Source organism: Colossoma macropomum, unplaced genomic scaffold, assembly GCF_904425465.1.
Source record: "Colossoma macropomum unplaced genomic scaffold, Colossoma_macropomum, whole genome shotgun sequence".
Lineage (NCBI taxonomy): Eukaryota > Metazoa > Chordata > Actinopteri > Characiformes > Serrasalmidae > Colossoma > Colossoma macropomum.
Window position 1 is genome coordinate 44849243 of NW_023494787.1, and position 278240 is coordinate 45127482.

Consider the following 278240-nt stretch of genomic DNA (forward strand, 5'->3'; position numbering starts at 1 on the left):
ATTTATCAAACAAAGAAGCTGCTTAGGTTCTCAGAACAATGGACAGAGGCCAGAGATCAGACCTCAACATCAATGAATGTGTTCTGGTAATAAGAAGCAGAAAGTGCAACTTCTAAGACTGAAAATCGAATGTGAAAAATATCCCTGTAGATTTCTTTAAAAAATGAAAGTGATTCACCTGAAAAGCTATAATAGCTGTAATACAGGCAAAGTAGGGACACTAAGTAGTGCAACATGTGATTATATGTAGTTGTTGAGAATTTCCTGATGTTGAAAAATGAATAACTTTTACTTATTTGCTGTTTCGACTGGAAATGATTTGCATGTCTGTGGAGGTAGACTATTTGGAGTGTTGCTGGGGGTTTTGCACATGTCAGTGTGACTACTAGGTAGAGAGTGGCTCTGTGGTCAGAAACTGACCATAGAAAATGACACAAATGACACAAAAATGTACATCACAGATGGGCCACAGTGGGTCTTTTCCTTGTGGAAATGAGCCAAATGTCCCCATACTGGCCAACATTTTCAGGTTTTCAGTCATCTGAAGGAGAATACAGTCCCTGCAAGGTGGTAAATACAGGGCCATGCTGACACAAGAATCAGCTCAGTGTGTGGAACACTCTTTCCACTCAACACTGAAACAGCGAAATACATGAAAAGCACGAGCGCAATAAAAGGAAATCTGTCACCGGCAACTGTAACATGAACTTAGATTTCGTGCCCGAGGCGGAAGCGTAGCTTTAAATCAGGAAATCATTTCATCTGTAGCGAGGGGGCCGGGGAGAATGCTGAGGCTGAGGCTGAGGCTGCTGCTGCTGCTGAGACGGGAAGTTTTTTTTTTTTTTTCGAATCGCTTCTGCTATCCGGAGGGCAGAGCCCACGTCTCTCTGAGGAATCTCATGGATTAACTGCTACTCTGCTCCGCAAACAAACCCACTAAAGAGCGGTAATCTTAGCCTCCGCGTCTAGCCCTGCTCTCTGATTACTCAATTAAGCTCATTGTTTACCTAATTGTTTAACTAATTATCTCCCAGTGTCAGACGACAGTGCTGATAGATCCAGAGAGAGAGAGCGGGAAAGAGAGGCAGATATGAAGGGAAGGATGCATGGGGTTCAGAAGTTGCCGGTCCGGTAGGAGGCTACTGAGATTTACATCTCGTCCAGAGCTATTTCCTGCTGGAACGAATCGACAGAGGAGGGAGACACAGGGAGGAGAAAGAGAGTGAGAGAGGGAGGAACAAGCTGTGACCCAAATAGTAAACTCAATAATCTTCTGAAACAGACTCAGCAAGGGGAGGAAAAACTTCACTAAAAATACGACAGGGATTGTTGCACAAACTGCAGAGCCAAGACAAAAAAAACAAGCAGAAAACATCATAAAGGACTTCCAATGTGAAGACTATGTGAACTACATGTAGTCTCCAATGATTGATATAGTTTCTGCTTCTGTAGATGTAAATAAGTTGAAGGAAGAGCAATAACAAGATAGATTAGCAATATTCTAGAGCAGGGGTGTCAAACTAGGTTCCTTTCAGGCCACAGCTCTGCAGAGGTTAGCATTTTCCCTCTTCCAGTGCTCCAAGTTCAATTCATCAAGGCCTACAGAGCTCTGGCCTGGAAGGAACTCAGTTTGACAACCTGGTTCCAGGTATACACAGTACTGTAAAATCCAATCAAAAGCCTTAACAACTACATCATTTAACTCTTTTCTTTCACTACAGCGTCCGTTCATTTTGGGAGATTTGCTTTCAGTTTTCTTTGCAGGGATATTTTTTCAATTCTTGCAAAGTTCAGCCTTGGGCTGTGTTCAGAAAGTGAAACAAATTCCACAAAAATTCACAAGGAATCCACCTCTAACAACTGTTGCAAAATAGATAAGGATCTTTTTGGGCAGTATTGTGGCTCGGAAGTTCAACACATTACTGAAAGGATAGACTAAAGAAACTAGCACTTAATGTGCTTCTTTTAGAGGAGAAAGATGAGGAGAAAATGTCCACCAGATTTAAACCTTCATAATGAGTCCATGTTAACATTAGCAACATTAGTGGCAAAAAAAAAAGGAAAAAAGACATTGCATGGTGGAACAAGCAGAGCATGTGGAATTTGTGTCCTGCTGTAAAACATAAAGGAGTTTTGGGCATTTGTTGGTTGCATTTTCTGCTTCTCGTGATCAAAGTAATCCCAAACACATCCAGTGAAGGTGAGGTCTGGACTGGGGGCTTTGCCAGTCCATTGTTCTGGGAACATCAGCAGCTTCTTTGTTTGATAAGTATATCTTGATCTCAGCAGTGTGCTTAGAATCTTTATCTTGCTGTAAAATGAATTTCTTCCCAAACACTTTCCCCGAGGGTATTGCATGATATATTAAAAACTGTTTGTACTGACAAGCATTCATGATGCCTGCAATCAAATACAAATCATCAACTGTAGATACTCTCATACATACTCAAACTTGCACTGATGTTCCACCAAACTTCACTGGTCTTTCATGGTCTTTCATTGATTTGGCAACGTCTATTATTTCCAAAGATCTCACATTTAGTCTTAGTCCATAACACCTTACACTCTCAGAAAAAAAGGTATGAAACTGTCACTGGGGCAGTATCTCTCTTGTCACTGAGATGGTACCCTCAAGAGAACATCTCAGTACCTTTAGTCAGGGAACATAATTGTACCATAATCCACTGAAATTATATTTTCTAAGTTGTATTGACTCCACACACCTCGTCTCCAGGCTTTTTATTTTCCTGTTCTGTTTTAAAACATCAGGTTATGAAAAGATACAAATCCATACTTTTCAACTAGGAAAAACTTATATAAGGTTCACAACTGGACCTTAAAACCACTGCTGTACCTTCGAAGGAACATTTTCATTGTTTGTACCTTGATGAATGAAAAATGTACCTGCACAGAACCTTTATTTCTAACAGTGTACTCCATATTTTAAATGTTCAGTTTTGGTGCTGTTTTTGGTCCATTTCCTTTTCTCAGTCAGGGGTTCTAGATAGCTGCACGTTCTTTCAGAATCATAGCGTCGAGTTTTGCTCTCTAAAGAGAAACACCTGTGGATTTTTTCAGATCTAAGCCAAGAGTGGAGCTTGATTTTCTTCTCGATTTCAAAGATGAAAACTAGAACTGTTTATCTGATATGGTCAGTTTTGGTGTCTACCAGGTCTTCCTTGGTTGTTAGGAGCCTCATTTTCTCTGTATCTTTTAAATATTTTTAAAAGTCCAGTTTTGGAAATGCCTTTGATTTTCTCCTCCTTTCTGCAAGTGGATTATCTCCTATCTAATCCCCTCAGAAATATCTTCTAAAAATAACATTACTTCCGAATAACTCACACTTAATGTCTGCTTTGACTGGATATTAAATAAGGGCCGAACTGAATGTTTGCTACAGAAGAACGCCAAAACAAGGGCAGGAAAACTTTTTGCGTTCTTAGGCGCCCGTCAACTTCAGAGTGTGGAGATGGCAACTAAATAAATTAACAAGGAGAGGGTAATTAAGTAAAGTCAGGCACACACGCACACACACATACATGTGCACGAAAAGCAGCTGTTGGGCCCAGGGAGGTCCTGGTGGGGAGAGTGCGGTTGTGCACAGGTACCCCAGGCAGGCACACACAGCCTCGCTAATTGCAGTAATGACTGCCGCACAGACGCTAATTAAAGCCCAGCGCTGGATGGTGGTCTGCAGCACCGGCAAGCACTGACAAGGTCTGACAGCGCATGCTGGCACACACAAACAAAGACATAATCTCAACTCCAGGAAAGAAAAAAATAAAAGCACAGAGGAGAGAGTAAATATTTCTGTGCCCAATCCCCGTGTTGACCATATGGCACGGCGGTAATTATTCCGCTTTCTCTCGTCTCTCTTCAAAGTGAGCGAGCGTATTAGAGTGACCATGAAAAGCCAAGTGTGCTCATCAGGGTGCGTATAATTGAGGAGCTTATGCAATGGATTTAATTACATCCAGTACACTATCCAGTATATTTCATCCCCCCATTGCAACATGTGGGGCCTTGCCTTTGATTCTGCTTTGGCTGTAATGATGCAGGTTTATATAAGCAGGTTTATATAAGTGTGCATGCACTGAACGTGCGTTGATAAAAGAAAGTTCTAGAAGAAAACTCTGCAAAAATGAAATGAAAACTGAGGATATGTCTCAGTACCTAGGGTGCCATCTTGCTCCCTTCCACCTATATAGGTTCATCTACATTTCAACCAAAAACGCACTTATGGAGCAGCTTACTGAGAAATCCTAGTTACAGAATGATGATGTCATTCCAGCTCCCTGCAGCAAACTATTACAAAAAATAATAATAAAGTTCTGCAAATGGTAATACACAGTTTATATTTGAGGAAATAATGCAGTAGTTGTGGTATTTACAAGCTTCTGCACTCTTTCAGTTGTCTGAAGTTTTTAGCTTAAACTTATATTAACTCATTAGGCCTTCGCTGGAGTGTTGGTGCACTGTTCTACTATGCAGCATTACTTGCACAAACTTGATCTGCATGCAAAACTGTAACCATTATGCAAGGAAGAGTGGCTGAAAAATTCAAATTTAAAACAGCCTCATAGTTGTAAAAATGACCAACAGCACTAAAACAGTAAATAACATCACATTTCTACACTTTCCAGACCAAAAAAACAAACAAAAAAATAAACTTTGCAGCTTGTCGCATGACCTCTGTCACCCGTCTTGAAATAAACTTTAGAAGAAACCTTGTTGCGTTATATTGCAGGATTGCTGTATTGTGTTGCATTGCTCTGTTGGATCATGTGATTAAAATGACCATGTGATTAAAATAGAATTTAGCCGCATTATTATTTTTAGATATTAAATTTTAGATGTTAAAGGAAACTGAATAATGAAGAAACTCAAGGACAAGTTTCTTTCTTTCCTGATACTTTTTTATATTCTTTGTCCACTACACTGTCCACTACAGCCCTCTCTCTATTTCGCCCCTTTATTTTATTTTTTTCCCTCATTGAGGCGTAGAAGCCATGACATGGCAGAGCAATCAGACAACAGTCATCTACTTCAATAAACTCAAAAGTTTACGAGTTGGCAAATTCTACAGATTGTCTGGTTAAAAAAAATAAATCATTCTAATTTTACATTAATGACAACTTTTGGATTCTTAACTTTTAATCTATACCATGGTTGTTTGTAAGTAAAGCCACTTTATAGTAAGAATCCTATAACAATTTTATGAAAGGTTTAAAATTAGTTTATTAGTGGTGTTTAATTAGATCATTAACACCTTAAATCTATTATTAAGCAGTTATAACACTGGTGACAGTGACCTGTTATATCTGATGGACATGAATATCTCATAAAGCTGACAAGTTTAATGCTGACTGATGAAAAAGACAAAGTAATTCAGTTTATACAGTTTAACAGTATAAGTGAATGTGGGCTGACTATTTGGTAAGCCCTGTTGCCCTTTTAATATATGTGTTATAGCTGCTTATTAATGATTTTAAGGTGTTTATGACCTAGTTAATAATTATTATACTAATTTTAAATCATTTATCCTTTATAAGTCTTTTATAAATTCTTTACAAGTGTTTTAAAATGATACTGATATGATTATACTGACACTGAAATGACGATATATGATTATCATTTGAATTTGACAGTTATCATTGTGAGTACAATGTTGTTTTGAGTAAATAAAAAACAATCCTTTACATTTTTGCTGCCTCGTTTTTAACATTTATTGTCATTGAAACAAACAGAAGAAAGTCAGAACTGAACTTGTCCAGAATGTAATTTGAATGTGCATGTAATTGCATAACTATGTAATGATGTAACTATGTAATTACTTATTAATTAAAAATAATGACAATCAAATAGTAGAGCAAAACGACAGTAATGACTCTTGATAAGGGTTAAAGAGGACTTCAGAGGCTGCTCACTGGTCTAAGGACATACTTGTCCCAGAAGAGGGACAATTGACTTGTTTCAGAGGACACTCTTAGGTCACATCACCTCTCCACAAGGTTACATCAAATCGACTCTTTAGCAGGAATACAAGGAAAATCAGCTCGACCTGCTCTTTTGATGCTTCGCACACACTTCCAGCTTCATGCCTGTGGTCCCATCATCACCTTTCCCAAAGGGCTTAGTTTCAGATGTGCCCTACCAAAATAACAATTTAAGGACCATGGCGATTAAGTGGTTCAATAGCGTTTAATTACATATAGGAATGGGGCTATTTCTAGTTAATTAAAGCTCCATTAAGGGGCAGCGAATCCCAATTAATATCAAATACATATTTAACAGATAAGGACTTCAGTAAATCACCCTCACTTTGCAGGTCTTTTTTTAAGTCCAATATTTGTGTAGCAGTGCATATTAACCATAATAACAGGTTTAATTAACTTGGTTGACCTAGCTCTGATGCATATAGGGCAAATGTCAGCCATTTGCCACCCACAAGCACAGAATTGCTCTCCTCCACAGCTTTTACACGTACTGAAAAGTAAACAGACTTTCTAGAAAATTAGACAGGTAAATAAAAAATGAAAGCACTGAATGTACTGGATTCAAATGTGTACATCATTTCCACATGAATAATATCGAAACAACACAGTTACTGCCAAAAAAGAAAGAAATGAAAGATTGTGTCGTTTAGTTCATGCATGCTGGAAATTATATATACATTGATATATCTGCTTTTAATTAGTCTCTAAGCCAAAATCCATGACTTTTCTTTTGTAGGTTGAACATATGTGACAGTTGTCAGGAATGTTATTAAGGCCCCCAAGGTGGAGCTTCTATGACATTCTGGATTTTTCCCAAGTTCCACCTTTGCTCATACTTCGGTGGCTTTTGACAACTTCATGTTTTGGGGCATTTAAAACAAAAATTCTAATCTAAAGTTTTGGTTTTGGAAGTAATTTCATACACAGCCATCATCGGCTGTTTATTTTTGCCTTGGAAACTAATTTCAAGCATTTCAGGATCAAAATGTCTACAATTTTGAAAAAAAAAAAATCTTAGGCCCTGTATCTATTTGTATCCAGGCATTTTGGAAAATGTAATTTTTTTTTGTTTACATTTTGTCCTTTACAGAAAATAGTGATGGTGATCCAGGGTGGACATGTCTGACAACTCCATTTTCAGTGTTTTCCATGTGGATGGACAAAACACAGCATTTTGAGAAGACTGGCTTCATGCTGTTAATATAGTTGTTTTCATTTATGTATGAACTCTGAAATATGACACGACTGGGTTGTGTCTGTGTGTTTGACAATTTGTGAGCTGGTGATGTTTATACTTGAATTTGGCTTTACTTTTTCATTAAACTGTAGTGCAGAGGCATCATGTATTGCACTCCATTTAGTGCGATGTCACCTTGACTGCAAATAATAAAAATACCTGTGATCCTAAATATATGGGACTTGAGGATGATACATAGGTCATTAACCAAAGTCAGATTTTGAAAAAGTCTTAAGTCCATAATTAAAATGAAAATCCCAAATCCTATGCTCTTCTTGTATTTTATTTTTTCCTATGAGATCCACTTAAAATGTACCAAAAGGGGTCATAATTCATTTTAATGTGACCGTTTTTGAACCTCACTTTATCCCTTAGGTTTTGTTACTGTGCCTTTCAGACTAATGCGTGTAAATAAGCTTTGTTCTGAATGGCTGCCTTGTATCATGCCTCATTTAAAAAGTAGTCCAGGCTGAAACACTCCTTATAGCTTCAGCATCAGTGGGTGGGGCTAAACAGAAACAGGTAAATGAGCTGATTCTTGTGATGTTACAGAAACTGTGAATACAAAACAGGCTGTTTTTGCAGCTTAGTTTTCATAAATGGACTGAATAGACTGAGGAGTGAATGACGAGTTGTGAAATGTGTGTTTACATCACATAAAAAGTGAGAAATTTTCCATGATATGGGTTTTTAAGTTATTATTTTCTGACAAAAATCAGAATTTAACATCAAAATCTGTGCTAAATATTGGATTACAGAGGTCTTATTGCCTGTAAGTCAAAGCCAACAGTGTTTTTAACACACCATCACTTTGTAAAAACAAAGCTTCAGCTTTGCACTCTACATTGTGCGCAAAGCACATGCTCACTATATTCTTCTTGAGGCATTTGACACAATTTTATACGGTATTATCATCTTCTACTGGGCTGGCGAGCTCATGTGAGCACTTTTGAGTTGTTTTTGCATTGTTGTGTAGATGGAGAGATTTTCAGCTCTGGTCTGGATGAAGAGTTTTTTGGAAACGCAGGGAAAAAAGTCTTTAAAAATATCTGGATACACATGGACTAGACTTTAATCTCAAGCAGACATTCAGATGTGTCCAAAGTTATGAGTGGTGTTGAATACAGTACTGAGTTCCTTTGTTTTTTTGTGTAGTCCTGCTTTTGTTTTGCAGCATCACTAAGCTGCATTTCTGTTCCTGTGTGTCCTTACTTGCCAGTTATGCTGTTTCTGTGGTTCTGTTTTCTTGTTTCTGAGTTTATGAGTATGGATTGGCCTGTGATTGTTCTGTCTGCCAGCATTATGAACCTGTCTGCCTCTGCTGACGATGCCTCCTAGAAAAGCCCTAATAAAGCCTACTTGCCCTTGCAGCCTCAGTTATAGCAATGGGAAGCACTTTCTGTGTAGTTTATGTCAAAAGTGGACAGGTATCTTAAGTTTTTGGGGCAGTGGCATGGCAGATGGATGGACGGATGCATGGACAGATAAATAGATCTGTCTAGGCAACAAATGGTTATTTGTAGGTAACATTTCAGTATAAGGGAACGTTATAATTCCCTCATAATTGCAGTGCTATTATTAGGCCTTAACAAGGCAGTAGTTGGTAATTAACTAGCTTGTCATTAATACTTTATTAAGCAGTAACTAGGGTGAATTAAGCATTTTTATAGCACAGTTGTTTGTATATTATATATTTTGCATATCATTTTAGGTGCTCATTATTATGCCTTTATTAAGCCTCATCAAGCCAATGGCTGATAACAATTTTTTTAGACCAACAACTGGCTGTGCATTATTTTATTATTAAGCAGTGACTACATTGAATTAAGCATTTTCCAGAGCAGATGTGAAGCTCTTATTAAGCCCTATTAGTTGTTGGCTGCTCATTATTACATTAGTAAACAGTAATCAGAGTGAAGTAAGTATTTTCCAGTGTTTCTCTGTCTTGAGTGCTGATTGTTTGAGTCATTCCTTCATGCATCCCTGAATCTCCATAAATACAGATAAATTTGGGCCAATATGTTAACATTTATAATCTTCAGTGACACTCCAGAGAACATCAATCCATGCAGTGGCAAGTATCTACTAGAGTTTCACCAACTTTTGCAAAGCCTTTTATGTCAAGGAGTCACTAATATTAACTACTGCCTATTGTCATGCAAACTGGTAGATTTTGTCAATTAATGTGGCCAAGAACCACCTACATTAAAAGAAAATGGCTATTTAACTTGCATGTGTAAAATAACCAGCCACATACCATTGTGTTTGATGTGTAGGGGTGGGCAATTTGTAAAAGGGAGCTAAAACAAAGTTTTATGCATCAGAAACTAAGCTAGGAATATTTCATTTACAAGCTACTGAATTTTTCAAAGAAAACTCCTGAACTACGTTAAAAGCAAAACAATTACATGTTGTTTATAATATTCAAAAATCATGGTAATAGGTGGACAATTTACCAAAGATTTAGCTGTAATGAAGTTGAGTAGGTAGTGGTCTTCATCCTCATTATAGCAATGTCCATGGTCTTTTTGCTTGCTAGCTGGCCATCTCAGTCTGTAACCAGGTCCCACCTAAAATGAAATTCCAGCTACACCACTGGGTGTAAATATCTCGATTGAGGCTTAACATAAAATAGACATCAGACGCTCAGTGTACATGTAGGCAAAGCTTCTGAGGCTGTCACTAGGGAACAACTACTAAATGCTGATTCTTGTCTAACTTTTTTATTGTATATTTTTTATGCCATTTGAAATGACCAGCTGTACAATGAGTGAACATTTCATGACTAATGGATCCATAGTCATGGTCCAAAAATGACTTGGAATCAAATCCTTTGTCTATTTACTATATGGCCAAACGTATGTGGACTCCTGACCAACACACCTATATGAGCTTGTTGGACATCCTATTCCAAAACCATGGGCACAAATATGGATTTGCAGCTATAACAGCTTACCCTGAGAAGGTTTTACACATGTGTCTGTCTGAATTTGTGTCCAGTCAAAAGCATTTGAGGTCAGGCACTGATGTTGGCAGAAAAGGCCTGGCTCCCAATCAGTGTTCCAGCTCATCCTAGAAGTGTTCAATGGGGTTGAGGTCAGGGCTGGGCAGTTGATTGCAAGCTTTAGTTTCATGTTAAGAGCAGGAAAATCACCAAACTGGGCTGCACACCACTCAAGGACTGCGGTTCACCACCCCTGTTCTAGATGTTATTTCAAAAGGCAAAAATGCAGGACATGCATCACTTACACATAATGATACACACAATATATGAACTCACATTATATTCAATGTATGTTACATGGAGGGTTGAGTATTTAGGTTACGCCTGGAATAAAAAAGAGCAACAAAGAGGCTGTGAATTAATGAAAGTGAGCAAATGGAGCGAAAGGACCTATTCGATATGAGGAGATAAGAAGAAGGCTTCCTCACAGCTGGTGGGGCCTTGTACTAATTGTGCCTCTCTGCCTCTACTTTCCTCCATTCATTCCTCTGTCCTTATATTGTAGGAGCAACTGTAGCCTTTTTAACTCTCCTCTGACATGTGAGACAGGGCTGCCGTTAATTAAGTTAATCATGCTCTCCAGCCCCGGCTTCTTTTTCCTCCCCTTTGCTTTCTCACGCACGACAGCCTCCTCGTCCAACAGCTGAGCACACTCACCAAAACAAAGGGAAGTGGAACACATCGCCAGAGAGAGGGAGAGAGAGAGAGAGAGAGAGAGAGAGAGAGGGAGAGAAAGAGGGAGAGAGTAAGCTACAGGCAGATTTGATCTGAGGAAAACTTTCCTCCTCTCCGCCCTGCCAGTGTCTTCTGTGCACACTTTCAGGCAGCAGTGTTGAGAAGGGGCCTACTGAGATTACCAGTGTTTTTTATTTATTTCCGGAGGTAGCGCGGCGGCTTCGTGTGAAAGCACAGCGGGGGGTTCCAGCTTCAATCAGCCCAAACCGGCGCTCGGAGACAAGGGGACCCTTTGCTTTTTTTGCTTTTTACTTGGCCGTGCTCTTGAAAAATAGCAAGAACGAGAAAAAAAACACTTTATGAACGACTAAACGGATTAAGCGTCACGCTTTATTTTAGTAACAGTAACATCATCTCCGGAAAAGGGGCTTGAGAGTGAACCGCGCAAGAGGGCAGTTGCAGTCGCAGTTGCCGAAAAAAATATGTAGCCAGATCATGAGGATGCTGTCATTTGCACATGATTCGGATTTTCTGAGAGTAGCTTTGATCTCGACAGTTATATCCATATCTCATTGGTTTTGGTTAGCGAAGCGCAGAGCGAAGGAGATGAGAATGGAAAAGAATGGAAACTAACTGTGTTTATGTTGCACATTTCTTTTAAACCAAAATAGAGCAGAGTCGCTATCAAGGGGCGACCCTTGGGGCCTTTTAAGCCTTCAGAGATTATTAGGTCATTTTAATTTAATAGCAACGTCATGCATGTTGTATGCAGGTGTTGTAATATTACTGTTATTTCCTTTTAAAGTTTTGGCTGGAAAAATTGGGTTAAGATCATGAAGTGGCGAACCAGTTGCTTAGGACTTAAGAAGCCCAACAGAACGTCTTGCTTAGTTGAACTACCAACATAATGACGATGGGATTAACCAATTATGTTTTTTATTTGAATAGGTGGGACCAATTTTATCAATTAAAACATAATTTTGGGCCTTTAGAAGTTCCAGATATGTCACTGGCTGTAAATACAGGGTGAATCACTTGTAAATCATTACAATGCAGAACAATGCAGTAAACTGTAAATGGTCAAATTCATAGTCAAATTCATCCCATACTTGATTAAGCATGTCGGGTGTCACTGTACTCTTGGCTGTTTCAGTGCATTTTCGGAGATCATCCAGTGTTGTGGAACCAACGATGAACACTCTGAGCTGTTGGAGGTTCACTGCCGACGAAAATCACGCTGCACAGTTATGACGGATTCACTCTTATTGAAGTGGAGAACGCAAACCGCTTTTTGCTCAGTGGTCACCATCTTCTCGCAGACTGAAGGGAGCCATCTTCCGGTGACAGTCAGAAACTCTATGACTCTCTTTCAATTGGTATGTGATTGGTTCCTAGGCGCTGTAAAAATACGGCACTTTGAAATCGGATGAATCTTTTTGAATGACCCTGTACAGTGAGGTTTCAGTTAGTTAGAAATGGAAAACAGTGGCAGCTCTGTAACACGGATCTGAAAGAAAGTAATGGAATCTTAGTTTAACCATTCCACTGGCCAGGGCCCATTTATTACACACTTCTATAACCTTGAGCATTGAAGCCCCTGTAGTTACTATATAATAAATCTTAGTATGCAAGAAGCCTGAGATTTTAAGGGGTTAATAATGCCACATTTCTGTTCAACTAAATGCAGTGTACCCACTAGTCAGGAGCACTCAGGGCCTTCTAGATCTTCAACGATTTACAGGAATTTAAAAGCTTCAAATACAAATATGGAATGTCTTAATGATTGTGTTCAGTTTGGAATGGCCAAATGTTAGCTTAGCACTAATATACTATCAGAAACCACATAGGGGCTAGCATAAATTAGCATTATCATCAATTTCTTTGGTAACACTTTATTTGGATGGCCTGTCTATCGTCCTATCTATTAAATCACCCGGACTAAAACTAACCCCAATCCTAGCTCTAACGCTACCCTTAACCCTAACCTCAACTGAAATCTTAAACATAACTCTCACCCTGCTCCTAAACCTAAACCCTGACCCTAACACTGCTGAGAATCAAGAGTTTCAATAGATAGTTTGTTAACAAGTTAAGCATCTGTAGATGCCCTTTAGGGGGCTGTAAGGAGGTACTATTTTGATGTTTATGGCCCAAAGTGAAGGCCTAGCTCCATCCACCAATGCATTAATTAATGCATTTATTGCTAAGTTGGACTTATATTCAATCCTAATTGTAGAGCACTTTGTTTGGAGATGCTACGTAGTGTTGAGTTTCCAGATTTAATTGCTGCATTATGAAGCTGCATTATATTGTCATAGCAAGAACTAAATCAATCTGTCCTAACAGTGTAGCTTTTCACATGCATGTAAAAGAACTCTAAATTTCTCAATTTTGGCTTTATGACAAAAAACTGAATTATGCACTATGTTCTGTAGAACTTGTCCAACCTTGCAATATTAGCCATGCAGGAACACCTTCCTGGGTGGAGCATGGACAGACCAATTGTTGATGGAACAAAAACTGAAATTATGTATGTAGAACTGAAATTTCTAAAATGTCAACATTTTCAGTTTGTACATCAAACATCCTGCTTTGTTCATTTTTTTAAATGCGGAGAGGAGATTTAGAAGAGACAGAAAAAGAGAGAGAAAGGAGGTCACTGGAGGGGAGAGTATGGCAGTACAGGGGGAGGCGGGGGTGGGGGATTAGAAATGCTAGGCTGACCACGCATGGCAGAAGTGTACAGATGTCCAGGGTCCCATGCCTCTAAGGGAACTCATGCAGCCATTGCACAGGAATCCCCCTGCTCACATACACGCACATACTGACTGGCCAGCATCACCATGGCGATGATGTACCAGATCACCCTGTTTGGTTACCTCTCTGATACAGTAAGGATTTAGATGCAGTGTCCTGTTCCTAATCACACGGTGTTTAAATACATAACTCAGTATGACATATTTAAAACTATATTTGCTCCTAATTACAACTTCTAAACAGGTCCTGGCAAATATGAGTCATTTACACACCAAAAAGCATATTAATTAGAAGTAAATAGAATAAACAAACTGCACCACTCTCAGCAATTAGCATGAACAGTTAGCAGATGCAGTCACTGTCTGTTGATTTTTTTTTTATTAATTGCACCACATTTGAATTTAACCAGTAAAATTTCTTTTAAAGTTCAAGACTCAGCAATCGAGCCCCTCCCACGATAAACTTTATATATACAATTTCACCTTGTTTTACATTTTAGTGACCCCTTTGTTTTAAATACAGTGTATCAAACAATGCCATAGTATGATGATTTATGATCACATATACTGTTTTCCATTGCAAGGGTTCAACTGACAAATACATTATATTATATAAATGTATGCATATAAATATACATCATGCTGTACAAAAGTCAGAGACCACCGTTCACTTGCGTAACTTCCAATCAAAATGGCCAAAATTACACAGAAGCCTCAACAGATAAATACAGTATAATTTTTCAGTAGGGTGATTCAGATTTTACCTTAATTACAGCCTCCATTCTTTTCAGAACTCGCTTCGGTTTTCAAAAGAAATCTGCAGGGATATTTTTCCACACCTCCAAAGTTCAGTCTTAGAAGTTGGTTGCATTTTCAGCTTCTCAACTAGCTCGGTCTTTGACTGTTGCCTGAATCACTCATTCAGTTACATCACTGACCATCTTGTACTACAGGACTCATGAACATTTTGAGTTGAAAAAATCAAATATATTTGGCCATTGATCAATTTGGAGCTGGATCAGAAGGCTGAAGATTAACTCTTTGCACACTGTCTAACCTGGAAAATCACTTCAGATTGTGAAAACTTGCTGGGAGGGGCAAATCAGTGTTAAAATCAGGTTAAAAACCATGTAGTGTAGGCCCAGCTTAACGGCTTCTTGGCAGCTACACATCTTTTCACACTCATAGCATTGACTTGTCTTCTTATGATGAAAGGATGAACATGAACACCAGTTGATTTTTTTCAGGTCTGATTCTCTCCCTCAAAGATGAAAGCTTTAAGTGCTGTTTATCTACTGGAGACAATGTTGGTGGCTACCAGGTCTTGCATGGTTGTTAGGAGTCCCATTTTCTCTGTAGCTTTAAATAATGTTTAAACCTGTTTCTGTTTTTTTATACGAATTTCCCTTTCAATTAACTTTTCCTTATGCAAATGATGCACATAAATTGGTATAAATTGGTATCTTAACTACCCACTTGTTTTTGCACTCATTGTCCATTTTTATAGCTCCTCTTACCATATAAGTGGTACAGACTGTAGTCCATCTGTTTCTCTGCACACTTTTCACCCTGTTCTTCAATGGTCAGGACTCCCACAGGACCACCACAGAACAGGTACCGTTTGGGTAGTGGATCATTCACAGCACTGCAGTAACACTGACGTGGTGGTGGTGTGTTAGTGTATGTTGTGCTGGTACGAGTGGATCAGACACAGCAGTGCTGCTGGAGTTTTTAAACACTGTGTCCACTCTCTGTCCACTCTATTAGACACTTTTACCTTGTTAGTCCACCTTGTAGATGTAAAGTCAGAGACAATAGCTCATCTATTGCTGCCCAGTTTGTGTTGGTCATCCTCCAGTCCTTCATCAGTGCGTGTAACAGACACTAATGTGCCAGCGCAACACAGACTAACATGCCATGTCCAAATATCCTCTGCTCTGAGGTGGTCCTGTGGTCCTGTTTGTGTGTGTGTGTGTGTGTGTGTGTGTGTGTGTGTGTGTGTGTGTGTACACATATACCCAATTATAAAAAAGTTTTTGTTCACAGTTATTAAAATGGTCTAAAAAGTGTTTTTCTTTGCTCTTCTTCATTTTTTCCTTTTTTCTTCATTTTTTCCAGTAACTGATTGTGTCATTGTGTCATTGACATATAACAGAGCACAGAGGACTGGACTATGACACAGTGATACAGAAATACAGAGAGAGAGAGAGAGATAGAGAGAGAGAGAGTAAGTTTGGCAGGCAGGAGATGGGGAGGGGAGGAAGGTTCCAGAGGCAGAGCATTAATCTTGCTGTGTTTGCATCCCCGTCCTAGTCCCAGAGTCACTGCAGTATCCACACCGTCTCCCGCCCCAGCCAACAGATTCATCATCCCCCATGACTGATTAGGACAATACTTGTTATGCCATGAAACTTAGCATCGCAAATGTAGCTGTCATAAATTTTCCTGTAAGGAAACAGCGTGCTCTGTACAGCGGGAGAAGCGGGGAATGGCATCGGATTGATCAGAACTTTGAATATATACATAATCAAAACTGTGTGGAGCCAAAGAGTGTACCTACCCCTTTAAACCACACTTCTATATCACACTCAGATTACTGTGCTGCGCCACGTTTGGGGACACTTTGGCTTCATTCGATGATTTTACAAGGAACAAATGAGAAGAAATAAACAGTGAATAAACAGTCTTCTGTCGAAAATGTGACAATTATTGCAAACGGACTAGAAAACTTGCTTGGCTCTTAAAACATTTCCTGAAAAGCTAAACTTTTTCCTAACATATGTAAAAATGCAACTCCTCTTCTTTTCAAAATTAGTCTAGTAAAAGTTGAAGTACAGTTTACACTTTTTTTCCTCTAGTTAAAGTACAAAAGTGTAAAAGTTAAAATAGACCACAAACAGATCATTCTAATGCATTTGTTTAAAATGGGCTGCACTCCATTGAATATTAATAACAAATGATGAAGAAGTCTATGGAATTTGCAGCTTAATCAACTACTTTACATTTACATTTACATTTACAGCATTTAGCAGACACTCTTATCCAGAACGACTCACAAAAAGTGCTTTGTCTATCCAGAGAAAGTATCTTTGCTGGTTACCAATAGGTTAGAGAGAAAGCCAGTCCTGAGCTCAGATACTGCTAGAATCAGAAAGTCATTATTGACACCTAGAGAAAAAGGAACAGAGTTAAACACAGAGCAGTGAAATACAATGCAATACACAAGTGCAGTACAATACATTACATTACAATCAATACTTAATTCAGTGCTCATTTAAGTGCTGTATAAAGAGATGTGTCTTCAGTCTGCGTTTGAAGACAACTACTTGAAGGCATCTAATGTGGAAATCACTTGTTGATTACCAAACATATTTTGATTATGAAGCATCAAGTCTGTTTTGAAATACAATTAGCAGAAATTAAAAGTAAACAGGCCAAAGGAAAAGAAAAACTACGGTGTACATTGTCTTAAAAACGTATTTATGTAGAGTAAATAAAGTACTATACGTCATTATTCTCGACCTCTGTAACTTACATATCAGTTTTACAGTAGTTTAAATAATGTATAGGTTCTGAATAATAATAATAATAATAATAATATATTGAAGGAGGCCCAGCTCTCCTCTTTTTGTTCAGCTTAATGTACTTCTTTGTGCTCTCTGACAGATTGTGAAGTCTACAACACCATCAAAGAAAAGCTGATTTTCTTCAACAATGCAGTGAAGCACAGTGTATAGAGACCACATATGTTCAAGATTAAAGCTTGTTTACACTGAGAACCAGATACAGTTACTATATCATGAGCATGTGTTGCTAAACGTGTCATTACACAGCAATGTATAATGGAGAAACTTTGTGATTTGCTTTGTATGGAGCTCTTGTTTAAGTGTTTGTCACCACTAAGATAACGTAAAATTCCACCAAAGGGATTTTTAATATTGTGGTAGCGTAGCATCAGGCTAACAAGGGTAAATACTTACTTGTAATAGTGGCATTCTAGATTAAATATGAGTTTTTAATATACGATTTATATTGGATGCTACAGTTTGGGTGTTGACTTATTCATCGAACATCTTCATGTTTAATGATTTCTCAGATGCTAGATATGATGGCAAGTAACATACAAAATATAGCCAAACATACATGGACATCTGATCATCACACCTAAGCTTGTTGGACATCCTATTTCAAAGCCATGGGTATTAAAATGCAGTTGCCCCTTCTTTGCGGCTATAACGGTCTCCGCTCTTCTGGGAAGGCGTTCTACAACATTTTGGAGTGTGTCTCTGGAAATTTGTGCCCATTCAGTCAAAAGAGCTTTTGTGAGGTCAGGCACTTACGTTGGACCACAAGGCCTGGCTTGCAATCGATGTTCCAATTCATCCCAAAGATTTTCAGCGGCCTTGAGGCTAGAGCTTTGTGTAGACCACTGGAGTTCCTCCACAACAAACTTGTCAAGTCGTGTCTGTATGGTCCTCACAGGGTAACAGTCATGCTGAAACAGTTAAGGGCCTTCTGCTGCCACAAAGTTAGAAGCATGTAATTGTCTAAAATGTCCTTGTATGCTATAGCATTACCATCACCCTTCACTGGAACTAAGGCGGCCAAACCCTGAAAAAAGTTCCAGTTGATTATCCCTCCTCCACCAAACTTTACTGTTGGCTCTATGCATTACGGTAGGTATTGTTCTCCTGGCATCTGCCAAACCCAGATTCGCCCATCAGACTGCCAGATAGTGAAGTGTTATTCATCACTCCAGAGAACATTTCCACTGCTCCAGAGTCCAGTGACAGCATGCATTACACCACTCCAGCCGACACTTGGCATTGTACATACTGATCTTAGGTTTGTGTGCAGCTGCTCAGCCATGGAAACCCATTTCATGAAGCTCCCAACACACAGTTCCTGTGCTGATGTTGCTTCCAGAGGCAGTTTGGAACTGTAATGAGCGATATAACTGAGGATACATGAATTTTACACTACCTCTTTATGGTTGAGCTGGTGTTGATCATAAATACTTTCACAATAGTAGCACTTACAGTGACCAGTGCAGATCTAGCAGGGCATAAATTGCACTAACTGATATGTGGCAAAGGTGGCATCCTACGTGCTGCATTTAAAGTCAGTAAGACCCATTTGTGGAGACTGCATGGCTATGTGCTTGATTTTATACACCTGTTCATAATGGGTGTGGCTAAAATGCCTGAACTCTATAATAAGAAGGTTGAGCACATAATTTTGGCCATACAATGTATATGTGAACTGGTGCAAACAAATATTTTCATTTACTCTTTTCTCCTTTAAGATTAATAACTGAATTAAGAGAAGCTAATGGTGGGGTGTCTCAGTGTTGACTTTAGGACCACCGTACATTGAAATGGCTTTTTTGCCTTATTCTGATGTTTTTCCAAGCAGTCATGGACTATTGCAATCCTAGTGCAGCACAGCAGCATTGAATCCGAGGTTCTTGGTGCAACATCGGCGCCACCTTCATAGACATGAATCTGAAAAGGAGACGAATCAGGATGGGGGATGTTGGTGTGACAGACATTGAGCTGCCCTCCCCCCAGCTACTTAGTAGGCTTCTGAGTAGAAGTTGCCCTTTTTATGCTGACGTGAAATCAGTGACTGGGATGAAATTGAAGGATGAGCCAAAACAAGAGCGATGAAGAACTTGGATTGATCAGCACCATGGACAGTGGACTGCTCAGACGGATACTTTACTGGACTGTCAAGGGTTCATTTTAACCAGGCATATCCCTCACCCTTGCACACCCTCCTCACTCACCCCTGTCAAACACACACACACACACACATACACACACACACACACACACACACTCCTCCTCATTTTCCTTTCCCTTTTAACACACATAACTGATAATCCTTGCTGGATTAGAGCATTTTTTTATACCGCAGAGCTGTCAATGTCTGCAACCCAGGAGATTAATTTGACTGTACCCCTCGTCATTTAGCTGTCTTCAGACCCATGCAAAATGACTCAGAGAAGGCTCAGATCTGACCGAAACCTTGCTATCCCAAATCACTTCTGATTTTCGAATCGTCATGTTTAGTCGCTCAAACACCCAGATAAAAGTGTCAGTATTAAATATCTATATATGTACACCAAACCACCATGATAACAGAGCAGGAAAAGCAATATGAATAAGGGTAAGGGCACAGAAGACAAAGGACTGGTTGTACACTCTATAAAAAAGGTGTGACAAAGGGTTCTTTGAACGATGCCACAGTCGCTGGCTGGAGGTTAGGGAACCAGCCTTGATCCCCTTAGCCAACAGGACAGGACTGAAGTGCCCTTGAGCAAGGCACCTAACCCCCAACTCTTCCCTGGGTGCTGTGGATAGGGCTGCCCACTGCTCTAGGCAAGTGTGCTCACTGCCCAATAGTGTGTGTGTGTGTGTGTTCAGGGCGGCACGGTGGCGCAGTGGGTAGCACTTTCGCCTCACAGCAAGAATGGCCTGGGTTCGATTCCTGGCCGGGCGATCAGGGTCATTTCTGTGTGGAGTTTGCATGTTCTCCCCGTGTCTGTGTGGGTTTCCTCTGGGTACTCCGGTTTCCTCCCACAGTCCAAAGACATGCAGTCAGGCTGATTGCCCCTAGGTGTGAATGTGTGTGTGACTGTATATGTATGTATGTCTGTCTGCCCTGCAATGGACTGGTGACCTGTCCAGGGTGTATCCTGCCTTCTGCCCAATGACAGCTGGGATAGGCTCCAGCACCCCACCGCGACCCAGAAGGATAAGCGGTTTAGATGATGTATGTATGTGTGTGTTCACTAGTGTGCATGAATGTGGGTGTTTCACTACACAGATGGGTTAAAGGTGGAGGTCTAATTCCTCTGTGTGCAAGCACAGTTGGCCAATGGTTCTAAATTCTAATTCTAATTTTAATTCCCTAAGGAACCATAGGTCTCATTTATAAAACATCCTCATGTGCAGATCTGATCTTAAAATGATTGTATATAAACTTTCCGTATTAATGTAGTTTCTACATTGACATAAAACTATACTGAGAACAAATTTAGAATAAAATTCAACCACACTGTATAAATGAGGCCTCATGTTTGAAAAAAGCAAGTCTGAAAAACCTTAAAAGATTTAAAGATTCTTCTCATAACATAAAGGTTCTGTACCAATTTAAGGCTTCTTCTTAGAACCTTACACTATGTGGAGGTTTTTTAAACTTTAGAAAGGTTCTTCATGCTGAAAGCTTTTTAAAGACCAAACATGGTTCTTCTATGGCCCTGCACAAAGTCTTTTTGGGTCCTTTATTGTTACCAGTGCACAGTGAACCAGACACTTTGACTCTGTCCTAATAGGTTCTTGGCTTGTACAGTTCTTGGAACAACATAAATTGATATAGAACCTTTACATTGTGTGGAAGTGGTTACCTTGAGTGATTGTGGTTGGTGTAGTGTAGTGGGTAACACTTCTGCCTTCTATACTGTAGACTGGGGTTCAATCCCCTGCAAGCACCCTACACTATACCCATAAGAGTCCTTGGGCAAGACTCCTAATGCTACCTTTGCCTACGATGATCAAACTGTAAGTCGCTCTGTATAAGAGCGTCTGCCAAATGCCGTAAATGTAAGTTCTTTAAACTTTCAAAAGGTTTTTCATACTCACACATCTCATTTACAAGGTTAATTATTGGGACCATCCATTGAAAGCGTTTGGAAAATAATTGTTCTTCTTGTTTGGAATTGTATGGCTTCTTTATTTTTAAAAGGGTACAGCCAGACACCTTCGCTGTGTCATATGGAAGGTTCCCAAATAGTTCTTGGCTTGGACATTCTATTAATTGGTATGGAACCTTTTACATTATGTGGAGAGTCTTTAAGCATTCTTTGAAAGTTTCTTCACACCCACAAGCAATTTTCAAAACAGGGTTCATTTTAGAACCATTTCTTGAAAGACTTTTTTAGAGAACCAAATATGGTTCTTCTAAGAGTATACAACAAGTCAGACACCTTCACTGTGTCGTATGGAAGGTTCATTGACGGTTCTTGGCTTAGATGTCGCATTAAGTGGTATGGAACTTTTTATATTATGTTGAGGTTCTTTAAACTTTTAAAAGGTTCTTCACACGCATTTCATTTAAAATAATGGTTAATTCTAGAGCCATCCGTTGAAAGATTTTAGGGAAATAAGCATGGGCCTTCTATGACACTGTACAAAGAACCTTTGGCACCATTGTGTATACAGTAAGCCAGACACTTTCACTGTTTCACATGGAAGGTTCCCAAATAGTTCTTGACTTGGACGTTCCATTAATTGGTATGAAACCTTTTACGTTATGTGGAGAGTCTTAAAGCATTCGTTGAAGGGTTCTTCGCCCTCACACGTCATTTACCAATTTACAAATGGTTCATTATAGAACCCATTATTGAAAGATTTTTGAGAGAACCAAATAACATTCCCTTAACAGGTATGGCACCTTTAATATTATGTGAAAGATTCTTACAAAAATGCTTTTCTAAAGAACCATCCATTAAAAGCTTTTTAGGGAACCAAAATTGGTTTGACAACAGCATCGCTCTTAAGAACCCCTTGGCTTGGACATTCCATTAATTGGTATGGAACCTTTTATATTATGTGGAGAGTCTTTAAGCGTTCTTTGAAAGGTTCTTCACACTCACACGTCATTTACAAAAATGGTTCATTATAGAACCCATTATTGAAAGATTTTTTTGGAGAACTAAATATGGTTCTTCTATGAGTTTACCAGCAAGTTAGATATTTTCACTGTTTCACAGGGAAGGTTCCCAAACAGTTCTTGGCTTGGACATTCCCCTAACAGTTATGGAACCTTTAATAGTATGTGAAAAGTTCTTACAAAACTACTTTTCTAAAGAACCATCCATTAAAAGCTTTTTAGGGAACCAAAATTGGTTCAACTATGGCATCGCTCTAAAGAACCTCTTTTAGGACCTTTATATATATACGTATTATAGATATACATACATATATTATAGATATACATATTATAGATATACATACATATATATTTAGAGTGTAGACAGAAAGTAAAGGGGGCATTGTTGATATTTTGGGAGTGGTTTGGTTTAGACCCCTTTGAAAGACAGATAGACAGACAGACAGACAGACAGAAAGGCTGGGAGAGAGAGAGAGAGAGAGAGAGAGAGAGAGAGAGAGAGAGAGACAGAGAGAGAGAGACAGAGAGAGAGAGGATAGCCTTTAATTGGTAGTTGAAGTGGAGAGGCGGAGGGTGTCTCCGAGGCTAATGATGGTGTGGTCTCAGCCGGGCTCTCCCTTTGTGTAGGGACCCCCCCTCTCTCTAGGGAACAGTGCTATCTGTTTCTTAATTTAACGCTTCATTTGTGATTGCTGTCAGACCAGGCCTGTGTGCATGTGTGTATGTGAGCGAGATAGAGTGGGACACTTGTGTGTTTGTGAAAGGAGTGAGCATGCATTCATGATAAGACTGAGTGTGTGTGTGCATGTGTGTGTGTGAGCTTGCAGGTGTGTGTCTGCATTTTGCGGTAGTCTTGTAAATGTGTTATTATTACACACGTAATACATATGGGGCTTATTACTACATAGTGGTGCGATAAATGGTACAATACCACTGTGTCTTTTTCAATACCGATATCAATACAAATCAATATTAATTAATTAATTTTCACTTAAGATAAGCATCTGTCATCTTACATGTGATGCTCAAACTACATAAACACTACTCATGAACTACATGGCTAATGAAACCACATTACACAGTGTGAGTCAGTGCTATGTCAGGGCAGAATCAGATTCATTCTGATCCAGCATTGATAATGATACCCACTGGTGCTGATATGCCATTTCTAATACCTACATATGTATAATGCATATAGGACATATTAGTTTCACATTATTTTTACCTCAACAAATAAATATAATATCTTTTTTTCTGTATTATTATTTCCATTCTTTTCAGGAGACATGCTCTTGGTTTCGTAAAAAAAAAATCTGCAGCCACACCTCTAAAATTCAGTCTTAGAAGTTGGTTGCATTTTCTGCTTCACAATCTAAGTAATCCTTAACACATTCAGTGATGTTGAGGTCTGGACTCTGGGGTGGTCAGTCTGTTGTTCTAAGAACACCAACAGCTTCTTTGTTTGACTTTCACCTTTGCTGTTTATCTCCTCAGTAATGGCTTCTTTGCAGCTACACATCCTTTCAGACCCATGGCGCTGAGTTGTCGTCTCACAGTGGAAGGATGGGCAGAAACACCTGTGGATTTTTTCAGATCTGAAGCAGCTTGATTTTCTCCTCTCTCTCACAGATGAAAGCTTTAAGTGTTGTTTATCTGATGGGGACAGATTTGGTGGTCTACCAGGTTTTGCACAGTTAGGAGTCCCATTTCTCTGGAGCTCTCACTCCAGGTTTGGAAACTCCTGTTTTTTTTTTCACTTATTTTCTAATGACTTTCCTCTGCTTCGTGTAAGTGGGTTATCTTATATCTAATCTTCTCAGAAATTTCTCCTGGAAAATGAACAACTTGTATTTCATGGCCATGTGGCTGGAAATGGAATAAATGAAGGCTGGTTTCTGCCTTTTGTGCTACTGTATACACAGTTGTGTGCAAAAGTTTGGGCACCCCTGGTCAAATTATATTTTGTTGATTTTGTAAGTGAAAATAAGTTAATACACCCTTTACAGAGAACACACATCTGAGCAGTTACTGTTTATTTGCTGAATTTAACATATTGACACATGATGTTTTTCCAAAAAGTTAAACTAGGCAAATAAATAGAAATTGTGTGCTAAAATTGGCAGAAAAAGGTCATATTTAAGTGTGTTCTCTGTAAAAGATGTGTTAACTTATTGTAACATGTAACATTTTAACTGGGGTTTTTCAAATATTTCCACATGACTGTTTATATTATTAATACACAACGTAGTTTAATATATATATATATATATATATATATATATATATATATATATATATATATATATATACACACACACACACACATATGGAGCATAAGTATCAATCCATGTCCTGACAAGGTATGAAAACAAATATGTGTATGTGTGTGTGTGAATATGTGTGTGTGTGTGTGTGTGTGTGTGTGTGTGTGTGTGTGTGTGTGTGTATGTGTGTGTTCATCAGAGGGAGGAGGGAGGGTCTGAGGGTGCTGGGATGGTGTTAATATCTTCAGTCTCTCTGTTGTCTACCCAGACACAAAGGCTCATCCCCATGTGGGACGTGTCCCCTCCACTGCAGGGTCCTAAAGGTCTCTTAATGGGCGCATCATTAACTGCGGGAGAAAGATGAACACACGGTATCAGCCTACCAGGGGTCCGACACAAGAGGAGGACACACAATAAATCTTCCATTCACACAATGCAGAATCAAATGAGCACCGCATAATAGCAAACTCCCACTCAGAATGTTAGATTACACACAGTTTTTCAGAAATGATCATTAACCTTAGCCAGTCAGAGTTAACAAAGTCACTCACTCGTACAGTGCTGTACATTTACAGTAGCATGTTGTCATTAAAAATACAGTAATTTTCTGTATTTTTACAGAACAGCTGTAAAAGCAATGCAACTTAGTACACAGGAATGTACTGTAAATATGCATATAAACTAAAAAAGACTTTTAATTTTACCAGATCTTTAAACATATTAATTGAAGAAAAAAATATCAGGGAATACACTCACCATGGTTTGCGCTTATATGCAATATGCACAGAATACATTAAGTATGCATTTTTAAAGTATGAGGACATATTTTATCTTTTGTAATTTGCATAAACATATCCAAAAACCAACCAAACAAAAATCCAGCATAAAACTTTGAGTCTTTGAAAAATCCAAATCTGATTAATCAGAATAGAAATGCGTAAAAATGTATTGTTTTTATCAAAATATTCCCACTTTTTTAACTCCTAGGCGCTGTCGTATCCCATAATGCACTGCAGTACCTCAGTGTAATTGCTGTGTTCTTACAGAAAAAATCTTACAATGAGTTGATTTCACACTAAAATGCTAAAAACTGTATTTTACTGTGAAAATGTTGTGAAATCCAGGCAATAATAACTGTGTTGCTAATAACGTAAATACCATTGCTCTGAAAAACTTTCTCCTCGTCACTTGTTGAACAGGTATTTTATGAAATATTACACGTACCACTGAATAACAAGCATATTTGTACATAGATTGGCATATCTGCTGTGAAAAAAGCCCACATTACACTAAAAGCCTTCCCCAGCTAAAACCCAGTATGGGCTCCCATCTGCACAGTTAAAGCAGCTATCTACCCACAAGGCTCTGGGAAAGACTGTAAGTCTGCAATAATGTATATTTAGCATAACAATAGCGAACCCACCACTCTGTAGATGGCTGGTCCATTCTGTCCAGGAAAGAATAGCTACAGGAACCAATCAGCTCACTCAGACGTTCAGTGCAGTCGGACGGCTCTTTAGGCTTTTTTTCCACTGCCCTCAGCAGAAGCCTTGTTCAGATCAATGCTATAGGAGCTCATTTTCTCTTCTCCGTTGCGTCACTGGCTTCCAGCAAAGCACTCTCTACCCCTCTCTCTCTCTCTCTCTCTGTGCTGAAGGTGCTTCAGAAGAAAGCAGCTGCCTATGTTTAGCATGTAATGGATCTTTTTTTGCTCATAATAAAGCAACGTGATGAATGGCTGTTTGTCTGCTTCTGTTGCTCTGTCTCTACCCTCAAGGGCCAGCGCTGTTAACGTTATTGACCAGGAAGATAGTGGACCGTCAATGAGGAGAGCTTATTAGCTGGCTTTAATGCACTCTCGTCCACTCTCAGTTTGTCACAGCAGGTCATATGTTATAATAAAGTTGTCAGTTAATAACTATGACTAACGGTTTTCACCACAGAAACTCTATATAAGCACAAGGCAAAGCTGTGCTATTAGTTAAACCCCTTATCCTGGATTTTATTTTTATCTCTAATGCTTCCTCATGATTTTCATGCAGGTTTTTGGGACCAAAACTCATCATCTATTTTTTTTTGCATTGTCACTGTGCCTTTAAGATTGATATAAGTAAACAAGCTCTGTTCTGATTGGCTGCCAGATTCACAAGCAGTCCAGCTTGAAACACTCCTTATAGCTTCAGTGTGAATGGGTGGAGCTAAACTGCTGTAGGCATGTATACATAGACGTGTCTGTTTATAGAATATTACAAAGACAATTCATTTAAAATGGGCAATTTTCACAACTTAGTTTGGGCCTTTTTCAGGCATCAGTGTTCTTTCACTACAATACCCAGCATGCATTGCACAAATATGTCTTGCAACAATTGGGAATCCCCCACCTCCAACCCACGATGATAAAGAAATCCTGACTGCTAGCATAGCAGCTAATAAATAAATATTCCATAAATTATATTGATATTATATTGATATTAAAATTAAACATCCCACCCTCAAGCATCCACCCCAAAGGACTTAGTTTTTTTATAAAGTTCCTCAAACCTTCAAGATACATCATCAGAAGGGTGTTCTAGTCTTTAACCCCTTAACAATTCAGGTTTATTTTATACAAAGGCTTATTATTTAGTAACTACAGGGACCAGTTGAAACCAATGGGGCTATTCTTAGGTTATAGAGGTGTGTAATAAAAGTTGGCTTGTTAAGGGGTTGAACTTTTAAAATCTCACTTCAATTTGGCACCACCCTAGGAGGTGAACAGGCATGCAGTAGATATAGTGATGCTTAAGTTTTTCTTTGGCCAGAGTGGCCTTTTAAACGTAATTATATAATAAAAATATGATTAATTACATAGTTACATAAGTATTACAGTTATATTTTAATTACATTCTGCAACAACAGGTTTAAGTCTGCACTTTAGACTGTTTCAGACTTAAGAAGTGACAAAAATCATCATGTAAATATATAGAAGAAAAAGACTATGCATGCTTATTAAGAACACAAGCAGCTTTAATATGTTTCAGTTTTTATACAAAGTCATATAGAGCATTAATAGTTCTCTTACTAAAGTGCACAATATGTGTCTCTTCTCAAAGAGCTGAATATCCTTTTTTGAAGTTAAACCCTTGAGGACAACTGGTGGGCCATGTGTTGGCCTTTGCATTAAAAGAGCCAACGCCTCCCTCTTGTGGACAAATCACAAACGCACACTTCATCCTCCAGTTACATGATCATTTATCCCTTTTTGCTGCCACATAAAGTTGATATCACCAGAATGATCACAGAAGTCATGAGGGTCCAACCCTCAGGCCTAGCGCAATAACACTGTGTCACTGGGTTTAAAAGCAATTAAAGTGAAGTGATAACTGCCCTGAGCTTTTTAGTGGATCAGAGCAGAGCCAACGACACACAGGGGCAGCACAAAGGTGCAAAAGCTTCACGCAAGGAAGTGAAAGCAGGTGGGCTCCATTAAGGCTACAGTCTGGGCTGAGTCTGGTGCTGGGCAGAGTTCAGTTAACCCTCATCTATACTTCTTAGCCCTCTCAGTCCATGTGGATTAATAATCTACATCTAGATAGAGTTTGATTTTGAAAAAGTAGTGAAGGCGGAGCACTGAATACACTGTCCTAAATGTCTCTAGGAATATATTCTATTAAAATACACATAAAAATCTAATACAATTGGAACACATCTTAATAAGACATACTATAAAACCTCTGCTGTTGTCAGTTTTATTAACTCATACTGTTCGTCGCTATTGCTGGTTAATGGCATTCATTAAAAATTTGCTTGAATTAAGTTGTCAACTGCTGCTCACAAAATCCTCCAAGCTTGAGTCCAGCACAACACAGATGCCACACTTATCACTCTTGAACATGTCCACTACTGAGGAGACTGTTTAGCTAAGTTATCCCTCAAAAGAGCTCAGTAACGTTGAGATAAATAACTGGCTCATCACACTGATGATTTATCAGTGTACTCAGGCTTTAGGAGGAACTGTTTTTAGGGTTCGTCTTTACAGTGTGTTAATTATGAAGATAAATACTGTCAAAATGTAACATAGCTTGAATATAGATATTTCATTTCTCTACTCTGAATACATATTCTGCTACATCCCAACCCTGCATCTAGCATATTTTAGCAAAGTCAATACTTCAATGATAAACATCCTTTAAAGTAAGACTGGAAACTATAATGTATATGGTAACTTCAAACCTACAGCTAAAATTAGTGACTTACCCTAATAAGCCAAAACATTAATATGCTATTGGTCCTCTGTATGCCACCAAAACAGCCCCGACCCGCCAAGGCATGGACTCTCTGAAGGTGCCCTGTGGAAGTTAGAATCAGATCCTTTAAGTCCTATAAGACCCTACAGATGGATTGAGATCTGGGGAATTTAGAGACCAGGGCAACAGCTTGAATTCTTCATCACATTCCACAAACCATTTCTGAACAATGTGTGCACTGTGTCAGAGCGCATTATCCTGCTGAAAGAGGCCTCTGCCATCATTGTCATGATGGGGTGTACCTGGTCAGTTTCTGACCACAAAGCCACACTTGGCTGGATATCTAGACAGTAACAGTCCTATGGTCAGAAACTGACCAGAGATGGGTCAATGAGTGGAAGTACAAGGTAGTGTTTCTAATAAAGTGGCCAGTGAGTAGAACTACAAGGTAGGTGTTTCTAACAAATTGGCCAGTGAGTGGGAGTACAAGGTAGGTGTTTCTAATAAAGTGGCCAGTGAGTAGAAGTACAAGGTAGGTGTTTCTAATAAAGTGGCCAGTGAGTAGAAGTACAAGGTAGGTGTTTCTAATAAAGTGGTCAATGAGTGGAAGTATAAGGTAGGTGTTTCTAATAAAGTGGCCAGTGAGTAGAACTACAATGTAGGTGTTTCTAATAAAGTGGCCAATGAGTGGAAGTACAAGGTAAGTGTTTATAATAAAGTGGCCAGTGAGTAGAAGTACATGGTGGGTGTTTCTAATAAAGTGGCAAATGAGTGGAACTACAATGTAGGTGTTTCTAACAAATTGGCCAGTGAGTAGAAGTACAAGGTAGATGTTTCTAATAAAGTGGTCAGTGAGTGGGAGTACAAGATAGGTGTTTCTAATAAAGTGGACGGTGAGTGTAAGTACACAGTATGTGTTTCTAATAAAGTGGCCAGTGAGTGGATGTACAAAGTAGGTGTTTCTAATACAGCATCCAGAGAGTAGAAGTGTAAGTGTTTCTAATAAAGTGGACAATGAGTGGAGGTACAAGGTAGGGGTTTCTAACACAGTGACCAGTGAATGTAATTGACGAATAGAGATGGTAAGTTTCCGCGCTTTAAGAAAAACGTGTTCTGATGACGCAGCACACTTTCACACTTTCAAGCTGAGGAACTGTGGAGCTTGAGTAGCTGTTGCTTTTGCTCAGGCCTTTTCTACTCTGAGCTTCAAACACCAGAGAAATAGGTCACACATTCACCTGTGTCCTGTAGCAGCCTATAGTGTAAAGGCGTTCACTTTCTAGAAAACGCTGACCGGTAAACTTGTAGCAAAACTCTGCTGCTATAGCTTTGTAACAGCTGATTCAGCCGCTGGAGGTTGGTGCAGTGTTGGGAGAGATTGCCCTTTATGCTGATATGAGGCCAGTTTTGCTGTTCTTTTTATAATCACATAATGCTTGTGCTTAGGACTTGGTACAGTTAGCTGACCTCAGATCAGCAACTAAGGGCTTTCATCCAATCAGAGATGCTCTCATGTATTTGCAGGGAGTATTTCAGGAGCACAGTCTGGAAGAAAGGTCAGAGGTCACGCTGTTTTGATGCTGTACGTCCACACGGCATGACAGACAAGGATAAAAATGGAGAAAAAAGATATTGTTATAGCTCATTTTGTCTTAAATATGATAAAAAATACAACAATCATAAGCATAAGTAAGGGATGCCTAGTAGGTTGTGCTTTGTGTGGTGAGGATACAAAATATCTATCAATCAACTAACAAACTGAAATGGCTATCAAGGGTCTTTTAGGCTTATTTTGGCCTATTGAGGGTCTTCCATCACCTCAGTAGACAGTGTCTTCCTATAAAGGCCTATTCACATCACCATGAGTGGCCACACTTGTTTATTACCCACTTCTACACAGCTTATTCCAAATGGTACTCAGTGCTTTAATTTAATGTAAAAAAATGTTTAAGCACGTGCTTGGAAAGCTGGCTGCACGAGCTTCTAGGAGTTAGCAAGAGAGATGTTAGCTAAGACAGGCCCCCCATCCGGGCAAAGCTTAGGGAACAAACTGCTGCTTTGATGAGACGTAGTGAAGCCGGGGACCAATCAGGATCGAGTGGAGAGGGCACGAGGAGTCTCTACCTGAGCAGGTATATTCTCTATTGGGAAGCACCTTTAAGAACCAGTGAACGTGCACGGAGAAGGTGGCACTTCCACCAGAAACTGCTCCCACCACTCAAAGCCTCCAGCCAGTCTTTTGGTTTGTTTGTTGTGTTTACTTGAACAGCCCGATGGAGAACCGGAGCAGAGTTCTTCTCGTCTTTCTGATCTGCCTCGCGTGCTGCTCTGAGTCGCACGGCGCCAGACTGGACGCATACGGGAAGGTGGTCAGCCTGCTGTCCCCGGGCGAAGACGACCTGAGTGAAAGCGCCGTCCGCTCCTTTTTCAAGCTGCTGGAGAAACGTGTGCAATGGGCCGATGTGTCGTGTGAAAAGGTACGGCTTTTTTATTCAACGCCACTTCTGCAGGCTGCTCTCGGTTGGGGTCGAGGTCCAGCGCCACCCCTGCCACGGGTCCGTGTGCTACACCGGCCGAGAGCAGAGCGCCTGAAAGACGAGACGGTTTCTTATACTTAACATATAAACAGTAAACACACACGTAACGGTGTTAAAGCTGTAGTTGTTTGTGTGGAATTCTGGACTCTTTTGACCGAAATGAATCGCTGGTTAAAATCGGGCTCGTGCAACAAGAGTTTAAAAAGTTTTCTTACGTAACTGATTGAATTCTTAAAACACGAAGCAAAAATAAAAACAATCTAAGCTAAAAGTTATTAGGTCGTTCAAATATCATGATTTAATTTGATTTTTTATCTTTTATTTTTCTAGCTTTATCTTTTATTTTTTTATTATTTTTTATATTATTTTCATTTATATAAAAATAATATAAAAATATTATTGGGAAACCTGTTCACTTCACATTATAATCGTAAAAAAAAAAAAAAACAGGAAAAAAAAAGGATAAAAACAAAAGCTGGGAACAACAAGAGTTTGATTTTGTGATCAAAAAATCGTTCAAGTATTTATTTATTTAAATGTATTATTTTTATGTTTTCAATTTTTTTCGTTTTCCGGTTTTTAAATTGTTTTTCTCTGTTTGAAACGTTTTTATGTAAGTTAAACGTTTTCAAGATGTCTTTTTAAATTTCCTTAATTTCCTCTATTTCCTTAATGCATTAAAAACCCTGAAGAGTAAAGCTAACCCTTTGCTCTTTTCTCCTTCTTTTACTTCGTGGCTGCTCTGCTTGTTTTCTCCACTGGACTTTGTCTCAGGTATAAGAGCTGAACAAAAACATGATATAAAAGGTCTTTTGGTGGAATCATTCTGAAAATGAAAGGGGCTTCTGGAAGAAATAAAGGCCTCTTTGAGGAACTGCTCAGCAGGGCCTTTTTTACCAACAATGACTCATTTGAAGTACTTAATTGTTTGAAATGAGAAGGGGTCAGAGACGGGCACGAGCTTTATTACAGGGAAACAGAACAGAGACATGTTCCTAAACTACCAAAAGACAGATATGCACTGAATTTAATTTCAAAAGTACAAATTCATTGTTCTACCTCATTCACTGTACTACGCATTAAAATAAAAAGAGAGAACATGACTTATATTTTTAATAGAGGTGACCTGTTTGGAGAAATGCTACAATGAATAGTTTCCTAAAGAACCACTTCTGATTGAATATTATGAGAACCTCAGCATTTACCTTAAGAGTCTAAAGGTGCTGTGCATTCTTTGTTCTAGTGCCAAAAAGAGAGAGACTTCGAACCATTCTCTAAAATTTTTCTCTAATATTCTAAGAATATATACATTTTCTTCATCATAGAGAAGAGCTAGTTATGGATTCATATCGCTGCCATTGGAACAAAACCTCATATCTACAAAATGGTAACTTTACAGGAGAAGGAAAAAACATACTTTACTTTTAATGTAAGTCAATGGAACCAGACATTTTTCCAAGTAGTTTTGGGCTGTTTCTTTCAGTCCGCTCATCATGAAATTTGCATACAATCTAAAGGGCAACAGAAATTTTCAAATTATGTCAAAAACAGAAAAACGACAAAAATGGAGATACAAGGTTTTGTTCTGACATCAGTGATATGGTTCTTTCAGTGATCATGGTCCTCACAATGCTATGCAAAAGGCAGAGCCCACCCTTCATTCATTTCATGTCTAGTCAAAAGCCATTAAATATTTCATTTTTCAGGAGATGTTTCTGAGGAGATATGGAAAATACATAGATATAGACAATGGGATTCCTAGAAACTGTGCAAGACCTGGTAGACCAAAACTGTATTCAAGCTCCACTCTGGCTTCAGATCTGAAAAAATCCACAGGTGATTCTGTCCATCCTTCCACTGTGAGGAAACAACTCAGTGCTATAGGTCTGAAAGCATGTGTAGCTGTTCAAGAAGCTCTTACTGAGAAAAGGAAACAGATAAATCAAATAAAGAAGCTTCTGTGTTCTCAGAACAATGAACTGACCACCCCAGAGTCCAGACCTCAGCATCATTTAATGTGTTTGAGATCACCTGGATCGTGATAAGCAGAAAATGCAACCAACTTCTGAGACTGATCTGTGGAAAAACATCCCTGCAGATTTCTTTGAAAAACTGAAAGCGAGTCTCCTGAAAAGAATGGAAGTTGTAATAAAGGCAGAGTGGACACACTAAAAACTGAAAATGGAGAAATTCTATTTAGTTGTGGATGAAATTATGTTTAGTTGTTAAGTATATCACTGTTGTCAGAAGAAAACCTCATATCTCCAAAATGGTAACTTTACAGGAGATGGAAAAAACATACTTTACTTTTAATGTAAGTCAATGAAACCAGACTTTTTTCCACGTCATTTTGGGCCGTTTCTTTTGGTTAATTCTTAACGAAATTTACACACAATGTAAAGTGCAACAGACATTTTTAAATCATGTCAAAAACTGAAAAACAACAAAAATGCTGAAATAAATGAGGTAAATAAATTTGGTCTCTGTCTTGCACAGTTTATCTAACCATTGCCTTTACTAAGGAACTCTCGAAGAACCCTTTTTAACCCCTTAACAATCCAGGTTTATCTCATACTAAGACTTATTATTCAGTAACTACAGGGACTTCAATGCAATCTAATAAAACTTTGCTTGTTAAGGGGTTAAATAGTGTACCAAATATTTTCCTTGAACAACTTTTCAAAGCCAAGAACCATTTAGGAACCTTAATGTTTAACACAACACGAAAGCTTCATGTCCACTAAAGAACTCCCAGACGGTTTCTCTATAGTGACGGACTGCATGCTGGTCATTTGTTTTCCTGACTCTCTGTACGATAACATAATGTAAAGCTCAGGGCAAATAAGATAAGACCACTGGCTCCATGACTCTCACCTCATCTATGGTGAAACTATTGGTCTTTCTGTTTAAATCTGCTCATAGAAAACTTGACCTCCTTTGGTCATTCAGCCTCTCCAACATCTTGTCATAAAAACTGTACAGTATTATGACAGATTGTCCTAAAAGCTGAAGCCACTAAATGTAACATTCTCTCCTGTGGTTGTGTCTGTAGTCCCTGCTGGAAGAGAACGTAGGCCAGTTGGTCAGTAACTACACCAGCTCCAGCGGTCTGCAGGCGGAAGGCTTTTTCAAGGTGGCTGCCGGGTGCTGTCTGTTCCTCAGCTCACCTATAAACACCTGCACGGCCATCCTGGAGGGTCGCTGGGCGCAGGAGACGGACCACTTCATCCAATCAATCCTAGCCCACAATGACCACGGTGACAGCCATGAGGAAGGGGTCAGCCTGGGAAGAGAAGGTTTGGAGAAACTGCTTCATGATATGGAAGAGTATTACCTCCCTGACCAGCATGATGAGGTAAGTACAAGTATTTTTATTCGTTTATTACATGTTTATTCATCATTTAATCAGCAGAACCTCACTGAGATTAAACATTTCCATATATGCAGAAAAACCCTAGACTCTTAGAATTTGGTGCCAAAAGGTGCCAGAAAGGGTTCTTTGGAGCCATGCAACAGAACAATGACTTTTGGTTCCTCAAAGAACCTTTCAATTGATTCTCCTCTAAAGAACTTCTTTTGTAAATAAGTGTGAAGAACCTTTTTAAAATTCAAACAGCCTTGCCATATTGCAAATGTTCTATACCAATATCAAGGTTTCTTCTAGAACCTTATGTCCAAACCAAGAATTATTTAAGAACCATGTACGAAAAAAAGATGAGTGTGAAGAACCTAGAAATGCAGCCTTTTTCTGAGTGAATTTGAGGATGCAACAGATGTGTCCGTCCAGGCCTTCGGTTACCCATAGTTCTCTGTGCACAAATGACACAAAGGGAAAAAACAGCACCACGAAAACAGAGCCGTTGGAGCAGAATCCTTAAATTCGTCTTCATTATTTTATAAAGTGTAAAATGACTGATTCAAGCATTTGTCCATATATCAGGTTTTAATCAGAAATTTTCAGAACCTTTTTGCAGTTTTTTATAATGTGAAAATTCCTGTTGTCCTTTACACTGTGCGTAAATTTCATGATGAACGGACCAAAATAAACAGGCCAAAATTACTTGGAAAAATATCTGGTTCCATTGACTTACAGTAAAAGTATAGTAGGTTTTTTTCTTCTTCTGTAAAGTTACCATCTTGGAGATACAAGGTTTTGTTCTGACAACAGCGATATTTAGTTTATCGTACTACATAAGACAGTCCTACCGAGGACCCGCCCTGCCGAGGCTGCAGCCTAGGCTTTGGGACGCAGCTAGTGACTCGGCAAAACAACCTTAATGGTTGGCTAGCGTATAGTTTGGATGGCAAGTGTGCTAATTTAGCTAATTTAGCTAATACAGCTAATTTAGCTAGTTTAGCGGAAGCGTTTAACTAATCGTGCTGAAGTCATAGTAAGTTAACATATCACATTCCTTTAAAACTACTAAAACATCAGTGGGATGTTAGTTATGCTAGTTAGCTAGCACATTCGCTATAAAACTAATGAATGGTCAAAAGTGGTTTGTGATGCAAAGAACACTTTCTGGCACCTTTATTTATTTATTTATTATTATTATTTATTTATTATTTGTACTTTAAACAGTGTATATATACAAACATATAAACCTGCCTCCACTTCTCAAAGGAAACCAAAGATACCTGAAATAACTACTTAAAATCCCAGGCTTATTACAGACTAAGGCTTATTATTCAGTAACTACAGGGACTTCGATGCAAACGGGTGGTGCTATTCTTATGTTATAGAAGTGTGTCCTGATAGAAGTCCTGGCCATTTAAGGGAATAAATCAGTCTCAAGAGTTGAATCAACACATCTAAAAACTTTTGTTTTGTGAGAAGTGAAATCAAATCATAGTTGTATAAAACTGTAAAAAGCAATTAAGATTCAGCTTCAGTATGACAGTAAACCAGAGACGTGTCCACATCAGAATCTAAAACTCAAAAACTGACAGTACAACCCGTCAGATAACTTGCAGAATGTGGAATGACAAATGATTGACACCCAGCGCTGACGGCGGTGTTTTTTGTATCACTTCTGCAGCCCTGTCTCTCACTGACTGACATCCTACAAGAGAGCAATGTGACTGACAAAGACCATCAAGAAGCTGACCAACACACCGACCTGGACGCGGTGTTGGGCATTATAATCTATCACGTCTTGCGGGGAGACTGCCTGACGGCTCAAAGCCTTCCAGACAAGGAGTTCTTCTTGGATTACATATTCAGCCACTTCAGCTCAGGCAACTTCACAGTTACAGGTAGGACAGTGACGCAGTAAATTGCATGATGCTGAATGAGAGCAATGCACCCTGTCATTGACAGGAATGATGCAGCTAATTACACCTGCTCACTGCTGCGCTGGCATCACTGTGGTGGCTTCATCATCTTTGGGAATCAGTGGGCCTCTGTTTAGTATGAGTGCAGTAACAGTATATAATGAAATCATAGTAATTCTGCTTCTATTACTTTAATTAATATGTAATTTAACAAAATATTCAACTTCTTCCTCTTTTGCATGCATTATGAGAGCAATGTTTTAAATTAGGTTTGATTGACTTTTCTTGCCTAAACTAGACCTGGCTATTAAAATCAAAAGCATTATTTTAAATAATGAGGGAGTTCTTTTGGGGCATGTTGTCTTGAGGTAACATTGTATATCAAAGGAAAGAAATAATACAGTGTATCACATAAAAAACAGGATATTTTTATCTACATTTTTAGAACAAAATGGAGAAACTACACAATTTGTTGACTTAAAAATGTAATAAAAAAAATCCTTCTCTTTTTTTCAAAGAACGTTGATTACCATTTTTTTTGCACACTAATCATTTAAAAGCACAAATAATGGTTTAAACCATGGTAAGCTATTCAAAAAATCAATTACTGTTCAACTAATCAGAATTTTCTAAATTAAGCTGCTGATGACACTAGTAAAACATATAGAGTGTATGCTCAATGCTTAGTGATGGAATTGACAGAAACAGGCCTCTGGCCACCAATATTGCAAATGTTATAAACAAAAACAACCTTGTATAAAATCTTGGAAATGAAAAACTAGACAGTAACTGAGGTGTTCTTCTCTATATATTTGCACTGTCACACAATGTTGCTTCTAGGCAACATACATATTTAACCCTTCCCTTCATCATTAAACCTTTTTTCATCATTAATTAAGTATCATGTAATGGTAAAGTGAGGAAAGTGGATTGGTTTCCCTGAGGCAACATTGTTAAATAGAGGGTTAACTGTTTTACAATTCATCTTCCAACCTGAGCAAGCAATCGGCTGGCTAGGTAACACATCTTAGCCAAAAAAAATAAATAAATAAAAAAAAATAAATAAAAACAACTAGCTATATATATTCCATTGTTGCACAGTGTTGCCTAAAGGCAACATACATATTTAACCTTTCCCTTCATTATCAAACCTTTCATCATCATTAAATATGTATTGTGTTATTCATAAGTGAGTAAAATTACTATGTTTCCCTGAGGCAACATCATGTAATAGATACTATTTTCACAGTCCATCTTCCAACCTGAGCAAACAGTCAGCTAGCTAGCTAACTAACCATAGCAAATGCTATTATGTTCTTTGTTAATAATTGATTCAAATGTTGTCATTTTATATTGATAAGAATCATGACTCTTCAATAAACCAAAAGCTTTTGCTTATACAAATGCCTGTTAGCTAGCTAGCTAAGGCTAGTCAATAACCCTACTGAAACCTTGAACATTTCTAGCTCTCATTTAATATAATCATTAATATGTTCCATAATTTCTCTTTTATGTTAATGTGTATATCTGCACAGTTTGAATTGACAGTGTTTTATTGGCTCATATCTGTTGAATTTATCTTGATACAGACCTCGATAATTTGATGAATGCTCTGAACCTGGGTCACATGACAGGGAACAGTGATCATGACCATGACCATGACCATGACCATAGTCAGGAGGTCCACGATGGTGGAGAGGGCCTCAGGCACAGTCACGAGGAGTCTCAACTCTCCAACAGCAGCTGGGACGGGGTAATTACTGAGCTACCAGGGCAATTACATCCAGGCCGTTTGGCTCCATCAATGTTGCCTCTTAGCCTACTCTACGCCATCAGCCATCATGGCCAGCTGAAGCCACACTCAAAATAGTGCACTGGATTTACCTGATACACTTTACTTAAATGAAATGTATAAAAGTCCGCAAAAAGGGATCATTCGAGAGATAGAGATCTTCAAAATCCCGACCTTGAATCCTGTTTCCAGTCCTGGGTTTTGTAATCACTGTAGTTAATTGAACTGTAAATGTAACTGATTAGCCATTTAGTGTTATACCTACCAGTCATTACAAAATCCAGGACTGGAGACTGGATTGAAGGTCGAGATTTAAACACCTCTGCCATAAAAGAGCTTTGTTTCTCTAAAGCTCTAAAACTTTTCAATTGATAGTTTATTTTTGTAAATGAGACGTGGAAGGGTAAATAACCGAGAGCCTCCACACAAAGGTTCTATACCAGTTTTCCTAGATCCATGCATCCAAGCCAAGAACCAATTAGAAACCGTTATTTTTAAGAGTTACTGTCTTTATTCAAAATAAAAGTGCAAGAAAGGGGTTCTTTGAGCAATACCATAGAAGAACCACTTCTGGTTCTCTAAAAAAACCTTATTGTGGATGGTTCTTTACAGTTTAAAGTTTAAAGAACCTCCTCGTAATTAATTTGGTATAGAACCTTCCCATTATATAAAGGTTCTGTGAACCATTTACGCTCATTAATTTGTGTTCAAACACGGTTCTTTTGGGAACCAAAAGTGGTTCTTCGGTAGCATTAACCAAAGAACACTTCGTCGCACTTTTTGTTTTTAAGAGTGTACTTTCAGCAATAACTGCTGATGTAATTTGTTTTATTGGTAACACTTTTGTCATAAAGGTTGCATTTGCCAACTTTGATGTCAAGTTCACATAACATCTATAAAATATGATTTTTTTTCTGATATTAGTTTGTTATCACCTTCTCTGGGGTGAAGTGACATGGACTTAGGTCAGTGAAGATCACAGTGACATAATGCTGATAACAGGACATAGCTTGTCAAGTCAGGCTGGTTGAACAAAAGTGAGCACTATCTGTGGCCCTTGGATGAAGTGAGGTTTTTTTTTTAACATTTGTTAGATTTGTAAGAAACATCATCAGCATTATCCACACTAAGCTACAAAGTCAGTTGTTATAACATGCTATGTCATTTCACCCAAAAAAAATAACAACCCAGTGTCAGAAAAAAATGGGTTACTGACATAGATATGATGACAAAAGTAGAAAGATGTTACCTGTTGGAAAGTGAATGCAAGTTTATATCAGTTGGAACGAAACTTTGTATCTCCAAATGGTAACTTTATAGGACAAGGAAAACATTCTTTATTTTTAATGGAAGTCAATGGAGAAATCATTTTTTCCAAGTCATTTTGAACCTTTTCCGTTGGTCCATTCATCATGAACTGATGCAACATAAAGGGCAACTGGTCTTTTCAAATTATGTCAAAACATGAAAAATGACAAAAATCGAGATCCCGACAGCAATATTATGTAGGTGTCATGTAGACCAATGAGCACTGCCCTACAGTAATGTGTTACCATTTTATTCATGTGGAACTGATGCACACATTTGATTAAAAAAAAATCAAAGCAGCATTTTCTTTAATGCAAGCAAACCCAGCTATGCTGATCTATCTGATTTGCTTAGCTATAATAAGAAATGTCTGGTTATAGATCAGTGGCCAGGGTCCACTATGGAAAAAGGCACTTTAAACCATATGCACAACCACATGGGAAATTTCCATGCACGACAGAAAGCTAAATGAAATGCGCTTCGTTGAGGCCTCGGAGGGCAAAACCATCGTTTAGTGGAGACACTTCACATGGGTGCCAGTCATCTGGCAGAGGAAGAAATTACGTTTAATATTCTGACATGGAGTGTCAGAGGCTGATCTGTGTGGATGGATGCAGTGGTTTGATAGGAAGAACTCAATTTCACCCGTCTTCAGTAATCACGGTTTAAGCGTGTTAAATGGAGTCTCACACATGCCATCTTCCACCCAGTCCATGATGAGTGCTTAAAGTCTAAGTCGGCCTAATGTTGTGTTTAAATTTGGGAATATGTTATTTGCAGTCTGTGTAAACAGCCCTCAGTGGTGCAGTCAAAATGTTTACCAAGTCTAGCACGGCCTGCATGATTATCATCTAATGGAACTGCATGCTGTCATCCGTTCTGATCCTAATTTACTTTCATATCACATTTAATATACACTACCATCCACAACACCCTCCTCGTGCTTCCACGCGTCAGGTTGACAATAGTGCACCACCCAGGTAAGAGCAGCTCTGTAGTCAGAAACTGAGGGCTAGAAGATGACATACAAATAGTGCATCAACAGAAGGGCTACAGTCAACTGTACACCAGCAAAGGGGAGCTACAAGGTTGGTGTTTCCAATAAAGTGGCCAGTGAAAGTGTTGTTGTTATACATTTTTATTTCTAAAAAAATCCATTTTGTCTGCAGATGTGTTTCAGTGCACAGGAGCTGTTGAGGATCTACCAGCTGAACAGCTCAGGACTCAGCAGAGATCAGTTCACCCAGCTAAGCCCCGCCCTGATCCAGCAACTCCTCAGTAAAGCCTGTGTTGAGACCGGTCCTACCACAGACCCCACCGGCGACAGCCTCAGCATCACTGAGCGTGAGTCTCCACAGTATTTACGAGATACTATGAACCCAAGATAAAGACTATGGGGCAGATTTACTAATTTTACTAATTTGCCTTGTCATGAGGTATTAAAGAGGCAGTACTAGTGCTATTTTGCTCTTTTCATTGCATATGTATTTATAATTTATATGAGTTTGCTCTCAAATTGCAAAATACTGGGATGATGTAGAGCTTTAAAATAATATGGAGGTTCTTTAAACAAAAATAATCCATTAAAAGCTTATATGTGGAACTAAAAGTGTTTTTTGTGTGGCTTTACTCCAATGAACCCTTTCAAGCTACACTCACATTACAAGCCTCGCTGCTTAAATCTGATTTTTTGCTCAAATCCGATCTCTCTGACAGGATGGTTCACACTCGTTTAGGTAAGTGACTCAAATCTGTCATTAATGTGAACGAACCGGTGTCCTGAAATGACCCGCATAGGCACATCCTACTCAGTAACGTCACGTGAATGAATCACGTACGTCACGAGCATCATCAGCAAACAAACTAATGAGCAGAACGAGCTTAACTGAGAAGGTAATTAACTCTGATCAGCTCTCAGCTTCATTATTAGAGCGAGACGAAGGTGAAAAAGGTGAGATGAGCTGCTTTTCCACTGTTTACAGGCTTTAACTTATGTTCGGCACTGCTGCCATGGTAACGCTGAATGATGGCGCATGCACAGTGGAAAAAAAGCACATGAATTCCAATCTGAGCGTCACATTAAGGTCGCATGGCCATGAATCGGATACGTATCTGATTTAGGACCACATATGAAAGTGGCTCAGGTCAGATTTGAAAAGATCAGATTTGTGTGTCCACACAGCCCTGAAAACATCAGATCTGAGTCACATTAGGGCAAAAAATCAGATTTGTGCGCCTTCAGCCTGGTAATGTGAACATAGCCTTACACACTTTTTTTAAAAGTGCACTTTGAGAAAATGTTGGTTAGAGTCATGTAATTCTAAAGTGCTGTGACACATTACAGTATGATTAAGTTCCTGTTTGGAATTACATTATAAAGATAATGCCAATGACATTCCTGCTGACTGTTCACTTTGTTTATTCACTTGGAAACATGATCAGTTTAACAAGGGAGGAACCAGGAAAGTGATCATCTTCAATTGTGTTTACCTGAGTTTAGAACATCCTGTCGGAAAACAATTGAAAACCTTGAAGTTTTTTATTAGTATTCAATCCAGATGTTTTCAATCCAGATGTTTAAATATAATTGCTACTGTGCTTCTCTCTCCATCATCTGTCAATTCTCCTCTCTCTCTTCCGCAGGCTATGTGTACGCCACCTTGGCCAACATAGTGATCTGTCTTATGGCCATGTTTGGGATTGTGGTGCTGCTTTGTACTTCCTGCAGCAACCTCTTCCAAATCTGCATCCAGTTCTGCATAAGCCTGGCTGTGGGCTCACTGACCGGTGACGCACTGCTGCATCTCCTGCCCACGGTGAGAGTCCCCATGCAACCTCACACAGCACAGACCAGAATATATAGAGTTTTTATATACTGTACTAGAAACACCGCCCAAGTCATTGGCCTCTTTATGAGCTCCACATACCCTATAGGTTGAATATTTAGATGTACAATAACATACTCTAGCCCATCTGCTTCTTTGTCCTCCACGCTCTCTCATCTCATTCACCACTGGTCAGTTTCTGACCACAAGACCACTGTTGAGCAGATTTTTGGGTGGTGGACTGTTCTCAGCACAGGTTTTTACTCAAATCAGTGTCACTGCTAGGTTGAGAGTGGTCTACCATCCAAAAATGTTCAGCCAAGAGTGGTCAGAAACTGACCATTGATGAAAACCTACAGGATGGTTAACACAAACTGTGCATTAACAGACGGGCTACAGTTTCTCCAGCAAGGTGAAGGGGTTTCTAATAAAGTGGCCAGGGAATGTACTTTGTGAAGACAGCTGACTTGCACAGTTTTAGGGTTTGTGAAACTCATTTGTCATTGTGTGTCTTTGGAATATGCTGAATATGCATTTTTATATTTTCCTATATAGCATTTACAGCAGTCTGATTTGCCCTTAAACTGTTGCAGGAGTCTGAGTCTCACCAGCACTTCATCTTTTAGGAGAACAGCACTCTCATAGTAATAAAGCTTCCTGATGAAGGTTGTCCCTTTATGGTCTTGTTTACACCATTTCCTCTAAATTTGTATTGTATCCAGAATCTATTTCCAAGTTAAAAGGACCATAAAGGTTTAATGAGCTACCATACTCTAATACTGTAGACAGAATGCTTCTAGAGCCTTTGTGAATAGTGGCTATTCGACAAACTGCAGGGTTTTCCTTTGATATTTGTCTGTATGAATGTTATTTGTCCCAGTAACATTCAGCTCTTATTGAATTACTTGATCATTCTGGTGTGTTGATCTGTTGTGAGAACAAAGCTCAGATCTACATCAGTCTTATTCCCAATTTGACAATGTGACAATTTGCTATGGCTGATACATTTAACTGAATAGGACAGCAAGTAACCTAGTCTAAACAGGCCCACACGGTGTCATTGATACAAACCACCTAAAGCTATATCAGTTCTAATTGCGCCCCCTCGTGGAGAAACTTTGGCCTGCCAAATGTGAGTGAGTAAGTGAGTCGGTCAGTGACTTACAAGTGGGGTCCAAGCGGTGCTTTACATCGAAAAAAGACTGTAATTTAACCCACAGGGTCTACAGAGAGTATGTTCCTTTTACTATAGATTTATTTAACATTCCATGCATATTCATATGCCATTACATGATTACATAAGGAATTAAACTGATAGTTACAGAATGCTTTCTATCTACATTCAGTTTACATTCTGGATTGACAGGTTCAAGTATGAATGCCTGCCTTTTGTCCCATTTGCTGCACTGATGAAATGATGGCAAATATGCAAACAGTTTTTTAGTTTTCATCAAACTTTTCATCAAATTCAAATCCCAATATAATATCTTGTCTTCTACTTTCAACACACAAATACATTATCAATTGGAAGTTTAGAACTAACTACGTCTGAAACAGTTAAACAAAGTGCAAGAAGAGGAATTTACAGCGTATATGCCATTGGGGATCTAGGAGGTCAAACAGATCATTTTGCATTGGAGGCAAAATGCATTGAACCGCATTACAGTGTCCTCCAAATCCACCCATAGTTAGCGCATAAGCTCTTTTCTAACCACCAACTCATACCATCCTACTCACTGTTAGTAGGACTAAACCCATAAAAGCTCGGCCTGTGCCTCATTACACTGGCCCATTTTGCTGTGGAACATGGGAGAATCAGTCACGGGCCCACGTGAGACCTCCTACCGCTTATTTCCCCTGGGCTGGCACTCATTGCAGTAACGCCTCCACCACTTCATCCGTTCTGATGCTTGTCATAACAACATAACGGGCACCATGTCACACAATGTCAGCAGCCTGAGTGGGAAGTAACAGGATTAACTGGCGAAAAGGCAGCAGGCTCTAATTGAACCCAAGGCTGGAATTGCTTTTTCGCTGCTTCCGGGGGAATCTGGGGAGAACGCAGAGTTTTGGTTGGATTTAATAGCATTGTCAGGGTTATGATTTGATGGCCTTGTGCCTGTTTGTATGTGTATGTGTGCAGTTTTTGGGCCTCCATGTGCACGGGGAGGGACAGAGTGATGGACATGACCATTCAGAGGAGGACTCGACTTATATCTTCAAGCTGCTGGTGGTTTTAGGAGGAATCTATTACTTTTTCCTGATGGAGAAGATCTTCTCAATCATCACGCGCAAAAACAGCGAACCACATCACCACGGAGTAAGTTACCAACTATTTGATCTACTTCAGGAGCAGGCTTATTTACTTAAACCAGTGATTCCCAAGGTCAGTGCCTGGGACCCAATGCTTTGCACATATTTGTAGTTTTCTTATTCTAACACATCTGGCCCAGCACATGAGACACTTGTGCTTAATGAGATTACTTAATGAACTGCATTAGCTGTGCTAGAGGGAAAGCAGAAAGATGTGCAGAATGTGGGGTCCCCAGGACTGACATTCGGTCTTAGTTGAAGCCAGAGCTGCCTAATATATCATTCCTTAATTATCAGTCTTTGTAGTACTGATATTGTAGAAGTGTGGAGCACACAAATGAGCCTCGAACCCAGTAGCTCATGGAGATGTACTTTCATGCAGAGTTCCAACATGCTTCTAACGTGATGCCCCCTTACGTAACACTAATGCAGCCAATTAAGAACATCTGATGAAGGTAACAGACCCGGAAGTGCGTAACGCTGGGTCAAACAAGTTCTGCTGTTGCCTGATGGACAGTTATTAACCTCAGAAATATAGGCCTTCATATCACTTTAGCTCACCGCAGAAAGGTGTCTCACTTTATCTTTGTCATAGTTGCGTGGAATTCGAGGATGTGTCCAGAATTGTTGGAGGGCCAAACACACAACAATATGGGAGTCCAAACTAAATAAAGGATATAAATGCTACATGGAAAAATTCCTTCACAGCTGTCAGAGTACGATAACGTCAGCTAACGTCTACAGAGTGATAAAATGATGGATAGGTGAAAATAACTGTCACCAAAAGACTAGATAAGCCATAAGCCTGGAGTTGTTGAAACAGCTCGCTAACAATAAATTAGTTAGCAAAAAGCTAAACACGCCTACATACACTAGATAAGCCATACTAGCTGGAAATGTTCAAACAGTTCGCTAACAATAAATTAGCAAAAAGTGTACAGTCCAGCAGGGGGGCGTTCCTGGTCTTCATGGTCCGTAGCGCCACCGTAAATGTTGCACACAAACACCGGCTCCAGTGAACGAACATCTGCTCCCCGCTGAGCACTCACTCTCTCGGATGCCGACATCTTTTGAGGGAGAAAATTAACTGTTTTTTCTAAAAGCGGCTGCAGCAGCAACTTTAAAGCACAAACTGCATGTAAACATTAGTCAGCAGCGCTGAAATGCTGACACAGAGGTTCTTTTCCTCCATATGACAAAGTTTCTTCCTTTATTAACTGCACAAACTCATTTTTCCTCTGCTCATCATCAGCTGACAAACCACTGAAACTGAGATAAGGTTGTTTTTGCTTTAGACTCGAACACTTGAGTGAGCTGTACACACTCTACTCGTCATTGTTGCTGTTGTTATTGCTTTGGTGGAAGCAGCTTCACCCTGCAACAACTACTTCCAGCAGAACAAATGAAGAAATGTGAAAATGGCATATTAGATGGATCAGTTGTGACGGATCGTGGTTGGAACTCTGCAGGAAGGTCGATCTCCGGGACCAGTGTTGGTGATGGCTGCTCAAACAAATCAACAAAATGTTTTATTGTGTGTCTTGAGCCAAATCACATTTTGTGGGGGGTAATTGAATGAACTGATTGAAGTCATTCACATGATTCAACAACCATAAAAAATCTGCGTCAAAATAAAACAGGACAATCTTTAACCACATTATAGACCTGTTTACACTGTGATCCGACTTAGACTTAGATACTTCATGCGTCTTGATCTGCCTGAATTCCTTGCGCATACCTGGTATTGACATCCATCTCAAGTGATCTGATTACCAGTGGACAGCCAGAAGTATAGCCGTTTACACCTGGCATTCCCATGGGTCTTGAAAACGTCTCCAGTGACCACGTGATCTTACTTCATGTCTTTGAAGGGGTGCCACAAACAATTAACTATGTCAGTTTCTCTGTGCATGTGTTGTCAGACACACTGTGCATGGAGGCCTTGTTTGTGGAAATATGTGAGCTGTTACAAAAGTAAACAGAAAAGAAGAGATGAAAAAAGAAGCTATGCAGCTGCTTTTGTCTCTGCTGTGATGATGCAGTTAATCAGGTCGATGTTGACCGGGGCCTTTAAAATTCAGGGCCTTTAAAATTTAAACTAAACTGCTGCCTGGTGTCCCTGAACACCTCGGAAAGGTGGTTTGCATGATCAGATCACAATACCTCTTTGAGAAGCATTGGACCCCATTCACACCTATAGTTAGCACTGTCACTCAGCACACATGTTAATGCCAGGTGTAGCCGGAGTCCAGGCTGCATTAGAGATGATTGCAGCTTAGCCAAATATAAATGCGTGTGTTTCTTCAACTCACAAATGTAATCATTAGTCCTTCTAAACCAAATTGTGCCAGTACAGGCAGACTGTGTTCCTCCCAGACAAATGAATCTGCAATTGGTCGCATAAGAAATCCAATGTTCAGTGAAAGTACCAACTTTTTTCTCTCTCACCAGTGTTGAAACCTTTTGTGTTTATTGGTGAAATTAATCATAAACAACAAAACAAACAGTGCAACAATATTCCTGCATCATGTCAGGACATTCTGAAAAAGCTTATAAGGCAGCATAGACATAAATTGCATTTCTATCCATCTGGTCAAGTGTAAATGCCATGTAGATAAATCTTATCCAGAAATGAGATGCATGCACTAGCTAAGTGTAAATGCAGTGGCACTGATGTGTTTTCAGTGTATAGGAAGCTCAATTATAATTATAATATGTGACAATTTATTTGCAATAGAGTAGTTTGCCCATATTACACAGTTCTAACATGTATATTGAAATTAGAATGCAATGCAATTGCTTTTCCCATGGCAGACTCGGGTTTGATTCTCCATTCTGGCAAGAACACCATGATATACAAATAAGAGTCCTTAGGCAAGACTCTTAACGCTACATTCATCTATTTCTGTAACATGATTATATCATAAAGTGTCCTGAATAAGAGCATCTGCCAAATGCATTCATGTAACTATTTCATAACTCTACCTCTAAATGCATTCCATCCCATTTGTAAGTGGACCTATCTCCATTTAGAAATAGTTTACTTTTGAAATTTTTCATGTCGCTGTTGTCGGAAGAAAACCTCGTATCTCCATTTTTAATGTTTTTGAGTTTTGGCATAATTTGAAAATGCCTGTTACCCTTTACATTGTGTGTAAACATGATGAATGGACCAGAAGAAATGACCTAAAATGACTTGGAAAAATGTCTGGTTCCATTGACTTACATTAAAAGTGAAGTAGGTTTTTTCCTTTTCCTGTAAAGTTACCATTTTGGAGATACGAGGTTTTCTTCCGACAACAGCGATCACCTGATTGCAGATCACCGGCATTAAAAACATAAAACCACTTGGTTTAATGAGGTGTTCGACATCCTAAAGACCTAAAGACATGTGACAGTGATGATACTTATGGCCTAATATGGAAACCAAAATTCCTAGCAGGAAAATCTTTCTTGAAAGGGACATTTTGAGGAATAAAACTGATGTGCGTGTCGTATGATTCCAGTTGTGATTTGTGAAAACTTCTAATTGCTTTGTTGTTCAGAACAAGTCCCATAAAGGAGAATCATTACAGACCTATTTTGTCCAAAGCTCAGATTACAGCTTTGTTGTGAGGTTTATGAGGTTTCATAAAGGGAAAATGTTTGTCCAAAAAAGATTCACTGGTGTAAGAGCATGAACTGATATATTGTTTGTACAAGAAAAAATCTGGCTGTCAGCCATGATCATAGAGGCATGTGAGCAACTGTTGCCAGAACAGGCTGATAGTGGCTTTTATTGCTGCCTTTAGGAGGAAGGAGATCCACACCACTGTGACCATGGCAAAGTCTTGCAGATGTACCAGAGAGAGAGAAAGAACAAGTTGTCCACTTCACAAGCTGACCTGGTAAGGCTTTCTCTCTACACCACTTAATTCTGAAGAAATATGAGATCGAAAACTTTGACCCAGAGTCAGTGGGATAAGGAGAAGGGGACGCTGATGTCAAAATGGAATCTGTGGAATTTCAAGGGAGAGGAAAATGAACAGGGACAGAGTACACACAGAAAACACTTCCTTCAGAAAAAATCAACATAAATGTAGAATTAAAAACTCATTTTTTTAACCTAATTGTAAACTGTGAAACATATTCTGGATCTAGTGCTGTAGAAGAACCACACAGGAACATCTTAAAGTATAAAGTTTTCCTTTTCAGTTATAGATGCCAAAAGTGTTCTTGGAGCAAATCCATAGAAGAACCACCATTGTATTATATGAAGGTCCTTCAGGAAAAGTTAATTCCTAGACATCTCATCTACAAAATGGTTTCTTCAAAGAACCGTCCACTGGAAAATGGCTCTTCTATAGCATTGCTCCAAAAACGCTTTTGGAACATTTATGTTTTTATGAGTGGAAAGATCTGTCCACTCAATACAAGTCCAACTAGCGCAATCCATGACTGTATGACCCCAAAAAGTCCTTTATAAGGCTCCTCTTGCTTGTTTTGGCTCCTCTTGCTGTGACTCACAGAGTGTGTCCTTCCCTGCAATAATTACACTCCTCGGGTCTGAGATCTTGTCCTCAGGTAGTGGTCCTGCTGAGTGAATAACAGTCTTGTGTTGCTTTGCTTTTGCTTGCAGGTGGATGGGGAAAACAATGTTAAGTCCTTCCCAGAACCAGCCCTTCGCACAAGAGGTGAGCTCTGTGACTGCCAGTGCCGAGTCATTCTGAGTCATGCTGTAAAGCTCCCTTAGCGTGCCGGAAAATGAGCACACAATCATCCGCAGTTAATTATATGTACATAATCATTCGTTTTTCCACGCACACCAGGGTAGAAAGTGGGAAAGGCTTTATAAACTCCATGGGCGTAGCTTTGTTTTGTGAAGTGCAGGGGACGTGGATGAGGGTTGGACAAAAACAAGGACAAAACTTGCATCATCAACATGATCCACATCATGATCCACAGTGTATCAAAAGCAGCTCATATATGTAGCTCACTGAGACAGTTCTAGTCAATTAGATGAGAACAGTTAGAAGAAGATGTGTCGGAAATTAAAATACAAGCTTTTGGGGTCATTTTGGTCAGGTTAGCTTTGGCAAAAGTGTAAATATGTACATACGTTTTACCAGTAGAATTGTATTTTACGTCCACTGTAGATAATCACTTTGTCTTTATTTGACATTTCACCTAGAAAAGACAACCAGGAATCAACATAGACCTTGCTAGTTGATTCCCCTTGTCATTTTAAGCATGATTCATCATATATCATTCAAAAGGCAATAGGCCTCATTCACTCACCATTCTTAAGTAGAAATTTCTTCTTAAAACCCATTTGCGTAGTTTTCACAAAGATTCTGATATTCACCAATGTTTTCTTATTTGGGATTTGTTGTTAGGTAAGAACAGGTCTATGCACACTCAAGAGCTCAAAGGTGTGAACAGTTCTGTGGTTTAAGAGCACGTCATGAATCTGATGTAGACTTTTTTTTAGGACCTTTCTCAAGAACAAGTTTAAGAAAAAAGGAAGATATTAGTGAATGAAGACCAAAGTTTGTTTTCCTATAATGTTCCATCAAAAAGTGAATACTTTTTCCAGCCTGTAAAACGTCTTCTGATTACCGTAACATCAGCAGGCAGAAGAAAAATTGGTAACACTTTCTATGAATGTCACATTTGTAAGCATCTATAAACACTTTTATAACATGTTATAATGTCTTCATATGGCATTATAAACATGATTATAAACATTTATAAAAATGAATTACACTGGATTACACTTTACAGCCATGTTTATTATACATTATGAATTGTTAATATAATGCATTATAAGTAGTGTTAATAACATGTTATAATGTCAGTGCCAAAGAAGTCAGTCCCAGCTTGGAGAGCATAAAGTAAAGACAAATACCAAGCTAACGGTGGTGTACATTACCTTTCCCACATTGGGTAAAACACTGATGGCAGCACTAGTTTAAACTCTGACATTTGAAGCCTGTAATGTGGTTTACTGTGTATGTTTTACTGTTTACTGTAAATCCTTCAGTAAATACTTCAACTTGTAGCCTCACTCTGAACACTGGAGGAGGCTTTAGTACAGTACGCTTCACTTTACTTAGAGCGGACAAATACGACTTATGAGCTCTTATAACTTGTTATGATCAGTACTTATAATGTATTATGTTAACAATTCATAATGCATAATAAGCATGGCTTTAACGTGTAATGCATTTTTATAAATATTTATAGTCATGTTTATAATGCCTTATGAATGCATTATAACATGTTCTGAATGTGTTTATAGATGCTTACAAAGGTGACATTCATAGAAAGTGTTACCGAAAAATTATATTAATCAATGTTATCATGTTTCACCCCCTTCCACCATGATCACCTGTCACTGATAGAAAATCTGTTAAACTTTTGGCATTGATTATGATATAAGAACCACTAACAAGACTGTATCCCCTGTAAAACTCACCCCAAATACCTCTAGTCTGTGCTCTTTTGACGTCAAGTACAATCAATAACACAAGCCAAAAAAATTAGCTAGCCAAACACTGTCATTAGCTAATGGAACTGTTTTTCCCTTGCAAGAGGTTATAGTTATTTTTACCGCATGTCATGTTCTCAGCACGTGTGACACACATTGAGTTTTTTGAGGAAACCGTTCAGCCATGCTAACTTACATTACATCCATGTGCTAACGACAGGCTTGAGGTTTGTTTGAGCTCCGATTTCATGAGATGTTGGATTGGTTTCGAAATTTCACAGTCATTTTCCCCCTATCCTAATAACTCTATATTTCCACTCACTTTTAGCCCAAAATGTCTCATAGTTCTCCCCAGACATTCTCATTACAAGATCACATCTGCCTCCTTAAGCCTAATAGCTTAGTTACCCTCTCTGATATTGTGTTTCACTATCAATATCATCACATCACTGTATGGAAGGAAAATGATATCTCATTCACACTGACATTTGCACACATCTTTTCCCTAATTCTAAACCTAACGCTCTAACTTCAACCCAACAACAAAATCCAAACCTTAATCCTGGTCATAATCACCTTAAAACTGTTGACAAAACTAGGTTTCAGGTTTAACATAGCTAGTTCTTATAAACTCAATACATTATTCAATTAAACATGTTTCTAAATGTAAAATAAGAATGTATCCCACATCTCCCCAGTACAATTCATGCCTAACTTTTCTTTCTTTCTTCTAATTCAGAACAAAAACTACTCCCATACATGATCACCATCAGCGATGGCATCCACAACTTCGCGGATGGTCTGGCTATAGGGGCGGCCTTCTCACTGTCCTGGCGATCAGGACTGGCCACGTCTCTGGCTGTGCTGTGCCACGAACTGCCGCATGAGCTGGGTAAGAAAAAGCATGTCCAGGATTACACTTGGACACTTGGAATAAGTGAAGCTGTTCTCCTCATCGGTTAGGAACAACTCACACAAACGGAACCTTGGAAATAATGGCTAAGACCATGCATTTTATCCCTTGTTGTGATGTGAAAAGAATTTTGATATGAGTTTTTTCTAAACCCAAGACCGCTTGCTTTGTGAGTTTGGTACATTTGGCCAAGTGTGGAAGCTGTTTATGAGCTTTGACTTATCATGTCACTTCCCTTTTCAAATTTCGTTATGATGTCATGTATCCAAAAAGCACTGTTCTTGAGTGTTCGTTTTCAAGGAAAGCAGTGCAGACTGAAGTATTTGGGACAAGGGTGAAAAGATCCTTTGAGCATTTTCCCTTTTTCCCTTTTTCCCTCAGATTAAAAAAAATGAACACAAAGGCCGCACAAAACAGCTCCACCAAATCTCCCTTATGTTCACTGGTAACACATTAACCTGTGTTCAGCAAACAAATGACAAATCCATAATTTGCATTGTGGGTATATGACTGCATGAGATCATAACAGAGACTTTAGTTTAGGTCAGCTAGCACTTCCACATAATGCATATCTGACCCTCTCCTCGCTTCTTTCAATTTTAATATTATTTCAAACCCTGGTCACTCTAGAATATGCATGGGGGGTCACTAGGACTGGGATTAAGAACCCCTGAACTATATCACAATAAATCTCTTGAACCTAAACTTAAACTAGCCCAATGTCTGTAGATCTTAATGAAAGTTCTGATGGCTATCCACATGAAAAACTCAGATTCCAATCTGCACCATGTATGTGTGAATTAATCACAAGCCAGTCATGAGTCTAAATAAAGGAATTTATTCAGGCTGAAAAAGAATGACAATGTTGCACCCACGCTTGTAAAAATAAAGGTGCCATAAAGCCGCCTCTGGAGCGATGCCATACAAGAACCACTTTAATTCCTCTGAAGAACAGTTTTATAAGTGAGATACGTAAAAATGAAGCACCTTTTAAAGAAACATTTTACCTAGAACTCTACACCAAGCCAAGATCCATTCACATACTTTTATTTTTAAGAGTCCTGTGGTCTCAGTGCCACTTTAGAATCCATTTCCAGAGACGCTCACAATGTTCTCACAATATTCTCTCCAGGTGATTTCGCTGTGCTGCTGCACTGTGGAGTATCGGTGAAGAAGGCTCTGCTGCTGAACGTTGGGAGCGCTCTTACCTCCTTTATCGGACTCTACATCGCACTTTCAGTCTCCACAGATACTGTAGCCAAAGAGTGGATAGCAGCAGTGACCACTGGCCTGTTCCTCTATGTGGGGCTTGCAGATATGGTATGTGAGACTTTCCTCTTCAGACATAATGTGCCATATTCTCTAAAAGGTTCCTTTAGGAAGGAGCCAGTGCAACTGGAATCATCCTATCCAGCATTGCATCAGTGTGTAATATACTTCCATTAATGCCTGGACTTAAAAGCACAGTAACAAAAACAGCCTGTTTAATTTTAACGGATAGAGAAAAGTTGGAAAATGGTCATGAAAAAAATTACAATTGCTTATGGTACGGCACAGTGGGTAGCACTGTCAGTTCACAGCAAGAAGGGCCTGGGTTCAATCCCCCGCCTGGGCGACCAGGATCCTTTCTATGTGGAGCATTTTCTCCCCATGTTTGTGTGGGTTTCCTCCAGGTGCTCAAGTTTCCTCCCACAGTCCAAACACACACAGTCAGGCAAACTGTAGATTCTAAATTGTCCCTAGGAATGTATATGTTTATGTGCCTGCCCTGTAATGGACTGGTGACCTATCCAGGGTGTTTTCTGCCTTCCACCCAATGGCCACTGGGGTAGACTCCAGCAGCCCTGGAGGGTAAGCAGCTTAGATAATGTGTATTGGACCTCAAGAACAAACATACAAGAAAAGCCATGGAAAATTCAAAGAAGAGCCAGTTTTGGCTTCATAAGGAAACTTTCAATTGATGGTTCTTTAATGGTAATGGTAATGGTAATGACCACCCAGTATAATGTAAAGGTTCTGTACACAAAGTTTTTCCAAGGAACATACATGGAAGCCGATGACCTTTTAGGAATCTTTAAATTGTACAATATAAGCCAATGACACTAAATACCACTATATCTCTCTCTCATCTCATCTGTAGCTCCCCTCCATGATCCATGCAGACAGCAAGAGGCCATGGCTGATGTTTGCGCTGCAGAACTTGGGGCTGCTGACCGGCTGGGGCATTCTATTGTTGCTGTCCTTTTTCGAGGACAAGATAGGCGTCTAGAGATGCTGTTTTGAGGTGTGATGGTTAGTTTCATGTAGGTCTTGCCTCTGTGTTTCACAGTTTAGAAAGCACCTTCCAATTCGAACAGATAAATGCACACAAAGGAATAGAAAATCTAGTGAACGTGGTGGAGAAGCTGATGATGTCCAGTCCTTTTGCCCTGGCAATTTGGTAAGAGAAATATGACTGGCGTGTTGGATCACCCGGTGAGTTCACACATAAGTTGTTTGAAGTTCATGTTGTTAAATCAACATGGTTATTAAAGAACACAGAAAAAACAGTACTGTGGAAAAAGTGACACCACCCTTCAATTATTTCATTTCCAGTCAAAGCCAATGGAGATATTTCTGAAGAGGTTAGATAGAAGATAATCTGCCTGCATAAGAAAGGAGAGAGTCAAGTGAAAAAAACAGGGGATTGCAATGACTGGTAGACCACCAAAACCGGCCCATCAGATAAAAAGAACTTAAAGCTTTCATCTTTGAGAGAGAGGAGAAGAACAAGCTCCACTCTTGCTTCAGATCTCTTATAGAAAAGTCACATATATTTCACATGTGAAGTGGCAAAAATCACGTGTACAAGTAATCACACATTTTTCACATGTGAAGTTTTCACATGATAACACATTTTTAAGATGTGAAGTGTGCAAAATATGTTAATGAAAATATTCATTTATTTATGTGAAATTCATATGACCTTTCTGTAAAGGCTGTGTAGTCGTCAAGAAGCTGTTACTGAGAAAAGGATATAGACAAATTTGCAAATCAAACAAAGAAGCTGCTGGTGTTCTAAGAACAAAGGACTGACCACCCCAGAGTCCAGGCTTCAACATCACTGAATGTGTTTGGGATTACTTGGATTAGAAAATGCAACCAACTTCTAAGACCGAACTTTGTGGAAAATCATCTTTACTTTGAAAAACTGCTAACAAGTCTCCTGAAAAAAAAATGGAAGCTGTAATGAAAGTAAAAATATACACACTAAAAATGTTATATTTAGTTGTTGAGGCATAATATTCTCTTAAATATTCATTTTCTGCTCTTTTTCAATAAATGAGAGTGGTCTCTGACTTTTGCACAGTATTGTACATGAGATTATGACACAGTTTAACTTGACATCTGACATTTGCTGGTTCTGTCACTCAACGTTGGAGAATTGAAGACATTTTATGCTTTGGTGTGTGAAACTGCTTTATCTACTGTGAGATCACTGTCCAATTATGCACTTTGCTTGTTGCTGTAGAAACAACTGTATGATGATAAGGTGGATTCCTATATATTGTACTTGTGAGTCTGTATTTTCTGTTAATAGCATAAGAATTTCAGGTACTAGATATTTCTGATGTAAAATTATTTTTCTTTTTTCTAGTTTCTCATTGTATTTTTTTCTAGTTTACTGGCCAAAGATAAATATATGAGACTGTAGTAAACCACTGTTAAAATTTGTTTGAGATATATGTGAGGTGGCAATGGGGGCCTTTAGTATACATAGTTATATATTTAAATTTGTAATATTATTGCTTTTTAAGACAACTCTAAATAAACACAAATGAACTTGAACGTGTGGTACTGAATTCATACTGGGCTCTGAAGATTTTCCAAGGTCACCTCTGGAGATGATTTACCTTGACTGACTGATACTGTTGGTTTGAATGGCAGCGTTCATAGTTCAACTCAACCACAAGATAATGGCAATAGCCTGATGTCTGCTTTGATGATTGTGCCAATGCATAACCAAACTTTACCAAGAGCATTTACCATTCAAAAGGCGTGCTACTCAACTGGAAAGGCATGGTCAGTTAATTGGCACATGCTCAGCGTTATGGGACATTTCTGTAGTTCCAGAGTGATGTTTAGCAGCTTATACGTCTTGCAGTCACAGCTCTATTTAATAGCAGGGCACCTTATCTAGACATCTGCCCTTCGGATTTGCAGTAGTGTGTCAACGTGACATGATTGCAATAATCACACATAGCGTGTAGGCAAAGTTACAGGTACAGAGGTGAGCCCACTTTAAAAAATATAAAAATGTAAAATTTTAAAGTACATATAAACAAAAAAAGGGTTATACAGTCATATGCAAAACTTTGAACACCCTCAGTCAAATTTGCTCTCCAGAGAACAAACTTAAATATTATTATTATTATTAGTAGTAGTATTTTCTACTAGTTTTACTGCACAATTTCTATGTATTTGCTTAATTTTATATACTGGAAATAAAACACAAAATATAAAATGTGTCAGAAATGTGTATGTTCTCAGAAGGTGTTACCAAACTTTTGCATACCACGGTATACTCAGTAAATGTAATTAGGCCTTATAAACTGAAGTCTAATAATGAAGTCTAATCAATGAATCATCATCATTATTATTATTATTATTTTATTTTTTATACAAAACTAATCAAATGACAACTTGTATGGCATCTTTTGTACATTTTTTGTTCTCCCTACTTGTTTTGTGTCTTGTATAGTCATCTTAAAACTGCACTGGATTCATTATTTGTCACTGAAACGTCAGGCAGTATCATATCACTGAGCACAGCAATCATAGTCCATAACTAAACCTCTACAAGCACAGTACATTATCCGTGAAGCCATGAATGATCTGCTATTCATCTTTTACATAACAGTTTCTATATTTCCCACTCATCATCTCTGGCCTTCTCAGAGAGCATGAAGTAACAAAGGTATTCCATTATCACCGAGCAGCCAAGACCCGTTGGCTCACAAAGTTCAAATCTGACAAAGAGCCTGTAAATCTTATCAGCAGCTATAAAACCCTCCTGAACCCTCTTAATCTCCCCTGCCCATCGCATTTAACAGATAAGATTTGGCAGTCTGCAAAATCACTAAATCAGCATGATTGAGCTCCTGATTATATTTGACCTGGATTTCAGAATTTGACTTATTTGGCTAAAAATTGTATACAGCAGTACTCAGCCAAGACACACTAAAATCATAATGGTATCAACACCAAGTAGTCAGAGATCACCCTTCATTTATTTCGCATAAATTGAAAATGACCTTGAAGTACAAGTTATTTATAGCATAAATATATTATGTTAACATATTTTTAACAGAAAATTACACAGAAGCCTCAATAAATAAATATCATTTTCCATTTACTTAGTGTGTTCACACTTTACCTTTATTACAGCTTCCATTCTTTTCAGGAGACTCACTTTCAGTTTTTCAAAGAGATTTTTTGGTAACACTTTCCATGAATGTCACCTTTGTAAACATCTATAAACACATTCATAACATGTTATAATGCATTCATAAGATATTATAAACATAGCTATAAATATTTATAAAAACGCATTATATGTTATAGACATGTTTATTATGCATTATGAATTGTTAACATAATACATTATAAGTACTGATCATAAAGTATAAGAGCTCATAAGTCGTATTTGTCCGCTCTAAGTAAAGTGAAGCGTACTGTACTAACGCCTCCTCCAGTGTTAAGAGTGAGGCTTCAAGTTGAAGTATTTACTGAAGGATTTACTGAAACAGTAAAACATACATAATAAAGCACATTACAAGCTTCAGATGTCAGAGTTTAAACTAGAGCTGCCATCAGTGTTTTACCCAATGTGGGAAAGGTAATGTACACCACCGTTAGCTTGGTATTTGTCTTTACTTTAGGCTCTCCAAGCTGGGACTGACTTCTTTGGCACTGAAATTAGAACATGTTATTAACACCACTTATAATGCATTATATTAACAATTCATAATGTATATTAAACATAGCTATAAAGTGTAATTCAGTGTAATTCTTTTTTATAAATGTTTATCACCATGCTTATAATGCCTTATGAATGTATTATAACATGTTATAAATGTGTTTATAAATGCTTACAAATGTGACATTCATAGAAAGTGTTACCGATTTTTTTTACACCTCCAAAGTTCAGTCTAAGAAGTTGGTTACTTCTTACAATTCAAAATTCCGACTCAGGAATTAAATAAACAAAGGGTGGTCTATGACTTTTACACAGTACAGTACTTCTCTTGTTATTTCTCCAAAAATACACAAGGGTGATATACGTTCATTAAACTGCCACATTAGAATAGTATATGTAGCAAGAATGGTATAAGAGAGAAATCTACTGCTGCTAAAACACACAGTTATACGTGCGGGACATGCCAGGTCAGCTGAGGCCAGCATTCTAATTCACCTTGTATCATCTGTCTAAATGAACTGAATAAATAATCACTTCCTTAAAGATGAAAATTTCTGGCACCATAAAAGCAGAAGAAACATGCTGCACCTGTTCCGGCATGAAGGCCCCACCAACCAGTTGCATCTGAGCTGTGAAGTCATTACTAGCAGTGCACAGCACCAAGAATGAATAATAAGAAGAAAGAGTCTTCTGCATGCTCTTTAGATGTAGAACATTCTCCCTCAAGAAACTGTCTAGGCTCATACATAAATAAGTAAATTCCAAAAATTAATAAGAACAACAAAAAATACCTGTACTCCAAAAAACACAAGACAGGTATACTGTCATTAATGCATACTTGAAAGTACGTAGGTATAGATAGATAGATAGATAGATAGATAGATAGATAGATACCAAAATACATACTTTTCTATAAATAAATAATAAAAAATAAATACATAAATAAATGTTAATTATATAAAATATTTATATTATTTCTTTCTAAAGATTGAGATTATCTATTACTTATTTATTTAATGTCATATTTATATTTTCATTACATTTCCCTGTTTTTGTCCTTCAGTGTAACAGTCCACAAATGAAGCAACTGAAGGACTCAGAAGAAAATTTGCCATTTATTGTAGGTCATCACCCATTAGATACACATGCCTGCTTTATTTCTGTTCTGACCTTTTCTTCACATTTTGTCACTTCAACAGTAGATTATAACTGCAGTGCAGAAATTGTCTGCAGAGTCTTTCTGGTTTGTAGCTCTTTCTCTCGGTTAACAGGATTGCACACAGAATGGATTTCAATGAATTATTAACTCCAGACAAAGGACAGACAAACCATTTTTGGCAAACTGCCTTCAGCACTGCCTTCGTAATTCTAACTGCTGCACATTTGGGAAAGTGGAAAGCACGAGAAATTGTTGTTAGAGCCCATTTTGTTCTTACAGCTCTCTGGAATGAGGAGAGCAAGGTCAGGTCATACTGTATACTCTCTGTGGAAAGTGGATCAAGTCAAACGAGTCAGCTAATCAATTAATACACAATTTAGTGGATGGCTTTTATAACAGGGTGGAACAAATGCTACTGAAAACGGCATAAACTTTACTGTTTGATAATCACTGGTGATAATTGTGACTCAGCAGCCCTGTGTGTACGATCAACAATACATCCTACAGGAGACCGCTGCTCACCCACACCTGGAGGCCTAACTTAAGTGTACATATGAGTACTGTGTCAAAATCTCACTCAGTTAAAAGCAGAAGTATAGAGACAAAAATATACTTAAGTCAAAAAATATCTACATTTAAACGTAATCAAGCATATAAAAGTAAAAAGCGAACATTTTAACCAATACATTAAAAGTTGTCTTTGGTGGTGTGTGGTGTGGAGTCTGTGAGATCTGTAAAGAGTCCTAATGAAATTTTAATGGATATTAATAGTGTTTCCCTATTAATATCCATAATTACTCAAGTATTTTCCACCCCTGGGCTTTTGTCAGTTCTTCTGAGCAAAGAGGCACAAGCAATTGTTTCATTTGCAACTGAAAAGCTAGGTGTCCCCAAACTTTTGACAGACAGCATATGCTTAAGTGTAATGCTGGACCTGATTTTCTTACCCGACTTGTGTGCCAGTTCATGGCAGAGCACAGCCAGAGGAGTGACCAGTCCCGAGAGCAAGAGAGTGAGAAGGCCGCCCCTATAGCCAGATCATCCACAGTGTTGTGGATGCCATCACTGATGGTGATCATGCATGGGGATAAGCTTTTGGCCTTAAAACAAATGTAAAAAATCATTAAGGGTGGAGAAGTACATACATACATACATACATACATACATATATAAATACATACATACATACATAAATACATAAGTATATACGCACACAGGGTGTTCATAAGCAAAACAGTCCCTAAAGAAAAAGTATTTTTTCCATTTTAACATCATCAACAGTACATATGAAAACTCAAAAGACGTGTAGCTTCATTGGTTTTCATATAGTATATAAATAGTATATTTGTATGTAAACATGGACTCCTGGTTTCTATCCCCACCACAGTAAAGAGATGTGCATCATCAAGTTTCTCTTCAGTGAACCATTTCACATCAAACTGCTCTCAACAACTTTGTTTACATCTCAAATTTTAAATTAGGCAAAATTTTGAAAAATCAATGAAGTTCTCCTCCTTGTCCTTTAAATACAAAGATGAAGCACATTTACTTACGCATTTTGCACTCCTGCCCACACACGTGACATGGGCATCAGGTTTGTATTTGTGTCTAAGGGTAATTTTAGTGCTAAAATAATTGAGAGGAACAGATGATGACAAAATTTCCACATTATAATAATACTATGTGTTGCGCTGGTACGAGTGGATCAGACACAGCAGTGCTGCTGGAGTTTTTAAACACCTCAGTGTCACTGCTGGACTGAGAATAGTCCAGCAACCAAAAATATCCAGCCAACAGCGTTCTGTGGGCAGCGTCCTGTGACCACTGATGAAGGACTAGAGGATGATCAACACAAACTGAGCAGCAGCAGATGAGCTATCGTCTCTGACTTTACATCTACAAGGTGGACTGACAAGGTAGGAGTGTCTAATAGAGTGGACAGTGAGTGGACACAGTGTTTAAAAACTCCAGCTGCACTGCTGATGTTATGCCTGACCTACCTTAGTGGTGCTGATAGGAACCACACATCTGAAGCTTTATTTCCTTTAAAAGCTCCCACACAGAAATGAAATGGTTATGAATACAAAGCCTGATGCCTGAGACATTGTTTTACATGTTCTAAGGCAAAATGGGACCAAATAATTAATAAATAAATAAATAAATAAATAAATAAAACTTTTTCCACACTTCTCACTCCTTTACCATCATCACCATTACATATAAAAACTCACTGTTGGTTCACTGATGGCTTTGGATATTAAATAAAATGGCAATTTTGTGAGAGTTTTTAGAGGCATTAAACTGTTTTCTCCACAGTTTAAGGAGAAATTTAGAAAAATTGGCGGATTTCTCCTTCAAGTGGCTGAGTGCCTTTATAAACGATCCTCATAAGGGACACAAAGCCTTTATTTCAGACTTTTTGCAGTGCTGCCAACTTCCTGCTGCTCATGAAATGCTTGTTGCGAATGGCTGTCATATGACAAAGCGTATCACAAAGAGCTGCGTTTCCTCATTCACAGAAAGGAAGAGTTGGATTCTGGTACGGTCCGGTATGAAAACAGTCTGGGACATCAGTAAGCTGAGAAGCTGGAATTCACCAGGCCCGTTTTCAAAGGCCTAGAGTCATGTTGCTTAAACTGTGGTGTTTACAGACTGCTTACTTTAGAGTTAATCTACAATCCACTGTTAGTTTTGTGGTATCTCCAGGACTCTGAATGAAAATCTCACAGATAACTATACTGTATGCTCAAGTTCTGTCAATATAGGTTAATATCAATGAAGGGAATCAACAGAAGTGTCACTGTTTACCTTCATCCGTTTCCTCATTGCACAGACTTCTGGTTTTTACTTGGCAAGTTTATATCTGAAAATGAGCTCAGCTTTTCTGAAACGTCATCTCACAAACAGGTAAATCAAGCCTGAGACAGACAGAGGGAACATTAGTGAAAACTGATTAGCCTAAAGTTATGAAATCTGAACTTGAAACCACAAGAGGAGAAACATGCAGGGGAGAAGCTGGCAGATCACCCGAGGAAGCAAGTGACCCTTTATGAAACCTATCTGCAACATTCAAAGCACATTCGTTACACAAGCATTGTTGTACAACACTGATGGTCCAGACAGAACACAGAGTATAAATGAGTATAAATTGAATCGAAATGAAATCATAAATGACAGAGAGCACACACTGGATTTCATTCTCCAATTCGTGGGTCTGATGGGCCATTAAAGGGACTGTATCATGACAAACTGAGTTTTTCTCACTTCTTTGAAATAAATCAGTTCGATGTTTTGTGTAAACACTGTTCAATTACACTTACATTTATGGAACCCAAACTGCAAAAACAGCCTGTTCTGAATTCAGTTTTTGTGAAGTCACACAAACCATCACATTTACATATATCCACCTACACAGCCCTCAGTTGAGCCCCCATTAATGCTGGTTCACAGCTACATAATTATTATGATGATGATGGATGCAGTTACTTGTAGGTCAAGTGGTCCAGCTTTGAGATCCAAGCGTATGAAATGTTGATACACGACTTTCTGTGCAGCTTCTAGTTCATTTCAGAATTTCAATTCAATTCAGACATGAACAGGTCCAGTTCCTGCATGTACCCTCTGTGCTTAACTACGGCCTAGAGCAAAGGTCAGCAACCCTAATGTTAAGAAGAGCCATTTTGTCCCTTCAACAAAAAATCAAACCACATGGCAGCTGCAACATTATATGTTCTTTTTAATATCTTGGATGTAAATACGTCTCAGTATGTGCTAATGTCCTAGTATAAGTTAAAAAATATAACAAACTTACATTGGTCTTAGCTCAGCTATAGCCGCCGTTCTCGCATCTCCAGCAGGAAACTTGTCCTCAAAAGTGGAACAGTTTCTTGTAAAATGTCTCTCAACGTTTGACTTTCTACACGACTGAAGTCGCTTCTCATTCACCAGCGTTCCACCTTAAATGGTGCCTGAGGCACCACAACGTAACGTTAACTGCTGCGCCATTTAAGGTGGGGAAGAAGGTGACTTCTGCTTCGCGACTTTTTGGTGTTTTACAGTTTCTCATTGCGGATTAAACCTAGCAGGAAACCAGCTGGAGTGATTATAAACGCAAATAAGTCAATTCGTCTACAAATGATCGATGTTCGTCTTAAATCTTTTCTTGCCGCTTCGTTAGCTACTAGCTAGCTAGGCGAGACTGTCTGTGTTGCTATGGTGACCAGCAGTCTGCGCGCCAACTTTCAAGGTCAAAGGTTGGTGCATTAGCATACAGGCTAGCTACTAAACTGAGTTGAACGATCAGCAGAGCTTTATTTTACTGCAAAGGAGTATTTACCTAAAAATCTAATTCTGCTGTGGAGCCACAACAGGGCAGTAAAAGAGCACGTTACCGACCCCCGACCTAGAGGAATTCAAACTGTATTATCCCTGATAGCAAAAGGACAGTGGTCCACTGTCGGCCTGTTTATGGCAAAGCTATACTACGAAGCTATACTTTGTAAATTAGTTTAGTAAACAATTTCAATCCAGCGCAGTGACAGCAACAGCCTAGTCATTATTTTTCTCTCTCGGTCGTATGTAAAATTTGTTAAGTTTACTTTCTAAAATAAAAGGCTCTGTGCATTTAAAATCTGTTTGAGGAGATAAAAAACTAGTTAGTTTGTATGCAGGACAGTAATCTGGGTGGCCAGAGTGGACCAGCAGTGGCAGGGTGCCGATCTTTTCAAACCAGCGGACCAATATATGCATGCTGTCTGGGATAATGTATTTAAAGGGCAACTCCATCAATCTTTCAAAATTCCTGTGTAATTAAATGGTTAAGATGTACACAGTCATTCAGAGTGGTTTGATGTGAAATGCGTCATTCTAGAGAAACCAACAGACTCAGACTCTTCACAGGGGAGGTGAACCAGACGTCTGAAGCATTTAATGCCATTTAAAGCTCCCTCACATAAAGTTATTACGCGAAATGGTTACAAATACCCTGTCTGGGACGTTTCACGCTAGTTTAGGAAGGATTTGGCTTGGGGGGGGAAACATACAAGGTATTCTAAGACAAAATGAAACCCAAGAAAATGTATTTGCCCATTGCACCATTATCTATATTGTATATAATGCACTCAGAGCATATGTAGGTTCGCTGTTGGTAAATAAAATTGCTATATTTATGCTGTAAACACCACAACCCCTTGTTTCTATCACCACCATTTTAGAGAAATAGTAAGTTCCTCAACAAAGGACCATCTCATATCAAACCACTCTGAATGACTTTGTTTACATCTCAACCTCTGAATTATGCATAAACATAACAAGAAAAAAAACTTTAAGGGAAAACAGCCAAAAATATATAGCTCAGTTCTGCAGTCATGTCAGTGGTAAATAACTAAAGCAATCTTCCTTTAAGGTTTCACACAAAAAGAAATATAACCCATATGCGGATGCATTTAATGGGTAATCTGCATTTGGTCTTAAAAAATAACATGAAATACTGCCCTCTAGTGTATGCACTTTGAAAATGCGCTGGACTGGAAATGATGCAATAAATATGTGGTTTAAAAGAACAGGCGCGCGGGCAATCAGTTCAGCAGCACATACGTCAGACAGACCTGTTCTGCCTTACTTCTGCAGTGCTGCTGGATCATTCAGCACAAAACCACTGAAGTTAATGAGCCTGAAAAATACAACAAGCAGTCAAATAGCCAAACACAAACAGCCATTAGGCATGATGGAACCAACACAAATGACTGGAAAAGTAAACAATTAACAAGTTCACCTGCACAAAATGACCTCATTATGCAGCAGGACAAAGACCCACAATATACATACTTGGCAACCAACAAGGATTTCAGAGTGAAAGACGTGCTCATGTCTGCGTATCTCATACCTCAAAGTTTCAAGAAAGAATATACAGCAAAGTATCAAACTTTGCTTCCTTGTTAAAATGCATGTAAATGCAAATATAAATTATTTACAAATATATGAGCCATTAAAATTATAGCTGACAATTTTGAGTACTGGGCAAAAGTCAGACACCACCCCTCATTTATTTCATGTCCAGTCAAAGCAGCCAGTAGGTCTATGATATTCATTTGTAACAAGATATTTCTGAGGAGATTAGATATAATATAATGTACTCACATAAAGAATGGGAAAGTCAATAGAACAAATAAATGAAATACCAGTTTCCAAAGCTGCAATACAAAAAATGACTAAAAGACACAGAGAAAATGAGACTCCTAACAACCGTGTAAGACCTGGTAGACACCAAAACCATCTCCATCAGATCAGAACTTAAGGTTTGCATCTCTGAGAGAGAGGAGAGAATCAAACTGCTTCAGATGTGAAAAAAAACAGGAGTTTCTGTCCATCCTGAAAGAATGCGTTTACCTTTACTGAGAAAAGGAAACAGACAACTTAGCAACCCCAAAGTACAGACCTCAAAATCCACAAAGAGTTTGGATTTCTTCGTGAGAAGCAGACCAACTTCTAAGATTGAACTTTGGAGGTGTGGAAAAATATCCCTGCAGATTTATATGTGAAACTGAAAGCAAGTCTCCCAAAAATAAGAAAAAAACAGGCAAAAGTCACGGAATACTGAAAAATGTTATAATTAGCTGTTATATTTATCCAATGTCAGAGCATAAACTATCAATAGTAACAAAAAGGTTTGATGAGTGACTATTTGCAGCAATGACACATAGAAAGCAGAAAATAATCTTTATTGTAAAATAACACATAATTTAGACAGTACATATAAAAAAATGACAGAAAAATGCTACATATAAAAATTTAATCTAGTAACTGAATCACTAAACCAGTGTTCAGTTACCTTGTTCTAATGATTTCCTGAGTGGCTAAGCGAATGATTTCATTGAAATCAAAGTGAATATACTTCCTCCAGTACCGCCGATCCCGGCCATACGTCTGTGCTGGATAACATGGACTTCCTGGAAAAAGACAAGAAATACTAAGGTTATGATGAAGTAACATGACCTTAGAAGCCTGAACAGCAAAGGGAAAGTAACAGAGAGGGAGGGAGCTCAGCAGACACACCAATCCCATGGAATATCCTCGCCACCGCACGGCCAGAGAACTTCTCATCACTTCGACTGGCCAGGAAACCTCGGACATCAGCCCGGATCTGCTCCTCCCACTCCTTCAGCTGAGAGTAAGGCAACGCAAAAGCTTGAATTTAGTTCTGGTTTACTCAAAATTCAAGCACTAAAGATGACAAAAAGGTTCTTTGTAATGATGTAGAAGAACCATTTCTGGTTCCCTGAAATATTTCAATGAATGGCTATTTACAGAGCCATTGTTGTGAATGAGATTTCTGAGTGTGAATGTTTAGACATATGTTTAGATATTACATACATAATGTGAAAATTCTATACCAATTAAAGTGTGTTTTTCCCCCTGAACTGTACATCCAAGCCAAGAACCATTGAGGAACTTGTTTTTCAGAATGCACGTCAATAAAAAAATGAACATCGCAAACACAGACCTTGCACTTGTTCAGCGTTTCATCCTCGTCGTCTTGATCCTCTTCATATTTCTTGCTCATGTCCAAGTCTCTCCTCTTATCAAAATAATCAGACAGCAGCTCCTTCAGCTTCAGGCTTCTGGTCTCATCCAGCTCATCCATGCAGAAGCTACAGTTCCGATACGCCACACTGTGCACACATACATCTTTTTAGCAATCAAAAATAAGGGAGGGTAATATGATGTTATGAAGTCTGTAAATTACACTTTTCTGAATAAAAGGAGATCCTACATGGCTTACAGTCGTATCCAAAAACATGAACCCTCTCCCGGTCAAATAACATATTTTGTTGATTTTGTGAGTGAAAATAAGTTAACACAACTTAAATATATTACAAATAAAAATTATATTCTGCAAATTATAGTGCATTTGTTTCATTTTTTCCCCAGTGTTAAACTCTGCGAATAAACAGTAATTGTTCAGAAAATTAAAATGTGCAGGTGTGTTCTCTGTAGAGGATGTGTTAATTTATTTTCACTTAGAAAATCAACATGTTATTTGTCATTTCCATTCAAAGGTACAGAATCACTTGCCATATTAACAATTGTTGCTACAACAATAACCTTTCGTGTAGAATGAAACAGACAGAAAGTGGCCAAGTTTTTTAATAGCTTATTTTAAAATACTTGTTTTAAAATGAAAAAAAAAAAAACCCTGTTAAAATAAAAAAAATAAATGAATAAATGATTCATAATATACTGCAATGATCTATTTATATTCATTTCTTGACAAGTTATCTGCCTGGAGAAGGCATTCTGGATGTTCATCATCTCGGTTCCTCATTCTGGACATGTAAAAATTTCTCAATTTTCCTACAAATCACCTGAAACATATGACGTTCTAGAGCTCTAGCATCACATTACATTCTTTTTATACATTTTTGCACCAAAGTGGTTTTATCTTTAATAACAACAGTAACTTCAATTTTTTTAATTGTGGTATAGATCAGTGGTTCTCACACTGGTCCTCGGGCCCCCCAGACGGTCCACATTTTTGCTGTATCCCAATGCACTGTGGACCGTTGTGGGGGGGCCCCTGAAGACCAGGTTGAGAACCACTGTATAAGATGCTTAAAGAGTGTATGACTGTACGTACTAATGAAAGTGTGAAGGAGTGAAGTGAGTACACATCTGACCTACGGAAGGCTTTAAAGCAGGCTTTAAGCTGGTAGAGCTGAGTCCTCTCCTGCGACTGCACCCTGCCATGCAGGAACGCACACACCTGGTCCAGTTCTTCAGGCGTCAGGTCACCGTAGGAACGGAAGTAGAAGGACAGAGCAGAGAACTCCACAAGGATGCCGCTCCGGCCTGTGCCTCCGTAAGAACCTAAAACCACCACATCATTCACATCACATAGTCTAAAGGTGTCAATGCACAGAAGCAATGAACATAATATAATGTGTATTACAAAACGAAAGAGCCCAAAGACTAACTTCAAAGAGAAAATTAGATTTTTCCCAAAAGGGAAAACAAAAGGGAGATGAGAGAAAATGCTTTAAAAGGTATATTCGACTGTACTACTTATAAAGATTGATTTCCATATGAAAAGGCTGGTTCATGGTTTGATGTTTTCATCAACAAAAAGATGAGGAGTGAAGGCTTCAGTATTCAAAATCTTTGGTAGCAAATGCATGGTGATCACATGAGCACTAAAAATGTGTGTTATACTGTCTGGAGCATTAAAAAAACATTACTATAACAAAAATGTTTTGTCATTACAACTGATGATGCACTAGGCTAAAAGTTTGTGTACACTCCTAATTGCTAACGTCTACATAAAATCAAACATTTTGGATTCTTGGACTGGAAACACGTCCTCTGGACTGTTGAATCATGCTTCACTATGTGGCAATCTGGCAGATTAATCTGACTGGAGAACGCTACCTGCCCAAATGCACAATGTCACTATGTGTAAGGTTTGGTGGAGGAGGAATAATAGGCAGCGGCTGTTTTTCATGGGTCCATAAGCTCAAGTAAGAGGAAACATTAATGCTACAGGATGCAATGACATACTCAAGAATTGTATGTTTCCAAATTTGTGCCAAAAGCTTGGGCCCTTTCCATTTTCACCATGACAATACTCTGTGCACAAAGGGGTCCATAAAGAACTAATTTGCAGAGGTTGTTGTGAAAGAACCTGACTGGCCTGCACAGGGCTCTGACCTCAATCCCAGCCAAAACATTTACGATTAAGTGAAACGATGAAACTGTGAGCCAGAACTCATCACCCAACATCAGGGCCCTACCTCACTAATGCTCACATGGCTGAAAGGAAGTGAACTCCGCCAGCCATGTTCCAACATCTTTCTGGAAGCTGTTAAAGCAGCAAAGGCAGAACCAACTCCATTTTAATGCCCAAGTGTGTTTAGCAAGCAAATACAGATGTATGGGTGTCCATATACTTTTGGCCATGTAGTGCAAACTATTGTGTAGTATGCATGATCGTTCCTTTTTGGGCTTGTTAAGTGTCTCAAAGCAGACTTTGTTCCAAGCAGGTTTTAGATTTGTCAATGGTTAAGCTTTTTCTTTTTTCTTTCAAAAATTCTGCCCAAACCTGGACCAGCATTCCACTGCAGCTGTCTCAGGCCCCTCTTCACTAGGGGAAGCTGCCAGCCCATAGTGTCTGCCAGCTCGACCACATCAAACTCCAGAGTGTCGCATGTCTCCACCTTCTCCCCTGCCAGGCGCTTCCGTGCCAACACCACGGCTACTGGAGGACATCTGCCATATTATAAGGACGAAAGGACAATGTTATAGTGCACACAATAATAATGTAACATGTAACCATGTCTAATTATAATTCTCACAAACTTTTTTTTTTTTTTTTTTGCATACATTTTGGTTAGCTTGCGGAGCTGCTGGGGGCCTCCATAACACACCAGCCGGCACACTGAGAGAGTGGGGTGCAGCAACTCCACCCACCTCTGAGGGTGTAGCTCCAGGTAACACAATAGAGTCTCCAGACCTGAGCAGACACAAACATACATCCACACATATGACCAATTAATGCAGTGTTTAACCAAAGGATGTAAACGAAAAATCAATCAACCATGCTCAGCTATATAGTACATAATGGTCACCCTCAATGTACCCAGAGTTTAAATAAAGGCTGACTGATTTATTAGCCGATAAACCACTGTTTGACAAAAGTTATTAGTTAAAAAAAAAAGTTTATCGTTCAAAACAAAATGTTTGAGTTGTATGCATGGGAGTGCAGAAGACAACTGGATCAGGGGCCCTTTTTTACTTTTTTAAATTTTAATTTATTTGTTCATTGTATAAGGTTTCATCTTAATGGGTCTGCTCTCACCCTCCTCTGTGATGTCCAGTGCCTCCACAGTGTCTTGCATTGGAACAGCTCTCTCGTGGGTGTGACACACACGCTGAACCAACTTTTCCCCTTCGCTCTGTTCCATCTCTCCATCTTTTCCGTCCATTTCGTCTCTTTGGGGTTCCTCACGTCCCCGTTGCTTCTCTTCTCCCTCATTCTGAGGAACGAATCCTTCACATTCCCCCTCCTGTTTGGTCTCTGACTCTTGGGGGCTCATGTCTGAGGCAGACTGCTCTGGATGTGTGACTTGAATGTTTGTGTTCTGCTCCTGCTGGTTCTCTCCAGAATCCTCGCACAGCTCCATCAGCTCCATCAACTCAGCGTCATCCACCTCTGCAGCCTGGAGGAGGAGCAGAACCATAGAGCTTAACACTCTCACATCAACCCAGCCAACCAACCAAACTGGAGAAAACATTTAAGTTGTGCTCTCAAGTCACTATATTTGATCATTTAAACATCTGATATAAAAACTGCCATATTTCATGTGGAGCAGGAATTCAGTTAGGGCTAAAACTAAAATTATTCAGCATTATTAATAATGTAAAAAAATACAAATATTTACGTTGTTTTTCGTTTACATTTTCAAAGTGATGTCGAGCCTAAAGAGAGCTCACTTAATCTGAGGAGGGCAGCAGTTCACCTATGGTGTTTACCTATCTAAGCAGATAGCAAAAGAAAAAGATGTAAAAGTAAAAGGAATCCTCTGTTGCACTGGAGCAGCTTTGCACACCCTTAGCATTCTCTCAAACAGCTTTAGAGGAGCCACCAGCTTTAGAGGATACCTCATGCTTTTTTAAACAACTCACTTATTGTCCCTTTTCGAATAAGGCTGGGTGTCACTACACGACTTTTAAAATCCTAACAGCTTTCTAAAACAGAGAGCATCACAAACTTAACGTCAGTTTGTCACAGAATTTCTTGTCTTTTTGTCGTGACGGCGTGACAGATTTGGCTACAAATAAGACCTTAAACTCCCAGATCTTCTCATATATCACATGACACAAACAAAGCTGAACTGACTGGACTGGGCCTGTTTGTGCTTTTATACATGGTGAAAGCAAAAACTGTGGATTAATACGGGGCTGAGAAGCTCTGATACAGTGACAGCTGGAGAAATGTTTCACTACAATCTGGCAGCTGAAACTGTAAAGAGAGTGTTTTGACGTCTGGATCCAAACATTATAAACATGATAACAGCTCTTATCTGCCTGTGTTTTACACGCAGCTCTTCTGTCTCTCTGCTCTCCGCTGTTCAGGTAGTGTGCATGTACATCTCTTTGCCTTTTACTCCGCTCTTCTAGCTCTCTGATTGGCTATTGTTTGAATAACCTGTTAAATAAATCTCTGACCTTCTCACACTACAGGACTCGTGAACATTTTGAGTCGTAAATATCAAACGTCTGCTAATATCGGAGGGCCTCTGATCACTTCAGAGTTCGTTTGGAAGGCTAAAGATTCACTCGTTTCTCCTCTCACACTACCAGTTCATCCATGCAGTCAGTCGCTTCCGGTCAAGCTCACAAACCTGGAAAAATGCTTTAGATTGTGAAAATTTGTCGCAAGGGGCAAATCGGGCTTAAAATCGGGCAAATAATCATGTAGTGTAGGCCCCGCCTTTGTAAAAAGAAAAGCCTACAAGGGCTAATTTTAATACTATGGGTATATTTTGCAACACTTCATTGGTGTTTTGTTTAAACAGTGAGTTTTCTTTTCCAAACTATTATTAAAAGCACAAACTGAAAGTCATTAAAATCTGAAACAATTAACTGCTGACATCACAACAACGGGGTAAAGTCTATGAGGTGTGACATTATACCCACAGCAGCACTGTTACAAATACTGTCACAAATATTTATGTGATGTTATTCTTCAAACTATACTTGTATAGCTATATAACTAAGAAAACATATTCTGTATTCAAAACATTTCGAAAAGCTTTTTTACCCATCTGGAGAGTAAGAAATATAAAATTAGGAAAACAGGCAGTTCTAGGTAATATGACTGTAAGTGAATTGCAGAGTTACCTTTGCTAAGTCCTGGTGCTTCTGATGGATCTGCCTACACTTGCAGGGAGGGAAGACCCTCTGCACCAGCCTCTTCACAGTGAAGTAGTCCACTGTGTCTGCGTAGATGTGCCGGCGCAGTTCATGCAGATCTCCACCCTGTACACATTACCAAACTGCTTAGAGCTTTCTTGCATCAAATAGCTTTATATTTGAAAACATTCACATGTGTCTACAGGGCTGGGCAATATCAAAGAAGTATTGCCACAATTATCACTATACAAACAAAATGGGATGCCTATTACAATGAAGCCATATGACCAGACCTTTTCCCCCCAAGAAGGCTGAGATCTATGTCTTAATTGAATAAACGGGGAAGAAATGGGCAAAAAACATTTTTGTAAAATTATGCATTATTTATTTTCTCTCTGTATTAGATTTTTAGGTGAGCTGTTGCTACTTCACATTTATAATAATTATTGATATTTTTACAGACTAAAGAAAACAAGACTTTCCCAGTTGCTCTCTGTTGTTCAGCCATAGATAGTGTGGGAAACAAAAAGTATTATGTTTTCATATTTTATATTATGAAAATACCATTACCCAACATTTTACATTATTGGGGCACTTGGAATTATGCTTAGTATTTTCCTCAGGCTGTATATTTCAATCTGGGATACAATGAGTGGATGCAATGAGAACTTTGTTCCATTCCAGCCTGCTTTCTTATTCAGAGATGAAAACATATGAGCAGCGGAAAAAGGTGACAAGTTCAGAAATTAATCCCCTGTATGGAGGTCCGGCAGAATCTTTCCTCAGTGAAAATTTTAGTGATTTTTACCATGAAAATTCTTATACATTCTGAGGCTAAAATACAAAGATAACTGCTGTGGAAGTTTTTTTCTAGGTATTTTGACTGTTAAAATAAAAAAAAAATTGTCAGAAACCTTCTTTGTAGGACCCACATCTATTATAAATTGAGGCCAATCTAAAAACATTCCCCATCATTTATGTTATACTGGCTCTATAGTGGGGCATAGTGCTTGGACCCCGATGATTGTAACTTGCGATGTAACTGTAGACAGTCACAGGTTACAGTTATGACAGTTCTCAGAAATCAACGTTCTATAACAATTTTGTACAAAATCTAAATTACACACACATACATACATTTTATATATATATATATATATATATATATATATATATATATATATATATATATATATATATATATATATATATATATATTAAAAATTAGGCCTATGTAACATGGGTGAACATCAGCAGTGGGTCAATCGGTGACCACCAATGGTGCCGATGGCATCTAGCAATATTCTTAGGCCTTAATTCTACTCTCCCAAGGAAAAAGATCTCACCTCGGGGTCCAGAAACAGGTGGCAGTGTGCAGGTTCTCCATCACGACCGGCCCTGCCAATCTCCTGCACGTAGCTCTCAAAGCTTTTGGGCATGTTGTAGTGGACGATGCCGCGCACGTCAGATTTGTCCAGGCCCATGCCAAAGGCCACCGTGGCCACCACTACCCGTAGCTCGCCACACATGAAGTTGTTTTGTACACGCCGTCGCTCTGAGGCTGACATGCCAGCGTGGTACGCCTCAGCGATCCACTTCAGAGGCTTCCGGATCTTCTTCCTGGCTGAGTGTCCAGCAGTGGAACATACAATGTTAAGAATAACAGTGATGTAAAATTCATCAGTAGTGTGTATTAATTATAATATTATAATGTAGTATTTGAGCACTAAAACTGAATTACAAAGTAAACATTAAGGCTTTTTGTAACAGATGCCTCAAAAAGAAAGAGTAATAACCTTCTAAAGTCCTTTTAATCACTCTGCTACAAAGCATGCAGTCAAATCCCTTCTCTTTCATCCAATTTTACACTGTCAAAATTAACTACATTGTGCCTGTAACAAAACCGTTAACAGGGCACGTCTCGCTGGCCTCTGCTTTTACCCAAAGCTTTCTTCTTCTTGCCCACAGGATTGTCCTCCTCTTCCTCCTTCACAGGCCGTGAGGACTCTTTCAGCATCACCCCCTGAAGGCAGGTACGTAGCAGTGCAGCTATGCGGTTCGTCTCTTCTCGTCTGGTGCAGTACACTATAATGGAGTCTAGCGCACCAAATCGCTCACCCTTCAGCAAGGACACCAGAGCCTGGTGAAGAGAGAATCTTATCTTTTACTTTTCACTAGATTTTCCACCAGTGGAAACAACTGTGAACACATCTGGGATCAATTTGATTACAAAATATGAGTGCATTGTACCTGGTCTTTGTCTCTGTCCATGGACACAGAGAGCTGGAGGTTATGAGGAACAGCGGCTGAACGAACGGCAATGCCCTCCTGATCACTGATATCCAGGTGACGGGCAATGTCCAGGGCAGTGGACAGAGTGGCAGTGGCCGTCAGACCCAGCAGGCAGCGCACCCCTAGCCGATCCCTTAGTACCTACACACACACACATGCAACTTATCAAGACATTTTGCAGTCATACTTTAAATGTACTACATGCAAAAAAGTGAAAATGTTTAGCCTTCATAGAACAGGGCCTCATGTATTTCCATTAAAATTTGATCATTTTTTTACATCATACATAAAAATACAACGTAAATTTAAGTCTAATCATGGAATACTTGACTGAAATTGCAGCAAAAGAAAACAAATGTTTAAAATAAAAGAAAAATTGCAAACGCATACAAATGTATTGATCCAGGCGTCCGTTTCACCCCAAATTATCTTCTATTGTTAGTATTTTCAGTATTGAGATATGCAGACAAGTTAAACCGAGAAGCCCTGAGAATGTTAGGTTGTATCAATAGATTTGCATGCATTATAAATAAAAAAGCAGTCTGGGCTGAAATGCTCCTATAATTTTAATGTGAACAGGTATAGCCAAACTGCTGTACAAGTGGATATATGTACATGTGATGGTTTTCTTTACATCAAAATAGGTTTTTGCAACTTAGTTTTCATATGTGGACTGTATGGACTGGGGAGTTAATGGTATGCTTTGAGACTTTAACAATGTTTACATAATACAACAAATTTATTTATGGGGAAATTTACTGACATTGGTCCTTTACAGGTCATCATTTTCTAAAGATTTCAATAAAACTAGGCTAGTGTAATACATGTCTACTCGACAAAATGTAGCTCTATATGAACCACAACATGTAACCTTCATGGTCCAAGGATGGCAGATCTCACCTTGCACAGCCTGAGATAACAGGGCCGGAAGTTGTGCGACCACTCAGACACACAATGTGCTTCATCAATACAGGCAAAGGCCACTGGTGGGAGCTGGTCAGCAGGGGGAAGACAACCTGAACCAGAGTGGCCTCCACCAACTAGTGCCTCAGGAGACAGCAGCAAAACATGCACTTGACCTGCCTTCACCTACTCACACAGAAAAAACACAAAGAACATAATTAACACAAAGTGATCACATTATGTGATTCATGTAAGTGTACAGTACTCTATTAATAACACTGACCTTCTCAACAGCTGCCTCTCTTTGTTTCTGGGACATGTTAGAGTGGATGCAAGCTGCTTTTAGCTTAGGAGGGAGTCCAGAGAGCTGAGGAAAGAGTGGAAAACACAAGTAAATAAAAAATAACGCATCATGAACTGACCCCATCTTACTAGAAAAACATCATAACAAAATTATCAATATCATCTATAACTCCAATAACTAGAATAAACATACAAAACAACAATGTACAGTTGTAATAAGTAGTGCACATAGCAATCCAGTACAGAAGTAGATGTACTTACTTTTCATGCACACTGATATATGAATAAATATATAAATAAAATGAGTGCTGTCATTTTATTGGCTTTCTACCAAAACTCCTGCATGGAATACGGCATGCGTCATGTAAATGGGCTACTGGTAAGCTGGTGTTTGGTTTCACACACTGAAGCTGATTCATCATTTATGCTCAAATCTCTGCTCGTTTCCACGCCAAACACGTTTAATGAATCAAAAACAATGGCAGTTAAATCCAAAATCTTTTTTCATGCAACTTTGATGACTAAGGGCCAGTGTGTGCAGTGTGTGTTACCTGGTCATCCATTAGTGATACCAGAGGTGACACAACCAGAGTTATGCACTTTGACCTTTGAGCATAGAGGTAGGCAGGTAGCTGGTAGCACAGAGATTTCCCCATGCCAGTGGAGAGAACAACGAGAGTAGACAAACCTGAACAATGCAAACAAGGCAAAGCCTGAGAAGTGGACAAACATCCAAACAGTGTCTGTACACTTGCTTACTGTTAAACAGGAAATACGTCGTGCGCACACAGAAACAAAGTTGAATTCATGTGTATTCAATCTCTATTTCTCTAGTTCTTCCATGTATTTATGAAAATATTCTGACATTATTAAATATTCTTACCTGAAAGGATTCTCATTATGGCCATTTCTTGGCCAGGCCTGAATGACTTGTAACCAAAGTCACGGAGAGCTTGGTAAACCTCTGGTGGAACCTCTGTAGAGAAAAAATGATTAGCACAAACTGCAGCCCACTTCTTGCACTTATATCCATTAAAAATGAAAGGTTTTCTAATTGGACCACCTGCCCCATTTTTTATGGGGGGGGGCTTTGGAAATCTACCTTGTACTTTTCCATCCTCTTTGGGCTGATAAAGAGGCTCCATGGGTGGAGGAGGGGCAGGGCGTTCATAGTCTGGTCTGATGACATTAAGCAGGATCTCCTCCCCCTTGTCCTCCTTCTCCTCTTCATCGTCTCCCACACTGGGGGCCATTGCTGAGGAAAGAAGTGGTCGGAGTCCTCAAAATATTTACACTCTATTCTCTGACTGTACGATAAGGAATCTACTTCTATACCATCGTATGGCCAAAAGTATGTGGACACCTGACCATTACACCTGTATGAGCTTGCTGTACATCCCTTCCTTTTGCAGCTATGTGGCCTCCATTATTTTGGGATGGCTTTCCACAAGATTTTGGAGTGTGTCTGTAAGAATTTGTGCAATTTCAGTCCAAAGACCATTTGTGAGGTCTGGCACTGATGATGGATGAGAAGGTGTGGCTTGCAATCAATGTTCCAATTCATCCGACAGTTTTTCAGAGGTTGAGGTCAGGGCTCTTTGCAGGCCACTGGAGTTCCTCCACACCAACCTTGTCAAACCATGTCTTTATAGATTCCAATATATTACCCTTCACTGGAACTAAGGGGTTGAGCCCAAACAGCCCCAGACCATTATCCCTCTTCCACCAAACTTTACTGTGGCACTATGCATTCCAGTAGGAAGCACTTTCCTGGCATCCACCAAGGCCACATTCATTCCTCAGACTGCCAGATAGTGAAGTATGAATTGTCACTCCAGAAATTGTTTTCATTGTTTGGCATCACTCCAGCTGCCACTTGGCATTGCGCATAGTGATATGCAAAAGTTTTGGGGGGGATTTTTACCCAATTTCTACCCATTTTCTACACTATTTTCTTCCCAATTTAGTAATGGCTATTTCCACCAAATGGCTAGCCGCAATGCTACCAAGCTGGGAGGGTAAGACTAGCATTTGTTTCCTCCAAGACATATGCAAACTGCAGTTAAAGCGACACCATTGGACAGTTGACTATGCTTGAAAGGGAACACTAACTGTTAATTCTGTATGTCTAGAATCCACTAGAGGCTAATTATGCTCTCCTTGACTTGTGACAGCCTGATGGGCAAATGCTTAGACAGTTGTGTCCCTGATGCATGCAAACTAACTGCAGCCTTCTGAAATTCAGAAAGTCCAAAATCATTTCATTCTACTCTGTTAATTGTTGCCCCGTCAGTACTCACAAATAGGCTCAGAGCGCAGAGTTCCAGTTGCCCTCGCGACTTCCTCTAGAGTGGGCAGCTCAAACGGCTCCTCCTCCTCTGGAGGGGTTTCCTGCTGGGCTGTTCCACTCATGGCAGGAGCTGGGGCTTAAAGAGAAGCAGAATCATTAAAGCTGAATAATGGCATTACACAGACATTTACGGTCTTATGTATGTGGATGCTCTGTAGTATAGTTAGCTAATCACATAATGTTCATATACATTAAGAGTGTCAATGTTAACTGCTAAATTAGTTGCTTGGCTAATCACTCCTGCACACTGCTGTGAAAAGTGTAAGTTATATATTTTGTTACCCCTACAAATCAGTGGGCATACCTTCACTTATGCAGCCACTTTGTTTTATCAGAGGTGTCGGAGAATTTTTTCTCAAAAAGGATTCTCGCCCATTTTACAGGCTTCTTAATATCAAATTTCTCACCTCTTCCCCGACAGTCTCGTGCCCAGTGTCCTGTGCCACCACATTTATAGCAGCTGTCACCTTGCCGGCTGAAGCCTCCAAACCTTCCTCTGCCCCGACCACCACCTCCTCCAAACCTCTCCCCCTTCAGCGCGAACTTCTGCATGTACATCTGGAATCACAGCAATTACTTTAACCTCATGACTGGCCTAAAGCTAAGACTGGAACTTCAGGTGTTCTTTTATCATTCTACTCACCTGCTTGCGAAGCGCAGCACCCCTCAAGGCAAATCCTTTAACATGAGACTTCTTCTTCAGATTGATCTTCACGAAGTTTCCATCGGTGTTTTTCGTAGGTCTTGTTCCATTAGTAAGAAAACTTGATTACCTTCTTTTTCTAAATAATTCATATCTTACATCTGTTCAGCGCTACATTCATACAACAGGGCTAATAAGTGTAACTGAAATGGCGACAGTTCTGACAGTGCAATACTGACACTGCAGTCTTTTCATGAGCTCAAAACTGTTTATTGTATGCTATGAGCATCCTGGCCACTCACAGTGTTTTGCTAAATCAAGGGCAATCCAACAAAGTTATGTTTTAGTCAAAATTAGGAAAATGATTGACTGACAACAGTCATTAGTCAGTGATTTGAATAGCAAGTCTAAAACCAAGGACCCAACTCATCAAAATATCTATTTTAAAATTGATGGTTCTGACACTAAAATCTGATTGGTTGCATTCAAAGACATTGTAAAATACTTGTTACACTCACATTGAGTGCACACATCAACTGAATTCTGTATTAACATAATGAAATATTAAAAAAAGTGTTCCATTCATGGACTGTGGTACACAGCACTGGTAGATGGCCTCAGGCATCACTATGTATATGACCCGAAACTGTTCTTAAATGGCTGAAACTCATAAACCCATAAGCCCAATATTGTTCAAACTATAATACTGTCATGACTTTATGATCGAATCCTAAAAAACTTGAAATTAGTTGTTCTAAATTTTGTTTTATTAACCTGAAGCAACAGCACACTTATTTATTTGTCAGTTAAAGGTTAATCAGTTAATCATTTACATCTCTATTATAGTGCAGGCCAGTCTTCAATCATGTCAATGGTGTTTAATACATCACAAGACAAACTAATTGTAATATTTAGAAATAGAATATAATTTGCCAGTGTTTAGCCACACCATGTTTAAATCCCTTTTGATAGCCTTCTTGATCAATGTTACTGCACCCAAAAGATGCAGTACAGTTCAACCATCTGTTCAGTTTCAACAAATGGTTCCAAACACTAAACGTTCACACGTCAAATACAAGGTAGGAAGTTCTAAGTGACACTCACCTGCCTCTAGCTGCGTTTTTCATCCTGGATGAGACGGCTCTCACATCCTCTTCCTCTATCTCTCCTAGAAGATTCTCCTGAGGCATCTTTGGTTTCTGCACTGCTGTTCGCTTAGAACTGGGAGAGTCCTCAGGGTCACTTTCTCCCTCTTCAGCTCCCTTTCCTTTCTTTTTCCTTCCTTTTTTAGGAGGTCTGTCTCCGGTAGAGTCTTCTTTTTTGGTCCGGCGTTTCTTTTGGACCCTCTCAGTTTCTTCCACTTGCTCTTCTCCTTCATCAGTTTCTCTCTGCCTTTTCCTCCCCTTTTTCTTAATGTTCCTCGGTTCATAGTCAGCATCCACAGTTTGTGCATTCTGACCAGAGTCTTGTGCTTTATTTGACCTGGGCTTTTTTGTTTGCTTTCTAGTTTTGGATGCAGGACTGGCTTCCTCTGTTCCAGACTGGGTTTCTTTCACGATATTCTGCTTGATATTTCCATCTTCTGTACAAGAACTGTGACCAGCATCCAGGTCTGTACTGCCCTCTACAGGAAACCTGTCCATACATACTTGCGGCATGTCATCTGGACATTCCAGCGATGCTGAAACTACAGAGATGGCATTCTCCATAGGTGCCTTCATAACAGGTTTATCAACAGCTGCACCATCAGTTCTATCACTGCTTTTCACAATCTTATCTTCTTCTGGCAGGTCTGAATTGCCTGCAACTGGTTTCTCTACATCACTTGTTTCTTTAAAGACCTGACAGCGGTCCAGCCAGCCCCTATCTACAGAGGACAGCCTCTTGGTCACAGACTGCTTGAGGAACTGGGCCCTCTCCACACACTTGTCTCGAGCCAGCATGCTTCCTGTGCAGGACTTGGAGGGAGTAAAAGTGGGAAAGGGGTCAGATGGTTCATCCTCCAGCTCACTGCTAGCTGTCTGCACCGGAGGGGCGAAAGGATCTGGACATGTGTTGGCCGACTTTGGTGAAGGGGTCTCCACTTCCATTGGTGCTGTGTCAACAGGTCCACTGTCCTTCCACGACTTTCCCGGTGTCCTGCGTGGGGTGACTGACTTCTTTAGAGAAAATGGTCGCTCCTACATTTCAAGCCAGACAGATATTTTTTGACTGATTACACAAACAAGTGCAAGACATCATAAAAACAAAGTGCAGAAGACAATAATATCAAACTGGAACATTCACACTCAGTTTGGTGTGAGTGATGTTTGTTTATTTGAGCTTGAGCTGTGTCTGGCATTAGCTGGGAGCTATTAAAGCTCAGTCTAAATCTCTGGACCCTGGACTCTATTCTCACTGTCTTCGAACCTACATTCTGTGATGTTCACTGATGTGATCATCATGTCTAATCTAGAGCTCTGAACTGGCCTGAAATTGTGGCCCAAACCTGAATACAGCTCAGCAAAATTCTGTTCGAAAACAACCAAGTTTTATTAGTCGGTAACTAACCCAAGTATACTGCAAAAAATAGTATCGTCAAGTGAATTTATCTTAATTCTAGGCAATATATCTAACATTTCTTACTTTGAGATGGTTGTGCACTTACTATAGGACTATTTAGCTTATTTCTAGGCATTTCTTATCTGTTTTAAGTAATTGTATTAAGTAAAATTCTCAATATACTGGAAGATAATTTAGCTTGTTTCAAGCACATTTCTTAAAACAAACTAAATTATCTGCAAATATAGTGAGATCATTTTAAATAATAAAATTACTTATAACAAGCACAAAAATGTTTAGGAATATGTTAAATAATCTTAAAATAAGTTTACAGCAATCTCAACAGGAAAAATATTGGATATATCAACCTGATTTATTTATTTATTTACTATGTTTTGCAGTGTACAACAAAATTCTGTCCAAAACTGACTCGAACTGGGCCACCATCAACCAGAATGCAGAACAAAACCTGAAAGGACATTGCCGGTTACTGTGTAGTGACAATAATAGCGCCAGATCAAGGATAAACAAAACATAAAACAATATAAAATAATATGCTGTAAATAAATAAACAGCTATCCTAGATAAAAGTTAAATCATGCTTTAATAAATGTTTTTAATTAACATCCCAACACTCTGTTGTTCTCACAGTGTGTGGTGCTGATTTAGCCAGATTTTAGCCTAAAGCTCTATTCATTTACACAGAACATATACTGAACAAATAGCATAAAAATACTGTCATCCTACTAAATCTAAATCCTACTAAATCGGCAGCACTAAACTGTATTTTCCTGAATTGATTCGCTGTTATTTCCTGTTTTGCTTACAAGCATAGGCCTTGTGGACCACGAGTAGGTGACTCCAGTGCCTTAGATTAAAAACTGTATTAAGGGAAGGCAAGTGAAGAAGAATGAAGAGAGAAACTAAAGCAGAGGGAAATACAGGCCAAAATCTATTAAAAGTGGGGGGGTGAGGTATAAAAATCCAAGCTTGAAACTGAATTAAAATTGAATGAAATTACTTCATCTGAAGGAACCTAAACAATATATTATACTTAAATGTCTCACTCACCTTTGACAAAGTTCCAAGGTTTGATTTCAGCTTCATACCAAAGTACTGGGCAGAGGCTTGTAAAGCTTCTTTGTCTTTTAACGTCAGTTTGGGCACAGCTGCTGGCATGTGCTTTCGGTTCAGGTGAGAACCCCAGCATTCCTTCAAACAGAATAAAAGAGTCAAGATTCTGCCAAATTCTGGCAAACCTTCAGAAACTAACAGACAACACTGCACTAAAACAAACTGCTTACACTCTCTGTAGACTGGTTTTCTTGTGATTTTACATGATCTTCACTCTTGCTGACAGTCTTCTCCTTTGCCTCTTTAAGCAGACGGTATTCTTTATAAAGTTCTGCAACAGAAGTTAAATTGAGACACAGGCTTGTTTCAAGGACAAACACGAGTTAGATCTTGAGAAAAGCATGTGCAGAGCAGATAACTGCAAGAATCAACTTACGCCTGGTTTCCTCTGGAGCTGCGTCTATATCATCCTAAAGAAAAAAAAAAGCTTATTATAATCAGCAACACAATGTTTCTGGTTAGGCTAATATAATATGTCCTAAAGTCTCTGTACAGTGTATATATGTCCTCTCAGACCTAATAAAAGTCTCTTTATATAATAAAGCATCTCCACTTTATTTCACCCTATTCTAGGTAATCAAGCCCATTTGAGTTTGAGTAACTCTTGTGTTTTTACAAGAGCCTGACTTGTCCTTCGTCTCTTTCTTTAAAAAAGGCATTCTTTAAAGAGTCTTTCCACAAGATCGGTGCTTTCTAATTTGAAGTTTTATCATGTCAAACTTTTTTGTCCCATACAGTTTCAATTACATATTGGAGGGATAGTTTATGGATGTTTTCGAAATTAGTCCTTCTAACGTTCTTATTTTTGTGTTGAACACCGCAAAAAAATTAATTAAGAACAGTTAACTCTGTCTAAATTGCAGGGCACACATGTCACGCTTGACGCACGCTGTTAAGGAATCACCAAAAAAATAATAATATATATATATAAAATATATATATATATATATATATATATATATATATATATATATATATACACACACACACACACACACACACATATACATATATATATATATATATATCTCAATGTATCAATCAATAACATAGCAAAAATTACTACCTTTTGAAATTTGCTCTTCCAAAAGCTTAAATATTGTCACTTTTCTATGACCATGGTCACTTAATCTGACCATACATTATTTTTAATAAGTAGTCATTTACTATTAATGGGGAGACACCCAGAACACATAAATTATTACATTGCACTTATTATTTTTTTTAGTCAATTATTATATTGTAAGTTAACATATAACATTTGAGCACAGCTAAGGTGTAACGTTAGCACAATTTTATTTTGTAGAAATAGATAAGCTGAAACTTCAACAACTAAATATACAGACACGTAAAATTACCTGTAAGTTAATACTAAAAACATTTCTACAGTAAAGGAGTATTCATATATTAATATATTCACGCTTTAAAACCACTCAGCAGATTTTTTGTCTATTACACATAGCACCAAATGTCGACTTACATGGCATTTTTTCATGGAATGACTCTAAAACGAGTTTTGAGATGTAACTAATATTACATACATGCAAATGTAGTGTTGGAAACAGAATGAAGGAAGAGAATGAAGCCAGCTAACGTTAGCTAACCAGCATGCAGACAGCAATACAGTGTTTAGTAACTTACAACGCTAACTTACTAACTGGGTTACCACACTAACGCTAAACAGTAAGTCAGAACAGCTCACCACCACTAGCAGCACAGTCACTATTACAGCATGTATTGTGTAGTATGTGGTTTTGGACGCAGCTTAACAGTCATATCTAAACAAGAACTTAGCCGGTTCGGCTAAGAAGCAGAATAAAGTGCATATTGCACATTTACCTTGTTCGGTTTCCTGTTGTTTACTTGCATAAACGAGTTCTCCCACTTTTTTAAGAGAATTTTTACATCGTTGTATCGATCCATCCTGATAACTGACGTTAACCAGCTTTAACACCTTTAACACCTTTAACACCAGAGCTCTGCTTGAAATCGATAACAAGGAAATATTATTATCGCGGGACGTAATAAACCTCACAAACGTTCCTCAGGTCACACTGTTTACCGTAATCAGAGGTTACTAACTACATGCCGACATTATTATTATTATCGGTATTTTAATAAACGTAAACAAAGGCGACCGTTTCCCACGAGCTGCTTTCAACTCAGCGCGCCAAATGTCAAGCCAGCCGTAAAAACAGAGAGGACGGCGTCACATCAGCAGCCCTGTCAAAATAAGAGTCCGGGAACTAACGTGCTAAAAACAGAAAGAGGAATGTATAAATAGTTTAAAAAAAACAAAACATTTGTTATGTGACATTGGCTAGTTTCTAGCTAAATTCTGTGATTTATTTAATATCCGAAAAAGCTAGTGAACCCACACGTGTCTTCTGAGTTTTTATTTATAGTGGTAAATCTTGAAAAAAAAATCTTTGGGTACAATTTCACTTTTCAACACCCGGCAGGTAACTCTCTCGCTTGAATGGATTTTTTAAAATATGTATTTTCTCAAAACTATCATTAAACAATGTCTTAGACATCAGGCAGCATATTCATAACCATTTTGCATAACAGTTTTCTGTAAGGGGCATTAAACTCTTTAGACATCTGGTTCCTATCACCACCACTGTGAACAATTCTGACTCTGTAAGTTTTTCTTGAATGGAGCATTTCACACCAAACCACTCTGAATACATCCTCACAATTAAACAATAAAGTATGCCAAAATGTTTCCCTTTAACATTTTGGATAAGAAGTAAAATTAAGCAGTGGCAGAATATCTGTCCTCTGTTTAAGTCTGAAAAAAAGAGAAAATGCAAAACCTGAAAAGATGTAAAATAACTTTGGACAGTATGAAAAAAATAACCAGTGGCTCAAAATATTGGTATAAAACAGGGCACTGAATATTTTCATTGGGATAGATGGAAATAGTTTGAATAGTTTGAATATACGTGGTAATCATATTAACACCATCATACAAATAAAAAAGTAATGTCCACAATCTGTTGCATTGTTAATTTAAATGTTTGCAGTGTAATTTCTATTTACAGAGATTTTTTGTCAAGATGTGTTCAAAAGTACAAGGTTATATAGTACATCTACATGGCACAGGTCTCTTTAATGATGTAAATTAATAAAGAAAAATGCAAGAATTTATTGAAAACCATAATTTTCATAATTAAGTGTTACAGTTTGAACCTCAAGGTGTAAAATAAGTCAAAAATGACACATTTTGTAGGCATGATACAGCATTTGTGGATGACGTACAGGCCTGTCATAACAATATTAACCTCTCTAAAGTTTACAGTTCTAGATAACATTAAAAAAGGATAAAGCATATTTTTATAGTGTATATGCTGGTGGACCAGAAAAAAAGTTAATTGCCTTAAAACCGTTAAGTAATGTAAATAAAGACGAAACATGATTCCACTGAGTAATAAGTCCTTCAAAAACCTGCAGACCACAAGATAACAGAGTGCAGCTTGGCAGTAAACTCAGCATTCAGATCAGTCTCAGTATGAAATGATGGACTTTAACACTGCTCGGAGTCTCCGGTGTCCCACAGCCAGTATAATGGGGGACAAAGCAATAAAGGCGCTGTTGGAGAAACGTGCGAGAACCAGCAGGTACGCAGATGAGGCACCACGGTTATAGTTAAAGTAGTTTACTGAGATCACGCTGGCACCCCAGGACACGATGAACAAAAGGATCAGGGCTAGAATCACCTGAGGAGGAGAAAAAACAGCGAGAATCACTTTAATGTGACTATGTGTGTGTATCTTATGTATAGTTTGGTATATCACATTTATGAAATGCATATCATATATATCTCTATTTATTCTTTGTCTCCACAAGTGTCTTTTTAAAGCATGCTTAATGCACATTAACCCCTATACAATAAATCCCCATAAGATGTTCCAATACATTTTTTTCAATTCCTGATTTCTGTATTAGCTCAGCTACATTGTAAGGAAGGGGCACCCTCATTTGATTGATTGATTGAATATCTCAATTACTTTTCATTGTAAATGAGGGAGGGTAACCTTCATTTGATTATTGATTGATTGATTGATTGAATATCTGAATCTGAAACACACTTACTGCTGAGATGGTTTTGAACAGTTTGCTTAGGTGCCTAAGACTTTTGCACAGTACTGTATGTATGAGTGTGTTAAGTATGTTGAGCTTAGTCAATTAGATTTTACAACCAGAACTGCACATTTGGAGCATTTTTGGTCCAAATGTCCTCACCTTGGCTGCTCGTCTCTCTGCGGGCACCCTGCGTATGACCGGTGCATCCTGGACCTTATTGCTTTTGCTGTGCATGTTTCCGTGTGCGTACAATGTGAGCAGTGAGCCCAGGTTGGTGACGCTCATGAGCAGGATGGGGATGATCTCGTGGATCACCATGGAAGCGGTGGCAAAGGCCAGGCCGCTGTAGGTGGAGGGGAAATCCCACAGACAGCCCAGTAACGGACGTGTTGTACTGCTCACCAGCATTAACGTCTGTTTGTAAGCAAAGAGAAAGAACAGGTGGTCAGTCAAGAAGAAAAGTGTGATTACCACTTTATTCTTTCATGAAGCCCATCAAAGCTCTACTCACAAACTGAGTTGGTACTGAATTGTATGTACTGTTCATTCCCCATTACATACACTCCATAAAGGGAAAGTAAGTGTTTTGAATTCAGCATGGTTGCTGTCATAAGCATGAACACAATAACATATGGTTGGCACTTTAGTCCCACCCATTCACAGTGAAGTGATACGGAATGTTGTTCCTGCTAACAGTCTGTAGAGGAAAGATTAGACTGGAAAATGTGGGGAATATTATGCTGTTTCTGGCTTTGAGGAAAACAAATGCATCATTGCAGCCTTCCGAAGGATCCACACTTCCGAAACGAGCAGCTGAAGTTTGTTTTTTGACATTTCATTGGTAACAGAGAAGTTTGGGCCATTCATTTTAGCCCACACTGCTTCTTGTCTGCAGTGTGCCTCATTTCATTTGTAAAGGAGTCAGTCAAACAGAACAGAGGTCATTTACATGGACTACCGGTCAAAAGTTTGGGCACACATGATTGCATGCTTTTCAATTCTCAAAACACATGCTAAAAATGTCAAAGATGTTTCTAAGACAACTGTAAGAATTCAAATGAATGCATCTGTATGGACCTTTAAAAAATCAATCTTTTTTGAAGCAAGTAGATTTTATTTAGAACTTTTGTGACATTTAGAGTGGAACCAAATCATTATATCACCCTAATTTCTATTTGTGTCTTTATTGTGTGCAATTCAGTCAGTGGTCTGTCCTGCATTCCAGCCAATCAGCTGTGTTGTAAAGAAGGTGGACGTCGTCTCAAAAGGCCCTATTTTAGTTGAAATACAATATTTCTCACTGAAGTGAGTCCATATACACTATGAAATAGTTTTAATGTCTTCATTATTAGTTTGTTTAATTCAAAGTGACACAGAAAGATTAGAAATAGTCAAGGAAAAAGTTAATATGACTTTTTAATACATAAAACTATGCAGTATTTGTAAATGAAATGGTTCAATGAAAATAACAACATGCATTAAATAAAATGTATGAATGTATAACATGGGCCATAAGCGAAAACCTGCGTGTAAATAAATATACTGAACTGGATTGTCTACTCACTCCTCAGTCAACTGCACTATTCATTTGTGTGAAATTTTATATGTAAGCAGGAAGGTCAGCAAGGGTCATTTTTGTGTGTTTTGGACAACCACAAATCTACGACACTACACTATCTAAGTCTATTTTGTCCTCACCTCTGTGGCGTTCTTTCCTCCGTTGGTGGAGTAAACAAAAGCAGGTACTGAGTAGATGAGATTGATGGTCCAGATGAAACAGAACCCCATTAGAAGGGCTTTGGGTGGCCCTCGGGGGCCATTCGGACTAACGATCGGAGGGGCTATCCGTCTCAAAGTGTGGAAATGGAAGGCACTGAGGAAGAACGTTGACCAAACATTCACAGAACGGAGCCACACCCATACGCCCATCAGCAGCTGACAACAGTCTTTATTGGGTAACACCTTCAAATGAAAAGAGATCATCAGAAAGATTATCAGAGGAGGTCATTTAGAGGCAAAGCATGAACTCATTTGTTGGTTATATGCCCTGACAGAGAAAGGTGAACTTATATTTGTGTTTCAGATCATATATCTGGCAAAGATCTCAAGCAGAGACTAATGGAAACAAAACCGTTTAGGCTGGATGTTGCTATAGCAGTGTACAGAATGGCTTCTCATCATTCACAAAACACATTTACCACAATTACTACAGTAATTAATATTCAACATTAACTTAACATGCATAGATAATCAACTTTGTATGGAATAATGCAAAGCTTAACCCTGATAAATGCCACCTTAGCACTCAATTTACCCTTTAATTAATTTTTATGCAGATTCTGCAGTTTGCACAGCACTGCTGTTATTGAATTTAGTTCATTTTGTTCACGCAGTAAACACTGTTAGTGTTCGTTCATACATTTGTTTATGGTAGTCATTAATTACCTTTAGACTAACATGGTGCATACATTCATGCATACATGGACATGTCATCACTGTCGTCTTGAAAGTTGTATAGAAGAAGAAAAAGACATTCTGATGAATGTATTTTGATTTTATTCCAGGTCGTTTTGGTCCATTTCTATCAGTCCATTCATCATGAAATGTTCACACCATATAAAGGGTGGTGTAAAGCTGGCATTTTCAAATGGAATAAAAAAGTAAATAAAAAAAAAAAAAGATTCATGTGACATGCTTGTAAAATGATAGTGACTAATTGCTAATATCTGTGTTGTTCTGAGTGTAATTAGTTGATGGTTATTAATGGTGCCTAATTATATAGTTAATTTATCTGCTTAATAGTTGTTAATGGTGCCTAATTATATTATTTATTTGATCAATTAATGGTTGTTTAGTCAATTAATGATGCCTAACTGTAATATAATTACATATAAACATATAAATGTTATCATTTTATAAACGTGTAACTTCTAATATTGTAATAATTTATAATTGCTTGTAATCTAACTTGTAATCTAAGGTCATGAATGGAAATTTGATGGAAAGAAAAAAAAATATATAAATTGACTTTCTTTTTTTAGCTTAGAGTTATTTTATTTCATATTTCTGTCATGTAATAATCATATATCTCTACTTTTGTCCGTTTTTACTTTTTTTTGCTTTATCCAGTTACCCTTTGCATTTCATTGCTGTCCAAAGAAAACCAAGTATCTCCAATTTTGTTGATATTAATTTTTCTACGTCATTTGAACATAACATTCATAACACTGTGTGAAATATATATATGTGTGTGTGTGTCTGTGTGTGTGTGTGTGTGCAAAATACAATATATGCAAATCATTGTTGTCTTAAAATTGAAGAAATATTCATTAATTCATTGGTCACTGTTCGGATTTTAGTGTCAAAATTTAGTGTCAAAACTAGTGTCAAATTTGTGACACTAACCATGTAAAGGCCTTCGTACAAAATGGTCAGGTTTTTTTTTTTGTTTGTTTGTTTTTGAGTCTTATCTCTTTATCTTCTTCAGAGATTCTAATTTTCCTTCAAATTGTTATGCTAATAATACAATTTGTAATGTCAAAATTTTTATTAATTTAGAAACGAACATAGAAGCTTTTTTACTAGTGGATTCAGACTTTTGGAGCCCACTGTAATTCACATCTATAGGCTAATGTGTATTCAAAAACAATGATGGAAATTTCAGTCTATACCATTACATGCTTCTCCCTCCATCACCCCCTACCTCGAGTCCCAGGTCCGAGACGACCAGCAATATGTTCCTCGTCACAGACACCATCAGGTTGGAAAAGGCCATGTTGACCAGGATCATGTCTGAGCTGCGTCCACCTCCATGCTCCCGTACAATGTTCTCCCCCACCACAGAGATCACCAAGGCATTTCCCAAAACGCCCAGCAGGACCAAAATAAGGTACAAGGCCATTGGCACTGATGATAACTGCCCTGTTAGGATCTTTTTGATTGGAATAACTGTTCTATTAGACTCCATTACGGAAGACTGACTAAATATTACTTATAATCTTACTGAGGTCTGCACTACTATATCTAGTCCTTCTCTCAAGACCAGACTCTGTCCTTGGGTCCTTATCTACCAGATGTTCTTCTTCTCAGATGACTGTTAAAAAAAACGTATTGTCTGGTTCAGAACGTCATATTGACACCTACACCCGATCCCACCTCCATTGAGTGAGTATCACCAATCCCAAGCAGAGCATGGTCTTATCTCCATGGTTTCCAGATTAACGCAGGTCAACACACTCAACCAGGTCCCCAAGCTCTCACCTTGGATCAATTAGGGTCTCGTGTATGAATGAGATTCCACTACAAATAGTGGCGCCTTTTGGTCGAGGAGCTGAGCGTGCATCCTACCAGGGAGCGAGGGATTAATTAACTCAGGCTAATTGCAACACACCTAGTTAACAAGCTAATAAATCAACAACCTGTGCTGCTGATATCGTCAGTGAGAGAGAAAGATAGGGGAGTGGGTTTTTTTCTGATGACTAGGCTAGAAGATTTCTGTACGTTTACGTCACCACTGGAACCAGCTTTGGTGTTTATACAGCCTGGATGCACCTAATATACCTGAGCCCAAAGACAAGCTGTAGTACCTATCAAACGTAATAACTATCCACATTCTTGTGGTCATTCAAGTTCCCATATAGCTTTTGCTTCATTTTATCATTAGAAACAATCTCTTGGAATGTATCATATGCATTCAATGTGGAAGAACTTATTGTTCTATATTTCACCCTTAACAGCATTACATACACACTCAGAATACACAGTGGTGGCACAGTAGTACTATTAGAGAGCAAACAAAATGACTACATTTGCATTGTAGACATTGCAGTCCCTGGATCCTGTCACCATCCGTTTCTCTACAATGCACCATTTCATGTTAAAAGACTCTGAATAACTTTGTTTACATCTCAATCATTGAATTATGGAATTCCCTTTTAAGTGAAAACTACAAATAACAGTGGCAATCAGAGCAGCCAGTGAGGGAGCTAGTCTGTCACCAAAACACGCAGCTTTCTATGGACAGAAAATAACTTTTTATGTGAGTAAAACCTTTTTTTGCAATATGTGAGCATTGATGGAATAAATAGAAGATGTCATTGTGGTAGAGCTACATTTGGACGTGTGACATGTAATGAAAATATAAATAAAAGTCACTACAATATATGCACATCATGCCTGCTGCTGCTCAGAACCAAGGTTTTATTATTAAGCAAAAGATAATAAAGCATATTAGGCAAATTACTAAGTAAGTTATATTAGTTTTCAGATGCAATTGTTTTTTCTTTTTTTTATTTGCTTCTTTCATTCATTCATTCGCTATGTGTACTCAACTGGAGTTGAGCAGTGAAGTGTAGTGTAGAGTAGTGAAGAATCATTACCTGCTACAAGCCCTGTTTCTGGAGCTCTACACATCACAGTTTGAAGCTCAGCTCCAACCCTAATCAACCCACCACCCAGCTAATTAGGTTCTTCAGGAGCACAGTGATGTAGGAGTCGTGCAGGAGGTCTGATCTCCAAGAGCAAGACTGATGTCAAATCTCATTTCTCTAGACTGCATTTAACTCCAAAACATCGTACATCTACCACTCAGAGAAAAGCTGAGCTCTACAAACCAGCATGTAAGTAATCTGCACTCTACTTTATCATAGTAAACGGTCCATGGTTTCTTGTACATTGTGATCCCCACTATTTTAGCAGTATTTTTATTATTTACAGTATTTTTAATCTTACAGTATAGTGTGTTATATGTAATTTTAAAGTGATGGACTGACTCAGAGTTGTTAGAAAGTAAGAAAAAATAAGAGCAAAATCATTGGAAAAAGAATTTTAGTGCTTTTAATTGGAATCTTATAATTACAGACTTTCTAGAGATTCAGGCGTCATTCAGAAAAGGAATATTTCTCTCCTCATGATTTTATTTTCAACAAGAAATTCAAGCTAGTTATTTTAGAAATATGCGATAAAGCAGTTTTTAACAGCAGTTAAGGTTTTCAGTAACTTTTTGGAGCTCAGTTTACAGGGAGAAATAGGGACCAAGCACTCTTTATGAATAATGTGCATTTTCTGTGAAGATCTATGCATGAGTTTAGCATGTGCATCATTGACATGATGTGCATTTTTGTGTCCAAGTTCATTATTTTCCCAAGAAAATAGTTTAATAAATACACAACATATATCATATTACTCAACAATACCCCTAATGTGAAATGTTTTTTTCAGTGCATCCTGATAAAATCCATTTTAATTTCTCTTTGCCATGTTGCAAAATAAGGCAACTTTAAAAGCGCTAAAAAAACTTTTGTCTACGAGCTCTTACTGCCACAAATTCCAAAAACAAAAGACTTTTTTACATGCTTTAATGAAGGAAGGGCCAGGGTATTGAATCATAAAGGAGGCTCTAAGTGACCTTTATGGTGCAATGCCAAGGTCAGTAGCCCTTACAAATTTTAGAAAAAATGTCATTTTTGAGTCGAAGCTAAAACAGTTTAGTTTAACACGTTGCCTGACCTCAAGAGAACCATAAAAATGTGTAATTATAAAAATGTTTATTTCTTTGAAAAAAATAGCAAAAAAAAAAAAAAACGGAATAAACTCAAGTTCAAAGAGGTTTCCATGAGTGTCTAAGTAGATGCCTGTTTAATTTGAAATTAGTCTGAAAAGTCAGGTGGCACAACGAGTAAGTCAAATGGTGCAATCAGACCAGTACAGTTTTAATAACTGAAATAGACCATTAAAAGCTTTGTTAACACTAACTATATTTAAGATGTGAAATGTACATAGATATAAATGCAAATATGCAGATAGAAAATGTAATTTTAAAAACTTTATTTGTTATTGATGTATGTGTACAGGATAATGATGCATAAACCTACAAACGTTTAGAGGAAATAATGACAGAACAGATCAGATGTGGATGGAACTCTGCTGAACTATAAAACTCAGATACAAAATCTACAGCAAAACTGTAAAAAGTCAACTAATTCTAGCTAACAGTTGTTATAGCTAGCACAAAACTCTAATGCTAATGCTAGCTAACCAGTGAAATTGAAGAGAACACCTACCTTTAAGATCTAACAGATCGTAGAGTTTATGATATTTGTGATGAAAATCTAAATTATTTTTTTTTTTGCCAATATGCTGATGGGAATTTAGGGAAGGGGACTTCTTACCCCAATGGTCTACACTTTTACTTCAAAAGAGTCTATTTTCTCTCTTAAAAGTAAGTGAATTGCTCTGTCCATCCTCAACAAAAAATAATAATAATAATGATTTATGAAAATAAAAACTTTTCTTGTACCACGTAATATACATCCATTAATCACTTCCCAGTTCCCAAAAGTTTTTCAGGAGAAAAAGTGCCAGGAATGCAGTGATGCAGCTGACATTTAGGTATTAGTTTGAACATAGCTATTCAGTAACAGCGCTAAGATTTACCCCCATCATTTAGTCAGGAGAGAAAATAGGGGGGGACATCTAACCCTGGGGGGCTTCTTCTCCCAACATTTTGTGAACATTTTTCAATAGATCTTAAAGTCAACACTAAATACTTCCTTTTTAATCTGAGTTAAGATTTATTACCCCTGCATATATTTGTCAGTCCCCAATATGTGTGTATCTGTGAAGGCTGTTGTGAATGTATATCCTCACACAGCAGCAACATAAAATGACAAGCAGAAATGGACATCAGAGGAAATAATATTGCACTTCCAGAAAGTCCACCATTGATTTTTTCCCCAGTTAACTCAGATTTGAGACACTTTTAAAAACAGCATAGCGGTGTGTTGTCACCACACTAAGACCCAATACCACTAGCTGAATATAGTCCATCATTTATGATAGATAATGTTTAACTGCATTTGCATTTGAGAATGCATGACTTTATGACTGCTCGGAGTCTCCGGTGTCCCACAGCCAGAATTAAAGGGGACAAAGCAATGAAGGCACTGTTGGTGAAACGTGCAACAACCAACAAGTATGCAGATGATGGACCACGGTTATAGTTAAAGTAGTTCAAGGAGACGACGCTGGCACCCCAGGAGGTGATGAATAAAATGATGAGGGCGAGGATCACCTGTGGAGAATGAAAAAAATTTATATATTAATAATACATACGATTAGAAGACTATAATGCCAATAATCCATTACAAATAACTAGTTACTTCTGTCAAACTGTAACTAATTACTGCTTTACTACTTTACTAATTACTCCTTTAAATAGTATTCTCATTACTTTACTTCTGAGTTACTCTTTAAAATCAAGTCTGTACCAGTTGCAAAATACATGCAAATTGCATGCAGTGGGCATGGATAATATTTATGTGGACAATATGTTTTAAATGCAATGGATTAATATTGTGCCATCGCTGCGCCTGGTGTGTGGGTGTGGCTAATTTGCATAATCATGAGCCCCTGAGGATGCCTCTGTTCCAGTACATAATGCCCTTGTTTTATTCAAAGAGGTGTTTGTTAAGTACAGCATGTGTTTTTTGATAAGCTTTGCTGGTATTGGTTGTAGTTTTGTTATGTGTACTCTCAGTGGGAGTCCAGCAGGTTTGGTTAACTCCCCCACCAGCTTCCCCTAGCTTTTCTCTCGACTTATCACCAATTTTACACTGGCATTGAAAAAAAGGTCAATCCATGTCTGATAGTAGTCAGTAAGTTTTTGCCAATTGTTTATTTAACGTGGGAAAAAGTCAGGAAGGTGCACTATTATTCCACCAACTGTAAAAGTTGGGAAAATTGAACTCTTTGTGGTCTTTGCTGACCACTGTGGTGTGCTACCATCACTGCTGGCAGTGGCAGAGTTTCTAGTCCCTGCTGCATTAAAAAACAATGGAAGATCTGGTTTGCTGTAGTATGTAAACACAGTGTAAGAATGAATAGCCAATAAAAGCATAATATTGCTCTTTTTTTGGCTACTCAAAATTGCGTTTACACGTAGGCAGTAGACAGTCGACTGCAAGAGTGCATTGGCCCAGCGTTGGTGAACGTCATCACTGCCATAAGACGTTCACCACCAGAAGTTCGTTGGTCTATATTTGGCATTTACATGACTGGCTGATGGCCACACATTGAAAATGCAGTGGGTCATTGAAGTCTAGATATGGTCACTCCTGTAACATTGCCTCTGTCTGTATCTGCCTTTGTTTATCTTCACTCATGTCTTGTTCCATGAGCTTTTGTTTATGTAGGCCATGCGCTTTTGTTCTTGTTTTGGTCTGTGCCTCCTCCCTGTCCCACCTGTCTGTAGTCTGTAGCCCCGCCCTCTCATTACTCCCAGGTGCTTCTTGTTTCCCCTCAGTGTATTTATACCCCTGTGTTTGCTCAGTCCCTTCGTCGTGCAGTATTGATGTGACCCCCTCGTTTGTAGTTCCCTGTTTCTAGGGTTCTTGAGTCTTGTTTCATGTTGAGTACATTTGATTCTTTCTCACTCTCTCAGGGGCTCACACACATAGCAGCCCAATGGGAATAGTCCTGGTCCTCTTGATGGCCAGTCCATCCCTGCCTAAAATGATCTATTCTCCAATGTTTATCTCTTTTTGTAGCCTAACTGAAATTTTGAATCGAAAGAGCAAATGAACTATCAAAAACAGTGTGAGGTTTTCATTGCAATAGCACAACATAATGAGATTCATTGGCTCTGAACTATAGCACCATCCACCTAGACCAGGGGTGCCCAATCGTAATTTGACACAACTGAACCAGATAATGAAGGTTTTTAGGGGCATCTGAACATTAGAGCCAGGTCAGGTAGTGGATCTCCAGGACCAGGATTGGGCATCCCTGACCTAGACATGCACTCAGTTAAATCATTTAAACTCCAATATTTGGAGCTCCAACATTTGAGCTGCCTATTTCAGCAGCTCAAAGCTCTTGGTCCTGACCTTGGCTGCTCGTCTCTCTGCAGGGACTCGTTGCATGACGGGCATGTCCTGACTCTTGTGTGCAGGGTGATGTTTGCTTCCGTGTGCGTACAGCGTGAGCAGTGAACCGAGGTTGGTGACGCTCATGAGCAGGATGGGGACGATCTCGTGGATCACCATGGAGGCGGTGGCAAAGGCCAGGCCACTGTAGGTGGAGGGGAAATCCCACAGACAGCTCAGCAATGGACGTGTTGTACTGGTCACTAACATTAATGTCTGCATGAGGGGACAAAAACTGAGAGGTGAGATAATGGCAGTCTCTCTCACTTTTTATCACAAAATGTACCAAAGCGTCATGCTCAGCATTATTATAAGCCTAATTCCTGGTATTAGTTTTAAATATACCTCTTATGTTATAATGAGATTTTATTTATCATGCAGTTGGTTGAAGCAGTTTTGGAAACATGATTTTGTAACCATATTCTAGAAAAACTGGGTTTGTCATATTTTGACGGATTGTGGTCTAGATATCAATTTCAAAAGAGCCGTATTCTTAATTTTTCTTGTTTTTTCCCCTCAATTTTGGTTTCATGTACCAAAAACAAAAAGTCATTTATTTTAACTTGGCCATTTATATCTTTTATAATTAGCCTGGTTTTGCCATTGTGCCCTTAAGACTGATGAAATAGCATCTGTTCTGATTGGCTGAAATGACCTGTTTCATTAGACACACTTACAAACGAAATGAGGCATGGCACATTCAAAAAGCAGTGCAGGGTGAAGTGTGAACAGAACAGAACAGAACAGAACAGAATAGACATCTCCTTTTGAAATACATGGGTCCTTTGAGAAGCAGCAACTATCCATTTACTTCCTGACAGCCATGAACAGCACAACATTTAATCATTTTTCCACATTTTCCACACCAGCAAATCTGTTACAGACTCTCTGCAGGAACAACATTCTGTATCACTTCAACAGGAATGGGCAGCTAAACTGCTGTCGGTTGAATGAAATTTTTGCAACTTCATTTCAAGTGTATGGATTAGGGAGTGGACTGTATGCATTTTCTTTTAGTACACCAAATTCTTAAAAAAAAGGAAGCAAGGAAAATTTGATTTTCCATGATATGGGCCCTTTAAGGTTTAGTTCTTTGTCAATACTATCGACTATCGATGCTATGCTCACTTTTCATCCTTACCTCAGTAGCATTCTTGCCTCCTTTAGTAGAATACACAAAAGCAGGAATTGAATAGATGAGATTGAGGGTCCAGAGTAGAACAAAGCCCATCAGCAAAGATCTAGGGGGCCTTCTGGGGCCATTTAGACTAGCAATGGGAGGGGCCACCCGCCTCAAGGTCTGAAAATGGAACGCGCTGACAAAGAACGTTGACCAAACATTGGCACAGCGCAGCCACACCCATATGCCCATCAGCATCTGACACCACTTCGTAGAGGGTGACATCTATGAGGAGTGAGGAATGACAGACACACAGCGTATACCAGCATGAGGACAAGACCAAATTAGAGACGACTAAGTAATAAAATACTACTTTGTACTTTGCTACACTGCAATATACATCATTGTGCAAAAGTCAGAGACCCCTTAATTATTCAGTTTCTAGTAAAAATGACCATTAAGTACAAGTTATTCATTTTTAGGAGATCTTTCTGAGGAGATTACATTATAAGATAATCCATTTACATAAGGAAGGAGAAAATACAAGAATTTCCAAAACTGGAGTTCAAAACTAATATTAAGTAAAGACAATGGTTCTATATAGAACCATGAACGCTCAAAGAACCATTTGGACACTGAAATGATTCTTTGCATGGTGAAGTGGTTCTATACAGCACCAAAAAGGGTTCTGCTGTTGCTATGATGTCAAGCTTAAAACAGCAGAAGAACCTTTTTTGGTGCTATATTTAGGGCTAACCATTTTCAAAAAGCTTCTATCTAGAACAACATATTATCCATCAATCTGAAGAAACTTTTCACCATGCAAAGAACCACTTAAGCATCCACGTGGTTCTTTGAGTGTCCATGGTTCTATATAGAACCATTGTGTTTATTAAAGAACACTTGAAGAACCATCTCTTTAAAAATGTAGAAGACCTTATAAGCAATTCTGTATGTCTTCTATTTAAGTAGGCATGTCCACAATTTTGATGGGTGCTGAATGTTCTGCCCTAATAGATCCACTGTAACAGACACTTAATAGGTCTAATGCGATCTTGATCACATTGAGAACACAATAGTCCTGAAAGTACGTTTATCAAAGTACTTAAACAAGATTTTACTCATATGTACATAATCAAAGCTTTTCATTTCATAAGAAGATACAGTGTTCAATGGTTTCAAATCAACATTCAAAAGTCTGAAATTGCTGTTGTAGTTAACAACCAAATTTGTTGGTTTAAATATCACCAATGTCAATTATTAATATGGTTCTATGGAACAATGCCACACAAGAACCACTTTCACCTGATAGTTCCTCAAAAAACCCACCAAAACATGGGTGTTTAGGAAAAACAATAGCATGTCACCAAACTTTGGCACCCAGTTCACCAAACGGTAACACTAAATGTTGAGCGGTCCTTTGTAGATGATGAATAAACTCCTAACAGATTATCAGTAACACATTAACAACATATTAGTAAAGTAGCAGTAGTGCAGCGTCTGAATACACTGAAGTAAATATCTTGTAGATGTTCTGTTGACATTACTTACATTAAGTAGATGTGTTGTTAATATTTTACTTCCATTACACAAAACCTAACCTTACCCAACACCTAACCCTCACCCTGGCCCTAATCCTAACCCTAACCTTAACCTCAACCCAAAACCTAATCCTAACCCTCATGTTTTTGACATGTTACTGAGAGTCTGTTGAGTGTTTGTTTCATCTAAAAACAACCACTCAAAATAAAGTGTCACCCAAAGTATCTGCATTATCTCCTTCGTTCCTCGACCCATCATTTCTCCTTGCTCCTATCTCTCCGTACCTCGATCCCCAGGTCGCTCAAGATCAGCAATAAGTTCCTCGCCACAGACACCATCAGGTTGGAGAAGGCCATGTTGACCAGAATCATGTCTGAGCTGCGGCCCCCTTTCTGCTCGTGCAGAATGTTCTCCCCCACCACGCAGATGACCGCCCCATTGCCCAGAATGCCCACCAGCACTAGGATGACATAGCAGACCAGCGGCGTTGACGACTGCAGGCTCCATGCTTCCTTGGCAGCCGTATCTGCCGTTGCATTGACCTCCATATTTGATAACCCTCTTGATAATTGATTGATCTGTCTGTTGCGCACGTCCTTGTGGTCTCACCAAAAGAACTCCTTGCTTACATACCTTCTCACATTAAGCCATTGGATTTTCTTGAAAGCTACGTTTGACTCTGCCCACTCATGACAAAACGCACCAACCATCAAATAGTGTTCCGAGAATAAGGCTTCTTCAAATGAAGCCGACTGGGTGGGATTCCACCAGAGGTCGGACGAAGTGCTGACCTCGCACTCAACAGAGAAACTGGGAATTAATTAACTGTGGGCTAATTGAAACAAACCTCGTTAGTAGACTAATTCATTAACAACCCTGTGCTGCTGATATTGTGAGAGTGAGTGGAAGGCTGAGGGTGTTTTCGCACCTGTATGATGTTTCAGACAAGTGAGAACACAGTTGGCGCAGGTGAAGATGACCCGCTTGACCTGCTTTTTCAAGCAGAATCTGTTGTTTATAAGAACAGGTGAGAGACTGAAGCTCACACTTCATTTCCTCGCCTTTGTAATAAACTGGCAGCTATTAAAAATCATAATTCAACATACTAGCTAATTATTATGAGCTAGTGTATATGAAATACTGTATTAATAAACACAGAAAACTTGCACATGCTCAGATGTGTGTAAGACTGTCAGACCTGGAGGCCTCAGAGTTGCCTTTACTCCAGAGCAAAATCTGGAGAAATGAAATCCAGCATTGATGGAATTGGAGACATTAAAAATTTCATTTATTCAATTCCCTGGTAAAACAGCAATAAGTACAAGTTATAATAATTCACTGGAAAAATGAGACTCTTAACCCTGAAAGACCTGGTAGACCACCATAGCTGTCCTCATCAGATAACCAACACTTAAGCTTTCATCTTTGAGAGAGAGGAGAAAATCAAGCTGCTTCAGATCTAAAAAAAATCCACAGGTGCGACCACCCCAGGGTCCAGACCTCAACATCACTGAATCTGTCTGGGATTATATTAGATCAGAAAATGCGACCAACTTCCATGACTGAACTTTAGAGGTGTGGAAAAATATCCCTGCAGGTTGTTTTGAAAAACTGAAAGTTTTCTGAAAAGAATGGAATCTGTAATAAAGCTAAAGAGTGGACACAATAAATACTGAAAACAAATCTAAATATTGCTAAACATGTGTAATTATCCATTAAATATGTTTTCTGCTTTTTTCCTCAAGCTGAAAATTAATAACTTAAAGTACTTAAAAAAGTACTTAATGGCTGTTTTGACTGGAAATCAAATAAATGAAGTATGGTCTCTGACTTTCACAGTACTGTGCATTTTTTTCACATGACTACTATAATGAATTGTTCACAGACGTAAAGCTGCTATAAACAGGCTGCAGCTAGTCTTGAATGCTGTAGCTACACACACAAAAATTACATATTACATATTACATATTACATATTATCCCTACATATTAACCCTTTTAAAGCATCACTGCACTAACATTATAGCATCATCTGCCTAGAATTGACTTAATAATTTTCTACTACTCTTTAAAGCTCTTTATGGGTTAGAACCTTTATATATTAAGGAATATCTGACAGACAATGTTCCAAATTGGACACTAAGGTCAAAGATGAAGCGCAAACAGACTGGTCAAGTAGGCTTTTTTGTTATGCATCAAAGATTTTGAACTTTTTACCAATTATTTTTTGTCATATATTTCTATTCTACATTTTATTCATTTTAATTTTATTTTTTTTTGTTTTAATATTTGCTTTACCTTAATTTTTTTATTTTTATTTATTAAGCAAACATGCTATTTTTGCCATACACTTTTCATTTTACAGTTTTGTTAAGTTTTGAAGTTGCATGTATATATATATGTGTGTATATAGATATAATATATATATAGACACATAAAGTTTGTATTCATTATTAGTATAATCGTTTTATAAAAATATTCATTTTTCTTCTTCTTCTTCTTCTTCTTCTTCTTCTTCTTATTATTATTATTATTATTATTGTTATTATTGTCACATAAGACCCCTTATCGATGAAACAGTTTGTGTCCAATAGGAATAGTCCTTACTTTGTTTTCCCAGTGGCCAGTCTTGACTTTTGCCTTATGAAAATAAGTCATGGAACCATTGAGAATCCCTTTGCACTGACAAAGAAATCCACTGGTGTACCGCTCATGTAGAGGCTAATAAATGTGATATTCGGCTTCTTAGTCTGTAAACCAGAGAGTTTCACTGTAGGAGTCATTGCTGTAAGAGTTGTGTATGTTTACAACAGATACAGAGACGGTTACCTTTGTTATTTTGGCCAGAGTGCCCTTTAATGCAAAGGCCTCTGTTTGTACCTCAGATAACCACCAGGTGTCAGTATTACTCCACTTATCTTTATGTCACATGGGCAGCCGACAGCAGACCACTGCGTAGGTCACTTTGAGATGCTGAAAAATTGTTAAACATCCACAGCAAAGACACAGCAATGTAGGCCTACACACCACAAGACAGAAGCCAGTGAATAATATTACATAAACGTTTTATTCACTCATTTGCTGTAAAAATGCATATTATAGAAAAGTTGTGTGTGGTTTCTATAGCAACAAAGGGAAAAAAAAAACTGCACAGAAGGTAAACATATTGCTTTGCATTTCTCATTTTGGAACATAAATAATAGAGAGCATATCTATTTATATTTACATTTGCAGGATACGACGAGCGTGTTCATTCTCATTGGTGGGTTTCTTTACCACATGCAAACCAGCTGAACATGGTGTGAAAAAGAGCAGATCTGAGCAGCAACAAAAAATAATAACCCTCCCTCTTTCAAAAAAAATCTCTCTCTCTTTTTTTGTTTCACTCCTGAACCACAAGACAAGTCACAACGTTGCCAGGACTTTTTTTTGACCAGGTCACTGCAAAACATTACAAAATATTACACTTTCTCTTAAAGTAGTCAATGACTTGTGTGTTTCACATCCACTCGGCTGTCACTTGGACACATTCCAGCCCCGTTATCATCCTTCACGTCAAACATAAATAGTTAAAAAGACATAAATAATAGCAAAGCGCCTCAGTCCTCGAATGCCATAAAAAGGTCAGTACAAAATGTACAGTGATTAATTTGCCCAGGCTGGCAGAGACCGGGAGAACCATTATTTATTTATTTATTTTTGTTTGGCGAAACACTGTGACAGGTCATGGCTTTTTATCAACCACCTCTAGAAAAAGTGAAGTGTTGGGAATTCCACTTTACTGAGCTATTCCGAATATTCCCTTTTAGAGAGCACTGAAAAAAAGATACGAAAAATATAGGTACCATTTCAGTATAGAGGGACATTATAATGCCCTTATAATGCCCTTTAAAGTCATTAGTCTGTAATTAACAGGCCTTTTATTACTACGTATCTAGGATGAATTTTATTAAGCATTAACAGGCCAGTAGGTGGTGTTAACAGACCGCTTATTAATATGATATTAAACAGTATATAGTGTGCCTTAAACTTTTCAAAGCACCTATAATGCTTTTATTAAGCATAAAAAAGCCATCACTTGAACTAACAAGCTCTTGAATGCTACTTTATTAAGCAGTAACTAGCTTGTAATAAGCATTTTCCTGAGCATTTTACATCATAAACTTTTGTGCATTTTAGGTGCCAATTATTATGCCCTTATTAAACCTTATCCAGTCAATAGCTAGTAACGAACCTATCAAGCCAATAGGTGCTAATTATTGCTTATTACTGTATTATTAAGGAGCTACTAGTGTGAATTGAACACTTTTCCAGTGCACTTGTTATTAACTCATATTTTAAGGCTTAGGAAGCCAGTATCTGAGTGAATAGCTCATTTTTATTTGTGTATTATACAGTGTATAGGTTACTGCTGATGTGCTTCACTTAATATATTCATATTCATGGGGAAAAAAAGGAAAAACAAAAGTGGAAATAAAATAAAAGGGTATGATCCCTCTTGATCCCAAGACCAAGACCCTTTTTGTGGTGTTCACTCTCAATTATTTCAACTCTATGTAAAACAAAAATGAAAGAGCTCTGTAAAATGTTATTCCACCCTAGTTACTGTTTAATAACATAGTAATAAGCAGGCTTATTAAAACTATTGGCTCGTTTAAGTACATTACAGGTGCATTATATATCCCTCTAAACTGAAGTGTTACCAAAAAAGTTAGTAAGTGACCCCTCCCATAAGGAGACCCATAACAGAAATATTCCCAGGGATTAACATGTGCACGATACCATTTCTTCACAAAATGGGTCTCTGAAAGCTGCAGGTAAGGCCAAAACAAAGTTGCACACTGTTAACTATACTCAATATTGCATCACCCTCCCATAATAGTAACAATAATAATAATAATAATAATAATAATAATAATAAAAGCATTTGGCACAGAAACATATGTATATGCAGATGCCTCACAATAAACTTACATATATAAACCTATGTACATTCTTACACATTATTGTATAAACAGAGATGATAAGTGCAAATACTATGTGCATGCAACTCTTTTCTAGATTTTAACTGAAAGCGGATGAGGTCCAACGGCACCTTTCTATGGCATCGGACAGAGAAAATCTGATGGCTCATGAGGGGAAAAAATAAAACACTGCACTCCAGTAACGAATGTATAAGGAGTCTTAATAAGCATTGCACAGAGAGAGACAAAATGAAACAAAAACCAAAAGTAAAACCATGGAATAATACTGCTATGTTACGGAAGCAGGGACAAAGCCCCGCCCCCAAGCACGGGCAAGTCCATTTACGGCTTTACCTTATAATAGTCAACAGAAATCACAAAAGCCAACAATATATTTGTAATTACATAAGTTTGTGTGGTAATACTTTACTGGCAGTGTTCATAAGGCTACACGACATCTAGGCTTATTCCAACAAGCGTCACACTTGCTGAAGGTGAAATGACATCATGATCGACAACAACAGCCTCTGTGAAAGCTGAGGCCTGTTGGAATGAGCTTTTATGGATGTGTGTGTAGGTTTACGTCAGTCGAAAGGCTTATGCAGGTGTCATGTAGCCTTTATTGAACGCTGCCCTTCAGTAAAGTGTTGCCGTCTGTGTGAAGCATGTATTCGTGACATCAACTATGTCACCCCACGCAACACGTGCTATTCTCTTTATCATTCAGCCATTCTGAATGGCCAACCTAACAGCAGGCATATCCCTGAAAAGCTCCTGTGAAGGCGCCCGTGACGCGGTTGTGTTCCAATATTACCACTACTAAAGTGTTATGTACTCAACACATACATGAACTACAGTATTGTGCTCCGTAGCAGAGCCACAGGATAAAAGAAGTGGTCAATACCATTGAAAAACAGTATTTCAACAAAACACCTCACGCGTCCTGTGCGCGGGCAAATACGTCCACCATTTGACTAAGAAGAAGTAAATCGTCACTGCCATGTCAAAACCTCGTAACTCCATTTTTTCAGTTACTTTAACTCCGCTTGAAAATACCAGCTGCCTCTTACGTTATGACATGACAAATGGACCAAAAAGGGTCCAAAATTACTCAAAATAAAAATTTATTACATTAACATACATTAAAGTTCATAACACTCCTATGAAGTTATTTCGGAGATACGAGATTTTGTTACAACAACAACGAGATATTGACTAGGTAGAGACGGCAGGTAATAAAACCATTACAAACGTCATAGGAACACAACCTGGGGATCCAGACAGGTCGTCAGACTGAGGTCCACTCAGTCCCGTGTTTTGGCCAAGAAAGGGGCTCCCTCTGGTGGTCAAATAAGTGCACGTCACCAAAATCACACCTGAAACAAGCAGTGTTCGTTCAGTCGGTGCTGGGTGATGGGATTCTTTTGAAAAGAATCACACATTTCTTTTCTTTTGTTGTGAAGAAAGGTACACAAAGCACAAGTTCACGTAGCGCTGCCGCTGCAGTTCCGACGAACATCCGGCAGGTGGGGCTGTTATGCTCTGGGCTCCAGTCTGTGGGACAGCTCAAACAGAGTCTGCTGATTGTCAATAATGTGAAGGTAGTGCACGCTGGCTCTCACATCTGGACCGTCGCTCTGAGTGACCTCGTTTCCTGGGGCAACAGAAATAGCACTACATTAGGTCATGGGTCAATAAACAGATATGCTTTGGGTACAAAATGATGAGTGGTTGTTGATTAATAAATGAAGAATAAACATAAACATTTATGCAGATAAAATAGATTGTTAAACATTAAAAACTAATAAAACTATTGAGTCAGCCTAGAACACAGATCATGTGACCCCTTTTTTTTCCAAAAGAAGACCCACCTGCTTGGTCAGTCTGACAGTGGCGTATGAGTCGGACAGTGTCTGCAATCATATGCTGAGGAAGAGAAAAACAAAATGAGAAAAGCATCCAACACTTGTAACATTACTCCATATTAGAGGTGGTAAACACTACAGCCCCTCTGATATGATATAATCACAATTCTTATGCCACAGTACATTTCTAGTGATACAATGTTTAAAGATATGAGGCTGTATCTTTACTGTCAGTTTTCATATTTAACATGCTTTTATCCAAGGTGATTTCAATCTGGCAGTTGAATGCAATGTAAGGGGCCCTGCCTTACTGGTATATTATAGTAGTGTCAGTAACTGTCTGAATGGGGCATCAAACCCTGTGCTTTCGTGAGCAGCCTTCTCTAACAGTACCTAACAGAAATTTGGTCTCACCAGAAAGAAATGGCGCTATGTTGTAGATTACAAAAGCAATCCAATTTTGGTAGCCTAATGATGGGCTTAATATACATTCAAAACATTAATCATTAAATTAATGATACTTGGGCCTCCATGTTGATGAGGTTGATACTTCAAAAAATAACTATACTTGGTTTAAAAAAAACATACTCTCTGCATGGCCATTAACAAGGAATTCCACCATTTTTTCTAAGTTTCTGCACAATTAATTGGTTAAGATGGAAACCAAGTGATTCAGAGTGGTATGATGTGAAATGCTCAGTTCTAGATAAACTCTGAAAATTTTTCACAGCAGTTATGATAAGAACCAGATGTCTGAAAAGTTGAATGCCTTATAGTGAGGCAGGGCTGACAATATTCATATAAATATATATATATATATATATATATATATATATATATATGATCAGTACTTTTAAAACACTGAACAACTGCATGTCTCATTACAAGTATAGCATAATTAGTTCTGTTTAATTGGATTTTGCCATGTCACCCACCTTTTTCTAGAGCTCCTTTAAAGAAAGTCATTACATGAAATGGTTACAGATATGCTGCCCTATGCTGGAGATATTGTTTTACGACAGTTTTAACATAAGCCTTTGGCTTAAAACAATTTTTAAAGTCTATTCTTGGTGGAGGTGCACATGCATGGTGGGCCCTTTTTCTTATTTTTTCAGATGTACTACTATTTTACCACAACATTACATTTAAAAAACTCATAAGATATGTCTAGGTTCACTGGTCATTTTGTATAGCAAATAAAATGCCTATATTTGTGTTGTAGACATCGCAACTCCTGGTTCAGAGCCAGTAAGTTTCTCTACAATGAACCATTTCACATTAAAACACTGACTTTGGTTGAATTTTTGACAAATGGAAGATGGAGATGGGGTGGAATACCAATTTTAGGGCTTTTTTTCCAGACACAGATTCCCACCGAAAATCATTTTCACTACAAAGCTACATTTCCCATGCCCCTGTGAAACGCTTACTGAACAGTTACTGTAGACTCACTTACCAGCTTCTCAAAGTTGACGAGGTTATCATGAAATGTTTTGTTCCCCTCATGAATGAAAGTGATGTCTGCAAATAAAAAAAATAACAATTTAAAATAATAAAAAATAAACATATATTACTCTACTTGAACCCTGCTACATAACATTGACATAACCTGGCCATAAACATGTCAGGGTAGATGATGTATGCTGTGATGAGTTGTCATGATAGTAATTAACAGTGTCATGTTACCATTACTGCTAATTGTCTGATGTTTGATGTCATGACTGTTAACTAGTAGCAAAAATTAGCATGTGGTATATGTGATTATGGCATAAAATATTATGGCATGTTTATGGCATGGTTATGTCAGTGTTACGTAGCAGGGATCAAGTAAAGTGTTACTAATTTTTTGTTGTGAAGGTTATGAAAGACTACAATCTTTTAGCTTGTAAACACCAATCTTGTCCCCAGTGGTCTGCAGCTGCGTCTTCATAAACACAGAGACAGCTGTAGAAGGCTCACCTTTGAGTAGCAGAGGCATGAATGGAATTTTGGGCGGCTTCATCTTCCTGAAGGCGTCTCTGTAGGCCTTGTGGTTCAGGGAGGGGTCCTGCAGAGGAGCACCAAGTGTCAACTGTCAACACATCAACTTCAACAGAGCAGGAAAAACACAAGTTCCACCTGGCATAATATAACCCAAGCTCATGCTTAGTGCTGTGGGAGTGACTTACAGTCAATAACTCGAGTTCAGAGAAAAGCTTCTTGAATTTCCCAGGAACTTTCTGGAAGAACACACAACAAGCCAAATGTTAAAGTGAGCTGTAGCATGACTGTCCATGTAAAGGTGTGACAGCTAGGGATGTCTTGATCACAGTTTTTGGCCCCTGATCCCAAGCTGTTTAATGTTAAGCATCTCCAAAAAGATCTAATTCAGCATTTGTATTTTCATACACTTAGTAAAACTTCAATACATCAATACATATTTTAACAATACATCTGGAGGTTAGGGTACCGGCCCTGTGACCATGGCCTTGAGCAAGGCACCTAACCCCCAACTGCTTTCCGGGTGCTGCGGATAGGGCTGCCCACTGCTCTGGGCAAGTGTGCTCACTGCCCCCTAGTGTGTGTGCATTCACTAGTGTGTATGTGGTGTTTCACTGCACAGATGGGTGAAGTTTCCCCATTGTGCCACTAATAAGGGTCACCTAATATCGAAATGATATATTTTAGTTTTTTTGGCCTAATTTTTCAAATTACTATTTATAATGTGTTTAATGTTGACTTTTTGACTGACCAAAAAGATATGAGACTCTAATTAGACTGACCAATGCTTCAGGCTACTATCTACTTTGAAATGCTACAGTAAAATGACTGATATTGTTTATATATTATTATATACAACATGATAGTCTGTTAATAATCCGACAAACAGCTGAATAGGTATAGAAAACGTCTATATACAGTCAGAATAGACTAGTCAGATTAAGGCCATTTGGAATACAATTTATATCCCATTGAATGAGGTGGGTAATCCTGTCAATAATTCATTAAATAGAAGAATAATAGCTGTGTGAATGCCAGTATCTGATTACATTTCCAGTTGGAAAGTTTAAGTACGTTCTGTGCATGTGCATGGAAGATTATAACATTCAACAAGGCAGGAGCAGAAACTGGTCTGCAAAGGAGATGAAGTTTATGCTTCAAACTTTAAAAGACTTAAAAATTGTTATCAGGATGAATGGATGGCCTTAGAATGTTGCAGAACACGATGTCTTCCTCTCTCCTGTTGTTTAATAAGTATATGTGAAGGACGTTTTCCTGAGTCTGACATCATTTAAAGCAATTAAAAACATAAGCGCTGCTCACTGCTGCTCATCTCACTCTGACTGCACTCACGTGATGCTTGTTGTCATGGTAACGTCTACACTAAGTGGTTCTCTACACATGCACGTGATTTTGGATCGGATTACTTGCTGTGTGCATGCAAATGGAGATTTTCATCAGACTGTTGAGCAGAGTGAGCATATAAACACCTCAGTCTTAATCTATAATTGGAATGAATTTAATCAAATTGGTGAAAATCTTTGCATGTAAACACAGCCGATGATGTTGAGGTCTGAAATATGTATGCTGAAAACACAAAATGTGTCTCTTACCTCCCAGGTCTGATTTAGCCGGCTCACTGCTGCTGTGTTCAGGCCCATTATGATGGCGAAGGAGGAGTTGAGGTTCCTCTGTGCTTTACAGCTGTGGAGAGCACAAACACATGTTTTAACCTCTACCAATTTATCCAGGCATCAAGATGCCCAGATGTACAGCTGCACACAATCTTCTTATTCCTGCAGTTCACAGTAAATGAAGCCACTACCAGCTTATTCCTAGATTTCATTACTAGCTTTCCAGTAACTACCTTTACAGTGCGAGCTTTAAATTCTTATACTGAGTCTATATTGAGGGGTTAATTAGACATAGTTGAATGTTTTATATTCAGAGAAGCTGAGGCTCTTACTGAGCAGCGATCTTGATGAACTTCTTGAGCAGCTGGACACGCTTTCCAAGCGATGGACAGAGCAGTACCTCTGACATGACCCACTGCTGGACCTCATTACACCGCTGCAGCAGCTGCTCCAGCGCCACCGTGTGGCCACTACTCGCCTGGCGGCTGAATGTGTAGTAGATCAGCTCTTGCTGTAGAGGGAGACACGAGAAAGTAGCATTGTTAAATGATATCAACTCATGACATACCGTTCTCTTCAGGCTTCAGCAGGGCTGCCCCTACTGTTTTAGCTATTCAACACTCGTTTGTCGATTTTTATGATTAGCAACATGCAGTGGCAGCAGATGGTCAAGTTTAGATATTGGGAATTGTAACGAGGCAGACTCAGAGTCAGACGCTCACGGTCAAAATGTTTAAAAGAGGCTTTACTGTTGTAAAGATAATCCACGGATGTAGTTGAGAAACAGGCATGGGTCAGAACCAGAAGAGAGCAGTGACAAAACAGACAAACATAAGAAATACTAAATCCAAGCAGACAAATCCAAAAGGGAGATGGGAGAAGGCAAAAGGCAAAGTCAGAACACACAGGAGAAACGAAATAACACTCAAAGAAGCCATAGCTCACAATGATCTAATCTAATCTAAGCCTGGGCTTATATCGTTGCTATCGGAACAAAACCTCGTATCTCCAAAATGGTAACTTTACAGGAGAAGGAAAAAACCTACTTTACTTTTAATGTAAGTCAATGGAACCAGACTTTTTTTCCAATTATTTTTCGGCCGATTCGTTTGGTCCATTCATCAAGAAATTTTTATACAATTATATATACAAACAGGCATTTTCAAATTGTCAAAAACTGAAAAACTGCAAAAATGGATAAACAAGGTTTTGTGCCAACAGCAACGATATACTCCTTAACACAGGTGAAGCATATCAGCATTCAGGTGAAGCAGATCTCTGATTGGTTGACGGTATGCAAAGTATGCAAACATTGCTAGCATTTCAAAATGCACCAGTCCCTATATGGAAGTGATGCTGGAAGTGCCTCCATTGTTTTTGTGATGTCACAAAAAAATGAACACGTTTACATATATCTGCCTATTCAGTCCACAATGGTTTAGCCCACCTTTTAGCATTAAAGTTATAAAGAGTGTTTCAGTCTAGAGTGCTTTTTGAATGAGGCACAACACAGGACAGCCAATCAGATCAGAAATAATTTACATACAACAGTCTTAGAGGCACAGCAACAAAAACAGCCTGTTTAATGCAATGTAGATGGGTGAATGTAAAATCATGCAAATGAGAAAATTAGCACTCTGACAGGGTGAAAATGTGTAAGGTGAGTGTGGAAGGTCATTAGGTCATTTAGGTCATTAAATATAGCAAAAGTTCAGGAGAACACTGTGTTGGTTATTTTGCTTTGAGATCTCTGGACATTCTGAGTGTACATCAGGAGTTGAAAGATCGGAGTGGAGTTAAAACAGATATCATAGCCAAGATCTCCTCTTTACAGTTTGACATGTTCCATGATAATTTACCACCAAAATGGCTACATATCAAACATCAGCATCAGTGTTACCTTCACATGTCTGTCAACCGGAAGTTCCTTACCTCGTGTACAGAGTTGAAAAGACTCCAGTCGAGGTTGGTGAGTGCCACGGAAACATCCCACGTGTTGATGCCCAGAAGCCGCGTGGGCCGCTGAGCCAGTTCCGGGCAGTCTGTTAGAGGAGGCTGCAGGAGACAGAAGGAAAGAAGAACAGTGTGTTAGAGCAGCGTATACAGTCCTGTGCAAATGTCAAAAACCACCCTTTATTTGTTAAATTATCATTTATTTAGACTATTTCTGTGGAGATTAGATACAAAATCCTCTTACATAAGGACAAGTTAAAGGTAAACAGTGAAAAAACAGGAGTTTCTAGAACTGGAGTTTCAAAAAATGATGATGACACAGAGAAAATGGGACTCCTAACAACTGTGTGAGACCTGGCAGACACCAAAACTGTCCCCATCAGATAAACAGCACTTAAAGCAAGCTCCACTATTCATTCAGATCTGGAAAAATCCACAGGTGTTTCTGTCCATCCTTCCACTGTGAGAAGATGTTATGAACTATGATATTATGACCATATAGAACAAGAGTGTCCAATCTTAACCACAAAGGGCAGGTGTAGCTGCAAGTTTTCACTCCAAACAAGCAGAAGCACACCTGACTCCGCTTGTTTAATCAGTTGGTCTTGGTCTTCAAATGTTTCATCAGGTGACCTCCTGCTTTGTTGGAGTGAAAGTAAAGGAATACAAACAAAGAAGCTGCTGGTGTTCTCAGAACAATGGACTGACCACTCCAGAGTCCAGATCTGAACATCACTGAATGTGTTTGGGATTATTTGGATAATGAGAAGCAGAAAATGCAACCAACTTCTAAGGCTGAACTTTGGAGGTGGGGAAAAACATCCCTGCAGATTTCATTGAAAATTAGTGTGGACACACTAAATACTGAAAAATGTAATTTTCATAAATAAACAGTTTCTAATAGACCAATGACTTCTAAATTTTTACTTTTAAAAAATGACATTTTTAATTTTACCCCTTGTTTTCGAGTGTCACCTCGGCCCTTGGACCTGAGTTACAAGGGGTAGTGGTCGAAATCTGCCCTACAAAATGGGACCCTCAAATAAAAAAGAACATTACTTCATTAACAGCTACTAGCGCTGCTCTGTAGGCGACCCTGCCAGTCTGCAGTGACAGCAGAGGAGGGTAAAGTTCAGCAACCTCACTGCTGGGCTTTAGCTAAGTTTAGGACATCATATGCCTTCAAAGAGGGGGGTGAGACAATTATTTATTATCGCCTTCCCCTAAATCTTCGGTGATATGAAGCTGAAGTCAGCTTGTTCGAATTGGGACAACACACGATTTGACCAGGGATGCCCAAACTTTTGCATTTGACTGTTCATCAAATGGGTCAAAAGAAATCTAGTGTCATCAATCCACTGTCCTTGTACAAGTAAGCTGTACATATAAGGACGTTGGAGGACAAAACTGACTCTGGATCAGTATTTTTACTTTGAAGTTTGATATACTAACTTCTGCTTCCCAAAGGCAGCAGAGAGTCACAGATTAATGCTTGTTACAGTCACTGAGCCTGAGGTTCACTGTGATCTATGAAAGGCCACATTTTGCACAGCACATTAAACAGTTTTCTCAACATACCAGAATCTCACTCAGGTCTTTCCAGCAGGCCATGAGTCTACCAGGAGGAGTCAGAGACTCCGAGAAAATGCAGTCATGCGGTTGAATGGCACGTTTTTCTAAACACAGAAAAGGAGATGTCAGAAAACACTGAGATTATGGCAGAGCACCAGATACAGTTATAGCTTTGTTCTTTATGCGGAAATATGAATAGATGTGTGTGCATACAAGTGCATATTCAACCAATCTGACTTTAGGAGAACTAAATAGGTCGATTAAAGGAGAATTACACAGATTTCTCAATTGTTCTACCTAATTCAAGCAATGAAATGTAAACAAATTTATAATAAAAAGTTTGATGGCAAATGCTCCACTCTACAGAAACTTTCAGTCAGAATTGTTCACAGTTCACAGATAGGAACCAGACGTCTGAAGAGGCTAATGCCTCTAAAAGCTCCCACACATATAGTTAGTACACGAAATGGTTATGAATATGTTGCCTGATGCCTCAGATATTTATTTTACGGTCGTTTTGATAAGGTTTTGGCTCTAAAATGCATTTTAAAATTCCATTCATGGCAGAGAGGTACATAGTAGTCCCCATAGAAAAAGTATTTTTTTCAGATTAACCAATATTATCACATAATTATCAGCATCACCTATAAAAACTCAGCAGACACATGTAGGTTCACTAATGGCTTTGGATAGTAAACACAATGGCTGTATTTGTGTTATAGGCATCATGACACCTGGTTCCTATCACCACCATTGTAAAGGAATCAGAGCCTTTACATCCTGAGCGCTAACCTCCACTGTATGTTTGAGCCACCAGCACCATGTCCTCCTCAGGCTTCTCCATCCTCTGAGCCACGATGTGCAGGAGTTCCTGGGCCAGCACTGTGGTCCTGACCCTGATGCTCAAATATGAGTCTGAACTCACATAGACACGGCACATCACTGAGAGACAAAGAGAGAGAGAGAAAGAGAGAGAGAGAGAAACAAGAATAAGGGAAGGGGGTGAGGCAAGGCAGAGTTGGTGTAGCAGATAACAGTCCTAATTGCATCATCGAGCAGCAGTAATATACAAAGTTAAATGAGTAATTACAGTGGTCCCAGTATTGTACAACCTTAAACCACTACACACGGTGCTGCCTCACACCTTAATTAGCTCCTCATACATAAAACATCTGATGCCGCCTCCAGCATGTACGCATAATTAGTTCCCTCATTCGCTTCTCTTTAACTACATCTCACCCAAGCAAGACTTCAAAAAAAACAAAGGCATGAAACATCAGGAAAAGCAGCCACACAATCTCAACAAAACAAAGGTAGACTGTACACGAGATGAATAGGATAGCAGTAGCAGGTGATGGAAGGCATGCCGAGATATACGAAGCATTTAAAGGAGTCGTTTGACTCATTCTCCTCTTTCCTCTCCAAATGAGGTTGAGGCTAATGTAGCTAATGAGAAATGGAAGCTAGTTAGCACTGTGCAAACTGCATGCCTACATCATCACACACTCACCTCAGACTAGGGCTGTTTAATATCACGATTACGACAAGAGTGGTGACAAATCACGATTAAAATCGTGTGCCACTACATTTTTTGCAAACAGAAATCTAACTAATCTCACTATCCACTATTGCGCAAACTAAAAATAATGAAATACTAATACTAACATCAGAACTGCAAGCACATTTATTGGCCATTGTAGGGCTGTTAGAAAAATAATCAGGATTTCTAGACAGCTTTTTCACATGTATATCCAATGGATGTATGTTGAATTCTTTAAAAAGCTGCATATGGTGATGCACGTTTGTTGTGACAGTAGCCATTACTGCTCATATTTTACACATCATACCAAGTTTACACCTCACATTAACATGCGGTTTTGGAGATCGGATCTCGCTCTGATTTCCCTTGACCACATGAAAAGCCAGGTGTAAACACCCCCAGGATGCATTGTGATCAGATTACAGTCAGATCAATCAAATCACATTCAGAGATGGCCAGAAATGGATCTTGACTGCATTTAACTCAAGTGTAAATGGAACGCACTCCAAGGCGACGAAAGCACTCAAGTAAAGCATCCAAGGCAAGCTTGTCCACTTGTATTAAAATAGGGAAAAGAGTAAACAAAAGTACAGGAGAAACAACAAGCTTTTAATGTGGGAAAAGGACAACCGGATACTCATTTAAGCGAAAAGTGTAAATGGAATCTGGCCACGTTTATCCAGATACAATCTGGACACAAAGCACATGTTAATAAAAGTGTAAAAAGGCTCCGTGAGTGAAAATAGTCATCGAGTTTTAAGCATTTTTACAGGTTAGTAGTTCACAGCAGAGTAGTTTTTGAGCCGTGTATGCGTGGTTGTTTATCTGTTATGTATTATGGTTAAGTTAGTGCTCTTCATGCAACAGAGCAGAATTCAAGCCCAGCACAGGAGAGCATTTGTTGGGCTCCTAACAGCAAGTTCCATCCAATCTAAGTACTCTGGTGTTGCACCTTTGATCCATTCTGCCATTACAGCCCTTAACAATGTGTTTATCACAGAAATTCACATCACAATTACAATAAAAACATGATTTTTTGTGCAGCTCTGCCTCAAACTGTTTCTAATCAATAAGTAGTCTCAAATAGAGATGGTTTCTGACACTGTAGGATAATCTGTTATCTATAAAAATGGATAAAAATATAAATGTTTGAATTTACAATTGAATTTGATGCAGTTCAAGGCAAGTGTGTGAGGATTTAGGCACAGCAGAACACAGCACAATGTTAATAAGCACCCTTGTTAGCTACATTACTCTTGTGGCTCCAGTTCAAACCTAAAGGAGCAAATTTCAGACAAAAAACGTCTTAGCTGATAAACTACATTTGGGCTGGTGGGAAAAAAACTGTAAATCGGACTAATGATGCCAGATTCAGTAAGTGGCTGCTCAAATTTGAGATGCACCGATACCACTTTTTCCCTTCCAATACCGATACCGATACCTGATCCTTCAGTATTTTTAAAGTATTTTATTTTGGTAAAATCTATGTTCTGCATCTGCATCAAACAAAGCACATTCAGCTTGGCTAGATGACATTTATTAGATACTTAAGAAAACTTGTTTTTGTTTATTTACTATATGTATTTAGTATTTACTATTATATAATTAGTAATAAGAAGCACGTATAACAACTTAAGTGAATGTAAAACATCTAGTAGACGCACAGGCCGGGCTAGCAGGCTTCTATGCTAAAGGGTAAATCGAGGCTAAATGCTATCATTACATTGAGAGTTCGGCAGTTCCTTCCAGTCCCAGCCCCAGTCAAATAGCATGTTTTGTTGCCTTTTTATGTGAAAAGTTAACACATCCTCTACTGAAAACACACTTTTGCTCATTTTTATGCACAACTACTGTCTATTTACTGAATTTAACATATTGGAAAACTAAAACAAAAATGTGGCCTGTGCAAAAGTTATGGCACATTTTATAATTCATGTTTTATGTTAAACTCAGCAAAAAAAAATAGAAATTGTGCACTTAAATTTGGAGACAAATGACATTCAAGGGTGTCCTCTGTAGAGGATGTGTTAACTTATTTTCACTTAGATGACCGGGAGTATTCAAACTTGCGCAAATGACTGCACAATGTTCATGAACATGTGTTTGTTTTTGTGTTTAGGGTGGATCTCTTCCTGTTCTGTACACCAGTTCAAGCTTCCGCTTAACAGCGAATGAATAGCTCACCTTCTCTGCTGTCACTGTGTGCTCCACGGAGCTGGATGCCGTTCTCCTTCAGACTCAGCTGCTGGAAAAGAGCCTTGTTCTGCAAGGACACAGAGGACAGCACAGTGAGAATAAACGCCCACTCACCCTCTCCCAGACAAATCACCGGAAACATACTGCCCACCATTCTCACTCAAAGCATACAGGATCTCATCAACACAAGCCTTTGTTTGGCATTTCAGTCTGGGACACTAAGCAAATTAGAGAAAAAAGGGACAAATTTCTTAATAATATCTATAATTTTATTTTTTTTCTAATCACAGAAGTTTTACAATCACTTATTCCATATATCTAGTTTCCATTTCTACCAGAGGGGGCGACAAAGCCTTACGGACGCTTCACACTCTGAGTACACATTAACACTAATCCTGTCTTTCGCTTCGGAGCTCACGGTGGCTTCTGTAGTTTGTTGTGTTTGTTGCTTTTAGTGCTTAGAGCTCCGAGCTAAATCAGAGCCTCAAACTCCACCACACACTCACAGCACTGCTGTAGAGCCTCCATCAGCTCTGTAGCGCTCCTGTGAGAGTCACTGTTGATCCAGTCCTCCCACGTTCAGAGTGTTTGTTTAATATCAAAAGGAGGTTGGACTTGATGTGAAGTTTTCAGTGCGTTAAAAATCACATCTGATGTTTTCTTTGGTAAGAAGTCAACTTGGTGTGTAAAGCCCTCAGAACGACTAAACAATACTAAAATTACGAATGGAAAATGCTGTTTTTGATGTTTTCCTAAGTGTACACTGCATGACTCACAGGGAGCTTAATGCTGCTGTAACTGAAGTAAACCAGCACTGCAGTTTCAGATCACAGATCGGCGCACAGGGAGCTCATACATGCAATAAGGCAAGATTTCACAGATGTTATCGATGACTATCAATAAATCAGTAAGTGGTGCTCAGCAGTGGTGGCAGCCTTCCACAAATTACACAGCCTGTGGCAAATATTGGGGTCCAAGCACTACATGACTTGTGGAGTCAGAACAGTCCTTTTACCAGGTACTACACAAATGAATTCAACACAAATGAATTCAACAACATTTATTTGGCTCCCGAACAGAAACTGTGGCCCCGTTATGGCCCCACCTAAAAGAAAAAAATCCTAGAATCACTGCAGCATCAGTACTCTTCATAAGGAGGACTGAAGTGAAATGACAACATGAAAATGTTAAAAAAGACTAAAACATATTAAATTATTTAACCACAGACATTATGTAGAATTTTTCTTGAACCACTGATATTTCTGAATAACCCAGAATAACCACAACATAATAAGTGAAATTATTACCAGCAGTGCTACAGTTCACTGTTTAGATTACAACTATTTTAAGTCTTTTGCAGGGAGATTGCAGGGCACTGACTTACACTGTGACTTCTTCAAAAGTCTGTTACAACCAGTAATCACTAATGACAGTAACTGTCCCATCACTAATGGAGAGCATCACAGACAATTAATATTTATGTCATATCATTGCTGCTATAAGATGACTTTTTAAATCCAAACTGGCAACTTTCCAAGTAATATATGCCATTTCTATTGGTCCACACATCATGAAATATTCAGACAATGTAAAAAGGAGTTGGTTTTCAAACTGTATGCAAGTAAATAAATGAGCAAAAACTTGAATGATAAAATGAGTTTTTCTCATAGCAGCAATGATATTCAGATCTTTTGCTGCCAGCTTTTCATCTTTGTCAGGTTTTTTCTCCATCTTACCTTTTGGTGGGGAGAGTAATCATCCACGGTGCTGAGAGAGAGAGAGAGAGAGAGAGAGAGAGAGAGAGAGAAGCATGATTATTGAGAGATCAGTGCATAAAAAAGGAACATGAATGCCTCCTACACCTACACAGGCAGCGAGAGAGCGGCTGATAAGTAGATAGACGAAAGGAGACAGGCTAAGCTTTGGCCTTTTCACAGCTGCTGGTGTGGAGACTGACTCAGTCACTGCACTGCAACATCTCAGACAAGCTGAGAGTTGCCACCCTGCAGCCAGTCTCACACTGTTAATGGGCAGAATCCAGTTTGTTTACTATATATATTAAAGGAATACTCCAATGTTGTTCAAACCTAATCTCAATCTATTCCATCTGTAGCACACAGTCGATTAGCAAAGACTATAATTTCAATACTTTTATATAATATATATTATCTATCTGTTATATATAGATCTGGGTATCACCGATATTCAAGGAATATTAAAAGATGTTTACATTCATTGGGACTTTTATTTATTAAACTGCACTGTTTGTAAATATGAACGCTACCATCCTTATATGTGCATTACCGTCATGTGTGATACCTTAGCTGCTACGTTCTTTTATATACACCCTTTTTTTATTTTATTTTTTTATCATTTTAAATTATAGTGTGACAATAAAGCATCTTATCTTATCTTATCTTATCTTATCTTATCTTATCTTATCTTATCTTATCTTATCTATTATCTATTATACATTTACAATAGTAGCCAAGGGGCTGTTGCTAACATCAGTGAATAAATATTAATTTAATAAATAATAATGAAAAGAAATAATAATACATATACATATTCAAAATATGTGACTATGAATACAAACTACAGCCAAGGCACAAAACAACATAGTAGAAAACATTATTTTGGTCATGTAAAATCCGCCCACATCACTACACTAGCAGTGAATTGCCACAAATTCCTCCCTTGGAAAATTAATTTCATTCCTGAAAGAACAAATTACCCAAATTTACAGCTTAAATAATTACATTTAACTCAAAAATTCATGCCCTGCGATGGAGTGGTGACCTGTCCAGGGTGTTTCCTGCCTTCCGCCCAATGATCGCTGGAATGGGCCCCAGCCCCCCCCCCGCAACGCAGAAGGATAAGCGGCTTAGAAAATGTGTGTGTGTGTGTGTGTGTGTGTGTGTGAAAAATTCATGCAAGTTTTCTACAAAAATACAAAGTAAATGTTTACTGAAGGAATTCAGTAACTGCCCATTAGCTTCTCTAAGTCAGCCAGTCTTCACCTCTTTGCTAAGCACAAGGAAATTAGTTAAAATTGTTTTCCACAGTAACTGACCGTTCACATCAGACGCAGCAGACAGAGATCAGGTTGAGAAACGCCGGAGTATTCCTTTAACACATACTAGGAATTTGTCGAGTTCAGAATGTATCATGCTTTCAGAGACCGCAGTCCCCTGTCAGACATCTGCGTCTCGCTCTCTCTGATGTTTTCCTGCTCCTTCTCACTTTTTTCTGTCAGTCTCTCTTCTGTCGTTTTCTCTGTTTCTCTCCCTGACTCGGTTTTCCTCTCTCCGCTGAACCCTCTGTGTAAGAGGCAGCCACAGGAACTGAACGAGATGGATGACTCTCTCTCCGCTTGCTTTGTGGACACGCTTCACACAACAGCGGCGTTTGTGATGAAGGCAACTGCTTTACTGCGATGTCACTGTAACACTCGCTGACAGCTTTGGGCTCCACGACAACCGTGGGTTTTGTGTCCAGGGAACAAATAAAAGACACCTTCATCTCTTTCTGGCCAAATGGAAACCTTTGTTTTGTGTCCCAGCATCCAATAAACAGCTTGAACTACTGCCATTCGCTCTATCACGTTCCGTCTCTATCAAAGGAAGAAAATCTCCTTATTAAACAGAGATCCTGTGTTACAACCTACCAGACCTGAAATGAACGCAAACTCATGGTTAAAGGGGAATTCCACAGAGATCGAAATATCTGTATAATTCAGTTGGAGAACAAATGAACAAATTCATTCAGAGTGGTTTGATGTGAAATTAAAGAGAAACTGACCAACTCAGATTTCTTTACAATGGCGGTGATAGGAACCAAGAGTGACCATATCTACAACACAAATATAGCCATTATATTTATTGTCCAAAATAACTAGTTAACCTTTCTTCACTTCTTTTAAGGTTTTATAAGTTAATGTTAATAATGGCAGAAAAGTGTTAAATATAAAAAAAACGTTTTTTTTCTCAGGACTAAAAAATATGCGTCAGGTATCAGGTACTGTATTCATAACCATTTTATATAACAGCCTTCTGTGATGTAGCTTTTAGAGTAGACTCTTCAGATGTCTGGTTCCTATCACCACCACTGGGAACAATTCTGACTCTGTAGGTTTCTCTAGGCAGAAAGCTTTTCACATCAAACCACTCTAAATGACCTGATTTAATCATGCAGAAACTTTGAAAAATTGGTGGAATCCCTCTTTTAAAGCAATAGTTCAGCAAAAAGTCAAATTTACACAGTTGTACCTCTCACTGCAAATGCAGTTCATTAGCCAAGAAATGTTCAGTGTCCGAAGTTTGCCTACAAGGCCTTAGCCTTAGCTAACATGGACCACTGCACAAGCCATGTCAAGTAAATAATCTTAGACATCAATAGACCTGCTAATGTGGTTTCTGACACTGTATGATGTACTGATTTATAAAAATGGACAAAAGTACACTGCATAGCTAACAACAGTAGCAGCTTCAATCTTGAAGCCTGTTCTTGTGCCTACTTTACAGGTATTCATTAAATGTTAGCTACACACTGAAAAAAGATGGTTCTTTAAGCGTTCTTTAGGAAAGAAAGTAGGGCAACACTTTACTTCAGGGTACTGTTCATAAGGCTACATGACACCTACATAAACTTGTCATGACAATTGACCTAACCCTACATAAATGTTTATAAAAGCTTATTCCACTAGGTGTCATCTGTCATAAAGGCTAATGTAGCTAAATTTGATCAAAACTGGCAAATGTAGCCTTTATAGCGAATTATGCTTATTGGAATAAGCATTTATAAACATTTATGTATGTCAGTTGTCATGACAAGCTTATGTAGGACATGTAGTCTTATGAAGAGTACCCTATAGTAAAGTGGTACTGAAAATAGTTCTATGTAGAACCATGAACACTCAAAGAAAGAATCTGCTGGACAATATGCTGAAGATTGTTCTATATTGCACCTTTTTGACAAGGGTTCTTATATTGTTGCAATGTGAAGCCTGTAACAATAGCAGAACACTTTTTGGTGCTATATAGAACCATATACAACACATTCTCCATCAATATGAAGAACGCTTTCACGATGCAAAGAACCCTTTAATCATGCAAAGGGTTCTTTGAGTGTTCATGGTTCTAAACAGAACTATTTTCTTTAACCTTGGAAGAGCCATCGTTTTTAAGTATGTACATTGGCTCCAGTGCAAAACTACAGAAGCAAACTTCAGACACCAAACATTCCTTGGCTGATTGACTACATTTGGGGGAAGATGTTAAAAGTGCAAATCTGACTTTTTGCTGAACTGTTCCTTTTATGCTGTCTAAGTAAAACTATAATGAAAGGGAGCTGCCACGGTGGGCAGACCTTTGTGGATTATTTCCCCTCCCACACCCATCACACATCTGGAAATACCCATCTGTCCCATGCTGCCTAGCCATATGCCACCTGCTTAACCAATTAGAGCACTTTGGGTGAGAGTTGATGCTGTAGGCCCACCACAGCCCCCTCACTGCTGTCTTAATCATTCCTCTGAGCCCCTCCATCCCATCCGCTCTGCCCCGCTCAGCCGCATTAGAGAGCCTGTACCAGGGCCAGTGTGCCTGGCTCCCACCCGGAGCCTCCGAGGCTGGGAAATATCCACTGTGTGGAGCAACCTGGCCTATGGCCGCATGCATAATCCTAGTTCTGCTAAGCCGACTGCTGTGAGAAACAGGGGATATGAGCAGAGCGGGGATGTAATGCGATGCATTTCACGTAACGGGTGCCAAGCGAAGGAAGCTCAGTGTGTGTTCTCTCTCTTAGAAGGCTTCGGTGTTTATGTGATGACTCCATGTCCGACCAAGAAAAGGACTACTACACCGAGGAGGGGGCGGAAAGAAGCTTTAACCAGATAAAAAGAAGATCAGCTGGTGGTACAAAGAGTGGCACCATCCTCATTCTCATAACTCTCCTCCATCCCAATCCTGGCCTTCTTTTTTGGCCCATTATGTATTATTTAAAATACATTTTTTATAATTTCACTCCTTACACCACTCCACATGCAGTCAAACAGGCTCGACATGTTTGGTGTGTTGTTACAGTTTTGCACTGGATCTATGAGGCTACATGGACCTACAAAGAAGTAAAAACTAAGTAATAGAAGACGCCACCAAGATGCTAAGTTTCTGTCCATACTTTTGTTCAGTTTTATAGAAAACAGTATGTCGTACAGTGTCAGAAACAAAATAAGCAGGTCTATTTGAGAGTACACTACATGATTAAATGGGCACTCTGGCCAAAATGATAAATATTAGATTATTTCTATATTAAATATTAAATATAACTGCCACTACATCTGTTTCTGGTTTAAAGACTAAGATAACTCACTTCTGATAGTGTGTCTTAAAGTGGGGAGGAACTTATTAAAAACCTATAACTGCTTTGGGGTGGACATTGGGGTGGGCTAGAATTTTTTTTTTCTTAACTATCAGTAATAACTGTCTTTAGATCATCATTATGATGTATTGATGTATGCATTTGCATAATGCAGGCTGGATATTATAGTGAGAGAACATTGATGAATGACAACAACATATAAAACTGTGAATTCTGCCAAACCTTCTGAGGGTCTGAGGGACACAGTGCTGCACTACAGCATACTGCATAACACTACAAATAGCATATCAAACTCTAGTTTTAGGCTGGAATGCCCCTTCAACACCAACAAAACCATGTTGTCCTCCACACCCAGACTGCTACTCTGTACGTATGTACAGTCACTATGAGCTTGCCCTGCTTTAGCAGCATACATTAGAACCAGTGTCCTTGATTACAAAGCGTTAAATACTTAGTGAAGAGTTAGCTTCATTAACTGGATCAGTGAGTACATTCTCGCCAAAACATGTAACATACAGGGCACTAATTGTTTTAGAACAAATTTGAGGTTGTAGTAATTCCATAGGTGATGTGGCATGGTGTGTGACTCACTGTCTACGACGCAGAAGCTTCTGGAACTCTTTTAGGTCCTTCTCCAGTGTAGGGAACTCGTAGACGTCCTCCAGTACATAACGGTACAGCGTCTGTAGAGGCAGATTCACACAACGTGAGCGGAAGTGCATCTTTAACACTGATATTAGAACAGTTTTGCAGTTTATCTTACGATACTAAAAGACTGGATTTATATGAAGAGAAAAGCATCTGGACAGGTCTGTATTCGGCCAAAGCAGGCATCTGCTTATAGGCTGTTTATGCCCCCTGCAAGGGTCTAAACACTGTATACAATGGATATATATCGTTGGTGTCAAGACAAAACCTCATATTTCCAAAAATGTTTACAGGAGAAGGAGAAAACTTTCTTATCCCCTTAAATAGCCAGGGCCCAAAGTATATATATATATATATATTATGAAGAGTGTATAAATGCTCTGAGCTGCTGCCAGCTCATAACTGTGTGGGTGCGTCAGAATGCCAAATGATTGACAGTGGCGTCTCCCAGGCGACATAAACAACCCGGCTCCAGTGGCAGTGCGGAGCAACACTACCAATCAATGTTCTGCCCTACACGGTTGAGCCGTCCCCCGCAGAAAACAGACCACTTCACTCTTCTCGGCTGCTCTTTGAACGGTGAGTGAAAAGTACAAAACAAAGAAGAAGCTGTCGAATAGTTCATTAAGATTGGAGCTTGATTTTCTCCTCTCTCTCAAAGATGAAAGCTTTAAGTTAACCAGATGGGGGCCGTTTTGGTGGTCCACCAGGTCTACCACGGTTGTTAGCTGTTTCATTTATTTTTCTTCGACTTTCCCCTTACATATGCAAATGGATTATCTTCTATCTAATCTCTTCTGAAATATCTCCTGAGAAATAAATAACTCTGACTTAATGTCCATTTTGACTGAAAATCACTAAATAAAGGCACTTTATTTACATGCACATTAGGGAATGTGTGGTGTAAGGGGGTCTGTGGGCGTACATGAATAAAGGGCTTTGGCCAAGAACCGGCAATGTGTCAAGGGAAATACACAGATGACTGTCGTCATAAACTCTGAAATAGATTTCTCTAAACCCAAAGCACACACACACACACACATACACACACACACACACACACACACACACACACAAACACGCAGACACACTCCCCCTACCACACCTCTCCCACCCCGTCTAGCACATAGCCCCGGGCTGGTAGGTGTATAATGACAGCTGTAACGGCTTGTGTCCTCCCAGCACTGCACTGACCCCTCTAAACCAACTCCTTTCTCGCCAGTTTCCAGGCAACCATCACCTGGGATACACTCCACGTAATAATCTATACTGGCGACCGGTGAACAGCCTGTCACAGCAATGGCACTCTGGTTGCCATGGCAACACAGAGTGGGCGGGAAAGGCAGGTTATGACAAGAGGAGGTAGGGGTACGCGTGTGTGTGTGCGTGTGTGTGTGTGTGTGTGTGTGTGTGCACAAGAGAAAAAGTCAAGACAGAGAGGAAGAACAAAACTGAATATAAAGTAATAGACCTTTGAAGCCATGCGTCATCCAGTAGTCGGTGTCATGCGCATATATAGGAGCTCCAGGTCTAAGCTGGCTTTCTTCATGAGAAAAATGAACATGGTTTCCAAAAATGTCTGATGCATTTTTGTCCTGTTTACATTTTAAGCCCTGAAAGTCACTGGATTGTCTGAATTATGAGACTGTTGAGCAGTGGAAAGGTGAATGCTTCTACATACATGCTACAGGAAAGCTAACATTCCTGTGCGTTAATATGACATAGCATGAAAGTAAGTCTACTACTAAACTCTAATGTGGTAAAACAACACACAGCAACTTAACTACCACATTTAACAAAGCTTGCTGGTTTGGGTTGGGTATTTTGGTGAGGTTGCCAGTCTTATGATGTCAGTTCAGGGCACAGCTGTAGCTACAGTTATGTGCAGGCTAATAATCCATTAATAATTCGACTAATAGCTCAATCGGAATAGAATACTTCCATGTATACAGCTCAATCGGACTCGATTGAGGCCATTTGGACTACAATTGCTATCCAATTGAACGAGGTGGATAATCCTGTAAATAATCCGGTGAATAGAAGAATAATAACCATGTAAACACCTGAATCTGATTACATTACAAACGTAAAGTTTAAGTCCGATCTGATCATGTGCGTCACATCATAGTGAAAGTTTATACCGTTCAACATGGCGGAGCAGAAACTGGTCTGCAGAGGAGACGAAGTTTACGCTTTGACCTTTAAAAGACAGCGGTGGGACGGACGTCCAGCTTATGTGTCTCAGAACACGATGTCTTCCTCTCACCCCTCTTTAATAAGTACATGTGAAGTACGTTTTCCTGAGTCACACCAAAACAAGCACACCAGCTGAAAACTCAGGTAACTCACTGATTCTCGTCTCACTCTGACTGGACTCGCACCCACCCCAACCAACCACCACCCCTCCATTTACAGTATCATACTTCCATTCTGCCAAAACTCAGTGCCACCTCTTTGCCACCCTGGGTTACATTTTCTAGATCTGCCACTGCTTGGGGAGCTTTAATTATTTTATTTTGAAATGATTCAGTATTGCATTAAAACAAACACTGAATAAACAAATGCAACTGGAGCAACTGTTTAGACAGTAGTGGCTTTTAGACAATAAACTATACATTAAGCTTTTTATATAGAAAAATAGACAGAAAATTGTACTTTGCCCAGAAGGTATGCACAGTGCACACTTCATTGAATGCTATTATAATTGGTTATGAACAACTTAAACATTATTATTTTTTTTTTATTTTTTTTTATTTTTACCCAATTTTGTCCCAAATTTAGTGGTCTCAAATTCCACCCGCTAGCTAGGACTCCCCTAATCACACAATACTATCAACGCTAAGAGGGTGAAGGCTAGCACAGGCTTCCTCCGAGACCTGTGAAGCGCCACCGCATCTTTTCGAACTGCCGCTAACGCAACTTCATTGGACAGCTGAACGCGCTCGGAGGAAAGCACCAACCGCCGGGTCTGTTACGTCAGCTAACAGATGCCTGCGCTGACTAGCATCGTGTTGAGTGTTGGGGGGAGAAGGGGGGGCCATCCTACCCACCCAGAGAGAGCGAGGCCAATTGTTCTCTCTTGGACTCCCGGCCATGGATGGCTGTAGCATCACCAGGGATCGAACTCGCGATCTCCTGATGATAGGGCCAACGCTTAGACGGTTGCGCCACTCAGGAGCCCAGCTTCAACATCATGATTAATCAATGCAAGGTAAAATGGCAAAAAGTTTCTCAGAGCTTCACACCAAGCCAGAAACTAGTAAACTCTAGTATGAGAACCACTGGGATGTGATTGATAGAGATCTCAGCTCATCATACTAAAAATAACACTGATCCATCTGCTCACACACATTGCTCTTGTTTCTGCCATTAATACAGTCAGCTGCACTGTTATAATCACCCGTGCTGTTTCATTATCAGCGAGAGAGAACAACATGCACCCTTCACATCTTACACAGATCTAATGTCTTTAGCCCTGTAAGACACGCTAAATAGTCTCCTAATGGCCGTATTTGTTTGTAGCCTCTGGCAGGATGCGTGCTGGAGCACTAGGGGGGGAGAAAGAGAGACGGATAGAGAGAGAAAACGAGGCATCTGGAGGGAAGACGGGAGAAAAACGATTAAAAGCATCAAGTCCCAGCATGTGGCAGAGGCATTCCCCGGAGATCTAAACTAATCTTCTGGCGTGACCATGTGAGTCAACAATGTTGTGTTACCACGCACACATGGGAAGAAGGGGGCAGAGGGAAGATGAGGAGGAAGAGTATGCCGGGGTGTAGTCAGTGGTCCATACAATATTTTTGACAATGGGCACAACCTCAACCTTGGCATGTAAAAGCTTTTAATCAAAAATCGATATTATCTTTAATACTGTTAAATATGATATGGAGGAAATACATACGAACAATACTTATACTCAGTAAAAACATTCCCCCGCTCCTCTATGTGGAGAAGAAGGTAAGTTTCATATCTACTTTACTGCTGAATGCGCTGGTAACGCTGGCATGGCTAGTTGGACGAACTGACCTGAACTGAATGAATGAACAGACAACAGGAAGACAGATAAACAAGCGAGCTCAGTTATGTGCATTAGGTGAGCTTTCGCTTGGTTGTTAGCTTTCACCCAATAGGTTTCTCTGATTTAAACAGAGAGAGACTGCAGGGAAACACAGTTTTGTTTAAGTATAAGCCATATCAGCTTTTGTGGTTGGTGAGGGTAATGCTTACACAAGCTTTACTAACAATTAGGACCACCCAGTTTACACAGAAAGGGGAGGATTTTGGCAAAATACATCAGCCATTTATTGGACATTGTATAGTAATTCATAAGATATACTTCGTAGTTGCATATTATGTGCCCACAATAGCAATATTGACCTACTTAGAAAGAAAACATGGACTATGGTTCCCTGGGGCTTTACAGCCTAAAATCAATTCATTTTATCTAACATCTCATTTTAGTTTTATGAGAATACATCGTTAATGTTTACGAGCTTAAAAATTCTTATCTGATACCATCAAAAAAAGTTACAGTATAAAAAAATCTCTTTATTGTAGCTGGTCTAGTGGCATTTTGCTTTGCTTTAAGCACAATAACCTATCAGCTAAATAGACTAAAGTACCAACTGTTTGCTAGCTAATAATACAGCTCCAGCCACAAGAGGATGGCTAACACAAACTCAGCATCAACAGATTGGTTACAGTGTGTAACTGTACTCCAGCAAGGAGGAGGAGTTTGTAATAAAGAGGGCAGGGAGTGTATATAGAAAGTAGTAATCTACATACGACACTAAGGATTCTTTTCAAGAATCCTTTAAGTTTTAGCCTACACTGTTAGAAATAAAGGTTCTGTGCAGGTACATTTTTGGTCATCAGGGTACAAACAGTGTAAATGTTCCCTCAAAGGTACAACAGTGGCTTTAAGGTCCAGTTGTGAACCTTAAATAAGTTTTTCCAGGTGAAGTTCGTATTTGTACCTTTTCATAACCAAATGTTTTTAAACAGAACAGTAAAATAAAAGCCTGGAGACGAGACGGGGTGTGTGGAGTCAGTACAGCTTAGGAAATATAATTTCATTGGATTATGGTACAATTATGTTCCCTGACTAAAGGTACTGAGATGTACCCTTAAGGGTACCACCCCAGTGAAAAGAGGGGCACTGCCCCAGAGACAGTTTAGTACCTTTTTTTCTGAGATTCCAGTATTGAATGAACTATTAATTGAACTATTGGCTAAATCATTCTGTCAAGGGATACTGAAACTGTTTTAAGCTAAGACTAAGCTTAATGCGCAGCTACTTCTCTATGAACTGTCTCAGCATTAATGCTGAGGCTCATTATTACCTTCATGAAGAGTTTGACATTTTCTTCTTCGCGCAGGAAGTCTTTGTAGAGAGAGCTCCACTGGGACACCAGGTGCAGTACCTTTCGCTTCCTGTAGAGGGCCTCCTTTCCTTCCTCCTTGCCACGACAGCGCTTGGTGCAATAGGTGAGCTCAGGTTAAGGACCAATCACCGCAGAGCAATCACAAGAAAATATAGGTGCAGTCACATACATTTTGGTTTCATTTTGTTTTGCACTTTTATGCCTTTTATGTTGAACATTTTACAACAAATACACCGGTAAAAGTTAGAAAAGCAAATCTTTCAAGATTTTATGGCACAACAGAGGTTAACTTAAAGAGGAACTTAACTGATTTTTCAAAATATCTACATCATTCAGTCATCGAATGTAAAAGTCATGCAGAGGTTTTTTATGTGTGAAATGGTTAATATTAGAGAAACTTAACAGCCCATATTTTCTTTACAGTGGTGGTGATGAGAACTACGGGTTGTGATGTCTACAACAAATATATAGCCACTTTATTTACTATCCAAAATGACCAGTGAACTTACATGTGTTTGTTGTTGTTGATGGTAAAATATGAGGTTTTCTTTGGGGGCTATTTTGCTTCACAACACACTGCATGTACCTCTCCATTATGAATGGATTTTAAAAATACATTTTAGCCCAAAACCATCTGAATACTATTATACAACAGTTTATTGGAATTAGGCAACCATTTATTGTAATAATTTTTGTGAGGCTTTTTGTAAGCCTTAATATGATGTACATGTGCAAAAATATCAACATATGTTGTGCAAAACAGACAAAATACTTTATATATTATTAAAAATAGACTCTACTCTACTCTAAAAATAGACTCTATCAAATTTAACTCAAATATATCATTCAGCCTTTCCAACTTTAGGAACAGCATAACATCACCCAAGAGAACAACTTTTTGGATCAATTCTAGTGCAATTATAGGACATCATATGATATCACTCTGCAACCTACTGGTAGAGGGATCTTATCATGATTTCTATAACAAATACAACATTTTCTTTTGGTTTACACGTCATATTTTAATAGAATAGGACATGGGCACTATTTTACGAGTTCCCTTTAAACGTTTTGGACATCTGGTTCCCATCACCACCACTGTGAACATTTCAGATCAATCCACTCTGACTTTGTTTATATCTCACCCATTGAATAATGCAGAAATTTTGAAACATTGTCAGACTCCTCCCCCTTTAAAAACATTTTTCTTATCCCTTTATGGCTACAAGAGCAACAGTACGCAGATATATGAGGCCAAGAAAGCATGCATGTTACCGAAATTATGTATTGCATAACATGCCTAAATAAGCCATAAATCAGTTCTTGCCTAAACAAAGCTATGTAGAGAATTATGGCTGTTTATACTAACTAGACATCAAGACAGCTGCTACAGCTATTCGCTTGTTGGTGACAATTCTTTCAGTTTCTGCATGCCCTCTAAGGAAGGATATTGCCCAAGCAGTGCCTGACAGAGGTCATTAGTGGACATGAACACCAGGTAGGTCAGCAAGAAGTCGTCCAGAAGCATCTCTGTAACACACAAAAAAGAATCAGGCTGAATACGATTATACAGCTGAATTAGATGAGGTTTAAACCAATGCATTCCATTCAAATGTCAACACAGTGAAAAATCATCTAAAAATACAGGCGCACTCATGAGCCAGCCGGAGATTCTTCAGCTCACTAGCACAACAAACATCATAAAAAACACATTCCTGCTTTTCACAGCTCGCTAAGATGCGCTTAATGAAGAAGGCTATGGGCTCCATTGATCTGAGAGTATGCATGTCGGCAGCAGGGCCTGAGGGAAAAAATGCTCCACAAACATGTGCACTCTTATCTCTCCGTCACCGTAGGCCACGAGTGGCAAGAATTCAGGCCTCATTCCGCTCTTTGTCTGTCACTCCTGACTTCAATGTCTTTCCTAAAGGTCTAAGGATTTATTCAATTATTAGAATTGTAAACACGCACCACCAACTGCAGCTGGTTCATTCTCAATTTGGAGGGGAAACCATGTCACAAAGTTTGCAGAGCTTAAAAAGATGCTTTAAATGTTAGGCACAGCTCCAACAGTCTGCATGTACATTTACACAGCTGACCTAAGATTAAATAACACTTTTCCCTTTTGATTTCTCTGATTTTTCTTTTTTTATTCTGTTTCATATTTTCTCTGCATCTGTAAAACAGCTTGTCACATAACTAATTTTTCAACATTTGAGAAACCATTTTTAATAAAAACTGGTTTAAAACAATATTTTTAAGAGGTTTAACTTAGGAATATGTATAAAACAGATTCATGTTTATTTTTTATATCATTAACGTTATACTACATTTAAAAATATGTATTTTATTTAAAAATTTTTGGTCACCGGTGTTATCAGGACTCTTATGTTACATTTTAACACAGTATTTTCAGCTCTATTAAACTGCTTCTTTGGGTTGAGGCTCATCAAAGAGGAAGCATCTCAGGGCATGAGAAGGCGAGTCACACTGGCTCACTATATTTCATTGATATATTAATAATTTTGTGTATCAGGCAGCTCATAACTTCTATGTGTCACTGGAGTTATGTGCTTTAATGGCTGGGTAATTAAAATTTCATCAAAATAATGCCAAATTATCATTTTTATTACTGATTTTAAATAGTTGCACAAGGTCACCTGACCACCAATGGGTCAGCCAATTTACAAAATCCTCAGTCTTAACCAGAATGTCACTGCAGTCACAGTCACTGGTGTTACACCATATTCATATAATACCCGTGACTGTAAAATATGTTTTCCGCCTGACTTCCCACTCCAAATGGAGAATGACCCAGCCATGCTAAGTTGCACTGCCCTATTTTGTCTGTTTTTGTCTGTAAGTGTTGACAGAATTTCGAAAATTTGTGCTTGACAGTGCAAGGTCTTAAGGCCTATTCACACTGAGTCTGACTTTTACAGACTAAAAAAAGTCAATCAGGCTTTGAAAACACACACATGCGTAATAACGGATACATATAAAAATCAGGCTGACCAATCTGAGCTCTTTTGTGACGGTTGCAGTCCCAACAAATGGAAGGAAAACAGCACATTTTGCTCGTAGCAGAACACCAAAGCTTATATAACAAGTCAAAAGCTGACTATAAAAATGCTGAGAAAATATATGTAGGACTGTAGCTGAAAGGCTGGGACTGACAGTGAGTAGTTTAGTACAGCCCAGCGACCAACGCTGGATCAATGTTTACCATGACTGATTGTCCAGTGTTGATTCAAGGGCCAATACAAGATCAATGCAAATTTCACATCAGGGATCTACACTGATTCAATGATTTTCCCCAACATCAAATCAACATAATTTCAAACAACGTTTGCTACCTGGCTAATGTTTCAGCAAGAAGTCTCAGGGGTCTATTTGAAACTAGATTCGAATCTTATGAAATTACTGAGTGGATTTTTGGTTCCACGTCAGATCTGAATTCTTCCCATAGCATAATAATCATCTACAGTGTAAATAAACACAACTTTTCTAAATGTACTGCTGCACAGTGTTAACTTATTATGAGAGATTAGTCATGGGGACACAGCTCTCTCTCTCAGGAATGCTCTCTCTCTCTCGCATTCTTTGTTTCTTGGTTCTTTTGGCACATCTCTTTTTTCCACACTGTAAAACATAGAGAGTTAACTGATCCACCGTATTTCAGCGTAAGCTAAAATCGGATGAGTACGATAGGAAGCAGTCAGAACTGTAGTGAGTTGTTATGGTTTAAAGGGCTGTTGAGAGTATGAGTAGCGCTGGAACGCAGATTTGTTTTATAGTTCACTGGGGGACCTGGAGGGCTTTGAGAAGGTGTGGGATTATAATGGAGTAAACTGTGTTTTTAGGCTTCAACCGCACCCTCTAAATTATGTTTGTAGTAAACTCAACTCTCTCGCTCTCTCTCTCTCTCACACCTGCCTCCCTGCTCTCGTTCCCCAGTGATGAATATCCATTTTCATCTTTATCATACATCTTCCCTGTGCTAACACAGCACTGCCCCTCCAGAGACAGACCGTCCAGCTGAGACCTGCAGCTCTACATACAGAGCAGAGAGAGAGAGACTACAAACATAATTTAGAAGATGTAGAGAGAGAGAAAGAGAGAAACAGGGGGGAAGAGGCAGTGAGTGGGATAGAGCAATATATATATATATATATATATATATATGTATATGTGTATATGTGTGTGTGTGTGCGTGTGCGTGTGTGTGTGTGTGTGTGTGTGTGTGTGTGTGTGTATGTATGTATATTTATAGATAGAGTGAGAGCAATAAAGGGAGAGAGAGAGAGAGAATGAATGATCTTGTTATTTCAGAATCACAAGAACAGATGAACTGTGCCGTCTGGCTGATTGCAGCAGCTATCCTGCAGTACAGAGCCAATCCAGCAGAACTAGTTCATCATTTTCATTCATCTGTCGCGATTATGTTCTGTCAGCCCTGTCCTCAGTTCTTAAACTGCTTTGCTTGTTTTATTAAAGAACTACTTCAGCCAAAAATCTAATTTATGCAGTTCCCCCCTCTTTCCCCAAATGTAGCCAATCAGCCAGTTGTGGTGTCTAAAGTTTGCTTCTTCATTTTTGAAATGCAACTACGAGGCTTATGTAGCTAACAAGTTGTGGAAGCTTATACCGCATCAATTATCTATGAATTATCTATAGGTTGTCAAACTATTAAAAATGTATCATGATTAATTACATTATGGTGTGTAGCTTTTCCCCCCATTAAACAGCGGTGAATTTTGTGATAGCCTTTTGAATGGGCAAAAAAGTCTTAATTAGAATATATTTATTGGAAATTGAATGCTTACTTTTCCATATCATGGTAAAACAAATTTCCCTCACTTTTTAGAAATACAGGAGTTTAATGTAATATTGTTAACTTTCAAAATGTACCATTCATGTCAATGGAATGTATGAAAACTAAGCTGCAAAAACAGCCTGTTTTGTTTTTACACTCTCTATAATGTTGTGAGAACCAACACATTTACAAATATACACCTCTTCGACCTTCAGCAGTTTAGCTCCACCCATTCATGCTGAAGTTATAAGGAGTGCTTATGCACTAAATTTTTTTTTTTAATGAGGCACAATACAGGGCAGCCAATCAGAACAGAGCTCATTTATATCTGTCTTAAAGACACAGTAACAAAAACAGCCTGTTTCATTGTGAGGGATAAGGAGAGGTTGGAAAATGGTCCAGGAAACCACACAGATGTTATATTTCATTCATTCATCATCTAAGCTGCTTATCTTTCTGGGTCACAGGGGGAGCTGAAGCATATCCCAGCACTCACTTGGCGGGAGGCAGGACACACCCTGGACAGGTCAACAGTGCATCACAGGGCAGACACACAGTGTGGGGAGAACACGCAAACTCCACGCAGAAGGGACCCTGGTTGCCCGGCTGGGGAATTGAACCCAGGCCCTTCTTACTGTGAGGCGACGCTTTTTTGTTTTATTTAATTATTTAAGGTGCACAATTGAAACTTTAATATATAGACAGTTTAAACTAATCTATTTGTTTTTCTGCCTTTCTACACTTTCAGAAAAATATCAGTATGAAACTGTCACTGGGGCAGTACCTCTTTTGTCACTGGGGTGGTACCACATAAAACATAATTTAGTCACCACGAACTGGAATTAGCCAAGGAAAGAGTCCTTGGTACTTCAAAAATGATCAGAAACCACCCTTCCAGTATGAGAACTTGAAGGCATAACATTTTATACTGTTTCCTTCACTTAATCTGCTCACTATCCATGTGAATACAGTGACATTTTCTACAGACAATAGAGGGCTCAACCTTGACATATTAAGAGAATTGTGCTGACTAACAGCACCCCGTCTGCAACGTGGATCCGGTTAGAAAAAAGAGCACCCCACCCACTGTTTTCTCCTCAGACAGTAGTGCTTGCAGCTACAAGCATGAGCATGTGTGAGGACCGGTGGGAGTGTGCTGAACGGGAACCGACAGGTAGTTCATGTTAAATAATTATAATGATGTCTGAAACAAGCCTGGCCTGGACCTTTTGGCCTTTGAAAGATACATTTAAATGCTGTGGGACTTGTAGGTTGTTTGGTCATATAGCTGTGTGTGAGTGAGCGTGGGTGTGCTGACATTAAAAACAGAGCAGTGCCTTTTCCTTTATTACAGTGTACAGGGAATAAGTGCTAAGCACAACCACAAGCACACCGGTAATTACCCAGGATGCACAGCACTGAGGGGCTAACTGTCTGCCTGTGGGTGTGCCCAAGACAATAGCACAGGGAACGCACACACACACACACACCCACACACACACACACACACACACACACACACAAACACTCACTCTATCATTTTCCGTTTAATGAAAACATGAAATTAGGATGACAAACCAACATGTGACTACAGCTAATCTACTTCTTTCTATATCAGCTCTTCTCAAATTTCTAATGCACTGTATTTCTTACATAACATTACACACATACAGTGACCAACCTTCATTTATTTCATTTCCAATCGGCCGTTAAAACCCAAGTTCTTAATTTTCATTGTCTGGAAAATAGCCAAAAAAGTTAGAAGAAAGAAAACAACTAAATATTCTTCTCAGTATTCAGTGTGTTTGCTCTCATTACAGCTTCCATTCTTTGGGAAGACTTGCTTTCAGCTTTCCAGAGAAAGTTCAGTCTTAGAAGTTGGTTGCACTTCATCATCCAAGTACTCCCAAACACATTCAGTGATGTTGAGGTCTGGACTCTGGGGGTGGTGAGTTCATTGTTCAGCTTCTTTGTTTGATGGATGTGGATTGTTTCAGATCTGAAGCAGCTTGATTTTCTCCTCTCTCTCACAGATGAAAGCTTTACGTGCTGTTTATCTGTTTGGGACTGTTTTGGTGTCTACCAGGTCTTGCAGGTGGTTGTTAGGAGTCCAATTTTTAATCATTTTTTGAACTGCAGTTTTGGAAACTCTTGTTTTTTTCACTCAGTTTCCCCTGACCTTCCTCTTTCTTATGCAAGTGGATCTTATGTCTAATCTCATCTGAAATCTGAAAAATGAGTAATTTGTTTTTCATGGTCATTTTGACTGGAAATTTAATAAATGAAGGGTGATCTCTAACATTTGCATGGTATTCAACATAAATGTGGTGGTGTTTTGTCCCTACAAACTCCTCTTATGAACATAATTTAGTTTCTTCCTTTATCATTCAGAACCAGTTCTGTGAGACACATGCCAAATTTGCATTAGTCCATGATGGTATCAGCTGACCTTCAGTGAGCTGAGTCATTCAATCCTCTTCTCCGCCTGCAAACAATTAAACTAATTGCATGCAAACAGATTTACAAATGAATCAGGCTCCTATCTGATTTAAACCACTAAAAAGTGTCATTTTCTGTTAAAGCTTGAAGAGCAATGATAATAAAAATCAACTCTGATGGCATCCTTCAAAATATAACATTAGAGAGTAATTCCACTGGTTTTTCAAAATTTCTCTATAATTAAATGGTTAGTAAGTAAACAAAGTCATTCAGAGTGGCTTGATGTGAAATGCAATGTTCTAGAGTAACTTGCCAATCCAGAATTGTTTAAAGCGGTGGTGATAGGAACCAGCCATCTGCCTCTGAAAGTTACATTCCAGAAAACTATTATACAAAATACACTTATACGTAAATATGCTACCTAATCCAAGAGACAATATTTTACAATAGCTTTGATGTAAACATTTCCCTTGAAATGTATTTTTCAAAATGAATTCGTAGTGGAGAAGTGCAAGCAGAGTGCTGTAAGTAAAAATACCCAACAAAATTAGAAAATGTAGTACCATATTTGAAAATACTGTATCATTATCAATATGATATAATCATCTACAAGTGCAGAGGGCACTGGTAGGTTCACTGGTTGTTTTGGATAGTAAATAAAATGGCTATATTTGTATCGTAGACATGGTGACCCCTGGTTCCCATCACCACCACTGTAAAGAAATCTGAGTCAGTGAGCTTGTCTACAATGCACCAATTGATATCAAACCACTCTGAATGACTTTGTTTACTTCTCAACGATGGAATTATGAAGAACTTTTGAGAATTTGGTGGAATTTCCCTTCAATATAGTGGTGAAAAGACTAATTAATTCCTTATGTTGTCACCTTTACTCAACAGCACAGCACTAGAATCCAGACAGAATCCACACTGGAAGGAATAAACAGACACTAATTCATGTGCATCTGTATAGATACACTGAACACAGACCGTTATATTAACCATTTAAGGCTGAAGCTGTGAACATCAACACATCAATGACTACCTTTGAACTTGAATAACGTCTTAGATATCGACATGCCTCATGGTCAAATGTGGTCAGAAGATCAAATCCACAGCCAGCAACCAATTTTTTTTACGTATGTATAGTTTTTAAATGCTTGGCAGCCAATTTTGCCATCAAGCAGATCCAATCAATACCTATTTATATATTTTATTTTAAACAGCTGCCATCAGTAACTGGTATTAGTTAAAAGCTGATCATTTGAGATCCACCTGCTTTTTTTAGTGTTTCTCTTAAAATGAAGGGAATTATTAGGGAGTTTGTCTCTCTCTGCTGCAGTAACAGCATCTACTCTTCTGAGTAGGCTTTAAAGTAGATGTTGGAACATTGCTGTGAGGATTTGACTGAGCATTAGTGAGTTGATCAGTTCTGGATCACTCTAACTCATCCCAAAGGTATTGGATGTAGTTCCATCACTCCAGAGAGCACAGTTCCACCGCTCCACAGCCCAGTGGTGGGGGGCTTTATACCTGACACCTGGGGCATGGTGACCTTAGACTCATGTATGTCTGCTCCAGAGCATCCTATTCTTTTGGTCAATGCTTTTCTATGGAAATTATACCACCCTTAAAGTGGGTGAATTTACTCATTAGAAGGGGTGTCTGGATACTTTTGGACATATGGTCACCAAGATACAGTCAAAAATATGAATATACACTCAGATGACTGCTTTCACACTTAAATCTTAATCATTTAAGCCCTGAGGGATGCATGTTGGCCTACATTCCACAACTGACATAACTACATAATAGGTCTAATAGGTCTTCTGACTAGTAGCTAATAATAAGCCCAGCGTTTACTGGGTTAAAAGGTTAAGAGACCAGTGAACAGCAAAGCATTCCAGGTAATTTTTGGGACTGTGGAGTCCAAACTTGCCATTACATTGCAGCATAAGTGTCAGGCCTATAGCCATTATCTGTGAATCACAAAGCAACCACAATGCTAACATGACTCGCAACTAGCATCTGAACGTACAACGATTACATAACCATTACAACTGTATAGTGGTTTCATGTCTGCTGTATTCATCAGTTTAATGACCAGGAGGATTTTACTAACTGCATGCCTAAGCACCCCCCGCGACCCAGGAGATTCTCTTCTGTCCATCTTAGTGGATCACATCAGAGACCGCATGCTTGCGCTCGCTCCTACCTGCCCGCTACACCTTCGGGCTCCTCCAGCATGCCTGCCTGTCACCCTCCCTCAAAATTAGCTAAGCATGTGTTGAATGTAGTTGATTAGCCAAGACATGTTTGGAGGCTGAAGTTTGTTTCTTTACTTGCTAACTGGAGCTACAAGGCTAATGTAGCTAAGTAATGGAAGCTGATATCTCACCAGCTAGCATTGTGCTAACTGCATGCCTAAATCATCACATACTTTCCTCATACCATGGTAAGATGTTAAATTACAGAGGTGGGAACAATTGACTAAGTTGCAAGTATCAAGTAAGTCTCAAGTCTTGACATTCAAGTTCCAAGTCAAGATAGTCAAGTCTTGATTCAAGTCCTGAGTCAGTAAAGGCAAGTCTCAAGTTGAGTCCTAAACAAGTCAGTATGCATTCATTAGCTAATTTAGGACCGTTTCAACATGAATAATGGTAACAGTACTATAGCCTTTTAATGACAGCACGTTAGTAGTGTATGGCTGTATATTATTTTTTGTTATTATTCTTTTTCTCTTCCATCTAAAATACTAAATCCATGGAACACAAACAGCCATGATAACCATAAAGGTATACACAAAGAGTAGTGCAACTACACATGAAAAGAATTTTCAAAGTACTATTGAAGTTAATTAAAGATCATTTTTGATGATTGAACACTGGGTGTATAGGATTAAAGTAAAACTAGCTCAGCACTAAAACTAGCTCAGCCAACTAAAAACAACCACTAGTTTGAACAAACTTTACAGAACAGAAAACAGAAAGTTGACCCAGTAGTTTCTTATTCAAAGTTTACATACCACCTTAAATGATGCAGCAGTCAGATGCTGGAATGTAACTGCTGCACCATTTAAGGCGGAACAACAATTTCCAATGTAAAGCTGGTAAAAAAAGTCAGCTTCAGCCTCGTGGTAAGTGCTGTGCTTGTTTTAGCCGCAGAGGCTTTAAATTTGGTCAAATGTTTTGCTTGTTTCCAGCTTATGGAGGCAAACTTGAATTCTAAACATTTCACTGGTCTTCTGAAATAAAATAATCTGAGCATAAGCACAGTAACAGACATTTGAGGGCACTGCTGTATATTAAACTTACAGGAGGAAACAAATCCAATCACATGAAATGTAACAGCAGTCTGCAGTCGGATGCCTCTCCACGTTTCTTCCACTTTGGGTCTCAAGTTTTTCCGAGTCATGAGCCTCAGGTCTGAGTCAAATTGGTGTTTGAATCAAAGCCGAGTCACAAGTCTTTCTCGATTTTGTCCAGTCGAGTCTCAAGTCATCAAATTCATGATTCGGGTCAAACTCGAGTCCAGGTCATATGACTCGAGTCTACACCTCTCTCAAATTAACTTAAAACACATAATATGTCTTGGCTAATTGACTACATATGTGGTAACGACAAAGTTTTAATTTTTTTTTTTTTTGCATTTCTTTGTTTTTAGCTTTGCACTTTCCGTACACTTGAAGAACAAGTCTAACAAGTATCCTATGTACACAACAACACAAACACAACCACGTGGCCATGTTGCTACGTATGTTGCTAACCACAGATATGCTACATACAACGAAACCCAGTGAACAGTGACCATTTCATTCATACCAATGCCACCTGCTCACCAACGCACATTTCTACTCACTCTATTCTAATCCTAGCATATTAGCAATACCAGAAAATTGGCCAAGAGAGCTTCCAAAGTCTGCTGTCTTACAAGGAAACTAGAGCGCAAGATTCTGATGCAGGAGTTTCATGACTATTATTTTTTACTGGTTGACGAGTTAATCAAAAATTAAATGACTAATCGACTTGTTGTCATTTACATTTAAAGAATTAAAACAATGGATATCAGTGAAAAGTGTTAGTAGCACTATGCATTTTAATAGCACACTCTTAAAAAAGATGGTTCTTCAAGATGGTTCTTTCTTTAATAAAGAAAAAGGTTCTATATAGAACCATGAACACTCAAAGAACCCTTTGCATGCTTAAAGGGTTCTTTGCATGATAAAGACGTTTTTCAGATTGATGGAAAATGTACATGAATGTGCTATAGAACCTTTTTGAAAAGGGTTCTATATAGCATCCAAAAGGGTTCTTCTATTGTTACAAGCTTGACATTATAACAATAGAAGAACCATTTTGGGTGCTATTTAGAACCATTTATAAAAAGGTTCCATATAGAACCATCTACAGCACATTCTCCATGATGCAAAGAAGACTTTAATCTTCTATATATATAAATATATATATATATATATATATATATATATATATATATATATATATATATATATATATATATATATATATAGAACCATTTTCTTTACTAAAGCACCATTGAAGAAACATCTTTTTTAAGAGTGTATAGCAGTATATTTTATTTCTCATAGTTAGCCCCCTTTCACCCTGTTTTTCAATGGTCAGGACCCCCACAGGACCACCACAGAGCAGGTACTATTTGGGTGGTGGATCATTCTCAGCACTGCAGTAACACTGACGTGGTGGTGGTGTGTTAGTGTGTGTTGCGGTGGTCTGAGTGGATCAGACACAGCTGCTGGAGTTTTAAACACCTCATGGTCGCTGCTGGACTGAGAATAGTCCACCAAACAAAAATATCCAGCCAACAGCGTCTGTGGGCAGCATCCTCTGCAATAGATGAGTTATCGTCTCTGACTTTACATTTACAAGACGGACAAGCAAGGCAGGTGTGTCTAATAGACTGGACATTGAGTGGACACAGTGTTTAAAAACTCCAGCAGCACTGCTGTGTCTGTTTCACTCATACCAGCCCAACACACACTAACACACCACCACCACATCAGTGTCACTGCAGTGCTGAGAATGATTCACTACCAAAATAACACATGCTCTGGAGTGGCTCCTGTGGGGGTCCTGACCATGGAAGAACAGGCTGAATAGGGGGCTAACAAAGTATGCAGAGAAACTGATGGACTACAGTCTGTAATTACAGTCTGTTATACACAAAGTCAGTTGTTATAAAGTGCCCCAGACAGAGCCATGACACAACTCAATGTCACTTGACATCAAAGCTGACAAATGCAGACTATATGATGGATGATGTCTGCTGGAATGTAGGTTCATGTCAGTTGTTATGATGAGTTTGTGTAGGTGTCATGTAGCTATATGAACACAGTGAAGTGTTACCAAACTGGTAATAAAATGAAACCAAGACTACAAAGTATTAGGAGTGGCTCCACCCTTGGTGCAGCAATGTTTATGTTATATAACACTGTGAATTTCTGTTGTTAACCTCTTAAACCTTGTTATTACATCTTAAAGATTCCTATTCAGTAATTACATAGAAAGCAATGCAAAATGGCTGAGTCATATATAATATATAAATGTTAATTTTATTGGATGATAATCAACATTTTAGCCCCATTTTTAGCACAAAATGCTCATATTAGCTGGACTCTAGTTCAAGGGTGCCCAATCCTGGTCCTGGAGATCTACCACCCTGGACAGCTCAGATCAAAACACTTGCACTATAATTCAGGTGCTCCTGAAGGCCTTCATTACTTGGATCAGATCTGTTAGACTATAGTTGGAGCGAAACTTTACAGGGTAGTAGATCTCCAGGACCAGGATTGGGCAACCCTGCCCCAGTTCAACTGCTTTCTGGACATAACTCTTTTATACTTATTGCTGTACTTATTGTACGTATCGCGGTGCATTTGGATAATCCTTGTGAATTTCCCTCGAGAAAATTTTCCTTGCACAGATGAAAAATGTATAAATACAAGTGGTGAACCCTGGCAAGTTCCATGCCACCCAAGTTTATGATGCATCACAAGCCTACACATTCATTGGTCCATCCTGTCTACTTATAGCTAATGATAAATTTACCAGTTGCCAATGACTGCTTCAATGGAAATTGATTTACAGTAAGACGTTATACCATAAGAATCTTTGAGCACATTCATGACGTTATAACACATTAATAAGGTGCATAAATATTTATAAAAAATATTATAGCTATGTTCAGTTTGTGCCATAAATTTTTGACAAAATGCATTAGAAGTAGTGTTTATAACCCATTACATTTTCAGTGCCAAAATAAACCTGCCTTGTCATAAACACATGCTCAATCATGCTAGGACTTCTTGTAACAATTTATGAATTATACTTATATCTGAAATGGAATAATAACATGTAGGTTATTATTTTACACATTGCAAGACTTCTTTGCAAGCTTCAAGTGAAGTGACAATATATTTATTGTGCCATTAGATTATGTTATAACCCCATTACAAGCTGTACTTCTGAGGCACAAGTGAGCGCTTTTAGCCATGTTTATAATGACTTATAAATGCATTATAACACGTCATGAATGTATTTGTAGTTTCTTAAAGATACGATATTAATAGAACGTGTTTGGTAGAGGATGGTCAAACCACACTGTAATCTGACCCCTTGACAGCCATCAACAGCGCCAACTAGTGCTCATATTAGTCTGTGCAGTAGTTCTGATGTACAAAGTTTGGGGTCACTCACCTGCTTCTTTGCCCTCTGTCGCCCCCTGGTGTTCATCCAGCCTCAGGTCACTCAGCAGGTGCTCCAGGATCTTGTGCGGCGTTCCGGACACCACCACGTACCTGTCGGACACAGCAGAGGATGAGGAGTCAGACGGGTAGTCTCCTTCAGTGGAGCAGACTGAGTAGGAACTGCTGCTCCACCCCCTGCTGCTAAGCACATCATCCTCATCATCCTCATCTTCCTCCTCGTCAATGTAACGGAAGTGCGGGACGTCAAAAGTGGCCACGGCTGTGTCGTCCTTACAGCTAGAGTTAGCGCTACCGCTACTACACTCAGAGCCTTCGTCATCATCATCATCGTCATCCTCTTCCTCCTCTACCAGCGTGACGGGTTTGATGTTGAGGCGGTTCGGCCGGACGCTGCCCATTTCCGCCCGGGTCACTGCGTCATGCCCCAGGCCAGGTGTGGAGATGAACCAGGCACGTACTGCCCTACTCCAACAGCCCAGGCCCAGTCTGGGTGTTCCGAGCCGGCCACTCTCTCTCCCTCTCTCTCTCTTTCCCTCTCTCTCTGCCTGCCTGACTGCACAGCAGACACTCCCTGCACTGTCACTGCTGCTGGAGCCTGAACATACACAAGCACGGTGCTCCTGCGGCAAGCAAAAAGACTGTACTCAAGCACACAGACACATACACTCATCTAGAAAGTGCAAATTTCCTTCCTCCTCAGCTTTAGCCCTACGGCTACAATCGTCCCATGCACGCACACGCCCTCACGCAAACTCCCGGTCCGTCAGAGGCCGCTGCACTCACTGCTCCTGCAAGCTCTGCAGCCTGAGTTTGTTCAAAACGCGAAGGGGAGGGGGCAAGTGATTGGTGATTGGAAGGAGGAGGGAGGAGGAGAGCAGCGGTTTAGAGGAGGTGATTGAAGGAGGGAGGGGACAGAACGCTAAGACAGAGAGAGAGAGAGAGAGAGAGAGGGAGAGAGAGAGAGAGAGGGAGGGATGGGCAGGGTGCTCACCTCCTATCACTTTCGTCCTCTTTGACTCCACCTCCAGCTGTCTGTGGGGATGTCCGGTCAGAAGCCACTCTCTGAAGGACCAGCACATCCTGACCCCTCTCCTTCAGACACACGCGCACCGCTCCCTCACCCTGCGCCTGAGAGAGAGAGAGAAAGAGAAAAGGATGAGCCATCATATAAAGAAAGAACTACATGTTCATACCCAATGAGGGCCCATATACTGCATTCTGGATATGGAAAAAAAAGCAGTTCTGGCTGAAACACTCCTTATAACTTCAGTGTGAATGGGAAGTTGAATAGGCCGTTGTATATAAATTGCGTTTGGTTTTTGTGTCTTTGTAAAATGAAAATGGCCTAATACAATTATTTGAAACCTGAAACCTAAGAATACCGGCATTATTTTTGAATCATTTCTGCAAGAAATAGTTGAAAAAGATAAAAAATGACCGAAAAACGTAAATTTAACATCAGACGTGGGCAACTAGTTACAATTACTGGTGACGCTTTATTTTGAGTGGTCCTTTTAGATGAAACAAACACTCAACGGACGCTCAGTAACATGTCAAAAACATATGAGGGTTAGGATTAGGATTTGGGTTGAGGTTAAGGTTAGGGTTAGGATTAGGGCCAGGGTGAGGGTTAGGTGTTGGGTAAGGTTGGGTAAGGTTAGGTTTTGCGTAATGGAAGTAACATATTAACAATACATCTACTTAATGTATGTAATGTCAACAGAACATCTACAAGATATTTACGTGTATTCAGATGCTTCACTACCGCTACTTCACTGATACGCTGTAGATGTGTTACTGATAATCTGTTAAGAGTTTATTAATCATCTACAAAGGACCACTCCAAATAAAGTGCTACCCAGTTACTAAGTTGTCCAATATATCCCACATTACTCAACTATATTGAGTTATTATTGTTTTTTTGATGATTTTATGTATTTAGTGTACAACAGTAATAAATCAAGTTCAACAAGCTTTAACAAGCTGGGTTGGAAATGCTTTAGCAGATTAGGTTTAGTCAATTTATATTGTGCTGGATCAACAAAACTGCCTTATTTGTAAAGAAAGACATTGAATTATGTGGAAATCCTTTCCATAATTCAGTTAAATTCAACTAAAAAATGTTTGTTTTCTTCGAATGTGCGCAAGTAGGGTTCAGGCCACTCTACCCACTTCTGTTCAACAAACAGAAAACTCCAACACCTGCCGACCAATCCGAGATTCTGTCAACTTCAATACACATTTCTGAGGCTATAACTGAAAACAAACAATTGTGTGTGTTCCGCATGCAAATTCTCAGGCTCATTCGCATTCCCATGTAAACCACAACCACTGCAATCCTGCTCGGCTGGTAGAAGGCTGGATGTGACGTACAGGACGGTGCATGCCTCAACTTGGATGCTCTTGAACACCTTCCAGCCCCAGAGACACAGCCACACAATCATACATAGACATGCTATTCAGAGAGCAGAAGATAGAGGGCAATCTATTCAGTCCTACACAGAGAGGGGGCAGCCTGAGGGGGGCGCAATACTCCAGGGCTCAGCTTCTGCGACTACACCTGAGGGATGGTGTTGAAGCCAGGAACTACACACAGGATACTACAGGCAGTTTTAGCTTAGCTGTAAAGCCCGAATACTTGATTAATGAAGTCTTGGTCACACTTTATTTGTATGGTCCCCTATAGATGACCTACAGATACTTAAATCATTACCACACTTTCTGTTGATATTCAGTTGATTATCAACAACACTAAGGTTAGGGTAAGGTTTAGGAGTAGGCATAGGTTTAGCCTTGAGTTTAGGGTCAGGGTTAGGTTCAGGATTAGGGTTAGATTTAATAGAATCGTCCACACTCGACTTCAAGTTCACTTTTAATGGATATTTAGTTGAATGTTACTTAAAGATGTACTGAGCATCTTCGAAGCATCTACAGTAGACCATCCAAATAAAGTGTTACCAAAATCTTTGATTAGATATATTGTGCTGAAGAGGTCATTGAAGATGTGCCTTAAATGTGTATTATACTACTAATTGGCCTATTTAAAAATAGCCGGGCAGGCGCATCAATTTTACATAAACAAAATCTTTTTTTTTTCTTTTAAGTAAAAAATACACCACTGTTCAGTGAAGCTGTGAATTTGCAAAGAACCATCACAGTACACAAGCACCACACAAGCACTGATGTGGCCTCAAGGCCATCAGCTTTATTATAGTCTGCAGTATGCATCAATCCACCATGCTTCTGACCTAAACCAAGCAAACTTACTGCATAATACTGCATAAGCAAAGCTAACCTATGATTTTGGTTTTACAAGCGATTCACTGTCTCTCGTCAGAACACTTCATAAAAATAGAACATCAGAATTTATTTTGGAAAATCATTGGCAAGTGAACCTGTTGAGATCCAACTACCCAGCTTAAGATTTGGTTTGGCGGCATGTCTGCTTTCAACCCATCTTATCCTCCCCACCAGCATAGATCAGGACTAACTGAATTTGTCTCAAAAAGACATCTGATTTGGCCCACCAGAAAGCTGCATTAAACCCCCCACTCTCTCAGCCAAGGAGAGAAAACAGAAGTGTTTATTACAACTTAATACTTTTTAGCTTCTAATTTTTCTTAATCTCTTACATAGCAATGGGCCCAAAGATTTATTACACACCTTTATAACTTAAGAATAGCTCAACCCATTTGCATTGGAGTCCCTGTAGTTAGTGAATAATAAGCCTTGGTAGGAAATTGTAAGTAGGTTAATTTTTGTTTTTTTAGGATAATGTTCTGAAATAAAATGTGAATCAATCTATGATCACAGTTCATCTATGTTGCATATAGTTGTTATTAAATGCAACATAGATAAACAATACATATAGTACTGTTCAAAAGTGTTCAAAAGGGGAGACACCGCTAAAACATTTCACATTTTGGCCAATAAAATGCAGAGCCTATGAGCTGAGTGTTGAGATTTTGGTGTAAGGTTTCCCTTTAAACAAACCTGTTCCATCAGACATGAAACTAATCAGACAAATCAGCTTTTGCCAGAATTCTAACCACTGCAATAGCTAATGTGGCGGAGAGGTAACAGTGGTCGTTCACCTGGCATCATGAATGCTGTTCTACTGGCAGAAATTTGCTAATTTGCAGAAATCTGCAGAAATTTATTAATATCAAGGGGACATATTGCTAGTATGCCCCCCCATGACAAAAGGTTTGGGCAGCTGTCATAGATGCAACTTAAAACCCGTGATACAGTGCATCTCTGTGTATCGTGTGTGTGTGTTTTTGAGGGTCGTGTCCGGACTCGGGCTCAGAAAGCTGCGTTTGATGGAAAGATGAAAGGCACGGAAGGGATTACAGACACCCGACACTGACTCCCACCTCACACTCACGCACCTGGCTCTGTAACACAGGTGTGTAAAGCCTCCATATACAACAACTTCCTAACACACGCATGTACATGCCCTCGTACTAACAAACAATGTCTGCACATGCAAATCAGGAATCTCTGACAGTGAAGGGAGAATCCATTTTTGTAAACCACCCAGAGCCACGATGTTCATCCAGCATGCCATCCAAGAGCGTGAAACCCATGCATGCCACACACACACACACACACACACACAGGTGTCCGGATAACAGAAACAAAAACAAAGAAACAAATATGAGGACAGCTTCTTTCTGCACAGTGTCCTCAATGGAATCTTCCCCTTTCATAAATCAAACTGCTATTTTCTACAGCTAGAACTGAGCTGAGATCAGAACAGGTGTTCTTTCTATTTAAAACTGAGATTAATAAGCACTTTAGAATGTTGAGTCATGTCTTCAAAGTGGGACTTTGATCACAAAGAATACATCCCAGACACCCGTGTCTTTATGTGTGAGGACAAAAATGTTCCGTCATCGTAGGGAAACCCGAGAAAAGCCAGTCTACTGCTTTCCTAAAGTGATGTTTTACAAAACTTCTTGTTTCATTTTTTAAAACTGAAAGAACAAACTCATTTATTTTGAGTTTCTGAGGTTAAGGCTAGGGCCATCAAGTACAGCTTATTCATATCTCAGGTGATATTTCTGACAAGATTACGTAAGATAACCCACCTGCATTAAGAAGGGGAAAGTCAAAAAACATCCAAAACTTGGAGCTCAGAAAATGATTAAAAGCTACAGAGAAAACGGGACTCCTAACAACCACCTGCAAGACCTGGTAGACACCAACACTGTCCCCATCAGATAAACAGCACTTAAAGCTTTCAACTTTGAGAGAGAGGAGAAAATCAAGCTGCTTCAGATCTGAAAACATCCACAGGTGTTTCTGTCCATCCTTCCACTGTGAGAAGACAACTCAGCGCTATGGGTCTGAAAGGATGTGTAGCTGATAAGAAGCTCTTACTGAAAAAAGGAGACGGACACATTAAACAAAGAAGCTGCTGGTGTTCTCAGAACGATGAACTGACCACCCCAGAGTCCAGACCTCAACATCACTCGACATGTTTGGGATTAATTGGATCATGAGAAGCAAAAAATGCAACCAACTTCTGAGACTGAACTTTGGAGGTATGGAAAAACACCCCTGTAGATTTCTGAGAAAAACTGAAACCAAGTGTCCTGAGAGGAAATTAAATAAATAAACAGTATCATTGTGATGTGTGTATCACAATGATATGCAAAAGTGTGGGCGCCCCGGTCAAATTCCATGTTTTGCTGATTTTTTAAATGAAAATAAATTAACACGACCTTGCAATTATTGTATATTAACTGAATTTAACATACTGGGGAAAAATAAAACATAAATGTGGCATGTGCAACAGTTATGGCACATTTCATATTTTATGCTTTAGCTAAAGAATCGAGTGCTAAATAATGTGCTATATATATATATATATATATATATATATATATATATATATATATATATATATAAAACACATGCATGTATCTCTCTCTCTCTATATATATATATATATATATATATATATGGAGAGAGAGAGAGAGAGAGAGACGGATAGATAGAGAGATAAATAGATATATGTATGTATACACACACAAAAACAAACCTGAGTGTGTGTGTGTGTGTGTGTGTGTGTGTGTGCGTGTGCGCCTGCCATGCGTGTAGCCTTTCTGATGATTCATTCAGTAGTGAGCACCTGGCAGGTGATCTGGCAGTGATGTCATTCAAAAGCCCGCCCAGGGATGTATGTTGGCCCCAGGTGGGCGGAGTCAGACAGGTAATGACCTGTTCTCATTCTGTAGAACACTGCAGCTGCCGGCTACTCTCCAGACACCAAAGAGCCAACATGACTCAGTGTGTGTGTGTGTGTGTGTGTGTGTGTGTGTGTGTGTGTGTACACACTGCAGGTAATTATAACTCACTCTCTCTCTGCCTCATGAGCTACAGCTCACCGTCACTCAGAATCACACTGAACACTGTGAGTGGAATGCAAGTGTATAATGTGCCAAGAGCACTTAATGAACCTTTGGATGAGTTCAAAATGTCAGAGTGACATTGAAGAATAAAAACTCTCATGTGTTGAAGCTAAAAGCTCTTAGTCTCTTTAAGCATAAAATAAGTGCACAGTGCATGTTTTAAATTTGCCAATTAAACAGAGAAGCTGCTGGTGTTCTCAGAACAATGAACTGACCAATCCAGAGTCCAGACCTCAACATCATTGAATGTGTTTGTGATTACTTGGATCGTGAGAAGCAGAAAATGCAACCAACTTCTACGACTGAACTTTGGAGCTGTGCAAACCGAAAGCGAGTCTCCTGAAATGAATGGAAGATGTAATAAAGGCAGAGTGGACACACTGAACACTGAAAAATAGATTATATTTGGTTGCTGAGGTTTCTGTGTAATTCTCTATTAAATATAGGGTTTCTGCTTTTTTCCTCATTCTGAAAAATGAATAACTTGTACTTAATGATCATTTTGAGGAAATATTGAAGAGTGGGCCTTTTCAGTCCCTGACCTGGGTCATGGATTAAATAGTTCTAGTACTTAACACATACACAAATTTAAACATATATATTTATCGTGACATGTACACATACAAACATACTTTAGCAGACATATTAAAGTGATAGTCTGGTCAAAATAAAACATTTAACCACCAATAGATCTGTTACAACCATGCCTACTTGCCTCCTACAGCAGTGAGGCAGTGATGCAGGTTTTTAGGCTTGAATCCTAGGAAAACCTACTTCTGATGATGAATCTTGAAGGGTGAAGTAAATTTGGAAGGGCTACAACCATTCTGGGGCAGATACTTGGAGACTTTCTGGCTTTGGAGAGTACGGATTACTCAAGTCACAAAAATGACTCGGCTGATGAGGAGCATCACAAGCTAGATATTTGACCTAAGTTCGGCTTCACACTTACTCAGACTTCCTATAGCAGCTCACCACTTTTTGTCAAGTCAACATTATCATTTTTTTTAGGGATCAACAAATGCAAAAAACAATACTGGTAACACTTTACTGTAGGGTGCTGTTCATAAGACTACATGACACCTACATGAGCTTGCAATGGCAACTGACATAACCCTACATAACTGTTTATAAAGGCTTATTCCAACAGAACCTTTACAGCGAATGATGCCTATTGGAATAAGTATTCATAAACATTTATGTAGGGTTATGTCCATTGTCATGAAAAGCTTATGTAGGTGTCATGTAGCCTTATGAACAGCATCCTAGAGTAAAGTGTTACCACGATACCTTTAGCCTTTAGCCTTTTTTGCATTGTCCAAAGCTAAGTTGCTGCACTCTGCACATTGTTTCAGCTAAATTATACGTTTGATAAAGAAAAAGTCTGAATGTTGTCTTCTTCCATGACTGATGTAAAAGCCTAGAGTAGATGACCGCAGTAATGATTCCCAATAGCTGCATGATGTATTTGTGTAATGAACGCTGAGTACTGTACTGAGAGCAACTTGATAAGGCACAACAATAACAAAACGTGAATTGAGAGATACAGCGCTGTTACGTAACATGACAAACAATGCATTAAATGCCAGCTTTGTGCCATGTTTGTGTGACGCTTGTGTGAGTTCGTGTACCAACAAGGGCACAAAATGTTACTGATGTGAAGAACTAGCATGTAGTACGCCAAAAGCCCTAGAAAGCACACACCTCTCACATGTCCACTCATTTCAGCGCACACAAGGGTGTTTTCACTATAGTTACTAGAGTGCAAGTAGCTTCTTTTTGTGGACAGTCTTGTTAAACGTAAGTTAATGAGTATGTAAGCGAGGTCCATGAGGCATCTAAAAAACAGTCATAATTAATTTTTACATGTCCATTTTCCAGCCTCTCTTTATCCTTTAGAATTAAATATGCTGTGCCTTTAAGACAGATATATATATATATATATATATATATATATATATATATATATTTACAGCAGTGAAAGATGTGTATATATATATATATATATATAATACACACACACACACACACATCTTTCACTGCTGTAAAGTGAATAGGCGGATGAGCCAATGAGTCAAAACATTACAACTACGTGCTTAATATGCTGTTGGTCCTCTGTGTGCCATCAAAACAGCTCCAAACCATCTACAAGACCTCTGAAGTTGCTGTGGTATCTGGCACCAAGACATTAGCATCAGACCTTTAAGTCCTGTGAATTGTCACCACAGACTGGACTTGTTGTTCCAGCACATCCCACAGATGCTCGATCAGACTGAGATCTGGACAATTAAGAGGCCAGGGCAACACCTTGAGCTCGCTCCAAGGTCCAGTGCCAACACTGGCATGCCATTGTGGGTGCAGGACAGGGGTTAGCATGGGTACCCTGACCGATCTGTGCCTACGTAGCCCCATACGCAGCAGGGTTTTGTGACACATATACGTGTATGCTAATTTGTATGACATCACAAAAAACAATACATTCAAAACAGGGTATTTTTGCAGATTAGTTATCATATATGGACTGTATGGACTGAATATTTTGATTTGAAATTTTAACAGTACACTGAATTCAGTACACCACTGTTGTCATAACAAAACCTTGTATCTCCAAATCTGTAAGGAGAAGACAAGATATATTAATGTAATAACATATAACCCCAACTAATATTAGATCGTTTCTGTTGGCTTATCAGTGTACAGTGTTCACACAATGTAAAGCGAAGCTGCCAAACAGTCAACGACTGGACAAATGGAGTCAAACAGTTTTGAAATGACAGTAACACAATAGAGAATCTCACACAGACACAAACGCTGCGGTCAAGCCGTTCACTCTGCAGTTTGACCTTGCGCCAGTGAAGCCTGCCGTGCCTCAGACTCATGGGAGTTTGTGAGTGATGAGGAGCCATTTGCTCTCTCACCTGCAGAGTGAAGGATGCTGGGACGCAGACACAACAGGAAGCAGGCCGTCACTCATAGCCCGGGCATCTGCACTGTTGGCGGCCAGAACGGAAACAGCCAAAAGACTCTCGCTCACACAGACAGAGCTGCCCACCACACCAAAAGAACACACCGGCCTTGGGACAACCCCTGACCTCCGCTTGGAGGTTCTGACATAACAGAGGACGGTCTACTTAAGACTGCGGTTAGCTAGCTGAGTTCGATGCCCAAATATTCCCAACACTGATCCAAAATAACTTCAACATGGAATGTTTGTTCACATTCCCACTACTGCATTGCCTGTCAGTCAAACCCCCCCTCCCTGTTTGTGTGCACAAAGGCAGTAGCGCTGATGGAAACATCACTCAGATCGCACGGCAGTTATGTAACTCAATGAAAACACCTAAATTAACAAACAAAGCCCCAGAGACTGCTGGGAAAAAAATTCCAGCGATGTACCTGATAACAAAACCCGTTTATCTGCGGCGAGCACATTTCTCTAGAGTGTCCCCAAAGTAAACATGGCGCTACTCCGGAGAGCTCACAGGCCAGTGGATGCTTACACAGATGGAGGATCACGCACTTTCACACACTAACTTTAAACACGCTGCCGTAATTACCAAAGCATCTGTTTAATCTGACACCAGTGCATACATATACATATAAAACTCAGAGCTTATGAACATGACGCTACACACAGCAGTCACTCATTAAAACGAAAGCACACTGACGAATATGGGGAAAGCAGTTCTGGCTTCAACGAGATTATAAAGTGAGACAAACTCTTAGCCAACTATGCAAGAATTATATAACCTGTCATAGCTCGAGGAGAGGAACTCACAGTGGTTTGAGGAAACAGTGCAGGAATGTACTGTAGTCTAGGCTGGACTGTGAGTTCCACTCAGCATGGGCCCAAGCTGGAGAAATACATGCTGGACACAACTTAAAGTGAGGGGAAGTTTTCAGACACTTTTGTTTCTGTTATTTTAAATATTTCCAGCAAATATATCCACTTCAAGTGCAAATCCACTTATGTACATATTATCGGCACTTATTCATCCAAGTTGCAGACGGTCAAATCTCTGCTTGTTTCCACATCGCACAAAAGTTTCATGAATCAGACGATGTTAGTTCGTACGTCGTTAAACGTGCTCTATTTTGATGAAGGAGGGCCAAAGTCTTTTGACTTCGTTCTTATAAATGAAAACAAAAAAGTCCTAATAATAAAACTTTATTATTAAATCATATATAGACACTAAATTAAAATATTGGTATTTGTAAAGGCTAAAAATAAAAATTAAATCAAGTTCTACGAAGTAGTGCTGCAAAAATAAAAAAAAAATAAAATAAAAATGAAAAATAAATTAGAAACATTTTACACAACAAGGTGCTTCCTAAAGTTCTCAGAGACTGTTTACCATTATAAACAACACTCATATGGAAAAACTACAGAGCTCTAGCATTGACTTTAAACATTCCTATACAATCACAGTACAATTTATTCAATAATACGCAAGTGAAAGGTTCATGGAACCACAACTAATCGCCCCTGGACAGGCAAGAGGTTAGAAAGGCAGAAGATGAACCTTTCAACAAGACAGCGACACCAAACATACAGCCACAATGATCCAAGATTGGTTTCTAAAAAAGTTGAAAGTGATTGCATGAACTAGCCAGCTTCATGTTTTGAATACCACTGAAAATTAAAAAAAAAAGAAAAGAAAACAGACTTTGGCCTAATTTAATATAGGGCTGTAGGGCTGTATGCTTACTTTTTTAGGTGACAGCACTGGTGTTGCACAAACATTTATCAGCATACAGAGGAAAACATTTAAAAGTTTTATTATTCAAAACTAGCCAAAGTTGCCTGAGTAACTGAGACTGCTTCTTCAGATGAGCTAACAGAGCTAAAAGGTAGAAGTTTGTCAGAGAAATATCTTTTCAGTGTTTCTGGAGCTGGTTAACATCAGTAAGAACAATCAGCCTAGTTCATTACACAGCTGTGCTACCTCTGACATCACATCCTTAACAATGCATCCTTGGCAACACGGTCATGTTAAAGGCATTTGTGTTCTGTAGTAGCAAAGGGTAATATGTATACAGTACTGTGCAACAGTTTTAGGTCGTTGAGTAAATTAGATTTTAAAAGCTTTTTATCCAGGGAGCATTTGTTTGAGCAGAACAAGCTACATTACAATAAATACAGATAATATCAATACGCTAAGTAGTGACTTTATGTATGTCATTGTGTTCATTTAACCATTTCAAATCCTTTTTTATGTATTAGTTTTAGTTCTCATCCAACAGCTGGTTTGGCTTATCAGTGCTTCACTACACTGCTGTTTGAAAATACCACAAAGTATTTTACCACATTTATGTTTATTTGTTTTTCATTCTAATGACATTCTATTTATTTCTTTAAACACAGCTGCCCTTCCCATTATGTGAACATGATAAATGGGGGGGTGGGGTTGGGGGGGTTGTTGTGCTGGAGCCTATCCCAGCAGTCATTGGGCAGAAGGCAGGAAACACTTTGTACAGGCCTCAAGTCCATCACAGGGCAGACAAACAGATATATACTTTCACACCTAGGGCCAATTTAACATCTCCAGTTCGCTTGACCGCATGTCTCTGGACAAAGAAAGCATCCTGATCACCCAGCCAGGGAATCAAACTCCCCTTCGCCCTTCTTGCTGTGAGGCTACCCACCATGCCGCCCTGATTCTTTTAATATGCTATTTCTTTTTCATGCTATTTACATGTCATCAGTGACCTTTGCTGCTTGTGCTGACAATCTGAAAACTAATAGAATGACATATTTCAATGCAATTACTAATAAACACTGAAAATGTCCATCCTTAGTGGTCAAGTATTGCAATTATTTATGAGCGCCTGCCAGTTTTCTCTGTTCAGAGTGTCCAGCAGAATCATAGGACCACATACTGCACCTGATTCCTCTAAAAGTGTCTACTAATAAACCTAAAGAGAGATGAGAGGTGGCCTACAGCCTGTTTCTCTCCTCCCTTTCCTTCCCTTCTTTCCTGTCCCCTTCCTCTGCCAAAGTTCATCACTCATTCCCCAGGACATTACCTCACCGAACTTTCCTGCACCATATCTTTCTCATACCGCCACTCACTCTCTCTCTCACTGCACTTAAAGATACGACGATCTTTTCTTCAGCTGTGGCCCAACAGAAACATCCTGAGTTCTAAACCCATATCAACTTTTCCATCTTCTTCTCCTCTCACGTCTCCAGTTACAGCGAATCACAGCTGCACTTCACATAATCTGATCCAAAACAAGCCAAAAAATTGCATTCATTTTCCATTTAAAGCTTTGCGCTCCGATATCAAACACATTAGGTGATGTCACATTCTGACGAAGCCGCCTAATACTACAAATAATAGAGCCAAAAAAAAGAAAAAAAGAAGCAGCTGCTGGTGTTCTCAGAGCAATGAACTGGTCAGCCTAAAGTCCAGACCTCAACATCACTGTATGTGAACATCTGGATTGTGAGAAGCAGGAAGTGCAACCAACTTCTAAGACTGAACTGTGGAGGTGTGGAAAAATATCCCTGCAGATTTCTTTGAAAAACTGAAAGTTGAAAAGAATGGAAGCTGTGATAAGGGCAAAGAGTGGACACACCTAATACTTAATAATATTACATTTAGATGCCATTTCTGTGTAAAAATTATGCTAAAATTATGTTTTCATTTTTTTTCTTGAAGTAGAAAAATGAATAACTTTGGACAAACCTGAAAATTAACAAATGAAAATATTTTTTTATTATTGACACGATCAATAATGTCAGGCCTACAGAGAGAATCTACATTTGCTTCCCTACACTTTCAGAAAAAGACATGAAACTGTCACTGGGGCAGTGCCCCTCTTGTCACTGGGGTGGTACCCTCAGGGGAACATCTCAGTACCTTTAATCAGGGAACATAACTGTACAAAATCCATTAAAATGATATTTTCTAAGCTGTACTGACTCCACACACCCCGTCTCGTCTCCAGCCTTTTTATTTTATTGCTCTATTTTAAAACATTCGGTTATGAAAAGGTACAAGTACATAATTTTCACCTGGAAAAAACTTATTTAAGGTTCACAATCAGACCCTAAAACCACTGTTGTACCTTTGAGGGAACATTTACATTGTTTGTACCTTGATAAATGAAAAATGTACCTGCACAGAACCTTTATTTCTACCAGTGTATAGAACCTTTCAATCAATGATTCTTTAAAGAACTACTTTTGTAAAAAGTTTCAAGAGGCTCTACATGATGTGAAGGTTCTGTGGTCATTAAAGGTTCCTCCTAGAACTGTTTAAGAAGAGTCATTTTTTAAGAATATATCACAAATGTTCAAGTAACAATACAGTGACCGTTAGGGCTGCCACCTGTTTTATGTGTATATGTGCCTGACTGACGTAAGCTGTAGAGCACTGAGGAAAGGAAAGGAGGGTTTCATGGAAAGCCTACAGGAAGCACTTGGTGTTTCTTTCCTGCATTGCTGAACACAAAGTAACTCATTGAGTTTGTATTTGCGTCAGGGTGTGTACGCAGCTGCAGCCGCCCCAAGTACCCCAGAAAGCTGGAATCTGAAACTGAAAGGGTCAGGGCCGCGCTGTGATACGGTAAGTCACTCCTACTACTGGAAAAGGACCCACTAAACAATCAGAAGGGCCTGGACAGGAAGATGCAATCTAATCACTTATCCATCAAAGGCAATGCTAAATGTGGGAATAAAACACCCAGAGACCCTCGGGTTAACCGATTTGCAATACCTGCTACATCATATTTTGCATTATGTACGACACAGGAAATCTCCATTGCATAACAAGGGAAGTAATAAGATTACATGAGCTGCAGAGGTTTCTCGGCCAGGAAGGGACCGATCCGAATCTCATCTGAAGACTGATCGTCTGCGCTAATGGGGTTAAAGTTGCACTAAGTAAGTTGGTAATTAATGGCCTGCTAATCCTGGAACCCAGAACCTCTGATAATCTAGCATATGCTCATTAAAACCTAGGAGGTTACCTCGGAAACCACTAAATCTTTCTCAAAACATCTTTATTCTTACTTAAATATGAGTCATAGCTGTAAACAAGTTGACTTGCATAGGTAAATATCCGCACTGTCCAAACTTTACAGGAGAAGGCAAAAACACTCTCAACATTCAATGTAAGATAATGTAAAGAGATTTTATAACAAGTGATTTTAAAACATTTCCATTAGTCCATTTATCATGAAATTATTTAAGGGCAGCTTGTGTGTTGAAAGGATGTAGAAAAATAAAAATCAACAAAAATGGAGATACATGGTTTTCTTTGGACAGCGACAATATATGCTAATGCTCACTACTTAGCTACACTACGATACTCTGAAAGTATACCAGTGACTAGGTTTGGGTGTCATTCCCTTTTTTAATACCTTCAAGGCATCATTCAATAAATGAGCCCAACCAATGAAAAACCACATATTAACCATTCCACCGTTTTTTTTTTTGCATATCAGTTATTTTTTTTCTACTTTATTTTGTACAACTTTTTATATTAATAAGCCAAACTATGCTTTATTTATGTATTAGTGACCCCATTATTTTAAGTACATGGCATCAAACAATGCCATAACATGCTTATATGATTTTTACCAAAAATTTCACATACACTTTTGCAAAGGCTCAAATGTTAAACCACCTAACAACAGTTAAATGTTAAACAGTGCTGCAAACTAGGAGAGAGGAGCTAGTTAGCATTGGCTTAGCTAGCATGAAAACAGCTCTGCTCAGCACAGAACATATTTGATTGAGCATCAACACCGATGACAGTGATTCAAATCTGAGAAAAAAGTCGAGCAGCTGGCACTGAAGGGACAGAAAGGTGAAATTAAAACTGTTCCGTGGTGTTTTGATCTGTAGCTTGATTGGTTAACTTAGTGTTAGCTTGGCGAGCTCTGCTAATACAAGTGAAGAGGATAAAAACTAATGTCTGAGACAGTAAAAATGACTGGTTTGGGAGCAATTTGAAAGTCAAAATTGAACCTGTTCTGTGGTGTTTGGGACTGTAGTGTTTTGGCTAAGCTTACAATGGCTTAGCTAGCAGGCAAAACTTGCCCCACACCACAGCAATGGCTTAATTGAGTCACAGGCTTAGTTGAGTCACCAGTCGAGTGACTGGTGTCAGAGTGAAAGCTGAAATTGAATGTGTTCTCTGGTGTTTGCTGCTGAGCCATTATCATGTTTAGTCTTTCTGAGGTTTTTTCCTGGCTCTAATTTCCAGTCTTTTACTCCTTGCTAAAATACAAACAGATGGACTGTGATAAGTAAGCTGTTCAAATGTGGAATAGAAATTTAACATCATTTTGAAATACTGTCATCCTTTCAAAAATCATTTTAAATACCATGGTACCTCACTAACATTATCACCCAATGCAAAATTCATGAAATGTGAATACTTCCGTGGTCAAGCTCTGTATCTTTTTACAAACCTCATACTGAGACTGCTGAGTTGCTAAATATCACATGACTAACATGTCAAGCATGACAACAGAACAGAAAAAGTTCCCTGGAACTTGTAGAAATGCACAGATCTTATTACATTTCTATTACGTCTTTCTCAATACTTCAGTAAGCAGCTTGGTGTATGTAGGTTTCTGAATGAGGCAACTCATGTTCCTTTTCCTTCCAGAAAATCTAAGAACATCCTAAGTGCCTCTATCCTGCCTTTAAACAATTTCTGGAAGCTGCTTAGAGCCAGCAGAACAGGTCCCAGCAATTCTAAGCCTATTTTCTTAGATAATGAGTCTTATCATTCTCACCTTAAAAGGGTTGTCAACTCATTTCCTCAATCGATGTTTTGCTGTTGGCTGCAATATCCGGCATGAATTTTATATTGATTGTTAGATAAAGAAGAAGATTTTTGCAAGGTATATTTCCTCTGTTGGATCTAAAAAGGGCAGGACTAATTTGCAAGAAGGGGGCAACAGTTTTTTCACTGTATCAATTAGAATCACACTTGATTTTTCATCTGCCAGCGTTAACCCCCTTGCCACTCCCGCATTCCACAGAAAACCCAAATGGGTAACACTTTACTTGGATCTTGCTACATAACATTGACACAATCATGCCCTTGCCGTAAACACATAATTACAGACGTCATGTGCTGTCATGACAGATAATTGTTTACGTGACGTGTTGGCCGAATCCCTACTTGTGTTAGCCATTAATGCTGGCAAGTCCTACTTAAATATGCAATGCCATATTTCACACAGAGGGGGATCTGAAATGTCTACATAGTACTGCACTGTCTCTCCCTCCTAGCCCTTAACTCTGTCCCAATTGGGTTTAATGATATAATTTCGGTAACACTTTCTGTGAATGTCACCTTTGTAAGCATCTATAAACACATTCATAAGATGTTATAATGCATTCTTAAGGCATTATACACATGGATATAAATATTTATAAAAATACATTACATGTTATGGCCATGCTTATTATGCATTATGAATTGTTAACATAATACATTATAAGTACTGTTCATAACAAATTATAAGAGCTCCTAAGTCGTATTTGTCCGCTCTAAGTAAAGTGAAGCGTACTGTACTAAAGCCTCCTCCAGTGTTAAGAGTGAGGCTTCAAGTTGAAGTATTTACTGAAGGATTTACTGAAACACTAAAACATACACAATAAAGCACATTACAGGCTTCAAATGTCAGAGTTTAAACTAGTGCTGCCATCAGTGTTTTACCCATTGTGGGAAAGTCAATGTACACCACCGTTAGCTTGGTATTTGTCTTTACTTTGCAGTCTCCAAGCTGGGACTGAGTTCTTTGGCACTGACATTATAACATGTTATTAACACTATTTATAATGCATTATATTAACAATTCATAATGTATAATAAACATGGCTATAAAGTGTAATCTAGTGTAATTCATTTTTATAAATGTTTATAATCATGTTTATAATGCCATATGAAGGCATTATAACATGTTATAAATGTGTTTATAGATGCTTACAAACGTGACATTCATAGAAAGTGTTACCATAATTTCTAACATTAGTTCATGATCATCAAGTAGTGTCTGTAGTATAAGTGAGATGCATTTGCAAGAGTTGACAGTCCATTTGAATCAAAACGTAGAACAATATACAGTTGCAATTCCTTGCAAAAGCCACATTGTCTGGGCAATCAGAGAGTCGATCAGGCCTGTATAATGCTTGACACTTTATCTCCTTTAATACAGCATTCAAGGCCAAAGCTGGAAAACGGAAAAAAAGGCATCTACGTGCGGTACGGGTCGTATGGAGGGAGAAAAACAGCACAGAATGGAGCAAGTAGCTGTGGGACATTGAAAAGGGGAAGCAACTGCACAGGGCAGGCACAAATCAGCCCTGCTCTTTCACCATGGTGACCGAGCTAAAGCAGCGCCAGGAGCCATCAATGGCAGGAAGGGAGAGACCCAGCCATGGCCATTGTGAGGCCAGCCAATCCAAAGTCAAATCAAAGGCCACTTGTCATGTACGATGAGGTACAGTATATTTCACAAGGCAGGATTTTTAAGTGAGGCCACAGTCACACTAGATATTTGCAGGTTGCATGTGATGAGAAAATAGCACATGGACAAATCTTTATCGGTGACAGCTGTAGCTAGTACAGTATCACGTAGCAGCATCGCAATGAGAATGAGGACTGAGTTGGCTGCTAGCAAGCTGGCTAACTCAAACCGTAAAGAGTAAAACCCGAGAACTTGTAGAGAGGAGAATTACCACTCTGTAATGTCTTCTGGGTTTTTCAAACACTAGAGGGCGCTCCCGAGCGAGTCCAAAATAAATGGGTTAAGAGGGAGCATTTGAGCAAAATCATAGTTTATAAATGCTTAGACATCTTTATTGTAAAACAGTACAGTAATTTCCTGAACACTGACTAGCATAAAACATTTTAACACTGCTGTTATATTAAGAGCTTTAAACTCAGATTATAGGAGTTTAAAAAGGTGCCTCATGTACGTCCATGACGTCTGTGAGCACGAACAGCCAGTAAGCTGCTCTGTTCACCAACCAATCAGCACTCACTAGCAGTAATGCTAGCCTCCTGCTGCCCAAAACCCATTTGCTGTAGAAAAAAAGAAACATATAGGTATGTTTTCTTTGCTTTTTTAGTGAAATACATCCTTCTAATTTCTAAAATTAAAGGACAGTTCTGGGCGAGAGATTAGAAACTATTTTAACTTTTCGTTTTTAGCCATTGAGCTCCATTTACTTCAGTTCATTGAGGACTCACTTGTGGGTGCCCTCTGGAGTTTCGCAGTCATGTTATTGATATAACGAGGGAAATAGGAAGTGGCCAGGCTCCTCATAAACCTGCTCTGGCAAAACCAAAAAAATGACAGTAGTTCTTCCATCTATTCCAGCTGCTAGCTAACTTTGTAACATGCTACCTTTCTTTTTATGCATTCATTTTTAGTTGGATTGGGATAAATGACCTAAAATGTCATGCCTAGCCAGTGCTAGCCACTGAGGTCTCCACAGACCAAATAACCATTCCATTTCAATTCGCTAGCCAAAGTTTAACTCTAAGCAAATTTTGCACTCCTTTTTTTGTTTTTGTTTGTTTTTGTTTTTTGGTAAACCCAGTTTCCTTTGAAATTAATGTAATATTGTCAAAGTGCTAGTGTGACTTGCCTTAAAGCTAGATAACCTTAGCCAAAAGTAAGCATTGACCAATAGCAATAACTCTTAGATCTCCTGTTATTAGTGACTCTGAGCTTTGTGGCCAAAGCTGTGTGGTTAACAGAGAAATCCTGCTTTGTGAAATACACCCACAGGTCAGAACCTGACCAGAAAATGAATCAGATCTCAGATCAGCACTGCTGTTCTCTGTACAGGTACTTCTTGGAGTGTTAAAGAGGTAATTTGATCCCAAAAAACTTGCAGTCCTACATTAAGATTGCCTGAAAATGTCATCCTTGAAGGCTCGGTAAAAGCCTTCTTTCCTACTCTTCTCAACTTCAAGAACCCAGATGCCTTACGAGGACTGAACTGAAACTACACTCTTAAAACGATAGTTCTTCAAGAGTTCTTTAGTAAAGACAATGGTTCTATATAGAACCTTGAACAGTCAAGGAACTATTTGCATCATCAAAGCATTCTTCAGACTGATGGAGCATGTGCCATAGATGCTTTTATATAGAACCTTTTTAAAAAGGGTTCCGTATAGCGCCAAAAAGTGTTCTACTTATGTTACAATGTCAAGCTTATAACAATAAAAGAACCTTTTTGGGTGCTATATAGAACCCTTTTCGAAAAAGTTCTATATAGAACCATCTTCAGCATATTCTCTATCAATCTGAAGACCCCCTTTATGATGTAAAGAACCCTTTAAACGTGCAAATCATTCTTTGAGTGTTCATGGTTCTATATAGAACCATTGTCTTTACTAAAGAACTCTTGAAGAACCATCTTTTTTAAGAGTGTACCACACTGAGATCATACAGAAAGATATTGAGATTGTAATATACTTTGAAATATTTAAAAATACGTTATTCAATTTATTTATTTTTGTTGGATCTTGTAAATTCCACTGTTCATCCAAACATCTACAGATGTTCATTAGGAAGTTTGGTCACAATTCTCAGAGCTAGCGTTGGGCTGATAATTATTGATATTATTGAACATTGTGATTACTTAAGTACGTGCAAATATTATGAAAATAAATCAGTCTTCTTCCAATCCAATTTCAATCTCTTTGTCTTTCACTCTGGCAAGGAATGTTGGAGAACAAAAACTCTGGTGTATGAGATCTAGTCTTTAGTAGAGAGTGAAATGGACAAGCTTGTCCAGATGACACGAAGGCAGTTTGTTGATTTTGCCAGTAGGTGATTTGACAGACCCACTGCTCTCCAACAGACTAAGCCAAGTTTAGAATTTGGATCATGTTTATTGCAATAATTCAGCTGGACGATTATCGTAAATTGACATTATTTTCCAAGCTTACTCAGAGCACACATATTGGTATCGTAATAGCCAGTATCATGATATCGATTAACAAATATTATATTTTGTAGCTCAGTTTTCTACCAGGACATCAGAATGCAAGAAATGCTCCTGTTCCAAACTCCTCTATTCCCACTGGCCATACCTGCCATGTGTTGAGAAAGACCAGCAATGGAGTTCTAGGCCTGGGACTAATGTGCAGAAACCACAACCACACCTCAGCTAAACACATTTACTTCAGCAATTTCACATGTGATGCAATGCACACAATGATTTCGACTCTAATGACAGTGTTTCATGAGCTTCTGTTTCCCAACAAGCCAACCAGTATCAATTTTCATCCGTTAACCACCTAATGAGTTATAATTTCAGATGGTTGCACAATTTGATGATGTTAATTGGAACTCATAACAAATGACTGAACAAAATCTCCCAGAGCAATTGGCCATCGAACAGAAGCGGCATTTAGTGGAGTCAAACAGGATTAGCTGATATTGCAGCTGTGTTTCCAGTCTTCAGGTACAAGCATTAATAACGCTGCCTTAATTGTACTGGAAATACTCTACACACGGCTCCTAATTGGTTCTTGGCTGGGATGTATGACTCTAGGGATCTTTATATTACGTAGAGGTTATTTATGTGTTAAAATTGTTCATCACACACTGATTACATTTACAAAATTGGTTGTTTAACTGGGAATTCTGCTGATTTTTAAAAATGCCAGCACAATTAAATTACAAATGTAAACAGTCTTTCAGAGGGGTTTGGTGTAAAATGTGTTTGATGTGAAACCAAGTCATTGGTGGTAATGGAAACCAGATGTGTGAAGAGTTTAATGCCTCCAAAAGCAAACCTCACAGGTTGATATTACATAAAATGGTTACAATATCATGCCCAATGCCTGATATGTTGTTTTACCATAGTTTTAAGGTAAGTGTTGGGATTAAAACATATTTATATGGCTGAGAGGTACATGCAGGGTGCTGTAAGGCAAACTAGTTCCCAAAGAAAACATTTTCAGATGTATAACTATTTAAACATTATTAACACTGCATATAAAAATTCAAGACATATGTAGGTTCACTGGTGCTTTTGGATAGTAAATAAAATGGCCATATTTGTTTTACCACCACTTTGAAGAAGTCAGTGAGTTTCTCAACAATAAACCATTTCACATCAAACCACTCTGAATAACTTGCCAACAATTGAATTATAGAAAAATGTTAATTTTTAATGAATTCTCCTTTAAAGTACACTCAAATTAAAGGTTCTTTGGCGAACACCTTTATTCTTTAAAGTGTGGTGATAAATAAGCACCATATTCCCCTCCAGCCCCGCTCTACACTCTCATGTCAAGCCAACTTAATAACTAGAAAGGAAAAATCTATGAACGAACTTTAAGTTTATAGCCAGCTAATTGTGTTAAAACGTTAAAATGGTGGAAGACTGTTGATGGTTGTAAAAGCATTACTAAAATGTTGCTAGCTGGTTGCTAGAGTATCCAAGGTGGATGGCAATGTGTTGCTAGGTGCTACCTTAAATGCAGTTCCACCTTAAATGCACTGAAACATTAAAGTCACTGCCACCCTAAATTCAGTGCCACCTTACCTGCAATTCTACCTTAAATTCAGTGCCACTTTAAATGCAGTGCCGCCTTAAATGCAGTGCCACCTTAAATGCAGTTCCACCTTAAATTTACTGATACCTAAATTCAGTGCCACCTTAAACGCAGTGCCAGCTTAAAGTCAGAGTCATTAAGTTTCTCCACAACAAACTATTTCACATCAAACCACTCTAAATAACTTTGGTATCCCAGCAATCAAATTCTAGAACATTTCAAAAAATTGGTGGAATTCCCCTTTAAAGAACTCTCAATTGAAAGGTCATTTGGCGAACACCTTCATTTTTTAAGTGCGGTAATAAATAAGCACCATCTTCCTCTCCAGCCCCACTCTACGCTCTCAGGTAGCCTAGACTACGCCGCCAGCTGAGCTTGTTCATCACCCCCAGGGTATAATTTCCAAAGATGCAAACACAGCTTGTAAAATTCACTAATCATGTGCCGTGTTTGTGCAGCGCTTAATCAGGCAGTGGCTCTGAAGAGGGCTGAGTCTCTCCGGTATCGAACACAGCTACACCAGAGACTCTCTCTCTCTCTCTCTCTCTCTCTCGCCCACTCACTCAGCTGTGTGTGTCACCTTGCTGCAGGCTACACACACACCATCACACACTCATACTCAGGTAGTCCATGCTCGAACACAAAACCCAACAGGCTTAAATCTGTGCCAGCTCCGCTAAACTAATACTCCTGAATGAAGCTGCAGTTCCTGCTGACCTGAGCATAAAACATACAAGCCCAAACAATGGAGGCAGACAGGCTAACTACTGAAAGTACCTACTTAGAGGAAGTTCAATAGGCTAAATTATTTCAGTTAACCCTTTCGATCCCAACAGGATGGCAGAGCACGCGCGTGGAATCCTGACACTTTTTACAGTTAGAAGCTTTAAATAAAACATTTATTATAAAACCAGAAGACAAATGGCAATTTGTCAGGCGAGTGCCACCTCTTTAATACAGGAGTTAGTAACAGGCGTTCAGTTTATGGTTTAACATGTAATAAGTGGTGATTTGAACATTTCGCTTATTTTCTGATTATTAATGCTGCGGCAGAGTGATTTGTTTCTGTTGTGCTTCATCTCATTTGTTCAGCCTGCTTGAACACAGAGGGCTGTATTCTCCATTCACCAAAGGTAAACAACGCCATAAATCCTTGCATTCTTAATGAGTGTTAAGGTTTAGGGACGTTTCCTTGGCATACAAATAATAAATAAAACATTTAACAGTTTATTACACAACATAGATTATTTTTATGGTTTAAATTCTGAAAATTATGAAAGATATTAAAATAAAAATGTTTAAATAAAAAAGAAATAGCCAATTAAAGTTCATCTGTTCTGTTTTGACTGCTGAACGACATTCAGGTGAAGAAGCTCAGCATGTCCTCAGTCACTTGTTTAGCTGTCGCAGAGCTGAGAGGTGGAGACAAACTACTTAGCTAGCTAGCTAGTCTGTATAGCTGCTTCCTAAAAGATATGAACTGCCATAAATCTATCTGGTATGGAAGTCCCAAGAGGCCATGAGCTGTGGCTACAATTTTCTAGATTGTTATCTTGAGATCACAACTTAGTTGTGTTGTGTTCTCAAGATAACAACTTTTGTTATCTCCAGATCACAAAATAATTAAGCTGTTAGCTTGAGATCACAAGACGATTAAGTCATGATGTCAAGATAACAACTTTGTTATGTTAAGATCACAAAATAATTGACATGATGTCAAGATAACAACTTTGTTATGCTGAGATCACACGATAGTTAAGTTGTGATCTCAAGATAACAATGAAGAAAATGATAACTACTTCAAGGCCTCTCTGGACTTCCATAAGTGGGGCAAAATCAACATTACACTGATCAAGATATGATGACAGTAGTAGATAATTCACTCATGTTTTTGGAAGACACATCCAAGTTTGACTAAGTTCTCTTTGAATTCTCTTTCAGCGTGCTCTCAAACATCAGATCAATCTACTTGGGGAAGGGGCCCAAAGCACAACCCACATTACAACATGTTGTGTGCAGTTACACATTTCCACCAGAGAGGTCTCCGAATCCCAACAACTTACACCGTGTAGCTTTAATAACAATGGTTTCGGATTCTGCAGCATGTCTTGTGTGCGGTGACCTTAAGGGGTCTCCTAAACATAGTGTTCTTTTGACAGAGACAACTTATTTGTATTGTTTGTTTACTACTTTTGTCCTGTATTGTGCAGTTATGCAAGAACTAGGGGTGTAACAGCGCACTGATGCACAATGCATCAATCTGAAGGTGCTTCAAATACATCCATTTTTGAATGTCAAAATGAATTATAACTGATTATAATAATATTCAACAAAGTATGACCTAATAGTTTTGGCAAAATAAAATGATCAAGCTATTTGCAAATGTAAATGCATCGTGTTTACACCACTTCTGTGTAACTAGCTCCACTCAAATTAGTAAATTCTGTGTGTTTTTAATAAAACTCAATTGAAGTGAATCATTATGAGATCAGAGTTTTACACTGAAATTCCTGATACATGCAAGTGCTAATGAAGTAATAGCGGTTCTGACCTGTGCGGAGCGGTCGGGCAGCCGGTAGTTCTGGTTCTGGAGGAAGCGGCAGCCGTCCTTGGCCAGCCTCTGCACCATCTCCAAACGGGACAACTCCTCCGGCGATCTCAGCGCGCACACACTGCCCTGCTGCAGAGCCGGAGGCAGAGAGAAGAGATACTTTAGCCCGCAGTCCCACGTCATGCTCCCCATCACTCCCTCACTCACAGAGCCAGGTAAGCCACCAGCCCTCAATCAACAGAGAACAGTCCCTTAATTCAATAAACTCCAGAGATGTAAGAGTGGGGTAGAGGCTCAGACTCTCAGTGTTGTCCAAAACTGTGGAAACAGACTGAAATAATAGGACTTGTTCATCCCCTGCTCCTTCTCTCCGTTCTCTAGACTGAAGTATGAGCGAGAGCACCCTCGTGCATTTCCTCACTGAGTAAGCATGTGTATTTGTGTGTGTGTGTGTGTGTGTGTGTAACTCCTCCCAAACAGAGGCGGGAAAAGTGCAGAAAGAGCAACTTAACTGCACTTCAACTTCAGAGTGGGGCAGCGCGGAGAAAAGGAAACTCTGGAGTATTTCGTTTCCTGATAGGAAGGGTTTCAGCAGACCTAAGCTTGAGCTTATCATAATACATGTTGGTACAGATCTGATGTGTGTGTGTTTATGTTCTTGATGTGTGTGTATATGTGTGTGTGGAGAAGGAGAGAAAATGAAAGAGAGTAGGGAGTTAAGTTTATGTGAAAAACTAAAAGTAAGTAAACTGAAAGTTAATACACACAAATATATATATATATATATATATGGAAAAAATAAACAAATTTCCATAATTTTCCTCTCATCCAAGATGTAGTCGATCTGCCATGACATGTTTGTGTCCAAAATTTGGGAAGGCAGGCACTATTGGTGCAGATTTACTAAGAGAGGCTATAATTACTGCTATTCTACTATTTTAGATACTTTTTCAGATACTTTGGTGCAACTTCATAATTACCAAATGAGTGTAATATATAAAAGTAATATATAAAAGTGTAATATAAGCATATAAGCACATGTTTCCACCTGGTTGAGGAGTTTTTGTTCTTCCCTGTTTCAGGTTCTAATTGTGACTCATTAGGTCGAAATGACTTTCTCAATATCTTGACTTAGTATTTCAGAGTAATGAGTCAAAAAATATTTATAATGCTCAGTCTGTTTGTAACACTCACCTGAATATCTATTAAATGTAATCGAATTTGAAAGTTAATAATAATAATATGTTAATAATGTATCTGTAGATCACCAACAGGGGACCATCAAAATAAAGTGTGACCAAAAAAAATTACAAAATTAAATCACAATGCAACAGTAAAGGAAACCTTGTGATTCTTCTATACAGTGATAGAAAACACAGCAGGTGCGTTTCACTCTGGCCAATGTGGACATGCATTCCTTAACTCCTCTTTAATCCTTTAAATGTTAGGGGGCAAACGGCAAATTCTTAGAATGGATCATATATTCATAAACATAAATGATATACATAATATGTTGCATCCATATGCCTGTGTGATGTGTATACATACAAAGAGGAGTCAGAATTCACCTGTTGTTCAAAATGACTCACTGTTGCATTCAGCTACATTGGGTGGTTTTGTTTATTTTTATAGCTCACAGTAAATCACATTGTGTCCTAAACCACATCTGTACAACATTAATGAACAGCTGGATGTGATTTAAGTGGACTGAGAGAAGTTTTGAGGATTTATCTAAAAAAAACATTTGGGTGACTATTGGCCTGTAGTGTTTGTTAGCAACACTGCCCACTTTTATTTGTGCATTATAACACTAATATCATTGGTAAACAACTGAGTTTTCCCAGATTGTTAAAGGGATACTCTGTCCAAATAAAGCATTTAACCATCAATACGTCTGATGTAAACATACTTACCTAACTAATCAGTGGTGACTCAGCAGGGAGATTTTCCATTTTAAAGACAAGGAAAAACCCCTTTCTGATGATGTGTGTTGAAAGTGAGAGACATTTTTTGAAAAACTACAAGCACTTTCAGGTGAGCTCTTTGCAAATGCAGAAGGAAGCATAGCTAACATTACTGCAAGGATGTCAAACATCTTATTCATTGCAATTCTGCATCAATAGAATGGGGAGAATAGATCCCTCAGATGACAAAAATGACTCGTTAGTAAGGTAGCTACCTGGCTATCCACATACTTTACCTAACTTTGGTGTTTTTTCCTGGCTAAAAGGGAAATAATGTGTCTCTGGTGTCCATTTTTCGCTGAATAAAAACAGAATCACTGCTTTCTTCACAATTTAGTTAAACAAACATGGTAAGAATTATGCTTGGATGTATTTATTAGCCTGTAGATCAGTAACTAGCAGTCAGAATTGGTTGACACTACAGGGATTCCCAATGGTAGTATAATGTGTTTGTGTAATGCATGCTGGGTATTGTAGTACTAGAACATAGTTGAAAGAAAACATGAAAATGATATAAAATTGTGAACTCTGTTAAACTAATGTGGCTGAGGGATGCAATGCAGCATTACAGAATAGTACATAACATGATAAACAACATATTAAACTCCGGAACCCCCCTTTAACAGAGCATCTGTAAATAAGCTATGGGGCTAACAATGTCCCAGCGGTTGTGAGCTGAACACACACAAGTACAGTCACATGTAAAAGTTTGGACTGGTCAACATGTTTTGTTCATTTTCCAATTGAAAATAAGTTAACACACCCTCTACAGAGAATATCTTAATGCACAATTAAAATCAAACAAAAATTGGCCCATGTAAAAGTTTTATGCTTTATTTTTTCCCAATGTATTAAACTCAGCAAATAAATAGAAATTGTTCACAAAAATGAGCATAGAATGTCATATTTAAGTGTGTCCTCTGTAGAGGATGTGTTAACTTATTTTCACTTAGAACAAAACATCATGTGACTAGGGGTGTTCAAACTTCTGCATTCGATTGTACATGTGATACAGCCTGAGTTGCTGGGACAGGGAGTGTGCTACCGTATCATTAGAGCCAGACCCCCTCCCATTTGTTTATTTACACTAGGCAGTGTTTTGATTGGCCCCAAGCACAGCTCTTCCTGTGAGGTAAAGCATCCCACGGTGCAAACAATGGGTCGGCGTCAGACGGCCAGCAGAACACTGACAGCGCACTCGTAAAAAACGTCCAAAAACACAAAAAAAGGGTAAAGAAAACATCCACAGGACGCATAGGAACAGCGTCTTTGACACATGGTGGCCTGGCCTCCATCTACTGAACTCACTCCCACCACAACTAAGTTCACTCCAACAAGCAGCTAGGCCTACAGGTGCCGTGCTAAGGGTGGCTTTGCATCAACCCCGTCAGAGGGAGATGTCTAGCACTACTGAAATATTAATGTGAGGTGTGCGTGTGATCAAACACACGCCATATGAGCACACGGTGGACCGCTGCATTTCTCCATGCAGCCTGAAGGAAGAGGTGGGTGTGAGTCACTGAGGCCTGTTTTAATGGCAGCTTCTAGTGGAGCAGTGGTCATTTATGAGCATGTCTGTGGGTCTGACCACATCTACGTAAAGAGGGAAGAGATGGAGATAGTAATAAGCATGGTAATAAGCCCTGGGGGAACCACAGAGGAGCTCTAATCAGATGCAGCACAGCTATGCTGTACACACAAACACATAGGGGAGGATAATATGATGATATAAATCTTGTCACAACATGCTTTTCTGGGTATGGTCAGTACATCTAGAACACTGAATGCATCATAAAACTGACCATTTACAAAAAGCCTGTAAACAACAATAACCGGTGTACAGTACTGCATAAACTGGACAGTAACCAATAGCCAGTTGGACATCAGCCCATTATGACATCTCATTTTAAACATTTATTTTCTCCAGGGCTGTCATGGTTAACATGTTAATAATGCATTAGGCATGACAAATTATTATTACTCTATTATTATTTTTCTAGTTTGAAACCTTGAACTATCCATAGTGCAGGCTGATGTATGTGGCTATGAAGGAATCCATGATTGTACCCCTCTCATTCAAATGACCTTTAAAGCGATGCTTTCAGCACTTTTGGCAGACAACGCTGGACAGTGCTGACAGGAAAACTATGGGAAAATCAACAAGCAGCAAACTAACAAAAGCAACAGCAAAGTGGATCTCCTGTTCCCCTCAAGACCCTCCACTATAACAAGAACCCACAGGCAGTATGAACCGGAGCAAGAGGCTAGAAACACAGAGGCTTCTAAGTGTTCATGGCATGGTTCTAAATATAACCATTTTCTTTACTAAAGAACCCTTCAAGGATCATTTTTAGAGTGTATTGAGCTGTTTTTTCCCCTCACATTTTTTTTTTGAAAAGGGTTCTATATAGTACCAAAAAGGGTTCTGTTTTTTTTTAAAAGGGTTCTATATACTACCAAAAAGGGTTCTGCTACTGTTACGATGTCAAGCTTGTAATAATAGAAGAACCTTTTTTTTCAAAAAGGTTCTATAAAGAACCATCTACAGCACATTCTCCATCAATCTGAAGAACACTTTCACAATGCAAAGAACCCTATAATCATGCATAGGATTCTTTGAAGGTTATGGTTCCATATAGAACCATTTTTTTTTACTAAAGAAACCCTTGAAGAACCATCTTTTTTTAAGTGTGTAGCTCTAAAAATCACAGCTCGCCACTGACTTCAACAAAGGAGAATTGGTTTTATGATTGTTCTAAGTTGACGCTAAATTGAATGGGTATTCGAGTGCAGCATTAAAGTTTAGGGCGTGTGTTCCAGAGAAGTATATTTTTAAACCTAGTAGTCATATTATGTTGTTTTCTTTGTCCACTCAGCGCCTCTAATGAGGAACTATTTCTTTCTCTGAGATTCGTATCGTTAACTATAAATAACTGACCGATTCTCTCTCTCATACACACAAACATACAGACGCAAACACATTCACACACAGCCTCACTCATCAGGACTGTCCTGCAGTAGTTTCCTCAGTAAATAAACAGTCTGATAAGCACTGTTGCTGGACCTGCCCCAGACTCTCCAGAGTGGCCATCTGCCCACGGCGCTTCCTGTTACCCCCTTACAACCACAACAAGCATGGGAATAAATACTCCAATCTAAAACTAACTACAGTCGACGCTCCCCTCCTCTGAGTTACGCAAGGCAGCCAGGCTTTTATTTTGGGTCTGTCCATACATGGATGTGGACAGCGGAAAGCAGTGCTCTTCAGTCCAGCTGTGCTTGGATCTGTACTGTATGCATTCTCAGTCTGTCTGATCTAAGAGCTGTGCAATGGGGTGTTCTCCTGAGTCTGTCTGATCGCAGGCCTGTCCAGGGCAGGTGCAGTGAAGAGCTTGAAATGTCTGTCCAAACCCAACGGGACCCAACTATTCACTTCGTTTCTCAAATGTCTGTCAGGCTCAAGTGCAGATTTCACTTTTCTCACAGTCCATATCCCACCTTTAAAGGATTCTGCCTTGCTTTTACCTTTGCTTTTGCCTTTATTCATACTCTATCCTTCCTCACCGCTTGTAGGTTACATTCACACCATTCCTGAAATAAAATGCTTGCGCAAAAGAGCAACAGTGCACGCAGGCTGTGCCTGACACTCGACAAGATTGTCCTCTATCCTGGCTTATGTTTAACAGACCCTTCCACATGATGTCAATTGCAGTTAAACTAACCATTGTTTTCAACCTGGATGATAAACAATAGATACTAAACTGACTGAACCAAAAATACAGAAAAGACAACAAAAAGGTTAATTTCCGCATCATTTAAATAGAGAAAAGAAGAAAGATTTCTTCAGAAATGTTTTGGCTATATTTAGGCTTGGACAGAACTTTGTAGAGCTACATTCGGGTCCAGACAGTATTTTGTTGAGCTACAGTAGGGTTTGGACAGAACTTTGTCAGAACTTTGTACAGCCTGGTTCAGAGAGAATTCTGTAGAGCTGTAGTCAGATTCAGGGAGACGTCTGTAGAGCTACAGTCAGGCTCAAGAACTTTGTCGGCCTACAGTCGGATTCAGGCAGAACTTTTAAGGGCCTAAGTTGGATTTAGACAAAACTTTGTCGACCTACGGTCGGATTCAGACAGAACTTTATCGACTTACGGTCGGATTCAGGCAGAACTTTGTCGACCTACAGTCGGATTCAGGCAGAACTTTGTCGTCCTACGGTCGGATTCAGACAGAACTTTATCGACTTACGGTCGGATTCAGGCAGAACTTTGTCGTCCTACAGTCGGATTCAGGCAGAACTTTGTCGTCCTGCAGTCGGATTCAGACAAAACTTTATCAACCTGCAGTCAGATTTAGACAGAACTTTATCAACCTGCAGTCGGATTCAGGCAGAACTTTGTCGACCTACAGTCGGAATTAGACAGAACTTTGTCAGCCTACGGTCAGGTTTGGACAGAATTTTGTCAGGCTACAGTCAGGCTCCAAAAAAAAAATTTTGATGAGCCACAGTTGGGTTTGGACAGAATTTTGTCAGGCTACACACTGGTTCAGTTAAAACTCTGTTGGGCTTCATTTGGGTTCAGACAGAAATTTGTCGGCCTACAGGTGGATTCAGACAGAACTTTATCAGCCTACGGTTGGAATTAGACACAACTTTGTTGGCCTACGGTTAGATTCAGACAGAATTTTGTCGGCCTACAGTCGGATTTAGACAGAACTTTGTCAGCCTACAGTCAGGTAAGATAAAACTTTGTCGGGCTACAGATGGGTTCAGACAGATCTTTGCTGAGCTGGAATCAATTTCAGACAGAATTTTGTTGCACTACAGTTGGGTTCTGACATTTTTGTCTGGCTATAGTTAAGCTCAGACAGAACTCTGTCAGGCTACAGACGGGTTCAGACAGAATTTTGTTGCATTTCAAGCATGTCCAGCAATACAAAAGAAGCTGATCAACTCAAACCCAAAATATAGTGTTGGCAAAAAGCACCAAAACACAACGAAACAAAAAGTACAAACACATCAGTTTGGCCATCAGTGGGTCCTGAAGGAAACTATTCAACACCGTCATGATCACCACATCTCTTTTTTTAAATACCAATGATAATATTGCCCCACTGGATTTCTGAAAAAGACCCATCAGTTATTTTAAACAATTAACATGGCCCAACAACAATACTCAATCTATCTAATGTAGGGGCTAGGCAGAGCAGACGGAGCGTCATACTGTACTGGGTCTTTCTGATCTCAGGCCTGTGCAGGGTGAGTGCAATGTGCTGCTGTTCTATCTGATCCTGTGCATGCCTGTAATTGTGTTGTGGCTGATGAATTATTGAGATAGAGTAAGAGGTTTCCCATGTTTGAAGATGTGCCAAGAGCCCTCGCCTACCCACTTCTGCCCTCTCTCCTTTCTTACCATATCTCTCTCGCCCATGCTACACTCACTCTCTCTCTCTCCCACACACACACAAACAAAAAATATGCATACACATATTTCACATTATCATGCAAATACATATACTTAAAACGCAAAACATAAACATCCACAAAATCCATGCTGACCTTGAAAATGAAGCAAACAGAAAATGGATGAAGAGATAAGAGATGCTGTATAACTATGAGATAAATACTTCATAACTGTACAAACAACAAGAATGGCACTTTGCCAAATGCAAGCCTCCCTAAAATGGAACACAAAGTTTGTTTTTGCGCATGACCTCCTGTGTTCCTTATCCCTCAGTAAGCTGCTGAGTCATTACCTGTAATTCTAAATCACATTCACTTTAGCGGCTCAGGAAACAGGAGAGAAATATCACCCAGCACAGGAAGGGCCGCTTTCTGTTTTCCTAGACTGGCCTGCTCTCTTGTAATTCATTTTAACATGACTATTTTCCAACCTCTGTTTACCCCTTAGAATTAAACAAGCCGTTTTTGTTTAGGTTGCCTTTAAGATTGACATATTGTTGCTGTCACACAAAAATATTGTATCTCCACTTTATAACATAATTTATAAACTCCAGTTACTCTTTGCATTGTGTTAAAATTTCACAACGAACGGACAAATAGAAATGACTTCAAAAAATGTAGTTACATTTAAGTTCCATTGTAAGTTAAGCAGCTCTTTTCTTCTACTTAAAGTTGGAGATCCGAAGTGTTGTTCAGAAGGGGCGATATGCAAATGACCTCTGTTCTGATTGGCTGCCCTGTATTTTGCTTCATTTAAAAAAAACAGTCTGGACTGAAACACTCCTCATTCAGCATGAATGGGAGGGGTTAATTTGTTGTATGCTGAATATTTGCATAGATATAAATGTGTTGGTGTTTGTGACATCACAAAAACAATGGATTCAAAACAGGGTGTTTTTTTTCAGTATAGTTTTCATATTTGGACTACATAGACAGAGTGAGAGGTATATTTTAAAACGTTTGTAATGTTAACATACAAAACCCAAGCCTTTAATTTAAAAATAAGAATAAATCAGTTTTCCATAATAGTTGACCTTAAATACTCATCTGAAAGTAGAATGATAATGTGAATAGACTTCTTAGTATCAAAGTGAGTGACAACCAGCCCCAGACTGCATGAGGTGCATTTGGGACAAATAACCTGTTCTATCTGTGGCAGCAGATACACTGGAAGACCTGTGTGGTAAGACTACTGGAGATGGGTTTTTAAGCATTTTTCAGAAATCCAGTATAATGTTATAATGGGAGCAAGGCAAACGTTTGAGCACCTGTGGTTAAATTATGTTTTTGTAATGCAACACAACAAAGAGGCTTTTGAGGCTGAAATGTGATCCAAGCTCATGGTCAAAAAACATGCACAGGTCAGATCCGAAACAATCCAAAAAGACACGAGGAAAGGCAAAACAGAGTCAGGCAACCAAGATAAAAAGGGTAAAGGCAAAAATCAGAGTCGAAAGTCCAAAAACACAGTCCAGATACACAAGAGGCAAAACCCATATAGAACACTCAGTAGCTCAAGGAAATTCAGCAATACCTCACAATTTGCTAAGCTAAATGCCTGGGCTTATATACTAACTGGCTAGACAAAAACAGGTGTAACGGATTATTATTCAGGTGAGGGAGAGTGTTGATTGGTTGTTGTTGGCTGATCAGCGGTCATGTGATCTCCAAGAGAGTTCTTGGAAGTGTAGTTCTCAGATCCAGAGGAATGCATGACAGTTTTATTGATTTTCTCTACTGAGAACACAGTTCTGAACATTTTAATACACAATTACTGTTGATTCATTTAATTTAACATAGGCCAAAGTTTTATTACACACTTCTATAACCTAAGAATTGCTCAACCAGTTTGCATTGAAGTCCCTGTAGTAACTAAATAATAAGTCTTAGTATACAATAAACCTGGGATTTTTAAGGAATTCAAAAATAGAAATTCGGCACTAGATGCCGTACTTAAGTGTGTTCTATGTAGAGGATGTGTTAACTAATTTTCAGAAATTAGAAATTCGACAAAATATGTAATTCGACCAGGGGTGTTCAAACTTTTGCACTGAATACGAGGCTGTGGAACCACTGAGTTGATGCTAAAACAGGCCTAAATGCACAGCAGGTTGAGAGCAATGAATGTACTCAGTTCCTAAATTTAACATTTGCAAGCAAAACAGCAAAATTGTGATGAGATATTTTTGATAAGAATTCTTTGCTGAAATTGAAGCTAAAATATCATTGCCCTCCAAAAAACGTATCTCCATGATAAATGGAATAAAATCTCATTACATTAACTTACAATAAAAGTTAAAATGTTTTTGCCTTCTCTTGTAAAGTTGCTACTTTGGAGTTGCATGGTTTTTTGGACAGTAATGCTCAGCATAACAGCTCTTTTCATATTTTTTCATTATTTTATGCATTTTAAAATTAATGTGGCATGGCAGTGTAGAGCTATTTACATATTAATATCATAAACAGAGTCAATCTGACTCATTCTAATGCCTGTCAAAAAGGTGATTAATACTAGAGGTTAACTCAGCCTTATAATATAATCCACTTAGTTCATCAATGTATTTTTACACCACACCCCCATACAGCTTTTTTTATTTAACCCTATATGACCTAATGTCACATCAGCGATTAGTTCTCTTTGCCTTTTTCCATTTGTCTTTGTATTCTTCCCTTTTAAACTGATTAAAATCTGCCCCCAAAGTAATTGGTGAGCATGCACGTCCATGTTGGTCATTAAAATGGATCAGCATGTGGAATTGGAGCTTTCCTCCAATGGATGTTTCCTATCACTGTATAAAAGAAGCTCCATGCTGCCTTTATTGTATATTTTTGTCTAATTCTTTATTGTAATTTACACCACTAAGGGCTTATTTTATCTTTTTTTGTAAGCTTAGTTGTTTTACTTTTTTATTTCTTTACTAAACTGCTCAGTACATATATTTGATTGCTTTGATTTGTTCATTTTATTTGCCTTAAAGTTTTCTCTTTTTTTATTTGTCTTATATATTGTTTTAATATATTTTGGCCTTATTTATTTTCTTTACTATGCTTTTACTAAAAATATACTCACTGAGCACTTTATTAGGAACACTATACTAATACTGGGTAGGACCTCCCTTAGCTCTCAAAACAGCCTCAATTCTTCATGCATGGATTCCTCAAGATGTTGGAAACATTCCCTTTGGATTTTGCTCCATGTTGACATGAATGCATCATGCAATTCCTGCAGATTTTTCAGTTGAGCTTTCATATTGTGAATCTCCTGTTCTACCACAACCCGAAGGTGTTCAGGGGTTAAGATCTGGTGACTGGGAAGGCCACTGAAGAACACTGAACTCATTCTCAAGTTCATAAAACCAGTTTCAGATGACTTTTGCTTTGTGACATGGTGCATTTTCATGCTGGAAGTAGCCATTAGTAGATGGTAAATTGTGGCCATGCAGGGATGCAAATGGTCAGCAACAATACTCTTTGTTTGACTGGTATTAATGGACACAAAATCTGCCAAGAAAACATTTATCATTACACCACCTCCACCAGCCTGGACTGTTGATAGGCAGGTTGTGTCCATGAATTTATGCTTTTGGCAACAAATTCTGACCCTACCATCTGTGTGCCTTAACAGAATTTGAGATTCATCAGACCAGGCTATGGTTTTCCAGTCTTCAACTGTCCAGTTTTGGCTTCCACAGTTTGCATGTTGTATTTTCTGTGGTTATTACTGTTATGACAAAAAAAGTCTATTTGACAACAGTTAACATCTTTACATGGTTTACGGCAACTGTGTGAGCTTCATTAACACCAAACATGTCTTGGAAAACTGATTACATTTGAGGAAAATTTGTATAAATTAGATTTTTTGCAAAACTAGTCCATTGAAGTTTATTATTCAGCAAGTATTATGACAGTAATATGTAAATTAAGTACATTATGTGTAAGGCAGCTTCTCAGGTGGTATGAGGTGAAACAAAAATGCAGAAATCGCTCTGTTGACTAAGGCTAACTCCATGTCTGCTGCCACCAAAACAAAGTGGACTACTTCAAATATGATGGACAAGGGGGAGGTGACTGAGGGTCTGTTGTATTTTCATTTTCATTTGAAATGTGACTGAATGACTAGTTTTTCTGTACCTTGGCTTTGTCTTCAGGTGGTTTTTGTGGTTCTTGTGGAGAACTCTCCGCTGAATCTGACGTGTCCTCCTCCGACACTGCAATCAGTCAGAATATCACCAAATTAAACCGACAGCTTAAAATGACAGTAGAGAAGAAATAACATGGAAATCACAAGTTATATTTCACACATAAGTCAAACTATGAACCTGAACATGTGTAACAGAAAGCATTCTGAACTACAAATGACTTTACATCAGAAACATTCATCTTACTTGACTTCCTTGCTTTCCTTGCCAGCGCTGCAGCTAGTTCATTTTGAACCTGTGGAGAAGAAGAAAAAGAAAGGTTTCCAGAAAAAAGAAATGTTTCTGCTATTAGAGATGAGGGGCACAAAACATGTTTAATTTCAGCGATGGCGTACTGCACTCAGGGGGAGTGCATCTGCAGTGTTTAAGAAAGAGCTTGAACACGAAAGCAAATGTTGAAAAATTAAAAACACACTCTGAAAAGGCCCAGAGTGCTACGGTAATTAAAGCTCAACAGTTCCCCTTAATGGAGAAGTGCTGTAGAAGTTTCTCTTCACAGGACTTCTGGGCCTGTGGAGCTTGCAGTGCACCACGGGACACTAGCACTGATCGACTTCCCTTTGAAATGTTAAAAGCTACAAGAAGCCCATATGGCCCAATCCTGCAGCCCTGCTCTGGTCAGCCTTTGCAGAAACGGGGATACACAGAGTGGGTCACTAAAGTGATACAGGGCTGGATTTTCTATACATAAAGTCATATGCAAAACTAACTTAAATATGGCACTGATCTTTATTTTCTAAGTTTAACATATTGGAAAATAATAAAAGATCAATTATAAAATGTGCTACAGCTTCTGCACAGGCCACATTTTTTCTGATATGTTAATTTCAGCAAATAAACAGTAATATATGTGTTATAAAGAGTCTGAGAGGGTAATGGCAGTATATTTCTCCTGCTGTTCTGTGTTTGGAAGCTCATTGCTATGCAGTGCAGTATGGCAGTGAGGTCTGTGTGTGGGCTGTGCTATAGGACAGTTGCTGAGAGAGAGAGGGGGAGATAAGTATGAGTGATTCTATCTCTGCCCCAGTGGCAGTGAGCACACAGCTCTGTGACAGATGGTCCTGCTTGGGTTCAAAAGGCAGCCATGAGCTTAACTGTACAGCTACACAAACAGTGGGTCAGCAGCGTCCTGCACTGACCACTGATCCAAACACAGACACAGACACACACAAACATTTAGGTTCCTGATTTTGAGTTAAAGTGGAAGAGCATTTTATTTGGGGGGTGGGGGGGTATTTGATGTTAAATGTCTTTTATGTGTTTATGTGTTTAATAATATAGGGGTGAGATGTAATGAAGTGCGGTGCTGTGTTTGTTATTGTCAACATTGTGGAAGTGTTGTGGTGCAGTGCATCTGGTGCAAATATTTCGATATAATCAGCCAAAATCTTAAAGAAATAGGACATTATTTTGACATAATCGGTCAAAATCTTGTGAAATTAGGATGATATTCCCCACATAATCAGTCAAAATCTAAAGCAGACACCATTTAAACATAATCAGTTAAAATTTGATGAAAATAAGACATTAGTTTGAATTATTCAGTCGAAATATTAAGAAAATCAGTTACTATTTTGACATAATTAGTCACAATCTCAAAGAAAATAAACCATTATAATCAGTCAATTCCTTGAGATAATAAGATATTATTTTGACAAATTAGCTGTTAGAGGCCGCAAATTATCTTATGCTAGATGCCTTATATACAGTACATGTGTTGCACTCTATGTAACAATGTTTATCTGTATTGTCCCTGTCAAATAAACAAAAAAATAAAAGAAATAAAAACATATTTAGTCTGAATATCCAGAAAATGTCACTATTTTGACAAAATGAGTCTCAAAAAGTAAGTCATTATTTCAACAAAATCAGTCAAATCTTGAGAAAAAAAACATAATTCTGACATAATCAGCCAAAATATGACAAAAATAAGTCATTATTTCAACATAATGAGACAAAATAATTCATTATTTTAAGACAATGGTCAAAATCTTGAGAAAACAAGTCAGTATTTTTACCTTAGACAAAATCTATAAAAAAAGGGATTATTTTGACATAATCACTAAAACTGTAACTAAGTCATTGTGTTAAGATGAAAACTCTAACTTTTAACATAATAATGTCTACATACGTCTGTCAGAAATAGTGGAGGGTAAACTGGTTATTTTTTCTCCTTAATCCGGCAGGAATGGGCCTCCAAATGAATCTCCTATTCTGTGTAGTGACAGGCCTCGGTGCTGCTTACTTGTCCTAGAAAAGATCACTGATCTCCTGAACAAAACTGTGTGTGGGGGGGTGGGGGGCTGCTCCTATCGCTCCGCTGTTCAGGCACCTATGCACACACGCAGTCACTGACTCACCGTGGATGTAAGTCGTTCCAGAGCCTTCATCTGGAGAATCTCACTGCAGATATCCCGCTTTCCCTCAGGATCCTCTTCAGGACTGGAAAAACACCAACATCACAACTCGATAAGCTGTTTTGAAAGGACAATGAGAATTATCTCTTATAAGAGTAAAATCAACCAAGATACGGCCTAATAGACATACGGAGCTTTAACTGACACACACTGACGTTTGCCTTTGTATAGTTTCAGGATGTGAGGTCATACATATGTCCCACATATCACTATATGTCCAAAAGTCTGTAGACACCTGCTCAACTCAGCGATTCTTCTAAAATGAAGGGTAATAATGAGGAGTTTGTCCTTCTTTGCTGCAGTGACAGCCTCTACTCTTCTGGGAAGACTAGATGTTGGAACATTGCTGTGAGGATGTGATTGAGCATTAGTGAGGTCAGGTGCTGATGTTGGATGATCAGTTCTGGAACACTCCAACTCTTCCCAAAGGATGGAGCTCCATCACTACAGGGAACACAGTTCCACTGCTCCACGGCCCAGTACTGGAGGAGCTTTATACCCTTCTGGCAGACATTTGTCATTGGGCATGGTGACCTTAGGCTCATGTGTGGCTGCTCCAGAGCGTCATTCTATTGCCAATGCTTTTCTATGGAGATTATTCTAGGTATGTGTGCGCAAGGGTGCACCTTCAACCTAACCTTCAAGGACCCATTTCCTATATTTTTCTTTCATTTTATCCACCAATAACATCTGCATGAGTTTATGTGCCAAAAACAGTTCAAATTTATTTTTACTTCATTTTAGAATTAAACAGGCTGTTTTTGTTATTGTGTTTTTAAGAGCAATATTTGTTTATGAGTTCAGACCATGCCTTCAACATGGCGGTGGTAGTATGAGGGAAGACTGATTGAGGGAGGGGGGAGAACTCTGAGAATTTGGGCTGGAATTCTGGGCAGGTTTGCCTGTAGCTAGAAGGCCAGACCCCCTCATAGCTGTAGCAGGACTGATGTAGGACTGAGGAACAGGGAGGAGATGAGGTGGCGGTGGGGATTACGAACGCTCCGTCACGGGAACAGAAGGTAAGGATGTGAATTTATAGGCCGTTAGATTGGAAGAGGTTTAGGCATGTTCCTCCCCCCAAACTTCATTACTACATTATCTATCTATGTAATATCTCTGTTCTGATTGACTGACCTCTATTGGGTCTCATAAAAAAAGCAGTCAGAGCTGAAACACTCCTTATAGCTTTGACATAAATGGGCAGGGCTATATATGTAAATATAGAGTGAATTTAAAACAAGCTGTTTTCACAGCATAGTTTCCATACATTAACTTCTTGGACTGACAAATGAACGGTATGTTTTGAAACTTTCCAACAATTTTTGCACACATTAACAAATTTTTATTCGAAAAACATTGAGGATAATTGGGTTTTACATGATTTGGACCCTTTAATATTAATCTCAGTAAACATAAACTTCCTCTCAGTTTTACAATCATGAACCTTATATAAAAAGCACTTCACACAGTCAGGAGCATTTTGTTAGCTGCATTTGTCTCTAGTTTTCCAATAATTCCAGAACATTCTGGTCCTGAAAATGAACCAATACAAACACAGGGGGCATTCTCCAGTAATAACTGCCTCAGCTCTCTACTGCCCCCTGCTGATGTCGTACTGCAGTGCATGCCAAACTCTAGACTCAGCATGATAACCCTCAGACAGCCATTCATCTTCATTTTGACACACACACTTGACTCAAGCATGCATGAAAATATTCCTGTTTCTCCACCTCCAGAACACGGCCCATGGAGAATACTCTACACAGGCAAAAAAGTGCCTACAAGGGGAAAAAACACCATAAAGGAGGACAAAACAAACATTCAGAGCAGGGGAACAAGACTTCCTGGACCATTCCCACTCCACTTTACGAGCTGCAGTAGAGGGGCTGAAAATAGGGCAGTAAGTTAGAGAAGTGGGTCAAAGTTTCTCTCTCCAAATACTGTCATTCTTCATCATCACCCACTATGACAGTCCTTAATCACACGCTCCATCTCCTCTACTCCTCTCTACAGCCCTCTCTCACAGAACAGGAAGCTTCATTGAGCCTTGGGATTCTGGTGTTGAGGCCTAAGTGACAAAACTCTGTATATATATATATATATATATATATATATATAGGTTAACAGTGGCTTATGGCCCTGGCTGATGTCCCTTCGCTTTTTAATAAGAAGGATTTTTTAACAGTTAAATATTTTTATTGTGCAAAACAGTAAAAAAGAATATGTAGATAAACCTATGACAATTTTGCCTTCTAACACTCACACACACACACACATTTTCTAAGCCGCTTATCCTTCTGGGTCGTGGGGGGAGCTGGAGCCTATCCTAGCGTCACTGGGTGGAAGGCAGGAAACACCCTGGACAGGTCTGCAGTCCATCGCAGGGCAGACAGACAGACATATACATTCACACACACACACACACACACACACACACACACACACACCCCTAGGGGCAATTTAGCATACCCAATTGGTCTGACTGCATGTCTTTGGACTGTGGGAGGAAACTCCACACAGAAAGGACCCTGGTCGCCTGGCCTGGCAAAAACAGTGCTAAATATTATTTCATGTCTAAATTTCTACAAGGCTGAACTTGACCTCTTATTTGGCAGCTTTTTATTCAAGTATTGCACTCAACCTTAAATGACGCAGCGGTTCTATACTCTCAGGCGTCTGTAAAGGCTGAATGTAGCCTCAAGGTAACTGCTTCACCATTTAAGATGGAATGGGAAATTCGAATGAGCAGCTTTTGCTGTCACTTGTGTCATACATGTGGCTTATACGAACTGCCTCCGACCATCAGACACTGCTGAAATTAAGATAATACTACAGTCCTCAGTAACAGCTGGCTAACAGCTTTTTTCTTAGATAAGACCATAAGCTTGCAGCGTTGTGTGATACAGCTCCAGTTAGGCAACTTCACAGATGTTACGAGTGCAAACAAGTATGGCAATCAGTCTGGTGGCCAACTTTAGCTAAGGCTAACCTTGAAAGACCAGTCATTTCTTTATGTCCACTGCCTCAGCAGCAAAGTGGACAACTTCAGATGAAAAACACTAGACAGCGGGAGGTGATCGAGAGCCTGCTGTGCTTTCGTCATGACTGAAACATCCTTGACTCAGCCACTCAGCTAAATCAGACAGTGTTAGAATGGTTTGCACTTGTACGTTGCGTTATCTGTGCTTGTTTGTGGTATACCGTATAATAGTCACGACAAAACTCGCATCTGAGGAAGAATTTCAACTGGTATACCAAATGAACCAGTATACCACCCACTACTGCTCTCCTCGATCTTATTGATATTTTCTCTGTTATACTGGGCTTTCCTTTGTTCATATTATACATATTATGGAAGCAATAAATGCCAAAGGTGCAGTGTACATGAACGATCCTGGTGTTTAGAGTAAACACACACTACATCAATAGCATTCTGGAAACACACACACTGCTGTTACCTTTTACTGTATTATTGTTTTATTGTATTATTACTGATTATGTAACACCGTTGTATTCTATTACTACCCAACCTTGAAAATAATTGTGCTCTGAGCTTAATATGAACTTGCAATGTCACTCAGAAAAAAAAAATCACAGTGGACAACGCATTTCAAAACCATGAGCATTAACATGCAGTCGCCCCATATTTAGGCTTATGCGCAGCTGCCATGGAAACACATTTAACGAAGCTCCCAACATACAGTTCCTGTGCTGATGTTGCTTCCAGTGGCAGTTTGGAACTCTGTAGTCAGTGATGCAACAGAGGATTTTTATATGCTACATGCTTCAGCACTCGGCAGCCCTGCTCTCTGAGTTTGCGTGGTCTACCGCTTCATGGCTGAGCTGTTGTTGCTCCTAGATGCTTCAATTTCACAAAAATAGCACTTACAGTTGACCGGGGCAGATCCAGCAGGACAGAAATTTCACAAACTGGCTTGTGGCAAATGTGGTATCCTATGATAGTGCCACGTTTAAAGTCACTGAGCTCTTCAGTACGACCCATTCTACTGCAAATGCTTGTCTGTAGAGATTAAATGGCTATGCAGTAGATTTTATAAGCTGAAACAACTTGAGGTTGATAATTAGGAGGTCGATAATTAGGTCCACAAACTTTTGGCCATATAGTGTAAAAATCTTGAATCCTGAAATGTTCCATTTTTATTGTATGGTATATTTTAATTTTCTGCCAAACTATTCCACTGAATGATGACACATTCCTCTGTCATCTTTATTAAACTGGGATGTTTTATTATATTTTAATAAGGGAAGCAATAGTAGTCAAAAACAGACTATGGATTACTATATTCACGTACTACATTATCATTCAGCAGTCTTCTCACAGCACACACTCATTCACACCAGGCCGAAAGCTCCGTCTGACTCCCACAGCAGTTCTGGTGAAACTGGTAATGGCAAAGATAACATTCAAATTGCATGCAAATCGCAGGGAGCAGTTGGAAGACGTGTGCATGGAATATCCAAATAGCTTCTCCAGAAAGAGCACATAAGCCGGTGTGGCTCCGGGTGGCCTCGATGAGAGGAGACTATTGACACACAACAGAAAAACGTGCAAAGCACAAACACAAACGACAATCTCCCTGACAGCATTATGACTGACCGACAGAAGACGAATGAGGACTGTGTGGCGTATGGGTGTAAATGTCTGACCACACAATAATCTCTTGATTTCTTCAGAAAATACATTGAGATATCTTTGAGGAACTAATTAAACAGTGGAATATAGGCAGTAAGAACAATGAACTAAGGCTTCAGTTCAGCCTGAGAGCATTATTTTGTCCAAAAATAATATACTGACTATTATTATAATCAATTATAATCAATTCCAACAACCAAAAATGATGTAGTTGACTTGCCGATTTAACGAAATAACTGTTAACCAACAAGTAAGCAACTGTTTGACCAACGCTATTGTCAAATAAACATTATTTTCATGTTTTTTCATTGAATTTCCAATAACAGTTCATATTTGAATAAGTCAGCTTATAATTCAAAATGGAGAATATTTTTATATTGTATGAGTGAGGGTGCCAATTGAAGCACGCAGTTAAAAACAGTGATATTCATGAGCGATTTTCAAAAGGACACTAGCACAGTAAAAAAAATGACATACCATATTAAATGCAAACATTTGCACCAATAAGACCTGATAAGAAAAGTATTTTGTTCATGTTTTCTGAGAGAAAGTGTGATGCACAGCAGGAGTGCTGTAGTACTCGAGTCCAGTCTCGGTTTCCAGACCGATCTCGAGACCATAAACTAGCAGTCTCAGTAAGGTGGACCCAGAAATCATTCTCAAGACCTGCCAAGTGCGAAGCCTCTGTCTAAGGTAACTGGAAACTGAATTATTGCTGAATATCAACAAAACCAGAATAAACAGGATAAAACAGTCCTTTCTACATATCCGGGTTCCCAAACTTTTGCAACTTGCAGCCCACACAAATGACCATGATAGCTTCATCAGGTTTAAGCAATCAGATTGTCTTTTTCTGACTCACCTAATGAGAAGGCTGATGCCAGGCTGAAGAGAGGAAAGCTGCAAACGGAGTTCTGACTCAATACGTCAGGTTTAGATACATATTCGCTGTTTAGTTTCCGAGTGACGGTGTAAATTGTTGGGTTTTAAAGCTTCATTTGAAAAGACCTCTGAGCAAAAAGCACAGAGTAGAGTTACCCGTTTTCAGTTCTCACGCAGGTGAAGCCCATAGCTACGTATTCACTGCTGTATTTCCTTCTACAATCAATGAGATCAATATAAAGTTTGAATTTTGCAAATAATGAAAAATATTTGTTATATTTAAAATTATGGTTGGTTTAATGTCTGTAATGTAATACATTTTTGTGTTTAAGAAAACTGCAGTACCACAGGTAGAAAAAGACTGTTGTATATGTTTAAAGGAAATCTGTTGGTAGAGGATCTATTTGATCTTTCCATGATGGCTTAACAGAGGATTATCTGTTTGTTGATGTTCTTTGGTTCCAAAACTCAAAACATCACCTTAAGGCAGATCAGAATGTTGTTACTATGTTTTCAGCCCCTCAGTTTAAACAAAACAGAGTTTTTATACAGGGTATGTTTAACATGGTTCAGGCTTTACTTCTTAAAGACACTGATGCCTGACCCCACCCCTCAGTACTACATTCCATGGTCCATACAGGGAACACTTTTATATCTCAGAGCATTAATACAGAATTCAGTTTTTGTGTACACTCAGAAATGTGCATATATGGGCAGTCGAGGGCTGGAGGTTAGGGAACCAGCCTTGTGTCCGGAAAGTCGCCGGTTTGATCCTCTGAGCCGACAGTACATGACTGAAGTGCCCTTGAGCAAGGCACCTAACCCCCAACTGCTCCCCAGGCGTTGTGGATAGGGCTGCCCACCGCTCTGGGCAAGTGTGCTCACTGCCCCCTAGTGTGTGTGCAAAGTTTCATAACATATAATTCACTCCCCAGTCCATATATAAACTAACCTGCAAGTTTTGAATGAACTATTTGTGATGCCACAAAAACCAACACATTTACATACATATCTATCTATACAGGATATAGCAGTTGAGCCCCGCCCACTCACGTTGAAGTTATAAGGGCTGTTTCAGCTCAGACTGCTTATTGAATAGGGCACAATACAGCCAAACAGAGCAGAACAGATGTCATTTACATATATCAGTCTTAAAGGCACAGTAACATAAGTATGTACCTGTTTAATAAATGAATTATGAATTATGACTGTTTTGAGTACATAAACTTCACAAGTGGACTTTAGTGGAGAAAAATAAAATATAAGAAGAGTGTTGGATATGGGCCCTTTAAATGTAAAAATCCAAATAAATAAACAAATAAATAAAACTACCACTACTGTGTGAACAGTTCCTCTAGTCACATTTGAATACATTATGAGGCAGGGATGCATTTTTACGCTCATAATCTGGTGTAAATGTGAGTCGGCCTCAGTTCTGTCACCACACAGAGATAAACCAAACAGAGCCTGATCGGACGGGTCTGATTGGCAGTTAGCGTGAGGTCTGGGATGGGACAGGACCGGACAGCTGGTGTCACAGAGGCCTCTCCATGTCACGTTCAATCGCATCAGGGTGAAACTGCATGTCCCTCTCCCTCTACCAAAGAAGCATGCCGCCAAAATGCCTACTCGCATTCGAGCTGTCAATTCCCGGCTCTCCGTGAGGTCCAGTGCATCCTGCAGACACAGATGCGCTGCCGGGGATGAAATATCATTCCAAACGACACGAATCAAATCAACAGAGCTTTCCACTGAGATTTCAGATAAAAGTACACGCTCGGCAATTCATGAACATTCTGCGTCCTCTAGATCTCAGGAAAATTAAAAATAAAACACCGCGGCGGCACCGGCGATGTGCCTGAAATTGAGGAGCACTTCCAGTAACGTGATAAAACGTAGAACAAAGTCTGGGAGATTTTCATGTTTCCTGATGTACGCACAACAGCTGTCACAGGCCTCGGAGTATTTTTAGCTCGTGACATGCGTTTACACTGAGGAGAGAAGAGTTCACGGATAAAAAACGACAAAGAAATCAGTTCTAACACAACATATGAGCTACTAGACACTCAATCAGCAGGACTGCAGCACAGATTTACTATTTATTTACAATGGATTTTACAAAGGAATTCAATTTACACGTTCACAAAACGTCAAAGTTTATTTGTGTAGTCAAAACCAGGGCAAGTTGTTTTAGTCAGTCCTATTTTATTCCATATCAGGAATAAATTTACATATGTGAAAATGTAATTGTCACTATTAAAAAAGTAATTCTTGATATCAAAAAATTTGATTTTTACTAGTAAGAATTCAATATTCACTAGTAAAAAATTCAAACTCTGTGCTGCAGCAGAGCTTCAGCTCCTCTGAGTCGGCAGAACTCCTCACACTTTTTTAGCAGAATGGGCTGTTACTCAGCGTCTGCATCTTTAAGTCACACTGGCAGAAGAAAAATGATAACTGTGTCACCGTTTCTACCCGATTCATCCTTTTCCCATTCCTCTGCTCCGTCTTCTCTGTGTTAAATTAGAAAATCACGTTGGACTTGATGTGAAGGTTTCAGTGCATTAAATTCACAAAGATGGACTCAGTGTGAAACGACCTCACAACGCCTACACATTAAACTATAAACAAGCATGAAAAAAACTGCTTGGAATTCTCATGCAAAATGCTCATGAATATAAAACTGATAAAGCACAAAATTCTACTTAATGATTTCATTGATAATTATTGATAAAGTAGTCCCAGCCTTAGTTATATCAGATAACGTTGACATGTTTTTTAACTCTAGCATTCCTCTGACCACTCATTGTTAAGTAACAATAATGGTTGCTTACTGTTAGCTGTTGCTGACCGTTAACCATATCCCAATAAATACACAAACTGAAACATTGATGTATTAGAAATGATAACATTTAACTTGCAGTGAATGTGTGGTGAGATTCAGAAGGAGAGTGTGACATTAGTAGGTCAAATTCTGGACATGCCGTTGTCCCAGCAGTTTGTTGTTACAAAAAAAAGTTTTATAAGCAGCAGAAACACAGCACTTGTCATGAAACTGTTAAAACAGCAAACCTGTTAAAACCAGCAATGTCATCAATTATGCCTGTTGCTATGGTTACACTCTCTGTATTTCATTTAGATGGACGAGCTGGACAAGTGTGGGCAGAGAAACACACAAGTATGCTACTTTATAATGAAGGAAATCAAATGAGCACCTATTCAGTATTAGATTTACTTCAATCAAGTTTGCTTCAAGGATATTTTGAAAAAGTAAAAGCAAAGGAGTCACACATTTGACCTATTATATCCTTTAATCTCACATTTTAGCAGAGAATTTGCTTTTGTCTTTTTTCATGACAGGAAAACAAAAGAAACTGAGCTCCCTTTCTCTATTTGAAAAGACACCACAATTCTTAAAGTTACAAACTGATTTTGAGACACGTTTACTTCAAAACAATGGGATTTAACAGCTCACCATGTGGCCATGAGGGACACGGATGCAGTTTCACTTCCTGCTCCGCCTACAGACTACAACTCTTTGTGTTTAGGTAGTGACATGAAAATGTGGGACTTTTTATTAATTAAAAATAACCTCATGATAAATCTAAATCTTTCACTTTTCACTTTACAAGAAATCTAAGAGAACCTTTTAAAAACAAAATAAAAAAATGAAGCATTATTTTCACAAGTTGTATTGTAGGTTTGGCACAGACACCTCCTAATAGAAAGTACCCTATAAATAATGATTTTATATGCATTTAGCTTGTTATTATCTCAATTAATTCCTTTGGTTTAAAACAATCATAGCATAATCTTTGTAAATATCAAAGGTCTGAATACTTATTTTTTAAACATGTTTTCACTGTGGGATCATGAAGGAAATAATTCGGTAGAACAGCCTATATGTGTTAATATATTCAAAATATGCACATTTTTGCATACATATAAATATATATAATAGTGTCTATTTTATATGTCAAACATATATGGAAATAAATTTTGAACTTGATACAAAAATATATGGATATTTCTTTTGCATGTGGGTTAAAAAAAAACACAGAAATTCATTGTTTAATCTCTTTATTGTACATTTTTTTCAGCACAGTCATTCTGGTTTCTTTGCCCTCCAAAAAACCACCCTACAATCAGTTTTGCACATCAGAGATTTGGGAACATCTTGACTTGTTTTGAACTTAGAATTTTCTCGCTGTAATTAATTAATTAATTAAAAGTATGTATTGGTTCAGTTAGCACTGGTTATAAAGCGTGTGTGCTAATCTTTAGACAATAATGCTTTAACACTCAGCTTCGCATTCATTAAAAAAGTATCTTCTTTGGTTCACAGAGCAGGTTTTGCCTAAATAATAATTACTTTTGCTCTGGCCTGAAACACCTGAATGGCCAATGAGTGCCAACATCACAACAACGGGAGTAAAATATGTGGTATTTGGCTTTGATCCCAGAGCAGCACTGTCACTAATACTGACACATAATTGACTCATTTCCCATACAGAAAACATGAGGTCACACTTTATTTGGAAGGTCCCCTGTAGATGATCTACAGATAGTTAAATTATTAACAAACTTTCTGTGATACTGAGTTAATTAACACCAGCATTAAGGTTAGGGTTAGGTTCAGTAGTAGGTGTAGGTTTTGCCTTAAGGTTAAGGTTAGGGTTAGGTTTAGGTTTAGGGACAGATTTAGTAGAATGCTTCACACGCAACTTCAAGTTCTGTTGCATTTAATAGATATTTAGTTGAATGTTATCAAAAAATAGACTGAGCATCTACAAAGCATCTACAGTGGACCATCCAAATAAAGTGTTACAGTTATTGCAGCTCAAGAACAAAATCATGTTGATTTGTATTAAGAAGCTTTTAAGAAGCGAGTTGTCCCCAAACTTTTGACAGGCTGTGCGTGTGAATGCAAAACAGGCTCACTGGCCTGGTGGTAAAAGGAGAAGTGAGACAGGTAGAGTAAAAAGTTTAGCTTGTATTATCAAGAACAATAGTAGCTGGGTAAGCAGAAGACTGGCTCCTCATTTATCCTTTCCTAGTGTTGCTTTAATGCCTTTACCCAACGGTCCACCCACCCCTGCAGCACTGCTCCACACATCTCTCCACAGCACAGAGAACAAAGGCAGGCCGAGAGACAGACGAGAGAGAGAGAGAGAGAGAGAGAGAGAGAGAGAGAGAGAGAGAGAGGGAGAGAGAGAGAGGTAAAAGATGAAGGGGATAGATAGTGAGCAAAGGGGTGGGGGTGGAGAAAGGAGAGAGACAGAGACAGAGAGATAGAGTGCGAGAGATAGCACAGGCTTGTAGCAGCATCGTAAGATCCAGTGGCACGTTCGAAAGGCACAAATAATTCAGCTGTGGGGCTACAGCAGAGCTGACAGCCGGCCCACTGCACTCTTCCTTTGCCTTGCTCGCTCTCCTCTCTCTCTCCCCCCAGCTGAGTGACATATTCAGTTCAGCTAGCGTTAGCACTGCATGCTAAAACACCACACAAGTCCTCATGAACTCCACACACTAAGGATGGGACTGGCTTAATGATAAAGTTATACCATTTACCAATTATACCATTTAAAATTTGAATCATTTCAGTAACACACTGTAGGACAACATACACCGATCAGGTATAACATTATGACCACCTCCTTGTTTTTACGCTCATTGTCCATTTTATCAGCTCCACTTACTATATAGGTGCACTTTGTAGTTCTACAGTTACAGACTGTAGTCCATCTGTTTCTCTGCATACTTTGTTAGACCGCTTTTACCCTGTTCTTCAGTGGTCAGGACCCCCATGGACCCTCACAGAGCAGGTAGTATTTGGGTGGTGGATCATTCTCAGCACTGCAGGAGCAGACATGGTTGTGGTGTGTTAGTGTGTGTTGTGCTGGTACGAGTGGATCAGACACAGCTGCTGGAGTTTTTAAACACCTCAGTGTCACTGCTGGACTGAGAATAGTCCACCAACCAAAAATATCCAGCCAACAGCCTCCTGTGGGCAGCGTCCTGTGACCACTGATGAAGGACTAGAGGATGACCAACACAAACTGTGCAGCAGCAGATGAGCTGTCGTCTCTGACTTTACATCTACAAGGTGGACTGACAAGGTAGGAGTGTCTAATAGAGTGGACAGTGAGTGGACACAGTATTTAAAAACTCCAGCAGCACTGCTGTGTCTGATCCACTCAGACCAGCGCAACACACACTAACACACCACCACCACGTCAGTGTTACTGCAGTGCTGAGAATGATCCACCACCCAAATAGTACTTGCTCTGTGAGGGTCCATGGGGGTCCTGACCACTGAAGAACAGAGATGCAGAGAAACAGATGGACTACAGTCTGTAACTGTAGAACTACAAAGTGCACCTATATAGTAAGTGGAGCTGATAAAATGGACAATGAGCGTAGAAACAAGGAGGTGGTCATAATGTTATGCCTGATCAGTGTAGTTATAAACTGAACAGTAAACAGAAGTAATGCTGGTGATTACAGTACGTCACTTATTACTTATTTTTACTCAGTCCCCAGTGTGTCCAATTCCCAAGTGTTAGTTTATTCTCCCTCTATCACACAGTGCTACAAGGCTGGGAGGGTGAGGACTAGCATGTGCTTCCTCCGAGATATGTAAAGCAGGAGCATAGATATGGGTGGGCCTGGGGGGCATCAGTCTCTCCACTTGAAAGCCAACCCCCCTTAAATATCTGAACAATAAAAAGTTTTCCCATGCCAACAAAAACATTGAAAGATATAAGGCCGTCTTGGTGAAAGGTACTGTTTTCTTTTTTCCATCTTAAATAAATAAAAGAGGCTGACAAAGCTCTCTGTAGATCATCAACGACATTCAGGGGATGCTATCGCCATAGCAACGTTTACACAGCTGCAAAGGCAAGGAAAGACTTTTTTTCAATGCCAACATGCCACAGCAATAGCTTGCACTGCTGTTTCTTCTGGTGACAACTTAGTTGAGCTGCACGAGTTCTCATAGGCTATTTACCTAGTTAGCGAGTTATAGTAGTTTATTGTGGTAAAGAAAATGAAGTTCAATACTGCAAAAAAGCAACAAGAGCATCACAATCTTCAGCCATTCACCCCACATATCTACTCTTAGTGCTAATCAGCCTTTACCCACCAACTGCAAGCAGTTATAGCAGCTAATTAGTTGTTATAGCTACTAATGTTAGCCAGGTTAATTGTGAAGTAAGCTATCGTGTGTATGTTTCAAGCTACAATGAAGTTAATGGCAAGCTCGCAGTCATCATCATCACTATTATGGTGTCTCTGGGCCTTAATGATTGCTACCCTGTAACTAGGCTCTAAAATGAAGTCCTGGCTATGCTACTGACCTGAAGCATCACCAAATCTATTCGAGCTAACGCAACATTACTGGACTGCTCAATATGCTTGGAGGAGACTGCTATATTGTAACATTAGCTAACAGACAGCCACACTGGCTAACTAAGTTATGGTGGGAGAGCACGGCCATCCTTCCCACCCAGAGAGAAGGACAATTATACTCTTGAAATTATAGTTGATTTATTGGTGTTATAGAGAAATACTAGAGATTCAATAAAAAGTCTATGTATAATATCTGTGGTGAAATAATTTGAATGTGTCTTGAACAATATCACAGAATGTTGTGATAACACTGTGATATTTTCAACTCCATGATAAGAAACTTTCACTCTGTTCCCCTCCCACCCCCACTCTTCACATAGCCTACTGTCCACAAGATTTATACTGATGATAATAAACACATATCAAAACTATGCTTTCACGTTTTCTCCACACACGCACACAGTAGAGCTAGATTCATCTTCGCCCGCACAACAGAGGAGGATTTCAGGCTAAACCAGATTAACAGGAGAAAAAAGGGCTGAAAAGAGAGAGAAAGGGGAGAGTGTGCTCATCACTTCTCTTTTTAGAGTGTGATTAATGCTGAGGAATGAGAAGCTGATAGGAAATAAACTGACATGTTAGAGAATAACTGTTATTTCCACTCATATGAGACCAGGTTTCTATTTGAATGGGGCTGAACGGGGAGATACTAGGAATGCAAATGATTAACCGATTATAGAAAATGTGACTTGGCAGTGTGAGGAAATCACACACTGGGGTGCAAAATTATAGAGAAGGACATACTGGGCAGTGATGGCTCTCAAGAGAACTTCAGAATCCATCACGTTATAATCAATTCAATTCATCAACTTTTTAGTATTTGGTCATGAAGTCATGAATATGTTATGGTTATCAGTCCCCCAGTTTAAACAGAGCCGGGTTCTGACATATGGCATGTTTAGTATGCCATTCATAAACATATTAGATATCAAGTATTTTAATGTATGTCATTGATTTTAGGCTTGCCAGTTAACAGTTAATCACCTCCTAATGATGGACAGTTATCGGTCAAAAGTATCTGACAAAATTTGCATCTCTAGGAGAGACCTACCATCAGGTCCACACGTTTTTGGGTGTCAGTAAAGTTTTATTCTTATAGCTGTCTACCACAGCATACTGGAGCTGAATTTAAATAATGAATGTGAACTCAAAGTGTAGACCTTCAGCTTTAATTTGAGGGGATACAAACGGAGTGAACAGTGTAGGAATTACAACCACTTTTAGGTCACCCTTTTATTTCACTTCCTGAAGACAAAGATGAAGATAAAACACACCAAGAACAAGCAGGAACTGAGGACAGCTGCATTAAAGGCCTGGCAGAGCTCCACTATGGAAGAAACTCAGCGTCTGGTGATGTCTATGGGTTCCAGACTTCAGGCAGTCATTGACTGCAAAAGATTTGCAACCAAGTATTAAAATAATGACAATCTAATTTATGATCGTTAGTATGTCCAATTATTTTTGAGCCGCTAATTTCTGTCATTCATCTAAACTGGACGGAAATACCCTCAAATCAAAGGAGAAAACATAAAGTATCCCCACACCATCGCACTACCACCACCATGTTTTTAATTTCAACTCCAGTACACAGCCAAGACAATAACTTTGTCAACATCCAAATATTTGTAGACTGTATAAACCCAAGCTAATGTATGATTTTAAAATCACTAGTAAAAACTGACCAAAAAAGCATAAACAACTTGCCTTTTTTCTATCAAAGTACACAGAAGAAATATTTTTGGTCATTCCCGATATTACACACATCTCCACAACAAGGGAGGTTCTTCTTGATCACACCTTTACTGACAAAATGACTGGCTTCCTTGAGCGTTACAAGCTACCACATTCATATTTAAGCCAGTGAACTGTCTCCTCTTCCTCTGATAATGTCTCTCACTGCACATAGGATGGCTAAGGAGAAATGACCACAGCAGGCAGAAGCAATGCATTACTGATAAGACCAGCTTCCTTTATCACAACAGACAATGTACTGTTTGCAGTAAACTGTGGGCAGTGCGTAGAGCTGTAGGTAGTACAGGTGCTGATCTGAGGTCGGTGACTGTCACAGACACACAGCTCCATCTGAATGTGTCGTCACGCTCTGACCCAGAACCAGGCAATCATTACCAAAGAGTAAACAAAGCACATGTTGTGGTCAAACTCATTCTCCTGCAGTGACTGTTTGTCTGCTGCAGGTCTGTAGGGCTTCACTCACTTCTAAACGTCCCCCAACAAGGTATGGTTTGGCGGAACTTCAAATTTAAGCCATTTTCCATGTAACCCAGATGTAGTATACCAGTAAAGATATAGACTTGCACATCACCTAAACTTCTACCAACCTGCTGAAACCGCATCCAGGTCTTCAGTTTGGTTGTGTAGATGTGTGAGTGTGGTTTAGGACACAGACTGGACATATTGGGAACTATAAAAATGAACAAACCTTTACTGTGTAGCTAAACACAGTGGTCAGTCATATTAGACAACAGGTGACAACAGGGGATTTTAATTTCCTGAGCTTTTATTGGCTAAATAGTGATGTTCACTGGCTAATGGAAACGCTGTTTCTAATGGACACAGATTTGGATTTGATGTCCGAATTTTGCTTCTTTAGTACTGGAACAACAATGCTAACATTGCTAACAAACACTTGAATTCAATAGTCACCCAAATCTTTGTAAATACATCCCCAAAACTTCTCTCAACCTGCTGAAACCGCATCCAGGTCTTCAATTAGGTTGTGTAGATTTGTGAGTGTGGTTTAGGACACAGACTGGACATATTGGGAACTATAAAAATGAACAAACCTTTACTGTGTAGCTGAACACAGTGGTCAGTCATATTAGACAACAGGTGAAAACAGGGCATTTTAATTTCCTGAGCTTTTATTGGCTAAATAGTGGTGTTCACTGGCTAATGGAAACCCTGGTTCTCATATATATGGGTATGTGCATATACTTACGGGCTGACGACCCTGAACTGGACGTAGGGAACGAGCTGCAGCAGCAGCCGGACTCCATTCTGCCACTCTTCCTCCGAGCGGAACTCGCAGCCTTGTGCATCGCACTCCTCAAAGGAGAACTGGTAGTATGTGTTGGAGTCCTCAAACACCACCCGCTGGTCCACTGCACCGTCCAGGAGAAGAGAAGGATATCAGAATTACTGCAGTGCATGTTGAGATAAACAAACCTACCACTGGGAACAATATGTTTGTATATTAACTCTAGACCTAGGTTGTTTGAGCTGGGCCTAAGTGCCCAGCAGGTTCTTGCTATTAAGCTGATTACAGGCATTGTAAAAAACATCATTAGAGAATAATTACTTGGAGTAATAATAACACCATATTTCACTGTAATGTCACTCATTTAAGCTAGAAATTACATCACTAAAAAACATCACTAAATACAGGGTGATGGCACAGACAATCTATAGTAAGATTTACTGCTTTGTTCTACAGCCCAGATTCAATTTCAGTTCTAAGTACTAAACAGGTACATACTATATAAGACTCTCACATCTTTAAGTGTTTGTAACTCATGTATTAAAAGGACACTATATTTTCAATTTATTTAAACTGCCCTGGAACTCACAATCATGTTACTCAAAAGAGTTTGCATCTCACACTTACCTGGGTACCTAGAACTGACGGGACCGTAAAAAATACATTTTTATCCTGATAACAATCGTAAACAGGTAGAAAGCACCAAATCAGCAATGTTCCTTGTCAAGATATTGTCTGCAAAAGAAGGGAGTAGAGTTTGCACTCCATCTGCCCTTCTGAAACTGGCATCATGTATGAGATACAGTTGAATGCAAAATTTGAACACCCAAATTTGTTGACTTTCTAAGTGAAAATAAGTCAACGCATCCTCCACAGGAAACAAACTTTAACCTAGTTTTCTGCAATTGTTGATGCACAATTTCTAATTTTTGGCCAAATTTAACATTTTGAAAAAGAATAAAACATAAAATACAAAATGTGCCATAACTTTTGAACAGGCCACATTTTACGTTGCATAATTCTGCATTAAAATTTCCAGAAGTGTATTCTCTATAGAGGATGTGTTAACTTATTAAGAAAACCAACAAAATGTCATCTGACCAGGGGTGCTCAAACTTGCATACGACTCTAGTTCCAGTGGTTCTGTTCCTGCAGCATTCAAAATTTTGAATAATAATGTATCAAAAAACATAGTGTTGTTTAAGTCTCTTGCATCTTGTATATTCCTTAAATTTTATAGCTCCTTCGGAATATATATATATATATACAATTTGCCTAGTGCTGTTGATGCTACTGTAACTCTATATTTTGTCTCAAGATTAACAAAAATCCATATCTATCTATCAGTAAATGCAACTAGACAGCACATGGTAAGCAACTGTTTGTGTGCAAGAAGCCTCCTAATCCATCTCTGCAACTGCTTTTTGGTTCATTAGAAAAGTTTAACACTGCACAGAAATCTAAAGTACTTTGAGCAGCTGCATTGTATGGATCAGTTTGCTTTGTTGAAGTATTGCTTAATGAGATGATGTTAACATGTCACAGCTGGCTAGTTGCAGTAAATAAATTCAATTACCTGAGGGAAGAACATGACGGCATATAATGAGTTAGCCATGTGTGCAGTGTAACGATATATAGTGCGCTGGTATCGCTGGAATCAATAGGTCATTTCACGAAACACTCAATGGTGTGTAGAGCACTGAAGTAGGTAGCAAGGCTAGTGCAAAGTGTGGCACTAAGCTCTGTAGTAAGGCTAGTAGAAAGTGTAGCAGCATACCTGCTATAGATCTAACAGTAAGGCCTACATTAAGTGTTGATGCAAGGCCAGGATTAAAGTCTACAGCAAGGCTAACAGTAAATCTAGCAGTAAGTCCTTCTATAAGCCAAGCAGTAAGGCTTGGAGTAGGGCCTAAAGTAAGGCTAGCAGTAAAGCTAGCAGTTAGGCTAAGTGTAAGGCATACAGTAAAGCTAGCAGTACATCTAACAGTAAGGCCTGCCTCAAGTCTAGCAGTAAGGCCAGGAGTAAATCTAGCAGTAAATCTAAGAGCATATCTAGCAGTGAGGCCTACAACAAGTCTAACAGTAAGGCTAGAATTAAAGCCTACAGGCTAGCAGTGCATCTAGCACCTTGCAAAAAACTAGCACAGACCAGCAAGCATGTCATGCTGATCTGAGCTGGTTTAAGCTGGTTCTGGTTTAGCTGGTCACTCTATGATGGTCATGCTGGTTGACCAGAACACCAGCATCCAAAACACAACATATACTGGATTTGCTGGTGACCAGCCAAGCTGGTCTATACTGGTTTTCCTAGCAGGGCAGTAAGACCTGCTGTAAGTCTAGCAGTAAGGCTTGGATTAAGGCCTGCAGTAAAGTTAGCAGTTAAGCTAGCAGTAAAGTTAGCTTTAAATTGAATCAATACTTACCACCAGTTAAAGTCTATCAAGTTTATCAGTAAGGCTTGCAGTAATTCTAGCAGTAAGGCCGTGAGATGTGGTCATTTACACCATTTCTGTGGCATGTGCTGGTGAAAGTGTTGTCAGTAGGCTCAGGTGAGTTACCTGAGTGCAGAATGCCCAGTTCCAGTAGCACCTGCCAAACCCGTGCCGCCATCATCCTGCACTGGACAAACACACACTGCTCCAACAGCCACTGGACCAGCTCAACGCCCACGTAGCTCCTCCTGAAGATGAACACATCACAAACACATTGTTTAGCATCACATGGGGGCTGGAATTAGTTACATTTGCTAAGTTACAGCTGATTTGCATTTTCAAGTGCTAACACTTTGACTTTTACTCTGATATATTTTTGAGGTAAGGACTACTTCAGCACCTCATAAAAATGTAACATAAGACATGAAAAACATCAGGAAAATAATCATTCATTTTACTGAATGAACAATACAAAAAAGTAACTGCCCCTTCAACTTAATATTTAGTTTTGCCATTCTTAGCAGCGACAACTGCAATTAAACACTTCTTATAACTGCATCAGTTGCTTTAATTCAACCACATTGGGGAGTTTTCAAATGTTTCAAATGCCCCCTTACGATCCTGCCACAGCATCTCAGAGGGTTCTAGTCAGGATTTTGACTAGGCCACTCCAAAACCTTAATTTTGTTTCTTCTGAGCAATTCAGAGGTGGACTTGCTCTTGCATGTGCTTCAGATCATTGTCTTGCTGCATGACCCAATTGTGCTTCAGCTTCAGATCACAGACTGATGACCAGACATTCTCCTGCAGAATTTTAGAGAGCAGAATTCATGGATCTGTTGATTACGGCAAGTCTCCCCGGCCCTGAAGCAGCAAAGTATCCCCACACTGTTGCACTACCACCGCCATGTTTAACTGTTGGTATGATGTTCGTATTGTTGGAATGCTGTGTTATCTTTACGCCAGATGTAACAGGACCCCTGTCTTCCAACAAATTCTACTTTTGACTCATCAGTGCACAGAACATTATTCCAAATGGCTTGGGGGTCACCAAGGTGTTTTTTGGCAAAAGTGAAAATGTTCGTCTTGGTTGGTGCCTTGCAGCTCTCCCATGCATACCATTTTTGCCCAGTCTCTTTGTGATGGTGGAAGCATGAACGCTGACCTTATCTGAGGTGAGTGAGTTCCTCACTTCCTTCAATGTTCATCTAGGTTCTTTTGTGACTTACTGGCTGAGTCATGGCTGTGCTCTTGGAGGAACTGTGGTAAACCAGCTACTTCTAGGAAGATTCACCACTGTTCCAAGTTTTCTCAATTTGGAGATAATGGCTCTTACTGCCTTTACATTGGTAAGTGAAATTGTCTTAAATCTAGTCAATATATCTAATATTCCCCATGTTGAGATTGTTGTAAGCTTAAAATAAGATAACTGAACTTATTTTTAGATATTTTTTATTTTTATAAATTTTTTAAGTTAAATTATCTCACTATATTGGCAGATAATTTTGCTTATTTTAAGAAATATGCTTGAAGCAAGCAAAATTATCTGGCAATATAATGAGATGATTTTACTTGATAAAATGACTTGAAACAAGTACAAAATCTTATAATATTCGTACAACCATCTCAAAATGCGAAATATAAGACATTTTTAATCTAGATTTAAGATGATTTCTCTTGTTAAGATATAATTTTTTGCAGCATAGGCCTTTCCAGACTGATATTTTCAACAACTTTCTTTGTTGTTTTGGAATATGCTTTGGGATATTTTTAATGATCACAGCATAGTGAGCTGCTTGTTGAGAGCTTTTAGCCTACTTTAAATTGCTGGAAAGATTCTATTTAAGTGATGTTTCCATTCAACACGGCTGGCTGTAGTCAAGCCCGGGTGTGTCTAGTTCAGTGACCCTAATTCTAAATTTAATGAACAGAGTAACTAAGGGGGCTATTACTTTTTCACACTTTTACTCCCTTTTTCCTTCAATAAATAAAATGATTGTTTAACTGTCTTCTGTGTTTACTCAGATTGCATTTTTCTTCTATTTAATTCTGTCTGAAGATCTGGACCAATTTAGTGTGACAAATACGGCAAAACAGAAGAAATCAGGAGAGAGCAAATACTTTTTCACAGCAGTGTAGAATTTTTCACATACCATAGAAAAACCACAGCTTATATATGTGCGAACATTCCCTCTTCCTAAGCGCTGCCCATTTCTAATGTGCATCCACAGCACATGTCCACATCGTTTCCATCACTGACCACGTTTTATTTCTCTCATCCCTCCCTCCGCCTCCTGATTGGCTACCAAACATGTCAATACAGTCGGAATGCCATTTGGATGGAGGTTATTGATCGCAGCAGTAAGTGAGCAGTGATGAGTCAGCCAAAGCGACTCCCCCTCTCAAACCCACCCTGCTTCAACACAGGAGTCACATTGATCCTCGGATTGATGAACAGGACTTTATGTTCACACAGATCAGCTCCCAGCGTCACTACTACAAAGGCATGCACCAGGATCAATACTCCATTCACTTCAGCTCTTACAGAGTGCACTGCTCTCACCACACAGCGACAAACACAGCCAGAAATGTCCCACCTGATAATCCGGGCCAGGTGGATCTTGTCTTTGGCGGGGTAAGGGCCATGGGACAAGAAGGCGTTCCTCAAAGCACGGCCGGCGCAGGGGAAACTCTGAGAGCAGGTCTGCTAGAGAGAGAGAGAAAGAGTGCTTTAGTGAACGGATAAACAGCCTGTGGACAGTCTGCTCTCTTTTGACATTTTAATTTTCTCACTGTTATTTTTCTATTAAAGGGGAATTCCACCAATGTTTTAAAATTTCTGTATAATTCAATGGTTGAGATGAAGTCATTGAGAGTGGGCTGAGGTGAAATGTTTTTCTTATTTCTTTAACAATATCTGATCCCTTTTTTATTTCTTTAACAATATCTGACTACTTTTTATTTCTTTAACAATATCTGACTACTTTTGATTTCTTTAACAATATCTGACTACTTTTTATTTATTTAACAATATCTGACTACTTTTTATTTCTTTAACAATATCTGACTACTTTTGATTTCCTTAACAATATCTGACTACTTTTTTTATTTACTTAACAATATCTGACTACTTTTTATTTCTTTAACAATATCTGACTACTTTTGATTTCCCTAACAATATCTGACTACTTTTTCATTTCTTTAACAATATTTGACTACTTTTTACTTACTGAACAATATCTGACTTGCATTTTTGCACATTTTATTTCTTTAACAGTATTAGCTGCTAGAATACTATATCAACCAAATACTGTATTTTGTTGCTGTTCTGGTTGCTACCTCTGTGACTGCTATGCTCATATATGCTAGGCTAGCTGCTAATATGTCATAGTATGTAACATCCTGCTTTGCACAGCTCTACATACTCTCAGTGCCGTGTACTGCCTGTGCTCTGTTTTGTATTTATTGTAAATCTTTAGTATTTATTGTACTGTATTGTCTGCACTGTGTATATTGTATTGTCTTGCACTTGTGTTCCTGTGTTGGTTTCACTGTGTACTTGTATGTAGCTAAAATGACAATAAAGCCTCTTGAACTTGAATGTTTTTTGCAGAGAAACGCGCCACCTCAGATTTCTTTATAGTGGTGATGGGAACCAGGGGTCAACATGTCAGTTCAAATATTTATATGAGATTTATATGTAATGTTGATGATGGTAAAATAGTGGTGAATCTGAAAAAAGTTTTCCTTGGTGGCTATTTTGCCTCGCCATGCCCAGCATGTAACTCTCCACCATGCATAGATTTTAAAAGTACGTTTTAGGCCAGAACCTTAAAACCGAAACAATGTCTCAGACATCAGGCATTTTTTTTCATAACCATTTCAACTTTCTGTGTGGGAGTATTTAGAGGCATTAAACTCTCATCATCACCACCATGAAGATGAAACATCTGTGAAATTCCCCATTAAGTACACTTTAAAAAAAAAGATGGTTCTTTAATGGTTCTTTTGTAAAGAAAATGGTTCTAAAAGTGTTTTCCTTGGTATGAAGAGCAGATTATGCCTAAAAATAATGACTTGGAGATGACTGTCACAAATATTTAGAGGAGACTAACTTATCAATAACAACAATGAAAGTAGAATGTATTGTTTTCCTTCTCTCTTCATATGCATGAGCATTCTGCATGACCATCTGGGATCTGAAACTCCAGTCATACCAGTAAAAGTACATTTTTTACGACTTAACGCACTGAAACCTTCGCATCAGGTCCAATGTGCTTTTTAATTTAAAGAGTGGGCCTATTTACTTCATTAGTCATTTTTCTTTTTTTTGAATAAAAAATGAAAGATATTGCTTTGTAATAATAAATTACATCAGTCGTGTTCAAATTTTAACACATCACAAACTGTCAACATTACTGTGGTCAGTTCAGCCTCTGCAGTGCCCCTCTGTTTCAACTCTGCTATAGGAATACAAATCTATGTTCAATTTGCCAGTATTGCCCTATGATGAGAGCGCATGAAGAAGGCAAAGAGTAAGACGAAATTGATTCATCAAGCAATAACAGTTATTATTTTGCTTTTAGCCAGATGCCAACACTCAACACGAGCACTCAAAGCTCCAAGCATTAACATGGGCAATTAAACCACAGGAGCAACCACAAGCTCTATTTAACAATTTTTAACGATGCCATTGTCCCAATTTATTGATTGCTCTAAATTGTCACCAATGTTTGGAAGTGTGATGTTGTTTTTTCTTAAAACCAGTTCGTCTTTAAAAACGTGACGTCTATAAAACTCAGGACTGAAAAAGTCCGAAATCTTTGTTGCCCCCTTTGGCGCAAATGGAAACTGCCCAAGAAATTGTAAAACACTTGTGGTTTTAAAAGAAACTATTTTTATAGTGATAATTTTGTCCTAATTTATTGTCTTCTTAAAATAGTTTCCCTAATTAGTCTTTTTTTTTTTTTTCTTTTTGGTCTGTAAAACTCGGGACTCCATTTGGAAAGGTCTTAAACTTTTATCGCCCCCTCTGGTGTAATTGGAAACTGTCCAAGAGACTGTAAAACACCTGCAGCTTTAAATGAAATGCTTTTAAGCATTAATTTTGTCCTTGTTTACCAATTATTCAAAATTGTTTGCCTTAAAATAAACCTAGTTAGTCTTTAATGTTATCTTGCAAAAACCTATTAAAAAAACCTATTTGAAAAGTTTGGTGTCCCCAAAATTTTGACAGACGGTGTATATGTATGCGTTTGCACATGTGTGATAGAGAGAGAGAGAGAGAGAGAGAGAGAGAGGTAAAGCAAGAGAAATAAAGAGAGCGAGTGGAGTGCTAGAGTAATGAATGTTTTAGTACAATCATTTCTAAATGCATTCATACATTTATAAGCCTGTCCAGAAGCTTATCTCCTGGGCAGGAAGAGTATCAGCCGGCCCTGATCTCTGTGTGCTCTTTCCGCAAAGTTTGTTTTGTATGCAAATCTTAACCCCATCTTTACCGAATGACCCCAGTGGCATCAGCTGCAGCATTTACACACAAACAGAGCATTACATCATCGGTGCGCAGGAACAAATATACGCAATCAGGAAAAAGCCCAGAGGCAAGGTGCTGCTGTGGCTTTGACCGCATAAAAGCATAGATATTTCATTCATCAAATGATCCAAGCCTGAGATAATGGACATCCTTCTGTATTTCCATCTCTCTCTCTCTCGTTCTCTTTCCATGGATTAATCAATTCTTCAGTCAATAGGGTTCTCGTCTCCACTGCATGTTCAAAAACACCTTTAGCATTATTGATAAAGCTCAATTTTAAATCCCAGACCACTGACGTGTCGTATACTGAGGCCGTGACCCGTTTAAACCAGAGCAATCCATCTACTGAGCCTCAACAGGCCAAGCAAGTTGACACAACAAAAACCAGGGGTCATGTTACACTGTCTTTCCCACTCTTCTGAACACCATTCAATTCATTTACAACAACAACAATGGGAATATAAACTCTAGTAAGCACTACATATAGACACTAAGATGGGGTTATAGATTTAAAGGGGAATTCTAACCAGTACATAAAAGAAAATTTAATTTTTATGCATGTTTTGGAAATTTTCTGGACTAAATTACTTTGTTAAAGGTGCATTAGTCGACTTTCTTTCTTTTATTACTGGTACAAATAACCTGGAAAATAAGCAGAACATAATAAAAAAAAACATTGTTTTAGATATGGCTTCAGCACAGATGTATTGTGGGCCTGAGAAACCCAGTCTGGAAAACTGTAGGGCAGAGCAGAGGCCTTGTCTGTGCCTTGTCAGTAGTGCTTTTTTCCTCATCATATCATTTACAGTGTTAATTGAGGCAATGCACTTAAATAATTATTTTTCATGTTATTTAAAAAAGCAATGTTAGCATTCAACTCTATGGGGTCCCACAAGGCTCCATATTCGGCCAAAACTCAAAGAGGGGTGTACTCTGATCTCCTCTTTTATCTCCATCATCACATTTTTCAGCAGGGCAGTACACACATGTGCTCTCGCCCAGGCCTGGCTGATGAGCAGAGCGATTATACAGCGAGGTAGTGTACTTAATCTGACTAGTGTTGGGATTAAAAGAGATTCGTAGATGCAGACATCAATTATCATAGCCAGCAGCATGAGATCAAACGAGCAAAGGGCAAACGAGGAGACTCATCAGCACCCAGATGAACACCACAGACCGTCTCCACTGCATCTCACACAGAATAGTAATGAAAGTGCGTGTGTGTGGGCGGGTTTGTGTTTGTGTACAGAAGGAGAGAGAGCTTTATACTGCACTGCGTATATATCATGAGTATGTGAGTGGCACTGCATGGGTGGAGTTATAGGTTCACCGTTCAAAAGTTTGGACTCATTTCTCATGTTTTAAAATGAGTGTACGGTTCTGTTTTGTGCACCTCCTGCCACTTTAACTCTTCCCTCCTTCCAATCTAAAAAACCAACCAGTTCTAGCTGTGTCCTCCCGACAAAGGCTGCTCCCAAAGATATCACTGACATTATGTTCCCCTCCAAAGAAACACTAGCATTTACACAAGCAGCCAAATAGCAACATTTCGTACCACTTTATAAAAAGATTACCATTATAAAGACATTAAAATGAGTTTCTTCGTGATTATAAATGAATCATAAACATATTAATCATCATTAATAAGCATTTACAACACATAAATTAAAAAAACAACAGTGACCTGTTGCTTGCCAAATAGTGAGCCCAAATTCATCTACACTGTTTAAGCTCAGATCGTGCTGGTTGCTGATCTTACTATGGCATTTCCATCCGTCAGCATTAAACCTGTCAGCTTCACCAAGTATTCATATTTATCAGATATAACAGATCACCGTTTTTATTCATGTGTTATAACTGCTTGTCGTTATGAAAGGTGTTTATGACCTAATTGATTATCATTATCAAACTAATATTAAACCATTCATGAACACTTTATAAAGGTGGTCTTTGGTAAAGTGGAACCCAAATTTCTTTCTCATGTGCATCTAAAATAGCTAAAGGAGATATTTCAGAGAAGATTAAATCATCGCTGTCCAAAGAAAAACATGAATCTCGACTTTTGTTGAATTTTATTTTTCTCCATCATTTGAACTCAGCAACTGCCCTCTACATAATGTGACCATTTCATGATGAATGGACCTACAGAAAATGCTACAAAATAAAAGTAAAGAGTGTTTTTGCCCTCTCCTGTAAAGTTAGCATTTTGTAGATACTTGTATCAAGTATCTACAAAATTCATGATACTTGGATCATGAAAAGCAGAAAATGTAACACACTTCTAAGACTGAACTTTGGAGGTGTGGAAAAATATCCCTGCAGATTTCTTTGAAAACTTGAAAGTGAGTCTCCTGAAAAGAATGGAAGCTGTAATGAAGGTAAAAAGTGACACACAAAAATTTGATAATATATTTAGTTGTTGAGGCCTCTGTGTAATTTTCTGTCAGATATGTTTTTGGCTTTTTTTTGTGACACTAAAATATTTTGTATTTAATGACCGTTTTGACTGGAAATTAAATAAAACAAAGAGTGATCTTGCATTATGCAATGGCCATTTATTTATTATAAACTGGATGCCAATTTTTATGTTTTATTCAACGGTTCAAGCATTTTGGAAACAAGAAATTAAAAATGATTTAAAATTTCCTGTAATTATCTTACAATAGTATATATACACACATGCATATGTTGAAAACTGATACTGAATGCTAATGTATGTAGAACACAAAAAGAAGGCACTATATTATGTGTGCTTATAGAGTAGTTCCCTACCTTAGACTTGGTGGGGACGCTGGCACTGGGTCCTGGGACAGTGTCAGGTGACTGCTGCCAAGACACAATCAATAAAAACAAACAAGGTCATAATGGTATTTAAACAAACCACACAGTCCAGTTTCTACATAGCACAGTGATAATGACCCCCAAACCAAACACAGGTTTTCAAACACACCTCCTGCCTTACGGTAAATGACATTACCACATGAATGCGGCTTAGAGTGTCTTACATGTGTTTACAGTGGCTCAGACAGTGTTAATGAAGCCCTCAGACAAAGTCACGTTCAGTTAGAATGCTTCTCTGAGAGAATTAAAGTGGCAAATTATCACTGTAACAATATTAATACCCCTGAATATCCAGTATAGCACTGTACAAATGCTATAGTGCTAGAATGATTAATTTATCCTACATCCTTATCATTTATCCAGACATACTGTATGTATGGTAATATCGTAGACTGACAAACTGGTGGAATGACTGGATAAAGGCTCTATATCATATAGTCAGATACACTGAGGAAGCTCCAGGGACAGTAGTGGAGATGTCTTGGGATCTTGATGAGCGAATCACAGTGTGCTTAAGCAGCTCCACTCTATTGTTTGGGGAAACAGAGCCAGACTGATATGTTATTTGACTGATAAAATCAGTCAATATTAGAGTTTCATAGATTTATTATTATTTGGAAAAATGCTGAAAATAAAGCATGAATTGTTCTTATGTGAAGAAAACTGATGAAGAATAAGCAAAATCGAAGCCACTTATCAGAAGTCAACTAAACTGTTAAGAATGCAGAATATCTTTGTCTATTTGAATTTAACGCCTTAAAATCCCAGATTTATTACATACAAAGGCTTATTATTCAGTAACTACAGGGACTTCAGTGCAAGCTGGTTGAGCTGTTCTTAGGTTATAGAAGTGTATAATAAAACATGGCCTGTTAAGAGGTTAAGAAATTTTACAGTTGAGGACTGACATAACTATATTTGATTCACATCTGACACCTGAGACATCAGTCAGTAAAGCATTGTTTACAGGGTCCACATCATGAAAAACAAAAGTGAGTTAGGAAAAAAAGCAGTTAGAAGTAATATGTAAGCATTGTTAAAATTTCACAGTGCATCATTCATTACTCAGTCCACACAGTTCATATACACCTGCAAAAATCGCCTCTTTTGAATTTTTTTTATGATGTCACAAATCATCCTTTACATCTAGCCACTTATTCAGCCTACAGCAGTTTATCTCCGCCCATTTGGGCTGAAGTTATAGGGGGTGTTTCAGCCTGGACTGTACTTCTAATAAGGCACAATACAGGGCAGCCAATCAGAACAGAAGTTATTTGCAAATATCATATACATATACCATTTACATAAACATTTACATGTATCAGTCTTAAGGGCACAATAAGAAAAACAGCCTGTTTAATTCTAAAGGATACAGAGATGTTGGAAAATGGTCATATAAAAATCTTGGTACATAAAACCACAAAAATGTTTTTAATGAAACTAAATACAAGAAAAATATAGGATATGGGCCTTTTTAATTAAAACAACCGGAGTGCTTTAAATTTGTAACTACATTAAGTTATATTATCAGTTACAGGAATTTTACGTTTTGTTGGTTTGCTAAGTGAAGATAAGTTAACACAGCCTCTACAAAGACCACACTTCTGCTCATTTCAATGCACAATTACTGTTTTTTTGTTTTTGTTTTTGTTTTTGTTTTTTTTTTTTCTGAATCTAACATATTGGGGAAAAAACTAAAACATAAAATATGCAAAAGTTACAGCACATTTTATATGTTATGTTGTATTTTTTTCCAATATGTTAAACTCAATTGTGCATTAAAATTTGCAGAAAAATGCCATATTTCAGTTTGTTCAATGTAAGTACCCAACAACAAGTGCATATATTAAATTGTCGCTTTCAGAACAAAGCCTCACATCTCCATTTGGGTCGTTTTACTTATTTTACGTAAACAAAAAATTCAGCTGCCGTTTACACTGTGTCAAAAATTCATGATAAACGGACAACGAGAAAATATCCAAAACCACGTACAATACAATGTTGTTATGTTAATGTACAGTGAAACATAAGGTGTTTTCCTTCTCCTGTAAAATCACCATTCCATTTTCTCCAACAGTGACAACAGTGACTGTTCATTGATTTATCCATAGGTTTGAGGAAGGTGCTGAAGGCATCACTTTAAAAGCCATTTAAAATCTGTATTTGAATGAAAGCACAACAATCATGCATAGGTGTGTGTGCTACAGCTGGGCTTCAGCCTCCACAACAACAGATGGATCAAAGGGGCAAACCAATGACTGTAAGACTGTACATATATAGAGTAATTGGGTCAGCATTCAGGAAAATGCCTTCACGGTGTTAAAAAAAAGTTGCATATATCATTTTATCACATTTGCATGTCATTATTAACATAACATTTTTAATATATTATTATATACATATTGCGGGAGAGACAGAGAGAGAAACAGCTCTCATACATATCATCCCCCATAATCCCTACTGCTAACCATGCTGTACCGGGCCAGGATTTGGCATGAGGCCTTCAACCAGCAGAGTTCACTTCCTCTCATCAAACATGCCATCATGCCATAAGATAATGTTACTATAAATACACTCACATGGCTGGATGTGAAAAAGCTGACCTCAAAAGATGCTTGGCTGGCTAAACATCTCTGAGTGTTAAACTCCTCCTGACGGAGCTCTGAGACAGGGCTCAACATTTGTCTCCAGTTTGCAGGATGGAAAAAAGGCAGTGTGTCGAGCGTAATTGGTACAAACTGTCATTTTAGCCTTTACTTTGAGTGAGGATGTAAAAAGAGGGAGAGACAGACCATTAGGAAGATCTAGAACAGTGCCACTGATCCTCATTACAGCAATGGGCTCCTGCTTGAACTATCTGGGGTGATGCTTTTAAGTTGTCTGTTCCTTTTTTGTTTGAAAATCCACAGCGTTCTCTTCTTGCTCTCTCGCTCTCACTTTGGACTTTCTCTTGCGTGGCCATGCCAGATGATGAGCTAATGAGCCGAAACAGGGTCAGGACAGTTTATGAGATGTGCCACTTTCGGCACTTGAGTAGCTTTTAAGGAAGCTCCACAAAACTCAACATTTTTTAGAAAACTGGTTTCCATGTTACCACATAAACAGCCAACTGGCTGACCTACCAAAGACAAGGGTGGATTTAGGGAAGGCTGTAACTAACGATTATTCTTATGATTGATTAATCGACTAATCAAACCTTTGTGTTTTCTGCAGTTTTCTCTCTCTTTGCTCGTCACATCGCTGTCACCAAAGTTCTATCTGTGCAAAAAGTGGTTTCTTCTTTATAATGTATCGAAACTACTAAAGCTATATCGCCCCCTACACTTGCTGCAGAGTACTGCAATCTGTCAGAATGACTTTGGGTATCGTATAAACATTACACAGTGTTTTTAGTAGGCTTGGGTGGTATGATGGTAATACAGTATATCACAGTATGTAAAAATTGAATGGTTTGACATTTATTGAATGATGACTTGAAAATGCACTGCGTTCACTTATTTGGTAAATGCATAAAACAAAATATTTTTTTCTGATTTAGAAAAAAAAGATTGCAAAATGTGTTATAAGTGACTTCTATCACCAACACCTCAACATGTTTTTTATTTTAAATTTTAATTTTTTTAATTAATTTATGTATATATATATATATATTTTTTTTTACACAAATAGCATCATATACTAAGTGGAATGTTAGTAAGATATTCAGGTATGAAAAAATAGATACTGTCCAAGCCAACATTACAGAATGCTTTAGCTTCTTTGTCATGTCAACTTATGCAAATTATCACTCTCACTCTCCTTCATCACATGCCAGATGATTTTTGTATTGCTTTGCCTTAATTTAAGCAATAAACATAATCATTCCATTTGTACAATCATTCTAATATATGGTAGTTCAATAATATATATATATATATATATCGCTGCTGTCAGAAGGAAACCTCCTTTTCTATTGTTTTTCGTTTTTTGGCATAATTTGTTGCTCTTTACATTGTGTGTAAATTTCATGAAGAATGGAGCAAAAAAATGGCCCAAGATGATTTGGTAAAATGTCTGGTTCCATTGATTTACATTTAAAGTAAAGTAGGTTTTTTCCTTCTCCTGTAAAGTTACCACTTTGAAGATACAAGGTTTTATGTTATTGTTATTGTTAGTTAGTTAAGTTTTTTGTTAGTTTAGCTTTCTACCACAGCATTTAGGAGCTGAAATTGAACAGAAACTGTGAGTGCAAAGTGCAGACTTTCAGCTTTTATTATAACCAATGTGTACATTTTTAGTGGCTCAAAAACTTGGCAGCTCAGCTAATCAATGGCCAGGTGTGTGTTATTCCCTCAATATTTCACTTACAAGTAAAAAGATAAAAGATCTTGAGTTGATTTCAAGTGTGGCTTTTGCATTTGGAATCTACTGCTGTGACCTCTCAATATGAAGTCCAAAAACTTGTCACCAAGATGATCAAAACAAGCCTATCAGAGAGATAGCAAAAACATTAGGTGTGGCCAAACCAACTATCTGCACAGCTTAGCTCAGAAACACCAAAAGGCCCACAGGAGCACAGAAAACAGCTGTGTGGATGATGGAAGAATTCTTTCCCCAAATAAAAAACGCTTTACAACACTCGGCCAGATCAAGAACATCCTCCAGGAGGTCGGCGTATCTATATCAAAGTCAACAATCAAGAGATGTTACAAGTAGAGTAAATGCAGAGGGTTCACCACAGGATGTAAATCAAAATCAGAATGACCAGAATAGAGTTTGGCAAAAAAAAAGACGGCACAGTCCTGAAACAACAGCTTATGGATAGAGGAGACAAAGATCAGCTCGTACCAGAATGATGAAATAGAAAAGTGTAGAGAAAGAAAGGAATTGCTCATGATTCAAAGCACATCATTCATCTGGAGGTGGTGTTATGGTGCAAGCATGTATTGCTGCCAGTGGAACTGGTTCCCTTGTATTTACTGATGACGTGATCCAGGGGTCATATTGGAGTACTACACCTCTAAAAATGACAAAATTCAACTAGGCTGCTACCTTTCATGTCATGCTAATAACGTGTCACAATAAGCCTGTTGATGGTGTGGAGCTGTGGTCGGTGTAGTGTAGTGGGTAACACCTCTGCCTTCTACGCTGTAGACTGGCACCCTAGTCCTTGAGCAAGACTCCTAACACTCCTAACATCGTCGCCTACCTGTGTAAAATGATCCAATTGTAAGTCGCTCTGGATAAGAGCGTCTGCCAAATGTCATAAATGTAAATATTGATGAACAGTGCCAGAGTTTTGACCCTGCACTTTACTGGGTTCAACCTCAGATAGCAAACTTTGCTAGCTATGAAAATCAGGCTGTTTTCGTACCCAGTTCATTTTCTGAAGTCTGCACCGCAGTTTTTGTAATAGTTCATCTTTTTCACTTGGTTTGGTTGGTTTTATGCTGCAACAGCTAAAGTGCACCAAATTACACATGGAGGTGTTTGTTTTATTGATCAGACATTATTTCACTTCTGAGTAATTTATTACTTTTTCCAATTACTTTTGAGCCCCTAAAACTGAGAGAGCTATGTATGAAAATAGTTGATTACCCGATTTGGCAGAAGCAGAAAGTCTGCACTCACATTCTCATGGTGACAAAGAAAAACCTTGGACAGCTATGCCACAGGGCAGCTCAATCGATAACCATATGATAACAATACAAAATATGCTTGCAAACCTAACCAATAGCATGAGAATAATGTTATAACACACAAAAAACGGAAAAATAAGAAGAACAAGAGGTGATAAACAGAAACCAAGCATTCTGGACAGCCTCACCCCCAGTGCTACAATACATTATTTCACTTCTGCTCACGTCAGTCAGTAAAACACTGTTTAGCCCTGTTAGACATACACCACCACACTTCCACCTTCGCAAACATTTGTGATTTGCACTTTCATTTTGTTTTTTGGACAGAACCACAAAGTTTTATATGTCCCCAGATTCAGCACAACCTCAGCTAATAAATATGTCATTCAATAAATACGACTACACACTATATTTGTGAATTAGCCCATAAAACCACAGTAGCACAAAACGTGAGTTTAATTTGTTGCAGGTTTTATTGAAAAATAAATAAATAAGAAACCATAATATTGACAGAATTGTTTCTGCACAAAACGTATTGACCTAAAATACAAGTTATTTCAAGTTTTTAATTCTTGTTTTCAAGTTGTGTCTTTTTTCTGCACAGTGTTTTTATGGAACACTGCTGACGTCTGAAATTCTCTTGGCAGTTTCTGTCCACAGTTACACAAGAAAGGGGTCGGTTTTTTTGTATTTTTACACAGTCTGTATCATCTGCATCATGGTGCCAAAATCACTCACATCTTCTGAATAACATGGTTCGGGAGAGTTGTCACGATGTTCGCCGTTCCGTGCTGGAACAGCAGTTCTGGAGCCTCGTCTGCAGAAAATATCCTCTTTGCTATTTTTTTTTCCTTCTCTACAAGTTACCCAAAGACACTCCCATCCCAGCTTATTCTAATTCACAAACCCTGATTGGCTGTGGCAACCGAACCAAAGCCAATCTGTGCACCTCTTCTCTGGCGCTGCACACTGATGCACCCACCTCGACTTTCAGGGGTAACATCTCCGCCCTCCATGCTGCAGTCTGGAGTTCAATCGCTCACTTGGGAAAGTACCCTACACTGTACTGATAAGAGTCCTTGGGCTAGACTCCTAACACTGTCTTCGTCTACCTCTATAAAACAATCACACTGTAAATCGTTCTTAGAGCATCAGCCAAATACCATAAAACTACAAAAACAAACGACCCAAATCGACAATCTTCAGTTTATATTTTAGCGCTATTTCTCTAGCTTCTGAGGAGCAGTGCTGCTTTAAAGATAGCATTGTATTTCAAAAGGGTTAAACATTATAATCTATTGGAATATAAAATATAAATTTAAAATCATATTTGTTATTTTTAGCTCCCTAAAATCAGCAACAATATCTTTCACATGGGTTGGACCTTAGACTCAGCCACTTGCACCATGTATGGAAGCTAAGGATGATGAAAACATCAAATATCTATTCTTTCCATAAAAATACACAGTTGAAATGTTTCTTGCCTTGAAGCTCCCTCAAAACAAATAGGCAGAGTGAGAGATACAGAGTAGAAAGAGATAAAAGAGATGAGAGAGAGAGAGAGAGAGAGGGAGCGCTCTCTGCCACTAGACTAGACTAATCTCTCTCTCTTAGAGTCCACTAAACCGTGTGTGGGCTTTGTTTTGGCTGCGGTCATTCATATAGCGGTGTGTGTGGAAGGCGGCGTGACCGCTGAGGAGTATTGATTTGCTGTAGGCAGAGGGCACCCAGCCTGGAGCAGGGAGCAGCTCCCAGCAGCGGAGCTGCAGAGCAGACAGTGTTTGGGCTGCGAGGGAAGTGGAGCACACTGAAGGTTCATTCAAGTACAAAGATATGGACATGAAACACAGTCTTCACACGAAAGATGGATTTTAAAGGCAAAGAGAGGGACAGGCTGGGGCAGGCACATGGAGATGGCTCCCTCTTCTACCTGCGGGTTCTCTACACCACCTCAAGGCCTAGTCCTCCTCTCCCCTCATCACTTCTTCCTCCTCCTCCTTCTCATTAAGGAATAGCCTGGTGAAAAATCTCATTTAAACAGTTTTCCACCCTTTTTATAAATAGAGTCAATCAGCAACAACAGGTTTGGTGTCTGAAGTTCGCTTTTTTAGTTTTGCACGGGAGCAATGAGGCTAATGTAGCTAACAAGCTGTGAAAGTTTACAAATACCAGTTAGCACTATACAAACTGAAATGCTTAAATTATGACATAGTTCAAACTCTAAACATGCCAAATAGACCTGTTCATGTGGTTTCCTATTCCCACCTCATAGAGGAGAAGAAATGGTGCCTAAGCTTTTTCCTTCTTCTCTGTTTCTGGATCAGCATTTTGACATACTATGTCAAAATAATGACTTTTCCCAAAATAACGACTTATTTACTCAAATTTGCAACTTAGAATCATGAAATTACTTTGTTCTGAGAATTGAGCTCAAAATAACAATATTCCTTTTTATTCTGACCCTTTATGACTAAATAATTATTTTTCTGACATAATATATTGAAATTTCACACTCTTTCACACTCAAAATTTCAACAAACCTTTGAGACAATGTGAAATTAAGAAATCATTTGACACTATTTTGAGAAAATAAGTCATTATTTCAAGATATTAAATCATATTTTACATTTCATATCATATTCAAGATATTAATCATTTATAAAAGATATAAAAAGTCACAACATGATTATTTCTACATATAGATATTACTAGATAAAGTAAAAATGTGTGGAAAATAAGATATTTAGTCATTTTCTGAGATATTTTGAGATAATTTTGAGTAAACATTTTGAGGACATAAGTGATCAGTTTGAGATACTATGTCAAATTCTTAAGAAAATGATTCATTATTTCAAGATTAAGTCAGTATTTCAACAAACTGCTGCCAGAATCAGAGAAATAAAAAACAACTACAGGCAATTTTTCTCCTCTACCCGGGAATGAGCTTCTACACCATGACATTCTGTTATCTGTAAAAATGGACAAAAGTATGTTGCATAGCTTCCGACACTGGCAGCCATCTCATAGACTTTATCCATTTTTATAGATAACAGTATGTTATACAGTCTCAAGTAATGGAAGCAACCATATAAGCAAGTCTACTTGATATTATTAAAGTGCTTTGAGGCGAGCGTGTGATGATTTAGGCATGCAGTTTGGTAACTGCTGGGCTGTAAGCTTCAATTATTTGTTAGCTACATTAGCCTCATAGCTCCAGTGCAAATCTACAGAAGTAAACCTCAGAAACCAAACATGAATCTGGGCTAAGAGGGGAAAACACGTAAATGTGATTCCTCACTGCAGGACCGCTTTAAAGAGAAGGATGGTCAACATGACCTTAGTGTTTCCCTGGAGGACGATTGAGCCATCATTTCTAGTTGGTGGAGGCTTATATGAGGGGAAAAAACAAGTAAGCGTTATTCTTTTTACAGCCCTCAGCTGTGGAAGACTGACGTTTCAATCTCCCTCCACCACAGCCTGGTTATGATGTGAAGAGGAGGGAGAGAGAGAGGGAGAAAGAGAGGATTTACAGAGACATGAGAGTGGGAGAGAGAAGGAGAAAGAGGACAGCGGCACCAACAAGGAGGAGAGAAAAAAAAAGCATGAGGGTGAGAAATCAGGGGTGTGAAAAAGAAGCAGTCTGAGTTTGATGTGGCTGCTTATTTAATATCATGACATCATCTCAGTCATTTTTTATATCATTTGAAAATTACAGTAACACCAAAACACCAATTCTGAAAAGAAAACATTTCAAGTGTAATTTTACATTAGCATATCGCTGTTGTTGGAGCAAAACCTTGTATCTCCATTTTTGTTGTTTTTCAGTTTTTGACATTATTTGAAAATGCCTGTTTCCCTTTACATGGTGTGTAAATTTCATGATGAATGGACCAAAAGAAACATCTCAAAAGCACTTGGAAAAAAGTCTGGTTCCACTGACTTACATTAAAACTAAAGTCAGTTTTTTCCTTCTCCTGTAAAGTTACCATTTTGGTGATACAAGGTTTTGTTCTGACAGCAGCGATATATGGTTGTAAAACTGAACTGGCACATCATGATGCTCCATTCTGAAGGTGCCAAATTAACTGCATTGATTTTTTTTTAGAATCGAATATAATCAATTAATATAATATACACTCTCAGGAATAAAGGTACTAAACTGTCACTGGGGCAGGACCCCTCTTGTCACTGGGGTGGTACCCTCAGGGGTACATCTCAGTACCTTTAGTCAGGGAACATAACTGTACCATAATCCAATGAAATTATATTTTCTAAGCTGTACTGACTCCACACACCCCGTCTCGTCTCCAGGCTTTTATTTTACTGTTCTGTTTTAAAACATTCGGTTATGAAAAGGTACAAATACGAACTTTTCACCTGGAAAAACTTATTTAAGGTGCACAGCTGGACCTTAAAACCACTGTTGTACCTTTGAGGGAACATTTACATTGTTTGTACCTTGATGAATGAAAATTGTGCCCGCACAGAACCTTTATTTCTAACAGTGTAGGGATGCATTATCAGAGTCAGCCAAGACGAGAATCTGCAGATTTTTGCTCCAGACATGTGATCAGCAATCAGCTAATTTATTATTTTGATTTTGGTCAAACTGTTAGAAGGCAAGTGCTACAAATATTGTAGCATAATTATTATTTAAATGTAGCACTTTGTTTGATTCTTGTTAATTAAGTAGGCATCGTATAAGAGCTTAAAACGCCAGTTTGGCTCATTAACCCTATTAAACCAGACGTCTCACCAGTGAGCCATGCTGAGAATTTAAATCTTCCACTAGAGGAGCTACAGTGTGTACATGCTCACCTTGGCCAAACTAAGACATATCAGTGCTTTCTGTGTGCTGATCTTTTCTATCACTGTATAAAAGATGCACAAGGCTTCCTTTATTGCTGGATGCACTGTGATTTTCTTCTGAGTGAGTTTGCGAGTTCACTCTGGGTTCAGATCAGTAAGCATTTATTATGAATTCATTTAATCAGAGTAACGATAAACTATGACTGATGTGTGACTTATATGCTTACATATATTTCACCAGCACTGAGAAATCACTGTAGTTACTGAGAAGAGCAGATTAAACAGCAGAAACGCCATGTTTTTGCATCAGTTTTAAAGTGTTCAAGAGAAAATAATGTCATTTATGTTGCAACTTCGGTTTAATACGAAATAACAGAAATGTGTCTCATTAAAATAAAAAATTGGCCAATTTGACAGTAAAGAAATGGGAATCAATGCCCCCCTAACATAATGTTCAATATGTATTATTGCTTTTTTGGTCAATTTAACATTATCAGGTTATTTTCAAATGTGAAATGACAAAAAAGCTTGGTTTACTGCTTTATTGTCCATTTTCTGCTACTGTAGAGATTCTCCAGATACATTCAGGGATATGGGAAGGTGTTTTAAGTTAAGGATGCTAAAATGTTTTTGCAGCATATACATATACAAGACGGACGTCATTCTAAACACTGTGGGTTTTTTTTTTTATTTTTTACTGGAGTTATTTGGAGAGATACATCTGCTCTCTCTTGCTGAGTGAAATTTATGCGAATGAGCTGAACGTCGGCCAATCACATTGTGAGGTAAGAAAGAGCTTGTGTCAGATCATAAGAAAGGCTGAGAGAGGGAGACAATCATGTTGGCTGAAATTTAAGTTTTTAAAACAATATTAGGCCACTTCAAAACACAGAACTAGCCTACAAGATTTTCTGCTCGATGTTGTCATGCTTGTCAGTCAGGAGCAGGTCTGCTGAATGTCCTGATATGTGGATCATGTTTGTACCTTTAACCGTTATGAAGTTATGAAGGCTAGAAGTGACCTACCGTTTTGAGTCTTACAGGGATAAACTGGCATTTTCAATTCACACATGAAAAATCAATTGCCTATTTAAATAATCTGGATCAAATGAAGTGCAATTGGCTATTTAACACAGTGTTCTACAACAGGTGTAACAGCAGCCCCCAAAGCTCACACATATACATGCAAATACTGAGCGAGTGCTCTTACCTGCCTCATATATTTCTTTGTACTATAGAAACTGCTATACATACAGCCAAAATCTAATTAATAAATTACATTCTGTCAATCCCATTGAATCCCATGTATAGAGATAAAATCAGATTCCCACCTTTGGATCTTCAAAATTCATCCCTAAATCAAATCATGGTGAAATGTGAAAATTCAATTGAATTTTTTGCAGAGGTTTTTGATAAAGATATTATTTTGGAGATGTTTTTGTACAGCAGTTATGACACTGTGCACCACACAGTGACTAGTTTACACCCTGTGTAGTGCGCTACATAGTCAGGAGTCATTTCAGCTTCAGAGACAAATGGAAAGAGTGGGAAGAAGAAAGGGACAGGCAGCAAAGGAGAAATACAGAGAGATAGACAGAGAGACAGAGAGAGAGAGAGAAAGAAGAGGGGGTACCCTGTCGCTGTGTTATCTATGTGCAGACATCAAAGCCCCTGCGAGGAGTGTGTTCCTGCGTGCAGCGTGCAGAGTGCAGTGGGTGTGTGGGTCATTATCTGGCAGAAATGGATTACTCTCAGATTAGAGTGCTCAGCGAGGCTCAGCGCTACAGCCCCAACGCTCACACATACACATACACATGCACACGATCGCTCCGCTCACAACAGCACGACTCGCTGAGAAATCTCGTCACGTTGGATAAGTGCGCTGCAAGAAGTCAAACAAGCCCGGCCGCTTACGTTTACATTTCACCACAGTTAGAATGGAGGAGAGATTACTGGCCATCAACAACATCCACCTGGCCATGGACACAACAGTCTCAGGCTGGGAGACTTAGAGAAATTACATATGCTTATATATGCGCCCTTTCTGACCAATATTGCGACTGTCATTTAAATTAAGTATGTTAAGTGTTTAAAGGATACGTTTAAATCTGTAAATTTTGCTTTTGCCAAAACTGAAGTGCTGAATCTAATGTACAAATATATACTATGCTTTCACTCAGAGCAGCTTACAGTTTGATCATGTTACAGTGGTCGGCAAATGTAGCATTAGGAGTCTTGCCCAAGGACTCTTATTAGTACAGCACAGAGGCGGCAACATGCTGCTCCGGAGCCACATGCGGCTCTTTTACTGTCCTGCTGTGGCTCCACAGCAGAATTCGATTTGTAAGTAATAATAAAATAATCCTCCTTTGCAGTTAAATAAAGCTCTGCTGATCGTTCAACACAGTTTTAACAACAAATTGTCTTAAACGCTGGAGTTAATGTGTATCTGCTAATTCACCCTTTAAGGTTGGCGCACAGAAAGCTGGTCACCATAGCAACGCAGACAATAATCTCACCTAGCTAGCAGCTAACGAAACGGCAAAGAGAGATTTAAGATGAACACTGATCATTTCAAATGGATTTATTTGCATTTATAAGCACTCAGCTGGTTTCTTGATATGTTTAATCTGCAACGAGAAACTGTCAAACTCTGAAAAGTCATAAAGCCGAAGTCGACTTTTTGTTCAAATTGTCCCGTTCCACCTTAAGTGGTGCCGCAGTTACATTCTGGGAATGGGAAAATTTGAACAAGAAGCTGGTGAATGAGAAGCGACTTCAACCTCGGAAAAAATAAAACAGTGAGAGACATTTTACAAGAAACTATTCCACTTTTGTGGAAAAGATTCCTGCCGGAGATGCGAGAAAAGCAGCTACAGCTGAGCTAAAGCTTCAAGCAGAGCAAAGTAAGTCTGCGATTGTGTTTCTATTATATATTATATGTATTATTTTTAGCATATACTAGGACATTAGCACATGCTGAGACATATTTACAACCATGATGATAAAGTGGACATACATTTTGTGGCTTCCAATGTGGACTGATTATTGTTAAAAGAACAAAATGGCTCTTTTTAACATTTGGGTTGCTGACCCCTAGTATAGCATGATGTATTTGCGAGAAGTATGTAAAGTTATCTCTTGGAGTTGACCTTTAGCTCGCTAGCCATGTTTCTGTTTCCTTATGCACCACCTGTGGTTCTGCCTCCCTCAGTCAGTTGCATCACATGATGGTCTCTGGTCCCCTCATCAAGCCAAGAATCTAATCTGCACCAGACAATCCACTATTGATAACTTGAACAATGTGTACATGCCATTGGTTTGTCTATACATTATTCAGTTCTGTTTTTATCATTTTATATATTCACTATATGGTCAAAAGTATGTAGACACTCCTAATTATTGAGTTCAGGTGTTTCAGGTGTATATATGTGTATATATATATATATATATATATATATATATATATATATATATATATATATATATATATATATATATATATATATATACCTGAAACACCTGAACTCAATAATTAGTAGTGTCCACATACTTTTGACCATATATATATATATATATATATATATATATATATATATATATATATACACATTTACTGGAATTATTCCAATTTGAAACTGTACCATTATCACAATATATCATCAGAATCGATCCCATCCCTCATTTCAGTCCATGAGATGTTTCATGTTACAGGAAAGGCTTTGAAAGATGTTTAAGAATGTGATCATGAGCCTTCGAAGGTCCTTTGTCAAATGTCATTACTCAGACATGATCACGTCCAGTAACCCTGTTACTAACACTCTCCATGGATGCTAACACTGCTATGCTGAGTTCATGTTTTCCCACCCTCACATTTTCCTCACACTCTTATATCACACCAGAGCATGTGCGGAAGCTTCTTCATGGAGGATTTTGCTGCACAAAAACACAGCAAAGCAAGCAATGAGACTCAAGCAGAAGGAGCAACACTGCCTATAATGTTGCACTGGTGGATAACAAAGCAAACGGCACTGTGCTAATCTCAATGTCTCAAAAGGTAAAGCTTCATTATATTTCAATAATATTTAAGCTATTAATCCACTTCTTTTATATCCATCAATAAAATGTGCCTAGTGTAAAATGACTTAGATGTCCAGTTAAACTCCCAGGTAAACAGTGTCCATACCAAAATGGAATAAATGGAATGAATAAATCAAAGATGCCGTCTTCTCCAAGATCAAATCTGATACGAGTATCTCTACAGCACCTTCAGGACTTCAAAAACAATCTACTTCCTCACCTCAAAAACAGAATAAAAAAGAAATGAAACCATCCTCATCCTCATTGTCTAATCTCACATCAAGCCATTAAATCAGGCATATGAGACGGAAATGAAAAAGCTCCCCAAAAGAAATGAAAATGCAAGTATCTGAGGTGTTTTCTGTGTTTATGGGGTGTACATAGAGGTCTAAGTACATATGTACATGATACAGTGATGTGATTTGAAAGGGTACATTGTTCTTTTTACAACAGCATTGGGCTACAGTATCTAGGTCAGTCACAGTCATGAAATTTTGGCTGTAGAAATAACTGTGATTAACAATTTCATGTGTTCATTTTATGTTAGCATTAAAATAGATTTAGCTGATTAGCTATCTGGCCTCCTGGCTGATGATACTTAGTAGCTCCCAACTAACAAGAGACACAGCTCAAGATCAAATAAACAAACATTACTCACTGCTGCCCCCTAAGGGTGTTATTAACGAACATCAGATAAACGAACGTTACTCAGCGTCGCCTTCTAAAGGTGTTATTCACAAACATCAAATAAACAAACGTTACTCACCACCGCCCTCTAAAGGTGTTATTACCAAACATCAGATAAACGAACGTCACTCACCGCCGCCCTCTAAGGGTGTTATTAACAAACATCAAATAAACGAACGTTACTCACCACCGCCCTCTAAAGGTGTTATTAACAAACATCAAATGAACGAACGTCACTCACCGCCGCCCTCTAAGGGTGTTATTAACAAACATCAAATAAACGAACGTTACTCACCACCGCCCTCTAAAGGTGCTATTAACAAACATCAAATAAACATACATTACTCACTGCTGCCCCCTATAGCACCAAGTTAGAAGTTAGATCTTTTGTTGTTTTTGTAAAACCCATGATGTATTTTCCATTTTCTATTATTTATGTGTGTTTCTCTAGACACATCATGATCATTGAGCTGTATTTCTCTCTCTCTCTCTCACTCACACACACATACAGTACATACAAACGCAGGAGAGCAAATCCAGCTACAGTTAAAGCCACAGCTGTGAGTCTACCCCAAGCCCCCCCACCCCACCTTCTTTTCCCAGATAATCCGAAACATGACCCAGTGTTTGCGATCAGTCTCTTGGAGATTGCTACCAGCATACAATGGAGACTGACCTTATCCAAACCTTATTGTGTCAATTCCAGCCACCAAGGGTTTCACAATGATGTCTAGAAATGACTTAGTCTGTCTTTGGAATAGATAGAGTGAAGCCTGACTGGTTTCCAACAAAGGAAATGTGCCCACAGCGGGAAAAAAGACAAGGGCTCTTACGCTCCTCAAAATAAAGGTATCAAAAAGAGTTGTTTGGAGCGATGTCATAGAACAACTACCTGTGGTTCCCTAAAGAACCTTTCAAGCAATGTCTCTTTTGTAAATGCGATGTGTGACTGTGAAAAACCTCAGCATTACATAAAGCCTGTATATCAAATAAAGATTTTTTTCATAGAATCATACATCCAAGCCAAGAACCTTTTAGAAATTTTTAAAGAAACACCCCAGCTAAAGTGATGTTATAAACTTAGTCTCATTCACAGAGGTAGAGCAGGAGTCTCTAGAGTGTCTAGTGAGATTTTCCAGATTAAAGACTCTTTTGATGATGTTTCTTGAAGGTGGGAGGAACTTTTGAAAACCTACAACTGCCTTGGGTTGGGTATTTGGAGGCAGGTTTGTTTTCATTTGTTTTAGCTGGCAAATGCAGACAGAAGACAGGTAGCGCTAATCAAATAGTCAAATATCTTATAGCCATCACATACCTGTGGTGTCTTTAGGTCATCATCACAATGAAGCGAATGGATTACTCAAACCACAGATATGACTCAGAGGAGGACAACAAGCTAACAGCTAAAATTAGCAAGGTAGCTTTTGCCTATCTAGACACTCTCACCTCAGTCTGACTTCTTTTCCCTGACTTAAAGGATGAAAAACTTGGAAATGGGCTGGAACACACCGGGATCCGCCCACCCAGTCTACATGGTAACGACTGTCAGTATGCTATGCTTCCGTGAAGGCAGCCAAGAAACTCCACAATCGTGGAGCAATAAAGTAATAAAGGTGGTGTTTTACTATCTAATTTCTGCAATTCTTGGTGGCGTTTGTTTGGATATGTAGTCCACTCTGTGTAATTAATATTATCTGATTATTCACATGTTTATTGCTTAGCATTTCAGTCGGTGGCCTCATTTATTTAGTACGATATTTGATACAACTTGAATATAAAGTAACGTAATGACTAATACTCAGCTAGCTAGCCTGCTAGCGTTCACTGCATGCTAGGTATCTAAATATAAACATATGTCAGGTAAGAGTAACTGGACACTGAGCATTTTTGACAGTCTAGATCACATAATGAAAGAGGTAGCTTAGTATTCCAGGTTGTTTTGACAAGCGCTTAATGATTTGCTATGTTGCTCTGTTGGAAAACTTGTTCAAAATCCTGTGTGTTGTGTCGCTAGTTAATGTTAGTTTCAAACGAAAGTGCCATTAACATAGGAGGAGGCTTTTTTAAGGTGTTGCTAGTTTAATTTCTAGAAAATGTCTAGACTTCTTAGTTTATTGTGGCAGCTCAACAAGTAGAGGCTCATCTTCTGCGCCGACGCTACATTATGACTAAATTCAGTGATGATTTTAAACAAAGAGACAGACTTTGTTCCATTTTCTGGACTGTTCTTAATAAACGTTCTTGATAGAAACTTCATCATCGATATTTTTGAAAAATAAAGTTAAAAAGGTTGAAGAAGTTTTACATTGTAAACTGTTTTGTTTGGGGGAATCTCAGGTGTTTAATCAAAGCATTAATGATTATAGGGTCTGTAATGAAAGTGCCTCGACCGAATAGAGACCTAGATTCATTTGTGACAATTAGTCAAAAGTACTGTTGTTGACAACATGCAGAATTTGAGTGTTTTTGTTCTTCCGGTTAAGGTCGGCGACCCCTGATGTGAGACAAATTTAAGTTTGTAAGAAAAAACAGTCAAGCTTAGAGTTCTTGAAATGTCCTGTTATTTTTAACATAGGAAATGCGCCAAATATATGCTTTTGCTGGTTGGTTATAAAAATCCATTGGTAGCACTTTACTTGAAGGGTGTCTACATAACATTCACAACATCTTACATATACACTTCATAACATGTTCATGACATGAGGAGATTCATTCACACTAACATTGTTTTTCAAAATAAAAATAGGGTCTTTTATTTTGAAAAATATATCTAAAAATGAGTCCATATTAATGTCATGTAAAACATGTATACTTTATGAATGTTAATTTAAACATCATAAGCATGCTATGGAGTGTTTACGTAAGATGTTATGAATGTGTTATGTAGACACCCTTCAGGTAAAGTGTTACCAATCCATTAATGCAACTGTCATTTTTAGGGTGTATTTATGTGAAAATAAACATCTCAGAATATATTTTAACAAAAAAAATACACCTGAGTGTTCACCAGTAATACCTGGCCTCATTCACCCTGGTTATATAATGTATATACAGCATAAATCATGCTGAGTATTTTAGCGAAAGAACATTAATGAATGAAAACATGAAACGATATAAAACTGCGAATAAGGCTGGGGGATATAATGCTCTGCTACACAATACTGCCTAACACTACAAACAACATATTGAACTCTAGTTTTAGGCCCGAATGTCTAAAACTACTCTCAGAATCCTCTACATTGAGCAATCTTCATTCATTTAGGCTAATCTCCTCTGTCACTTCTCTCTCTCTCCCTCTGCCATGCGGAGAAATTAGAAATGCTTCATTTAATCTTGCACCTTCTACAAGTTCCGACAGACTGCAAAACTCCACCCGCTTTGCTCAACAATCAACCTTTTTAAAAGCTCTCTAAATGTAGGATGTGCTCACGCGTAATTAAGGTATAACACATCGACCCAGCACAGGGTGAGTCGCTGAAGCATGAGATGTTGTTCTGACACTGTTCAGAGCAAAGGAAAAGCTCAGACGCTCCTGTGTCACATCGCTTTAGGGGAACAATCTGCTCACTAGATAATGAGTAGAGGGAAAACACAGAGGCTGAGGAGTCGCGGTACACCAGTGGTCTCCAACTCTGGTCCTGGGCTACTCCCTGATCTGCACAGTTTAGTGTTTTCCCAGCCCTAACACGTCCACCGCAGCTCAGAAAGAAGCTAATTAACTGAATCATTAAATCAGGTGTATTGTAGGCATACTCCAGCATTGTTCAACCCCTGTTCAATCCATGTTCGCCTCATCTAAGCTTGTTCCAGACATGACAATTCACTTTCCACTGAGCAGTGGAAAAGGTGACAAGTTCAGAAACCAGTCCTCTGCAGTGGAGCCCGGTGGCATGGTTCCTATGAGAAAATCGTTGTGATTTGAACACACTATTCTGGTGTACTCTAAAATGGCTGTGGAATTATTTAGTTCATTAAGTTCACTGCAACTACGCAAATACAAGTCAAGTCGAGTTGTTGAAACTTTGGTTGTTCACCATACCAAAGTTGAACAACCAATGTTTTTGGAATTTGACATCTTCTTTTGAGACCCCACATGTGTTGTAAATTGAGGTTATTCTAAAAACTTTGGCCATCATTTGTTTTATACTCACTCTATGATGGCACACAGTGCTTGGACCCCAATGATTGCCACTTGTAATGTTATAGATGGTTGCTAAGCTTTTAAAGTGGTTATTATAGTTCATAGAAATTAATGGTAAACAGTTAATCCGGAGTGTATTATTTTCTTAATAATAAAATTCATAATAAACTCATATGCTGTTACTGCTCCCACGTCCGAATCAGAGTTAGGAGCCACCTTAAAGGAAAAAGTGCCGCTAATGTTATTATTATCTCTGTAAGTACATCTGCTGATGCTTTCAGGAATGTCATTGATGATGTGTCCAGACGTATTATAAGTAAGTATACTTTCAGAGATGCCACTAATACTACTTATAACAATAATAATAGCAACATTTTTCTTCTTACAGTAATTTTTAGATGGTCCCTAACTCTGAAGCAAATACGGTGATAGTATGTTAGTTTAATCTTAATAAGCTTAATCTTTAGCAACTAAAAGAACATAATAATTTCAGTCAAAGTTGTGGCTGTATATTGTCATCTTCAATTTGCCCATGAAATCATAATTAATCTAGTAATAATGAAGAGAATCGCACATATCACACCTTATCTTTATCATACAATGCCGCGGTCTCACACACATTTTAACTAAACTGCTTATCCTTCCCAGCAGTCACTGGGCCGAAGGCAGGATACACCCTAGACAGGTCGCCAGTCCATCACAGGGCAGCTGTGGTCTCTTTTATTATAAATTAATAAACAAATAAGGTTTTTTTTTAAAACCTGTGGTAAAGGAGTTTTACCATTACTGCTGTAACTCTGTTAACTACTTGATTACCATAGACCATACATTGTTTTTCATTTCAAAAAAAGGACAGAATGTACATTCACTCAAAACATGATTATAACAGAAGCCTTTGGCAGTTGATAAACTCAGTAAATGTTCATGTAACACGTTTTAAAGAACACGTCAAAAATATATGTAAATTATGCTGTAAAACTGCCTTTAGATTTCCACTCATTTGTAGAATTCTTTAATTTGATTACAATTTGATAAGGTCTCGATTGGATAATTTTTCAATATAACAAAAATAAGGACTGTCTGAAAACGTGCCTTATATTAATATGTTAATATGCGTACATGTTCAATTTGTTAAAGCGTTTAAATTTTGAAACATATATTTGAAATAAACAGTGTCCTGATCTAACACGCTAAGCTAGCAAGTTAACACACAAGCCACAACATCCTAACATGCTATGCATGATACAACAATACAGCATGATGCAATACAATACACTGCAATACAGTTCAATACAATATGATATCTTGTATTGTTACATCCCTAATAGCCACATATTTCAAACACTCAGCAACTCAGCAATGGCTTCTATTATAAATGAGTTTCAGGTTCTTGAGTTTTCTGTTCTTTTAAAAACACAAATGGAAATTATTGTCTGTGGTGATCAGTGATGTGATACAGATGTGGCTGATAGAGATTAAGCATCCATCCATCCATCCATCCATCATCTAAACTGCTTATCCTTCTGGGTCGCGGTGGGGTGCTGGAGCCTATCCCAGCTGTCATTGGGCGGAAGAGATTAAGCAGAAATGTTGAAATATTCCTCTAATCTTAAGGCTCCTATGAGCTACTCAATAAAGACTATGAACCTTTTATGAAGGGTGTGTAGTTATGAGACTGAGGAATAGAAGTCTGGACCTGCTGACAGGTTCTTAGAGTTAGAGCAGGGAGAACGCTAAAGTACACAGAGCCAGGGAGCTCCAGGACCAGGGCTTTGGAAAACAGTGCCTCACTGTAGCTGACCTTTAAAAAGAAGCCAAGCTCTGTGCCTGAAGGAGAGTAAACTGCAGTGAGACGGCGCACCTTTGGTTTTAAAGCCTCTCGGTCATCACGGCCCGGTGCACCTGTCTGCAAGAGCTCCTCTCTCTGCCTCCCGAGGACTCCCATTACATGGCTTGTGGTGCGTGAATCCCTTATTCCCTACAAGTTCCCCTCCTGAGTTAACTCCTTAAACCCCAAGGACTCATCAGCAGGTCCAGAGTTCCCTTCTTCAATATCATAAGTATCAGTGCACTGTACTTGCCAAGCAATGCATGATGCATATTAATTACTAAATAAGTCTTGAAGCAATAGTTCACTAATTTTTTCTTTATCACAAATGTTGTCAATCAATCAAGACATGTTTAGTGTTTGAAATTTCCTTCTGTAGTTTTGCACTGGAGCTACTAGTGCTGATAAGGATAAGAAGTAATGGAAGCGTTATATTAGCAACTAAACTTCATGCCTAAATCATTATAAACAGTATAGAGATGTTAAATAATCTTAAACACACTTGCTTATGTGGTTTCTGACACTGTATGGCATACTGTTCATACTTTCAAACATAAAGAAACTAATTCAGGCTCCAATATGACACTTATAATCATTTTCAGTTAGTGTTATGGATAACAATATGTCATAAAATATCAGAAAACACATAAACAAGTTATTGTTAGACTAACAGCCAGGAAAGGATCATGTTCTAGAAAGGTTTGAATTTTGTGTATGACCTTTGCATCAAAATTTCTTCTCGTTGTCTTTGAAAACCGTGTGTGTAATGCACCACATCTAAAACAGGGGTGTCAAACTGGTTTCCTTCCAGGCCACAGCTCAGCAGAGATTAGCATTTTCCCTCTTATAACACCCTGAATTCAACTCAGTAAGGTGTTGCTAATTGGATGAAGAGCTCAATCAGATGCCTTTAATGAGGCACAGAGGTGGGCTCTGCTGAGCTGTGGCCTGGAAGGAGCCCGGTTTGACACCCCTGATTTAACACATCCAACACTGAATGGCATTAAATATAACATGTTATACCCTTAAAATTACAGTCTTATTACATACCAAGGCTTATTACTCAGTAACTGCAAGGACTTCAATGCAAATTGGTTGAGATATTCTTAGGTTATAGAAGTGTGTGATAAAACCTTGGGCCTGCATGCAGGCTTTGGCCCTGTAAGGGGATAAATGGCAACAACAAAATCTTATGTGTCAACTATAATAGAACAGATAACATTTCATCATTTATTTCATTTCTTTGATCTTTTGTTCATTCATTTCATTCATCTAATCTTTGCGTCTGCAGCGGATTGTCCCAGGTAGTCAAAAGAGGCCCCTAGGCACCGGTCCGTAATCCATCCCTGTTAGCGATGTACTTTTGTTAGCTACATTAGCCTTGCAGCTCCAGTGAAAAACTAAAGAAGCAAACCTCAAACACCAAACATGTCTTGGCTGATCAACTACATGTCGACTGAAGGGGAAGCTGTACAAATTTAACTTTGTTTTTTCAGACTGCAAAGGCAAAAGCAACACAAGTAAACCCTCAAAAACACAAACTTCCACAAATGGAGTCTTCACTACCTGCACGCTATGCCATTCAGCTGACAGTGACAGTCATACCATGAAAAAAGTGGCCTTTGAGTTTACAACATTTGATGCTTGTAAAAGAGACCAAAATGTGCCAATAAGTGTGTTCAAGCTTAATTAAATGAATTCAAAGTTCTTCATCAAAATGAATTTTAAATATATGTACTATAGGCACAGTTATTGGAGTTGCACTAAATAAAAGTTGATTAAGCATCAAATCTCTGCCATGCAACACTGTGTATAAAACTGCAACACTATATACAACAATTTAGTATAACAATTTGAATTTTAATATGTTCTTGAGTCCCTTATTTAGTCCTAAATATAATATACTATTACATCAGTCCCTTAAAATCTCAGGCATAATACTAAGGCTTATTATTCAGTAACTACAGGGACTTCAGTGTAAACTGGTTGAGCTATTCTTAGGTTATAGAAGTGTGTAATAAAACTTTGGGCCTGCCGGTGGGCCCTGGCTATTTCAGGGGTTAAAAGGAAGTGACTCAAGTTTTTAGAGACCAATGTTGCCTTCAGGTCCTCCTCGGAAGTTCCTACTTACGGCTTCGGAAGCTGTATGACGTGATTTAAGTGGATTTGGTGCTGGAAATAATTTTTTTTGTTTACTTTTATCTGTTTGTCCAAGAGAGTACGTTTATTTTGCATCGCTGCAACAAAATACAGAGCAGAGATGCGCATTTGATGAGTAATGTTTTTAACCAGTTAGAATCATTGCACAGCATATGCTCATATCCGTTTTCTCACGTGTGGATGACAGGCTAAGATTTTAGCCTGCAGTGCTCATATGTGGCTGCTGAATAACTAAAATACACCCAGTTTGCAGAACAACTCTCCCACTCATTACGACACTGTGGTGGCACTCATCTCGTAAATATGATGTTTCCAACATGAATAAATTTAGCTTTTTCTTAGTATAGACAATGTTTTCTCCATCTTTGACAGGGTCCTGCATAACATGTCACACCAAATGTGTAATCTTGATAACAGGGAGCATGGCAACCACCTGAAACATTCCACTCTGCCATAACTTGCAGAGCCCTGCTGGTGACATCCTGTGTAAATAAAAATAATGCGTAATGTATGGGAATGAGATTATTAACCCTTGTGTGGTGTTGGTGTGTTTGTTACTCAGTGGTCTGACGGAATCACCACATTATTGCTTTTTTAAATCAATACAGCCATAACGATTTACATAAAAATACCAGATGTTTAAAATATCACAAGTGTCCAGCGTAGGGTTCTCCTTTAGCAGCTGTAGCCAGTCAGCAGCCTGTCCATGTTGTCCACCCTCACACACACACACACACACACACACACACTAACAACAGACCTTGCAGGAGGAGAACAGAGTGAAGGACACAGCACCTCCACACTTTTAATCCCTGGCAGTTCAGCCCAACACCACAGGTGTAATATAAATGTGTGGGGGGTGAACAGAGTGAAGACACTGAAAATGGGTTATTTTATATGTTCTTCACAAAAAAATGAGCAAAAGCCAAGAAATCTGAGGTTGAAATAATAATAAATCACATCATTTTTTATTTTGGTAAACAGTGAAAATGGGTCCCACAGACCTGAACACCACACAAGCATTAAGTTGTGTCCATGACTTAGTAAGGCGTGGGAACGAGATCATGCCTTACTAAGTCATGGCCACACATTAGGATCTCATTCCCATGCCTTACTAAATTGTGGCCACGCATTAGCATCTCGTTCCCATGCTTTACTAAGTCACGGCCACAACTTAATTACCTTGTTCCCATGCCTTACTAAGTCGTGACCAGTGTGATGATGACTACGGCCGAGTGTTTATCCCCACTGCTTAGGGCTTGACAGCAATAACTTCTGGCTTTAGTCTATAGATTCTGTCCTCTCACAACGGCTGCTGTTTGTCTGCAGGACACTTAAAGAAGACTTGGTCCGCTCAGTCCACCTGCATTGAGCCTCGTTTATTTTGTAAATATATTTCAGTTTTTGTTTGCTTTTTTTTTTTCTTTCGTTTTACTCTCATCACTTGTAAACACTGCACTTATTTGGTGGGTTCAGAGAACTAATAAAAGGCGTGGCTGTTAAACTGGAACTCCTAGTGTCCTGGCTTCCCTAGCACTTCGCCTTGGGCGCTATGACCACACGTAAAAAGTACCACAACCACGCATTATATTTATTTATACAGGATGTCACCAGCGGGGCTCCATAGCGTAATGAGGGTGGACTTGGTGTTATTTGGTACAAAAATATAAACATGCTCAATAAGGAAGAAAAATATAAGTTTTGGGGTAAGAGTGATGTTATTTGGAACTATGGAGGACAAAATAGTGTGAGTTCTTGTCATGAAGAACAATTAAAGACAAAGTCGATGCTGTTATCTGTCATACAGCCTCAACAGTGGTCCTCATTTGAGTGTCTCCCACACAACTAGGTGGACAAGGTTGTTTACCGGCGCTGCTTGCTCATGTAACACGTCACACCGTTTCCAAAAAAAATGTCAAATTGAGCAGAATAAGCTATCGGACAAAGGGGCTGTTATTTATAGTCGGCTTCGTGAGGCAGGCAGTGATGAGGAAGTTCAGTTGCAGAGGCATTAACCGCGTCAGGTGTGTGTACATGTCTACGGCTGTGTATTTCATACCTTGCAGGGACCAAATGTCCTTAGAATGAAGTGGACATGCCCTTAGGATGAAGTGGACATGTGGACGGGGAGCATCCACATGTCCTAGGGGATGTCTCGACGCTCCCCCGTGAGGAAAAAATGCTTTTATTTACACAAAATACAGTTTTTAATTGAAAAAGTAAATGAGCTACAAGGTTTGGTGCTGGTTGCTAGGGTCAAGCTCAGAGCTGGGTTAGGTGTAGCATAGCAAAATGTAGGTAAAGTGATAGATGAAGCCCACTAAGACAGGAATACTAACTTGTGTGTGTGTGTGTGTGTGTGTGTGTGTGTATGTGTGTGTGTGGGTTGGAGGATTCCTGTTGCCTTAGATACGGCGCGTGAAAACCAGCCTGCATTCACGGTCTCTCAAATCAATGACAAATGCGCTTCATGCCTTCTCGTTCGTATTAATCGTATTCTTTAATCACTCAGTCGTAACGCGCTCGTTGTAAATACGAGCGGAAAGACCTAAGGGGGCTTTAAAAACAGAACACCACCAGCCACCCCTCACCAGGAGGCTGGCAGACATAGAGACGAACCACTCCGTTCAGTGCAGACAAAAATAAGCAGCTGGTCACTCACGGACAGTCATTTCACAGCGACGTTTTTCATTCGCGAGAACGCGCTCTGTACTCACGCTTTTCTTCCTCAGATGTAAGCCGTGCTTCAGCAAGCCGGGCAGGTCGCGGATCTTCTGCTTCAGCTGCACCTGCTCCCGCGCGCTCCGGTTCCAGCGCCAGCTCGCGAGCAGCCCGTCCTCAGGCGCGCACGGAATGCTCTCGGATTCCTCCATGGTGCCGTCAAAGGCGGACAGGCGGACGCTTCACGCGAGCACCATTCCTCCACCTTCTCCCGCTCCCTCGATCTGTCTGTCGCTCTCGCTCGCGCGCGCTCTCTCTCTCTCTGTCTCCTCTCAGAGCGCGAGCATCCGCAGTGAGGAAGAAGCGGAGGGAGCAGAAGGAGCACGACGACCCGGCTCTGCTCCACCCAAAACGCCGCGCGCGCGTCTCCCAACCCTTAGCAGCGTACGCTCAGTCCTACAGGACGTGCGTGCGCGTCTGAGTGCGCGTGTGCATACGTGTGTGTGTGTGTGTGTGTGTGTGTGTCTGAAGGGGAGGGGTTGTTGGGTTTGGGTGGGTGTGGGGGGTGGCGAGGGGGGCTTACAGGTGGAGCAGGAAACAAGCACGCATCACTTCCACCTCGTCCTCGAGCCCTTGCGGGGATTCGCCGCGAGAAACGCGGATTATTTACCGCAGCCAAACACCCGGGACACTTCAGGCACGTGCACAGGCGCGAACGGGGCCGGTACTGCAGACAGCGCGCGGGCTGATGACAACCAGGCCAGGGAATGAGCGTTTCCTGCTGCTAGACATTTGTTAGGATCAATGAGACGCTCCAAAAACGTTTAACCTCTTTATCGGCTTTACGCCAAAACATCACCGCCAGCACAGGACGAACCAGAGCAAGAACAGACTGAGACCTGGACACAATACAGTCCACAGCATTTTGTATCTATTTTAATGATTATTACCATTTCTTCGAACTCCACATGCTTTTGGAATGAATGAATGAATGAATGAATGAATAGATAAATAAATGCAGGCATACAATCAATAACTGATCAATAAATAAAGAAAGCAGTCCTGTTCTTAGGTGTCCTACTGCTCTCTGGACTCTGACCAGCCCGAGCCTGAGAGATTATGCAGGGCTACTGATAACCACCTTATTGTCTGTCTGTTAGCCATAAAGATGTTATCACACTTGACTGTGCATTTTTCAAAAATATAAGAAATAATATATAATAGTCTACATGGATTGAAGGAGAATTGTCCACATGCTTAATGGGCAATTAAAGTATCATACACTCTCAGAAATAACGGTAGTAAACTGTCACTGGGGCAGTACCCCTCTTGTCACTGGGGTGGGACCCTCAAGGGTACATCTCAGTACCTTTAGTCAGGGAACATAGTTTACCATAATCCAGCGAAATTAGTTGTACTGACTCCACACACCCCGTCTCGTCTCTGGGCTACAAATATGAACTTTTCACCTGGAAAAACTTATTTAAGGTATTCAATTGGACATTAAAACCACTGTTGAACCTGTGAGGGAACATTTACATTGTTTGTCCCTTGATGAACAAAAAAAATGCACCTGCACAGAACCTTTATTTCAAACAGTGTACACGTATTTATATTAAAAACAAGGTTATTCATGTTTCAGGAGGAGGTTAGATATCATCCACTTAAGGAAGAGGACAGTAAAAGAAAAATAAGTGAAAAAAACAGCTTTCCTAAATTGCACACTTCAAAAAGGGGGTTCTTCAAGGGTTCTTTAGTAAAGGAAATGGTTCCATTTCGAACAATGTGTTCTATACAGAATGATTTCATGTCTAAATGGTTCATTTCATGGTGAAATGGTTCTTCAGCTTGATGGAGAATGTGTGTGTGTGTGAAGTAGAAATAAAAGTAGAAAATGTGTAAATCAAACAAAGAATCTCCTGGTGTTTTTAGAACAATGGATTAACCACCCCAGAGTCCAGGCCTCAACAGTATTGGATGTGTTTGGGATTATTTGGATTGCAAGAAGCAGAAAACACAACCAACCTCTAAGACTGAACTTTGAAGGTGTGGAAAAACATCCCTAATAAAAATTAAGTTTTATATTTAGTTGTTAAGGCTTCTGTGTCATTTTCGGTCAAATATATCATCGCTGTCCAAAGAAAGATTAGTATCTCCAAAACAGTAACTTTACAGGAGACGACAAAAACATTCTTCACTTTTAATGTAAGTTAATGTAAAAAGGTTTTCATTCATTCATTCATTCATTTGTTCTATCATCCATCATCTTAAACCAGTTAGTCCAGATAGAGTCGCAGTAGCTGTTGGGAGAGCAGAGAATCCCAGGTGACCCTGAGCCGCTCCCCGGCCAACTTGGAGATATAATCTCTCTATTGGATCCTAAGGACGACCCCGGGGTCTCATCCCAGTACGTCCAGGGGGTATCCTGATCAGATGCCAGAACCACCTCCACTGGATCCTTTCAATGTGGAGGAGTAGTGTCTCTATTCTGAGCTCTTCCCGGATGACCAAGCTCCTCATCTGGTCAAGTATAGTGCAGCCCACCACCCTGCGAAGAAAGCTCATTTCCACCGCTTGTATTCACGACCTCATTTTTTCGGTCATTACCCACAGCTCATGACCGTAGGTGAGGGTTAGGATGTAGACCGACCGGTAAACAGGAGCTTTGTCTTATGGCTCAGCTCCCTCTTCACCACTACAGTCTGGTACAGTGACCACATTACTGCTGCCACCTGTCCCAGCCTGCGATCTCTCGATCCCTCTTCCCATCACTCATGAACAAGACCCAAAGATACTTAAACTCCTCCACCTGGGACAGGTCCTTCCCCCGTACCTGGAGGTTTTATTCCAAGCTATTTTAGAACATTTGGTTGGACCATTCATCATGAAAAGGCCAGACAGTGTAAAGAACATCTGCCACACTCGAATTATGTACAATAGCAAAAACTGGAAAAAATGGAGATACATGTTTTTCTTTGGCCAGCAGTGATATGCTTCTTGTCTTTTTTTCTGACAATGAAACATGAATAACTTGTACTCAATATTCATATTTGACTGGAAATTAATTCAATAAACAGTGGTCTCTGACTTTTGCACAGTCCTATACATACACATTACAGAATAAACACACTGACAGCAGAGAAAAACAGTATTAAACACATTTAAGTGTGTGCCTAAGACTTCTGTACAGTATTGTATGTTGTAAAGCTCTCAGAGTGATAAGCAAAAGAAAAACATCTAAAAGAAATAGAATTATGTACATTATGTACAAAATTACATCATCACTAGAGACTGTTATTTCCTGGTGTGGTGTTAGTGCTTTAAGGCTGTTTTCACACCTAGTTTGTTTGCTGAATTTGGCACCAGAGTTTTTTATGACATGGTTGGGTGTTTGGATAGTTTGGTGGTTTAGTGGAATGGTTTTCCCGGTGTGTTGTAACTAGCTTTAGGTCTGGCTTGGTGGTAGCGTGGAAGCTTTACTTGATTTTTATGCCCTGGGGTCTTTTCACATTAGCACACATCGCTTGATTGACACAGTCTGACAGCCAGCCACACTGTTTAAAAATGCATGGCAGGTCAGAACTGCTCAGTAGCTTAAACAATCGCTTTGTAACCACCAGGCTTAATAAACATGGCTGCACTGAATGCTCTAGTACCCAGAAAAACACAGCACCGAAATCCTTAATGCCCTTACATTACAGGCCTAGTTGATCCTCCAATAACTTAAAACCATTCCAGTGGAAACAGAACCACTTTACACCCCAGACAGAACCACTCCCTAAAAAAGGCACAATCAACCCTTTAGTCCGCAAAGCTCCAGGTTCATTGCTCTGTTCTCAGTGGGTGCATTCATACACTCGGAAAGCGCGGCTACACGAGCGCTATCTTCTGATCTTAAGCGGTAGAACTGTTAGCAATCAGGCGACATTACAGCGCACTGTCAGAGTGAAAAATAGCCTGCATGTGTAGGACTGAATTGAGAATATTACTCTGGGGGTTTGCAGCTGAGGGGCCGTGAGGGCTCCATAGGCGCCGGAACAATGGAGTCACACCCACACTTTCAATAGAGGGAGTAGGAACGTACGCTTTTGCTCCCACAATTTTTATCTGGATAAAATATAGATTTTTTGGTGTAAGATTAACAAAATTATTTCTTTCTTTATGTCATTCTAATAGTACCCAATAAAAATGCTATTAGAATGAGAATGAGAGCAGTGAAGATGGCTCAGTCTTTGAGATGAATTCAGAGCAAGGTGGCGAGTGTTGGCTGACATTGGTATTAAATATAAAAATAAAACCTGGAGGCATTTGATTTAGTGTATATTCATTATCTTACTAAACAGTTATTACCAGAAGTGACTGTTTTAGCCATAAAAACGTTCAGTATCTTGCAGTGAGCTGCAAAGTGAAGATATCTATCAGCATATCTTCTTGCTGATGCTAATCCCACCCACAAGTTGCTTGGTAGCCACTCTTTTAAACATGACATTATCTAAAAGCAGCGCTACGTTACATAACCTCTCAAAACGAAATGCTCCAAAAGGGTTCTTCAGAGTGGTGACATAGCAGCACCAGTTTCGGTTCCCTAAAAACATTTCTGTTGAAGGTTCACTTATAAAGTGACATGTAGAATCTTTGTAAAGTTTGAAGAAATTCTACAATAACTACAAATATTCTATAACATAAAAATAACATATAAAATTCTATAGCATCACAGTTTTTTTTTTTCAATAACCATTTAGCTTATGTTATTTGTCTAGCTAGCATTTTTGCCTGGATTATTCAGGATTGTAACTCATAGGAATGGGGAGTACAGCAAACATGTAGCATCACGATACTTATAGACAGTCAGGTCCATAAATATCTGAACATTTGTCAAAGTTATTGTTATTTTATCTGTCTACCAAAACATATTAGAGAAATTAAATAATGAATATTTCAGTCCAGCTTCAATTTAAGAGTATTATCATTTTAAGTGTGGTATTTGGATTTGGAATTTGTTGCTATTAATTGTCGATATAAAGTTAGAAGAGCTGTCACTGCCAGTTAAGCAAGCCATCATTATGCTGAAAAACGTTGCACCTGAATGATGGGAAGAGGAGAGTGTGGAGGGAAGGAACTGCTCATGATCCAAAGCATACCACCTCATGTGATTAGCATGGTGGAGGTAGTGTTATGGCATGAGCATATATCACTGCCAATGCTTCCCTTTATTGATGTAACTGCTGACAAAAGCAGCAGGATGAATTCTGAAGTGTATAGGGCTACATTATCTGCTCAGCCAAATGCTTAAAATAGCACTGGATGGTGCTTCACAGTGCAGATGGACAATGATAGACCAATATTTTTTTCAAAGCAAGAAGTGGAATGTTCTTCAATGGTCAAGTCAATCGCCTGACTTCAATCCAATTGAGCATGCAGTTCATTTACTAAAGGCAAAACTGAAGGTGAAACACCCCATGAATAAGCAGGAACTGAGCAAAGCTGCAGTAAAGGCCTGGTAGAGCATCACCATGATAGAAACCCAGCATTTGGTGGTATCTGTGGGTTCTAGACTTCAGGCAGTCATTGCCTGAAAAGGATTTGCTACCAAGCATTAGAAATGACAATTTAATTCATGAATATGACAGTTTGTCTTATTACTTTTGAGGCCCTAAGAAGCGAAGGGGGCTGTGTATGAAAATGCTTATAATTCCTACACCATTCAACCGATTTGGATATAAATACCCTCAAATTAAAGCGGAAAATCAGCTCATATTCATTATTTAATTTCAGCTCCTATATGCTTAGACACTTAAATTAACAATAACTTATGAATAAAATATTTATGGGCCTGACTGTATGTATTAGAATATTTAATTTTTAAGAACCAACAAAAAACAAAAGCACCAGCAGTGCCACATACTAAAAAATGCTGTAAAAAACTATGAATATTGTGATTTTTATTCACTATTCACACACTGCACAGCACTAAACCCAGTTAAAGAGGACTAATTATGCCCTTTTATAATGAAACATGCGCTTGCTTGGTGTTCTCTAATACAGACATTATATACAATATGCTCAGAAAAGTACATTGTGGTGTAATTTATCACAATAACAGTAAATATTTCTCACATTTTGCTCATCAAACTACTAGTAAGCACTGAACAGAAAATGTTTGTCCACTTTCATACAACACCAGGCTCCCATGGAGGGCTCTACAGTCTTCTGTTCCTTCCCAGGTAGGACGATGTGTTAGATAGAGGTGAGTTTGGTATGGTGGGGGATGGGTAGGCTAATGGAATGGGTGGGAGTGTTCTTAGCATCTCTATTTTCAGGTGGAACACAATGGTGTTGGGTGACTAGAGGACCATGAGAGGCCCAACAATGGCATTATATGGAGGTTAAGAGCGAGAGGAAGCTGTTCAGCGATATTAGAGCTGCAATATCCCTTGTTTGGGAAACTCAATAACAACGGATTGAACAAACACTACTATGGTGCTCTCTCTCTTTCTCTCTCTCTGTCTCTCTCTCTCTCTGTCAAGCACACTTGTGACATTTAATATGCAGTTCTGGGAACAGTGCACCCCTCCCTGTAGTGTAGTAATGTTCATTTCTAATTCCCAACACATTAAAATATTAATTTGAAAGCTCCCGCTGTCTCTTCTTAGAAAAAAAATGGCTCATAATCGCACTCAATGTTCCATGCAACCCCAAGCACCCAAGAACACATATATACAGAGGTCTGTTAATGGCACGGGTGGTGCTCTACTGTAACATTTACAGTACCAACGCGACTTTATGCAACGACGGGAATCATGCAAGCTTGACCCTAAATGGCCGATAAGCCTTTGTAATGGCCGTAATGGATGCTGGCCTCGGGCTAAAACCCTCAACACCACGCTTAGTGGAGACATCAGGACGCAGCACCAGCAGCTGCAACAGCAGCAGGGGTCTGAACGGTCCACTGAGAGCGATAGAAGAGCATTTTAACTGCTCTTTTTTATCACAGAGAGACCCCTCCCCTTCTCCTGCCTCAGGATGTGCATATGAAGGTGTCAAATGACATGGGCATTTGAAGGGGAATTCCACCATTTTTTCTAAATTTCTACATAAATCAATATTGAGATGTAAACAAAGTCATTCAGAGTGGTTTGGTGTGAAACGGTTCACTGTAGAGAAACTTGTCGACTCGTATTTCTTTAGAGTGGTGGTGAGAAGAACCAGGAGTCACAATGTCAACAACACATATGTTGTCATTGTATTTATCCAAAATGATCTGTGAATGTCTCTTGAGTTGTTACCTTATGTTGTTGTATGTTATGTGAACAACTCACATCAAACTCTGAATTACTGTCTTTTCCTCGTATATTTCATTTTGCAGAAAATTTGGAAAATCAGTGGAATTCCCCTTTGAATCAATAGTTTGGATAAAATTCAAATTTACACAACTTTAACCCATTCTCCTCTTCTAGCCGATTAGCCAAGATGTGTTTGGTGTCTGGAAATTGCTAAATGTAGCTAACAAGTAATAGAAGCTTGTAGCCCAACATTGGGTGCACTGAATGCCTAAATCATCACATTTAAGCAATAGAACATGAGAGGAAGTGTGTTATTGCGAAATAACATCACAGCTATGATTTGGTCACCGCAGATCATCGCAGCAATGATGTCATTCGCGACTACACATGACCTCGAGTGTTCTATTGCTTTTATACAACAGTTAAATAAACTAAGAAATTAATAAACTGGGCCGTGAATGCGGCGTTTAATATGTTTTAATGTCAGCAATTCCTTCTGCCAAATTATAGTTCCTTAACAAGCAGGTTGCTGCTACGTCAGAGTAACAAGCTCCGCTCACTCGCTGCAAAGCCAGCAGTTCGTTCTCCAGCTCCTTACAAAGACCAACTGACCAACTCTCATCTTCAGAGTCTGACCAAATCAGCTGTCGGTCAAATGTAATCTTAAAAGTATCCATTTTCTGTTTGTGCACAAAGTTAGAAGTAAAAACATTCAAATGGCTTGAGCGTCTCCTACAGCTGCCTCAGCGGAGTGATACAGCGTTTGTGAAAAAACTGTGATGTTATGGCAAAATAACAGCACAGTTAGAACACTTCTCAACCAATCAGCTTGCGTGGTCAGAACTAACTGTTTATGATTTGTAATTAAGCTCAAACAGATGGTTTCAGACTCTTTATGACATACCATTATTTAAACAAATGGACAAAAGTACAGACAAAATTCAGGCTTCAATACTCCTACTACTACTGTTTTATAGTAGCTATGATGGCTATGTCTTGGCTGGTCAAACACATTTTGGCTAAAGAGAAAAAAAAAAAATACACATTTGATTTTTTTTGACAATCAAGTCAAATTTCAGCTCCTGAAAACAATAAAGCTTAATACAGCTAGAAAATAAAGAGCAAAAATAAAGGAAATAGTTCAATATTCTGCTGCAGGTTATGTGGCTGCCAACATGGCTTGTTATGACAGCCATTAGAAGTAACGTGCAGTGTTGTCAGACCCCTGGAGAGACATTTAGCACTCAAACTAAGAGCCTTCACTCATCATGCTGCCAACATACCACATACATAATGCTCTCATGTAAAATCAATCATTTTTGAAAGCTCACATAGCAACTACTAGTGGTACTGCTGCAAGTAGCATGAATACTACTGGTCCTACTACCAGTACTACGACTACCACCAACACTACTAATACTAACCACTACTACTACTACTACTGTTACTACTACCAGTACTACCACTACTACTGCTACTACTACTACTATTGTTACTACCTCTATCACTACTGTTACTACTACCAGTACTACTACTACTACTACTACTGGTATTAACACTATTAATACTATTACTACTACTACCATCAGTTCTACTACTATTACTAACATTACTACCATTACTACCACTACTGTGTCCACTACCAGTGTTACTACTACTACTATGAGCATTACTACTACCACCACTACCACAGTTCTAATATTTCTACTACTATTACTACCGCTACTGTTACTACCAGTCCTACTACTACCATTACTATCACTACCACTACTACTACCACTACTGTGTCCACTACCAATGTTACTATTACAGCTACGGTTACTACTTCTACTACCGCTACCACTGGTACTAATATTTCTACTAGTACTACAGCTATTGTTACTACTAATATCACTTCTTTTACTACTTTGACCACTACTATGTCCACTACCTGTACTACTACTACTACTACTACTCTTACCAGTGCTACTACTACCACCAGTACTAATATTTCTATTACTATTACTACAGCTACTGTTACTAGTACTACCAATGCTACTACCACTACTACTACTATTACTAGTACTACCAGTCCTACTACTGCTACTAGCACTACTATGTCCCCTACCAGTACTACCACCAGTACTAATATTTCAATTACTATTACTACAGCTAATGTTACTACTACTACCACCACTACCACTACCAGTACTACTACCACTACCATGACTACTGCTACTACAACTAATACTATTACTACCACCACTACCACCAGTACTATTACTACTATTACTACTACCACCACCACCACCATCAGTACTGCTACTACCAGGACTGCTATTATCAGGAATAATAATAATAATAATAATAATAATAATAAACATTTGGAAGATAAGAAAAAATACAGCACCAGGTTTAATAGAATGCCTCACATTCGTTCACACTGGGGGTGGATGACTCTGAAACGGGCTGAGCTTCAGTTACTTCACCGTCTCACTGGTGTTATAAAAGCTGAGAGATGAGCTGAATGATGCTGTTGTGGGTGAACATGGAAGACACACCGTTCTCCTCCTCTAATTAGCATGCAGGACAAATCCTGTCTTCCTGTCTGCTTCCCTCACTGAGCTCCCTGCATGTGTAAGGACAAACTAAGTACTGTCTGACAGGAGGTTATTAGAATATGCTAAAGCTAAAACTGCAGCTTCACTTTTGTCTGATAATGCACTGCTTCAGGCTTAAAAAGACATAGAAAACAATTAAAAATTACAAAACAAACTTAGACTATGGAACTAAAGGTATACTAACAAAATGAACTTCCACACGTTATACATAGGGTATGTCATTGTACATAGAATTTAAAGAGGGGAAAACCCACAAATCCTACAATATGCTGACCTATTGATTATTACTGGATAAATTTTATACAGCATAGCAAAAGTGAAAGAGTGATGACAGAAGATTTTCAGTAATATAGATTGTCACTGGTACTCAAAACATACAGTACTGTGCATAAATATGTGACCACCTTTTAATGTGTTTAATTTCTAGTCAAAACAGCCATTAAGTACAAGTTATTAATTTTTCAGAAAAGAAGCAGAAAACATATTTAACAGAAAATTACGCAAAGGCTCCACTAAATGTAACTAAATGTAGCATCAGTTTATCCAGTATTTAGTGTGTCCACTGATTACCTTTATTACAGCTTCCATTCTTTTCAGAAGACTCACTTTCAGCTGTTCAAAGAAATCTGCAGGAACAATTTTCCACACCTCTAAAGTTCAGTCCTAGAAGTTGGTTGCATTTTCTGCTTCTCACAATCCAAATAATGCCAAACATATTCAGTGATGTTGAGGTCTGGACTCTGGGGTGGTCAGTTCATTGCTCAGCTTCTTTGTTTGATGTGTCTGTCTCCTTTTCTCAGTGAGGTTCTTCTTGACAGCTACACATCCTTTCAGACCCATAGCGCTGAGTCGTCTTCTCACAGTGGAAGGATGGACAGAAACACCTGTGGATTTTTCAGATCTGAAGCAACAGTGAAGCTTGATAGCCTGGGTGGTCTACCTGGTCTTGCATGGTTTTAAGGAGAACTCCAGTTTTGGAAACTCCTTTGACTTAGTCCTTCTTTATGCAAGTGGATTATCTTATATCTAATCTTCTCAGAAAGATCTTCTTTAGCTGTATTAGATGATCTTGGGAAAGAAATCTGAAGGCAGCTGAGGTGAGTTTGTGTAGATGTTGTGTGAGTGTTAGTGTCTCTTTGAAGAGAAACACAATGCCAGTGAGACCTCTGGGAGCAGCTTTTGTTGGGAGGTCGCAGCTGGAACTGGTTGGTTTTAAGATTGGAAGGATGGAAGAGTTAAAGCAGCTGTAGGTACACAAAAGTGGACAAATCAAATATTGAAAGATTTGATATTAGACTTGGTGTTTTAGGCTTCTATGTAATTTTCTGTTAAATGTATGTTTCCTATAACTAAATGGTGGTGTGAACTAATCAAATAAAGAAAAGGGTGGTCTCTGACTTTTGTACAGTACAGGAAATTATGAAAGCTCAAATTAAAAATGAAATGAATGTATCATTTATAAAGTACACTATAGACTCCAAACGGAACAACAAAACCATTCTGAAAATGAAACTGAAGTTCAGAGGAAATAATTCATGGTTTGACAGCAGAGGCTGATTGTATATATATGAGAGGGAATGAGAGGGAGATGGGCTGTGCGTGTCAGAAGGGCTGAGAGGAAAAGAGTTTCCATTTTCTTTTACTGAAGAAACCCTTTCATCCCTACTGATAAACCTCCTCCCCCAGCTGTCAGCTACCGCACGTACACACGCATGCATATACATACACACACACACACACACACACACACACACACACACACACACACATACAAACACATACACCCACACACACACACACACACACACACACACATGCACACACACAGGCACTCACGCTACCTTTCTCTCATGCACATGCTCACTTACTCACAGACAGAGCTCTTCAAACAAACTCTTGATTAAATATTGAAGAGTGCCCGTGGCGACTAGAGCTGCAGATACAGTTCTAGACCAGCAGCAGCCAGTTAGCAGTGAAAAGAGAGAGAGGGGGAAGAGAAGAGAGGAAAAAGAAGGTAAAAGAGGAAAGAGGAGAGGAGAGGAGAGGAGAGGAGAGGAGAGGAGAGGAGAGGAGAGGAGGTAAAGGAAAGAAGAGAAGAAAAGAGGAGAAGAGAGGACATGAGATGAGAAGAAGAGAGGAGAGAAGGGGATAAGAGAAATGAAAGGCAAAGGAAAGGAGAGAAAAAAGAGGATAGAAGAGGAGACGAAAACAGGAGAGGAGACTAGAAGAGAGAAGAGGAGTGGAAAACAAAAGAAAATAGAAGAGCAGAGAGAAAAAGAGAGAACAGGAAAAGAGAAAAGAAAAGAGGAGAGGAGAGGAGAGTTAAAGTGAGGAGAAGAGAGGAGAAGAAAAGAGAGGAGAAAAGAGAAAAAAGGTAAAAGAGGACAGGAAATGAGAGGACAGGAGGTGAGTGGAGAAGAGAAAAATAAGAAGGTAAGAAGATGAGAGGAGAGGAGAGGAGAGGAGAGGAGAGGAGAGGAGAGGAGAGGAGAGGAGAAAAGAAGAAAGGAAAGGAGTGGAGAAAATAGAAGATGAGAGAAGATAAAGAGAGAAGAGGAGAGGAAAGTGGAGAAAAGGAAAGAGGAGAGGAGACAAAATAAGAGGAGCAGGAGAAGAAGAAGATATAAAAGGAGAAAAGAAGAGAAGACAGGACATCAGGCAAGAAAAGAAGAGAGGAGAGGAGAAAAGAATAGATGAGAGGAAATGAAGAGAGAAGAGGAGAGCGGAGAAAAGGAAAAGGAGAGGAGACAAATAAGAGAAGGGGAAAGAAGAAAATACAAAATAGAGAGTAGGAGAAAAGAAGAGGAGAGGAGAGCAGATGAAAGGAGAAGAAAGGAGAGCAGAAGAGAAGAGAGGAGAGGATAGGATAGGAGAAAAAAGAAAAGGAGAGGAGAGGAGAAAAAAGAAAAGGAGACGAGAGGAGATGAGAGGAGAAAAAAGAAAAGGAGAGGGGAGCAAAGGAGAGAAGAAAAAAGACAAGGAGAGGAGAGGAGAGGAGAGGAGAGGAGAGGAGAGGAGAAAAAAGAAAAGGAGAGGAGAGGAGAGGAGGAAAGAAAAGTGGAGAAAAGAAGATGGGAGACAAACAAGGAGAAGAGAAGCAAGATGAAGAGGACAGAGGACAGAGGAGATGGGAGTAAATGGGGAATGATTTATAAAGGGCTACTTTCACCTTATTATAATCAGAAAGAACTGGACAGGGACAGAGAGTTAAATACAGTAAACATGAAATGATTTCACTCTCTCCAAACTGTATTCCAATGTATAATAATCTAGAAACATGAAAGGTTTTTTTTTTTTTTTCATGGGCTGCCACATCTCAGCCAGACTGAGCCAGTGATCTTAGATCATAATTATTAAGTGACATGGTATGAATTTTAAAGAGTCTTAGCTCATCTTATTCTGAGGGATAAAGCATTCCACCGCATCACTGCACTGCACCTGTGCCCACTGTGTTGGTACATACGGGAAGACATTAGTGCTTTACTGCCATCTAGTGTTCATTCTGGGAAAGTGCATATTTTAAAAGAGAACAGCTTTCCAGGCACAGATAAACAGTCATAATAAATGAATAAATGTTCAAAATATTACTGCTTGCTTAAACTGAATTCGTAACTGCAAATGAAAGCAAAATAAACATATATTATCCTCCACCAGTTTTGTCTTGTAAAATTAGATTAAGTTCTCAGTAGATGTTCTCAGATGTTCTTAGTAGACAATGTAGCAAATTTCATTTAAGACTGGCTTTACTCTCTGTTCAGTAAACCAGCCTATTAAGGTTCAGTCAAAGCACTTTGGAGCTGCACAGAGAGATTAAAGTGATAGTTTGGCAAAAAATTTAATTGAAACAACTTTTCCTTTACAGCAAATATATTTGATCAGCCAAGACATGTTTAGTATCTGAAGTTTACTTGTTTAGTATTGAGGCCAGGATCATCAAACTGCGTCAAGATGTTGAGTAATCCCCAACAGATTGGCTTATGTGTTCTCTCTATGACACTCTCTGACATGTATATCTATATTTATTTATTATATGGGGCAGTTGTGGGCTTGAGGTTAGGGAACCAGCCTTGTGACCGGAAGGTTGCCGGTTCCATCCCCTGAGCCAACAGTACATGACTGAGATGCCCTTGAGCAAGGCACCTAACCCCTAACTGCTCCCCGGGCGCCGTGGATAGGGCTGCCCACCGCTCAGGGCGAGAGTGCTCACTGCCCCCTAGTGTGTGTGTTCACTAGTGTGTATGTTAGTTCATGCATTTATTACTTCAAGGCTAGATTACTGTAATGCCCTGCTGGCTGGATGTCCCAGCAAAAGCCTTAACAAGCTTCAGCTAGTCCAGAACGCTGCAGCCAGAGTTCTTACTAGAACCAAAAAGTTTGACCATATCAGCCCAGGTTTTATCAACCTTACACTGGTTATAAAATTCTCTTACTGACTTACAAAGCATTAAACGGACTCGCCCCTCAGTACCTGAGTGAACTTCTCTCTCACTATGAACCATCACGCCTACTTAGATCACAAGGTGCTGCTCACTATTAGTACCATCACGCCTACTTAGATCACAAGGTGCTGCTCACTATTAGTACCAGAAAGGTTACGTTAGGGGGGGAACGCCTTCTCATACAAAGCCTCCGAGCTTTGGAATAGTCTTCCTGTTAATGTTCGGGACTCAGACACAGCCTCAGTCTTTAAGTCTAGGCTAAAAACTTACTTGTATAGTCGAACCTTTGGTAATTAGTTTTCCCTGTCGGTTCTGTACCTGCCAGGGTCTCTGCTGCTCTGCTAACACTGTAATCTGTGATCAGTCACCCATTGCAGAACTGACTCTCTGTGTGTTTTTCCTTTCTTTTCTTTGCCGAGTTGAACAGCTGCCCATCCTGTGCGTCTGATGCTGCTGCCGCTTCTGCCTTGATCGGGTGCCACTGCTCGCTGTGCAAACCTCACCCTCACAACCTGACCCCACTGATGCTGCTGCTGCTGCCGCTGCTGCTGCATGAACTAAACTAATCAAATTAATCATTTGCTCCACCTGTTTTCCCCGTTTTTGTACTATAATACTTTATACTAACAATGTTTACTATCCGGTGTCGACCAGAGGAGGATGGGTTCCCCTTCTGAGTCTTTGTTCCTCTCAAGGTTTCTTCCTGTTTCTCTTACGGAGTTTTTCCTTGCCACTGTCGCCTCTGGCGACGCTCATGGGGGCTCGGACCCGGATTTCTTTCTGTAATGCTGATTTCCTTGTAAAGCTGCTTTGTGACAACACCTGTTGTAAAAAGCGCTATATAAATAAACTTTGCTTGCTTGCTATGTGGTGTTTCACTGCATGGATGGATTAAATGCAGAGGTGAAATTTACCCGTTGTGGGACTAATAAGGATCACTGAATCTTTAATTAGGCCAAAACAGCAGCAATTATTTTGATGTCTAAATTTCGGCCATATTTTTGTCCATTTTTATGGACAGTAGGTTGGTGTATTAGCCTCATAGCTCCAGGGCAAAACACCAAACATGTACTGGCTGATCAACTACATTTGTGATAAGGGAGAAATTGTGTAAATTAGCTTTTTTTGACAAACTATACTTCTGGAATAAGCTGCAGTCCTGTGGCTTCACCTATCAAAGCCCTTGGGGGAATTCAAAAGCAACCTTGAACACGATCGGTCAGTAGCAGCTTGATTCACCACATCCTCAGATCTCCCCTGTGCTGAGGCGATTTCTGCATCACTGCTTGTTTTGGAAGCTGTATTTCGCAATTCTGTGCTTGTCATTCTGTGCATGTAGACAGGAAGTCTTAAGTAGACACTTTCTGCTGCAGCGGTTTTAATCTTTTTAAGAGATTTTGAGATTGACACCAGTTCAGTGGTGAACTGTGACTAGTAGAGCTAGGCCCTCAGTTCAGGCCTTAAATGTCAAAACTCAGTCAAAACGAGGAAAAAGCACTTCTAAGATAATGCTAGCTCCCTTATGGCATTCACATAAAAAAGATGGTTCTTCAAGGGTTCTTTAATAAGGAAAAGTGTTCTATGTAGAACCATGAACACTCAAAAAACCCTTTGCATGATTACAGGGTTCTTTGAATCAAGAAACGGTTCTTCAGACTTATGGAGAATGTGCTGTAGATGGTTCCATATAGAACCTTTTTGAAAAGGGGTCTATATAGCACCAAAAAGGGTTCTGCTATTGTTATGATGTCAAGCTTGAAATAATAGAAGAACCCTTTTCAAAACGTTCTTTATAGAACATTCTACAGCACACACTCCATCAGGTGAAAAGGGGTCTATATAGCACCAAAAAGGGTTCTGCTATTGTTATGTCAAGCCTGAAGGTTCTTTACAGAACCATCTACTGTGCACACTCCATCAGCCTGAAGAACACTTTCACAATGCAAAGAACCCTTTATTCATGCAAAGAGTTCTTTGAGTGTTTATGGCTCTATATAGAACCATCTTCTTTATAAAAGAACCCTTAAAGAACCATTATTTTTAAGTGTATAGAAGTATATTAGTGCTAACCTAACAGTCATTCACATTAACATTTTCATGCGGTGTTGATGTGTTTATTACTCGGTGGTCTGGTGGACCCACCACATTTAAATCAATGCAGCCATAACAATTTATGTTAAAATACCAGATGTTCAAAATATCACAAGTGGCCGGCGTACGGTTCTCCTTTAGCAGCTGTAGCCAGTCAGCAGCCCATCCAAGTGTGCTCACTGCCCCCTAGTGTGTGTGTTCACTAGTGTGCATATATGTGGGTGTTTCACTGCATGGATGGGTTAAATGCGGAGGTCTAATTCCTCTGTGTGCAAACACAGTTGGCTGATGGTTCTGAGTTCTATTCTATTCTAGTTCTATATAAATGTGTGGGGATGAACAGTGTGACGTCATTGAAAATGTGTTATTTTATAAGTTCTTCACAGAAAATGAGCAAAGGCCAAGAAATCTGGGATTGAAATAATAATAAATTGCATCATTTTTTCTTTTGGTAAACATTGAAAAAGGGGCCCATAGACCTTAGACCATAGAGAGTCATTGGTAATTGGTAATGAATCTATCAGGTTAGGCCCTCTGTTCAGCTCCTGAAGTCTAATCAATGAGCTCACTTGGCTGCATCTACTATCACAGAGAAATAAAATTCTGTTGGGCAGTTTTCCATCAGGCATTTTAAGATTGTAACACGTTTCCCACCAAACTAATGAAATAAGAGTGTTACAGCGGTACCTGCAGAGTTTACGATGATGCTATTAAATAAAGGTGAAATAAAAATTACAGATTTTTTTTTTTTTTAATTTACAGAAACATCTGAAGGCCTGCAGAAGTTATACATCCACTCTGCTCAAGGCGTGGGACAGTCCTTTTGGCAAAATAAAGCAAAGGGGAAAGCAGAAAAAAAATCACCCAAACTAACCGACAGAAAAATCGGAAAAAAAGGGACTTTCCCCTTTAACCAATCGAGGTGTATTTCATGTCTGTTGGCTCTAATGTGGGCATGTTTTGCGCACTTTTTTTTTCCTTCCTCAGACACTGACCTATGATGTTCAAAGCCATGAGGAAACGTACGCAAGTTTCTATTTAACTAGTCAGCTAGCTTTCCAAATTAGGTAACTCTTTACACTTTACAAGGTTTCCCAAACTAACCTCAGCACTAATAAACCATAAGAAATGTTAAGCAATCAACACTGATGTTTGTTTTAAGGGCTCATATCCTACATTTCTCTTGTATTTTATTTTTATTTTCCCCTTTTTTGGGGTTTTTTACATATGTGTGATTTTGCTGTACATACCAAAACAGCCACAATTCATTTTTACATGAACCCTCTGAAGGGATTAAACAGGCTTTTACAGTGTGCCCTTAAAACAGTTTATGTAAATGACCTCTGTTTTGATTGGATTCTCTGTATTGTGCTTCATTCAAAAAGCAGTCTAGGCTGAAACACTCCTTATAACTTCTACTTGTATGGGTGGAGCTAAACTGCTGTAAGCTGAATTGATGTATATATGTAAATGCATTCTTTTTTATGAAATAACAAAAACAATAAATTTAAAATGGGCCAGCTTAGTTTTTATATGTGTATGTATATGTGTTATATCTTTCTGGAGTAAATGGTATGTTTTGAAACAATTGAAACAATGTTTACATACTATATTAAAGTGTTATATATATAAAAAAGCAATTATATATGTCCTTTAAATATTAGCCAACTAGTGAACACCTGCACATCTCAGAACTAACCCTTATACCACCATTGTTTTTTTTCCACTTTTTCTTTTTACTTTTTCTTTTTTTTTGACATTATGTTGTTTTTCAGTATGTTATGGTATAAAAATAAAAAATAGAAAAAAAACTGCAGGTTATATGTTGGGTATGTGTTACATGCATACTTCTGAATTGAACTGAATTGAATTGAAATGAATTGAATTGAACTGGCCCTGCGATGGACTGGCAACTTGTCCAGGGTGTATCCTGCCTTCTGCCCAATGACTACTGGGATAGGTTCTAGCCCTAACCCCCGTGACCCAGAAGGATAAGCGGTTTAGAAAATGAGTGTGTGTGTGAGTTGAACTGAGTTGAGTTTAGTTGAGTTGAGTTGAATTGAATTGAAGTGACCTGAATTGAATTGAATTGAGTTCAACTGAATTGAATTGAATTGAATTGAACTGGCCCTGCGATGGACTGGCAATCTGTCCAGGGTGTATCCTGTCTTCTGCCCAATGACCACTGGGATAGGTTCTAGACGCCTCCCCCCACCCCCCGCGAGCCAGAAAGATAAGCGGTTTAGAAAATGAGTGTGTGTATGTGTGTGAGTTGAACTGAACTGAGTTGAGTTGAGCTGAATTGAGTTGAGTTGAGTTGAGTTGAGTTGAATTGAATTGAATTGAATTGAATTGAAGTGAAGTGAACTGAATTGAATTGAGTTCAATTGAATTGAATTGAATTGAATTGAAGTGGCCCTGCGGTGGACTGGCAATCTGTCCAGGGTGTATCCTGCCTTCTGCCCAATGACCACTTGGAGAGGTTCTAGACGCCCCCCCCCATCCCCCGCGACCCAGAAGGATAAGCGGTTTAGAAAATGAGTGTGTGTATGTGTGTGAGTTGAACTAAATTGAGTTGAGCTGAATTGAATTGAATTGAATTGAAGTGAACTGAATTGAGTTGAGTTGAGTTCAATTGAATTGTCTTCCACCCAATGACCACTGGGATAGGTTCTAGACACCCCCCCCCCACACCCCCCGTGACCCAGAAGGATAAGCGGTTTAGAAAATGAGTGTGTGTGTATGTGTGTGAGTTGAGTTGAGTTAAGCTGAGTTGAATTGAATTGAATTGAATTGAAGTGAAGTGAACTGAATTGAATTGAATTGAGTTCAACTGAATTGAACTGAATTGAACTGGCCCTGCAGTGGACTGGCAATCTGTCCAGGGTGTATCCTGCCTTCCGCCCAATGACCACTTGGAGAGGTTCTAGACGCCCCGCGACCCAGAAGGATAAGCGCTTTAAAATGAGTGTGTGTGTGTGTGTGTGTGTGTGTGTGTGTGTGTGTGCGTGTGTGTGTATGTGTGTGAGTTGAACTGAATTGAGTTGAGTTGAGATAAGTTGAATTGAATTGAATTGTATTGAGTTGAGTTGAGTTGAGTTGAACTGAGTTGAGTTGAATCGAATTGACTTGAATTGAACTGACATTTTAATTAAACATTAGGGTTCTATCTCAGTGGAGTCTGCATGTTGTTCATTTTTACAGTGACATTTCTCCTTTGTTTTCTAACATATACGACGTTTAGAAAATATAACAAGCAGCATTAAAGTGCTCTATTTGTAAGAAGAAGGTGGATTAGGGTATATTAATATAAGTAAATGCAAATTTTAATTATTCTCTTTTATCGTGGAGGAACCACTGTGTAACAGTCAACAAACTTAAGTGTATTAATCCAGTAACACAAATTAGTCTGTTAATACTGAATTACCACTTTCTAGCATAAATTAAACAAAAATATAACAACCATTTATTTACTCAATTGTTCATGATAACTAAAGCAGTGCTCACTGTTTAGTTTAAATAGTTAAAGAATCATCAAGTGCTAGTTACCTAGTTAAGCTTACTTAAGGTTTATTAATGCTTAAGCTCATTGGTTGTTCGTGTAAACTACACTACAGTTAATACATTAAGGGACTCTTAATGTAAAGCTTTGGCTTTTTTTAGCTTAAAAAAGGTTTACTTTTAACCACCTAACTCACAGGCTTATTGTTCAATTATTAATACTAACTTTGTTATTCAGTAATAGCTATTATTTGATCACTACTATGAGAGAAATATATGAATGAGTGGTTGAAGTGTGTGACCACACACAGGCCTTTTCACTTCTATAAAATCTGCCCACATCTGTGACCTGTATCTGTGATCTCTATTTCGGGACAGTCTCAGAAGACCTGAGAGTATGGACAGGGCAGTAGAAGTGCAGAAGCTCAGCTAAACAGAGATGTTCTAGAACGTATAGTGATCTGCATGCTAGCAGGAAGACTGCAGCTGTAGTGGGACTGGTAGACAGTGTAGCTGACAGGTGATGTGAGCTGAAAAAGACCTCAGTTTCAGCCAATAAACAACATTTTGAGACACAAGTACAGACAAATCTAAGATTTCAGGATGATTGCTATGACTTTCAGCCCTGCAACTTACTTTTGTCCACGTTTACATAAGACAGCGTGTCATACAGTGTCAGAAACCATATAAGTGAGCCTATTTGAGATTACTGAACAATTTGCTGTGGTTAGAGGAGAGTGTGGGTTGATTTAGCCATGCAGTTAGCACAATACTATCCTGGTCAGATCATTAGCCTCGCAGCTCCAGTGCAAAACTAAAGAAGCAAACTTCAGACACCAGACATGTCTTGGCTGATTGACTACATTTCACCTGAGGGGGGAGATTTTCACTAGCTTTCAGAATTTCAAGTAAAATGCTAAAAGACTAGTGAGCATTTATGTGGTGGGCCCAGTTGCTGTGAGTCTGGGTGCAGTAACTCTCCTGCCAACAGCAAAGCTGATAAGTCACCGTAGAGGATCTGATTTCCTGAAAATGTTTTAGTTTTCACATCAGACTTTCAGACGGTGTTGAAAGTTTTAGCTGCTGTTTTCTTTTTTCTTTATTGTGTTTCTGAGACATTCTTGGGAAAGCAAGCCTTTGAGCAGCGTCTGACGCAGAACAGTTCAGAAGAACAAGTGAAAGTGATGATGCACAGCCCGCAGTTGGGTGTTTGACCTTGGTGTGCGTAGGGGAATCACCGCTGCAGCAGCCCCTCTCTGTGCCCGTCGCAGCTTCCTTTCATACTCGTGCTGATGTCATAAGCATTTGCTCAAGTCTCAAACTTCCGAAAGTCGCAAAGGGAAGAAAATACTAACATAAGTGCCTAATAGTGGGATACCAATCATCTTAAATCATGGCAAAATATCTCATAATTTTGGGAATTATAAGACTGTGGTGAGCTAAGCCAACACAGGAAACACACTAGTTCCCAGAATTTGTATTAGCCAAAGTTGCAAAATAAATAAATCCATACTGGCATTTAACCCTTGAGTGGTGTTGATGTGTTTGTTACTCAGTGGTCTGGTGGACCCACCACATTATTGTTTGTTTTAATCAATACAGCCATAACGATTCATGTAAAAAATACCAGATGTTTAAAATATCACAAGTGGCCAGCGTAGGGTTCTCCTTTAGCAGCTGTAGCCAATCAGCAGCCTGTCCATGTTGTTCACCCTCACACACACACACACACACTAACAGCAGGCTATGTAGGAGGAGAACAGAGTGAAAGACACAGCACCTCCACACTTTTATTCTATGTGGGTTCAGCCAACACCACGTGTAATATAAATGTGTGGGGGGTGACCAGTGTGAAGTGTGGTTATTTTATATGTTCCACATAGAAAATGAGCAAAGGACAAGGAATCTGAGCTTGAAATAATAATAAATCACATCATTTTTTCTTTTGGTAAACATTGAAAATGGGTCCCACAGACCTGAACACCACAAAAGGATTAAAGTTAAACAAAAAAATCTGTCACCCAGTTAAAATAACATTAAATGAAATAAACTGCTACATAAATGTAAGAGGTAACTGGCTATTTAGCATAATGACTCTGCTATAACATTTTGGTACAGGTGTAGCGACAGCATTCAAATGCAGTGTGACCGAACTTGCCTGGCTTATGTTGTTTATGTCATGGCCAATTTGTCCAAAATTAAATTACTAAATTAGGCGATTGCATGTTTGGAGCCAAAGCTGGCCGATTCCGAATGTGGAATATGTCTGATTCTGATCATGCATCCTTAATCGCTAGAGTAGAATAGTAGAGTAGTATGTGTTTGGGATGCAGCCATAGTCAGTGGGCGAATTGTAAATATGTTTCAAGGCAGGTTGGTAGAATCAAAGGACTGTTTTGAATGAGTGTAACTTTTATTTTTATTCTTGCATTTATTTTACATTTACAAGGCAAGTTGGTGTGTAAATCTCTAATAGAAAATGAAAATACAACTAAAATAAAAAAAAAAATATTAAAAAAGAGATGTCACAGTATGACAAAGGGGATGCAAATTGGGGATGGGAATTTTTGAAGTGTGGTGATTTTGAGCAGGGTCATGACATCCCCTGGCACCCCCCCTCAAATCGGGCATATAGTTACTAAAAAAAGTTTTAGTCATCCTGAATAACGATTCCAGTGATAAGACTGAATGAATGCTTGACTGAATTTTGACTTGTTAAAATCAGTTATTTAAATAACATGAAATCAAATAAAGAGCTATATCAAAAGTAAGAGATGACTGGCAGTTATTTAGCCCAATGAGCCGTGTATAATTATGCTGTAACAGTCTAAGAGTAGTATTCAAATAAAGCACAAGTCACTTTTGACTTTTTATGCTGTTCTGGCAACACAGATCAGCCACGTCTATCATCTATTTTCTTGTCTAAATAAGGGCTTCTTGACAGCGACACATCCTTTCAGCCTCATAGCGCTGAGTCGTCTTCTCACAGTGGAATGATGGACAGAAACACCTGTGGATGTTTTCAGATCTGAAGCAGCCTGATTTTCTCCTCTCTCGGATGAAAAGTGACGGTTTTGGCGGTCCACCAGGTCTTGCACGGTCATTAGAAGTCCAAATCATATTTTTTTAATTTCAGTTTTGGAAACTTCTGTTTTTCCTTTAATCTTCTCAGAAATATCTCCCGAACAATGTAGAACCTTTACTTAATAGCCATTTCTACTTGAAATGAAATAAATTAAGAGTGGTCTCTGACTTTCGCCCAGTACAGCATGTGCAGTGCTCACACTGTAGTTAGCAAAACTGGTGGACACGTCTTTCAGATAATGTTAATAAGCAACTCTATGGTTTCAGCCCATTATAATATCTGATTCATCAGAAAAAAATCTGATTGCACATGGATTTTCAGTTTTGGGATGAAAAGAGGAAATTAGCAGTGACTGAATCATGGAGTTTCCTCTTTTTTTTTACATTTATTAATGTGTTATATACCTCCTCTCTTCCAATTACAGTGTAATATGCAGGTTTCGAGGAGGAGCCAAAACACTATATACAAAAAACTAGGCTGGGTCTGTGTGTGTGTCTGTATATGTTGTTTAATGCAGGCCTTGAGATGTTATGTTATATTTACTGGTATGTAACAGTGCCATCCTGTCACCCCACCTTTAGTGACCTCATTACTGACCAGTTGCCTTGTTTTTCCATTATTGCAGACATAAAAAGTAGGGAAACTCTTCTGTTTCACAAAATGCAACAAGAGCACATGTTTTGCCTTTCAGACACTGTAACTGGTCCGTTGGAGACAAAGTGACAGCTATAGTGTTTCAGTGCAGTTGTGCTTTTCATTGTAAACATAAATGTCAGTATTATTGCTTGTGTAAGTATCTGAAGTCCTTTGTTCTTACTTCACAATACAGCCAATGATTGTGCCATTTGGGCAGCTCTCAGTGAATCTTAGCCAGAGTGATTTTGCTTTACTGTGATTCAATGGCAACTGATGCTAACCATGCCCCTTACTTCCTATGTATACTATTCTACTGAATTTGGTTCAAACCACCAGGGTCACAGAGTAAAAAATAATAAAAAAAAAAAATAAAAAATAGCATTCAGACCTTAGATATTTACAAGGTTATGGTCTATTTAAATCTAATGCAATAATTACGATATTAATGAGCTAAATATACACATAATCATCATTTACAGTGTACTTTCTATTGGAAGATGTCTGCCCCAAACCCTAATCTCTAAAATTACACTTGAAAAGTATTGAAAATAATACTTAATTTTTTTTTTTGTTTGTTTCTTTGCAAGTGAAGTTAAAAGTTGAAACATTTACCATGAGTTTAGATTTTAAATTAAAAAAAGAAAAAACTTCTCAAAAAATGCCATCCCACTTTTACACATCACAAAGAGTTTCAGTCCATGGGTGGGGCCTTATTTTAGCCACACCCCTGTATTAAAACTCAGAAGGCTTCTTAAAGGGGGCTAAAGGTCATGACACTTTGAAAGAATTCAGAAAAGCAAGCCTTTATCTATTCAATGATAAGGCATGATGAATCATGCTCAGTATGACCAGCTTTCTCCCGGAGCTGAATGGAAAAGCTTAGCAATCTATTAGTGTTCTGGAAACTACAAAAAAGAGTGAAGGTTGAAGTGAGGTTGAGCTAATTCCAGGGAAACCAGCTCTATTATATATATATATAATACCCTAACCCTATACACATATATATATATAATTTTTTTTTCACTCTTTCACATAATTTACATTGTGTTTAAATTTCTTAATGTACGGACCAAAAGAAACGGCCCAAATTGACTTGGGAAAAGTCTGTTATTTTTTTTTGTTCTGACAGCAGTGATATATAAACAGTACATATAGATAATTGCTATGCATACAACAAAAAACAACGGAAGTTTGACGCTGCAATCATTTATTTAAAAAAAACTGAGATGTCATTTTTTCCTGTTGCAAATGTAAACACACCCTTGGCTGACACTACCCGCTTTGGCACAAACAACTTTATGTAGGCGTTTCCTATAAATGTTTAGCAGTTTTTGACATCTACTGGAAGACATTTTTGCCCATTCCTCCATGTAGATTTGAGGGGTTTCTTGCATGGACAGTCTATTTCAAATCCCCCTTCAGCATTTAAATAGGATCCAGATGGGGTGCTTTAGCTAGACCATTCCACAACCCTCTGTTTCTTGCTTTTGAGACGTTCCGTGGTGGATTTACTTGTGTGTTTGGGATCATTATCCTGTTGGAAGGTCCATTTCTTCAGCTTCAATTTTTTTACAGATGGTCTCACATTCTCCTCAAGCACTCTCTGGTATGAAAGAGATTTCATTGTTGATTCTATAACTGCAAGTTGGCCAGATCCTGAGGTAGCAAAGCAGCCCCAAGCTATAATATCTCTCATCACTATGCTTTTTCAGTTGGTATGAGGTTCTTCTGATCAAATACTGTATTTGGTTTTTGCCTACATGGCTTCTGGCACTGTGGCCAAACAACTATACACACCAAACACACTCCAAAATCTTGAGAAAATACTTCCCAGAAGAGTGGAAACTGTTATAGTGGCAAATGGGGGGAGATCCATACTTGTGCCATGGTTTCAAAATGAGATGTTCTTTGATGACCTTTTGAGATATATATTTATACACACACACACACCCACACACACACACACACACACACAGAGAATCCATGTACATATTTGCTGATGCTGATACTGATGCTGATGCTGACACACAAACAATAATAATATATAGAAATTGTTGTTACAAGTATATTACAAGTGTGTTACAATTACTGAAATACAGACATTTTAGCTGCATCTGGAGTACAATAAATACATCAAATATTGTTTTGCAATTTTACCCAATTATAATGATCTCATCAGCCATCTAGTACTGTATATCAAAATTCAAAATATGAAAAAAAAATTCTCCATTTTTGTTAGTTACTTTTTTGCATAATTTGAAAACTCCAATTACCCTTTGTTTTGGGTTAAAATTTCAAGGTTAACAGACCAACAGAAAAGGTCCATTATGTGGAAAAAAAATCTGGTAACAAGTTAAGAATGTTTTTTCATTTTCCTGTAAAGTTCTCATCGTTTCATGACTAATATAACTATGGATGCACAATGAAATTGGAATCATAACATAAGCATACAACTGAGTAGATAATACAGATCAGCAAAATACCAACGTTTAGATTTAGCTGGAGCGTTACAGTAAGACAGTGGTTTTCAACCTGTGGGCCGCAGCCCCCCAGTGAGCCATGGTGGTGTTTGTAGGGCTGTTAGCCATCCATTTATTTTTTCCCATTTTTTATTTATTTATTTTTTTAGTTAACTAAAAAATGTGATCACTTCACCAAATGTTTTGCTCTGGCAAAATGCTAGCTAGTTATGTTTGTTTTTACAGTGCAAGTCACTGTAAACCATTTCACTTTTTAATCATATGGAATTCATCCATCACTGATAAATGGTTGAAATCATCCTTCAAAAGGAACAGCCCCGAGGCTGGGCCACTTACCAAGCCAAACAGCCACTGCATCTCAGACTGAGACAACAGAGAAATCGAACAAACATTAGTGACTACAGCACTAGGCTTCCTCCGGGTGGGAACTGAGCATCACACTACACACCCTCTCTGGCAGTGAAGATGATCTTAAACCTGAGAAATTTCTGTGAACTGGGACCAGACTGGTTAAATCTTTTTGTGGCCCACGGAACTTTTGTGTTTGTTTATGTGGGAAGCGAGTTGCAAAAGTTTGGGAAGCCCTGCTGCAAGAGATCGCTTGTTAGATTTTGGAATGCTTCACAAAAAGCCATACACAACGGTCAGTGGAGTCCTTTCAGAAAGCATCAATTACAACAACAAGACTCCTTCAATCTACATTCTTGTAAATTTATCTAAAAGCTGGGGGGTTTGCACACTTCCTGGCCTTTTCTTTCAAACTTCATGTTTGTGTTTCTCTACTCCACACATGCCCCTTCACTCAGTTTGCAGAGCTGACTTCTGAGTGCATTTGAGCTGAAATTATGAGAGCTGCACAGGAAATCTGAAGTGAGACAGGAAAACAGGAGCTATCGCTTCTACTAAATCAGCAGAAAGCAGAATCCTCTTCTTGAGAACTGTGAGCGAAACTAAGTGGAGATGGTGAGAAGATGAAAGAAGAAGAAACTTCTAAGAACAATCCAACTTCGTTTTTGATAAACGGCAGGAAAATAAAAGAAAATGGTTGATGGACTGTAAAGCATTTAAAGGAAGCCTTGTAATGTGTGCAAAATCTTTTAGAAAACATACCAGGTAACACTTTGCTGTAGGGCAGTGTTCATAAAGCTACATGACATATACATAAGCTCGTCATGACAGCGGGCATAAACCTACACAAACATTTATAAAGGTTTATTCCAGTAGGCCTCATCTGTCTTAAAAGCTGATCAGAGTTGGCAAAGGTAACCTTTATGACGCATGATGCCTACTGGAAAAAGCTTATATAAATGCTTATGCAGGTTTATGTCAGTTATCATGACAAGCTTATGTATGTGTCATGTAGCCTTATAAGCAATGCCCTACAGTAAAGTATTATAAAATATTTTAGAATATAATAATGTGTTTAGTCATCTGGTGTTGCATTAAATACTGGTACTTTTCATAATACCTTCTAATTTTATTCTAAATTGTAACATATGTACATTCTATATTGCATAGCCTCCCATAAGTATCAGGACACTGAGGTCAAATTTAGTCTCTTCACTTAAGCACTGAGCACTAAAGATAAAAGAAGGAGTAAACAGAACAACCTTTCTTTCTGGAGTCACTGTTTGTTTCATTACTCTTTTTTTTGCTAATGTTGCAGAACTTACATGAGCATTAATATTGGGACAGTGGATTTTATTGATAAGATTTTCCCCCTTGCATTCTCTCGGTAAACAGATCAAATCAGTAAATTCTTGGTTTCAGCCTTTGCTCATGATAAAACTGGTCAAATCATTCAATCATGCACTCATTTCCTTATACGGAAGGAATACTGAACTTGGACATCCCTTACACACAATATGACTGGTATTGTTATGCGGAATGACTCAAACTCTAAATCTTTTGACTAATTATTTGCATTTTAACATTTTCATTTACGGCATTTAGCAGGGTTTGATTAGAGTGGAGGTGCAAGGGGATGTAAAGACCCTGGTTATCCCAGTAGTAAAATCATCACGCTCACTTTGCATCCCTTAATAATGGACTAATGCTGTTATGTGACATCAGTCAACATTTCTATTATCAGAGTTTTATTTCATCTATATTTGTGATCAACACCCTTTAGTGTATCAGAGCAAATTCTGTATAAAGAAATGGGCAATCAAATTACAAGACAGATATCTGAAAAGGCTTTTTCTCACTAAAACTGTAAAAAAGTAAATATAACAGTATATAACCAACCACTGCATCACTAACTTTGCCTGTGTCCAAAAACACATACAACTAAACAACATGTATTGTATTGATCATTGCACTTCTAATGGCAGTGTACAATATTTGACATACTATTTACTACAGTAGTTGCTTTACTACATGTTGCTTTTGGACGCAGCCTATATGTTACAGCTTCTGGGCCATGGGATCAAAAGCTGGCTTTAATGTGGGACAGAGCAGGTATAATAACATATTTACAGCAACAACTGGATTAGGAAGTCTAGACTTTTTGTGCTGTGACAGCACAATTTGTCTAGGCCGTGAGCTGGAGACTGTAACAGCATTTGACTAGGCCACAAGCCGTAGACTGGGCTGTTACGGAAGCGTTTGACTAGGCTGTGAGACAGAGGCTGTGCCATGAGCCGGGGACATTGCACTGTGACGGTGGAGCTTGACTAGGCCATGAGCTGGGGCCGGGAACTTTTTGGGCCAAGGCAGTGGCAGAGTTTGCCTAGGCTGCAGATGGGGTCTTTGTGCCATGATGGCAGAGTTTGACTGGGTCGTGAGCCAGAGGACATTGTGCTGTGACAATAGTGTCTGGCTGGGCTGCGAGCCGGGACTTCGCGTTATGATAGTGTAGTTTGGTTGGGCTGGAAACTGGGGACTTCACGCAGAGATGACGGAGACGCTGTAAGCCGGGGACTTCACACCGTGATGGCGGGTTTGACTGGGCCCCAGGCTGGGCATTCCGTGCCATGATGGCAGAGCTTTTTGTAAGTCGCTCTGGATAAGAGCGTCAGCTAAATGCTGTAAATGTAAATGTAAATGTAAGCTTGGATGGGCCAGAAGGTGGGGATTCCACACCATGATGGCAGAGTTTGGCTGCCTGCGAGCTGGGGACTTAACGTTTCAGTTAAATTTGGTTGAGGGCCGGAGACTTTGTGCTGTGACATAAGAGTCTGGCTGGCTACTACACCCTCAGTCAGGAGTCTCTCTTTGCCAACTGGGAAACTGTGTGTGTTTTTTATTATTAGTCATAAATATATGGTGTCCCTGAGTTTGAGAAAGACTCTATATAATTATTATTATTATTATTATTATTAATCATTATAATTATTATTAAGAAGAAGAAGAAGAAGAAGAAGAAGAATTCCCACAGTTAAATAATTGTCTCATTTTAAAACAAAGCACAACCAAATCCAGAGGTACAAAATAAATAAATGGCCATCAAGAATAATTGACATTTCTGCCATACTTAAAAATGTATTCATGTCACTGTTTTAGGAAATAAAATTTCAAACTAAGAGGCATTTATTTTACGCAGACCATCCCAATACTATCATTTTCTTTTTGGTAAATTATTTTCTTAAAAGGTAGCGGAGTTTTAGATTGTTATTGTTTGAGTGGTTTCTTTGCAGATCTGCGTCCAAAACGCCTTTGTACACTTCAGAGGTCATGATCCCATCAATAAGCGCAACCCCACTAACACCCATGTAAGAAAAAACAGCCACAGATAGATGTCTCCACCTCTGTACTTTACAACTGCTTTAATGCAGCCTGGTTGGAATTCTTCTCCAGGCTTTCTCCACACATAGTCAACATCAGTTTGATGTGAAAATCTCGAACTATACCACGAACCCTTCGAGCTTGGAGTACAGCTCGGCTTGACCCGCCATCCTTCAAGGCGCGTGGAAGGCAAGCATCAAGACTGTTCTCTGTGCTGGCACCCAGGTGGTGGAACAAACTCCCACTGGCTGTCCGAACAGCAGAGTCTCTCACTGTCTTCAAACGCAGACTGAAGACACATCTCTTCATACAGCACTTAAATGAGCACTGAGTTAAGTATTGATTGTAATGTATTGTCCTTCACTTATGTATTGTATTGTATTGTATTGCACTGCTCTGTGTTTAACTCTGTTCCTTTTTCTCTAGATGTCAATAATGACTTTCTGATTCTAGCAGTATCTGAGCTCAGGACTGGCTTTCTCTCTAACCTATTGGTAACCAGCAAAGATACTTTCTCTGGACAGACAAAGCACTTTTTGTGAGTCACTCTGGATAAGAGCGTCTGCTAAATGCTGTAAATGTAAATGTAATTTTTTTCTTGAAAACAAATATCAACCTAAAGCAACCTTAAGAACTTTTTCCAGTGGTTAAAGGGTCAAAGTATCCAAATACTTTGGGGAGACCTGTATGGTACATAAAAATAGTAGAAGTAGGCTGCTGCTCTCCGTGAGCTCTGATATTACTGATTTCATACATTCATTTTTTCCACATATTTAACTGCTATTCTACAGTTACAGCCTCATCCACTGACAGCAGTGGAAAAAATAATGATACTGTATACAGTCTTTTTGAGTGGAATGGCTGCATCTGTAAAAACGACTTTTCATATCTAACATGTTTAATTTCAAAGGTGACACTATGATCTCAACAAGCAGATCTCAACAAGAACGACAAGGGATTAGTGTCAAAGGAAGGGTTCCGGGTTTCAAACATGTCAGTCACTTTCTTTTAGATATTCAAAATACCAACTGGAAGTGGACAAAGTGGGACTTACTACAGCTTCTACATTCAGACTGAAAGTAGCCCAAAAATGAAAGCTGAACTCTAAAAATGGCTCAAAATAAAAGTGTAAATTCTGTAAAAAGTACTCAAAAAATATGTTACTAAAATATGTTTCTTCCCAGCGCGGACAATGAAACTGCCCTCAGTGACTTGAGTCCAACACCCCCTCCCCGGACCCCCCACCCCATGCTGAAGATTAATAAATATGATGCGGAAATTCCTTCGAGGTGCTATATAAATCGGAAAGTTCGGGCAAGAGCAACAAGAACAAACAGCAAACGGAGAGGCGAGACATCAGCAAGACACGCGTGACTCTCCAGCATGTCCTCTATGAAGAGTGAGTGAAAGTGCTTAGTCGCGTCAGTGATGCTCGCTGATTCACTTCCCGCCTTCACTTCCCTCTCACTCTCTCTCTCTCTCTCTCTGCAGATCTCCAGCTCTTGCTGGCCGTCCTGCTCCCTCTGGCCGCCCTCGGTAACCTGCTGCCGGGCTACAGCGCTCCAGGAGACGTGCCCGAAATTTCAGGAGAAGAGCTGCAGGACTCAACCGGAGCTTTCGAGCACCACAAGTGGCTCTCTATCGCGAGAATCCTGCATCGAGACATCACGAGACTGCGCGACGAGCAGGTACAAGATCTCAGACTCGTAGCTAACGCCTGTGAACTGCTGTTCACTGAGTTACGTGTAGTTTTTTTTAAATGATATTTTCCTCACAAGCCAATCTATCTACTTATTCACGTCTTGCAATCTTCTAACTAGCTTTAGTTAAATGTGTTTCAGTCAAATTTCGACTGATTTGTTCGTTTCTGAGTACATCTGCCTCATTTCCCCCCCTCAATTACTATTTTAGCCTGTCACACTGAGCTCACAGCCCCTTTTCAGTGTTTAATTTCACCCTTTTCTGTTGGCTCAGTGTTTTAGCGTGTCACACCTCTCACTTTGGAGCTTCAGCATTTATTTTAGACCAGAAGGATCCCAAAAAACAAAGAATTTAGCCTAACAAACTTATGTTATATGACTAGATCTATATGTTACTAAACCTCAATATATATACCCAGATAGAAGGCAGGTTTGGGCCGATTCTGGCTTTCCTAAGACTGATATTAGGCACGCAGGCCGGAATGACACCCGCATGCCTAACAAAAGGGCCAGATGCTGGACAGCTTCAAACGGTTTTGCTTCATGTCTAAATTTGCGGGCAAATTCTGGTGTCAATGTTGTGGACCAACAATGTAGTTGTGGAGCACATCCATTAGTTCTACTCACTTTACGGTGTGTGGGCCAGATCTGGTCCAAGGACCCATCTAGGCTCTGGGACATATACTGGGCCAGAACAAACCCCAAAACAAATTTTGCTAACTGGGTATATATCTAAATCTCTATGTACCGGGATTGAGCCAAAAAGTGCACCTTCTGGGGACCAGTTTGAGAGCTAGTGCTGTAGGAGACTCAATACAGGATATTTTGCCTTTTTACTCTTACTTAGAGAAGAATTCACCAGTTGTTCTAATTTTCAGCATTGATAAGATGTAAACAAAGTCATGAAAACTGGTGTGAAATGGCTGCATTCTAGAGAAACTCACTGACCCAGACTGTCTTTACAGTGGTGGTGGTAGGAGCCAGGTGTCACAAGGTCCACAAGTTTTATATGCATTACTGATAATGGTAAAAGTTATAAATCCAAAAATAAGGTTTTCTTTAGGTGCTATTTTGTCTTGCAACACCCTGCATGTACAGCTCCACCATGAATGGATTTTAAGTAATACGTTTTAAGCCCAAACCTTGTAACAATACAACCGGATAACAACATCTTAAGACATCAGGCAGCATATTCACAAGCATTTAATGTAATAGCTTTCTGTGAGGGAGCTTTCAGAGTCATTAAACTCTTCAGATGTCTGGTTCCTATCACCACCAGTGTGAAATTCGGACTTGGTAGGTTTCTCTAGAATGGAGGATTTCACACCAAACCACTTTGAGTGACTTTATATATTATGCAGAAAATTTGGAAAAATTGGTGGAATTCCCCTTGTACATCATTTTTGTTGCTACTTTTAATTCTACTTTCATAGTTTCACTGTAGTAACACTTTGACCTGAACGTGGTTTTAGGCTCCTCTGCTCGTAAAATAACTCGTTTTGTACCATCGCAGTTTCAAAGGGACTTCGGGGAACCAGTGGCGAATATGACGAATTACGCCAGCGTGAGGAGCAAGACGCCTCTCATCAGCCCATCTGATGGATGCTATTCAAAGAACTTTAGTGCAGTAAGCAAAAATATTACATATTTACCTAGAGATAAATAGTCTGCGCATTTACATTTAACATATATTTAAATAAACCCTTTGTCATGAACGTCTGTCTTCTACAGCAAAGATGCCTGAGGCGGATTTATGCTGGTTTAAGCACATACAGAGAGTACCTGAGCAAAGTGGAGAGAGAGAACCTGACTGCAGCTCAGGTCACCGACATCAAACTGCGGACCACCAGCTTACTGAATATAATCAAAGAAAAGGTAAGTAGGCTGAGTCGAGCCAAGTTTGTGTGTGACGTCTTTACTGCTGCCTAAAAAATGCTGATTTAGCCGAACTTACATATCACTACTGTCCAAAAAAAATGCATGTATCCTCCAGCTTCTCTTACAGAGTGAACGTTTCATCATGAATGAATGAATAGAAAGGCTCCAAAATTATTTTAAATAAAATCTCTTTATATTAACTTACATTAAAAGCTAAGAATGTTTTGCCTTCTCCTGTAAAGTTACTGTTTTGGAGATTTTTTTGGGACAGTATCAATATACCATGTTTTTCTTTACACTCAGTCCTTGGGGTGTTTTTCACAAAGCAGGATTTCTCAGTAAAGCTGAATAACTCTGAATATCTGAAGACTGTCCAATAGGAATGTGCCTTGGCTCTTCTCATTTTGGACAGGCTGGACTGTGCTTAAGTTATCTGGCTAACTGAGTAACCTAACTAAACTCAAGAACCCCCTGGTTCCTTGGATGTAGTTCAGTAAAACAATGGCAAAAGTTAATTTGGAACAAAATATTCTACTTTTTATTATTCAAGCTATATGGATTTATTGTCCAATAATAGAGTCAAAAGTTTGAACACCTCAGTCAAATTACCTAAACGTGTTTTGTTGACTTCTAGTGCACAATTTCTATTCATGTGCTGAGTTCAACATATTGGAGAAAAAAAATAGACATAAAACATAAAATGTGCCAGACCAGTTTTGAACAAGCCACTTTTTTCTCTCTCTATATAATATCTAATATGTTAAATTCAGCAAATAAATAGTAATTAAGCATTAAAGTGTGCAGAAGTAGAAGATGCAGTAAGTTTTTTTTTTTCAAATTATTGCGCCCAAACTTTTGCACAACTGCATACTGGTTATAAAATCAACTTCTTCCAAAATACCAAGCACACAGTTAGTGTCGTTCCTAGTTTCCCAGAAAATGGAAAAACGTTGTGGTTTAAATGTCCTGAATGATGTAGAATGAAGGAATCTTTCAACTGATTTCACGCTGATGCACTCTGGCGCTTCTGTTCTGCAGTCTGATTATTTTAGGAAACTCGTAGTAAAGTCACATTCCTTGCAGTCATCATTTCTTCATAGTGTTTAAAACATAAATTACATTGACTGGCAAAAACTATATTTTACTTAAGGCAACTGACCGTGTAACCTCATTCCATCTTTTCACTTGCACCTACAGGTGGATGACGCTCCGATCCAGCCGCACTCCGTCAGCGAGTTACCTGATGGTTCTGCATGGACACAGAGGACGGTCACGCATTCCATTCTGTACAATTTAGAAGTGTTTCTGAAGGAAACAAGCAGAGCAATCAATTTCATAAACAAGAAATTAGGGAATCACATCAGGAAGGAAATCAAAGAGTCCAAGTGGCCCTCAGAGAAGCATTCGCAGGAGTAGAGTAACATGAACATGTTTTTGTTTTTATAGGAAAAACAACAGTAAGAGTTATTTATTTATCTGGTCACATATTTATTTATTTATTTATCTATCTGTCTATTTATTAGGGGGGCATCAGTGTCCTGATGTGAAGTACACTGTTTTTACTGAATGTAATATCTGTTAATGTTTACTTTTACAGTATTTGTATTTGTACCAACTGAATGGAAGATGATAAATAGTGGCCTGAGTTACATTAACTCGCATGTTTATGCTGCTCTGAATGATTCAGATCAAATGAGGATAAATAAAGTTTTATTCACTGAGTTCAAATACCTGTTTGTTTTGTTTTATCATGAAAACAAACAGAACTTGAGAAAGAATGCAGCTCACAAATGAACAATGAACTTACAGACATCGTATAAAATAAAATTAAATTAAAAAAAAAAAACAAAACAAACAAAAAAAATAGGATCCAGACATGGTTCTTGATAATCTGTAATAACAGGTGGTGTGGAGAAGAGTTTAGGAGGCCTAAATCATTGCTGAAACAGCTTCATGGAAGTATGTAGGCATAATTTTGCTTTCCGAGAGGTGATGCATGAGTCTCCTTAAACAGTCCAGAAACTAAGCCTCTGGGACAAAAAGACATGTTGAGATGATGTGATCTTCTGCAGGCGTTTCTTCATCATTGCTCTTCATCCCCAAAGCAAACTGATAAGAGACATGAAATTACCAGAGTTACCAGACTGCTTCGTTAGATTCCAGCCAAAAACAGTTTTAAGCCCAGCAAATTACAACCCCATTTCCAAAAAAGTTGAGACGCTGTGCAAAATGTAAATAAAAACAAAATGCAATGATGTGCAAATTATTTAAACCCTGTATTTCATTGAAAATAGTACAAAGACAACAAAACAAATATTGAAACTGGGAAATTTGATTGTTTTTTTGAAAAATATTTGCCCATTTCGAATTCGATGCCAACAACACATTCCAAAAAAGTTGGGACGGGGGCAACAAAAGGCTGGTAAAGTTGTGTATGCTAAAACAAACACCTGGTGGTTAATTGCCAACAAGTCAGTAACATGACTGGGTATAGAAAGAGCATCTCAGAGAGGCTGAGTCTTTTAAAGGTAAGGATGAGGAGGGGTTCACCACTCTGTGTACCTCCTGGCCATTATCTTTGGGCCCTCAGGTGGCACTGCGTTAAAAACAGACACGATTTTGTAGAGGAAATCACTGCATGGGGTTTAGAAACACTTCTGAAAACCACTGTCTGTGAACACAGTTCATCACTGCATCCACAAATACAAGTTAAAATTCTAAAACGCAAAGAAGTAATCATATACAAACAGGATCCTTAAATGCTGCCACCTTCTCTGGGCCTGAGCACATTTAAAATGGACTGAGGGGAAATGGAAAAATGTCCTGTGGTCCGACAAATCAAAATTTGAAATTCTTTTTTGGAAACTGTGTCCTCTGGGCTTAAGACCACTCAGCTTGTTATCAGCGCACAGTTCAAAAGCCAGTATTCCAGATGGTATAGGAGTGCCTTAGTGCACATGGCATGGGTGACTTGCACATTTGTGAAGGTACCATTAATGCTGGGCGATATATAAGTAAAGTTTATATACATGTTTTAGCAACATATGCTGCCATTCAGACGACGTATTTTTTCAGGGAAGGCCTTGCTTATTTCAGCAAGACAATTTCAAACCACATTCTGCACGTATTACAACAGCATTGCTCCGTATTAAAAGAGTCCAGGTGCTAAACTGGCCTGGCTCCAGTCCAGATCTGTCACCCACTGATAATAACGAATAATATGACAAAAGCGACCCCGAACTGTTGAGCAGCTGAAATGTTATACCAAACAAGAATGAGAAAACATTTCACTTTCAAAACTACAGCAGTGTCTCTTCAGTTCCCAAACACTTAGTGTTGTTAAACATGCCCCCCGTCCCAACTTTTTTGGATCATGTTGTTGGCATCAAATTCAAAATGGGCATGTATTTTTCAAAAAAGCAATAAAATTTCTCTGTTTCAACATTTGATATGTTGTCTGTGTAGTATATTCCTTTAAAAATATGGTTTACCTGATCAGCATATCATTGCATTCTATTTTTATTACATTCTGCACAGCGCCCAACTTTTTTGGAAATGGGGTTGTACACAAATTGCTCAAAATACACATAAAAACACTCTGAAGTCCTTTTAACCATAATACAAAGCTTTTGGCGCTTTTCTTGAATCTGAGCACCTCCGACACATTGCGAGTGATGCAAAAACTCTGAAATCCGATTTGAGCATCTAGAGCGTCCAAACTGAGCCGCATCTGTAAAAATCTGACTGAAGCTTTATTTCAAACCACCTCCAAATGTGATTTGAATCTAATTTGCAAAAATCAGATTTCATGTGTTTTTTGCTGTCCAGACTATCTAAATCCGGATATGCCAAAAACCGGATCTGGCCTAGCAGTCTGAACAACGCCAAAGAAACTGCCCTTTTGGCTCCTGATTCTGATTCCAAGTATAGACTCTCAAGTATATCTCAACCAACTTTTCTGTTGTAACTACTGACCAACTGTGTCACTGTATCACGGTTTGTATCATTCTTGTCCATCTAAAACAACTACGCTCAAACCGACAATGTTCATCTACTGACGAAACACACCATTTTACTAGTTGCACACAACTAAGTTAAATTAAAAAATTACAGCATAATGGTATCTGGCATTATCAGTCGAACACTAATCTCTCTTAATTTGTGAAAGAATGGAGATGAGGCAGAATATTTTAAGTGCTTTTTTCCCCCAGCCTAAGGAAGAAGGAAACTGCTTCCAGAATCTACACCGAGAATCTAAATTGAAAATCAAAACTGCCCCACCCTGGTCCTGGAGCACCTTGTCCTGCATATTTTGGTGTTTTCACAACAACACTTTTTAAAATACTCGATATGCATCATCATAGGTTGTTCTAAGATTTGGGAAAAAAAAACTAGAATAGACAAAAAAAGAACCAAGAGTGCAAAACATTCATATCATACCAACTATAAATCAAATGATTTTAAACAGATATATGTCCTGATTGTTCGCCCCCAATTCCAAGTCCGATCCACTATTTGTGTTTTCATATTTAATATAACAGTACAAGGATTGTACTACTCCGCTTCTTAGTACTACAGTAAAGCTACTTCATTTTAGTGTGAGCAAAAAGTTACTTAATTCTGGTCTCACGTTTTGTTTTTTCACCTCCTAATGACCATGTTAATGTGTGTTTAATATTGTCTTCAAATTTGATCAACTGCTCTGATGATCTGGCTACCAGTTACTTTAATATTCTGTGCATACGTGAAAACCAGAAGCAGCTCAGGCGCTGGTTAAACAGAAAGTTTCCGTGATAGTTTCGTTGCAGCTAATTGGTAAATATTGTGGGAACGTGTTTAGTATATGGTTTTCGTGGCATGCCGCTTGTGGTAAGAGGCAGAAATATGTGTAGGTGTAATAACCACGTTTACATTTAACACATTCACTGTGAAATACAGTGGAAACACCAGCAGCGCAAGTATTACATATTTTAACCTTCCGCTTCAAACACAGACATTTATACCACATTTTAACTTCTGAAAATGTGCTTCACTGCTGCAAGTTGTGAAAAACATCCATCTATGCCAGCTCTACAACAGCAGAGTGCATAAAACAGACATTTTCAGATCATGTTTGACCTTAATTTTTTTAATCTACTTTAAGACTTCTTAATGGTCCAACGTAAGCAGCTGCTCTGGGCCCCGTGGCTGCCAGGGGACTCTAACAGCTTCTGGGTTATTACTGTTCCATTATGTTGTCCAAGATGCTCGAGTGAGGGGAAAAAAGCAACTGATTTAACATGTCTCAAAAAAGAATGAACACTTCAAGACCTGAAACAGAAAAGAAAAAGAGCAGAGAAAGCTAAAAAGCTTAAAGATAAAGGTATACAAATATTTTTTTTTTTGGTATTAACATAGTGGATTGGTCTGTCTAACAAACACAGACTTTCTGACATGAGTTTTAGTTTCACAAAACCTAACAAATAGACACAGCTAGCTTGTTTCACAACAGTGGTCAACAATGTTCTCTGTTAATCCAGGTTTAGGTAGATTGTGAGTAATCCAGGTTTAGACACTCAGACTGATGGACAGTGGACGGATTTGATTGAACTAAGCTTACAGTGAGCTGGATGAGCAGGAAATACTGCATGGTGAGACAGAGCCCTGGATGGAGAATGCTGAGAAGATTATCTTTGATTTAAACTGTAACTTATTAGAACCCCAGACGAGCATTCGATTATCAACAATACGCAGATTAGCCAGTTATAAATTTATACAATTTAGTAGGGCTGGACCTGAATATTTGACTTTTCAGATATTTGTTCGTTAGGTAGACATTCAGTTTTTAATTTTTGGATTCGGACATTCTTTTTTTTTTCTTTTTGGCTAAATGTAGGCTATCAATAAAGGCGGACTGCAAAACACTAATGTTCGGGTTGTTGCGAAACGACCCGAGGTTACGGTCCATATCACAGCTTCTTCATCTGATGAAAACAGCTCCAAACACAGTGAGAAGTAGCTCAGCCTCTCCAGAGCTAAAAACAGCCTTCTGCTCTACTCCAGAAAATCCACCACTCCAGCCGTATTCAGGCTCTTCAACATAAAAGTCCTTGCATGAATAAAACAGCCAACATAAACATTTCTTCTCGATAAAAAAAACGTAACTACAACACGGCGTGGCGACACCACAACAGATTTTGTCAGCAAATTCTTGTACATATTTATGCAATATCTATACTTTTTAATTGCGCTGTTAAAATATGGAAATATATACCATCTCAGATCAACACCTGACATCCCGCTCACTCACAACAGTGAATGTCATGCTAACACGTAGACAGCGAGAGGAAAGCAGCTAGCCTGGAGATCCGGATTTTACAGTGGACGAAGCTGCGGATGTGCTTTTAACGTGGGTGTCGGGCACGGATTTTTCTTCACTCCAGGGGTGGTGAATTGATCACTGCCAGGACAACCCTATAATTTAAAAAGCTTGTTGTACTATTAGTTTAGTTAGCATCTAATTACCCAGTACATCAGCTAGCAAGATGGGGGGCCGCCCCAAAAAAATCCTGCTTAGGGCCCCCAAAAGGCTAGAGCCGGCCCTGTCCACGGGAACACCTGACCCAAATAATTTCCTAAGCGAAATGAGTGAGTGCAGAAAAACAAAGATGTACTCCAGGACCAGGACTGAGAACCACAGCCGAAAACCAGGCCTAATTGTTAGACTTAAATGGCATGGGCAGGGCAATGGGAATGGGCAGGAGTACCTGAGAACTGTGGGTTCTGGCATTCCAGGATCTGCTCCCCGTTTGAATCCTGCAAAGAAAGAAAGAAGAGCATAAACTTGAGACAGACAGCATGTTTCGATTGCCCTATTGCAGCAATATTACTTGAAACTCGTTTGCAGAACAAAAACTGCCCTCTGGCTTGCACTGACTGCTAAATGGTTTGTCTGCCTACGCTCTCACACTGTTGCATCACATTTTAGGATTCCTCATTTAGTGAGTAAATGATAAGCGCCCTTCAGAAAACCATAAAGCATAACATTGACTCAGCTTTATGACAGAGTGAAAAAATCCTCTATTACAGAAAAACTAAAGGAAGTGACTATCAATCGTCTTCTGAAACGATGCATTTTAGCATTATGTATCAAGCATGTAGCACTTCAATGAAGCAGCTAAGATTTCAAAACGTTTGGTTTCTTAAAACTGTATATGTGCCTTTATTTATGCAGTACGTATATGCTTATGGATACTTTTAGCATGATAATACATGTTGAGCACCAGAATTTTACCCTAATTTCCCCAACTGCACGTACTACCTTGATTTACATTATCGACATGCTCACAAAACACATAAAAATAGGGATGCAAGATGAGATCAGAATCATATCAACATCTGCAGATTGCTATAAATAAAATTATTGCCATCAGAGATGTTCAGATTTGGCAGAGCAGACATGCACTTGGAAAAACATCAGTTATCGGCAGCAACCGAAAATTCTCATACTGGTGCATTCCTACATACAAAATATGAAAAACGTTACTGGTTTTACTTTGACAGCCAGAAGCCTTTACGTCAACAGGCAGCAAATGGTGCTTAACATTCAGAACACATTTTCGTTTATGACACCTCAACAGTAAGCTGGATTCCCATTACTGTCAAAATGAAAATGTACATGCCTCCTATAAATATGGACTTCTCACAAACCTCAGCAACCCCGGATGCTTTTGAAAACATGAACAAAAAAAACCCCTTCCTAATCACAAGAGAAACTGAGAATAAATCTCAATGAAACTCTGGTTTCCAAGTAATATGTTGGTATATATCGCCAGGACTGCCTGTAATTCTAAAAATATCTTCCATGAGTCGTTCATTTCTCATAAATGCTCTTTCACACTATAGAGCAGCGGTTTCAACTTCTCACATTTCGGTTTGGCTACTAAGATTCAATCAGACGTTTCCATTTTCAGTTTACAGAAGCATATTAATTATATCATGCAGTCATATGCAAAAGTCTGAACACCCCCTGTCAAATGACATGCTTAGTTGATTTTCTAAGCGAAAATAAGTGGAGGCATTGCTTATATTCATTTGAGTTCAACACACAATATAAAACGTGCCATAACTTTTCTATAGGCCACATTTTTATTAACTTTTTATTAACTATGTTAAAAAAAAAAATATATAATCTGACCAGAGGCACCCAACCTTTTGCATACATCTGTATACAGACATAAGCAAATATGCTTGTTCTCATACAGTACTGTGAAAAAGTCAGAGACCCTTCGTTTGTTTAATGTCCAATCAAAACTGCCATTAAGTTCAGGTTTTAACAGTAAATCACATGGAAGCCTCAACCATTAAATATTAGGGAAGAGTAATCAGAATCGACCAGGATCTGAATCAAATCGATACGAAATAGGGAACTGGTCAATAAATAGTTTCTATTAGGCTGATCCGTGTTGCTATTTTATGACATAAAATAATGTGATGCAGGTTATGGCATTCACGCTGTATTTATGTATCTATATTAAACTATTTTGGCTTTGTTTTCTTCTTTTTTGTCTATTTCCTTTCTTGTCTTACAGATCTGAAGCAAAAGAGGAGCTTGAGTTTCTCCTCTCTCTCGAAGATGAAAGCTTTAAGTGCTGTTTATCTGATGGGGACATTTTTGGTGGTCTACCAGGTCTTGCACAGTTCTTAGGAGTTCTTAGGAATGTTTTAATCATTTACTGAACTCCAGTTTTGGAAACTCCTGTTTTTCACTTATTTACCTCTCCTTTCCTTATGTGGAATATCTCCTGTAAAATGAAAAATAAGTGACAAATTTTCAGCTCTGAATGACGTCTGAAAGAAATAACTTTGTGCATACAACTATGAGTGTGGTGCTGATTCAGACTAGAGTAAAAGTAACAAAGTGCTTGGGAAAGAGAAAGTATGAACAGTGCAGTTTTACAGTCAGCTGGGGAAAAATTTGGGCAGTACTCTTGGGGCTCTGGTGCAACAAAACTGACCCGAATACACAATTTTTCATACTCAAATGATAAAACACTTAACACGATGTACGGCCAGAGTAAAAATAGCTGGTCCAGGAAGTGACTTAGATAGTGCTCACAGAATAACGTTCTTGCGACGTCAATATTCTTCTGTACATGCGCAAAAGAACGGTCTAAAGAGTTATTATGCAATAGGAGCAGTTCCATGTCTCAGTGCTTCCGCTGTATCACTTTCAGACACTGAGCTCATTTCCACGGTTAAAAAAAAAATAAAAATATTAGTAATGGCACTCGAGTACTACATGGAAAGTGCTTATCGGAGTGCTCCATCACAGACACCAACGTTAAAGCAAAAATGTGGAACAGTCAGTGGGCACCACCAACTGGGCCAAGAAACACTGTGGTAACACAAAATAATAGATGAAACAGAACATATCAAAAAACAATGTCTTCTAGATATGCACCAGTATGGCGAAACTGGGCCGTTACCAGATTCCCAATACTTTTGATGCACTTATCTGTCATTGCCAATGCAGATATATTAATATAAACATATAATATGCAGAAACTGGGACCAGTTTCACCGGGAATATCATTAGGAAGAAATGTAACAGTTATTTGTAGAGTAAGAGATGGTAAAATAAACAAAAAGCAGAGATTTCAGGGCAGAAGAAACCTCAACAATCACCTAAACAATCTGCTCTTCTGAGCTATAAATAAATATACCACCAAATATCACTTTGAAATCATTTAAATCTAAACATCTATCCGACGTCTATGTTCTTTGAACAATTATCTGCCAATATGATTCAAATATCATCGTGGATCCCTGTTAGCCTCTATAGACAATTACATCAGGGCAACACATCCACTTGATTTTTCCGTGCAACTCAATATTCGAGAACATAGTTTAGCATTTATTGAGACAGATGTAAAAAAATAAATAAATAAATAAATAAATAATGCTGGCCAGTAACCAGTAATTTTACAGATAATAATAAGTTCAACTTATATAACACCTTTCACAAACCCAAGGATGATTTACATAGTGTCAAAAAAAAAAACCTAGAAGACTAAAGAGAAGAAAAAAGGATTTTTTTTTTATACTATGTAAATTCTTGGGTTTGTGAAAGGCGCTATATAAGTTGAACTTCATATTATCTGCAAAATTACTGGTTACTGGCCAGCATTATTTTTACATGTCTCGATAACTGCTAAACTATGTTCTCGAAAATAGAGTTGCATGGAAAAATCAAGTAGATATGTTGCTCTGATGTAATTGTCTATAGAGGCTAACAG

General features: G+C 38.9%; 7 protein-coding genes across 8 annotated transcripts in view; 2 read left to right on the forward strand and 5 right to left on the reverse strand.

The window, feature by feature from the left end:
• The first annotated feature begins 30956 nt into the window (after nucleotides 1-30956).
• On the forward strand, nucleotides 30957-54781 carry slc39a4 (solute carrier family 39 member 4). The gene is made up of 12 exons (XM_036567537.1): nucleotides 30957-31311; nucleotides 34424-34726; nucleotides 36411-36627; nucleotides 38235-38398; nucleotides 40915-41089; nucleotides 42389-42561; nucleotides 44714-44890; nucleotides 48675-48770; nucleotides 49502-49556; nucleotides 52092-52244; nucleotides 53398-53585; nucleotides 54406-54781. Exons 1-12 carry the CDS (start codon nucleotides 31108-31110, stop codon nucleotides 54532-54534), a joined length of 2034 nt encoding a protein of 677 aa, XP_036423430.1. The 5' UTR covers nucleotides 30957-31107; the 3' UTR covers nucleotides 54535-54781.
• An 11306-nt stretch (nucleotides 54782-66087) lies between these two features.
• On the reverse strand, nucleotides 66088-84626 carry recql4 (RecQ helicase-like 4). Its single transcript, XM_036567539.1, has 24 exons — nucleotides 84295-84626; nucleotides 82832-82865; nucleotides 82626-82726; nucleotides 82393-82533; nucleotides 79885-80960; nucleotides 78781-78880; nucleotides 78545-78695; nucleotides 78088-78213; nucleotides 76890-77042; nucleotides 76671-76763; nucleotides 76339-76475; nucleotides 75768-75851; nucleotides 75482-75670; nucleotides 74540-74722; nucleotides 74231-74429; nucleotides 73636-73913; nucleotides 72278-72415; nucleotides 70233-70593; nucleotides 69758-69887; nucleotides 69477-69643; nucleotides 68059-68248; nucleotides 66885-67053; nucleotides 66437-66545; nucleotides 66088-66330 (listed from the first exon to the last, which is right to left on the reverse strand). Exons 1-24 carry the CDS (start codon nucleotides 84376-84378, stop codon nucleotides 66209-66211), a joined length of 4515 nt encoding a protein of 1504 aa, XP_036423432.1. The 5' UTR covers nucleotides 84379-84626; the 3' UTR covers nucleotides 66088-66208.
• A 1338-nt stretch (nucleotides 84627-85964) lies between these two features.
• LOC118805131 (olfactory receptor class A-like protein 4) lies at nucleotides 85965-90590 on the reverse strand. Its single transcript, XM_036565741.1, has 4 exons — nucleotides 90248-90590; nucleotides 88243-88506; nucleotides 86704-86958; nucleotides 85965-86177 (listed from the first exon to the last, which is right to left on the reverse strand). Exons 1-4 carry the CDS (start codon nucleotides 90509-90511, stop codon nucleotides 85965-85967), a joined length of 996 nt encoding a protein of 331 aa, XP_036421634.1. The 5' UTR covers nucleotides 90512-90590.
• Nucleotides 90591-94390: 3800 nt separating this feature from the next.
• Nucleotides 94391-99677, reverse strand: LOC118804971 (olfactory receptor class A-like protein 4). The gene is made up of 4 exons (XM_036565563.1): nucleotides 99414-99677; nucleotides 97609-97872; nucleotides 96429-96683; nucleotides 94391-94615 (listed from the first exon to the last, which is right to left on the reverse strand). The coding sequence occupies exons 1-4, from the start codon at nucleotides 99675-99677 to the stop codon at nucleotides 94391-94393; spliced, it is 1008 nt and encodes a 335-aa protein (XP_036421456.1).
• A 2499-nt stretch (nucleotides 99678-102176) lies between these two features.
• rapgef5a (Rap guanine nucleotide exchange factor (GEF) 5a) lies at nucleotides 102177-234972 on the reverse strand. Of its 2 annotated transcripts, XM_036567541.1 has the most exons (26): nucleotides 234601-234972; nucleotides 208492-208545; nucleotides 202781-202887; nucleotides 200310-200431; nucleotides 197713-197875; nucleotides 181751-181832; nucleotides 179577-179625; nucleotides 179323-179399; nucleotides 167764-167892; nucleotides 144231-144367; nucleotides 143229-143329; nucleotides 130694-130772; nucleotides 129201-129345; nucleotides 123802-123893; nucleotides 118569-118599; nucleotides 116821-116899; nucleotides 113889-114038; nucleotides 113103-113200; nucleotides 111504-111626; nucleotides 109904-110082; nucleotides 109551-109641; nucleotides 108126-108176; nucleotides 107917-108004; nucleotides 107414-107478; nucleotides 105964-106018; nucleotides 102177-105746 (listed from the first exon to the last, which is right to left on the reverse strand). In XM_036567541.1, exons 1-26 carry the CDS (start codon nucleotides 234754-234756, stop codon nucleotides 105628-105630), a joined length of 2622 nt encoding a protein of 873 aa, XP_036423434.1. In that variant the 5' UTR covers nucleotides 234757-234972; the 3' UTR covers nucleotides 102177-105627. The 2 variants fall into 2 exon arrangements, with proteins under 2 accessions (XP_036423434.1, XP_036423433.1); XM_036567540.1 differs by lacking the exons at nucleotides 144231-144367; nucleotides 167764-167892; nucleotides 179323-179399; ... (5 more) ...; nucleotides 208492-208545; nucleotides 234601-234972 and adding an exon at nucleotides 143904-143996.
• A 30648-nt stretch (nucleotides 234973-265620) lies between these two features.
• On the forward strand, nucleotides 265621-269480 carry il6 (interleukin 6 (interferon, beta 2)). The gene is made up of 5 exons (XM_036567542.1): nucleotides 265621-265784; nucleotides 265877-266073; nucleotides 267599-267712; nucleotides 267817-267960; nucleotides 269161-269480. The coding sequence occupies exons 1-5, from the start codon at nucleotides 265769-265771 to the stop codon at nucleotides 269377-269379; spliced, it is 690 nt and encodes a 229-aa protein (XP_036423435.1). The 5' UTR covers nucleotides 265621-265768; the 3' UTR covers nucleotides 269380-269480.
• Nucleotides 269481-269656: 176 nt separating this feature from the next.
• tomm7 (translocase of outer mitochondrial membrane 7 homolog (yeast)) overlaps nucleotides 269657-278240 on the reverse strand; it is a 21196-nt gene continuing 12612 nt past the window's right edge. Inside the window, exons 2-3 of the mRNA XM_036567543.1 lie at nucleotides 274710-274758; nucleotides 269657-270072 (exon numbers count right to left, since the gene is read on the reverse strand). Of these exons, the coding sequence (XP_036423436.1) occupies nucleotides 270057-270072; nucleotides 274710-274758 (65 nt within the window). The 3' untranslated portion in view covers nucleotides 269657-270056. The remainder of the gene's footprint in view (nucleotides 270073-274709; nucleotides 274759-278240) is intronic.

Coding starts and splice junctions, on each gene's coding strand:
- recql4 (XM_036567539.1), bottom strand. CDS start 84,378: ATGGATCGATACAACGATGTAAAAATTCTCTTAAAAAAGTGGGAGAAC. Junction 77,043..78,087: donor TCTGCGCTCTGAGCCTATTT/GTGAGTACTGAC, acceptor TTCTTTCCTCAG/CAATGGCCCCCAGTGTGGGA. Junction 73,914..74,230: donor CAAGAAGAAGAAAGCTTTGG/GTAAAAGCAGAG, acceptor CTGGACACTCAG/CCAGGAAGAAGATCCGGAAG.
- rapgef5a (XM_036567541.1), bottom strand. CDS start 234,756: ATGGAGGAATCCGAGAGCATTCCGTGCGCGCCTGAGGACGGGCTGCTC. Junction 129,346..130,693: donor TGTCAGGCACTGCTTGGGCA/ATATCCTTCCTT, acceptor ACCTGAGCTCAC/CTATTGCACCAAGCGCTGTC. Junction 113,201..113,888: donor GGCTCAAACATACAGTGGAG/GTTAGCGCTCAG, acceptor TTCTGTGTTTAG/AAAAACGTGCCATTCAACCG.
- slc39a4 (XM_036567537.1), top strand. CDS start 31,108: ATGGAGAACCGGAGCAGAGTTCTTCTCGTCTTTCTGATCTGCCTCGCG. Junction 48,771..49,501: donor CCACTTCACAAGCTGACCTG/GTAAGGCTTTCT, acceptor TTTTGCTTGCAG/GTGGATGGGGAAAACAATGT. Junction 53,586..54,405: donor ATGTGGGGCTTGCAGATATG/GTATGTGAGACT, acceptor TCTCATCTGTAG/CTCCCCTCCATGATCCATGC.
- LOC118804971 (XM_036565563.1), bottom strand. CDS start 99,677: ATGGAGGTCAATGCAACGGCAGATACGGCTGCCAAGGAAGCATGGAGC. Junction 97,873..99,413: donor TGAGCGACCTGGGGATCGAG/GTACGGAGAGAT, acceptor CACTCCTCATAG/ATGTCACCCTCTACGAAGTG. Junction 96,684..97,608: donor GAGGCAAGAATGCTACTGAG/GTAAGGATGAAA, acceptor CCCCTCATGCAG/ACATTAATGTTAGTGACCAG.
- LOC118805131 (XM_036565741.1), bottom strand. CDS start 90,511: ATGGAGTCTAATAGAACAGTTATTCCAATCAAAAAGATCCTAACAGGG. Junction 88,507..90,247: donor TCTCGGACCTGGGACTCGAG/GTAGGGGGTGAT, acceptor TTTCATTTGAAG/GTGTTACCCAATAAAGACTG. Junction 86,959..88,242: donor GAGGAAAGAACGCCACAGAG/GTGAGGACAAAA, acceptor GCTTACAAACAG/ACGTTAATGCTGGTGAGCAG.
- il6 (XM_036567542.1), top strand. Junction 266,074..267,598: donor CGAGACTGCGCGACGAGCAG/GTACAAGATCTC, acceptor GTACCATCGCAG/TTTCAAAGGGACTTCGGGGA. Junction 267,961..269,160: donor TGAATATAATCAAAGAAAAG/GTAAGTAGGCTG, acceptor TTGCACCTACAG/GTGGATGACGCTCCGATCCA.